The sequence below is a fragment of the Sitophilus oryzae genome, unplaced genomic scaffold, assembly GCF_002938485.1.
Source record: "Sitophilus oryzae breed Bouriz unplaced genomic scaffold, Soryzae_2.0 scaffold_1436_pilon_pilon, whole genome shotgun sequence".
NCBI lineage: Eukaryota > Metazoa > Arthropoda > Insecta > Coleoptera > Curculionidae > Sitophilus > Sitophilus oryzae.
In genome coordinates, this window is record NW_022146100.1 from 2,496,227 (window position 1) to 2,712,369 (window position 216,143).

The following is a 216,143-nucleotide window of genomic DNA, read 5'->3' on the forward strand; positions in this document are numbered from 1 at the left end:
GAGAAGAATTGTTTAATAATTAATAACGTTTTTATTAAAAATACAAAAAAAAAATGTTAAAATATCTCAGAATCTAAAAACATATCAAGAATTTAAAAAGATTATAATTATGAACAAAATATTATTTTAATATACCTGGGTGCGTCCAAAAAGTGGCTCACCCCTATAACTTTTTTATTTTTTTCAGATAAAAAAAACAGATTTGTATGTTAGTAGGTATATTGACATAAATTAGGATTATATTGACGTATTCAATTGTGTTTTGTCTCTTCCGTTTCACCGAAATGATTACACTCTTTGGATTTTTTAAAGGCACCACTCGGTATATTGCTACTTTTTCGATAAAAGACACTACTGAATAGAAATGAACAATATCAATTTCAACTTTTCGTACAAATTTTCGCTTAAAAAACAAATCGTATTTTAAATTTCAATCCAGGGTGCAATGGTGTTGTTAAAAACAAAGTTAAAAAAAAAAAAAAAAAAATCGTATTTTTTTAATCATACATATGTCAATTTTTGATTTTTAAAGGAACAAGGGTGACGTCATTAGCATTTTGGAAAAGCATTTTTATACGAATCATATTGATACCGACACACTTGGTTTTTCGAGTCATGTTGTCGTTATGAACCGCGTGTTACAAATTACTAATTAAACCATAATGCGAAAATGTCAAAAGTTGACATATGATAGTTTCACATTCTATTCAGAGTGTCCATTTTCTATCGGAATAAAGTAGAAATATAACAAAGGGTGCCGTTTAAAAATAAAAGTTATAGTCATTTCCGGAGAAACAGGAAAGTGACCAAAAACAATTGATATGCGGTCAATCAAAATCCTAATTTATGTCATGTACAACATACTAAATCTGTTTTTTTATTTGAAAAATTAAAAAAATTGGGGATGAGCCACTTTTGGATACGCACCCGGTATAATAAAGGACAGTACCGAGTTAAATAAATGTAAGTTTTCATTTATCCACTTCCTATCAACCATTCCTTGTTAAATGAACAGATTTATGTTTCTCTAATTATTACATAAAATAAGACATCACTTACCAGAAAAAAAAATACAACAATCATATATTTTTTCTCTCCTGTCGCCGATTCTATTATATCTGTGGAATAGATCGTGTTTTGATTAATATTAGGGTCTCCGCAACATATTTTAGATTATTTTTAAAAAAAATTAATAATTTATTATTAATTTTCAAAATTTATCGTAATTTCGATTATATAAAATTTCTTCTATATTACGTGTATTTTAATATTTTAATACTTTTGGATAATAAGATTTTTTTTCTAAACTTTTATTTAAAAAACCTGTCCTAAGTCTTAATAAAATATAAAAAAAGTTTAAATAAAAAAAAAAAAAAAATTTTTAATTTAATTATAGCTTCCATTTAAAATAAAAAAGTTAACCCGGCTGATGATACGGAGAGTTCAGCTGTACTTGAGAAACGAAAGACCGTGTTGTGGTGTTGTGTTTTTCGGCAGAGTCGTCAGGGAACGACCGTTACGACAGAGACAACCTGTCTATCGCTCGTGTCTCACTCGTTATAACCTAAAACAATAACACAACAATAACAAGACATTGTCTGACCGCATGTTCCAGCTATTTATGAATGAGATGCTCAGTCTATATTTTATTTTAAGTCTATGGGTTATACTGTTTTTTTTATATTAATGTTTGCATCGATCCACAAATTAGCGCCGAGCAATAGTGTTTATTCATGTACGAACGCGAAGGCATAAAGCGAATCTAATTGGCAACAGTTTCCACAACAGTTTTCTAATTGCATTCCTTCATAAATTCATTAACTTGATGGTAGAATCGAAATTTACCGGCATTGTTCCACGCATAATGCAGCAGTCATGCTAATGGCCGATGCAGGTTTTGTGAGTACGAGCGGCATTCGGCGATGGAACATTATTCGTCTGTCTGAATCAATGAAACGAATATTTTAACCGCGACGCAAAATTATATATGTAGATAAATGACGCCTATAAATTTCATCTCTAGTTTTCAATATTAACTTCTTCTCTAAATACGCTATACAAATACTAACAATATAAAAATGAAAAAAAAAAAAAAAAAAAAAAATATGTAAATTAAAAAAAAAACATTTTTTTTTTTTTTTTTTTTTTTTTAAGTTTTATTTTTTGTAACGTTTTTATTTCGTTACAGTCTTTATTATAGAGTATATGAGATCGTCTGGGCACAACCCTGTTATTGTTTAGCACAACCCTGTTATTGTTTGACACAACCCTGGTATCGCTCTGTGGGAGCGCGCGCTGTCAACATAGCTTCTGTCAATTCTCTGTGATCTATCTTCACTTTTGGTTGGACCGTTTGGTCTCTTAGACGCCATTAGTCCCAGTGTTGAGAAATGGTGGTCATTTAAATCTGGCTGTAATATCTGAATCAGCTGCCATTTCGAAACTACAGGTAAAGCTGAGTTTTTTTCCTTTTAGATTGACTATTATTAGATGAATTTATTTTTAGGGTAGAGTTACGGATGCCCCAACTTGTATTTGTATTTGGCTTGCACGTTGGCGTCCCTTTGCTTGTGTCCTCCAGAATGTCATTTGGAGGAAAGGACAGATTGTTTATTATTTATTGAGCCTCGGAAGTATTTCGAGGTAGGATTCATTTTTGTTATTAGAAACGGTGTTTGAATTTAAACAAGAGTTTCGTGTTCTTAGGGTCTTACGAACGGACATTGTCTTACGGACAAGTGTCCAAGGTATGGACTATTTTTCAATGTCCTAGTAGTGTTCTCTTGTGCCACTATCTGATGGACGGATGTCCCATTGACAAGTGTCCCCAGTAGGATTGTTTTGTCTTACACATAGAGTGCCACAGCGTGGATGTGCTTGAGTCCCATGCTGCCTCACTCCCATTTCTAAGCCTAGATCGCCGACAGACAGTATAGAGATGCTAGACCTCCTGGCGCTGCTACTGTTTGAAGCAGGATTACATAAAGAACAGCTAAGTGTAATTTCAAGTTCTAGTATTGCATTTAACTCCTAAAAATGGTTTTCAGTCTTAATATAGTAACGTACATCTTAAACAGTAACGTACATTTTGAACAATAGCGTACAGACTATATTAGTGGTTAGATTATTAAGGATATTTATGTCGATGTAGTAGTAAAAGTGTGATTTAGATTTTAAATTTCATAATATCAAGCATTGTAATAGTATTACTTCTTTATAGACAATTATTATTACGCCTATACTAAGAGAGTGCAATGAGAGCGAGAATGTATCTAGATCTAAGGTGCAAGAACATGTCTAAATTAACACCGATTATAATTTAACATTTTAAATAAAGTAATGCTACTTTTTCCTAATATTTTCTATAACGTTACAGGCATTGTATTTTCTTTATAGTTTTTTCATAGAACGTAATTTAATATTATTTACATATATAGTTTTTTTTTTTTTTTTTTTTTTTATTATTATATTAATTGTACAATGCTATTTACCATCAGAATTCATCTTGAATAAATATAGTCATAGTTTTAAGTAATATACACCTGTGTTTTCTTTCTCTGTACATGCTTGGCGCCCAATATTCTAATAATATCTTTTGTTTATTAACTATTGTTAAATTAATTTTCTCTCCTAGTGAAATACCTAATCCACGACTGCTCTCCGATGAAAAGCTGCCGTTAGCAGTGGTAATGTTTTAAATAAAACGCTACAATATTTTCCCCTAAAAATGTCCTCTTATCCTGACGTCTCCTATCTTCCCCATGATTTCACCGGGTTTCACATTCCCTAAAGCAAAATGAGAATTTACACAACGTTTCTTGCTCACGCCCGTACATTAGATGAGCTCCGTAGTACATATTAATAGTATAATACAATCCTCAACTGGACTGATGGCTTACCTCTCAAAATGTATCTCTGAACTTCTGAATGCACATAGAATCAAATCTTATACTTTAAATTAACGAGTCATCCAGAAAAAGTGGAAGTTTTCCAAAACTGTTTAAAACAGCAATAATTATTCCTCTGTAAAAAGGAGGTGATAAAGATAAAGCTTCGAACTATCGCCAAATTGCACTCCTGCCCCATTATCTAAGATTAAATTAAAGAATTGGTTAAAAAAAGGTTTCCTATCTTTTCTCCTTAAATGATAAAATACTTAACTACCCAATCAATTTGGATTTCTAAAGTAACAGTTGCACAAAAGATGCTATGTTCGACCTTTTTAATAATGTAACCTGAATAACCATCACTCTACAGCTACAATTTTTCTGTGATTTCTCTAAGGCTTTCGATTGTGTAAATTCATAAATAATCTTAATTAACAAATTGCAATACTATGGTTTCAGGGGAGTGGCGCTCGAATGGCTTAAGTCATATCTTGGCAACAGAAAGGCAGCTTGTGAGGATTGATACGTCTATGTCTTTCTTGTAAGCCTATAGAATGTGGTGTACCTCAGGGTTCAGTACTTGGCCTTATTTTGTTTCTGGTGTTTGTCAACGACATTGCCAAATCTAGACATTAGCGGTAAAATCTGCCCTCTTTGCGGACGATACTAGGTTCACTTGGAGCGGCCCAGATGTTGCGGCACTATATGATACTATGTCCAGTGACTTACGCACCATTAATCTTGGTGCGATTCCAATCTCCTATGCCTCAACCTATCAAAAACTAAAGTTTTTGTCAATAAAAGTTAACTTATTAACTTTAAAATTTAAAAAAAAAAAGGTTTTTTTTATAAAAAAACAAAAAAAGGCGAGAGCAGCTGACTGAGCAGAACAATGAAGTGAAAATTTAAGATTTAAAGGTTATGGTTCAATACAGTTGCAAAAAGGTAGTGGTTCGACGTCCTACCAACGTAAGAATAAGGAAATCTAAATAACGTTGGAATTAGTAAAACAGACGACGTTTGCATAACGTTGGAATAGGTCCTGAAAGTGACGTCGAAAAACTCTTTTATGCCCAACGTTGTAACTACGTTTTCCGAATCACCCAAAAGATCACTTAAACAAAAAAGGTTACAGACAACGTTTACATTTATTTTAATACCCAAGATACAGAGCTAACTATTTTTTATATGTCAACTATATTTTTAACTGCGGAAATATTAAAGTATAAATTCAAATTTAGTAAAAAAATGCTAATAAAAATACTATATTTATGTGATAGCATTGTATGATAGTAAAATGCGACATTGATTATTGAGAATATAAATTCAGATTTACCCCTAAGGCGGTTTTTATACGATTTCTATTGTACGCCAGAAAGCTTTTAAGTCCGTATAAGTAGCTTTTCACAACGAAAAAAATTATAATTCACCTCAAAAGCAATACATTAACGGCCATTTTGCTTAAACTGCGTCAGCTAGCCTGTTTGTTGCTGCTTCTCCTGTTCTTCCAAGTCTCTTTTTGTTCCGTCTGTTCGACGTCTCGTCCGCAAATTCAACGGGAGTGTTCCTAGTTTACTTTTTTGCTATTGTCTAATGTGTTTTCTAGGGCGTTTGGAACGGAGTTCGTGTACCGTTTTGCATTTAAGGCTGGAAATTGAACAATAAATTGTTCAGGGAATAGCTCGGGCTTTCAATATTTATTTTCGGGGTGTTTTCGTAGTTTTGAAATAAATTTATTCTGGAGGTATTAAATGCTAATTAAGAACTAAATACACCCGAAATAATGACCAACGACAACGTACAGATTGAGGCAGCCGATATAATTACATCCCTTCGAAAGCTAAAGAATAGGAAGAGCCCAGGGCAAGATGATATCCCAAACATCCCTGATTCAAAATATTCTTTACCAACACAGGATACCCGATGAGTGGCGAACCAGCACCACTATCTTTATTTTTAAAAGAGGAGATAAGAAGCTGCCCTCCAACTATAGAGGCATAAATCTCCTAAGCACCACACTAAAACTTACGACAAAAGTGATAACAACCAAAATTAACGACTTAACATGCTTAGCAAATGAACAGCAAAGTTTCAGATCGGGCAGATGCACAGACGCGGTTTTTTTCATAAGACAGATAACAGAAAAATCAATCGAAAATAACAAACCAGCCGTATGTGTTTATTGATTTAGAAAAAGCGTTCGACCGTGTGCAAGAGACGTTGTACACCTTCTTTACAATAGGCAAATCCCACACAACCTCGTTAAAACATATATGAAGCGAACCAAATTCAAACTAAAATTAACGGGGTCCTGACCGAACCAATAAATGTAGGCTGTGGTATACGACAAGGTGACTCCCTGAGCACTCTTCTTTTCAACACATCATTAATCGACGAATAATAATATACGTTTACTGAAGGGATACGGTATGGGCGACCAGGAAATTACTATTCCGACGACGCCGCGCCGTATTGGTAGCTGAAAATGAGAACGATCTACAGCGCTTATTACATCGATTTAATTGCACTGCCAAATCACTTAATATGATAATATCGACCCAGAAAACTAAATGCATGACGACATCAAAAGTACCACTAAGATGTTCTCTATGGGTATCTCGGAAACTACTGGAGATAGAGAGTCGGTTAAATGGGGAAAGAATTGCAATTTTTCGAAGAAAACATATTATAGCTTATATCGCTAAAAACTTAAAAAATGCCGCTTTTTATGAAGTCTTGGCCAACTATGGTTTCCATTTAAAAAAACATTTGTTATATAGCGAATACTATTGACTCAACTAAAATTTATTTTGATCTAAGAGAAGTCTATACATCATATACAGACATATTACGAGGTATATTATTTTCTGATAAATTTAGGTTTTCCTGGTCTGTAGTAAGTAAAGTGATATTATTTTCCTCGATAGTCAATTATTTCTGCTTCTGCACTCCTTGGTATTTTTTTGGGGTGGTTCATCATCTCATTATAAAAAATGATTACATCACGATTAATCAAAGTAAAGCAAAAATTATTATAAATTATAGCTTGGTCACATTTGAATTTTAATAACAGCGACTTGAAATTCTAAAATTTTTGTATTATTTGCATAAAAAAAATCGATACCTATATTCTTAATTTATCTAATCACACATGCATTATCTAGACAGGTGCATGCATTATCTAAACAGGTACATTATGTAAATATCTCTTACCTTCAAATATAGCAAATAAATGCTCTAATTTCCATTTTTTTTTATTTAATTTAATTAATCCATATATCCTAAAATTGTCGATAATAATATATGACAAATGCATGTTAATAACGATCACTAATTTGTTATACGATATGCGTTTAAAAGCAAATTATGCAAAAATTCCACGTGGAAAATTCCAAGCAACAAAACCCGAACGTACTATGATGTGCTACCTATGAAATGCGAGTACGACTGATCGGCCTGCCGACTGATTGTATATATCGTCTTCGTCATCGTCTTTGCGTGTCGTTAAATTATTTTTATCAAAAAAGAGTATTTAGCTATTGGAAAAATGGCCATGTTTTTGAATGAAGTACTTTCTCGCGTATTTTTCTTATTATCTTAAAACAAAGTAACTTGCATTTGTTGAATGAAAATAGATTCAAAGAGAAATTTTTCGAAATTTTCAAAAGAAACGCAGTTTTCTTGAGTTAGAGAGTTTTTCTTCAGGCAAAATTATTTTCTTTACGCTAAAATAAATTCTCCTGCCACTATTTTTTTTTCAAAAGAAACGATGACGACTTTATGTTCAAGTCTATCTTTTTTTTTTTTTTTTTTTTTTTTTTTTTTTTTTTTTTTGTTTTTGAATAAAATATAAAATTGGTCAGCTGCACCAAGAGAAATTTAAACAGTTTTTTAACATTATTTAAATTCAATTAACCCGAGAATACAATTTACAATTGAAAAAGGTATTAATACCATCAATTTTCTTGATGTTACAATTATTAAACAGTCTAACAGATTACAATTTGATATTTACAGTAAACCCAATACCACAGACGCTGTAATACATAGTCAATCACACCAATCCTGGCTAATCAAAATGTCACCCTTCCATAGTTTAATTCATAGATTAGTATTGTTTCCACTGAGCCCAGAGAATTTTTAAAAAGAGTTAAAATATTATATTAACAAATTCGCCATCAACAATGGATATAAGTGTTCCCTTATTGATAATATGCAAAGAAAAAAACAAAAGAAAATATAATGAAAATTTTATCCGCTAATTCTAAACAATACAATTATCGACTTTTAATCTACATTCCTAATATTAACTCAAAATATTCAAATAATCTCAAAATAAAAAGGATGTAAAATATTAAGACGAAATAAAAGAAATTAGGTCAAAGTTTATTAAAAATAATAAAAGACAAAACTAAATGTCCAAAAATAAAGTCGGGTGTAAATAAGGGTGGATTGCAATGATTATGATGCCGTGTACATAGGCCAAACAAGTAGAAAATTAGATATAGATTTAAAGAACATGTAACGTCTATTAATAATCTCCAGCATAGTTCTGGTCTTGCAACTCATTGTATAGTAAATAATCACAAAATTAAATTGAAAACATCAATTAAGTTACTACACAGAGAAACAAAGGTAGACGCTTAAATTACATTGAACAGTAAGAAATACTAAAATCTGTTAAAAACGAAAAATAATGTTAACACAACAAGGATTTCTAAACAACATTTTTTAAAATTACCCCTATTGTAAACTCTCTGAACCCACCCCCACAGTAAATATTATATATATATAGATATATATATATAATATATATATATATATAATATATATATATATATATATATAAATATATATAAGTTACAGTGTAGTTAGACGATTAGTTCTTAAAAAACTCTTGAAAAAGGCCTAACAAGCCGAAACATATACGTTGAGTTAAAGTTACTCTTATTAAAAGTATTTTGAAACATCTAAAAGCGTGCTTTATTAAAATACTAATAATAACTAATTTTTTTTTTCAAGAACGATGACGACTTTAGTTCAAGTCTATCTTTTTTATCAGTGTAGTGTGTACTTTATGGCAGCTAAATGTTCTTTTACTAATAAAATAAAAAATGTTACTTGCTAACTAAAACGCATTCTTCTTTTAGGCAACGTAATTGTTAAGATTAGAAAAAAACTGAAAATGTTATTGCATTAACTAAATCGTTAATAAAAGTCAGTTCCTAATCTAATTCCAAGATCTTCTGTCCAATTATGTCTTAAACTGTTCCCCAAGTTATTTATTGATAATGCAGCGTTCGAGACTGATCGATAAACTAGTGGGTGATTGGCAGATCGGACTGCGGAACTCCGAAAACATAAAGTTTAACCGAATGAGTTTGTCATGGACTAACGAACTTTCTTTAATGCAATTAGATCTAATACTCTATGTAAAGATAGTGCTGACTAAAGTACGGGCTAATCTATAGTCTGCCCAACGAGAAGATCCTTGACAGTGAGAGATGTGTCTGTCATTTTAATTTCAAAGTAGTTTATTTTATTTTACTAAGAAATAAGTTGGTACAACTGGAACGCATTTGCAGGATATATTTAAAATTTGATTGACAAGATGACAAGTGATTACTTTCAAAATATGTGAAAAACTGTATAAAACTGAAAAAATGTAATCGAGTTAATTTTTATTTAATAAAAACGGTTATTTGTTAATACAAAACAAAAAGAAACAAGACACTACATACCAAAAAATATAAAGAACTATTATTTACTTTCAAGCTTTTTGAAACTACCCGCATTTATGATTATATTTCAAATATAACTATTACAATATCAAATTTGCAAATATTCCAACTAGAATAAAAAAACAACATAGGTAAATAAAACAAACTATTTATTAATATAACACCTACCAAATTTATACCTTAAAGGTTTGATTAATTAACTTTAAATCTTAATTTTTTTAAACCAGTTTTTGACATATTTTCTGCAGTACTAAAATCATAGACTTAAAAAAATATAGACTGAGCATCTCATTCATAAATACTTGGAAATGCGGGTCAAGAAAACATCTTGTTATTTGTTGTGTTATTGTTTTAGGCTCTAACGAGTGCGACAGAGCGATAGATAGGTTGTCTCTTTCGTAACGGTCGTTCCCTAACGACTCTGCCGAGAAACTCAACACTGTCTTTCGTTCTCAAGTACACCTGAACACCTGAACTCTCCGTATCATAGTCGGGTAATTTTTTATTTTAATGAAGCTATAATTAAAATTACAAATATATCGTATTTAAACTTTTATATTTATTTAAATAAAAAAAAAAAAGGTTTTTTTAAATAAAAGTTTAGAAAAAACGTTTTGGCCAAAAAGGATAAAAATAATAAAATACACGTTATAAAAGAATTTTAATCGAAATTATGTAATTTTTGAAAATTAATAATAAAGTTTAATTAATTTTATTAAAAATATGTGTTTTCATAAAAATACTGAATTACTTCAAAACAGGATTTATCCACCAGATATAATAGAATCGGCACAGGGAGAGAAAAAAATAATGATTGTTGTAATTTTTTCTGGTTAAGTGAGTCTTATATAAATTGAGAAAACATAAATCTGTTCCATTGAAGCAAGGAAGGTGATAGGAAGTCGATAAAATGAAAACTACATTTATTAAACTCGGTACTGTCTTTATTATACCGGTGCGTCCCAAAAGTGGCTCATCCCCATAATTTTTTTATATTTTCAAAATAAAAAAACAAGAATTTAGCATGTTAGTATATGACATAAATTTTTTTTTTTTTTAGAAAAACGATAACATTCATTGTTTTTGGTCACTTTCTGTTTCACGGCGGAAATGGATATAACTTTAATTTTTAAAACGGCACCCTCGTAATTTCTTACCTTTATTCGATAGAAAATGACAACTCCTGAATTAGAAATGAATATAATATGTTCAACTTTTGACATTTTTCGCATATGGTTTAAATGTAATTGTAACACGCGGTTTTTAACGACGGACAATTTGACGTCGAAAATAACCAAAGTGTGTGGTATCAATATATCATAAAAAAAAATAAAAAAATGCCTTTTCCAAAATATGCTAATGAGTCACCATTGTTTCCATCTGAAATAAATTGACATTATGTATGATTAAAAATACGATTTGTACATCTTTTAACCGGACTAGACAAGACACGAAAAACCTAATTGACGATCAAAACTTATTTTCCAAGGCTCCTTGATTAAAACTAGTGTTTTAAAAACAATTAAAAAAAAAAAAAAAAAAAAAAAAAAAACATATGTTTTTTAAAAAGCGAATATGTCAAAAGTTGACATATATATGTCATTCTATTCAGAGTGTCATTTTTTTACGAAAAAGTAAGCAAATACGTCTTTTATATAGTCTTTAAATAAAGATGTAATCATTTCGGTGTAACAGGAAGAGACCAAAAACAATTGAATCGTCAACTAAATCCTAATTTCTGTCATATACCTACTATATACAATCTGTTTTTTTTTTATCTGAAAAAATAAAAAAGTTATAGGGTGAGCCACTTTTGAGACGACCCGGTATATTAAAAAATATTGTCTTTCATTGTAATATCATTTTAAAAATTCTTAGTATGTTATTTTTAGATTCTGAAGATAATTTTAGAAAAAACCGGAAAATATTTTAAAAAAACATATTAATTATTAACAGGTTATAATTATGAATTTTGTTACAAAATGTAAGTAAGTAAATAATGTAAGTAAAAGAGAAAAAATTCAGATTTTACATTTTTACTAAAATATTAATCAAATAAACGCCTTTCTACAACAACGCCACTCGACTCCCAATGGTAAATTGAGAGTTGCCTACCGGTCAAAAGCCATTTCAAGACTTAAATGGATTATTTAAGTCAAATTTCTTGCAAATTTGGCACTGGCGAACCATATTTTTATATTTTTTGAACAGAAAAGTCAGATAAAAATAAACACTTAAGACTACAAGCTAAGAAAATGCGTTAATACAGCCGGGGAGATAGCGGCAACAAAGCTTTAACGCACACGTGCGACACGTACTTCAAGGTAATAAATGAATGAAAAGGCTCCCTCGCCTCTAATCGGTTTTGTCATATTGTAAAGAAACTATCCTTATTAAACAGTATCCCACTTATAATTTAGTAGTATAAGGACTTTTTAATACATCTATGGAATATTAAAACAGTAACTTTAAATTAAACTGTAGTATAATATCCAATATATGTGTAGTTAAAAGAAAAAAAATATTGATAATATTAAAGACGTGACAACATAGGCTGGAAGAGGAAGCTCGGTTGACTGTAACCCAGAAGTAAACATGTGTTCAAAAAAGGTTGTTTGTCAGCGTTTGGAAGATGTAATAGTGTAGTCTATATTTTATTTCAAGTCTATGACTAATCGATTTTGAAACCTATCGTGGTGATGTCGAATATTTTAAGCTGCCCAGTTTTAGTAATGTGTTTAATTTGAATCCTTCACCATATACGAGATCACTTATCTACGAGAAAATGGTATACAAACTTATCGATGGCAACTTCATTGTGTGGATAAAACTTTCTGTCTGGGCAGCGAGGATTAACATAAACTTTGCAGTACAGTTAATTTTCACTCTCGATTTTTCCTCCACTGACTTCAAAAGACACAAAACACACACAGTAATAATAACGAATCAACATGCATCATCTTCCAAAACGCAGGGTATTTAACAAAAGTTGACACTAAATTCTAACCTATAATTTGGCAAGACTTTGACAAGCGTCAAAAATTACAAAAATCTAAAGGCGAGTTCATACGCATCGGCGTCCGTTTGTCGTTCATCGTTCCGTCAAATAAAACTGGTTAAAAACAACAAGACACGACGCATGACGGATTTATATTTAAACCCATCCATAGATAACTTAAAAATTATTAGAAACTTTTTTAGTAAAATAAATAGATTGGTATGGGACGTCATCTGCTTTTCTTCTGTCATCGTCTGTCGAAATCTTACCTGAGAAAAAAACAGAGTATACTTTTGGATAACGTAATATAATCTCTCTTACCTGTACCCAAATTTACTCAGTGTCCGTACTTTCTTGTAAAAAAATAAAATTAAAAATCGAATACAAACTAAGTTTGTATTTGATTTTTAATTTCAGCAAGTATCGACATAGAAGTGGTCTTGGATCCGTATAACACCCTAATACAGGGTGGCGCCTTTCATAAGACGCTCCAAGGAGAACGGGAGTTTATATCGAAATTAAATTTTGGGAGCATCGGTAGATTAATTGAAAGCAATTTATAAATATATTTTTAGAGTAATAAAGGTGTGTCCCGAAAAAAAGTTACACATCAAAGTTGTATTTTTTGTAATGGAACCTATATATTAATTGATTTTCGAATTCTAGGAAAAAAATAAAGATGAGTTTTACTAAAGAAGCATATATATAGAGTGTTTCAAAACAAATGCGAAAAACTTTAGGGGTGATTCCTTGTTCAAAATAAAGGGTAGTTTGCTTTATAAACGTTGGGTCAAAAGTCAACCATTAGGGAGATATCGCGGTACAAAGATGGCGGAAAAATAATGTTTTTATTTTTTATCTTGAAAACGAAAAGAGATAGACTAATGAAATTTTATGGAACCATTACTGTTATGAAAACACACTTTCTGGTAATTTTTTCACTTTTTTAAAATGAGTGGAAGGGGTTGAAATAAACTACCCCTATCATTCTTGTTAACGAAATTTAAAGAAAAATCTTATAAAAAATCTACTAAATAATAAAAATTAAAATATCTAGGAAAATATTTGTTTGAGGGATAACCTTTGAGGGGTAACCTTAATGGTATATTGAAAAGACATGAATTCCCCATTGAATACCGGAATAATATACTGGATGTTCCATTTAAAACAAAAGAAACTTGTTTTTAAAGGTGGCCAATGTTCAATATTAATTTTGTCTCACCCTGTATACCATTTTGAGTCAAGTTTTAATTTGATTGAAAGTACAATAGTTATTAAATTAACCTACAAATGCTCACAAAATTTCATTTCAATACAAACTGTATGTATGTTGGAGCCTCCGCGTCTATGGACAGCTTTGAAATATACTTACTTATCTGCTCAATTTCAAAAAAAAAAATCCATAATGAACGATTTTTTAACAAGAATCCTAAAATTTCAGTAAATGTACTAATTAATTGAATACCTACACTTTAGATGAATTAATATCAATTAGCCAAAAACGTCATTTCTCGCTAATTAGAGTACTGTTTACACGCCTACGCCCAAATTATTTAGAGAAAAACGGCTGAAATTTGAGAAAGTATAATAAAAAACGGCTCAATTTCCTTGGCAGGTAAAAAAACACGAAATATCAGCTTTTCTGAGTTTAATTTGCTAAATTGAATATAATTATCTTCTAATTGGCTGTGCGTATTAAACAAATTAAGGCAAATCGGGTCATTAACAATGTAAACAGGAAATTAATTAAAAAAAGGTTATCAATTTGTATTCGACTGGATATTTTTTCTTATAAAAAAGAGGAGAGTTAGAAAGATAGACAGCACTATTTAAAATTTAAATTTATTTATAATAAATCACTATACAGGGTGGTCCGAACTGTATTCCGGAAACTTCGGCAGCATATTCTGCAGATAAAAATAGGTAAAAAAGTTCGTATAAATGTATGTCCTAAAATGCTTAGTTTCGGAGATACAGGGTGTAGAAGTTTCATATTTATTTCGATTTTTTCCAAAGAATTTCTGAAGCAACGTCAATATTTAGATGAAAATTGGTATCTGGGAGTTTTTTGACATGAGAAATTTGATTTTGATGTCAATATGACTCCTATTTGTAGGGGGCGCCACATTCATGTGTTTTAATTATTTTGAAGAGTAAACTAACTGCTATAGGTTTTAGAGGTTTGTTACTTGGAAATGAAAATGTAAAGAAGTTAATTCTCTTCATTTTTTGTTCCATAAAATTTTCTGTGGGACCTACGCTGGAACTACGCCTACGGTTCAGCCAAAAAATCGAATAACTTTACAAAGAATATCTATAAAAAGCCGTTTTAGTTTCAAAATATCCAAGATATCTTCAAGAAGTAAACTCGCCACAATGGTATAGACATTGTTTATAAAAGTAGTGGTTCACTGATAAAAAAGATAGACTTGAACTAAAGTCGTCATCGTTCTTGAAAAAAAAATGAGTGGCAAGAGAATTTATTTTAGCGTAAAAGAAAAGAATTTGCCTGAAGAAAAACTCTCTTAACTCAAGAAAAATTCGAAAATTTCTCTTGAATCTATTTTCATTCAACCAAGTGCAAGTTACTTTGTTTTAAGATAATGTTGCGGACCCGTGTGAACTCGACCTAACCTAACTATATGTCCCGCCCTCAGATGACCTTAACATCGCATTAAAGAATAGACACGGTAATTATTCATTCGTTCGAGAAGAATCGAGTCCCACTGGAATGGACTAGTACATACGAGAACATTCGAAAACCTTCTCTACGCACCTAACGATCTATGGACTATTCTAGTGTTCTTTACCTGTCGGTATAAAAGCCGGCGGCTGTGGCCTACAGGGGGCAGTTATAAATAAACAGTACAGTTGACGCGCTAAAGTTCAAAATAAATTCTTAGTTATAAATCGTTTGTAAATAGTTCTATAAGTCTTTTATCGTTATTGTTTTTGTTAATAAGTGTTAAATAAATAGTGTTTAAATAAATTGTGACTTTCTATCCACACGGAACCGACGAAAAACGTAACGATAATAAGAAAAATACGCTTCAAAGTACTTCATTCAAGAAACATGGCCATTTTTCCAATAGCTAAATACTCTTTTGATGAAAAATAATAACGACACGCAAAGACGATGACGAAGGACTGTATATATTCAATCAGTCGGCAGTCCGATCAGTCGTACGTCGCATTTCATAGGTCGCACTGATATGCGATGTGCGGCTGGTTTTGTTGCTTGGAAATTTGCATAATTTGCTTTTTAAACGCATATCGTATAACAAATTAGTGATCGTTATTAACATGCATTTGTCATTTTTTATGGACAAATTTTAGGATATATGGATTCTTTAAAGGAGTTTCTGAAAAAATGAAAATTAGAGCATTTATGTGCTATATTTGAAGGTAAGAGACATTTACCTAATGCACCTGTTTAGATAATGCATGCGTGACTATAGATAGAATAAGAATATAGGTATCGATTTTTTATTGCAAATAATTACAAAAATTTTAGAATTTCAAGTCGTCGTATTAAAAAATTTAAAATGTGACCAAAGTTTATAATTGGAATAATTTATTTGCTTTACTTTGATTAATCGTGATGTAACATTTTTTTTGTAATTTGTAGAGGGATGAACCACCCCAAAAAATACCAAGGAGTGAAGAAGCAGAAATAACTACTATCGAGGAAAATAATATCACTTTACTTACTACAGACCAGGAAAACCTAAATTTATCAGAAAATAATATACTTCGTAATATGCCTGTATATGATGTATAGACTTCTCTTAGATCAAAATAAATTTTAGTTTGAGTCAATAGTATTCGCTATTGGTTTAAGAAAAGTGTCTCTTTAATCAAGAAATGTCCCTTTTCAATCAAGAATTTTTGCATGATTGAAAGAGACTATTGTTCTTGTAGCAAGAACTTCTTTGCATATTTATTTTGGGTCAAGAATGAAATACTTTGGACATATAGATTCTTCTCTTGTCTAAAGTAATTTTTTAAAGCTTATGAAAAGATAGTTAATGCTTTGGGTAAAGAAACGTCGTTCTTGGCCCTATTGAAAAGCGCCAATGTTTTGGGTCAAAGTCATATTCATTTCGACTGAGAGATCCTTTTTTTCAGTGTTCCAATGTAAATTACAGTTTCGCGAATGTTATCACTAACACAAATAATACCATTTCTATTTTTTGACCGGAAGACCAGCATATAATAATTAAATTATTTTAAATCTCTAACAAGTGTTCTGCGCCACGGAGAGTGTTTTCTCACTATCAAAGTGCAAAATCAGCCTACGAAAATATGAAGTTGAGGCACGAGTTTGTCATAGGAGAGCAAACTTTCTAATGCAATTTGCTTAAACGCCGAGCGCAAAGATAGTAGTGCCCTTGGGTTAGCTCATATAGCGTTCGGTTTATGAGATTTCCAACTTCTATAAGTAGGGATATATAACTTTCTTGACTAGGAAAAATGACGAAGTCGTTAATTTAGATATTGCAATCCCTGGTCCAAAATTGTCCAACTATTTCCGATGTAATTATGTGTGTAAAGAGAGAGAGAGAGAGAGAGAGAGAGAGAGAGAGAGAGAGAGAGAGAGAGATCCATAGGACGACGCATGGATTGATGACGTGCAACAAAAGTTGTTTTAATTTCCCTTTTACGTTAATCATTAACGTGAGACATAGACATTTTTGTCAAACACCCGGTATAATGTTTCTAAGAAAAATCTTCAAATTGTTTTTGACGGTCCCTAAGATATCGTTCCCCATCTCCTTTTCCTTCTACTCCTTTCTCCTGACAATAATTATTTCAATTGGGCGAGATTAAGTCCGGAACAGACACTCCTTATCACAAATCTCACTTCTGGGCTTCGGTAGAACTGGCAATTATCACCAAATCCCGCAATACCTTGGGGAGTGCAGTTATCGCTCAATTCTTATCTAAAGAATTTTATTCCACTCGCGACTGTTTGGAGCTTTTCGATTTAAGACCGAAAAACAAAATTTAACTTGTCGCTTTTTCATCCGATTTGTCTTGGATGGAGGAGAGAGATTTAAGAGAAGTTTAATTAAAAGTTAGATCTTTTTAGATCTTTAATTAAAAAATAGTTCAGTTAATTATCCATCGATATATACAGGGTTTTAACAGAGAAACACATTAACCTTTCCTGATCAGACAGAGCAAATCCGACAAGATGTCATTGGCTTGATTTCCGAGACACGTTTATATGGTCTCCTACTGTTTAGAATGTTTCTGCCTTGTCTTTGTTTTGTCTGCTTGGTCTGGACCCGGCATAATAATCACCCTGTAGCATATCAAAATATTTCCTTAAATAAAAGAAGTCGAAACATTCTTCGGCCAAAGTTATTACAAATATTTCATTTACATTAAAAAAGTTTGCGGGAAAGAGTCCGATGTTGTGGGTCGGCTGGAATTTTGAAGAATTTTTATAATGGATATAAAACTTTTTTCCGTCTATTTTCGAGTTGCGAGTCGAATACGAGAAGGGAGAAACCTTCGAAACTTACCATCCGCATCTCCCTTTTCACTTCTTTTCATACTGAGGAAAAAGAGAGTCTATTGAAACTCCAGAAGTTTTTAGTTTATGTGTTTGGATATTCGGTTACAATAAAATTTTATGTCGAAGTATATTGGTACGAGTATCTTTCTTTCATTTGAGGTTATGCGTAATGTTCTGTTTGATACCACTTTGTTTCTACTTTGGTCATTAAAGTCGTAGTTCTTCGTCTTATTTTGCCTTTTGAAGAACTAAATAATGTTTTTTAGATTCAACTTAAAATATGTTCATGATTACAGTTGAGGGTTGGAACTTTTCGTGTTACACAGCAAAATAAAAATACTAAATCACCACAATACACCAAAACACTTTTACTTTTACACTGGACGCGCGTTTCGCTAACCATGTTAGCATCATCAGCAGATGATTATAAACTAAAGTACAATCTACAAATTGAGCGTTTATATACTCGCCCAGTGGGCAACAAGTGGGTGTGACAAAATTTAGCCAACCGAGTCAGAGCCCACTGAGCGTAACAGTTAGATTTTCGCCACTAGAGTAGTAGGAACAAAGAACTTGAAGGAATTGGACCGTTTTCTCTGTTCATACTATCTTTACATTTATTAATTCTGATGCTTTCGTATGCATCTAATTGCCTGTAATTTGAAACTTGTTTAATTAATTTTAAATTATTAAGATCTATACAATGTTCTTTATCAACAATATGTTCGGCAACGCAAGATTTATCCGGTCTACCATATCTTATCTGAGCTAAATGTTCTTAAAAATACGATGTCCTCATTATTTACAGAATATTTTATTTTAGATTTTAATGTATCTCTTTTTCTCTTCCGGCAAAAAATTATAGCTTTAGATTTTTTTGGATTTAGTTGTAAATTATGTTTTTTAGCGTATTGATAAATGTTTTATAAATTTTTATTTATAATCAAACAAGAATTCGTTATACTATTGCATTCATTATACTCGAAATGATGATAAAGTTCAGTATCATCAGCAAAGAACTGAACAGTATTATCTGAAATACATGAGACCAAATCAAAGGTATAAATAAGAAAAAGTAAAGGTCCCAGTACAGAGCCTTGTGGCACACCCGAAGAGACTTGTAAGAGATCAGATGACTGGTCATTATACCTAACCATCTGCGAACGATTTGTTAAATATGTTCTCAAAAAATGCAAGGAGATCTCGTCAAACCCAATAAATCTACATTTAGATACAAGTAAATTGTGATTTATAGTATCAAAAGCTTTGGTAAAATCAATCAGAATAAGTGAGGTTGCCATATTGCTGTCCCATGCACGTATAATGTTGTCATATAAATTTAAAAGCGATGTTTCTGTACTGTAACACTTTCTAAAACCTGACTGGTGGTAGGGCAACAGCGTGTTTTCCTTCAAATATTCGTTGATCTGCCTATATGCGACCTTTTCTAGGACCTTTGATAAAATGGGAAGCAAACTTATTGGACGGAGATCTCCAAAATTTTTGGGATCAACTTTTTTTAGTGGTATTACAACTGCCTGCTTCCAATGTTCTGGAAAATACCCACATTCCAAACATAAATTTACAATATGGCAGATATATTTATCTATTTCCGGTAAACACAATTTAAGCATATGTAAAGATACACCATCTAAACCACAAGAATTTGGCTTCAACTCATTAAAAACATTTCGAACACCAGAAACTTCAATTAATTTGAAAGTAAAGCTTACATTATTTGTCATTCTATTATTATTATAGTAATGTATTCTTTTCAGCACACTTACTATCACTATTTTGAAATATAGACGTAAAGAATCTGTTTATATCATTTACATCACTTAGACGAGACGGCAAATCTATTCTGTTATTTGATTTTTGGATGCTTAAATCTTTAAATGCTTTCTGAAGTTCAGATGTGTTTTTATTCTCATATAAACATTTCAAATAAGCAGATTTTTCTCTCCGTATCGCAGATTTAGCAAAGTTTCTCAATTCTTTATAATATTCCCAATTTTGAGTAGTTTTATATTTTTTGTACTGTAAAAGAATTTAAATAAATTTAAATAATCAACAAATAATTAATAATAATAAATTTAATTTAATTAAACCCCCTTTTGCTCATTCTACATTTTACAAGATATAGACATTTTTTATTTATAACTTGCTTATTTTTGAAAGAAACGAATGTTTCTGTATGCAAATATATTAATTTGTATTTTCCATATGAGTTTTAAGGATTTCCGGAAAATAATTGAATTAATTTAAATAAATCTTATTTGCATACGTTTTGGATTTTTTTTCCCTACGAAAAAAAGGAATTCGAGAAATAAATCAGAGGGAATAAAATTTATCTAACCAGTCATTTATAGAAGCACGCAAAAGAAAGATTATCTAATTGCTACTGTTTGCTAAATGAACATTAAGCGAAAAAAAAAACGTTTTATTCAAACAAAATGATGATTACTAAGAAGAATCAACTAAAAAAATATGTAATTTATTTTATACTGTGTCGTAAAATACCCTTAAAATACCTTTATACTAAGGGCTGGCAAAGGTTAGCCTTGAGTAGAGATTTCCGTATGTAAGAAGAGTGCAATGCGTTTATAATGTACTGAACAAAGAGAGGACAGTAAACACGTTGCCAAACGTATGAAATAAACCGAGAAACTGTGCACATCGCTAAGATGACCGGTCATTTATGTCTACGGCACAAGAAGCCACAAATCATGCATTCCATTTCCTATTGGTCAAGATATTTTGAGGTTAGGGTTAGGGCATTGTTTATTGTTTTTGGTTATTTGGTGGGTTGTTTAGCGTGGTTATTTGGAGGGTGTTAATTCATTGGTTTTGTTTTTTACAGATAGACGTGAATTTAAGGTAATAGTCAGGTAATTTCAAATTCAAATACAAAATATAAAATAAACACCGAAATCGAAAATAAATAATAGGTTAGGTAGAAACATCAAAACAGAAGGCGCGCGGAACACGAATGATTTGTAGTTTCTTGTGCCGTAGAAATAAGTTTGACCGGTCGACCCAATCAATACCTCTGTCAGTACTTAAAGTTCTAGGAAAAGGTGTACGTCATGCGTTCAGCTTAACGATTTAATTACGTCTCGTGATACTTAATTTGTTTATTTATTAACGAGTCGTTGTAATCTTCCCTACAGCTTGAATTTCTTTAAGTGCAAGCTAGAAACACTTGCGTTTTTAGTAAAAATAAGTGGAATTGAGTGGGTTTTCGATAGTGGTGCGCTATTTGAACTCTGGATTCAAAAATCGATATCTCGAAATCTATTAGAAATAATAGAGTGTAGTTTTTTCAAGAATTTTGTTAACATTTCTACTGTATTTTCTTTGTAGACAGTATGTGAAAATCTTTGTCAATAAAGAAATTACACGATTGCTGAAAATTGCTATGCTCTAAAAGTAAATGGATGGATTGTTTGCAATTTTTGAATGGAAAAAACAACCTTATCGAATTTTTCTTATGTAAACATATTATAAAATATCTAATCTTGAAAATAAAAAAAAGGTTCAATATCTAAAGTGGTTCTTGAGTTATGGCCTGTTATGTGTTAAAAAGTTGAGTTTTTAAATTATCTCTCTATTTTATTACTGACGTTTTCTCGTTATAAAAAAAATGACACCTTAAAGATATCCTTATAATTCCATTTCAGATGCTCAGAAACATGTCTAATAATTTTATCTAGTTATCTCTTGAAAAAAAAGTCTTTTAAAAATAAGCGGTTTGCGATCGTGATTTTACTTTACTTGATAGGGAAAGGGGTACCGGCAACGCCGCAACAGCACACCGTTGCATTTCTCTCACTCCGACTTAATAAGATCTCTATGCGATTTACTTCCACACATGTAAATGCCGACCCAAAAGTAACAGTTGCCAGCGCGGTATACAGTTCGGCAATTTTTTTACCGAACTCGGACTCTAAAATTGATGATTTTTTGGTATCAAGTGCTCTGTACTTTTCGACTCCAGTTTATCAGACCTTTTAAAATCAGTAACTTCTTTTAGTAGTGAACTTTTTTTGGTTGGGGAAAAACCTGCAAATCAGAGACCGGTGGGGGGGGGGGTAAGCGGTACTGTCGGGATGGTTGATGTACCTTACCGACTAAAAAAATCTCCACAAACCGCTTTGTGTACCTCCCCGAGGAACTACCTTTCGGCATTACTTCTGGGGAAGGCGGTTTTAGTGTAATGTTTCAATTAATTGAGCACTTCAGTGAAAGTTGGACACTTGAGTAGTATGGTAACTATATTAAAATTATTTTACTTTCCAAACCTTTTGGCTTCCTGTTCTTTTGCAGATATTAGCCCTTAAGTAGTGGCAGCAGGCATGGACCATAAACCATGATTCTTGATTTTTATATACATTTTACAATATTTGCAGCTGCGCTAATTGCTGTGGTAGGTATACTCTTTTTACCGTAAAGCCAGGCATGCATTTATCTTTAACTTGCAGTTATTATTAAGTCCTGTGTGCACTAGTGCACTCCAACGGAAGACAAAAAGTCACGATACAATGAAGACTTAAAAGATAACATAAAAACCCCTTAATATTACCATTATTAATATGAGAGGTAAAATTTAGACTTTAATTATTGGATTTTAAATGCCAAAATACAATATGAGAAATATTGTTAATTTTGCCAACCCTGTAACTCTTGAAAGGTTAAAGCTATGAAAAAAATGCATTTAACCACATTTGTAGAGAATTTTATCAGCTTTATTTTTATATATACAGCGTTTTTCGGTAGATGTCATAGTTTCCGAGATATAAGCCAAAAAGTGAAAAAATTTACATTTAACTCCTCCACACTCCTCGAGTACACCGTCTATCTTTGGGGACTTTTGACACATGTCATATCAGCCCAAGTCTAGAGATATCATGTAAAACCATTTCCAAAACTGTGGGATTTTTTTCCACCGATTTTTTTCATACAATTTGTAATAATGAGTTTCATTTAAATTTCAACGAGTACAATCTGAATATTCTCTAACACACAACACTTGTTCGCTATTTCCGTATAAAATCAACCATATTTAACTATTTTGGAGATGTTGTGATAAAAATAAAAGCTACAACGTGATACCTAGTACCATTTTAGACGCAAAATGCAGCAATAGTTTCTACAATTGTGGGGTTGATTACAATTTATTTTTTCCGTGTTTTTAAGTAAAAATAATGAAATATTTTACATATAGGTCCTAAGACAGGGGGGCCGGCAAAGGCTGGGGCCCGTGTGGCAATTGCCACCCTGACTATATGGCCAGTCCGACCCTGATCGTTGGAACCAAGTTGGTGTAGGTTAGTTTCTCTGTATTTAGACTCTCCATTAATTTATTTTGTTCATATGTCCACCTTTTACACTCCAGGATTGTGTGCTCTGTTATCGTGTCGTTATTATATAGTAATAATCATCGTAGATGCATTTTGGACTATTGGTAGCGCGAAAGCAGTCGTTTTGGTGGTAAATAGCATTGGTGGATAGCGGTTTTTCATGGATGGACATTTAGTCCACATTTCTTGGACCAATTCGCTATTTTATTAAAGCTTATTTTATTAATTTGACCATACGTCCGGGAACAAAATTGTCTAGATTAATTTTTATGAATGTTCAACTTTATTTTTGTATATAAAATGTTTTTAGCGAATATCATAGTTTCTGAGATATAAGCTAAAAAGAGTGAAAAAATTGACAGTTAACTCCTCTCCCCCTCGAGGTCATTGTCTATCTTCTGGGACTTTCAACATATTATCAGCACAAGTCTAGAGGGATCGTTTCAAACCATTTTCAAAACTGTGTTTTTTTTCCACCGATGGGCCTTTTTTAACTAATTTGACTGTGGTATAAATACTTCAAATATCCTTGAACAATACGGGCATTGTGCAGGGCAACCACCTCAGCAATTTGATTACTTGAAAACGTGGGATTTTGATCCGCGGTAGCACAAACGAACACTTGCTTTAACTTCTGTTCTTCATTAATCACGACATCAGGCTTTTTGTGTTTTTGTGGGGACACGCACCCATGTGTTTCAAAATTATTAATAACTCTTGATATAGTAGATAAAGATGGAATTGGCCTGTTTACAAAAGTTTGTGGAAAAATTGTTTGTATATCCCGATAAGACCTATTTTGGAAATACCATTTTACAATTTGAATTTTCTCACGAACTTCGTAAACATCCATTATTTTACTTAAAAAATAAATTTTACACTAGAACTGTCGCGAGAACCTACGTATTCGTTTTGGCTATTAAAACACAAATAAATACAAATTCTGAAACATTCTTATCACATATCTACCTATTTTTATTTGATCGCATTTTTTCGCCTGCTTTTTATCCGGCGGACGGGTATACGCTAATTCGTCCGGTTCTGCCTATGTTATTACTACGGTGGTCCGGTCTGTATAGTAATTTTTGCGAAGAATTTTTTGCTTTATTTTTGTATACAACGTGTTTTTCAACAAATTTTCTAGTTTCTGAAATATAAACTAAAAATTGACATTTTCTTGAATACTGTGGATATTTTTCCAGCGATGGGCCTTTTTTTAATTAATTTGAATGAGGTATAAATACTTCAATATTACTTAATCAAATTGACTAGGTAACTATAAAGATGCTATGTACTGGGTGTATCAACATTAGAGAACTTCGGCTGTAACTCGGGAACCGCTAATGATGATAAATGCTATGAATAATTTCATTCGAATTGAATTTTTGCCTTCAGGGACAAAGCAGAAAACATAACCCAAGTAGCATTTTCACGACTTGCGACCACATGTTTACTAAACACAACGTTGGATTAGTTACAAAAAATAGTTAGCTCCCTACCTTGGGTATTAAAATAAATTTAAACGTTTTTATAACGTTGTGCCGACGTTGGACTAGTACTACAGCAAAGTAGAAGTTTCTGCGACGTCGAATAAACGTTGTCTTGTAACCTTTTTTGCTTAAGTGATCTTTAGGTGATTCGGACAACGTAGTTACAACATTGGACAATTTGGAGTTTTCCGACGTCAGTTTCAGGACCTATTCCAACGTTATACAAACGTCGTCTGTTTTACTAATTCCAACGTTGTTTAGATTTCCTTATTCTTACGTTGGTAGGACGTCGAGTCACTACCTTTTTGCAACTGTATTGAACCATAACCTTAAATTTTAAATTTTCACTTCATTGTTCTGTTCAGTCAGACAGTTCAGTGCTGTTTTTGTTTTTATAAAAAACTTAATTAAAATGGGACATAAGAAAGGTACATATAAAACTAAATTTAAATATACATCGACATATATTACCGATAGTTTATCCACTCCCTCGTTTATTTATATTATAGAGGGCGGCACAAAACTAGACTCTAGGATGACTAAATTAGGCAATCTTGCGACTAGTATACTACCTGTTAAGGCCGAACTGCGACTTTATTAGTCCAGTATGCGACTACTCGAACTACTCCATCTTAATCTCCAAAACAACAAAGTGAAAGCCGCCATGTTGTTAAATAAGAAAATGTTTCGTTCCTAAAATAGCAATTCCTGCTTTTTGAATACATTAACTTGAAATATTTGACCCTAAAAAACACGCGGAAACAATTTTTTCGACTGCGAATAAATTATTCTCATTTTACTAAAATAAAAAATTCAAGAAAATTTTTAAAACTTCTTTAATTTTAAGGCCCATTAGTATTGTTCAAAGTAGAAACAATACATTTATCAATAAAGTTGTTTGCGTTTAACTTTTTTGCCTTGGGTAACGAGTTACAGAGTCGGTTAAAGTGTTTCAATAATTATGATCTTCAAACATCCTCCACACTTAAATACTTTTGTTTTGTTTTCCTTCACTGCCATCTGACATATGTCTCTAACTAAATCATAAAAATAATATTTTTACTATAATTATCCCAATTTAGGATAAAACGCGACTTAGACGCCATATTAGTTTTGTATTTCTGTGAATTAGGATTTTAAACAACGTTGCAGTTTGTACTAAATTAAGCTTCTAGCCAACGTCGGTATCCAACGTCGTTTCGACCCAAAAATTATTCTCCAAACTAGTGCAGTCTAGGGTTGGCACGAGGTTGTGCCGACGTTGCGCCCCGACGTTTGGTCGCGTGACACAACGTTGTCCCGACGTCCAAATGCTGCTTGGGAAGGCTTAGGAAAGTAACAAAATATTGGATTTAAGTTCTAAATGAGACGAAAGAAAAAAAAATAAATTTGCAATTATGACAAGAAAGAAAAAAAGTGCCAGTTAAGTTTGCCAGTAAATAAGCACACTGACAAATTAAATTTAAACATTTTGTTTGGATCCGGGAACGAAGACCAACGGTTTTAATTCGGTTGATTACTCTATAAGTCTAACAAACTGACCAAAACTAACTGAATGTGTTTGTAGGCAAATAGTGGCTTTGAGTGCGGTTGTTTTCAAACTTTCACGCAAATTCTCTAAACTAAATTTGGCTTAACAACATTTCCCAACTCATTAAAAGTTTTTTCACGCTTTTCTTCAATGTACAAGCTTTATTGAAATTTCACACCAGATAGAATATTATGGCTAAATTTTTATTTTTTTCTATGATAGTTGTCGCTAAGTTTTGATTTGTGGTATCTATTCTACTATAGATTTTATAGATTTACATGAAAAATATAAATTTCCAGCTCTTAAACAGAAACAATAACTGTTAAACAGAACCAACATTTCTAATACCCCCTACACCTTTTTTATTTTTTCATATTATAAAAAAACGAAATTTGGTTATGTTAGTATACAGGCCCGGCAATGGATCTCTAGGCATAGGAATTACATGCATTGGAATGAAACGCCTATAAAAAGTCTATGCTTAAACAGAGATGGACAACAACTTCCCCGTTTCCACTTCCACTACGACTGTCTACTTAGACAAACTCCAATAAGATAACAAATTTTGGAAATTCCGCCACCTCCCATCCACTCATGATACCCATCTCCCTGCCCTTTATTTATCGCCATTATTTTATTTCCCTTCCCGCGCCTCCGCACCTCGCTATTCTGACTCCCGTCAGTTCATCACAGAGTTGCCAGGTCTACCGGTTTCGTCTGTAAGCTACCGATCTACCGATTTAAAGAAAAATCTAACGATATATTCAACTGCGTCTTTAGTTTTTACAATAGAAGCACTTATAAAAAGCTGACTTATTTGACTAAAAATTAAGCGACTGCCGTGTTGGAATCTGTATAATTTGACTTTATTATTGTTTCATTAAATTTTATTTAGTAATAACACACATACAGGTCATCGTTCTGTCTAGTTGCAGAGTTACAGAGATATTCCTAAAAATCCTTATTACTCCTTATTACTCCTTATTAGGCGCGGTATTGGCGACATGCCCGAAGAAGTTGATATCTTTTGAAAAGATTTTATTTCATTCATCTACTAAAGTTGAACCCATATTTTCCCCAAAAAATGTAAACAAAAAACAAAATTTAAGTTAAGAAACAACCTAAATTCGGACAAATATTTTAGTGATTTTCCCGTCAAAAAAATATATTAATATGAAAAAAGAGTGAGAGTTGCTACAGCTTTCCCATTGAAATGAAATTAATTTTAGATATCACTGATCAAAATTTGTACAAAGGTAAAAAGTGACTGCTACACTAATTTGTGACTGCTATCCCTACTTGTTATAGTTTTATATGTTTTTATTAATATATTAATATTATTTAATTCAATATTTTTTTTAATATTAAATAATATACCTAGCTATTTCTAATTCTTGTTATATTTATTATATTTGTATTTTATTTGAGTGATCTATTATTACGACACATAGGAATGCTAATTTTGGACTTAAATATTATATTTTATTTCGTTTCTGTACTTTTAATTTTTGTTGAAGATCTACCGAGAATTTTGTTCTCGTATGGAATTATAATCTAACAAACCCGGCAACCCTGTTCGTCTACTCCTTATAAAGTTTTTTTCGGCCTAATTCCTTTGTCACAGCCGCGGCTTTGTGAAGCGCCGCCGCCGACCGACTGTGTCGGGGCGACTGCTAGGAAGATCGTACAGTATTGCCATTTCATAGAATTGCACTTGCTATTTTAGAAATGATATCAAAGTTTTGCATGTTACTTTTCGTTTTAGAAAGAAGTTATGTGCCTAGAGAAAACATTCGTAAAATTGTTTCGTACTTTATTTAATATTTCATTAAGTAGGCAAGATAATGGGATTAGAAGATTTAGGATTTTGACAAGCCAACATAATTTCGATTTAATTGAATGGCAACACTGTCCGTCCTGTTTCTATTTTTTCGATTCTGTTCTATTAGTAGGCGGTAGCCCCCACACAAGCGTCTTAAAGACCCGCCCGGCGCCCCCTCTCGCAGGGGCTCTCTCGTCGTATCACTTCTATGATCACTTCCCCTATACGATGGTAGGGAAAAGACACTTTATCCGTCTCTGTTGCACTGCAGTGTATTTTGCAGCCTTACCATCTTTTTTTATCGCATTGAAAACCTCCTATTGCTAATATTCCTTTGCCAGTAGTGTATACTAATAACATAAATAATAATAATATTCAATTGACTTTGGTCACTACCTGTTTCACAAGAAATGACTACAACTTGTCATTTATAAATGATACTCATGATATCTTTTACTTCGTTTAATATAAAGTGACATTTCAATAGAATGAGATATCGTGTCAATTTTTGACATTTTCAATTAAAAATTAATAAATAAGAGCATTTTAAATTTCAATTTCGAGTTACATAGCCATAAATGTTACGACAATTTGACTCGAAATGCCAAGTGTGTAGTTCCAAATCATTCGCTAAAAATATTTTCGGAAAACTGTATTAACAAAATAAATGTTATTGTTACGAGATAAAAATAAATAAAATTTATGGAAGATGCTTTCAAATAAAGCTCATTCCAGATGAATGTAACAGTTAAATTTCCTCGGTACGACCTCTGTGTGCTAGCTTATAAATTATCGCAAATAACTATTATTTTTGCATCATGTTTACTATAATTTTATTGTTAAATATTATTTTATTTAAATTTTACAATTATGCAACCTGATATACACCGCGATATTATACAGCTACAGCTACATAATATTGTCACTGGACGATGTGTTTAGGTCACCAGCAGTAGGATTTTTGTCGACCTCTCATTATCTTTGATCATCACCTGTACGTCACTTGTCACTGTCAGATCAAATCAGATGTTTTTGGATTTATTTATCCTTTGTTTTGGTTATTGAAATTTTATAATTATCAGATAAAATTTCGTAGTTAAATTGTTTATTTTTGATGTGGATCGCAGTGTGCAATTCGTTCATTTAATTGTGGGAATTAAGAGTTAAGTTCGTTCATTGACCGGATACGGAATATGGCAGTGGAAAATATTCTAGAACATCGTTTTTTATTTATGCCTTTTTGTGAGGTGGACTACATTAGATATATAGTTATCTATCTATATCCTGTAGGGAGATTTCCGGTTAAAATCTGATCTTGTGAAGGAAATCGAATCCTTGCATCACATCTTGTGTATCCACCGTCCGAATGTCGTCGTGAAGAACTGGCTGCCTGTTTTGTGAAGCATTCCCTGTTGGTGATTAGCAGGTCTTCAAAGAGAAGGATTAAGTCTTCCGAAGCACATTTGGTCGAGACGTGGTTGGATTTTGTTGAGTTTATATGGACCACCGACCAAATTTCCGTCAAGGGATTAAATAGCCGAGTTTTCCGACTGATATTCTGATTTCACGTGTCCAAGAAGTCCCTAAGTAGAGTTCCAAGGCTATAATTCTTCTGTCTATTCCAAGTCAATGCTCAACTGATTTTTGTTTGTATTGTTAACTGGTTTTCGACTTTTCCACGCGGTGTAAAAGATTAGTTGAGTATTATCTTTCTTAAATCTTATTTGGTTGTTCGTAATTGTAGAGCAAGAAGACCGATACAAACCGTAGAGCACAGAGCAGTCCAAAATTCCATCCGTTCCTGTTGCCCGTGTATAGAGGTACCCGTTGGACATCATGAACCCTCGTTTAGGGTTTTTTTATGTTCATAATTTGAAACACCTGCCTTGTGGGCTCCAGTGACATTGTATCGACTTGCTGTACACCGTCGTAGCCACCCTGTAGCTATACACCGTAGCTCAGCCGGAGGAAGTTTTCAAGACTTAGAGTAAGACTGTACAATTTTAATTTAATATAGATTTCATTTATGTAAACCACCCTGATTGTAACTAGTATTAAGTTAGTTTAGGGGGTTTGACGTCATAGGTTTAGTTCTTATTGATTTAAACTCGGATTTAGTTTACTTTTTCAGTCATTTACAATCATTTTCATTTTCTATTCCTTCTTTATATATCACTTTAAATATTTTTGATATTTTAATAAATTGCTTAAATATTTTTACTAGTATTATTTACAGTCTAGTCTCATAGTTAAGTTACAGTCGCTTAAGTTCAAATAATTATAGTAATATTTGAAGTTCATGGTAGTTGCACTTAACAGTTCGAGGTTGGTGTTGAAGTCTACTTAATTGTAACATCTTTTATGCCGAGTTCATAGAGTATAATCTCGTGGCGCTGTTTTATTAAGATCTTTGAACCCCGACCACCCGGCTGTTAAAATTAAAAAGCTAGTGGCCTCTATGCAACTCATCCCAATTAAGTAAACTTGTGTTTTATTGAACTTCAAATCAGAAAAGGACGCGGCGATAGGTATATAAGTTTTATATTCTTAACGCATAAAAAAGTAAAAATAAATCTAATCTTGAGTTTTACATAATTTAAAAAAAAAAGCATTCAGTATTCAGTATAAAATTCGATTAGAAAAAGTACTATTTATGTATAGAAAAATTATTTAGAAAACTTTGCTGGGCAGCTTTTTGACCAATTAAATTTTAATCAAACTAATAAGTTTCAATATCAAAATTTAATTCTTATTTTGTAAAATATCTTTCAATATTTCTATCAAATTAAATTATCTATTTAGATAAAAATTCCTATCATTTTATTTTCATATTTCAATTACGCGGCCCACTCGGGGTAACTTTTAATAAAATTCTTTTAGGACTTCTTGTGGGAAATGTCTCTTTTAAACCAATGTACCTATCTACTTTATAAAGTAGATTTTTAAAATTAAAATTAAGACCTCCGCCCTTACTTTGCTTTTGTCGTCGAAAAACAAGTTTATTTTTGGCTTTGAACATCGGAACTTTTTTGCCGTTCTACATATAGAACTTTTGATACTTAAAAGAAGTAAAAAAAGTTTAGATAAAAATCCGCAGTGGAGTAAAAGTTTGTTTTGGAATTTGATACGTTTTCAAAATACCCGGCTATAACACCCATATATCATACAGTTTGTATCAGCCAAATAGAATATATTCAATAAAAAATAAATGTGTTTGAAACATCCATAGACTTAAAATAAAATATAGACTGAGCATCTCATTCATAAATAGCTGGAACATGCGGTCAGACACTGTCTTGTTATTGTTGTGTTATTGTTTTAGGTTATAACGAGTGCGACACGAGCGATAGATAGGTTGTCTCTGTCGTAACGGTCGTTCCCTGACGACTCTGCCGAGAAACACAACACTGTCTTTCGTTTCTCAAGTACACCTGAACTCTCCGTATCATAGCCGGGTAATTTTTTTTATTTTAATGAAGCTATAATTAAATTAAAAATATATCGTATTTAAACTTTTTTTATATTTTATTAAGATTTAGGACAGGTTTTTAAATAAAAGTTTAGAAAAACAATTTAGAGTCCAAAAGGATAAAAATAATAAAATACACGTTATAGAAGAAATTTTATAATCGAAATTAGGTAATTTTTGAAATTAATAATAAATTATTAATTTTAGTCAAACATTTACAACCCCTAATATTAATCAAAACAGGATTTATTCCACAGATATAATAGAATCGGCGACAGGAGAGAAAAAAAATATGATTGTTGTAATTTTTTTTTCTGGTTAAGTGATGTCTTATTATGTAAATTAGAGAAAACATAAATCTGTTCCATTAAAGCAAGGAAGGTGATAGGAAATGGATAAAATAAAAACTACATTTATTTAACTCGGTACTGTCTTTATTATACCGGGTGCGTCTCAAAAGTGGCTCATCCCCATAATTTTTTTATATTTTCAAATAAAAAAACAAGATTTAGTATGTTAGTATATGAAATAAATTAGGATTGATTTACGCATTCAATTTTATGTCATTTATATGTCAACTTTTGACATTTTCGCATATGGTTTAATTGTAATTGTAACACGCGGTTCATAACAACAATTTGACTCGAAATACCAAGTGTGTGGTATCAATATATTCATAAAAAAATGCTTTTTCCAAATATGCTAATGAGTCACCCTTGTTCCATTTGAAAAAATTGACATATGTATGATTAAAAATACGATTTGTACATCTTTTAACCGGCCTAGACAAGACACGAAACCTATTAGACGATCAAAACTATTTTTCCAAGGCTCCTTTATTAAAACTTAGTGGATTGAAAAAAACTGGATTGAAATTTAAAATAGGATATGTTTTTAAGCGACAATGTCAAAAGTTGACATATGATATGTCATTCTATTCCGAGTGTCATTTTTTATCGAATAAAGTAGCAATATACCGAGGATGCCTTTGAAAATCAAAAGATGTAATCATTTCGGTGAAACAGGAAGAGACCAAAAACAATTGAATACGTCAATAAATCCTAATTTATGTCATATACCTACTAACATACAAATCTGTTTTTTTATCTGAAAAAATAAAAAAAAGTTATAGGGTTGAGCCACTTTTGAGACGACTATAATACTACAGTAATATTAAAAAATATTGTTTCATAATGTAATATCATTTTAAAGTTCTTGTATGTTATTTTAGATTCTGAAGATAATTTTAGAATAAACCGGAATATATTTTTAATAAAAACATTATTAATTATTAACAGGGTTATAATTATGATTTTGTTACAATGTAAGTAAGTAAATAATGTAATGTAAAAGAAAAAATTCAGATTTTACATTTTACTAAAATATTATCTAAATAAGCGCCTTTCTACAACAACGCCACTGACTCCCAATGGGTAAATTGAGAGTTGCCTACCGGTCAAAAGTCGTTTCAAGACTTAAATGGATTATTTAAGTCAAATTTCTTGCAAATTTGGCACTGGCGAACCATATTTTATAGTTCTTGAACAGAAAAAGTCAATAAAATAAACACTTAAGCACTACAAGCTAAGAAAATGCGTTAATACAGCCGGGGAGATAGCGGCAACAAAGCTTTACCGCACACGTGCGACACGTACTACAAGGTAATAAATGAATGAATAGGCTCCCTCGCCTCTAATCGGTGTTGTCATATTGTAAAGAACTTATCCTTTTTAAACAGTATCCGACTTATAATTTAGTAGTATAAGGACTATTTAATACATCTCTGGAATATTAAAACCTACTTTATTAAACTGTAGTATTAATATCTCAATATATGTGTATAACAAGAAAAAAAATATTGATAATATTAAAGACGTGACAACATAGGCTGGATGAGGAAGGCTCGGTCGACTGTACCCAGAAGTAAACATGTGTACAAAAAAGGTTGTTTGTCCGCGTTGAGATGTAAATAGTGTAGTCTATATTTTATTTTAAGTCTATGGAAACATCTCTCGGAAGGTATATTTGAAATAAAAGAAATATAAATTTAGTAAATAATATTTTATTACACTTTAATTAAATAAATATTTCGTGTAAATTGAAATAATAACCTAATAATAAATTATTCTTATTATCACCAATATACAGGGTTGTTCATCACATACGACACGGAGTATTGTAGCTAAACGATGAGATTTTTACAAATTGTAAGTTTGGGGTTCGTTGAAGGACTATTAGAGCTACAATTTAAAAATATTTTTACAAGATACAGAGTGTCCCAAATAAATAAAAAATATCAAAGTTGTATTTTTTTAAATGGAACACCCTGTATATTATTACATTTTTAGTTTCTACGATTAAAATAAAGGCAAATTTGATTACGATTTATTATACATAAACCTTACCGTTTTTGAAGTATTTTCAATTTTGTGAAATTGCAGTAAAAATTTTAAGGCTTCATTTCTCCAAGGGTATCAAAGTTTTTAATACTAAATATTTCCTGTTGTTTATCTACTGATCAGTTATTGTGTTGCAATAATAAAAATAATACTACCTTATACAGAGTGTCTAAAAATTTATTTTAAATAATTATTAGCTTCAAACGGCAATAACTTCTTTAATTTAAATAGAATGCCCTGTATATTCTAGGAGAATCAGATGCACAATTAAATTGTCTATCAAATTGTATTATACCATTTTTTACCTATCTATTCTTATAATTTAGATCTCATTTATCAATATATCCATGGAATATTGACATTTTAGATTGTTTTTAAAGCAACAAATGTACAAAATGTACAGACTAGTAATATTACTAGCCCATTTGTATGCAAAAAGAAAACTATTTAAATCTTTATAAAAGAGTATACCATTAATTAAATATAACACCATTATTTCCGCCCATATACTAATTAATTACATACTTAATTGTGTTCGTTAATAAATTATTATAAATAAATGTGGATTTGAGTCAGAAATCAATATAATAATAAGTTATCAAATTAAAGTCTCTGTTGTTATAAATAAGCATTTATTAAAAAATGAAATATCATTTTTAAGGTGTTACTTTTTATCACATTGTCTAATGCCCATACAAAATTCAGTTTTTTAGTATTTGGAGCAATTATTATTAATCAACGCAAACAGTCAGTTAATGTAGTTTGAATACTGGAATCATATTAATTGGTCTTTTTAACAAATATTTAAACAGTTTTTTTTTTAATTTTTTAATGAAATAAACGAATTATATCGACAGTATTAGTATCTGTACTCTTTAAAAATTTGGTACATCTTTAAAAATAATCTAAAATGTCAATAGTCCATGGGTATATTGATAAATAATTTCTAAATTACAAGAAAATGCATTTTCTACGGAAACTTAAAGAGATAAGTCAAAAATGGTATAATATAATTTGATAGACAATTAAATTGTGCATCTGATTCTCGTAAAATATACAGGGTGTTCCATTTAAATTAAACAAGTTATTGCCGTTTGAAGCTAATAATTATTTAAAATAAATTTTTAGACACTCTGTATAAGGTAGTATTATTTTTATTATTGCAACACAATAACTGATCAGTAGATAAACAACAGGAAATATTTAGTATTAAAAACTTTGATACCCTTGGAGAAATGAAGCCTTAAAATTTTTACTGCAATTTCACAAAATTGAAAATACTTCAAAAACGGTAAGGTTTATGTATAATAAATCGTAATCAAATTTGCCTTTATTTTAATCGTAGAAACTAAAAATGTAATAATATACAGGGTGTTCCAAAAAAATACAACTTTGATATTTTTTACTTATTTGGGACACTCTGTATCTTGTAAAATTATTTTTAAATTGTACCTCTAATAGTCCTTCATCGAACCCAAAACTTACAATTTGTAAAAATCTCATCGTTTAGCTACAATACTCCGTGTCGTATGTGGTGAACAACCCTGTATATGTCTCTTCACAACAAAGTATTCGACTAGAAAACAACCTTGTTAACGGAAAGACACTATGTCTAAGAGTAATACAAACAGACAAGAACACTATTAATAATTATTATTGACATATAATTGGAATGCTGTCCCATCTCGGCATCGGATGTAGTTTGGGTCACTGAAACAATAAGAAAAATATAAGTCATTATAAAATATAAAAACAATTTTATTGACAATAATTATATTTTATTAAAAATAGTTATTCATGATATAAGTGCTAAAAGTGGTATTTTATTTTGTGAGAAGGAAAGCTTGGGATACGACGCCGAGGCGGAGTCTCCCATCCCTTCGAATTCACTTTTAGCACACATATCATACACTATTTTTTCTACAAACAAGTTTATGCTCATATATATCAAGGTATTATTACTTTTTACGCATAGACAAACAAATAAAAAGAGACTGGCAAATTAAATGGCAAAGAGAGGGACAACGTTCCCGTAGCGCAACTCAGAAAATTCAGAGTAAAACAAAAAATATTTTTCTGTAGTAAAAGACTGTGAAATACGCCCCGCCATCTGGTGCTTTACATCCATAAACGTCTTATGTTGAGCTACTTTAAAAATTCATATACAAGGATAGAACCCAGCATGACAAAACATATTAAAAATTCCATTTAATATTCTGTAATTTATGATGATATAAATGCATTTGTATATTGAAAAAAAAGTTCCACGAAAATAAACAAGTTCATTGCAGTTAAGATTTCCTATATTTCAAGATAGGGAAAGTTTGGAAGTTTCTATTTAAAGTTGAAACTTAAGAAGGAGGTAATAGGAAAAGCTTCAATTATTAAGTTTAGTTGGGCACAATGACCTTTTGAAACTTTCATTCATTATCCTTATTTACAGAAAGTATCAGCACAGCTTAATATTAATAGAAATTCTAGTTTTAGCGGTGGTCTAATTAGCAAAACTTCAACGGAACTCTAGTAAGTTTTTGTCGTTAATAATTCTCGAAAGAAATATTAATATCTTTCTTTGCAAAATATATATATTATACCGTATGATCGAGAAAAAACGGCGTCAAAGGCGGCTGGGGAATGACTATCGATGCTATTTTTGACGAGATCGAACTCTGCTCAAAGTTAATTAACTTTATTTTGATTTTTTTAGTTAATTAAAATTCTTCTTCTTTTCACTTTAAAGATCTTCAAAAAAATTAAATTTTAATTAAAATGAATACTAAATGTAGAAAATCTAGAAGACAATAGTAAGTTTCCGGATACAGAAATCTATATCCAAAAAATATTTTTTTTTTCTGATAATTTGAACTATACCAGTTTTAATTAATAAAAAATCTATATTAGGTAAATCCAGTAAATCGTAATTAATACTAAATGCGTCTTTAAAAGTAAAGAAGAGAAAAATCAAAAAGGCTCTAACCTAACAATCGCCCGTCCCAGTTCCAGGCATTTCGATAACTCGTTAACAAAAATCAGATTATTCTACTGTTAAAATGTATGGATTATCCTTTTGTAATTGTCTAATACACACTAGACCCTTCAGATTTAGTAAAACTGTAGCTGTAAACCAGTTATGTGTGTTCATTACTATACATGGAAGAAGTATCGTGTTTATCAACAAGGTTAATTGTAGGCCTTTAAATTTTGCTTAATATGGTCATATTTTGTAATATTCAACTCATAATTGTTGATACTTCTGATGGATGATGTTCAATTTTATACATGTATAAAATATAAACACACTAACTTGAAGTACTAGAAACGGTAAGGTAGGATATTTTTACGAATCTGTATTATTACTTTTTTACTTATAGAATATCTACAGTTGTGTATAACCTCTAAGAAACAAATTAAATGAACAAAACTATGTCCAAGAAATAGTCTATTGTATAGAGGATTTAAGGAAAACCTTAAAATGTTTGTACAATTTGTTTTTGAATTTCTTCTAGGTTACTGCATCTTCGGTCAGTGAAAGTAGAAATATCATCAGCAGTTTTTTCAGTCCATAAGATTCAACATTTAAAAATACAGGGATACTTAATCATTAATTAATCTTAATTATTCTTTTTTGAGATATAGGCACTATAGGCAGCAAAATATTAGCCTTATAATCCCGGAAGCTGTGGCCAATAAATTAAATGATAAATAATTGTAAATTGTTTATACATATATAAATCACTTGTTTTAAAATAAAAAATTGGCATTTTAAATTTTATATTGTATTTATTTATTAAATGATAAAATTAAAATATTTATATACTACATGATCTAACACTGTAAGTCTTAGTTTCTTTGGTTTGGTTTACTGTTTGCCGAGTACTATGGGTATAGTTCATTAAATTAATAGATTCTTTTCTTATGATTGACATATGCATATTAATTGTTTTCTTAAGTTATGTTACAATGAAACTCACTTTATAAACAGTATAATATAGGTATTTATTTTCTTTCGAATGGTATTACAAAATATGTTTTACTGTGAACCCTACTAATTAATATACTATGCCTGGTTCAAGAGTCTAAATCTGTACTTATTACATTATCATTTAATTTAATAACAAACCTAAAATATTTGTCTGCGACTTACTAAAAAAAACAATTATGATTTTCGAAAGTGATTAATACAGCTTTTTGTAAAATTATACATTACTTCTTGATGTATGTATTATATTAATTCATTTATTTACTTAAATTGTTCCAATGTGTATATTATTTCCTACAATCTACCAGTAGTTACGTTAAAAGTTAAGTATGTAAATAAATGACTTAGGAGCCTAAAATTATTGAGATTAAATAACGTAATATATAAGTAAATAAAATTGACAATACACCAATAAAATATTTTAGCAATAACCATTGATTCCTGCATGGAACTTTACTTGAACACAGCATCACCAATTTTGTTTTCATTAAATTCTCTATGCAATAGATTATTTCTTGGACACAGTTTTGTTCATTTAATTAATATGCTTCTTGGAAAACAGAAACTTAGGCATACACAGAAACAGATACTCTATAAGTAAAGAAGTAATAATAAAGGGATTCGTAAAAATAACTATCTCACCTTATTGCTTCTAGTACTTCAATTTGGTTTGTTTATATTTTATATATGTATAAATTGAACATCATCCACCAGAAGTATCAACAATTATGAGTTGAATATTGCAAAATATGACCATATTAGGCAAAATTTAAAAGCCTACAATTAATTTTGTCGATAAACACGATACTTCTTCATCAACTAACGGATTATTTACTGGTATTAAACACACATTTTTATTTACAGCTATAATCAATGCAATATTAGTAAATCTGAACGGTCTAGTGTGTATGAAACAATAATAAAAGGCTAATCCGTACATTTTAACAATACAATAATCAAAAATGTTGTCGAAACGTCTCGGTCGGAGGCTTGTCGGACGACGAGATTTAGTTAGGTTAGAGTCTTACTGGCCTTACTCTTCTTTATTTTGAAAAAGGCGTTTACTGCATTAAGGATGATTTAATATTAGACTCTGACTGGCCGTCGAAAGGCGCGTGGTCATCGTGAAACAAGAAGAAGAAGAAGAAGTGCAGATCGAAATATTTGAAAAAACAATTTTTTGGAAATAGATATGTGTATCTGGAAATTTTCTATTCTTTTCTGGTTTTTCTATATAAGGTATTAATTTTTGACAAATTTTATGTCAGTTCTCAGTAACTGACGTCTAGAGTTCTATCTCGTCAAAAATAGCATCGATAGTCATTCCCCAGCCGCCTTTGACGCCGTTTTTTCTCGATCATACGGTATATAAACTTGCGTGCATAAAAATCGGCCCACTGTAAACTTTCGACTTTAACTGTGTCTTTTAGAATCTATTTATCAGACCAAGAAAAAAAAATTGAGCTGTTTCAAAGACAATTTAACATGCTTTAATATGAGTATAAATTTATCCAAAGTACTTATCGTTTATATGCGTAGCAACGGGTAAACAATTGAAAGACATTTGTGTTGTGGTGACAATAAGAATAAAAAACTTATCAAATACTGCAATTACTACTTTACTGTTACTTTGTAATCGAAATTTGCCCATTGTTCTTTCATTGTTTGATTTGTTGTGTTTCATTGTTTGATTAGTGTTTCAATTTAATGCATACATCACGGAAGAAATTCAATTTAATGCTACCAAAGAAATCGCTTTAATTGAAAATGGACTTAAACAGAGAGCTGTAGCTCGGCAACTGCATATGACACGCGGAGCGGTTCGAAGAGTATGTGAACGATATGAGGAGACTCGATCCTTTCGTAGGCGACCTGGGACTGGTGGAAAGAGACATACAACGGATCGTGATAACCGCTTTATTGTGTCAACAATATTAAGAAATCGGCGTCCTAATGCTATTCAGGTGGAGCAACAGCTCCATGAAACACGAGGAGTGACTGTTAGTCAGAGAACAGTAAGACGAAGATTGAAGGAAAGTAACATGACCCCCAAAACACCCGCAATTGGTCCAAAACTTAACCCAGCTCATCTTCAAACACGCCTGCCTTTTGCACGGAACATCTGAATTGGCCACTAGAACAATGGGAATGTGTTTTATTCTCAGATGAGACCAGGATATACCTCTATGGTAGCGACCGAAGAAAAAAAGTGTTCCAGAGGCCAACATACGAGGCATGTTTTTTAAGTAAGTACCGTTTTGCGATTCCGCCGCCGCAGCGCTACGGTCGGCGTTCCGCGCATGTGCGCTGGTTACCTACATCTCTTGTCTATGCACAGACGCCAGTACAGTCTGATTCTTCATTGTATACGTTGTCTATTGAGTGTTTAAGATGCCTCCGACAATCGTGAGCCCCGCCGATTCTGAAGTACGGGCTGTCATACGATTTCTTAGTGCTAAAGGCGTAAAACCGATCGATATTCATCGTGAGATCTGTAAAGTTTACGGACAAAACATTATGAGTGATGTAAGGAAATGGGTGAGAGCATTTAAAGATGGCCGCACAAATGTGCATGATGAAGAACGGAGTGGGCGTCCTTCGGTCGTTAATGAAGATTTGGTGCAGAAAGTGGACGAAAACGTGAAAGAAAACAGACGCTTTACAATTTCATCATTGTGCGACTACTTTCCTCAATGTTCTCGTAGTGTTTTGTATCGCATTGTGACCGAGAACTTGAATTACCGGAAATTGTGTTCACGTTGGGTTCCGAAAATGTTGACGGATTTGCACAAAACCCAACGTTTAGGCAGTGCATTGACTTTCCTTGAGCAGTACCACAATGAAGGTGAAGATTTTTTAGACAAAATTGTTACTGGTGACGAAACATGGGCCTACGTCACACCAGAATCGAAACAACAGTCCATGGAATGGCGACATTCATCATCACCCAAAACAGTGAAGTTTAAGCAAACAATTTCTGCCCGGAAACTCATGTGCACAGTTTTTTGGGACAGAAAAGGAGTATTGCTAGTGGAGTTTCTGCCTCGTAATGAGACAATCAATGCAGCATCTTATTGTGAGACATTGAACAATCTGCGCCGTGCAATCCAAAACAAAAGACGTGGCAAGTTGAGTAAGGGTATTGTTTTGCTGCATGACAATGCCCGTCCACATGTGGCTAATTGGACCAAAGATCTCATCAAATCTTTTAAATGGAAAACTCTAGATCATCCTCCATACAGCCCTGATCTGGCGCCCAGTGACTACCAATTATTCTTGCACTTGAAGAAACACCTGGGCGGTCAGCGTCTTCAAGACGATAACGAAGTCAAAACAGTTGTGATACAGTGGTTAACCAGTCAGGCGGCAGAATTTTATGAAGAGGGTATTGAAAAACTGGTGCCACGTTATGACAAGTGCCTCAATATTCACGGAAATTATGTAGAAAAGTAGATTAAGGTACAGGCTTTCATGTAAAAATAAAATTATTGCGATATCTTTGCACGTTTTTTTTTTAATTCCAAAACGGTACTTACTTAAAAAACATGCCTCGTAATAACAGTTAAATCAAAGTCAGCCATATTAATTTTTACCTTTTTTTCTTAAGACAGCAGACATAAAAATGTGTGAATCTCTTTTACATAACCTAACAAAACATGATAGGCCGTTTGTTTTAGAAAAAAGGATAAGAATAAGAGATTTTAATTAAAACCTCGGCGATGTTGAAATAACGTGAAAGGTATTATATTCGCTTACGGGAGAGGAAAATTAGCGACAGAACCAACACCTGCCTCCCGATTTTTCCACCCTCCCGTTTCCACCTCCAACTTTTGTAATGGAGAAGAGTTATATCGCATTTCGGGAAACGGAAAGGGACGATGATATAAATGGAAGTATTAGAATTTTTTGCCGGTTATATAGCCGGGACTGGTTTTGTTCTAAGTGATTTCGGTTTTTCATTAACCGGGATTTTGAAATATAGAATTTGTTTTTAGTTCCTTTTCTGGGATTATTGATGAAAAAGCGTATAGCGATAGAGTGGAAATATGTTCAGAATATTAGAAAAAAATAAGAAATAATACAATTTTTATATTTTTTAATTCACAGTTGTTTTTACATTCGTATATGTATATATTTAAATTTACTGTTTTTTTTATTGTTGTTAACATGCCCAAATACGAAAACTATTCTATAACACCTCAAAGAAATATTGTAAATAGATATACCGTACAATGATGTAAGGTTTGTCTATTTACGTTAGTATTAATACAATAATATTATTATTCAATGTAAATACCGGGTGTTTCAAAAAACATGTGCCATCTCTGGTGGGGAGATTCCTCACGTAAAAATAAGATGTAAAACTTGGAAAATAAGTTGGTTATAATAATGGTTTAATAATTCGGAAACTCTCTATTTATTTATCTAGTAATGCTGAAACACTCTATTTGAAAGTCGATTAGAGAAAATAGTATGATTCATTGGCAAGTAATGTAAATATTTGCGATCCGGTAAAATTGTGATGTAAGAGGAGGCTTAGATTGCCGGAGGCGAATCAGTAGTTGATAGGCCGGCCGGTTGTTGTGTTGCGTTTTGTCATAGAGCTGATATTTGGGGGTTGAAAGTCTTTTGACTATAACCGTTGCAAGTACTGTAAGGCAACGGTCAAACAGTTTTTTTTTCCAAACCAAACCAGAAGAAAACCTCTTGTGACGTCTTGCCTTCGAGATTGGTCTTGAGAGTTTGAGTTCTCCCTTGTGTTCTCGATTGACACGATGCGGCGTTGGGGTAGTGAGGTACCCCTAGCCTATTCGATTGGGATGCGAATCTGTTTAGCGGCAGATTTGCGTCCGGGGTAGCCCCTATACTATTTCAAGTGACACTAGCTAGTTGTTGAAGATGATTAACCAATATATAACCGAATGATATTTGAATTAGATGGAAAATATGGAATGGGATATATTGAATAGAATATATCAGTGGCTAGGGGGCGGAGTACCCCTGGGTGAGTCTTACTATTTAACGATCAATTTTATTCAGATCAGTAAATGTTTGTTTTGGTATTTTCATGTACAATGAGAGAGTTCTTGCCAATGACCAACTAAATGTATATTTGAGGTGAATTTGCATTGTGAGACCCGGTTGAGTAAGCCCCAAAAATTGCGATTTTACAAAGATATATTTTTCACACAACATAGGTCCGATTCTGCTTTGTTGTGTAATTACAGGGTGTTAAAATCTTAATAATCTTCTTCCAAGTACTTTTAGTGATTTGAATGAAATTCTGGGGATAAAAGTTACTATAAATGCTACATATTTTTATGCTAAAAAATAATCGATTCAATCTGGGACGTGCATATGGGTTATCTCTGGAATATTTTTCAAAAAAAAACATGTGCGCCATTGACTTTTTTCTTTTATTATCAAAATTTTGTAGGCTGTTTAATGCCAGTTAAATGTTATCTCTTGATATTTTGTCAAATTCGGCCTCCTTGATGAGATAAACGCAATTTTATTAATCACAATTAATAAAATAAAAATAAAAATAAAATCGATAATTTACATGTTTTACCTAATTTACTATTAAATATTATTCCGATAGGAATTTAGCAAATAAAAAATAATGGTATAAGATAATTACAAACAAACTAATTTTAAAATGTTTTAACATCTTGTAACTCTAAAAATATGCAGTTCCATACCAATGTTTATAGGAACCTTTTTTTCATGTTTTTGATGAGGAATCAACTTATTTAAAATTTTATTTTGAAAATGTTAATAAATCGAGAAAATATTAGGACTTTAACACCCTGTAGTTCCGAAACAAAGCAGAATTGGACCTATGTTGATGTGAAAAATAAATCTTATTTCTATATGAGGAATCTCCCCGTGACAGATGGCACATGTTTTTCGAATTACTCTATATAAAAAAAAAACTTTAAAATGAGATAAAAAATTTAATATTGCATGTAATTACGAGCCTAAAGAATAATAATAAATTATTAATAATAATTAAAAAGATTACAGTTTTTCTTTGCTAAAATATACATATGGAGAGGACTTTTAACAGTATAATAGAACTTAGTTTAAATTTGAAACGTAAAGAAAAGTTGAACTGTTTTTAATGGCCAGAATAGAAAAAATAAAATTATATTTACTCTAAGAGAACGAATTTCAATTCCATGGAATAAATTCTCCTGAAACTATCGTTTGTCCTTAAACAATACAAAACGACCGCCTCGCACAACTTGTAATTTTCTCTAAACTTTCCTACCGAGTATTGGCTACATGCATTCGGTATTGGTAACAGCATTAAAGGGATTTGCTTTCTATTTTCTCTGTTTCTCTCTCTTTGAAAGTTGGAAACGGAGCAAAGGTCCCCATTTTCAATACCTGCAATTTGAATGGGTTTTCCCCTCCAAGCAACACGAAATTACAATTACCGAGAAGCGTATCCAATTGAAAAGTGGACGAAAGTACGGAGCGCCATTTTACAAAGAACTTGTGGAGTTGTTCTAGTTTTTTAAAAGACACCCGATTCTGTTATAGTGCATTTTCAAAATTGAATTTGAAATATTTACGAAATGAGATAATTTCAGTAAAAAACTTCTTAAAATTAATTAATTTTATCATTAATGATAATTTTCGTGTTTAGGTTATGCTGTTGGTATGCAGTAATTGATTTTGCAGTTGACCTACCCATTATTTTTTACATACTGCTCATTTTAAACATTGATTTATATTAATTATCGTAGTTTTCTATATCAAATAAGGCATTTTGTTCTGTTTGCGGAGGAAGTTAAGTATCTAGGATTAAACCTGGATAAAAAACTTAGCTGGATCTCCCATCTGGAAAAAATATCAAAAAAGGCTTGCTATGCTCTATGGGCTTGTCGCCGAATTTGTGGTAGAAACTGGGGATTAAACCCCAAATATATGTACTGGCTATACGTGACAGCCATCAGACCTATTATCACGTATGGCCTGGTGGCAGAAAACCAACCAAACAACCGCAAAGAATCAATTGTCAAAATTACAACGACAAGCATGCTTAGCAGTGACTGGTGCCTTACATTCTACGCCGTCAAAACCTATGGACCCCTACTCGACTTACCTCCTCTTCAAATTCCTCTAGAGAGAGAAGCGAGATGGGCTACATATAGGTTTCTAAATATGGCACGAGAGAGCCAAGGAACAATCATTTTCATACAAAACCGACTAAAAAAAGATCTCACACCACCAATCCAACTCTTGACTCGCACCTACAACGTCCTGTTGATGAAGATGACGAAACAACGATGAACATGACGAAACAATGAAGCACGTTATGTGTACCTGCCCGCTGGGGGCAGGACCAGGTTTGAGGTGTTTGGCAAAATCACGCTAGACCTATCAGATCTAGGAGACATATCACCCTCGGACATAACGGCCTATGTTAAAAGGCTGAGTCTTGAGGGTGAACTCTAATGCTCTTTTTCCATTAAAGAGCTTGAGAAACTGTCCTCTTGTATGGCGCGGAAACATGGTCAATCAAAGTAGAGTCCCTAAATCGCATCGAAGTGCTTGAGATTTGGACTCTCCGCAGGCTAGTTAAGATCTCGTATATCGATCACATTTTAAACGAAGTCCTGCGGAAAGCTGGTTGAAAATCAACTGCTAAATATATGTAGAAAAGGCCCGGAAGTTATCATATTTGGGGCACATTTTCAGAAGAACTAGTCCAAAATTAGTCCTGCAGGGTAAAATCGAGGATCGAAGAGGGCCAGAAAGAAAACAACACTCATGGCTCCGGAACAACAGGGATTGAGCGGGACACCGGACGCGATAACCATATTCCGGCGGGCAGAAGACAATATCATTGTATTGCATTGTATTTGACTAAGAGTGGGTCCCAGGTGGGACCCTCCAATGTGGCCGCGAGGGCCTATTGTGTCTCAGTTTCTCAAGCTCTTTAATGGAAAAAGAGGCCGACTAGGCCGACATGTCCCGGTATCCATATTAGCGACACTTTGTTCCTATCTCCTAATATATTGAGTAGTTTCTTACAATGAAGAATCGTCATAGACGTGCTTTTTGTTGCCTCAAGTGCTTTCAACGCGGCTTGACTATCCCAAAATATGCTTATTGTTTTCCCGGTGCATTGCTGTTCTACCAGCAGTTGCACACAGGTTTCAATAGCATATAGCTCAGCTGGGAAAATTGTGGTGTATTTTCCAATACTGTGGTAGTCTCCAATACTCTCAGTCTTTGAACTGCTGAACAGATTTCAGCACTGCTGAACAGATTTCTGCTCTGAACAGATTTCCGCTTGTAATAAGCCGTTTCTCGGCTTATCCCATTTGTCCCTATTCGGAAACAGGACGTTGTAGGTGCGTGTCAAGAGTTGGATTGGTGGTGTGAGATCCTAGAACATTCCTAGAATATCATCCGATTATAGTTCGTATACTAGTCGGTTTTGTATGAACATGATTGTTCCTTGGCTCTCTCGCGCCATATTTAGAAACCTATATGTAGCCCATCTCGCCTCTCTCTCCAAAATAATTTGAAGAGGAGGTAAGTCGAGTAAAACATCTATTGCTTTTGACGGCGTAGAATGTAAGGCACCAGTCACTGCTAAGCATGCTTGTCGTTGTAATTTTGACAATTTATTCTTTTCGGTGGTTTGGTTGGTTTTCTCCCACCAGGCAACTGCGCTATACGTGATAATAGGTTTGATGGCTGTCACGTATACCCAGTACATATTATGTGGGGTTTAATCCCCAGTTTCTACCACAAATTCGGCGACATGCCCATAGAGCATAGCAAGCCTTTTTTGTTATTTTTCCAGATGGGAGGTCCAGCTAAGTTTTTTTATCCAGGTTTAATCCTAGTTACTTAACTTCCTCCGCAAACAGAAGTGTCTCACCAGGAAGAGTGGGCGGTTTCAGTTTGTCTATTTTCCTTCTTCTGGTGAATGGTATGATTACGGTTTTTCACAATACCCTTAGAATCACTTGAAGAGAGTGTACAAATGATCCCCAACGTGCAAGATTGCATACGGGACTTTCAAACCAAACCACAAACCATTTATTACTTTAAATGTCAAATTTGACATATACTCGAGGGCAACAGAGTCATTGCCTGGAAACTTATATGGTGAAATTTTGATAAAATAATTTAGTACTCACTAAAAACACGGTATGTTGTTAGTGGTAGGAAAAATAATTTTTAGAGGTTAATAGTTTATTTGGTTGCCTGTGATATGCATATACAGGGTGTTTCCTAATTAATCTAAAAAACAAAAAATCATTAGAAAACGGCTTAAGGCGGGCTCTTAATAAGTATATTTATTTTTTTCTCGGCAACTGTAGATCAGAAAGGAAGTACTTTAGACCTAATGGTTATATAATTATTGTTTTAAGAACACATGAGGAATCACACCACAATTTTTTAGACTAATTAGAAAACACCCTGTATATTGTCAATTTGACAATGATTGTTGATAAATCAAAAAATACCTTTTCTGTGAAAAAAGCCCGATTTTCGCAGGAAAAATTTTGGTTTTTATTGAATTTGGGCCTGCGTCTGCAAATACCGGTATGTTTTTTAATATTCTATCTATCTAAATTTTAAATATTATTGTCAGAAATAGTTTTGTTATTTATTAACTGTAAAAATAGGATACTTATAAGTTTTATCAAATATTGTGATTTATTTTCTACCTTGTAGTCAAAATTTATATTTAATAAACTGTAAAATATATATATTCTTGTGTTTTATTAAAGTTACTCTGATATACTAATATATCAGTGTAACTTTAAAACTAAATCCTTTGAAATCAAATATAAACATAAAAAATATTTACAGCAGAAAAGGCGAAGGCGCTGGGTTAAACGTAGTCTCTACTAAGAACACGGAGGGGCGCTTTGACCCAAAATTTTACTATTAAGTTTCATATCTATCTTAATAGAAGATTATTTTCTTTTATCTATGAACAGAGTAAATTTTCTTATGTCACTTTTAATCTAAATCGAGGAAGAAATCATTCCCAACTCAAATTCCATCTAAGTCATTAAATAAAAAAGTTCAATATGATACAGACTCATCTATGACACTGTATGTCTTACAACCTTGTTGCAAAACTTTAATCTAGATTGCGAATTACCCCAAAAATATCTCCGAACAACATTCTTGTTAGTATTCAATTTGAATCTTCGATCTAACGGGGTCCATTACGGGAATATATACCGTAGCCACCGTCCAATTAGAGTCTGGGAAAATAACCTAATATATATATATAAACGGCTGCAACGTTAATCCCACCGCTTTCCAATGATTAAAGGTTATGCACGCTTCTGTCGACCGCCGTGCACGAATAACTGTTAAAAACCTCCTCAGACGAGCAAAATGTAATTTTCCGCAAACTTTGATATAGCCCATATCGGTTGCTCGGATTCGCGAGCTTTGGTAAAGTATTAAAACGGACTTGTTTTCTTTTCTGGTACTAATACCGAACACTGCCGTTCTTTTTTTACACGTATCAATAAAATCAAATTAAATCTATTGCATATGAAATTAGGTTTCTATCAAAATAATGTAGAGCTAAAAGAACTGTAACACTGCCATACTTCTCCATTGTTTAAAAGTTACCCGAACCGGCACTGGGGTGCAACTTTGTTCAAGTTAGCAAGCGATCGTTTAGAAGCGATGTCAAAACCAGATCGATACTATGTTCATTGCAAAACTATTGTCGCTCAAATGCTGCGAAATATGGTATCACTATCACACTCTTGCACACGTGTCTAGACTGTCGCCTCGCCACAAAGCGAGAAATCAGAATATCGCTACGAATCGATGTTGCTACTGAACATAGTGCATCAAGCTACAAATTACTTTGCTATCGCTTTGAAACATGAACAAAGTTGCACCCCTGGTGGGCCTCTAACCACTTATTAACTAGAGATGGCGCCCGAGATCTTATAAGCAACACTAAAAGAAACTTAAGCGCCAATAACCAAAGAGTAGATAAGACAAGAGACGACAGTTCGCGCGGTACCTTTCATGTTTGAGTGGTGGGGAGAGTGACCTCGTCTCGCTTGTCCCTTTAAATTTTCGTAATTTTTTCGCGGGAAATTTAAAATAGACTATTATTAAAACTTGCCTGTATAGCTTATAAATAGTTACTGTATGGGTAAAGAAATAAATAGAAACGAAAAAAAAATGAGTTTTCTAAATATTATATAAAATAAATTATAATTAGAAACATATTTGTCGGGGAATAAAGATAATAAAAGCAATATTTTGTATATCGTTTGTAAACAAGATAAAGTGACCAAGTCGATTTGTAAGAAATGTTTTATTTAGGTGTATTTTTTTTTACATGACTTGAACAAGTGTAAAATCACAATGTGGAGTTTATGTACAAAAAAATAGAGTTGCTCAATTTTTTTTTGTAAAAATATATTACAATCTTCTAACCATGTCTTCGATCTTAGTTTAATAACTTCTTTAAGTCTTCTTTCTTAGTTTAATAACTTTTCAGGATCCTTTGGAAAAGAGTGAAATATTATGTTTGTCGAAGAATAAAACCTATTTTTGCAGTCTTTGTAAGCACAGACATTGCCACCATCTCGTCTTTTCCTGCTACTCGTGTCCTGTTCAGTATTCATATTTAACAATATTTACAAATTAGTACGCAACAAAAACGATACTAAAATTAAACCTTAAAAACTCTCAAAACGATAAGATATCGAAAAACTCTGAAAACACACTTTAAAAAGGCAAAAATGCAAGAAAACAACTAATCAGATTTGTTTATGTTTAAGCTTGATTAGCACAGCTGATTAGCGTCCTAAAATCATAGGTTATATTTTAGATTAGATAAAATACGCCGTTGTCAGATTTTGAGATTTTATCTGTTTATCTTTGAAATCGATCAACTTAGTCATTCTGTTTCTTTGATATTATCAGTACATTGCGAAAAAGAACCTAAACCAACCTAAACTAAAATTTACATTTCCGTATTAACATACGTTACTTATATCCTTCTTATATTATTAATTTATTTTCAGAAAATCTTGTTTATTTTTCAAAGAAATATACTTGGCAACAGACAAAATGGGACTTGATGGGACCTTTAAATTTTAATATATCTCCGTCTCTCTCGCGAAATTCGACTTCTTTGTTCACTGTCGTCTCTTGTCTTATCTACTCTTTGCAATAAGGCTGCTCAGAAAGTAGCTACGTTGCAACATATCATTCACATATCAATCCACTTTCAAGCAAAACAAACTTCAACATTAACTTATGAACATTTTTCAGTTTATAAATAAATAAATAAATGCCTTTATTGTCAAAAAATTTCTCAATTTGTAGACAAAGGTAAACTAACAAAGTAAAAAAACAAGGTACACAAACAAACAAACAAAAGATAATACAAAACATTATACAAATAATATTGTCAGTCTTATTGTTAAAATAAACATTTATAAATGTTTATAAAAAAAAACAACGCTTTATTGTACACAAAGCCAAAACAGCTTCATCGACAAAGCAAAACAAAAAAAGCACAAAAACAAATATACAAATAATACAAAAAATGTCATACAATACAAATCAATTCAAAAAAAAAAAATTACGTCATAAAATTACAAATAAAACATATATGGACATTGCAGAACACAGGCGTATCTAGAAAATATTATAAAAGGAAAACTGTAAATGGATAAAATCATGTTATAATAACATAAAATTAAGAGTTATAAAAAATTAAATACTAGACCTTTAACCAGTGTGTGAGATGATCAAAATATTAAAATTAAAATTCTAAATTGTTCATGATTAAACATCAACAAAAAAGTCGTTTACCGCATATAGGGTTCTCTCCAGTAAGTATGATTTCAGAGCTTTGCGAAATGCGGAAAAGAATGAAAGTGACTTGATATTCGAAGGCAAATGATTGTACATTTTCTTGGCATTGTACAGTATTGAGCCCTTAACTAGTTCTGAGCTCGGGGTTGGCAGATACATATCGTGCTCCGCATTCCTAAGTGGATAGTTGTGAGAAGGCTTTTCCGGAATAGAGAATATGTGCTTGCGGATTAAGCAAACGGATTCAAAAATGAATAAGGAAGGAAGAGTCAGTATTTTGAAATTTTTAAAGAAATTCTGGCAGTGAGTTCTACTGTTTAGTCCCAATAAGTATCGAACTGCTCTCTTTTGAAGTTTGAAAATACGATCAAATTTTGTCGCGCAGCAAGTACCCCAGAATGGAAGGGCATAACGAAGATGCGACTCAAAAAGGGCATAATAGACCATTCTAGAAGTTGATGAGTTAAGTTCCTTAGACACTGATCTTAGCGCAAAACAGGCAGAGCTTAGTTTCTTTGATAAGGCTTCGATGTGCAAGTCCCATTTTAAAGAGTTGTCCACAACAAGTCCTAAGAATCTCACAGAGTCCACGACGTCAATAGTGGTATTATTAAGTACAAAAAGGTTGTATAGTACTTTTATATGACAAAACTTTAGTTTTTGATAGGTTGAGGCATAGGAGATTAGAATCGCACCAAGACTTAATGGTGCGTAAGTCACTGGATATAATATCATATAGTGCCGCAACATCTGGGCCGCTCCAAGTGAAACTAGTATCGTCAGCAAAGAGGCAGATTTTACCGCTAATGTCTAGATTTGCAATGTCGTTGATAAACACCAGAAACAAAATAGGGCCAAGTACTGAACCCTGAGGGACATCACATTCTATAGGCTTACAAGAAGACATAGACGTATCAATCCTCACAAGCTACCCGAACCGGCACTAGTGGGCCTCTAACCACTTATTAACTAGAGATGGCGCCCGAGATCTTATAAGCAACACTAAAAGCGCCAATAACGCTGCTCAGAAAGTAGCTACGTTGCAACATATCATTCACATATCAATCCACTTTCAAGCAAAACAAACCTCAACATTAACTTATGAACATTTTTCAGTTTCAATAAGTTCATTCTTTGCCGGGTTCTCATTACATTTTTTGGGTTAAAATATTTTTGACACACACTTTTGATATATTTTGCATGTTTCAAGATATAATACCATATGATCGAAAAAAACAGCGTCCATTTGACATCCCAGGCGCTGACATTCCCCATATAATTTTACATACAAAATTCATTTCATAACCATCGGTTATTATATATATGTTAATACGCCATTTGTGTATTACTTCTTACTCTTTCGTTCTTCTCATCTCTATAGTAAACCATAAAAATTATTTTTTCTTTCTCTAAAGAAGATTTATTCTTTCTAATAATATTGCTTTAAATACAGACATAAAATTTTTATGACAAAGTATCTTAAAACTCAATATCCTACATGAAGTAAATGCCATAAATATTCAAACTTTTCACATTCTGTAACCTTTTTTTAATATAAAAACTTCTTGAAGTAATATTTTTACGATTAAAAATTTTAATAAAACTCCGAGTAATAAGTTAAAAATTTTAGACTCTCGTTTAGGTTAGATTAATGTTATTTTTTCTTAAGTAAGTTTATTAAAAATATGTTACGTTTTGGAAGTTGTAAACTTTTAACTGGGGCTACCCATAAATCTCTTTATTTATTATAAATTTAATTGTGTAAATCTGTGGCATTTTTGTCTTAAAATAGAAGATGTTCGACATTGTACTCCCTATTGGCGGCTCCATAGGGATTCAGGCAAAGAATCATTGGTTTGGATGATCAAACCTCTCAGGATTGATTGGCGTAACACTTTTGCAGAGTGTAGTCGTATTACTCAAATCAGTTGCCATGACAGACAATAAAATCTACTCTCATCTGCATATTGTCTGTTCTGTTAACTGTTCAGATGAATTTGGAAAAAAACAACTTTTCTTTAGGCTGATGTGTAGAAATTAGGCGAATAATTCGTGATATAATAGAAATAATATCCAGAAATGTGTCCAGGAGCAATGAAAAAAATCAACAAGAGGATTGTGTGCTGCCAGGGAAGTCATGGTGGCCATTTAGCAGCTATTGTGTTCCACGTACACTCCCATAAATAATTAATTAGAATTAAAAATTATCATTTACTGATTTTTTCTTATAGGTTTTAAACCTATTATAATTATTTTGTATCATCAATATGACACATTACTTTTACATACTTCGCTAACCATGTTAGCATCATCAGAAAATGATTAAACTAAACTACAATCTACAATTTGAGCGTTTATATACTCGCTCAGTGGGCACCGAGTGGGCATGGCAAGATCTAGCCAAACGAGTCAGAGCCCAACGAGAGTAACAGTTAGATTTCCGTCACTAGAGTAGTAGGAATAAAGAACTTGAAGGAATTGGACCGTTGTCTCTTTTCATAATATCTTCACATTTATTAATTCCGATGCTTTCATATGCATCTAATTGCCTGTAATATGAGACTTGTATAATTATTTTTAAATTATTAAGATCTATACAATGTTCTTTATCAACAATATGTTCAGCAACGCAAGATTTATCCGGTCTACCATATCTTATCTGAGCTAAATGTTCTTTAAATCTAGTTAATATCGATCTTCTGTTTTGCCCAACATATTTCTGATTACAATATTTACAAGAAATTTCATAAATACCCGACCTTTCCAGCGGAGGTGTTTTATCCTTTGGATTACCTAATAATTGTTGTAATTTATTATTGCACTATACACAAGTTTATAATTGACATTCTTAAAAATTCCTTTTAGACCACGGGATAACTCTCTATCAAACGGTATTGAAAAATATTTTGACGTATCTTTCTCCACTTGAAAAGTCGAATTTTCAGAAAAAAGTATGAAACAAAATTGTTTTCAATTTAATAACAAATTTTTTGAACAGCGGGAAGGTACAGCAATGGGTACACATCAGGTTCATTTTGGACTGTATGTAATGACAAACAATCGACATTAACTCAAAATAGTTGTCCTCGAAATTACACCACGTGAGTGAATGCTCGTCCTCAGACGTATCTACATCTAAAGCCTCTATGTTCAGTTGTGTTGTGTTGAAAGAATCTAAAATGCCTTCTAAACTATTCATTCGAAGCTCAAGCTGAACTAAATCTGGCACATCTTATGTTTTAAACTTGTCTAAAAAGTTTCGAAACCTTGTCAATTGTGCTTTATATGTAGTACGAATAGTTTTTAATTGTTTTAATTCAGCATCTGCTTCGGGCATTTTGAATAAGCTTTGAAAATATATGAATTATTTATAGCAAGTTATATGTTTATAAATGCAAATAAAATGTGTGAAAATTACGAAACTATTCTAACTCAATTGTTTAAAAAAGGATAATAAAGGATATTATGATAAAGGACTGATCTTGCTTTGATTTAAAAGTATTGATTGATTGTATAGATTTCAACTTCGGATTGCCTCGAAATTGTTTTTCTTTCTGATCTTCTATCCGGCTCGAAGGACCAATGTTTAGGAATGTGTTGCCGAGTACAATAACTTTTATTTATTGTAAAATACAAAGTTTTAGTTTTTACAATTAGATTTACGATACAATATATCTAAGATGGTCGTCAACAGCTGACTCTTCTTTCGCCGCTGGTCACATAGGCCCTCGTTTCACTTCTTGTCGGTAGAGGCGCTGTTGTTCGCGCCTTATTTAAATGACAAAAAGACCGAACAGTAATATTTCTTTCGAGGTCTATATATCTGTGGAACTCTTTACAAGAGTAATAATCTTTACCACAAGTATTTCTGCCGTTGCAGCAAAATAAGGTCTTTTTAATGATAACAGACTGCTAATATCTATTGCAATCAATAGCAATATCGCTCACAAACGATTTAATTATTACAGTTCCAATCATAAGCAAAATTTACTACAAATTTGTACTACACTCATTTGGTACCTTTGTCTATTTTGTTTCGCATTGGCATTCGCATTTTCGCATTCCAATAATAATCTTCCAGTCATATACTTCAGGCTAGACAGTTTTAAAAATTGAATATTATGTTAGTTACCAAACCAATCCAAACATGGCAAGTATTTTAATGTTTTTATTTAAAAAATATCGTATTGTGGCTTGTTAAAGAACTTATTATTGAAATGGTTATTATAATTATTCTTACCTCTAGCGGGAATTGGATCCTTAACATTGGTGAAAGTAATGTCGGTATCTTCTTGATATAAATCACCAATTTGAGCGACACATTTCAAAGTTAATCGGCCGTTGTGAAAATGTGTTGGATAAAGAACCATCTCCAAGTGTGACTCGCTCGTGAATAGTTCTCTAGAAGGTTTCTTCCTCGTCACGCATCTCTCGCAAACCTGAAATTAAACATATTTTGAATTGATCATTTGTATTTATAAATGCATCTTTAAGATTTCCGATGTAGGAATGAGTTTTCTATAATAATAAAGCACTAAATAGGTAAATTTTTGAAATGACAACTTCATTTGACAGTTATCTTTTACCTTGACTGGTGCTCATAAGTAAATACAGGGCCATAAGAAAAGAGAAATATTTAAAAAGAAATCGGCGATAACTCGTAAACGAGCTAATCAAAAATATCTAAAGTTATTCTTTTGAATGTGGGTTTTAGTGCTCTTCAATAAACCTAAATAGAATTATTCTGTAAAATAATTAGGGAAGCCAATAATTGACCCTATTAAAATTTACATGCGATTTCCTATGTCCCGTCCGACGATGCAAACACCCGGTATATACTATAAAACTATAAAAGCAAATTATCCTATCTGACTTTTACCACAAGCAAAACGTCCTATCTTTTATAATCCTAAAATACAAATAATCCTATGTGCCATTTTATCAAAAGCAAAAAGTCCTATCTGATTTAATAAACAAGTTTACAGTTTAATTGCTTCCAAATAAATAGTATTTAATAGAAAACATACATTATAATGTATTTTCAATAGCCCAGCCTTCTAAGTCGTTCCGTTTTTGAAAATACCGTTTTAATTGCCTCCTGTAAAGTTATTGTTTCAGTAGATAGGAATATTTGCCAGATCACCCGCGATATTAGGCTATACCAGGTAAATTCCAATTTAGGTAGCTTTTATTCTAATTTGAAAAATTGTTCTTTATTTCTAGAAAATGTTAAATATGTCAAAAATCTTACATTTTATTCATATATCTCTTTTATAAAACTCACTTTTATTTTCCTCTCAGAATCCGAAAATCAATTAATATACAGGGTTGTTCACCACATACGACACGGAGTATTGTGGCTAAACGATTAGATTTTTACAAATTGTAAGTTTTGGGTTCGTTGAAGGACTATTAGATTACAGTTGAGGGTTGGAACCTTTGGTGTTAAACAGCAAAATAAAAACACTAAATCACCACAATACACCAAAACACTTTTACTTTTACACTGACACGGCAGTGTAAAAGTAAAAGTGTTTTGGTGTATTGTGGTGATTTAGTGTTTTTATTTTGCAGGACTATTAGAGCTACAATTTAAAAATATTTTTACAAGATATAGAGTGTCCTAAATAAGTAAAAAATATTATAGTTGTATTTTTTAAATGGAACACCCTGTATATTATTCTATTTTTGGACTTTACGATTGAGATAAAGGTAAGTTTGATTAAGGTTTATCACACTTACTTTACCGTTTTTGAAATATTTTCAATTTTATGAAATTACAGTAAAAATTTTAAAGCTTCATTTCTCCAAGGGTATCAAAGTTTTTAAAACTGAATATTTACTGAAGATTATTTATTGATCAGATATTGTGTTGCAATAATAAAAATTTTACTACCTTATACAGAGTGTCCAATAATTTATATTAAATAATTACTAGCTTTAAATGGCAATAACTTGTTTAATTTAAATGGAACACCCTGTATATTTTACGTGAATCATATGTATAATTTAATTATCTATCAAATTATATTATACCATTTTTTACCTATCTCTTCAAGTTTTCGTAGAAAATGCATTTTCTTATAATTTAGACCTGATTTATCACTATACCCATGGAATATTGACATTATAGATTTTTTTAAAGCAACATAGCAACATATATGTACAAAATGTACAGGTGGTAAATATTGAAATCCCATTGGTATACAAAAACAACTATTTAAATCTTTGTAAAAGAGTATACCAATTAAATATACCACCATTATTTCCGACCAAAAATTAGTTAATTACATACTTTTAAATTGTTTTAATTAATAAAGTATTCTAAATAAATGTGGATTTGGCTCAGAAATCAATATAATAAAATGATATGAAAATGAACGTCTCTGTTTTTATAAATAAGCATGCGTCAAGAAATGAAATAAAATTTATAAGGTGTTACTTTTTACCACACTGTCTAATACACACACAAAATTCAGTTTTTTAGTATTTGGAGCAATTATTATTAATCAACGTAAACAGTCAATTAATGTAGTTTGAATACTGAGATCATATTAATTGGTCCTCTTTAACAAAAAAAATAAACAAATAATTGACAAAACAATAAAAATAGTTTGATTTATTTTTCATTGAAATAAGGGAACTATATCGACAATATTAGTATCTGTACCTTTGAAAATTTGTTACATCTTTAAAAATAATCGAAAATGTCAATATTCCATATGTATAGTGATAAATGAGGTCTAAATGATAAGAAAATGCATTTTCTACGAAAACTTGAGGAGATGGGTAAAAAATGGTATAATACAATTTAATAGACAATTACCTTGTGCATCTGATTCACGTAAAATATATAGGGTGTTCCATTTAAATTAAAAAAGTTATTGCCGTTTAAAGCTAGTTTTTTTTTAATTTAATATAATTTTTGGCCACTCTGTAGAAGGTAGTAAAATTTTTATTATTGCAATACAATATCTGATCAATAAATAATCTTCAGTAAATATTTTGTTTTAAAAACTTTGATTCCCTTGGAGAAATAAAGCCTTAAAATTTTTACTGCAATTTCATAAAATTGAAAATATTTCAAAAACGGTAAGGTTTAAGTATGATAAACCTTAATCAAATTTACCTTTATTTTAATCGTAGAATCTAAAAATACAATAATATACAGCGAGTTCCATTTAAAAGAAATACAACTATAATATTTTTTACATATTTGGGACATTCTGTATCTTGTAAAAATATTTTTAAATTGTAGCTCTAATAGTCCTTCAACGAACCCAAAACTTACAATTTGTAAAAATCTAATCCTTTAGCCACAATACTTCGTGTCGTATGTGGTGAACAACCCTGCAAAGGGTGTTCCATTACAAAAAACACAACTTTGATTTATAACTTTTTTGGGGACACCCTGTAAACTCTCTATATTTTTAAAAAGTGCTCTGAATTAATCTACATAATATTATGCTCACAAAATTTAATTTCAATACAAATACTGTCGTTCTCCTTGGAGCCTGTACATTAAATTTAATTACTGTTACATAAATATTTTGAAATTATTTAGTAAGGTTAAATAAAGTTAAAGAAGTAACTAAATATATTATAACAGAGAGAGAGAGTTTGTTTTAAATTCTTTAACTCGTCACCATACTGAACATTCTAAATTAAATAAAGTTCTCTCTCGAGATCAGTTTCTAAACGAAGACCTGTTCGTCTCGGATTTCCCGCATACACGTAATTAATAATTGAAGCTCGGTAGACGTTACACTTCCGGTAAACGCCTTATAGAGACGTAAGATAAACCTTAAGAATGTTACAAGTGCTAGGGAATTTCAAAGATTAAACAACTTAAATATTTTAGATAAGTATTTGCGAGGTATCTGCGAAATCTTTCGAGTTTATTTTGTTTGTATTATTTGGTACTTATACTCTGTCGTTGTTGATACAGCATAATTTTAATTTTCGGTAAATATAAACATAAATCTAGGTCACTAAAACTCCAACATTGCTGTTGAAAGTTCACTATCGCTGAAGTTATAAGACAATAATTATTATATCTGATTAATAAATGTAAAGACAGTATGAACCGAGACAACGGTCCAATTCCTTCAAGTTCTTTGTTCCTACTACTCTAGTGGTGGACATCTAACTGTTACGCTCGGTGTGTTCTGACTCGGTGGGCTAGATCTTGCCACGCCCACTCTGGGCCCACTGAGCGAGTATATAAACGCTCCAATTGTAGATTGTATTTTAGTTTATAATCATCTGCTGATGATGCTAACATGGTTAGCGAAACGCGCGTCCAGTGTAAAAGTAAAAGTGTTTTGGTGTATTGTGTTGATTTAGTGTTTTATTTTGCTGTGTAACACCAAAGATTCCAACCCTCAACTGTAATGATAATGTCATGTCATTTATACAGTAAAATAAAACACTAAATCAACACAATACATCTGCTGATGATGTTAACATGGTTAGCAAAACGCGCGTTCAATGCAAAACATTTTTGGTGTCTTGTGGTATTTTTATTAAATCATTACCTATACATATAGAAAAAATATTTTCATGTAAAAAATAAATAAAGTCTAAGGAAAAAGTAAATTTTTATCGACATTATTATGATTAGATAAACAGCCATATTTTTCCCGATATTCATAAACCAAGAATCTTATTTTTTTCAAACCCACGACTATAACCAATGTAAATTATTCCAAAAGTATTTTCGGAGTTGTTTGAAACCTTTCTTCCATTTTTGGCGGTCGATAACTTCTGTTATATAAGAGAACACACAACGGAGGTTATGAATAAGAAAGTGTATGCTAATATCCTACGTAATAACCATTATTTAGGAGAGTATTTTGTAATATTTATTTCAGAATAATATTTCCTTCATGCATAAAATACCTTTCTTTAAAAGCAAAATTTAGGTTTGTATGTAATATTGAAAGTTATTTTACAATTCTGTCTTAAGACTTTTAACACATTTTCCACCTGTAAAAACTTTCTCATTTTACAGGCCGATACTATAGACAGAGCAAATATGGTGTTATGGACAGTGTAGTGTTCTTTTTATAACTACCACTGCGAACGGCGGCTTTTCATCGGAGAGCAGTCGTGGGTAAGGTATTTCACTAGAGAGAAAACTAATCAATAACAATAAACAAAAAAAATACAGATATTGGGCGCCAGGCATGTACAGAGAAAGAAAACACAGTTGTATATTACTTAAAACTAATGACTATATTTATTCATGATGTTCGTTGCTGATACATGACATTGTAGAGTTCTAGTGAATATGTAGTGGTTATATGTCAAAGAAAGTGGTGGTAAGAGTTGTACTAAATATCTATGAAAACAACTATGATAAAATACAAGACATGTAAAGTTTAAGAGAATATATGAAATGTAGCATTACTTTAATTAATTTGATATATTTTATATGATGTTAGTGCAATAATAATATCTATAAAAAAGTAATACTATTACAAGACATAATGCAATGAAACCTAAGATCTAAATTATATTTTAACTACTAAATCGACAGGAATGTTCTTAACAATCTAACCACTCAACATAGTCTATACGATATTATTTAAGATGTACGTTATTGTTTAAGGCTGTAAATGTTTTGAATGTTAAATGCAAAACTATAACTTACATCTACACTTAGCTGTTCTTTATGCAATCCTGCTTTAAACAGTAACAGCGTGAGGTGGTCTCGCATCTCTGTACTCAGCCATCCAACACAACCAAAAGGGCCAGAATGAGGACACCATGACTTGATACACCCGTAACTAACTAGCTTATAGCTGGGAACGAAGCAGCATGGGACTCAAGCTACATCTACGCTGTGGCACTTATATGTAAAAAAAAATCAATCTTACTGGGGACACTCGTCCACAGGACATCCGTACATAAGATAATGTCCGTACATAAGACACTACCCGTACCTTGGACACAGTCCGTACCTTGGACCCTAAAAATATGAAACTCTTGTTTAAAACCAAACAAGGTCTAATAAACAAAATAAACCCACCTCGAAATACTTCCGAGGGCTCAATAAATAATAAACAACATGTCCTTTCTTCCATGTGACATTCTGGAGGACAAAAGAAAAGGGACGCCAACGTGCCAGCAAAACACAAATACAAGTTGGGACATCCGTAACTCTACCCTAAAAATATTCAATAATAATATCGGATCTATAAAAGGTAATAACTCATCTTTACCTGTAGCCTCGAAATAGCAGCTGATTCAAATTATACAGCAAGATTTAAATAATCACCATTTCTAAAAGCTGGGATACAACAGAGCGTCAAAACAAAGTGAGGTTAAGCACGGAGAGAGTTGACAGAAGCGATGTTGACAGCGCCTCCTCAGACCGATAACAGGGTTGTGTCGAACGATAACAGGGTTGGCGACTAGGGAACGTAAAAATTACGCGTCAAATAAACTATCCGGCCTGAACGAGAGGGAATACGGTGATGATAGGCCAGACATATATTATATATAAAAAAGACATGTAACGAACTAAAAACGTTACAACAGTGGTATACCGATCTGGACATTAAAACTACGTGGTCTGGATTTTAACGTGTAAGAGAGTGATCTGTTAGTGTCTTGCATTGATACAAAATTCCTAAATTAATTTTTTATTATTTTATTATTATAGGAGCTACAGATGCCCGACGCACTATTGCCGGACCCTGTAATTGCAAATACCTAAGCAAATTTGGTAGAATTAAAAATATATTTTTAACTTTTTGTTTGCAGCTATCGCTAGTATCGCTCTTCCTCTCCTATGTGTAAAAATATTATATAGGAATATATAAAATATAAACGTTATTAAAAATAGAACTGAGAAAAATCGAATTTAAATAATAAATCAAACAAAAAAATCCTCCCTATGCCAAATTAAATGAAAATCAACTTCTAAGCATAATAAATGGCTAAAATTATTATTCCACTATTAAACTGCCTGCCGTAGCTAGTTTATTTATTATCTGGAGCCGGCAGAGGCTAAATCTCCTCATTAGTTTTAGTTTTTTATTTGGACTAAGCTGCCCCCGAGCTCAATCTCAAACGCCTTCCTGCAACATGCATTGTGAAATACTGCGCCGCAGTGGAGGATTATTATGTTGGTTTTTGGTCTATTGGGAGCGGTAAAAAAGTTTAAATAAAAAGTTTCTTTTGAAAATCGACATTAAATTTTATTTAATATGTAGGTAATTAAAATTTTTATCTTTCCAAAAAAATCCTTTATGGGTATTTCGCCACTAAAAAAAATACATTAATCAAAAACGACTATCCACCATATTTTATTGACAAAACGTTAAACGAAATACAAACCCCAAATCATAGACACAATGATAACAATACACAATATATACAACTTACAATTCCATACATACGAGGCGTTTCGGAAAAAATAAGAAGGATGTGAAAATAATATAACATACGAACATCTTTCAAAACACAAAATACACTTAGATCCATTTTATCACATATTAAACCAATGAATACAGAACAACAAACAAAAAATGAAATATACCAAATACCCTGTGAATGCGATAAATTTTACATTGGTGAAACATCTAGACCCTTAAATTATAGAATTAAAGAACATAAAAATTATTTAAGAAAGGGAGATTTTCACAAATCTAAGATTTGTCAGCATTCTTGGGACACAGGGCACAGAATAAATTTTAATAACGCCAAAATTATAATGAAAGGAGCGATAGCCTCTAAAAGAAAAATAAAAGAGGCTTTTTTAATTCAATCTAATAAAAATAAATGTATTGCTCATGCATCTGTAGATGTTAGTAATGTATGGCAATCGCTTGTTTGATTTTAAAGAACAATAGATACAACAAGATAAATAAACATAACATACGTATAATTTAAAAATAATCATACAGAAAGTTTGGGGCTTTTTGGTTTTACCTTATTAAGTAATCGTTATCAGGTAGTAATTGTTAATTTTGAAGTTTAAATATCAAGTTAAAAATGTCATTTTAAGAGAACGTCAACGGTTTCTTGTAGACGTATCTGTTTTAAAAAAGTAAAGTGTTCTCGAATAGTTGAATTTAAATATTTTAAATAGTTTTTGTCTTTATTCGTTGTATTTGTTTGCTTCCGACGACGGAAAGAGATAACTTTCCGAAACGTTAAGCATTTTTTTTGCTTTGTTAGGCAAATTTGTATTACTGTAAACATAACTTATGATAAGCAGCGTCCGTTTAGGTTTAACGCAGAAGTGTTTACAAAAAATAATTATTTTATTTTGGAGATTTTCTTGCAGTGCAGTGGCGAAATACCTATAAAGGATTTTTTTGGAAACATGAATCCGCCACATAGCTATAAACATTTTTTAAAATTTTTATGTTGCGCCATCAATTTTGTAATATACAGGGTGGCGCCTCTCATATGGTCACGCGTCGCGGTGAATCCCAGAACAACGGTAGTTTATATTGAATGAAAATTTTGGGACATATGGTTTTTCCAAAAAACTTACGCATCAAAGTTGTGGTTTTGGTAATGGAAAACCCTATATGTTAAGTGCTTTTCGGATTCTAGCAAAAAAGGTGAGTTTCATAAAATAAGCATACGTATAAAATGCAAAGTTCTTGACATATTACACATTTTATGAAATTGAAGAATAAATTTCAATAACAGCTACCTAAATTGTAATTTACCCTGTATATGTTGGTATTTAGTTCAAATAACTACAGTATGTTAAACTAAATTAAAACTTGACCCAAGACGTTATACAGTGTAAGACAAAATTAATATTGAACATTAGTTACTATTAAAAACAAGTTACTCTTTCATTTTAAATTAAACACCAAGTATATTATTCCGATTTTGGAATGGAGAATTCTTTCTTCAGAAATATTTATTCAAAATACTATAAGGTATTTCTTTATAGTACAGGAATACATATAAAATACTTTATATTCAGGAATACGTATAAAATACTACCACTTAGACAAGGATTTTCCTGGATATTTGCATTTTTATACAAAATCATAAAGTCAGTAGATTTTTATTATTTGGTGAAGTCTATGATAAAATATTCAACGACAATAAAAAGATACACCTTTGGAACATACTTTAATTATTACAGAATTAAAACTAGATATAAACAAGACAGGAAGCATTTTTTTTGTCACATAATTATACAAAAACTGGTTAGATGAAATCAAATTCAGTCATGCTCAAAACGCTTACTTTCTTATTCGCAGCATTAAATTATTCTCTTTTTAAAATATCATTGCATGTTCGGAGGCATATCTTGGAGTTATACTTCGAAAAGCAGCCACAATCATTTCTGTCATGTTTCCGACAATAGTTGGTCGAGTTTTGCAAACCCTGTCTTTAACATATCTCCATAAAAATGTCCAGACTAGATAGATCAGGAGCTAACTATCATAAATTTAAATATTATATTAATGTATGAATGTACTCTGCAGCCACCCATTAATAGAATCATATCACTTCTCTCTGGTGTACGATTAGTTTCCATTTTCGGCAAATTTCTCAATTTTTTTAACTTTTTATTTTAACACAAAATGATAACTAGTTGTTAAAATGTAAATAAAATTTTAGACACTCTGTATAAGGTAGTATAATTTTTATTATTGCAACACAATAACTGATCAATAAATAAACTTCAGTGACTATTTAGTATTAAAAAGTTTGATACCATTGGAGAAATAAAGCCTTAAAATTTTGACTGCAATTTCACAAAATTGAAAATATTTCAAAAACGGTAAGGTTTAAGTGTAATAAACCTTTATCAAATTTACCTTAATTTTAATCGTAGAAACTAAAAATGTAATAATATACAGGGTGTTCCATTTAAAAAAATAAAACTTTGATATTTTTTATTTATTTGGGACACTCTGTATCTTGTAAAAATATTTTTAAATTGTAGCTCTAACAGTCCTTCAACGAACCCAAAACTTACAATTTGTAAAAATCTAATCGTTTAGCTACAAAACTCCGTGTCGTATGTGGTGAACAACCCTGTATAATAGTAACTTGCTTTTAAAGATGACGAAGAAGTTTTAATTTGATTTAAAGTACAATAGTTATTTTAACTACACATAGGCTAAATTAAATAAATTACAATTTAGGTAGCATTATTGATTTTTTGCATTTTTAGAAATTGTCAAATATGTCAAAAGCCTTATGTTTTAAACATATGCTTCTCTAATGAAATTCGCTTTTATTTTTCCTAATAAGTGTGAATTTAGTAACACTGCACAAATTTTTTCTATGTTAAATCAATTCCTAATTTTCTTCTCTATCGAATTAATAGCAAAATAATTTTACGACTTTTTATTGATACTACCCTGCCACTTATCATATTCCAATAAGTTTTTCATTCCTATTATAATTTATCAAAATATGATTTATCGATCTTTATGAGTCTTATATTACTGTGATAGATTACAGCTTTCCAAATTGTATAATATGGAAATGACTTGTTTTCTCTTGAAAAATCCAAAAATGATGGATAGCGCTTTCTTAATATACGGTTTCTCAAACAGCAATCACAATAGTTTCCAAAAGATTACTTGAAGCCTTTCATATTTTATAGTCTGCTTTAGGAGGAACGAATATTGATATTCTGGTCTACTTTATAACGACATTTTGTTATAAACTGAAAAACTGTAGATTTCATTTACTATTTTGATATAGTTTGTATAGTAGTTGTTATATTCTGAATTTAAGTTTAAATAATTAGATTTTTTTAAACCTACTAAAATAGTCTCATGGAAACTATTAAAATAGTAACAATTTATTATTACTATAAATAATATTAAAAAAATATTCCATTAAACTGTTTAGTGCGATTTTTTTTGCCTCTTATAGCTATTTTATTAGTTTTATATTAATAGTTTTTCTTTATTAGTACATTTTATAATCACTTATACAGGGTTGTTCACCACATACGACATGGAGTATTGTAGCTAAACGATCAGATTTTTACAAATTATAAGTTTAGGGTTCGTTGAAAGACTATTAGAGCTACAATTCAAAAATAATTTTGCAAGATACAGAGTGTCCCAAATAAGTAAAAAATATTATAGTTGTATTTTTTTAAATGGAACACCCTGTATATTATTCTATTTTTAGATTCTACGACTGAAATAAAGGTAAATTTGATTAAGGTTTATTGCACTTAAACCTTACCGTTTTTGAAATATTTTCAATTTTGTGAAATTTAATTAACAACTCCTTTACGAACTAACAACTCCTTTACGACCTCATTTTTAGATTTCTCGCACTTTATTCCCTACAAGAAATTTATTAAGTTAAATATAAGTAAAATTCAACCAAATGGTGGTTAATTTTCCGTGGTTAATGGTTTTTTCTCCTTCTTATGCTACTTGGGATATGCCATACGATAAAAAGAGAGTTAAAGAGAGTTTGCTTAGAAATAAAGATCGATCCATTTTTACAGGATGTTTGATGAGGAAGCACCACAAAAATTTGGCCAAACATTTTTCGGGCAGAAATTATCTTCACAACATTTTTTTCGATAATAAGGTATTTCGACTGTTTATAAAAATTAAAGGTATGCATTTAAAATTTAAAAAACAATAACAAAGTTTCATATTTAATTGAAACCTTACGCGAAATAAACTTTTAAACAAGACATCTCGTCTCCAAATTTAAATTATTGTACCAGGAGTGGAGATAACCAAATTTTAATTCTGGGCAAAAATAAATTTTCACAATTTACCACTTTAATATAAAGTTTTGCGAGACACCGTTCGTTGTTTAATCATTTTAAAACGTGTAGATGGAAGGGGCTTGAATTTACTTCGTTTTTTTCTTTGTCTTTCCCCTTTTATAGAACGTCGTCTAGTTAAATTTAATTATGAGCGACACTAGAGAAGGTTTTCGCAATATTTTCCTTACTAATTATTTGCGTGTTAAATTATGCTTCGCTGGCCATGACTGCTTTTAGCATAGAGAAAAATGTTTACTAAAAAAATGTATTTTTTTCTTTTACGGAAATGTGTATGATTAGGAAATAAGTAATTAATTATTATGCTTATATACGTTACCGTTGATGGAGCTGAGGCTTGGTAGGGTTTATACAGGGTTGTTCACCACATACGACACGGAGTATTGTAGCTAAACGATGAGATTTTTACAAATTGTAAGTTTTGGGTTCGATGAAGGACTATTAGAGGTACAATTTAAAAATAATTTTACAAGATACAGAGTGTCCCAAATAAGTAAAAAATATCAAAGTTGTATTTTTGTAAATGGAACACCCTGTATATTATTACATTTTTAGTTTCTACGATTAAAATAAAGGTAAATTTGATCAAGGTTTATTATACTTAAACCTTACCGTTTTTGAAATATTTTCAATTTTGTGAAATTGCAGTAAAAATTTTAAGGCTTCATTTCTCCAAGGGTATCAAAGTTTTTAATACTAAATATTTACTGAAGTTTATTTACTGATCAGTTATTGTGTTGCAATAATAAAAATAATACTACCTTATACAGAGTGTCTAAAAATTTATTTTAAATAATTATTCAAATATCAAACGGCAATAACTTGTTTAATTTAAATGGAATACCCTATATATTTTACGAGAATCAGATGCACAATTTAATTGTCTATCAAATTATATTATACCATTTTTTACCTATCTCTTTAAGTTTCCGTAGAAAATGCATTTTCTTGTAATTTAGAACTTATTTATCAATATACCCATGGACTATTGACATTTTAGATTATTTTTAAAGATGTACCAAGTTTTTAGAGAGTACAGATACTAATATTGTCGATATAATTCGTTTATTTCATTAAAAAATAAAAAAACTGTTTAAATATTTGTTAAAGAGGACCAATTAATATGATTCCAGTATTCAAACTACATTAACTGACTGTTTGCGTTGATTAATAATAATTGCTCCAAATACTAAAAAACTGAATTTTGTATGGGCATTAGACAGTGTGATAAAAAGTAACACCTTAAAAATTATATTTCATTTTTTAATGAATGCTTATTTATAACAACAGAGACTTTAATTTGATAAGTTATTATTATATTGATTTCTGACTCAAATCCACATTTATTTATAATAATTTATTAACGAACACAATTAAGTATGTAATTAATTAGTATATGGGCGGAAATAATGGTGTTATATTTAATTAATGGTATACTCTTTTATAAAGATTAAAATAGTTTTTTTTTGCATACAAATGCGCTAGTAATATTATCGTTTTGCTAAAAACGATAATATTACTAGTCTGTACATTTTGTACATTTGTTGCTTTAAAAACAATCTAAAATGTCAATATTCCATGGATATATTGATAAATGAGGTCTAAATTATAAGAAAATGCATTTTCTACGAAAACTTGAAGGGATAGGTAAAAAATTGTATAATACAATTTGATAGACAACTTAATTGTGCATCTGATTCTCCTAAAATATACAGGGCATTCCATTTAAATTAAAGAAGTTATTGCCGTTTAAAGCTAATAGTTATTTAAAATAAATTTTTAGACACTCTGTATAAGGTAGTATTATTTTTATTATTGCAACACAATAACTGATCAATAAATAAACTTCAGTAAATATTTAGTATTAAAAACATTGATACCCTTGGAGAAATGAAGCTTTAAAATTTTTACTGCAATTTCACAAAATTGAAAATATTTCAAAAACAGTAAGGTTTAAGTATAATAAACCTTGATCAAATTTACCTTTATTTTAATCGTAGAAACTAAAAATGTAATAATATACAGGGTGTTCCATTTGAAAAAATACAACTTTGATATTTTTTATTTATTTGGGACACTCTGTATCTTGTAAAAATATTTTTAAATTGTAGCTCTAATAGTCCTTCAACGAACCCCAAACTTACAATTTGTAAAAATCTCATCGTTTAGCTACAATACTCCGTGTCGTATGTGGTGAACAATCCTGTATGAATAAACAAAATGAAAGAAGCAAAAAATTAAGGCCTTGAAAACCCTACATATATGCTTATTCTCTGCATTAAGTTCATCAAACCAAAGGAAACAGCCATTCGAGGACCGGTTTCGGAGATTTATCTCCATCGTCAGGCCGACTCTGCTGTAACCCTCGATCTGACAAACGAAAAGCAGAGAATAGCATTTGAGTACAAAACGTACTACGAGGCCTCACTCAAAAACTCATCGACATTATCTGTTCTAAGTATATTTGAGAATCTATCAAGCTGTGGTACATAACCATCCCTCATCACTTTGATTAATTAATCCATGATTTATTTTAGTCCCTGGGCAATAATTCAACTTAAATTTTAATACTAATTTAGTAGAAACAGTGAACTCGAGGCAATACCGAAAAATAAATCTCCCATACACGCTGTTTTCATTAAAATTTATTGGCTACCCTTGCATGGTCTGAATTTTCAATATGTATTAACCATTTGTCTTTAGAGCTTTCTCCATTATTTATTTTCAAATATTTTTGTTTCGTTTTCATACTTATTTATTGGCTACTGTAGTTTTTAAATGTAACATGTAGTTTCTGTCTGTCGATTTATTTTATTCAACTAGAGTTAGCGTCACAGCTTGAAACGTGCATCAAGTAATATTTTTAGAGTATGTGTGTGTATATTTGATTAAGACTATATCTATACCGTAATTTGGTAATAGACAATAAAGTTTAAACTTGGGTATTAGCATCTGATTTTTAAAAATAATCGATATAATATTTATTATAAAAAATTTGGGTAAAATATTTGGAAAAAACAACTGGAACGTAATTAAACTGTTTTATTTTAATATTTAAAACAATGCAATTAAACGTATAACTTTCGTCTCGATAATCGAAAGGCAATTAAGCGACAATTAAATTTAAATTAAACGTAGCTTTAAATTGTCAGATTCATGCGATAAAACGGAAACAACTTTAGATAACGATTTTAAAACTCGGATATATATATTTTAAAATAACAATTAAATTAATACAGTTATATTTCAATTTTAGAAAGGTTTAATGTTTTGTAAAAATATTTTGTATTTATAAACTTATTAATATCGTAAAATTATTTTTATTATGTTGTCTTTTCGCGAAATAAAAACAGTAATTTTTGAAAAAAAAAGAATCTACATACTGCCAGAGTTTCTTCCTTCTATTGTGAGCTGCTTCTTCCCACCCATTCTGCATGTTAATCCCCTTTAAGTTTCGGTAAACGAGTTCATTGGCACAATGAAAAGTATTAATTAACTCTATGAAATTTAAGTTCATTAAATCAATGAACAGTGTTCATTAATTTGAAGAACACATTTATTGGTACAATGAACAGATTTCATTAATATAATGTACCTAATCCTTATATTAATGAACCGTTATCATTAATACAATGAAATAATTTCATAACCTATTTAGTTATACACTTAAAAATCGACACCAGAGAATAGGTACATTAAAGAAATGCTAACTTCATGTTAAAAAATGGAAACAGACGCCACCTGGTGTCGCCTGACAGTACTAGCTAAATTAAGGGGAATTGGAGGGGCGGGGCTTAAAAAAGGGGAAATTTTAAAAAAAATATTTTTATAAGTATCACTGACTTACTGTTTAAAGTTAATAAACATATTTTTTATTACTTTAATATAATTTAATGTATTAAAAAATATGTCTATTAACTTTACACAGCAAATGATATTATTAAAGGCTTATTATTTTCAGAGAAAATTGATAGTAAATAAATTACACATTAGTAAACAATATCATTTATTTTTTAGAGCTGCGATTTATATTACAATAATATTGAAATATATATATTTTTTTAACAATGAAAAATAATATCCCGGAACCTGAAAAAGAAAGATGATCAATTAATGACTTAAATTAGTTCAAAATACATTTTGCAAATAACTAGTGAATTGGAAAGATAAACATACTATTAAAAAGACATTTTAGCCCTTAAATATTTTGAATCACTTTATTATTGTGTTGTTAATATAATAGAAGAAATAATTACAGCTGGGGGTTGGAACCTTTGGTGTTACACAGCAAAATAAAACACTAAATCAGTACAATACACCAAAACACTTTTAATTTTACGCTGGGCGCACGTTTCGCTAACCATGTCTGCCATCAGCAGATGATCAAGACTGAGTCTTGAGGTATATTTATTTATATATCTGTACTAACTATATTTTTTTCTATAATACATAATTTTAGATATAACTATTTCCAACAAAAAAAAATCTTGAAAATAGTTAACTTTGGAAGCGCAAACAAAACATAATTTTACTCATCAGTAGATCTGATATTGCCTATTACACCAGATATGGTATCGCTCCGCCAGCAGTTTTTAAAGGTTAGGTCATTGTCTACCCATATGTTACATCCAAATAGATAATACTTGGCTATATTTTCGAATTTCGCGTATATATATTTATATCTCTCTCTGCAATATAATGGGCCGCTCCATTAATATTTATCTGTTATTTTAACATTTACGCCAAAAAAATTCATTTGATTTTAATAACCCCCTAAGCGTTTCCCTGCAAAAGGAAAATTCGATTCTTCCTGCAATTTTTGCAAAAGCTTTCTAATTGTGGGGACGAGTTTGAATTCGAGATAAAATCTATTTATCAAATTCCTGACCACTTCGAAAAAGTCGTTGAGCTTTTCGACAGCAGTCTCACGTGGTCGTTTCTTTCCAGAGAGGATATCATTTTATCGGGGTTAGTTTTCAGCCTTTTTTTTATCTTCTGTGTGAATTTTTTTATAGCCGATACGCTAACTCCGGTATAAAGAAATATCCGCTCAAGTTTACGTTTAAGCGGCAACTCAAGCGAACTCTCTGTAGCTTCTTCATCGCAAACCCTATTATGAACACAAGGAAATACACCAAATGAGATTTCATCCACGTTATTATTAACTTACCTATATAAATTAGCTATTATTTCTCTTGTCTGACTATGTAGCGTCTTACCCTTAACAAATTTATTCGTTTTAAAACACAAATATACGATCAAACTTGATATTAATAATTAAAAACTACGAACGAAAAACATTATAACAAGATAACAAAACAATAAAACACAACTTAACTATCAAATATACTAAAAATATAGGAATAAAGTTTAGGATAACCGGTATAAAATAATGAAATAAAGTAATAATGATCAAAAAAATGACACCGCCACTGGATATTTCAATAGTATTCAATATTCCTACTCTTTTCAGAAGAGACCGTGAAGTTGGGGATAAAGCAAGCGAATAGGAAAGGCGTAAAAGCCATGACAACCGCGTGGTAACAAATCCTGTGACGTACTCTCGCCAATCATGTTCGATGAATAGGCGGCCATGCGCGGCGATGCCGGTTTGCCAATGATATCGTTGAAAAATCTTTCATAATAAGCAGATTATACAGAATGAAAGAAATAAGTTATTAAATAAAACATATCGAACAATATGAACTACGTTAAAATTCCTTAGTAATATACGTCAGAATATATGCTAAACACATTATATATAATAAAAATATATTAAATTTATAGTTCATGTCTGGCAAATTTGCTATTTTATAGATAAACGTGGCAATATCGATTTTTTTTTCTCGCATTCCTTCCGTAGCTTCAGATCCGCTGGTCAAACAGTAATTCTTCATATGTATTGGTGAGGCACTGCCTCATCTGCCTCATAGGACAAGCCGCCCCTGGAGTGCGTCGAAATAAGAACCGTTCTCAGATACTGGCTTGAGTTATAACTGGTTAAGACAATGTAGGAGACAACGGAAGGGGAACAAGAAAGGTGTACAAACATCTGACTCCCTTCCTGAACATTCTACAACTCGCTTTGGCTTGATGGCGTCAAACTCTTTAGGCCTTATATTTTTCTGGACGGCAACGAATTTACACATTATTTCCATTCTGCATATATTACTCTGTTTAATATGCTCCAAAGTCGATTAATTTATGTATAGTACACTCAAAATTAGTTAATCGATAATTTCGCAATAATTACAGGACAAATTACACTCAATGATTAAATATCCGCTATACCATAGATTTATATAACTTTATCGTATAACGTAGGGTTTCTAATTACATCCTCAAAACGCATTTAAACCCAACGAGTATTAGTTTATGGAATTAAATTAAAATTGCCATATGGAATTATGTTTGGCTGGGAAATATTTACCACAGCATGTTGTTTTAACATAATGGAGTTGTGTAACGATATTGAATATTGACTAAAAAGGTATTAGATTATACATTAGTTTCCCTAAGTAAGTATCTACGTTTATTTTAATAATTAAGGACGAAACAAACAAAACAAGATAAATAGTGGAGTGCTTTAAGCCCTTATGCGATACAAACCTCGGAATTCATTTACTGTGAACGAATTTTTATAAAACTTTTTGCATTGTATTGTTAATAAGATATATTACAAAGTTTACCTATTTAAATTCGTTGCTTTCACTTTAGTATTTAATTAAACACACACATATACAAATGCATACATACAGGATGGCCCCGTTTTCCGGAAAAGCTCTGTATCAGGATTCCTATTTGAGATTTTCACTCCAAACCTTTTACAAAATATATGTTTAATAGTAGTTCACATTTCAAAAATATTTTTATAGATATACAGGGTGAGTCAAATATATATCATTTATTTATTCGAGTTTAGTGAATTTGCTATAAAATTCTGGTTCCGAAAATACCTTAATACCATAGAGTATATTAAATGGTCTTTGAATTATGATCACGTCCATGAAGACGTTAATATAGACGTCCAGGAACCTTCGTATGAGAACTTCTAATCGAGACGATCGAGTTATTGTAAGCTTATCGCTAAGAAACCGCCGTTTGCCAGCTTTTCAAATTGATGACTAATTGCACTTAAGAACCGTACATATTAATTAACGGACTACAAGAAAAAAATTAAATGAAGCAAATCTTATGTCAAGAAGGCCTGCTTCAGGACCAGAACTTAGTAGATGTGTTGACTAGGCCCAAAAAGAAAGGCATGGTCTTAATGGAAAAATTACGAAAAATGTTAGTGCCTTCTTTAAAACCGAATATTTCCAACAAAAATAAAGCTAATGAGATGAACCAAAAAACAAACCATCGAGAAAGAATGTATCTAGATGATAAAATTTTTTTTTAATTTCTTTCTGTTTTAACATATTTCACAGGGTGTTTCAAACTTTCATCAAAAATATCAACATTTTGTTTTCCCTCGTATAATTAACAGAGGGGGAGTTTCATTTTTAATTTAGAAAAAGATACTTAGAAGTCAAATAATTTGGCAACACACTGCTTAAAAAATCATCAAAATCGACCCATTAAAATAAAATCTATTAACCTTTAAAATACATCAAAGTTTTAAGGTGCACATTTTTCGTGCCGATGAATGTATTTCAAAAACTATACATTTTAGTCATTACTTTTCTCATGAAACAAACCTTTATTTTTTTTCTAGAATAGATAGACCAAACCAAAAATCAATTAATATATAGGGTGTTCCGTTACAAAAAACATAACTTTGATGTGTAACTTTTTTTGGGGACACCCTGTAGAGCTGACATAACTCAACATAATTGACTTACATAAGCTCAGAAAATTTCACTTCAATACAAACTTTTGCTTGCAAAAACCGCGTCGCATATGACGCGCCACCCTGTATAATTCGATTTCAATCAAAATTTCAATGATTAGAATATAAGCAGAATAGGTGTAGCTTATGCATTAGATTTATTTATTTCAATAAATTTACTTAGAAAAAGAATTAAAAAAAACAAAATATTAAGAAGAAAATAATTAAGAATTTACTAAAATTACTAAAATAGAAAATTAAAAGTAAAAGAGTAAATTACAGTGCACCTGAAAGATATCAGGTTACAGAATTTCTAGACACTGTTTTCGCTCCTTTGTCATCATTAACATAGGAATTTTTACTAGTTACAAAATTATTGATTAATCTCTTTTTACCTCAGTTAAAAATAAGAACGTCCACGAGAAAAACATGAAAATTTATTAATTTTAAAGTTTTACAATAATATAGTAGATCTAATTAGTCCCTATAAAATGTATAAACTCTGCAGGGCAATTAGCTGTTAAATCCTGTGATATATGCATAGTAAAACTATATACCGTGCTGGCAACTGTTACTTTTGGGTCGGCATTTACATGTGTGGAAGTAAATCGCATAGGGATCTTATTAAGTCGGAATGAGAGAAACGCGACCGACCGACGCGACGCGCGACGGTGTGCTGTTGCGGCGTTGCCGATACGCATATCATGTATAGTAAAATCACGATTGTAAACCGCTTATTTTTAAAAGACTTTTTTTTTCAAGAGATAACTAGATAAAATCATTAGGTTTGTAATGTTTCTGAGCATCTCAAATGAAATTATAAGGATATCGTTAGGGTGTCATTTTTTTATAATGAGAAAACTTCAGTAATCGCGATAATTTGAAAACTCAACTTTTTAACATATAACAGGCCAAACTCAAGACCACTTTAGATATTGAAACTTTTTTCAGAATTCAGAGTTCTAATAGCGCGACCACTATCGAACACCCACTCAATTCCACTTATTTTTACCAAAAAAGCAAGTGTATTTGTATACTAAATACTGGCAAAGATTAGTCTTGGGTCGAGATTTCTGTATGTAGAAGAGTACAATGCGTTTATAATGTACTGAACAAAGAGAGGACAGTAAACACGTTGCCAAACGAATGAAATAAACCGAAAAACTGGGCACATCGCTAAGAGACGTGGAAGGGGATATAGCAGATTTGTCGCAGTTGACCGGTCGACCCAATCAATACCTCTGTCAGTACTTAAAGTTCTAGGGAAAGGTGTGCGTCATGCGTTCAGCTTTACGATTTAATTACGTTTTGTGATACTTGATTTGTTTATTTATTAACGAGTCGTTGTAATTTTCCCTATAGCTTGAATTTTTTAAGTGCATGCTAGAAACACTTGAATTTTTGGTAAAAATAAGTGGAATTGAGTGGGTGTTCGATAGTGGTCGCGTTATTAGAACTCTGAATTCAAAAATCGATATCTCGAAATCTATTAGAAATAATAGATTGTAGTTTTTTCAAGAACTTTAGTAATATTTCTGCTGTATTTTCTTTGTAGACAGTATGTGAAAATCTTTATCAATAAAAAAATTACACGATTGCTAAATATTGCTATGCTCTAAAAGTAAATGGATGGATTGTTTACAATTTTTGAATAGAAAAAACAACCTTGTCGAATTTTTCTTATGTAAACATATTGTAAAATATCCGATCTTGAAAATAAAAAAAGTTTCAATATCTAAAGTGGTTCTTGAGTTATGGCCTGTTATGTGTTAAAAAGTTGAGTTTTTAAATTATCGCGATTACTGACGTTTTCTCGTTATAAAAATAATTACACCTTAACGATATCCTTATAATTCCATTTCAGATGCTCAGAAACAAGTCTAATGATTTTATCTAGTTATCTCTTGAAAAAAAGTCTTTTAAAAATAAGCGGTTTGCGATCGTGATTTTACTTTACTTGATAGGGAAAGGCGTATCGGCAACGCCGCAACAGCACACCGTCGCGCTTCGCGTCAGTCGGTCGCATTTCTCTCACTCCGACTTAAAAAGATTCCTATGCGATTGACTTCCACACATGTAAATGCCGACCCAAAAGTAACAGTTGCCAGCACGGTATACTAGTTTTTTACGATATTCGCCGATGGTGGTAGTACCGGCGGAGAATGCACCAAGCCTATACTCGCTATTTAAACTCTTATTTAAACTATTTAGTGGGCTGTTTACGGTATTCTCCAATAGTGGCAACTAGCAATGGGAACTATCGAATGAATTAGACTATCGAATGGTTACTGAATGAATGATTTCAACTATCGAATGGTTTTATTCGAATAAAATCATTCATTCATTTGTATACTAAAGCGTATGTGACAACCTCGCCGTGCGTCTAAATGGTTATCGTTGGACCACGAGCCACGACTATCGAATGTTTTTGATAAATGAAATTTAGTATTCGTTTGATTTTTACGTGCGTCAGTGCATTATTAGTTCTTCCAAATGTTTATAACTTCGCCTTGTAAATACTATGCTATTTTTGCGTTTATTAAAATAATTAAAATACTAAAATAGTAGTTTTTTTTAATTGACGATTGTGTGCGAAGTGGTTAAAATTTTTCCGAAAATGTGTGTGATTTTCCGTAGCCAGATCTTTCAATTATTTAATTTTATATTGTATATTATGGTTAGATTAGATTGCATTTTTTAATGGGAAATTTTGAGAAGTAGCAATTTTTAAGAAAGATGAGATGAACTTACAATTAATTTTAAAAATACATATTTGTATTTTAGATGCTTTAATAATATGAATTAGTTGAACTTAATAATCACATTTAAGTAATGTGGTTAAGTAAATGGTTATCAAACTCAAATTTTGGGGTGAGAAAATTAAATTGAAAGTTTTACACGTGCCAATTTAAAAAAAAATGTTAACAATGTTTGTATTTTGTTTATGCTAATTCTCTTACATGTAGTTCTTTGCGAAGAAATATTTCATTTATTTTTAAAAGTAAATACCAGTAAAAGTAAATATTATTTTTAAATAGTAATATAAAGTAATAAAAAGTAATATAAATAATTTTGATTCCTAATTTTTTATTTATATTTTCCTTCCATTACACTGCATGCTTAGAACGTTAATAAATGTTTATATTTCATGATTTTAAAATTTGTTGTTAATATAACAAATTAGTTATGTAATTATTATTATTTAATAAACCAACATTGCCATTTAGAGACTATATTATTTTTAAATAGGATCTAATATAAATACTTTTGACTTCTATTTGTTTATATTTTGCTACTACTTAAAAAAATGTTTATATTATTAAATGATTTTAAATTTTGTATAACAAATTATTACTGTTATTATTATTTATTAAACCAGCCTCTCTTTGCGTAAAAACATTAAAAATAATTTTCCTACATCCAAAATAAAAAGTATTATTGCAGTGTAACAACAGAATATTAATAAAAAAATGCAAAACATATAGACATACTATCCCTAACTAACTAATGCTAAAGAATAATATTCTTTGCTAATACCAACTAATACGAATATATGGCAACAGCGCCCTTCATAATGTATTTTCTGTGTGAATACTAGCACCTCAATAAAAAAAATAATGTGTCCTTATCTTTATTAGACTCCGCAAAAAATCAAAAAGATGCCGGCTTCTTTCATAGCATTGCCACCGACCGCTGTCGGGTTTCTAGGAAAGAAACCTACGTCGCCGGACAACTAAAATCCAGTTTATATTTTATTAAAATCGATCCTGACGAATAAATGAATTTGATAAATGAATGAATTTTATAAATGAATGGTTTTTGCTGCCGAATTACTAGAATATATTTCAAGGCAGATGACGCATCTATTCGATAATTTTTATTCGAATAGTTTTCGACGAATGTTTTCTTACTAGCTATCGAATTATTCGAATGAATTGCAACTATCGAATATTTCGATAGAATTCATTCGATAGTTCCCACTACTAGTGGCAACACCGGCGCGGCGGAGAATGCACGGGAGGCGTTAAACGCTATTTATACGGGAGCTACTATTATTATAATAAAAATTAGGAAATCATTTGCCAACCAATAAAAATGAACGTGATATAAACCTTTATCGTGTTCATTTAAAAATGACGATGGAAAATGATGGTTTATTACGGACCGTTTATGAAAGGGTTTTCCTTCCGCTAACTTTTACAGTAAATATAAACGAAATTTACGAGGGCGTGTGTTTCTGAAGCCTATAAACTATGAAACGTATCGGCCGAAGCCGTACGGGGATTTCGAAGTTATTGCTTTTTTATTGCGTGTGTGGGAATTTTTAAAACGGTCCGGGTTTAGGTTGGAGTTCTACCAGCAGGCACAGTATTTTTGAACTAATAAACTTTACTTTGTTAGACACAGTTTAAAAAGTTTTTAGTAACCAAGGAAACCAAAAAAAAAAACGACTTTGTCAGTTACTTTGTAAATAGTAAATTAATGTTTTTTACTCAAAATTATTAATATCTGAAATCCCGATGCATATGAGAGCGACAAAATTAATAAATGTAAAGATAATATGAACAGAGATAATGGTCCAATTCCTTTCTGTTCTCAGTTCCCTATTGCTTCAGTCTATTGCTTAGCTCGGTAATTAATTGTTACGCTTGGTTGTATTTGACGCAGTCGGATAGTTTGGCCATAGTTTAAGGAAAAGAGAAGTTGCACTCTCGCAAATATTTTCTGCCAGTTTTTGCAAGCTGTCGAATATCGGCAGCTTGCAAAGCGTTTCAGTTGAATGCCGTCCGTCCAGCTGTGAGGTTCGAGCGTTGCGTCCCAGCACAGAGACGAATTGACAAAAAATGAGTGCCTTACTGTGTGCTGCTATTAATTGTAGTAATAATTCAAAAAATTGTTCTTTGAGATTTTTTAGATTTCCCTCAGATGTAAATCGGCAAGCTGACAGTAATTGTCAATAAACATTTAATTATATTTGTTTATTTTAGAAGCTGAGATATTATGTAATTAATTAATTGTTATTATTTTTTTTAGCATGTGGCCAAATCTTGGAAATAGTTTTTTAGATATACAGGTTGTCTTAAATATGCGCACGAAAATATTCTTTGGTCAGGGGATTTGCCATAAAATTTTCATTCCAATAATAATTTACGAGATAATTTATATAGATTGGTTTTTGAAACAATTTTAGAGTAAATATTTTGTACATCTAAAGTCTCCGCAAATTATTCATATTTTTTAAATGAAAGAATTTTATAATATCATAATCTATTATAAATTTAGTGGACTGTATTTTTTTACGTTTTTTTTTATTTTATTTAGTTTTTATTATAAGTGGTCGTAATAGAACAATATTCAAAATATTATAGACAAAATATTGAGTTTAAATTGGAGGGAAGAAAAGTGCCACACCTAGCTTTAAACCACCGTAAATATACAGGGTGGCCCATTATTGCGAGGAAGTCCAATATCGTCGTTCTTGTCGAAGATGTGAAAAAAGTTTTTTCATATGTTTCAAGGTTTATAAAGGGTCGTATCCTAAAATATTTTGTTATATACAGGGTGTCACAAAAAAGTTATGGCAAAGTTAATTTTATATATTTTTTTTTAATTATTTTACATCATTCTATATACATTATTCTACATAGGGTATTTTTTATGGCGATGGCGTCACCAAAATCGGAATATTTAAAATGGTATATCTCAATTTTTTTAAATGCAACATTCTGTATATTATTTTTCGGTCAGATGCAGAATTAAAAAGTGAACATTTTTTTATTTAAAGTGTTTCTCTAAATTTTTAACGGTTTCGCAGTATTATATTACATATAGCTCTTTCAACAGTAAATTTTTATCAAAGCCACCTAATATGATCTTTGTCTGATATTTTATCGCTGAAAATCCCATATGTACTGAAATACAGAAAATATTTGCAAAACACCTAAAAATTTAAGAATACTTTAAATACAAAAAATGTTCACTTTTTAATTCTACATCTGAAAGAAAAATTATATACTAGGTGTTGCATTTAAAAAAAATGAGATACAACATTTTAAATATTACGATTTTGGTGACGCCATAAAAAATACCCTGTATACGATAAAGTAAATTTTTCTACACGAATTTATTCTGGTGTCCTTGTCATGTTTAAGAAAACCTAACTAAGTATTAATAAAGTTATATTCACTCTAGTTTTTTGTCACTTTTCATATATAATGTTTTTAACCAAAGTTTTAGTAAATAAGAAATAATATGGCAACACCGCAGTGTGCTTTAAATAGAATCCAGTTATCTACAGAAAACTAAACTTGTTTTAAATCAAAAAAAAAATTGTAGAAAATCTCTGAAATAGATAATAATATAAAAATATGTCATTATATATATTTTCCGCATTTCTTCCCATCAGAATATTATCTGATACAGAAGAATTGTTACCTACACGAAATGTGAAAACATTCTGTTTTCAAGCAAGTTTTTACTCGATGATCAATTTATTTTATTTTATTTTATTGGGAACTCATATTTTTCTAAATACATATCTGTGAAACTACGGCGAGTGCCACGACTATACTTTGCCTAGTTAATAGACCACAACTATACAGCTACGTCAGTGGTCACGGGAGGCGAGAACAAGGTCATATAAAGTGGCAGAAAAAGAACAAAGGATTTGACAAGGAATAAATCTACTAGTTTCCTTATACTATGGTTTGGAGAGAGAGAGAGAGAGAGAGAGAGATTTTGCTTCAGACGACGGGAGTAGATATATCTCCTGAAACATTAATATTTTTTTTCGGTTAGGCAAGTTTGTTCTACTTGGTAAAAATTCCTGACAAATTGGTCGCTACCATCACATTGAATTGTATATCTCGAAATAAACTTAACATAACAATAATATATAACAATATTCAGATTCTAATTTAAATTAGATCCTAAACTACTTTTAACAGAGAGGTTCTGTGAAATACACTGCATGTTCTGTCGCTTAATAAAGCTACACCAAATTTGGTTTTAATCATGCATGATTCATCCAAATTTCAGATTATATTTCGAACTGAAACACCAATTAACTGAACTTTAATAACAAAATCACGAACTACTTAAATATGAATTTACAAACTATAACAGCTTAAATACAATTTCACGAATGCATAATTACGAAAGCAAAAACAACTGACCAACTATGACCTAAATGTAATTTCATATAATTAAATTAGTTTGAAAAATACTAATATCATCAGTAGATCGTGTTTTTATTTTATTTTTTTTAATTGTACGTTTTAACGTATTTTATCATTAATCTTTATTATTATTAACAATACATTGTAGTTGCATATACAGTAGGGTGGGCCAAAAAAGACAAAAAAACAATTGATATATGGGGATATGTCATTCTATTTAGAGTGTCATTTTCTATGTCAGCTTCGCAGTACAATTAATACCATCAAAAATAAATCCTCTTCTGGGACCGACGGGCTAACTTTAAAAATGTTTTCGAATCTGCCAGAAAGCACTCTGAATCACCTAACAACTTTAATAAACATGTCGTTCCAAAATGGTATTTTTCCAAAATGTCTTAAGACGGCAATAATCATTCCACTGCACAAAGGAGGAGACAAAGATGAAGCTTCTAACTATCGCCCAATTGCACTCCTTCCAACGCTATCTAAGATCATAGAAAGGTTGGTTAAAAGCAGGCTGGTATCTTTTCTGTTTAAGTACAAAATACTTACTGAATATCAATTTGGATATCTAATCAACAAGTCCACAAATGACGCTATGTTTTCCCTCCTTTATAAAGTTTACTCCAGCCTAAACAACCATCATTCTACAGCAACAATTTTCTGTGATTTTTCTAAGGCGTTCGATTGTGTAAATCATAAGATCCTAATTAATAAACTGCAGCACTATGGGTTCAGGGGATCATCTCTCGAATGGTTTAAGTCGTATCTGAGCAACAGAAGTCAACTTGTGAGGGTGGATACCACGTTGTCTTCTAGCAAGCCAATAGAATGTGGAGTACCACAAGGCTCAGTACTAGGCCCTATTTTGTTTCTTCTTTTTATTAACGACATTGCTAACATAAACATCAGTGGCAAAATATGTCTTTTTGCGGACGACACTAGCTTCACTTGGAGCAACAAGGACATCGCGGCACTTCATAGGATTATATCAAATGACTTAATCACCATTAAATCTTGGTGCGATTCGAACCTCCTGAGTCTCAACATTTCTAAAACTAAGGCTTTGTCGTATAAAAACTCGTTGCAGCCTTTTGTACTTGACAACACCACCATTGACGTCGTAAAATCCGTAAAATTCTTAGGGCTTGTTGTGGACAATTCTCTGAAATGGGACATACATATCGAAGCTTTGTCGAAAAAATTGAGCTCTGCCTGTTTTGCATTAAGGTCTGTTTCTAAGGAGCTTAACTTGTCAGTGGCTAGAACTGTTTATTATGCACTTTTTGAGTCGCACCTCAGGTATGCCCTTCCATTCTGGGGTACGTGTTGTGCGGCTCAATTTGACCGCATTTTCAAGCTCCAGAAGAGAGCTGTTCGATATTCACTGGGACTAAACAGCAGAACTCATTGCCGGGGCTTTTTTAGAGAATTAAAAATATTGACTCTTCCTTCCTTATTTATATTTGAATCCGTTTGCCTAATACGTAAACATGTATCAGCTTCTCAAGAAAGGCCATCTCACACTTATCCACTCAGGAACGCGGAGCAAGATCTTTATCTACCTACCCCACGCTCAGAGTTAGTTAAAAGTTCAATATTATACAACTCGAAAAAAATGCACAATCACCTGCCATTTGAAATCAAATCCATAACATCATTTTTTTCATTTCGCAAAGCATTGAACTCTTATTTACTAGACAAGGCTTTCTACGCCGTTAATGAATTATATTTGAATTGAAAATCGAATTTGATCTTGAAAACACTGGTCTAATGTTTGCTATTGCTATATTTACTAATGACATCGAAATTAATTTATTTAGAGGTCATTGATATTTTGCTATAAACTGGCTAAATATTTTTGAATATTATTTTAATTTTTTTTGTTCTTTGACATTGTAAACATTTATATATGTTTATTTTAACAATAAGACTGACAATATTATTTGTAAATGTTTTGTATTATCTTTTGTTTGTTTGTTTGTGTACCTTGTTTTTTTACTTTGTTTGTTAGTTTACCTTTGTCCACAAATTGAAAAATTTTTTGACAATAAAGGCATTTATTATTATTATTATTATTATTATTGAATAAAGTAAAAAAATACCGAGGGTGCCATTTAAAAATCAAAAGTTGTTATCATTTCCGGTGAAACAGGAAGAGACAGAAAACAATTGAATACGTCAATCAATCCTAATTTATGTCATATACTAACATACCAAATCACATTTTTTTATCTGAAAAAATAAAAAAGTTATAGGGGGTGAGCCACTGTTGAGACGCATCCGGTATTGTAGTTAAAAAACCGCCCCGAATAAATTAATTTTGTTATGTATTATTAAATTATATAGAGTTATAATTCTATAATTTTTAAAACCGTTTTTAGTTTAAGATTTTCTCGTATTTTGTTTTGTATATTTTAATATTTATTTACGGCTTATTTTATTTAAAATTCTCTAACAGCGCTACATTGTCAACATTAAAGTAACAATATTATTGCGAGCGTTTTCTCTAATAAAGTATAAAATATTTTATATATTTCTGATTACGCTTTAGTAAAATTGTCTTGCTCCGACGAACGGAATAGTTAATTGACTTATGAAAAAATATTTAAATTTTAATTTTATATTTTATTTATTACTCTTGCTCTGAAATTTTGTTTTGTATGTTGATAAAGGGAATAAGATAATAATTCAATTATTTTACGCCTTTCAATTCTATGGAAATGGCTCATACAGCACATCAAATCACATTTACGATGTGTTTACATTATTAGACGTAGACACAGGGTGACACAATTCCCCCGATGTAAATATGCTACGTTTACACATTGTAGTTCAATACGTATGCACAAAGGTTAAACGTCCGCCTCACAATGTAGCCACAGTATAGCATTTACGTATACACAAAGTAAGGGATATACAGTGTGCCGTAGGATACACAGTGCTTGTGTATTACGTTTAAACTCTGTTTACACATTGCAGTTGGGACTACCGCGTGTATAAGTATGTATTTTGCTTCGTATATACATCTTGTGCTTGATAAAACTACTTCTTATGAACGAATTTAGGAAATAATACAAGTTTTGATGCCTAACTTTTCGTTCTTTTTAAGAAATATTTATTCAATGACTCCAATTATATCTTTATAGGACGAAAATTAGGAAGTATTTGTTTTTTCCAAACGTATCTCGATCGTAAGTTCAAGAGAAGTAGCCTTAAAATTGTTCCAGTTTTGTTTTGTATTAAATGTACCACTTTTCTTCCATAAAATGGATTAAATGGTTAAAAAATAAAATTCTTATATTTCTTTATATCATGAAACGCAATATCGCAAATAACACAATAATAATAATTATTTTACACTGCAGAAACCAGAAGTAAGAAAAGTGTACTACACTGTAAAAGAACAGAATTTGTATAAAATGTATTAAAAATATAAGTACCTAGTATAACAACATACTAAAATAGTAAACACTGGTATATCGCCACGATTTGGTGGACCTCGTTTAGTCATTTTTTTCTGCTCTTTTCCCTCCAAGCAGTTGGTTTGTTAGCATACTCATTCAACCAGCACTCTGTTGGACTTTGTTATATTTTATTTCCAGATTAACAATCTCACCCTTAAATTTTATATGAAACTGATTATTGAATATTAAACATATCTGTATATTGATCCATCAATAACTTACCGAATATCAGTGTAAGAAGTTCTTTGAAGTGTTTAACTCTTTCTTTCTCTGGTCCATTTAGATTTTTATTATTTCCAAATTAAAAAAAAATATATTGCAGAGCTAACCTCTTTATCATTATATGAGAATATTTGGAGTTTTCATTCATTGGAGTCAAAAATTGGTAAATTGGGTATCGAGTAAGAGAAGAGGCGTTGCTATAATATTAATAATACTCTTAGGAAGGTATAACAAGGTAATTAAAAACTTGTGCTTACCTTAAAATCTCTTTTGAACTACACACAAACAGAACATTTATATAGAGCTTCCGAATGACAAAACAATAATGGCTGCTAACACATACCACTCCTAGAAAGGAGAAAGGAGAGAGGACACATAAGATACACTTGGTCGGTGTATCTACGCTGAGGCTATCCGCGCGTGCGCACACCTTCATTTCATGCTAGAATGTAGACACAACAGTACACTATTACAAAGTGTCTATATAGATATTTATATTATGTGTATACGTCACATTTTTACAAGGTGTGTACTATAGGCACAACTATGATACGAAGTATCACACATACATATGACTTATACATTGTCTGTCTCATATACCGACGCCAGATTTCATCATTTTAATAATTATTTGTTACGTTACAAAAAACTCTTTAGAATCTTGAGTGCATACGGTATACAACTAGTAAACACTGTATCACCCAATTCTATCAATATAAACCTGCGTGTATTTCATATGAAAATTATATATAGAACTAGATGAACACTTAGGTTCACTTTAACATATGTTGTTTCTCATGTGTCTCCCTTGTAGAAATGTAATTTCATTTGGACGTGCTATATGGGTAGTAACTTGCAAAATGTCACTATCTTCATTTGATACATTGAAGTTTAAACTTTTGGTCGTCCAGGTACAAATCCTTTTTATAAACGTTATTATAAATACCAAACATTTTATTTTCCTGTCACAAAGGATGAACCCAATAACAATGATCTTTGTTCATTTTTTTTTCTTCTGATATTAAATGTTTAGTTCATCCTTTGAGGCTGATGACATTTTCGACAATAATAAAATTACTGATGAGATGAAGCAGTGACACCAACGTCGCTTGCTACTGCTTCGCGGCTATTCAAGTGCCACACTGTGGAAAGACCCAATATAAAATGTTGGACATTGACTTAAAAATAAAATTTTAAATTAAATAATTTTGGTAGAAGATTTGAATTACTTAAAGTCCAGACCGTTATATTTTATCCAACTCAAAAAAATATTTTTAATTATATATCTGTTTGAAAAGTTTCAAATGAAGATATTACACTGACTTAATTATGGTATTCATTTCTTGTGAAACAACCTAGTTTTATAAAAACTGGCAAAGACATTAATAATTTTTTTTAACCATACATATTAGTGCAAACGATTGTTTTCACTTTAAAATAAAAGATATATATAGTCACAAAAGTTTGGGAGAACAATTGTATATAAGAGACACATAAACATTTTTTTGCTGCCAAATACTATATTTAGTAGCAAAAAAATGTGTATGTAGAAAAATAAAAAAATGGCCAAAGTTGGCCAAGACTTTATATATATCACAAGGTAGATTAAGCCTTTCTAATAACGAAACTAATTTAACATCTTGCCCCAGCTTGCCCCCCTCTAAAAATTTCCATTTAATATATTACTAATACATGTTATACTAAAATCAAAAACCTTTTCAATTCCAATAAATTAATTTAAAATTTTTAGAGTCAAATTATCTTTATTTTTTTATAAATTTATTAATATTTAATTATTAATTGGATAAATACAAAATGACGCTAAAATCAAAAACAGATACAGGGTGCTACAAATATATGGAAAACTTATAAACTATTGGAAAAAGAAAGAGGGTTAAAGTGCAGTGTTGAGGTTTCTTGTTTGTAATAAAAATATTCTAGTGCGTTGATTTACTGTTATATTCTTTGCTTATAATAAAGTTATTGTACAGAGTGTCCCACTAAGAATAGCTCTCGGCTATATCTCGGAAAGTCTTAGCCGTGAGGCTTGCGGAAAAAAATATTCATAACTAAAGAGACCATGAGAAAACGCTGGAAATTATTTTCAAATTTGTAGAGTAGTTTTTACACAACTTTGCCTAGACTTAATAAATAATAGCTTCATAATCTTCAGTAAATTCTGAATATTTTTTGTTAGAACCATTTTCCCCTATCTGCCAAAATAAAGTGGTGGGGAAGGTTAGATCTGTTTTTATTTAAGTATTAATAATTCCGGACTGGATAGACGGAATCCAACTAACGGGGGCTCGTTTAAAAGACCGTTTCTTACTCTATATTATACCATATAAACAATAATAGTAAGCTTTTGAACGTAGATGCTAGGGGGCGCTGTCTTACAAATTAACAAACATTGCGCGTTTTTTCAAAAAAAAATGCGATGGTATATGTCATTTTAGCTGATAGTAAAGAGTAATGAAAGCTTAAAAAGTCAGTGAAAACCGCATCTTGATATCTTCTTTCAAATCGAAGATATTAGCAAAGTTATATTAAATAGGAAAATATATGTAAGCCCTTAATTACCATATTTTTATAACACGGTATCAGTAGTCTTAGATTTCAGTGGTAAAATCTAAAGCTATTTCTTTTTAAAAGGATCAAAACTAAAACATTCCACGACAGTTTGGCAAAGTTTATAAGCATTTAAAACTTGTAAGATTTTTTCCAAAACATACTATATTTTTAGGTCACCCTGTAGATGGTTTGTAACGAGCCAACCACTTTCTTTCATTAAAGTTTAAAATTGTTCTGTTTATACATTATTACGGTATATAAAAATCATTTTTTCGTCTTTTGGATTAAAAGTGTTGAGAAGAAAACCTTATGTCCAACAGCTCCCATAAGCTCGTCCCACTGTGTGCCACACCAATTAATCGCCATTCCTACACCTCCATTAGCTTCATATGATCATATGTCCAGAAAATTTAGTATAAAAAGAGTCATAATTAGAAGTTTACATTATGGCTATGATTTTTGAGATACCTATGGTAAAAAAACTTACAGCATTGTAGTAGTTCTTTGTCCACGGGTATTGGAACACTCTGTATAGGTAGTTTTAATGTATTTAAAACACAATTATTTTTCAAACATTTCCTTGTTTGAAAAAAAAAATAGCAAAAAGAAGCATAATGTATCGACCACGACAAAAATTGAGTAATTTAATTTCCTTTTTCCCTTTGCCGCATGTACTGTATTTTCAGTTTGTTTAGCGTTAGGCGAAGTTTTATGAACGAGATAAAAACAACCTTTTCCACGCTGTAGTTAAACGGACTGGTAATTAAGCACGGCAAGGGCTCAAACGAAATTAAAATGTTTCGTTATTACAACGGCCAATTATATCGCAACTTGAACCTCCATCAATTTAGCGATGTATTTGGCTCACTCTGCATCTATGTTTTTTTTTTTGAAAAATTGATTATTTGTTAATAAAATTTCAATTAACTGGTCACAGAATAATTGTATTTCTTTATTTATTTTAGCTAATAATTATGCAAAAAGATGTGATGAGTTTCGTTTAATAAGTCTGATGAGTCAAGTCCTAAAGCTGTTTTTAAAGGTTCTGCATAATCGAATCCGAAGAAAATGCGAGCTAGACATAAGTGAACAGCAAATGGGATTTCGCGAGGGACTGGGGACGAGAGAAGCCCTGTTTGCGCTATCGGTGCTTTTGCAGAAGTGCAGAGATCAACGAAAGGAGGTACACCTATGCTTCATAGACTACACGAAGGCATTCGACTGCGTCAACCACAGGGAATTGCTGAGCATCCTTGAAAGAAGAGGCCTGGATACCCAAGACCTGAAAATTATCCAAAAGCTATACGAACAACAAGTAGCGACAGTAAAACTACAGGACACTGAAACAACAGCAATACCTATCAAGCGTGGAGTTAGGCAAGGATGCGTATTGAGCCCTATGCTCTTCAATATGTACTCCGAACTAATATTTCGAAATGCGCTTGAGGGATCAGAAGACGGCATAAAAGTGAATGGCAGGCTGATTAACAACATGAGATATGCTGATGATACCGTCGTTATTGCAGACACCACTGAGGGCCTGCAAAGACTTCTTGATAGACTGTCCTCGGTGGGCGACTCAATGGGTCTCAGGATAAATACAAACAAAACAAAAGTCATGGTGATAAATAGAGATGCAAGACAGGCAACGGAGGTAGTCGTAGGTGGGACACCAATAGCAAGAGTCTCAAAGTTTAGATATTTGGGCAGTTGGATTAGTGAAGACCTAAACCCAGACATTGAGATCAGAGCTCGAATTGAGATGGCTAGATCAAACTTCCTAAAATTGCGGAACCTACTGTGCGATAAACGTCTCAACATCCATATAAAAGACAACTTCGTCAAGTGCTACGTACTTTCCACACTTCTCTACGGGGTTGAGTCGTGGACACTCAAAGTAAGCGCAATGAATAAGTTGGAAGCATTTGAGATGTGGGTATATCGCAGAATGCTGAGAATACCATGGACTGACCGTGTCTCGAATGAACGAGTTCTAAACCAAATGAACAAGGACCGAGAACTCCTCGATGTAATAAAAAAGAGGAAAGCAGCCTATTTGGGCCATATCATGAGACATAGCAAGTATGAATTCCTTCAGCTCATCATCGAGGGTAAAATTGAGGGAAAGCGCGGACCCGGACGACGGCAATGCTCCTGGCTGAAGAACATTAGAGATTGGACAGACCTGGACTCACATACTTTGCTGAAAAGAGCGAAAAATGGAGAGGAATTTGCCATGATTGTTGCAGATCTTCACTAAATGGAGAAGGCACTTTAAGAAGAAGAAGAATAATTATGCAGGGTGAGTTTTCTACGATGTTCTCTATGGCTATCTCGGAAACTACTGGAGATAGAGAGTCGGTTAAATGGAGAAAGAATTGCAGTTTTGTGGGGTCATAAATATGAGCCTTTCAGATTTTTGAAAAAATTCATGGCTTACTAGATATTTCGAAAAAAACAAATTTGGCCATGACTTCATAAAAAGCGCCATTTTTTAAGCTTTCTAATCAGCGATATAAGCTATAATATGTTTTTTTTTCGAAAAATAACTGAGTTATAGCCAATTCTTATCTTTCTTGACTAATTTCACCTAGTTGGTATGGTATTCTTATTCTGTTATGATTTATAACTTATAAAAATACAGAATATTTTATTAAACGATTCTTTACAATTTACATTGCACAAACTAAAACTTGAAAGAAACTAATATCACTACATACACTTTAAGTTATTTTAGCGAATGTTCAAAATAAACGCCATTATTTTGAGTACATAAAATGCATCTTTATAAAACTGAATTACAAGCTTTTCCTACAGAATGATCTGTCTTTAATAAACTTCTCCCGTACCGCCTCTTCGAGTGCATCTCTTAATACATAACTTCTTTTGTCAACCTTGTTGTTAACCATACCGCAAAAAAAAATCTAAAATGGATAGGTCAGGTGATCGAGGAGGCCCATGCAAATGGTCCACCTCTTCCTATCCCTAAGTTAGCATAATTATGATAATAATAAATTTTAACATTTCTTTCATTATGAGGGGGAATGTCATAATGAAAATCATGTTGGAACCACTTTATTGATGCGCGACTATCTAACTTTAACTTTTCTAAAAAACGTAAGTAACCTTCACCGGTCAACGTATCCTCGTAAATGTATGGCCAAGAAAAGTTGAACCAATAATCCTACACACTATTCTTCGTTTGAAAAATTCATATTTACAATTTTTGTTTATTTTAATTTATTAAGTTTGTATGTGACAGTTTCACATTACTGAGAGCAACGACAATTGAACTTGTTTCCATGGCTAACTAAGTGAAATTGTTTAAAAATGATAAGAATTGGCTATACCTCAGTAATTTTTCGAAAAAAAAAACATATTATAGCTTATATCGCTGAAAAGCTTAAAAAATGGCCTTTTTTTGAAGTCATGGCCAACTTCCATTAAAAAAAACATATGTTTGTGTCATATGTCAAAAATGAGAGGCTTTAGAAAAAAACTGAGGACACAATCTCATTAAGGATGTGATTATTTTTGACAATTTCCCATAGTAAATATAGAATTTTTGGACAAAGGGACGCGACGAAAGTCCCATACTTACACTTCGCTACTTCACTTCCTTCCTTCGTCGCGTCCCTTCGTCCAAAAATCTTATATTTACTATGGGAAATGTCGATTTTATGCGACTGTGTGTTCCTTCGTCAAAACGCTCCTTCGTCCGTTTACTTCCTCGAAACGCTCCTTCCCCGTACTGTCAGTTTTTGAACGAAGTAGCAAAGGAATAATCACGAACACAAAAAAATATTAAAATATATAAAATATATAAATCGATCTTGGATTTCATTCGTAGTTGATTTCTTGATTTGGCAGTACGTCTGTACAGGGCGTCCCATTTTCGTGTGTTTTGCAGGGTTTCTGGTTTATGAGTCGAGATACAAAGATGCGGTTTGCACATTACGCTGTTACTTTTTTATGAAACTAAAGATGCTACATACAGATATGTCCTAGCTCTCTTACTTAAAATACAGGGCGAATCTGAGATTATTGTATTTTTCGATCCCCTTTGTATCATAACTTATCGAAAAGGCGAAAACGGTCTCCCGTTTTTCACGTAGAATGCAGTGACGTAACTATTTCTTGGTTGGAATCTGTCTTTTTTAAATTGACTAAAACTTATATGTTTTTTTAAATGCGATATTTTGTATATTATTTTATTTTCCTTGTTACGGGCTTTCTAAAATACTTATTTTCATAAAAGTGGTAAAAATGCATTATTTAACTTTATTACATAGTCGGCCGGTTTAAATTAGGTAGTCAAAACAATCAACTAAAATTATCTGGTAAAATTAAGTTAAATAAAATAAGAGCCGTTTAGCAGTTTAGCAGTACCTAAATAAATAAATATAGAGTATATTATAATTTTAGAAAGCTCATAACAGGGCAAATAAAATAAAAGATAATATATAGAGTGTCCTGTTTAAAAAAAGAAGTTTGAGTCATTTTTCGAAACTAGTACTAGTTTCGTCACTGCATTCTACCTGAAAAACGAGACACGGGCGGTGGGTAAATACTCAATGGGTAGAACAAAACAAAATCAGGGTATCCGGTATATACCTGTACATTTAGATGAACAGTCTAATTTTATAAAAGGTATTTTCAACGACCGCATAGTAAATACCCGGTATAATACCAGTAATATCAAGAATACGAGTATATCTACAATATTCCTTATATATATATATATATTGGTATATTTCTATTCCCGGTATTATACCGGGTATTTACTATGCGGTCGTCGGAAACTCCTTTTATTAAAATTAGGATCTTCATCTAAATCTACAGGTTTTATTTATTCCCAGATTTTATTTATCTACAAAGTTATAAGATAATCGAGATACAAAGGTTATCGAAAAATGCAAAAATTTCTACTAATTAAAAAATAAAAAGTAGAAGAAAGAAATAAGAAATAACTTTAAACTAAGAAGGCTAGGATAAATCTGTGTATAGCATATTTAGTTTCATAATAAGTAGAACAATGATGTGAAAACGGCATCTTTATATCTCTACTCATAAACCAGAAACCCCATAAAATACACAAAAATGGGACATCCTGTACATCTAACAATCGCCAGTCGATATAAAAATGATTCACACACAGTAGTCTGAAAAATGGAAGAAAAAAACAATATTGTCTTCATATTTATGAAAAAATACATGTCCAGATTTATGTAATCGTAGCGACAAAAATAAAAAAAATAGAAAGAGTATGCATGATGCCTTTACAAAAATATCTGAAGAAATGGGGATTGACATCAACATTTAATTACTATGTCATATTTCATAGTTTCGATATAAATTACATAATAAACTTTACTCTATTGTTGACTCGCCTTGTACATTCATACTGATATACCTTGTACATGATACTGAAATATTCGGATTTATTAAAAAATATATATTATTAAAATTCGATTTTTATTTTTGACATGACAAAGAATTGCCGTTTTATAAAATAAAAATTATGCGCCTTTCGGATTTTTTAAAAATTTTAGAGTTTACTAGATATTTCATAAATATGTAGCTGCTATATTAAAAATATTTGGTGGTGTGTTGTTGCATAATCCACTAATTTCCAAGCATCGAATGGACGAAGGAAGGAAGCGAAGGGACGAAGGAACGAAGTGAAGTGACGAAGGAACGCGAGGAAGTAACGCGAGGAAGGGACGAAGGAGCGAAGTGTGAGTATGGGACTTTAGGCTTGCCTCATTGCGGGTACTATTTTCGTACTATATTTTATTATCGCTGTTTGCCTTCTGCTTTTCACGGACAAATTGATTTTTTTCGCCAACGGCGGTAACGTGTCTGTAATTTTTTCGATGTCTCAAGTAATTATTATAACCCTATTTATATCTAAAATGATATATGAAAATTTAGATATATTATAAAAACACATTTTTAAGACGAGCTTAAATAACAAATTCGTAATGCGGTTATCCCTATCTCCACTCCCGATATAATTTATAGCAAGTTTGAAATCTGTTACCAGTACTTACCACGATATTATTTAATATAAAGGTAAGGGTGGCAGCTGGTCTGGATTGCGGCGAACTACAGTATGCTTTCAACACATCGCCGACCTCGTAGAAACTTTTATCCGCCGTTAGACTTGGAGGACTCTTTGGCAAAACTGTAACAAAGTGTATAATTTATTATATTGTACAGAAGTTGGCGCAACTTTTCTTTCACACACTCGATTTTTGGGAGAGCTCGGATTGTATCACTATAGAAAAATATCTAATATATGTCGCCATTTCTCGAGCATAACTATTTTAGGTTTTCCGAACAAACTTTGACAATATTTATTTCATTTGTGTTTTTTCTTTTCTAGTTTTATTTTTCATTTCAGCTTTGCTAAAGATATTGTATCGATGTCTAAACACTTTTTAGATAAATAAGGTCTACGCCTTTGTAGCGGGTTCATTTCTGAAAAAAAATTGTAGGTTTTTGCCAGTAGAAGACAATCTATATCATTACAAAACATGCACATTTCAAAAATATACACCATTTCTTTTTTATTAATAATTTATAATTACATTTATTATACTATTTTAAAATTGAAAAAGATTGTAACGATTGCAGAAATCCAACGGTGTATATTTTCTAAAAAAATTGTGTTTGGCAATTTGTAAATATAAGGTACAAAGGCGTTAAAGTTGTACAAAAGTATACAACTTTGACGCCTTTGAAACCTCAAATCAACCTTGTCACGAATTCGCCTATTAGGTTGTGTATCTTCCCAATTAATTCAACACTGATAAAAAAGATAGACTTGAACTAAAGTCGTCATCGTTCTTGAAAAAAAAATTTAGTGGCAAGAGAATTTAATTTAGCGTAAAAGAAAATATGTTCCCTGAAGAAAAACTCTCTTAACTCAGGAAAACCTGTTCTCTTGAAAAATTCGAAAATTTCTCTTGGATCTATTTTCATTCAACCAAGTGCCAGTTACTTTGTTTTAAGATAATAACAAAAATACGCTAGGAAGTACTTCATTCAAGAAACATGGCCATTTTTCCAATAGCTAAATACTCTTTTGATGAAAAATAATAACGACACGCAAAGACGATGACGAAGGATGGTATATACAATCAGTCGGCAGTCCGATCAGTCATATGTCGCATTTCATAGGTCGCACGGGTTTTGTTGCTTGGAATTTTCCACTTGGAATTCTGCATAATTTGCTTTTTAAACGCATATCATATAACAAATTAGTGATCGTTATTAACATGTATTTGTCATTTTTTATGGACAAATTTTCGGATATATGGATTCTTTAAAGGAGTTTCTGAAAAAATGGAAATTAGAGCATTTATTTGCTTTATTTGAAGGTAAGAGACATTTACCTAATACACCTGTTTAGATAATGCATAGAATAAGAATATAGGTATCGATTTTTTTATGCAAACAATTACAAAAATTTTAGAATTTCAAGTCGTCGTATTAAAAAATTCAAAATGTGACCAAAGCTTATAATTTTAATAATTTGTTTGCTTTACTTTGATTAATCGTGATGTAACATTTTTTTGTAATTTGTAGAGTGATGAACCACCCCAAAAAATTCCAAGGAGTGAAGAAGCAGAAATAACTACCTACTCTCGAGGAAAATAATATCACTTTACTTACTACAGACTAGGAAAACCTAAATTTATCAGAAAATAATATACCTCGTAATATGCCTGTATGCCTGTATATGATGTAGAGACTTCTCTTAGATCAAAATAAATTTTAGTTAAGTCAATGGTATTCGCTATTGGTTTAAGAAAAGTGTATCTTTAATCAAGAAATGTCCTTTTCAATCAAGAATTTTTGTTCTCTTGTAGCAAGAACTTCTTTGCATATTAATTTGGGGTCAAGAGTGAAATACTTTGGACAGATAGATTCTTCTATTCTCTAAAGTAATTTTTTAAAGCTTAAGAAAAGAGAGTTAATGCTTTGGGCAAAGAAACGTCGTTCTTGGCCCTATTGCAAAGCGCCAATATTTTGGGTCAAAGTCATATTCATTTCGAGAGGTAGATCCTTTTTTTCAGTGAATGAATGGTACTACTTAGTTTACTAAAACGCGAGATAACCCGAGATAACTCATTTGTATCCAAAATGGGACATTAATATGTACATCAAGTCACATAAGGACGTGACGACCGTATCATCGGGCCATTTAAAAAGTCATTTTACCTAGCGTAGAGTTTGAATAGAACGAGTATATTAGTATCAATAACCGATTTCAATTAAGCCCACTTGTATCGACAATGTGCTATTTTGCATCATTCTCGATATCTGAAATCGAACGCATAAGTTAATACCTGTTAAGTGTATATCGCACCATAAAAGTCGCAGAATAGCGGAATGGAATATTAAACAGGTAGCGATTGCAAAAAGTCTCATTAAGGGCAGGATTTGGCGAATATTAAACGTAGATAACGTATGCGAATATCGGCTGCGATGCAGAATTCGTCTGCATAGACGCAAGTGATTTTAATAATGGATACGGCACTTTTCTGCTGTAATTTTCCATTTTTAATTGAAATTTGAGTTACTTTTGTGTAAAATTACCATTATGGAATTTACTTTTTAATATCTTCAAATATTTAACGTACTTTTAATACAGTTTCAGAAATTTCATCACTTTAACCTTAGGATACACATGTTCGACGCTTGGAACTCTATGTTTATCTACCACCGGAGAAGACGTACATTATCTTAGCAGTTGAAAACCGGAGTGGTTTAAGTCAAAAAATGTATTTTTGAGATATGTGGCTTCAAAGTTTATATAATATATATAATATATATATATATATATATATATATATATATATATATATATATATATATATATATATATATATATATATATATATATATATATATATATATATATATATATATATATATATATAATGATACATAATTAACATAAAGATGATACATAATTACCATAATGATGATACATAATTACCATAATGATGATACATAATTAACATGACGATGATACATAATTAACATAATGATACATAATTATCATAATGATGATACATAATTAACATAACGATGATACATAATTAGCATAATGGTGATACATAATTAACATAATGATGATACATAATTACCATAATGATGATACATAATTAACATAACGATGATACATAATTAACATAATTATGATACATAATTACCATAATGATGACACATAATTAACATAACGATGATACATAATTAGCATAATGATGATACATAATTAACATAATGATGATACATAATTACTATAATGATGATACATAATTACCATAATGATGATACATAATAAATCATAAACTATCTGAATTGTCTCCAAGAATTTAAGTATTCTCTTCTATAATCATACCAATGGTATGCTGCTCCACTTAAATGAGAACGCGCAGTTTCCAACATAAATGCTGGAGGCCAGTTATGCAGTTGTGCGGCACTTTCTATACTCTCTAACCAAAATTTACTTTTCTTCAAATCAATACCGTCGAAAAATGGAATGGATTTCGAAAAATCAGGCATAATATTATAATTTGGAATATCCCGTTTTTGATTTTGACGGTCGTTCATCATTTGCAGTATAATGGCATTTTGTTGGATTATAGCCTGCATCGTATTCAATACAGCATTTAAATTCACAGGCTCACCCTGTCGTGTCTGTGTATTATTACTAATAGGCAGCTCTACTTGACTTCGGTAAAATTTTCAAAATTTGATTCCAGTACAGGATTTGGGCTAATTTCACTATCCTGTTCACTCATACTTCTCATAAAAGAACGTCGGACGATTATCCCACTTCTGAATTTGTTATCTCCTTTACAAAATTCCTTTTGAAATAAATTCAATTTAAATATTTAAACTTCTGACGACTTTATTACTAAAACGTTAATATAATATTATCACCTGTAAACAAACAATCTACGAATAGAGATCGATTGTTATATATCTCTAACACATAAGATATTAACATTGTAACTTTGATTTTGTAACAAAATGGGACCAACTTAAATTTTCTAATAAAAGTAGATGGTATTTTATGTCTATTTTGTATTTTTGAGTTTTTTGACTTGGACCATTCTGGCTTTCAATTGATTGATACTATTCGTGCATAATCTAAAATACGTCTTCCTCTAAATAAAAAAATATATTTAAAAAAAAATGTAATTACGTCTTAAAATGTTAATAAGAAAGTTAACAATACCGTGCTGGCAACTGTTATTTTTGGGTCTAAAGAGATAAAAAAACCTAGATAAAATCATTAGACATGTTTCTGAGCATCTGAAATGGAATTATAAGGATATCGTTAGGGTGTCATTTTTTTTATAACGAGAAAACGTCAGTAATCGCGATAATTTAAAAATTCAACTTTTTAAAAGATCGGATATTTTACAATATGTTTACATAAGAAAAATTCGATAAGGTTGTTTTTTCCATTCAAAAATTGTAAACAATCCATCCATTTACTTTTAGAGCATAGAAATTTTTAGCAATCGTGTAATTTTTTTATTGATGAAAATTTTCACATACTGTCTACAAAGAAAATACAGCAGAAATATTAACAAAGTTCTTGAAAAAACTACAATCTATTATTTCTAATAGATTTCCAGATATCGATTTTTGAATTCAGAGTTCTAATAGCGCGACCACTATCGAACACCAACACAATTCCACTTATTTTTACCAAAAATGCAAGTGTTTCTAGCTTGCACTTAAAAAAATTCAAGCTATAGGGAAAATTACAACGATTCGTTAATAAATAAACAAATTAAGTATCACGAGACGTAATTAAATCGTGAAGCTGAACGAATGATGTAAACCTTTCCCTAGAACTTTAAGTACTGACAGAGGTACTGATTGGGTCGGCCGCTCGACTACGACAAATCTGCTACATCCACTTCCACGTCTCTTAGCAATATGTGCACAGTTTCTCGGTTTATTTCATGTGTTTGGCAACGTGTTTACTGTTCCCTCTTTGTTCGGTACATTATAAAATGCATTGTACTCTCCTTACATACGGAAATCTCGACCCAAGACTAAGCTTTGCCAGCCCTTAGTATAAAGGTTTAATAAGTTAAGAAATATATCTGATATCAGAATTATCAAAAACACCCTGTTAAGCTTCTTCATACGGCAGATTATAATTCTTTGGGGAAATAATGTTTTAATAAGACTAATGCTAACTAGTTTTATTATTTTAGTTATAATAAAAAAGATAAACATAAAAAAACATAAAAGGTAAACATTTGAAATATGATATTTCTTTTCTGTTTTTAAGCAATAAATTCTTGACTTATTCTCTTACAGTACTTTACTAATTAAACTTCTAGTTATATTAATTTGAACCTAAACAAATTACAATTTAGTGCCTATTTATATTCATAAATAATTTGTATTTTACTGTGCTTTATATTCGTTATGCAAATTTACGTAACAAATTGCCCAAAATTTAGCACCAAAGTTGCCCTCCAATGTAATAAATAGTTTTTACCGTTTCGTACTAGAACACACATGTCCGCCACATTTATTACCTGACCAACACCTTGACTGGCATATTTGCATGTCATTCTGCACGAAGTTATTACATTTTATTAAATTAATGTAGGGTGTGTACATACCGGGGTTTTATATATCTTTTTATGCTGATTATACATCATACATGTTCTAGGATTACTTACCCTTAATTGGATTATTATTAAATAGGTCAAACCGAAGAAGTATCTTTTGACAGTATAAGTAGATATTTGCGTGTATCTACAATTAGACATTTTTTAACTTTTTACTGTGATACCCTAGCGTAAAATATTTTAAAAATATCATGATCGTCATTTTCAGCTTATTCAATCATTTCCAATTTATGGTGTAGCCTCCTTCACATATTACCCCAGTCAAAATAGACATTTCAATTAACAATAATTCGCATAGAGCTGAAAATTGGTACAGTCAAAAGTCAAACATATGTTTTTTTGCTTTTTTCTCCTAAACGGTAAGCGCTACCGCAAAAGGAAATAAATGTTGTAAACCATTAAATTTTCTACAATAATGGTTCTTATACTTTTTTCTTACGAACCACCATTCCAGAGATATGGCGATTTCAAAAATAGAAAAACTCGTATTTTTCATAATATGCACACTGCACATATTTCCGCACCACCTGTGAGGTAGTGAACATTCTACACAATAAGTTTCCAACGATAACTGGAAATGAATTTAGGCCGCCCGAGGCCAACTCAGGCCAACTCAGGCACGTCCACCTTTCCAATTGCCACGTGGTTATCTATAATTAGGATACACTAGCCGGGTCTGGATTGGCAAGCCGTCTGGAACTTGTTTACCAACTAATACAAGACAACCAACCATCCACATTACTCATGACTTTGTATATATAAATTCGGGTCAGAACGTCCTACGACGTTGTCCGATGCCTAACTTCCACCCTGTGCGATTTTCTCATTGATCTTCGGTCAGATTTTTCTCGCTCATCGACCTTCTTATTCCTTCCATCCATGTTTTCTTGGGACGTCCTCTCTTTCGTTTACCAGGTGGTATCCAATGAATGACTTGTTTTGGAATTCTTTCATTGTGCATTCTCTGAACGTGGACGTACCATATTAATTGTTTTTGTTCTATATCATTTACTATTGTTCCCTCTATTCCCATCTGTTGTCTAATGTCTTATCCCTCCGTGAAATTCTCATTGCTCTTCTAATCGCGTCCATTTCTGTTGTCTCTAATTTCCTTTTATTCCTTTCAGTGAGTCGCCATGTTTCACATCCATAGAGTAATATGCTTTTAACTAGTGTCTCGTATATATTATATTTCCTGTTTTTTGTAATTTCAGTGCTACATAGAATGCCATTTATGCATCTGATAACTCTTCGTGCCTGTATTACTCTGTTGTTTATTTCTCTATCGTCTGTTCCATCTCCTGTAAATATCGATCCCCGGTACCTGTAATCTTCACATGTCCTAATTTCCATATTATTGTCTAAAATAAGATTTTCTGTATTAGCTCCAATTGGAAGGTATTTTGTTTTTTGTGTATTTACTGTGAGACCCCATTTAGCATATTCTTCAATTATTTTCCGCACCATATATTCCATGTCATCTTTGTCGTTTGCAATTATGGCCTGGTCGTCTGCAAATTGCAAGGTGTATAGGCATATGTCATTTAGTTCTATACCCAATCCGTTAGATTTTCTTTTCCATAGATGTAAGGCCTTGGCAATATAAATTTTAAATAGTGTTGGGGATATACAGCAACCCTGTCGGAGCCCTTGATAGTGATAGAAATTTCCTCTGAGAGACCGTTGACCGTTTTTATTTGTGATTTTCCTCCATGGTAAAAATTTTGTACAGCTTTTATCAGAGCTGCGTTAATTCTTGATTCGTGCAATACTTCCCATAATTTTATTATTGGCACTGTATCATATGCTTTTTGTAGATCGATGAATGTTATATGAACTTCCTGGTTCATTGCAGATTTCTTCTCGATGATCTGTTTCAATGCAAAGATATTATCTGTACATGATCTTCCGCTTCTGAAACCATTCTGCTCTTCTTCGTAGCTGGAGTATTCCTCGTCAATTAAGTTCCTCAGTATCCTTCCATAGAGGCGACTCATAGTGCTGGTGACCGAAATTCCCCTGTAGTTATTGGGATCCTTCCTTGAGCCCTTTTTATATATAGAGGAGATATATGCTTTTTTCAACTGTTCAGGTACTGGATGACCATTTAAGCACTGGTTAACTCTGCTTGTTAACATTCTAAACAGTTTTTTGCTTCCAGATTTTATGAGTTCCGCATATACTCCCTCTGGGCCACATGCTCTTCCATTCTTTAAAGACATTATAGCGGTCTTTATTTTGTTGGTATCCACGTAGATTTCCTCTCCTTCAATGTTTATTTCTAGCTGTGGCGGTTCTTGATGCTCAGGTCTGTTCTCGGACAACAATTTGGAATAATGACTTTTGAATTTGACTTTTTTATTTGAATAATGACTTTTGAACTCATGACTTTGTCATTTGGCTTATTTTGGCATAAATAATAAGGATGCGTCAAGATAAGATATCATGAACATACACTTCCCCAATAAATTAACGCACCACAAAAAATAACCAAAAGTTTAAGTTAAGTTTTTGTCAAAACCACTTATCCGATTTGGACGATTTTTTTTTTGAATGATAGGTTATTCTTTCCACAATGTTGCTATACTAACTGTATTTTGATAGGAACCCTTTTTATACTAATACCGGGTGTAGCAATTATAAACGTGTTTTTTTTTCATAAAATTTGTGACACCCTGTAGAGTTGATCAGTTACAGTATCAAGTTAAAATTGAAATCACATTTTAACCTTATCTTTTTTTACAGTTTGTTTTTTTATTTACTCCATTATCTTCCTTATTACACGAGAAACAACATTTTATACGATGGCATGATTTAATATTGGTTTTAATTAACATTTTTCCATTTTACTCACTAAATTAAGTAGCAGGCTATGGAAAAACACTGCTTAAAATTTCCGTGTAAACAAACTGACTTAGTATGCCATTCAAAACATATTTAATTATCCTAAACAAATCTTGTAAAAGAAAAACAAAATGCAGAAATTTTAAAAGATAAATTCAGATTGCTGAAAATTTTAAACTAGGACTCGAAATAGTTCACTCGAAGAAACTTAATTTAGTGTAAGGAAATTAAAATACAAATACGCAAAGTAATAGAAAATAAGTAAGTAAAGGGCTTCTAGAATAATTCAAACTACGGGCGAATCTCTGAAGTAATTGATTTTCTTTGCCCGTCTTCGCCAAAATAAGCTTAGCTTTAAATTTGAAAAGGCTTAGATAGCACCGATTAGCTAGTAAGTGCTTAATTTCAACAAATCTAATTTCAAGGTTTGTTCAGGATTTACAGAGCTTGAATGTAGCTTAGAGATAGGTCATATTAAGAATTTAATAAAATTATATAAGGATTCTTGCCACTTAACTGCTTATATATAAATTTAATTCTACTCTGTGTTTGTCATAATGTGGACCAACCTGCTCTCACTACCGGTTTCGGAGCCCTACTCCATCATCAGGTGAGCTTGGGCAGATCCACAAAATGACAACCACAGCGCAGAGATAGTTAATTCCGACTTGTCGGAAAGCGTCGTTTAGATATTAAGTCCCGAACGGGAGATAGCGGCCTGCGTGTAATGGTAGTACTTTCGTACCATCGGGGCGCAACTATCGATAGTAAAAGGATGGTATATGGTTTATTTGAAATTGTAACATGCGGTTCATAACGACAATTTAATTCAAAATAGCAAGTGTGTGGTATCAAATTATTCGTAAAAAATGCTTTTTCTAAATATGCTAATGAGCCACCCTCGTTCCATTTGAAAAAATTGAGATATGATTAAAAATACGATTTGGGCATCTTTTAAATGGCCAGGATAAGACACTAAAACCATTAGACGATCAAATCTATTTTTCCAAGGCTCCTTGATTAAAAATTAGTGTTTTTAACACAGCCATGGCACTCTAGCATTTTCTAAAGTTTTTCAAAGTTTCTAAAAATGCTCTATGACTAGTTCCTATAAAATATATTTTATGTATATATAATATTTTCAAAAATCAATTTGGCAAAAATAGGCGTAGACGTGACTTAAACAGATATTTGGAGTTTCTTTAAAAGTGGTACAATATTTAAGTTGATACTTCATTGTGGGCAACCCGGACTTCCGATCAATTTATGTTCTGCTACTTGAACCACACGTGGTGCATTACTCGACTTTCTTGTTTTATTTCTTTGCTCGTGATTCTTTGATCGTTAAGTCGCACATTTGGAGAATGTTTTGTCTCTAAAATAAAAGGCTCTCCGCTGCATATTGAAAACTCCGTTCATATTGGAACTCTGCAGCTTGTTGCTGCAGCTATAATAATAATTGTTGATGAAGCAATCATAAAACCACACAATCCGTACATTAGTAGGGATAAAATTCGATGTGGAGGAAGTGAACAGATTTTGATGTTTTCAATAAGAGAGTACACAATATTCTAATAAGTTATTATGTTTATTAATTAAAATTAAAATGGCAATTCTGATCTAATAATAGCATTAGATCATTAAAAATTGCTTTAAAAAATAACCCAGTTAGTATGCTGCCGCTATTCAAAACATATTTAACTATCCCAAACAAATATTATAAACAAAAACAAAATGCAAAAGTTTTAGAAGATAAATTTAGTTTTCTGTAGAATCTAAACCAGTATTCGAAAGAGTTCACTAGAAGGAACTTAATTTAGCGTAAGAAAATTAAAATATAACTTCTCAAAGTAATAGAAAATAAGCAAGTAAAGAATAATTCAAACTACCGACGAAACCCTGAAGTAATTGATTTTCTTTGCGGGTCTTCTCCATAACGAGCTCAGCTTTAAATTCGAATAGGCTTATATTAATCTGTGCTAGTAAGTACTTAATTTTAACAGATCTAATTTTAACGTTTGCTCTAGATTTACCGAGCTTGAAAGTACTTAAGGAATAAGTCATAGTGAGGACTTATAACTTTTTTCTTGATAAAGGTTCTAATTATGATGTTTAATTATTCCATATTATATTATTGTATATATCAATAATATGAAACTTTTCCTCAATATTTTTTTAGAATTTTCACAACTATAATGTATCCAGTGCTAGCTCAATTTAATGAGTTTAATTGTAATTTGCATCTCAATTTTAATTTATTGTTATCTTTGGTCAGACAATTTTGTATATGTGCATTTTGTAATATCACATTTTTTTGTATTCAATTGCCTACTTTATCTGGCGTAGGTTGTTTACGTTATAGGATAAATAAATAAACAAATTCAAATCTTGTGTAAAATAAATATTTCTTAAAATGTACACAATAACTTTTAAAATCAGATTTTAATAAATCTATACATTATTAATGTGTTTTTTAAGGATACAAAAAAAAAGAAAATTAATTAACATATTTTATAATGTATCGAATATTAAATTGAAGCACTTTTGTTACATTTAAATAAAATAAGCTAAAATAATACTGATTAATATTAATTAGGTTCAATGTACTAATAAAAGTTATAAACGTGCTATATGAATTTTAACTGGTTTAATAACGTATATAAAAAATAACTTTTAAATTTCAACCACGAAAATATTTTAAAGCCACCGGGAAAAAATATTTTTGTTTGAATTTTAAATCATTATACCCACCCAATTTTTTTCCAATATATTGTTTTTCTTTAAAAATTTCGATAAAAATGAAAAGCGAGCTAAAATAATTGAAATATTCTGATTTTGAATATTTGGCTGGCAATAAATTTACAACATAAGAATATTTATCAGCTGTTATAACAAGCTCTATAGGAAACCAAAAAGTAGATAGTATGATTTAATTTTAAACAGATTTCCTATAATACGTGAGACCAATTAAAATGATTTAAGAAATAAATGAACATTTTCTTAATTAATATTTGAATAATGGCACATTAAAATAAACAAGACTAAATAAAAGTGACAAGACGCCGACATCGATAACGCGATGAGCAGTTTTAAATAATTATGTTATTCCGAGTTATTATTACATACGTGTTTTACAATTATTGTAATACAGTAGCATTCCTTCAAATAAATTTTAATTTAAGTAGTGTTAATATAGTCATATTAATGATTATAGCCCGTATGATTTCTAAAATAAAAAAAATTAAGCGTGTTTTTATCAGAATTATTAAATGATTAAAAATAAGTAGAAATACTTAATATTTATTAACTTCGTAAGTGTTATATTTTAATATAATTAGGGACTATCTTAAGTTTAAATTATGGTAAACTTGTATGAGTTTCAATCATTTATATTTAAAATGCTAGGAAAGACAATATAGATTTTAGGCAATAAAACTCAAGGGGAGCCCAAGTAGCAAATTTTATTTTATAAAGGCTGTATAAACAGCTATATGATAATTTTTATGGGATACCTCAATTCGTATAACGTGCTATATGACCGTAATATGATAGCTTTACAACCAAAAAAGGCCCATTTTTATACCACCGTTTAGTAGTATAGAAGTTCTATAAAAAGGGTATACAACTCTTATGCAACTATTTTACACAGCGTTATATGACTATTATAAAACTAGTTTTATTGTGTATTACGTGGTCACATCTAAGAAACAGAACAATAAAAACATTTGATCATTTAGCAAGGTACAAGAGTATTTTATTTTTTACCGAAGAATATTAGGAGCAAATTATATTTTAAGCGTGTAGTAAAATGAATCTAGAGGATGTGGATTGTTAAAAAGGAGACTTTACTCGACAATGAAAATGGCGGGTAGAACCAGAAGGTACAACAAATATGTAATATAAAAAATCATTAATAGGGTTTGAAAAGTAGGGACAATTTTTGTTGCGCCGAAAATTTTACTGGTAGATTATAGGTATGTACTTGGCAAAAAATTAAAGCGCTTTAATTTCGATTAAGGTTTACATATAAATTTAAACAATAAAATAAAATAAAATTTTCAAAAATTCTTGTTTTTAATTTAAGTAAACACTTTATTACTGTATGTGGGAATCTTATCACAAAATAGTTCTCAAAAATAACATTTTACAATTTATTTTGATGTTTTTAATTTTGCTTCGTATAATGGCGGCCATAGGCCATACAAAAATGCTGCCTTAAACATGGCGAATTATAATGCAACCATTTTATTATAAATGAATCCCTTAAATAAGTCTTTGTTGTAAAATAAAACGGTATAGGATAAATATCTATCATTACGCAGAATTTTCAGGCACTATAGAACTATTTTGGACATATTGAGATTTGTGACAAATAGATGTTGCCAAATTTCATTAGATTAGTATTTAAACTAACAAACATGATCAGATTTTCATGGATTCATGCACGCAATGCATTTCATGCGTGCCCGACGAGTGAGCGGCAACCTAAGGACTTGGAAAAACAACAATAAAACAATACAAACATTACTACAGTAAAACTTTTACATCAACGTGGCAACAATGCTTTGAAGAAGCCAGACAACACGAGAGATTTTGGCTTTTGAGAACTCAGGGATTATTTGCCGTAATTTCGAGGAGTTTTTTCTTACATGCTCTTTATAACTACCACTGCGTTTGTTAACTTTTTTCCAACTTTGTCCAGAATTCATAATAGCTGTGATTGATTATACTCGTACGTAGATATTACTTTTGCAACAACAACAATAACAAAATAAATAACTAGGTATACCATTTAATTTAAAATGAGGTTATATTATACATTACCAGTTTTATAATGTAGATATTACAGCGAATTTATTTTTTTATTCACAATTTATTATATAACAACAACACCAGTTATATAGCCTTATATGATAATATAAGTGTATAGTATACCTGTATATATTGTATATAGTAATATATAACTGGTGTTGTATACAGCACCGTAGTTTAACGCAATAAAACATTCTATCATACAAGGTAATACAACTTTAATAAGACCAGTTTAAGTAACTATTATATGATCTTGTGACTATTAGTTATATGAATATTATAGAACTCTTACATGGTGGGTATAAGAGTCTAATAAAATAATATGTTTGTTATCGTATAGCATTGTCTTATTAAGTGTTATATCATACTAAAAGAAATTATCGTTTAATGCGTTATAGGATACGTTGTAAAAACCACTAGAAAATAGTTTAATATGACAACTTTTATTAAAAAACAGAATGGTCGAAACCAACGCTTAATAAAATCAAGCAGTCCTTAAGACAACGCTATTCGACTGTTATAAAATAATTCAATCCTTTTAGAATTTCTTTTTGCTACTTGGGAAGGACTGTGTAACTAGTAATTACAACTTAACAATTTTTTTTTTACTTGATATAAAAAACTTGAAACTCAGTATAACGATAAAAAATTCGCTATATGACGTATTACGTTGTTCAGTAAATTCAGCAATATTATTAGACAAGCCAAGCAAGTTATAGCAAGCTCCGTATTATTCGACAAGCTCTTTACTGTTAATCCTTGACGGCGTACAATAAATGACAAACGTTACGACGAGAAATTACATGTCACGCCAATAATTGCGGTAAAGATCAAGGAACATAATTTATAGATAACATGTCTCTATAATTAAAGCCCCGGTTTGTAAGCCAATAAATCTGTCATCTATCGGGAGCGTATCGTTGACCAACAGATTATTATTTTAGTTTTCTATTTGTTGGATTAATAGAGTTATGAAGTTTGATAATTGGAAACTAAAATTTTAACTCATATTTTAATCTAGGCACCTTGTACTTAAAGTCTTTTGGAGGAAAGATTTGAAGTAGTTCTCATTTCTTCTACTTATTTATTATGTTTTTTAGGGCGCCGAATTCGAATCTGATGTTTGCTAACAAAATTTCGTGACGGAATATGTTAAAAAAGAGAGAAACGAAGAAAAATGCAAAAAAGTCGAAAAAAAACTGGATTTTTTGCGTTTTTATGTTTATAACTTTAAAAATATCAACTTTTCGTGAATGATCTTTCTATTCAAAATTAATGTAAATTTAGTTTCCTATAATTTTTGTTAATTAAATTTTTTTCTTTGAAGAACTTTTCGGACTCAATAGCCAGTTGAAAATTAGAGTTTTTTTTGTTGTCTCCGCTAAAACCTACTTTTTGTTCTTCAATACACTTGTAGAATGTAGAATGTTTAGGAGGGGAGTTAATAACCGCGATCTTACAGATCTATTGTGTGTTCCCCTTTCTTGAGTTATAAAGAGTTATAACTCATCATACATTCTCAGGACTTACAAAGCCAGTATCTGAGACAGCTCCACAGAGGCCAGCTCTCCATCATCGACATCAGCCGTACCAAAGTTCATGGCACGAATGGTCGTCGTCTCGGCGCACTCAGTGATAAGGTGTTCTGGTTTTCCCATTTTCCGCACAGAATCTGCATTCGCCGCTGTTTCTCAGCTTCAGCCTACTGAGGTGTTCGTTGAGGAGACAGTGTCCTGTTAGAAACACCGTGACAATCCCAACAAGATTGTTTTTACTTAAATCAAGGAAAACCTTTAATTTTTCTCGGTAGTAAGTTTTGAGGAACTTTTTCGAGTGTCTTTGACCGTTGGAGGACACCCATTCCAAGTTACGGAGGGAGTCTTCCAGATTCTTCAGCTCCGCTTCCAGTTGGTTCCCGTTAGGAAAGCAGAACGGTTCTGGTCCAGTTAGAGTAGTGTTCGCTCCTTTCCTAGCTAGATCATTTGCTTTTTCATTGCCTTCTATCCCTTGGTGAGCAGGCACCCAGAGTAGGAGGACTTTATTTTCTTTGCCTAACTTGTTGAGCTTCTCTAGGCATTCTTTGACCAACTTCGAATTGATGGTTACTGAGTTGATCGCGTTTAGTGCTGCTTGGTGGCAATTTTTTGTTTTCGATAGTTCCTATCTAAGATAAATTGTACGCCTCTTTCGATAGCGTAAATTTCTGCCTGAAGGATACTGCGGTAGGTGCCCATTGGTTCGGAGTATTCAGTTTTCGGCCCAAATACTCCTATCCCTGTCCCTGCTTTGGTTTTGGAAGCATCAGTATACCACGTTATGGAATTGTCTTTTATATGATGAGTAAGGCGTTTCTTCCTTCCAATCCTTTTTGATTGAGATCGGCCTATGTAGCCCCATATAAAGAATATCTTCTTTCTAAAAGTAGAAAAAGGTATCTAAAACAGACTAAAACCAGACAGGTATCTAAACACTATATACTTTTTCTTACAGCCGACACAGCTTATGTTCTGATACTGATATTAATCCTTAAATTAGATCCTTCACGCAATAAATAAGTGTGACACAACTTCGAAAATGTTTAATTAAGACAAATTAAATTGTTTGTAAAGTTTTACATAAAAGTAATGACTTGAAATCCGTCATTAATGTTTTTAAAGATTCCAAAGCAAACTAGAACGATATTGCTGAAGTTGGGGAAACTTTTTTCTAATAGATCTCTATAGTAAACAGCTACATAGAAATCAGGCTGCACTGAACGATTTTGAAGTACAGACAATACATAACATCTTCGTCTATAAAAATATTACATAATATTGCTTCACTGCGCAATAACATTTACTAAGAGTTTTCTTTCAAGTGCAGGAGGGTCTATCCAACCAAACCACATATAATGAGCAAAGATAAATCCAAACGAGTGGGAGTGTAAAAGCACATGAAAAGATGTTGTTCAAATGCTATCCACTTTAAAGTCGATACCAGGATCTATAATGTAGTATTCTTGTAAATGTAAGAAAGGCTGTCAACGTAATTGTTAACGTACGAGGGCAGGAGAACTGTAAACAACAACATTATAAATTTATTATGCTGTATGGATGTAATATTATAACAGTAGTCTTAAGTGAAAAAAATACTAGATCCGTCACGAAATTTTGTGAGAAAACATCAGATTCGGCTTCAGTGCCCCATAAAACGTAAAGAACAAAATATTTATTTAATTTACAGGGAATGTAATGTAAGTATTTATTATTTTATCAAGAAAAATGAAGCAGTAATTCAGCAGTATCTGCTGGCGGATATGTTAAGGTGCGTATTCATTATCCGCACGAACGAACGAACGAACGAACGAATGTTCGCTAGTGGTATGGACGGGGACCGCACGATAGGACCGGACGAGAAGACTGGAGGCATTTGTTGGCGAACGCCTTTGATGTACCGACTCGAAACGGATGGTCGAGCGAACGAACGAACGAACGGCCGCATGCGTTCGGTCCCCGTCTAAATATACCGCACTTTCATTCGTTCGTTCGTTCGTTCGTTCGGATAATGAATACGCACCTTTACTAGTGATTTTATTTTGTAAGAAGTATTTCATGTGGCCGCGCACAGTTAGCCTGGGCCAAGATGTCAAGAAAAAAAATATATAAACTTTGAGTACTTTATTTTTTAAATGCCGATACCACTGGCTTCAAAAAAATATAAAAATTAAAATCGCCGACGTACAATTGGGGTCTCTACACAAATTTAAAAAAAAAACTTTTTCAACCAAAGTAAAAAGCGCGTAAAAAGTTTTGTTAATAATAAATAACGACCATCATCAGCAAAAGTTATGCTTACTGTTGCCCCCCTCCCTGTTTCTAAATCCAGGAGGTTGGGTCTCTGTACAAATTTAAATAAAAATAGACTTTAATCTAATGGAAAAGGCAAAAACATTTTTTTTTTCTAATATTTTAGTGATAAAATTTTACTTTATGATCATAAGTATTAGTAAACAAGTAAAACTAAAAACTAGCAATTAAACACAAACTGAATCTAGACTAAAAAGGAAGAAAACAATTAGGTACTAGTTATAAGTAAATAAATAAATTTTAAACATGGTTACTGTAGTAGGAAGCAACACTCCTAAGGAGATTTTTTGATAGTTTTTTTTATCTCGGATTTAAATTAAAGTTTTTTGAGAACAACTTAAAAGAATGATGCACCTGCTCTGAGGGTTACTCAGAGTAAAATCCCAATGCTTTCTGTGAAATGCTAACAAAATTCACTATATGGAGAACAACAGCGTGAATTTTTGGAGTAAAACTGATTTCCGTATCTCTTATTTTGTCGGAAAATTTAAGTATACCTATAGGCTTCGTAATTGGTATCAATATATTTTGCAAAAGAGCTGGCTACCACATTGAAGGCACAAAATACCTCTATGTATTTGTTGTCTAAAAAAAATTAGCAAAGGGCTTAGTGTCCAAATAACAATAAGAAAATAAAGTTTTGTTACAAAGTAAGTTAATTACAGTCATACCAGGATCTAGTGCTTTAAGGACGTCAACTTTTTTAAACAAGTTTCTGGCATTATTTCCATTAAATCTACTGTAATGGTCTAATTGTATCCCAGAACTTCTTAGCCAGCTTTCAGCAATTTTTATAAATGTTTTTAATTTTTGCTCAGACCTAGGTCTACCAACAACAGATTTTGTTATTGGATACACTGGTGATCGCGTATTGTTTACTTTAGTTCTGGGATTAGGCCTAAACCTGGCAACTTCACATATTTTACAGCTACATAAATTCTCCTTTCGTTGTATTCTGACCTTAAATTTTTTGTAGTCCACAATTTTAGTCAGTTTTTGTTTATTTAATTTTGTATAGCAGCTGCCACACACAACATTACGCAAGCAATTGTCATCAATGCTGTAATTTGGCGATATATCCATTATTAAACCAAACAATTTACCTGTAATATTTTAACATGTAGCATTGTTAAAACATGTATAACATAGAGCAGATCGCCACTCTTTATAGGACCGTTTTTGACAAAATGTAACAGACGATGCAAAACTAAATAAAACTGAACTTTTGACAGAAAATTGTGTAGTCAACTGTTTCGTGCCAATTTGTTTACGTTTGGCCGCATAGCCTACTTTGGTTAATATCTTTAATTTTCACACTAAAAGTAAAATATTATATAAAAATTGAAGAATAGACCTAAAATAAGTATTAAAAATCTATTAAATTTATTCACCAGTGTGTTCCTTTCAAAATAATTACAAGAAATAACTTTTTTTGCTTTTGCCACTGGATAAAAAATTATATATTTTTTAAAGTTGTGTGAAGACCCAATCTCTTGTTTTCAAAAAAAGGGGGGCAACAGCGAAGGTTACGTTTAGGTGATAATGGTCCTAGAATATTCTTACCAAAACTTGTGCGCAGCTTTTAATATTGATTAAAAAAGTATATTTTTTGAAATTTGTGTAGAGACCCCAATTGTACGTCGGCGATTTTCATTTTAATATTTTTTTAAACCCAGAGGTATGAGCATTTGAAAAATATAACACTCAAACTTTATATATTTTTTTTCTTGGAATCTTGGCCCAGGCTAACTGTGGGCCTGAAGGGTTTATGCTCAAAGATATCCAAATAGGAATTTTCTTGACAAGCGTTCCTTTGAAAAACTACTTTTTCTATTTGGTAGAGCTGATAGTGAGGTATATGAAAAACCTATTAGGCAAAAACCTGTCATTGGAAGTGAAGAAAATGAATTTGCCTTAATTGGTTCTTTTATAGAAAATCTAATATATCTACAAATCATCGTAAAATAAATAAATAATAAATACTTATCAAACTATTATAGTTAAATTAAATAAAAGTAAACTGTTATAAATTTAAATAAAGTCCATAAATTAATGTCGATTTTGACAATAGCTACTAACTGTCACTAGCAAATTGTCATGGCGACACCAGTCATCTTGATTGCCAATTTATTGAAAAATCGCTTTTCATTCAAAATCTGAACCAGATAGGTATAGGAAACCCTAATATAGTTTGAAAGAGAATTTAAATCTACTTCGTCTTTTTTAAAAAAATACATAGTGTTGCATTCGAAATAACGAAGTTTTTATGTAAAATAAATATTTAAAATACACCAGCAATTTTTGACACCCCTGTATACATTTAAGAAAGTAATAAAGTTTTTATCTAGAAATAAAATATAGAAATATCTAGAAAAATGCATTTATAGACATTTTATTACTCTTAATGTTTTCATTTCCATATTTAGTTCGAGTTAAGTTGAAACCAGTGTACAAATAACACTTTCTGAAATTTGTCATAGTTCAATAGTATAATTAATTAAATAATCTATTAATATTGTATTTTTATATTTAAGTACATTTAATTAATCTAGTAATTTGTATTAAAAAGAAGGATTATCTTATATATTACAGCTGCAAATATATTGCGTTAAATAATACATTAATGTAATGAACATGCAAATTTAGCAATTAGTGTCCATCTGTGTAATAATAAAGTTAATTATAATGCAAATTGATAACAAACATATTTGAAAACTTAAATTATATACAGGGTATTTCAAAAACCTTCCTCACGTAAAAATAAGATTTATTTTTATTTTAACATCCGATTTCTTCTGTTTCGTAGCTACAGGGGAGTAGAGTCTTCGTGTCTGTTTCTATTTATTATAATTTTGTTCTAAGTGCTCTTAGTGAATCGAATGAAATTTTGAGGTTAAAAGTTACTTAAGTGCCACATTTTTTAATGATAAAAATGTGCGTCTATATTACTAACCTAACGTCCATAGTACGTACATTGTATATCCATAGTACGTACATTGTACGTACTTTTGATCATTTTACATCCAGTTTTGGTTCGGAACAAAACATAAAATATACGTACCTGGAATGTACGTACATGCGACGTACATAGTACGTACTTTACCACATCCCAGGGACGTACCGGGGACGTACAAAACGTTGGAAAATGTACGTATCTAGTACGTACATAGTACACACCTGTACATACTTGTACGTACCAGGGATTGACGTTCGTCCCAACATTACGTACCAGGTACGTACATAGTACGTACCGTGGCTGTATCGGTGGGATATCAATGGAATATTTTTCTAAAATAATATGCACGCCGCTGAGTTTTTTCTCTCATTAGAAAAATTATGTAGACCGTTTAATGGTCGATTAAAACTTCTTTTTTCGATTTTTGTCTTCTTGATGAGATAAAAGCAATTTTTTTAATATGACATAATTCAAGTCAAATAGCAACCTAATTTGTTTAATGTCACTGAATCCTTTTGTTATACAGGGTGCATTTACTAAATAAATTACTTACTAAAAAAATCTATCTTTGTAAAATCGCCTTCTTTAAGATTATTGTATTTGTAGGATTGCTGGGTTTTTTGGAAAAAACGAATTTTTTTGAAAATCAATTTTATTTTTTCCTGTCGTCACTTTTTAAAAAATCAAAAAGCTAATTGCATATTCTCATAGCCACTTTATTAGGGCTATCTGGCAGTATTTTTAGATTTTCAAATTAGCTGATAATTTGTGAGATACAGAGGCCGACTTAATTTTTTTAAATACGAACCTGCATTTTTTATTTCAGTTTTTCAAAGAACTCGGTCTCCTGAGTATAATGATATGCTACACTTTATGTGTATACAAAGGTATACACATATACTGTATACAGGGTTGTTCACCACATACGACACGGAGTATTGTAGCTAAATGATTAGATTTTTACAAATAGTAAGTTTTGGGTTCGTCGAAGGACTATTAGAGCTACAATTTAAAAATATTTTTACAAGATACAGAGTGTCCCAAATAAATATAAATATCAAAGTTGTATTTTTTTAAATTGAACACCCTGTATATTATTACATTTTTAGTTTCTACGATTAAAATAAAGCTAAGTTTGATTAAGGTTTATTACACTTAATCCTTACCGTTTTTAAAATATTTTCAATTTTGTGAAATTGCAGTAAAAACGTCAAGGCTTCATTTCTCCAAGGGTATCAAAGTATTTTAATACTAAATATTTACTGAAGTCTATTTATTGATCAGTTATTGTGCTGCAATAATAAAAATAATACTACCTCATACAGAGTGTCTAAAAATTTATTTTAAATTATTTCTAGCTTTAAACAGCAATAACTTGTTTAATTTAAATAGAACGCCTTGTATATTTTAGGAGAATCAGATGCACAATTTAATTGTCAATCAAATTGTATTATACCATTTTTTACCTATCCCTTCAAGTTTTCGTAGAAAATGCATTTTATTGTAATTTAGACCTCATTTATCAATCGTACCCATGGAATATTGATATTTTAGATGGTTTTTAAAGCAACAAATGTAAAAAATGTACAGGCTAGTAAGTACTATTATCGTTTTGAGCATAAAAAGATAAGATTACTAGCCCATTTGTATGCAAAAAGAAAGCTATCTAAATCTTTATAAAAGAGTATACCATTAATTAAATATACCAACATTATTTCCACCCAAATACTAATTAATTACATACTTAATTATGTTCGTTAATAAATTATTCAAAATAAATGTGGATTTAAATCGGAAATCAATATAATAATAAGTTATGAAAATGAATGTCTCTGTTGTTATAAATAAGCATTTGTCAAAAAATGAAATATCATTTTTAAGGTGTTATTTTTTACCACACCGTCTAATACACATACAAAATTCAGTTTTTTAGTATTTGGAGCAATTATTATTAATCAACGTAGTTAATCAATTAATGTAGTTTGAATACTGCAATCATATTAATTGGTCCTCTTTAACAAATATTTAAACAGTTTTTTTTATTTTTTAATGAAATAAACAAAGTATATCGACAATATTAGTATCTGTACTCTTTAAACATTTGGTTCATCTTTAAAAATAATCTAAAATGTCAGTATGCCATGGGTATATTGATAAATGAGTTTTTAATTACAAGAAAATGCATCTTCCACGGAAATTTGAAGAGATAGGTAAAAAATGGTATAATAAAATTTGATAGACAATTAAATTATGCATCTGATTCACATAAAATATACAGGGTGTTCCATTTAAATTAGACAAGTTATTGCCGTTTAAAACTAGTAATTATTTAAAATAAAATTTTAGACACTCTGTATAAGGTAGAAATTTTTTTTATTATTGCAACACAATACCTGATCAATAAATAAACTTCAGTAAATATTTAGTATTAAAAACTTTGATACCCTTGGAGAAATGAAGCCTGAACATTTTGACTGCAATTTCACAAAATTAAAAATATTTCAAAAACGGTAAGGATTAAGTGTAATAAACCTTTATCAAATTTACCTTTATTTTAATCGTAGAAACTAAAAATGTAATAATATACAGGCTGCTCCATTTAAAAAAATACAACTTTCATATTTTTTTATTTATTTGGGACACTCTGTATCCTGTAAAAATATTTTTAAATTGTGGCTCTAATAGTCCTTCAACGAACCCAAAACTTACAATTTGTAAAAATCTAATCGCTTAGCTACAATACTCCGTGTCGTATGTGGTGAACAACCCTGTATACCATCAAAGATATTTTGAAAAAAAAAATTGAAAATTTTACCACCCCGTATTTGAATAGTTAAGATGTTTAGGACATATATTCATATGAAGCTTTTTTCTTAGAATAGACCCAAAAAATCACCTTTTTAAATATTAGGGTGTCATTAAGAAACACCCTATATAATTTATTTAAATTCGCTAAAACGAACTTCCAGCGCTGACAGAACTTAAAGCCACATTGAAAATCTAAATCAAGCCGAAACGTTTTAACTTACCCACGACCAACATGTCTTTAACCACGGTGACTGTGGCGAACGACGGTTCGTCCGTGGTCACTTCGCAGCTGAAGTTGCCAGATAAGTTGAAACCGATGTTTCGCAAGACCACTTGGTGCTCGTTCGATTGGCTCTCCTGAAAATTGATAGGGGAGAGTTAGTTTAACTAGATTAAGTAACGAGGAAATGTGAGATGGTTGCTTATGAAGTTGCGACTAAATCGTACATATCCAGTAAATCAAAATTGATAATAAATATTTGTGTTTTAGATTTGCGAGAACGCAAAAGAGTATTTCTGTATCGGTATTGTGGCGAATTGTAAAAATATGAATAAATAATTATTCTTTGATTTGTTTTATGGCATTTTAATCTAGTTTTAAAATTGTCAAAGTGAATTCTTTATTTCTGACATTGTATACAGAGTCCGGCAATAGTGCGTCGGGCATCTGGAGCTCCTAGAATCAAAAACTTGAGAATTTTGTTTAAGTGCATACTTAATGTATGTACCATGATGTATTTCAGGAAAATATTTTAACTTCTATAGGGTGGCTCAAAAAAGTGTGAGTGGACCTGGATGATTTTTTTTAAATGGAACACCCTGTATATTATTGCATTTTTGGCTTCCTTTCAGATCACTTTACATAACCCTAAGATATGAATGAATATATTTCGATAGTTTCAGAGATATTAAATAATAAATCAAAAATATATATTTTTCAGCCCTTCTTAAAAAAATTATTAAAAATACAGAAACTGTTCCGAAATCAAAAGTATATTAGGTATTTACTTTAGCTGGTCTATTCTTACTTTGCTATAAATATGGTATTCGTAAATCATACAGAATGTTCAATATTCTACGCCAAACTTTCTAAAATATAAAATATTTTTTCATTGTTTTTTTAAATGAAACACCCTCTATATTATTTCTTTATTAGATCGAGAGTTAAAAAATGAACATTTTTTGTATTTAGAGTATTTCAAAATTTTTAACGGTTTCGCAGATACACGCAGTATTATTTCATATGGCGCTTTCAATGGTAAAAACGAGAGAAAAATCATTGGGTGGCTTTGATAAAAATTTACTGTGGAAAATGCCATATGAAATATAAAACCGCAAATATCTGCGAAACCGTTACAAATTTTGAAATACTCTAAATACAAAAAATGTTAATTTTTTAATTCTCCGTCTATTGAAAAAATAATATACAGGGTGTTCCATTTAAAAAACGAAGAAAAATTATTTTATATTTTAGAAAGTTTATGTAGAATTTTGAACATCCTGTATGATTTACGATTTTCATATTTATAGTAAAGTACAGACCATCTAAAGTAAATACCTAAAATAGTTTTGATTTCAGAACAGTTCTTGTATTTTTTAATAATTTTTAAGAAGGGCTAAAAATATATATTTTTTATTTATTTTTAATATCTCTGAAACTATCGAAATTTATTTATTCATATCTTAGGGTTATGTAAAGTGATCTGAAAGAAAGCCAAAAGTGCAATAATATACAGGGTGTTCCATTTAAAAAAATCATCCAGGTCCACTCACACTTTTGAGCCACCCTATAGAAGTTAAAATATTTTCCTGAAATACATCATGGTACATACATTAAGTATGCACTTAAACAAAATTCTCAAGTTTTTATTCTAGGAGCTACAGATGCCCGACGCACCATTGCCGGACCCTGTATAGTGGAGTGCTTTAAGCCCTTATGAGATACAAATTTCGGAATTCATTTACTGGGAACAAATTTTTATAAAACTTTTGCATTGTATTGTTAATAAGATATATTACAAAGTTTATAGTAAACGCCACGAATGTTTGGGAGTGATTCATCGGTCGCTACCATGTGAACTAATCTGTTCAAGGTCACATAAAACTTAATTCCAGTGCCGTGGTGTTTCAAGTCATATAATAATCAATATATAATCTGGAGGAAGAGATTGTATAATTGTAATTTGTTGTTTTAATTGTCAAAGCCTTGTCAAAAGATATATTTGGTTATAAATATAAACTTGAATGCCCCATTGGTGGCACTGCAAGCACACAATGGACTGACGCACAAAAACGAATCAATCAAAGAAACGCGATATAGTATCGTCTTTCTCAATCACGCTAACATTTTAGAGTAAGTAGGAGGAGCGCAGGGAGATGATTAGACCGGGCCTTTAAAACCTACGTCTGCGGTAAAATTTACGTTTTTAATGTAAAATGATAGCGCACGTGTCGATTTTAACTTCATCAAGTAATGAATCACTCCCAAACATTCGTGGCGTTTACTATACCTATTTAAATTCGTTGCTTTCACTTTAGTATAGTAGGGTGTGACATTGTATATAGTGGAGTGCTTTAAGCCCTTATGAGATACAAACCTCGGAATTCATTTACTGTGAACGAATTTTTATAAAACTTTTTGCATTGTATTGTTAATAAGATATATTACAAAGTTTACCTATTTAAATTCGTTGCTTTCACTTTAGTATTTAAATAAAACACACACATATACAAATGCATACATACAAGATGGCTCCCTTTTCCGGAAAAGCTCTGTAACAGGATTTCTATTTGAGATTTTCACTCCAAACCTTTTACAAAATATATGTTTAATGGTAGTTTACATTTCAAAAATATTTTTATAGATATACAGGGTGAGTCAAATATATATCATTTATTTATTCGAGTTTAGTGAATTTGCTATAAAATTCTGGTTCCAAAAATACCTTAATACCATAGAGTATATTAAATTGTCTTTGAATTATGACCACGTCCATGAGGACGTCAATATAGACGTCCAGGAACCTTCGTATGAGAACTTTTAATCGAGACGATCGACTTATTGTAAGTTTATCGCTAAGAAACCGCCGCCGTTTGCCAACTTTTCAAATTGATAATGAATTGCACTTAAGAACCGTACATATTAACTAACGGACTACAAGAAGCAGATTAAATGAAGCAAATCTTATGTCAAGAAGGCCTGTTTCAGGACCAGAACTTACTAGATGTGTTGACTAGGCCCAAAAGCAAAGGCATGGTCTTAATGTAAAAATTACGAAAAATGTTAGTGCCTTCTTTAAAACCGAATAGTTTCAACAAAAATAAAGCTAATGAGATGAACCAAAAACAAACCATCGAGAAAGGACGTATCTAGATGATAAAATAATTTTAAATTTCTTGTTGTTTTAACATATTTCACAGGGTGTTTCAAACTTTCATCAAAAATATCAACATTTTGTTTTCCCTCGTATAATTAACAGATAGGGAGTTTCATTTTTAATTTAGAAAAAGATACTAAGAAGTCAAATAATTTGGCAACACACTGCTTAAAAAATCATCAAAATTGGCCCATTAAAATAAAATATATTAAAAATACATCAAAGTTTTAAGGTGCCCATTTTTTCGTGCTGGTAAATGTATTTTAAAAACTATACATTTTAGTCATATAATTTTCTAATGAAACAAACCTTTATGTTTTTACTAGAATCCAAAAATCAATTTATATATAGGGTGTTCCATTACAAAAAACATAATTTTGATGTGTAACTTTTAGGGGACACCCTGTAGAGAACACTACATAATTTTAGAAAATACTTTAAATTGACTTACATAAGCTCAGAAAATTTCACTTTAATACAAACTTTTGTTCTCCTTGCAACCTGTATATACAGGGTGGTCCGAACTGTATTCCGGAAACTTTGGGAGCATATTGTGCAGATAAAAATAAGTAAAAAAGTTCGTATAAATGTATGTCCAAAAATGCTTAGTTTCGGAGATACAGGGTGTAGAAGTTTCATTACTATGTATACAGGGTTGTTCACCACATACGACACGGAGTATTGTAGCTAAACCATGAGATTTTTACAAATTGTAAGTTTGGGGTTCGTTGAAGGACTATTAGAGCTACAATTTAAAAATATTTTTACAAGATACAGAGTGTCCCAAATAAATAAAAAATATCAAAGTTGTATTTCTTTTAAATGGAACACCCTGTATATTATTACATTTTTAGTTTCTACGATTAAAATAAAGGTAAATTTGATTAAGGTTTATTATACTTAAACATTACGTTTTTGAAATATTTTCAATTTTGTGAAATTGAAGTAAAAATTTTAAAGCTTTATTTCACCAAGGGTATCAATGTTTTTAATACTAAATATTTAATGAAGTTTATTTATTGATCAGTTATTGTGTTGCAATAATAAAAATAATACTACCTTATAGAGAGTGTCTAAAAAATTATTTTAAATAATTATTAGCTTCAAACGGCAATAACTTCTTTAATTTAAATGGAATGCCCTGTATATTTTAGGAGAATCAGATGCAATTAAATTGTCTATCAAATTGTGTTATACCATTTTTTACCTATCCCTTCAAGTTTTCGTAGAAAATGCATTTTCTTATAATTTAGACCTCATTTATCAATATATCCATGGAATACTGACATTTTAGATTGTTTTTAAAGCAACAAATGTACAAAATGTACAGACTAGTAATATTATCATTTTTAGCAAACTGTTTTTGCTAACTGTTAATATTCCTTCAAAAAAAATCCAATGGGATTGACATAAAATATGTACCTTATGTTAGTATACCTTTTACCTTTTATATCATTGTTACTATTATCATATTTATAGATGATGATCGATATGCCTAGGAGAGCGAGCAGTATGCCTCAGAGGGCAAAATCATCTATCTATATATCTATCTATTTACCTAAGATGGTGATCAATATACCTATAGAGGGTTGTCAGTATGCCTGGAGACGGCGATCAATCTGCCTATAGAGGGCTGTTAGTATGCCTGGAGACGGCGATCAAAATTGTGCCTAAGATGGCGATCACTGTTTTGCCTGAGACGGCGATCAAAATTGTGCCAAAGATGGCGATCACTGTTTTGCCTGAGACGGCGACCAAAATTGTGCCTAAGATGACGATCACTGCTTTGCCTAAGACGGCGACCAAAATGGTGCCTAAGATGGCGATCACTGTTTTGCCTGAGACGGCGACCAAAATTATGCCTAAGATGGCGATCACTGTTTTGCCTGAGACGGCGATCAAAATTGTGCCTGAGATGGCGATCACTGTTTTGCCTGAGACGGCGATCTAAATTGTGCCTGAGATGGCGATCACTGTTTTGCCTGAGACGGCCATCAAAATTGTGCCTAAGATGGCGATCAAAATTGTGATATAGCAAACCAGTGGGTTATTTGAGGGTCTCGTTTCTATTAATTAATTATTTTTATTTTTAATTAATTTACCTTAACTTTTGGATCATTATATCCTCTAAACAGACAATTCCTTTTCAAGAAACTTTCACCCAAAACAGACCAACCATTCATATAGTCTACTGGAGCCTTCAGTATCGGTCCTCAAGTGTCGTTTTTCTATGGTAATGTCGTTTTTCAATTTCAAATGTACTGTGGACAACAGTACTGTGGACGTGTACTGTGTTTTATCCGGTGTTTTGGGCTATTGAGACTTCAATGTAGAGCTTTCTTCTAAAGATACCACTCACAACATGATTTTTTTTTGCGATTGGGATTTATAACTGAGCATCTGAACTTGGAACAGATAAAACTTCACAAAACACCAACACTAAATGTTCTCAACCACTTCTGATGTCGTCGGGCACGTGTTACGCGTCAGAGTTACGCGAGAGATGCGCTACGCGTCAGAGTTGACAATATAATGTCTACAAATAATAATCTTAAACCCCCACTCAGTAGCCGTATCGATCCTTCTCCTAAGTCAGCGGCGCGCTTCAGCCAGCAATAATATGTATTTTACAATTCTCTTTACGTAATATACCACTTACGCCATCCATTACAGAATATACCGTTATTCCGTTTAAAAAATCATATATAACCCCAACCTTATTTAATAACCGTACACACCATCCTTGGAGAGTTTATGGTAATTTTTTTTTTTTTCTTATCAGAGATGAGGGTGAGAGTCAATTGGATTGACAAGCAAGATCGTTCGATGTGAAAATTTCATTGGATGAACCGTAACATGTAATCTATTAGCTTTGCCGATTAAATTCAGAATTTCCATTAAACCAAGGGTGTTACTAAATTGGACTGGAAAATATTCTAATATCCCCTGAAACACCCCTTTCAATTTAGGGTCTGGTGACGACTGGAATTATTCCAGACAATCACCTTTAAATTTTATTAAATTAATTTTTAAGTAAATGAATATTAAATATATTTTGGCCATCAAAATATGTAATATACATTAGTAACAATTGTCTATATTTTTAATTTGTGAGAAGGTTATTTTTTTCTACTCTAGTTTTTTTTCTCGAAAGTTAGTGTTAGTTTTAGTGACGGTTTGTACCAAAACTTAGCCATATTCTGGCTCATTACAGAGTTGAAAATATGGAGTCAATGCATTTCTTAAATTCATTAAATTTTTTATTAAATCATAGTCAATTTAACATAGGTTAATGTTTCCGTTTGCACAGTTTAGTACAGTGTCTATGAGCTGTTGTGTGTTTGTTTTTTCTTTAGGCAGTCTGCTGGTCCAGCAGCTGTTCATATTCACTGAATCTTTATTTTAGTAAACTTTTTATTTAACTTTTTATTTAGTAAACGCCAACACAGTTTAGTTTAGTTAATAAAAGAAACATATTTTCTCTTTATCATTTTTCAGGTAAGGCCAAAATAACCGAGTTATTTAAGTTGGAAAATTAAAAAAAAATTATTTTTTTGAAAAAAATTTGAGAGCCACCGGATTTTTTCTGTATTTGCATCCCTCTTATTGCCGTAACCATAGAATAAAGGCGTAGCTATGGTAATATCTGAGATTAAGGAATTATACCGTGGGAAAATTTGCGGTAAACAGGCAGTTCTGAAAAGTTTTCGAAAAATATACAGGGAAATTTAAAAGAAAATGCACGATTTTAAACATCTTTTTTTACCGAAAAAAAAACTCATAGACGTGTTCCTGGAGTCGAAATATACAACCCCTGAAAATATTTGCACTTATTTAAGACTCACCCTGTATATAGCGATATTGTTCTATGCTTTGAATAAGAAGACTAAGGAAGGAGCATAATGCTATCCATGTATTCATGCATGGTGGGCGGAAAAAGCACTCTAGGGTGGGGATCCTTGACAGTTCTGTTTGACGATTCATTTGACACATTTGAATTTGATTTGAAATTTTGTGGATTTGTCATTCTTTACGGAGCTTATTTTATGTTATTTATTATTTATTCTACTACTGATAGTTGTATAAAGGTAGTAAATCTAGATGGAGATTGTGGCAGAACTTAAATTAACAGTGACACTATCGCGATTTATCGAAAAAGTCTCTAAAATAGTTGGTTGTGTAGCGTGCGGTAGATCTCGGAAAAATTGAGTGAAATAATGGAACAACTTTTCGCTAGTAAGTGACTATATAATATACATTCGTGTAGTAAACCGATCATTTATGAAATTCACTTAAATTAACTAAATTATATATTTTTCTTGCATTTTAGCTTTTATTTATTACTTGTCAAAGATTAGATGTCAAAGAATTTAGATACGTTAATTTGACTTACCTGCTTCAGTAGCGTATCGGATGTTTGTTTTAATAAATACTTATTATAACTAATCTATTTTTATTAGAATTATATATTTTTATAACAATTTTAATAACTACCAACATTTATTCACAACGTAAAATAAAACAACAAATTATTGAGTCTACCCCACGTATGCCCTACATCATAGTTTTACATTTTTTAAATAAAATTAGAACAACACTGATAAACCGGAATTTAAGTCGGCCAAATTTGAGGCCTATCGCGGTGTACCTAAGATTTTTGATATGCTCCTTCCTTAGTCTTCTTATTTAAAGGTTCTATATCTAATTTTTCGATTTAAGAAATATTTTTGTATAAAAGTTGGTTAGGTTACAACAAATAATTCTGAAGTTTAGACGCCATGAAGGAATTTTCAAACATTTATGTCAAAAATGAGATTTGTAGTGCAGAAGTTAATCAAACATTTTGTATCGATTGGTGCATTTTTTCATAAATTTATGTAATATTTTCGAAAGATTGTTATCAAAATACTATTATCTAAATAAATAAGTATTTTGTAAATGTTTTATTCATCTATTTAGTAGATATATTAAATACTGCTTGAGTTACGTTATATAAAAGAGGATAATATTAAATAAACCATCAAGCAAGAGGAAAGAAATGTTATAAAATTAATGAAGAGTAAATGCATTCATTATATATAAAGTTTCCCAAGGGCGTGACTTGTTTTACTTGTCGAAGTTTCAATGGCCTTAAGCTTTAAGCTTAACATTCATATTTGATTAAAGTATCAAAAACAAAACAAGCATACCTGTATTGTAATAAAATTTAACTATGAAAGCCTTTCTTTGCATTCAGATAGACATTGGTTGAAGTTTAATAGATATTATTTTTTGTTTGTACTAGTATTTCGTATTTTTAGCCAACCATACCAACAGGTATGGTAGGCTATTAGATCGGCAAAAAAAAAGTTTTTTTTATTTTCACCCAAAATGAGGTATATATATATATATATATATATATATATATATATATATATATATATATATATATATATATATATATATATATATATATATATATATATATATATATATATATTATATATTAGTCGGTTTAGAATGTTTTTCTACGTTGTGCGATATCCAATTTCCAGCCTGTTCTATTCGTACAATCCTCATTGACAGGTTTGTTTCACCCATCGCTTTGTGTACGCTTTTTTGCCATTCCAATTTCGGTCTTCCCTTACTGGGTTTCTTCTGCCCTTTTGTTGCCAATTGATTATTTTCTTGGGCTATCTAGTATCCTTCATTCGCTCTGCATGTCCGTACGAGATCAGCTGCTTTTTCTCTATATCCTGTGTTATCGTACCTTCTATACCCATTTGTTGTTTTATGGTATTATTTCTTATTCGTTGTTGTCTTGAAATTCCCATTGATCTTCAAATAACACCCATTTCTACGGCCTCTATCCTCTTCTTGTATATCTCAGTTATTCTCTATGTTTCTGCTCCATACAGGAGGTTGCTCTTTATCATGGTTTCATATATATTGAATTTTCTTCGCTTTGTTATTGATTTGCTCCATAAGATTCCATTTAGACATCCGATTATTTTTTTCGCGTTGATAATCCTTTTCTCTATTTCTCTGCCATCAGTTCCAGTATTATCAAATGTAATTTCCAGGTACTCATACTCTTGACACTGCTTAATTTCGTGACCGTTGTCCAAGTTCAAGTTTCCTCCTTGTGCGCCTATACATAGATATTTTGTTTTGGCTATGTTAACTGTCAAGCCCCATTCTCCGTATTCTTCAATAAGTTTTCTTAGCATATATTGCATATCGTCTTTGTCATTGGCAACTATTATTTGATCGTCTGCGAATTGAAGTGTGAACAAACATTCATTTTCAAACTCATTCCATGAGGTATTTGGCTCATAAATGACCTAAATACAAAATATTTTTATGGTGTCTCTCTGTCTGTCTGTCTGTCGATAACACGATAACTCGAAAACCGCTAAACCGATTTTGACCAAATTTGGCACAAAAATACTGTGGCACCCGAGGGGTCAACCACCATGTTAAAAAATGTACAATGATTTCTATATTTGGCAATCACTCATCAGTTATTCCCATGTATTCCCAAGTATTGCCACTGATTTCCACTAATTGCCAAGTATTTTTATATGATTCCCAAGTGATTCCCAGTTTTTTAACGATTCCCATGTGATTCCCGATTGATTACCTGATTTCCTCGCTGATTTCCTAAGCAATCACTTGATTCCCAGCCAATTTAATTACGAAAACAATGTTTAAGTGTTTATTTTCGTTTTATTGTGATCGAAAAACATGTACTAGCCGCATCTAGCAAAAAAATGAATATTTTAAAACATCAGAAATTTTAAAAATATTTCTTCATTACGCCATAAGCAATAATAAGCATGATTTCTTAGAGATTTCATTATATTTCATTATAAATTTCAAGTTATAATAATTAAAATACACATACCTACCTACATTTAATGCTAAAAAATGAAACAAAATATGATAAACTGAAACTAAGAAAATCATTATGAATGACATGCGAGATTGCGAGATACATGAACTAAGTAAAACTAAAACATACATAATAGAGGTATATTTGGCTTGTAAGTTAAACAGAATAAAAAAAACACATTGTACTAAACAGGGGCGGATACAGAAATTTATTTTAGGGGGGGCCCAAATAAAAAATAATGCCAAATATGCCTTTTCGGGCGCCATTTTTAACCCAAAAGCCTAATATTTAACCTAATTTACAGATTTTAGGGGGGGGCCGGGTCCCATGGCCCCCCCCTGTATCCGCCATTGGTACTAAACATATTAAGGCAGGTTGCAAAAATACATTGGCTAAAAAAAAACTAAAATATTATTACCTATTTAAAAAAAAGAACGAAACTGATAAATAGTAGTATCTAAATAGATAAATTATTAACATTTAAAATCTTTGTAATTTTTGTTAATGGCAACCAAATCGTTTCTCTTTATAGTAAACGGATCACAGCCACATAATGTGATAGGTCCATGAAAAATGAAACGTCGATGAACTTCTTTATATCGTCTTTTGGGCCATTTAATATATATATATATATATATATATATATATATATATATATATATATATATATATATATATATATATATATTAAATGGCCCAAAAAAGACGATATACAAGAAGTTCATCGACGTTTCCACATATACATATATATATATATATATATATATATATATATATATATATATATATATATATATATATATATATATATATATATATATATATATATATATATATATATATATATATATATATATATATATATATATATATATAATTAATAATAATATAATGAGTCTAAGCTAATGGACTCGATAATGGACAATTTAGTCTTAATCGAGGTCTTAATCAAAAACACCCTCTCCACCCCTTACTTCTTAAAACTGCATGTTTGTATCTGTTTTTATAAGAAAATTATGAACTTATCCCCTTTACACCCTTCACCCACCTACACTCATTTTCGTTGATTAAATTGCGATTTAAATTGTATTCTCGCCAGATCAAATCATCAATACCGCCTATTCATATTTGATTTGGTTCCAAAATTGTGAATTTCCCCCCTTCACACCCCTCACTCATCCTCTTTTTTTTTCATTAAATTGTATTTTTACCACATAAAATCATGAATCTGAAACTGCAAGGTCGTATCATTTTTTATTCCAAAGTTATGAGTTTTTACCCCTTTTACACCCCTTACCTACCCACTACTCCGTTTTTTTTATAAAAATTTCTTGTTATCAAATCAAAACATAAATCTGAACAACGCATTTTTGTATCCGTTTTCATTACAAAATTCTGAATTTACCCCCTTCACACCCCTCACCCACCTCTGTATTTCCGATTTTTTTTTCATAAGATTGAGTCCATAAAACATAAAATCCCCGATAAAATCATAAATCTGAAAACCGCATGTTTGTATCTGTTTTGGTGCCAAAGTTATGAATTTACACCCCTCAACCACCCCCTATCCCCATTTTTTTTTCATAATAATCTATTGTCATCGGACTTACATTACTGTGCCAAATTTTATTAAAATCGGTTTACAAGAAGTGTGTCAAAAATGAATCGCAAGATTTGACAGACAGCCCAATCAGTCAATACAAGTTAAATAAAATCGTTTAATCGAGCGTTTAATAATAAAAATATGTCGTGACAATCATAAAGATACTTTTTAACTCTTGGTGCTCTTGTATTATTTGAATTTTATGATGATAATATTACAGCCATTTTTATTTAATTACATATCTTTTTATCAATTAGCTACTTTTGAAAATACATTTTTGTTTAATCTGAACGCACCCAAAAATCAAAATTGACAAATTGACAAATAAAATTTAACCTTATTACCGAGCTTGTTACCATCTGGCTCAATGACTAAAGAATATAAGGACATGTAACGTCCATATATACGGGCTACAACAGAATTTGTGACCTTAGACGCCATTCTTTTGATGGCAAACAATGAGTCATCATCTGGTCACCAGCGACAATTTTAGCGATTTTTAATAGTTTGTGTGTAGTGAACTTTGTATAAACTTTATTACAATGGTGATTAGTTGTTCAGCTTTCAAGTGTAAAAGCAGCAGCGATAAGAAAAGAGCCAGGAGTTACGTTTCATAAGTAAATAAACAGTCAACTCCACCTTTTTTAGCGTTTTTTAGTTTTCTTATTGAATTCGATAATTATTTTTCTGATATTATATGTACTTGATGTGTGCTATACGTCGATACTAGTTTTGTACCTTTCGTTAATATTTTAATACGTTTTTTCGTAATTAATTAGTATGATACCACAGTATACACCATAGGCCTAGTCAAAACATTTATCAAAAAATATGAATATCTCTTCAAACAGCTAGGTTAAGTTAAATATGTGCCACGGCACTGTTTGGTGACATCGTCACAATTTGCTCTCGGGTGTTATTTGTCCTTGGATTCTTTAGTCATTAATCTGGCTTGAAAGCTAGAAATCTCAAATCAGCTGTTGATAATCGGCCATTTTTTATTTATTATTACACACCCGTCTAACGATACTTTAGACACCAAGTAAAGATTAAAATTAGTTGAATTTTTAAATAATAAATATTATACAAACAACGAAGTATATTAAATAATATTAAAAAAGTACAGAGTAGAGTACCTACTTATCTTACTGCTTTAGCAAAAGTTTTACGGGCTTGAACGCTTTCTAATCACAATAAATAGGTAAAGTACGTCTACTGGATTTGTGTCTATGAAAGGAATGCGGACAAAAAACATTTAAATAAACAGCAATATATCTTATACGTCGACTTGACGAGAACGTCACCGCAAATCGCTCCGCCCACTTATTTTATTGGCTACTTCCAAATTTGTCGAATTTTTATTGATGGGACGCGTCGTCTAATTTTTTACGAAAAACATCGAGAGAATATCGTTTCCCCTCTCACGGATACCCCGTAGCTACAGAACGGATAGACGTACTGTACACATGCGAACGGGGACGCCGCGTCGTGAAAAACTTTTGTATAATGACATGTGATTTCTAGGTTAGATGAGGTGATTCCTAACGATTACCACATCATTCCCAGCGATTGCCAGTTGATTCCTAGGTGATTCCCAGGGATTCCCATGTGATTCCCAGGTATTCCCAGGTGATTCTCAGGGATTTCCATGTATTCCCAGTTGATTGCCATGTTATTCCCAGGAAAATGTACAATGATTTCCACTAGTGGTTTACCCCTCGGTGGCACCCGAGAATCTGGCCATTAGTTTTTGGTGGGGGTGGGGATTGGTAAGGGGGTATGGATGGTGCCACAGTATTTTTGTGCCAAATGCGAAGTCATGATTAAAAAACAGGGGGTAAGTACATGAGGCAATGTGGTGTACAACCTAAGGGAATTGTCGGGCAGTGCAGGGCAATGTCAGGCATTGCGGGGCATTGGGCATTGTCGGGTATTGCGGGGCATTGCGGGGCATTGCGGAGCATTGCGTTTCAATATCTAAAGTGGTTAAACCTGTTATGCTTAAAAAGTTGAGTTTTTAAATTATCGCGATTACTGACGTTTCCTCGTTATAAAAAAATGACACCCTAACGATATCCTTATAATTCCATTTCAGATGCTCAGAAACATGTCTAATGATTTTATCTAGTTATCTCTTGAAAAAAAAGTCTTTTAAAAATAAGCGGTTTGCGATCGTGATTTTACTTTACTCGATAGGGAAAGGCGTATCGGCAACGCCGCAACAGCACACCGTCGCGCGTCGCGTCGGTCAGTCGCATTTCTCTCACTCCAACTTAATAAGATCCCTATGCGATTTACTTCCACACCAGTGTTGTTACAATAGGTACAATTGTACTATTTTGGGTACATTTGATAGTCAAGGAGTACATAGGTACAATTGCAAGAAAAAATGTACAATTCTTACTTCTCAAACACAAACTAACCCAAACTTAAACCCACGTACATATTTTTAGACGAACGGTGATACGCAATGCGTGGATTTGAAATGCAGGTTGCTAGGAGCAGAGGCACAGAATTATACATCACTTGAAATACTGTTCAAACCGCACGGATGTCAAACGTAAGTTTGATATCCGTGCGGTGACTAGGAGGGGGGCTAATCACTGCGACCTTAGAGATCTATTGTGTCCCGATTTCAAACGTGACGTCACGCAATTAGTTCCCATTTAACCAATGCTATTCAAAGCTCTTTGTAGCTTCTGTATTGCTGTCCTCCATTTGCGAGCCAGAGTTCCGATTTAAAGTTCCAGAGCTTTACGCCCTGGGCTGCTCAGAACGGTTCTGAAAGGACCTGTGCGAGATAGCCTGGTGCCGCCTGGTGCCTCCATATGGCGCGGAACCAGTTCTGAACTTTATGACTCAATTGAACGGAGGGAGAGTATCGCGTTCTTAAACAGTTCAGAGCTGCTCAACTGCGTGAAAGGAGGATAGCATATGGTGTATAATTCTGTGAGGGTGCATCCACATTATCCTAAAAAAAGCGGATCGGCGGCGGAGTATCTGCGTAACGACCTTGAATCGATTTCCAGCAATTCTATTGGCTGAAAAATTCATCTGTCAGAAATTTTATCTGTCAAATTCACCTGGCAAAAATTTTCAGCCAATAGAATTGCAGGAAATCGATCAAAAATCGTTAAGCCAATACGCCGTTCCGCTGTTTTTAGGATAGTGTGGATGCACCCTACGTACCAAAACTTGGTAAAAAGGTACAGTACATCTGCTGGATCTGTGTCTATGAAAGGAATGCGGACAAAAAACATTTAAATAAACAGCAATATATTTTATACGTCGATTTGACGAGTGCGTCACCGCAAACCGCTCCGCCCACTCGTTTTATTGGCTACTTGCAAATTTGTTGAATTTTTATTGATGGGACGCGTCGTCTATTTTTTTACGAAAAACATCGAGAGAATATCGTTTCCCCTCTCACGGATACCCCGTAGCTACAGAACGGACAGAAGTACTGTAAATAGAGAGATCACATGACCCCACATTTTTGCACCAAAAATGTACAATCCCACTTAAAAAAGTACAATTTCGACACCATTTATAGTACAAAAATTTTTGCCCTTGTAACAACGCTGTTCCACACATGTAAATGCCGACCCAAAAGTAACAGTTGCCAGCACGGTATAACCCACAGTACGCGTCGCCGCTTCAGCTCAGACAATTTATTAGTTTAGACATTTTTAGTAGCTTAGACAATTTGTATTCTCTTATTAGTTATTGTTCAGGCAGATGCCATTTTAAAAGTTGTAATTTTAACCAATAAATATTTTAAAACGAATTTGGCCTTTCTAGTTATTTAACTCATGAAAAAAACGCCTTGCGTAACAATCTTCTGATGCGTGTCAATTACTAGTCAGGGATTAATGGTAGTATGTTGTATGTATTAAGAAAATTAACTAACAAAAAAAATATATTTCTACCTAGAGGATTCCCTGTATTCTAAATTAGATTCTAAAATAAATTATTGCATACATATGACATATCTTAAGTAACATAAATAATGTATAACGTGCATTATTGAAAGCTATTTAATTATCTATACTGTACTTGCAGCAATTAAGTTGGCTTAACAAGAGCCATATATTTCGATAGTTAGGTATCAGACCTGAGTAAGCTCTTAGAATATAAATTATTCTATATATGAGCAGTTTGTTACAAACAAGCCATGGTAATTCTAGCTAAACGTGCCGGTACATAGATATGTGCATTAAAGAGGTATTTGTTTTTATACTGCTCGTTTAAAAAAATATATATATTCAATCATAAATTCCTCAAATTTGGTTTATATGTTAAGGAAAGTCGACATATTTGATCAGCCTAAATCAATTTTCAATCATTTGTTATAAAATCGTTCAAATTATTGGTATTTTATATTCAAGCCGATGTATATTATTTAAAAAACGAAAACCCAAATAAAATTGCTTTTCAACGATATATCATGTTCCTATACCTAAACCGAAACCTAAACCTTCTGCTTTCTTCAGTAAAGCCATTTAAAAGATAATACTTCTATTATGATTTTTTTTTGAAGAAAATCGTTACCATGACAAAAATATTCGAATTTTATAAGTATCAGAGTTTACATGCTAAATTTCTAAAATTTTTATGATAACGAAATTCTTTAAATGAAACTATAATAATACAATTATTAATTTATATACCGTGCTGGCAACTGTTACTTTTGGGTCGGCATTTACCTGTGTGGAAGTAAATCGCATAAGGATCTTATTAAGTCGGAGTGAGAGAAATGCGACCGACCGACGCGACGCGCGACGGTGTGCCGTTGCGGCGTTGCCGATACGCCTTTCCCTATCAAGTAAAGTAAAATCACGATCGCAAACCGCTTATTTTTAAAAGACTTTTTTTTTTCAAGAAATAACTAGATAAAATCATTAGACATGTTTCTGAGCATCTGAAATCGAATTATAAGGATATCGTTAAGGTGACATTTTTTTATAACGAGAAAACGTACGGTGTTTTTTGTGAACCGGGTATAAATGTAACGCAAGAAAAAAAGTTTAAACTTCTTCGTGTTTATCGGTTATACAGTGGAAGAATTTTTTTAGTTGATCCTATTATTTACCTACGAAGGTAGAGTGGAGGGAGATTCGCTCGGAGTTCGAGACGCTTCCGCTTCGAAAGCTAGACGACCGGTGACCCGTGTTTGGATGCTCTAACTGGTTTCACTGGACTAGTCTCGCAGCCTCGTTCGCAGCTCATACACATAAAAAATACTTTTAAATAGCTCTTATCGCCGCTTATTGCTTTTATCATAGCTTCAAAATAATCATGACCTTAGGTAGGTACCTATTAATCTTATTTCTCGTAATTTGTTTTTCACATTCCAGCTGCACCTTCTTTGTACTGAATTGAAAACAGGAAAATATTCGTTATATTAATTATTAATAGTATTAATTCCGATTTAGACCAAGATTTTCACATACTGTCTACAAAGAAAATACAGCAGAAATATTAACAAAGTTCTTGAAAAAACAACAATCTATTATTTGTAATAGATTTCGAGATATCGATTTTTGAATTCAGAGTTCTAATAGCGCGACCACTGTCGAACACCCACTCAATTCCACTTATTTTTACCAAAAATGCAAGTGTTTCTAGCTTGCACTTAAAAAAATTTAAGCTATAGGAAAAATTACAACGACTCGTTAATAAATAAGCAAATTAAGTATCACGAGACGTAATTAAATCGTGAAGCTGAACGCATAACGTACACCTTTCCCTAGAACTTTAAGTACTGACAGAGGTATTGATTGGGTCGACCGGTCAACTGCGATAAATCTGCTATATCCCCTTCCACGTCTCTTAGCGATATGCACAGTTTCTCGATTTATTTCATACGTTTGGCAACGTGTTTACTGTCCTCTCTTTGTTCAATACATTATAAACGCCATTGTACTCTTCTTACATGCAGAAATCTCGACCCAAAACTAGTATAGCTCTATTTAAGAATTTGCCAGCCCTTAGTATAGCTCTACTTAAGAAGAGGTTTAGATAGAGGTTTAGATATAGGAAAGATGAGTAGAGATTAGAAAGAGGTTTAGATATAGGAAAATCATATGTCGTTAAAAACAATTTTATTAGTCTTTTGATTTTTTAAATAATATACATAGGGTTAAATTTAAAATAACAAAGATTTAAGCAATTTTACAAACGGAAATAAATAATATTTTAGCTTTCCGTAATATCCAATCGGTTTATTTAGGCAGATCGAATATATCGACTTTCGTTAACTTATAACCCAAAATTTCAACTTTAAAAATGTTTAATTCATTATTTTACCAATGTTTATTCACGATCAGGTTTTTTGTTAATTTTACACATGTTTTACTATTTATCTCAAAAACTATTAGAGATAAGTATAGGTTAGTACAACAGAAAAAATAAGAGATATTAAAATAGTTTACAAAAATGTAAAAAACTAAACTCTAAACACATTACTAAAAATAACATAAGCTTGTTAAATGTATGCTTAGAAGATCAATAAATCCTAATGGTATTAGAGTATTTCGAAACTTCATACGCTATGTTTTGTAGTTCTCGTAAAACCTAAATATCCTTACTTGATGAATGGGTATTAAAAGAAATATACAAACAATAAACACAAAGAAATGAGTATCGGGCACTTAAAAATTATGATTTATTTAATAGTGGTTGATTTATAAAAACAAGTGTATATTACTTTGTGTGTTTAAGTACTTACTGTAGCAATTAAGTTACATTGATTATGTACAGAAATAATTATTAAATCTAGGATTGCTTTAACATAATAGTAAATGTAAAATAATAGTGATTCTATAATAGCAAAATTAATACACTCTATTTGATTAAAATATGATTATTAAAGAAACGGTTATATTATTTTTACAATCAATAATATACTTACATCGACGTGCATTCCTTCGAATGGAAATATTTTGGTATTTGGTAGTTCTTTCGGTGTAAACCTGTAGAATTCGTGTAAACCTCGGTACCATTTTACTGTATACAGTGGAGCATTTTCTAGGTTGTAACTGCACCGCAGAGTGCTTTCTTTACCGAATTCGACTACTCTTGGTTCTATGTCTAGGACTACGTCTTTCAAAGAAGATATTCCTGAAACAAATAGAAAAATAAACCTCTTAATATACAGGGTGGTCCGAACTGTATTCCGGAAACTTCGGCAGCGTATTCTGCAGATAAAAATAAGTAAAAAAGGTCGTATAAATGTATGTCCTAAAATGCTTAGTTTCGGAGATACAGGGTGTAGAAGTTTCATTTGTATTTCGATTTTTTCGAAATAATTTTTGAAGTAACGTCAATATTTGTATGAAAATTGGCGACTAGGAGTTTTTTGACATGAAAAATTTGATTTCGATATCAATATGACTCCTATTTGTAGGGGGCGCCACCTACATGTGTATTAACTGTTTTGGAGAATAATAACTTTTCATCCGTACCTGTATAAAACTACTGAGTGAAAAAATATACATTTCCGTGATTTTCTACGTAAAAAATGTCTCTTGGTAAAAATCGCTCCGAGTAACCGTTTTCGAGATATTTAGAATGGAAATAGTCAATACATGTCATTATTGACAAAAAAGAAACGTGTTGGGTAAATAATTTTATTTAACTGAATTGATAAATTTGGGAACTTTTTGTTTTTTTTTTAATTAATAATAAATTTTTCTTCGAAAAAATGACGATAAAACAGTTTCTGTTGAACTTTTGGCACAAAAACATTTCAAATTTATGATTTCATTCTAATAACTATTTAGTTAACATGTTTAATTTATGTCAATGATGACAGGTATTGATAATTTCGATTCAAAATATCTCGAGAACCGTTACTCGTAGCGATTTTTACCAAGAGACTTTTTTTCACGTAAAAAACGTCGTAAATGTAAATTTTTTTACTGAGTACGTTTATACAGGTATGGGCGAAAAGTTATTACTCTTCAAACCAGTTAAAAAATATGTAGGTGGCTCCTTCTGTAAGTAGGAATCATATTGACATCAAAATTAATTTTTTCATGTCAAACAACACCTAGACACCAATTTTCATCCAAATATTGAGGTTACTTCAAAAATTATTTGAAAAAAATCGAAATAAAAATGAAATTTCTACACCCTGTATCTCCGAAACTTAGCATTTTCGGACATACATTTATACGAACTTTTTTACTTATTTTTATGTGCAGAATATGCTACTGAAGTTTCCGAAATACAGTTCGGACCACCCTGTATATTACTTTGATATAAGTAATTATTTTTTTTTGTAATCTAACTTCTTTCTGCATTATAATTTAAGAATTCCCTTTTATACAGGGTGAGTTTCCTACGATGTTCCCTATGGGTATCTCGGAAACTACCGGAGATAGAGAGTCGGTTAAATGGGGGAAAGAATTGCAGTTTTGTGGGGTCATAAATATGCGCCTTTCAGATTTTTGAAAAAGTTCATGGTTTACTAGATATTTCAAAAAAAAAAACATTTCGGCTATTTTAAAAATTGTCCCTAATTCCATTATAATGTATTTTAGACAAAAAGTTTTCAGATAAAAGTTGTAGATAATCACATCCTTAATGAGAATGTGCTCTCCGTTTTTTTCTAAAGCCTGCCATTTCTGACATATGACACAAACATAGGTTGTTTTAAATAGAAACCATAGTTGGCCATGACTTCATAAAAAGCGCCATTTTTTAAGCTTTTTAGTGATATAAGCTATTATGTCTTTTCTTCGAAAAATTACTGACTTATAGCCAATTGTTATAATTTTAGACAGTTTCACTTAGGTAGCCATGGAAACAAGTTCAATCGCCATTGCTCTTGGAAATGTGAAGCTGTCACATCCAAACTTTGCAAATTAAAATAAACGAAAATTGTAAATATGAATTTTTAAAATGAAGAAAAACGTGTAGATACTGGCGCCTCAATATATAGGTTTGGTTTGACCAAACGCAGGGATAGAGAGAGGTGCACTAATTGCATGGGCCTCCTCAATCACCTGACCTATCCATTTTAGAATTTTTTATGCGGTATAGTTAACAGTAAGGTTTACAAAGGAACTTATGAATTAAGAGAGGCACTCGAAGTGGCGGTACGAGAGAAGTTTGATTAAGTCAACCGGTCCTTCTGTGAGAATGGGTAATAATTCAGTTTTAAAAACATGCAACTCAAAACAATGGTGCATTTTTTGAACACTTTTTAAAATAACTTAAAGTGTATGTAGTGATATTATGTTTTTAAGTTTTAGTTTGTGTAATGTAAATTGTAAAGAACCGTTTAGTAATATATTCTGAGTTCTAAATCATAACAGAATAAGAATACTATGCAATCTAAGTGAAATTAGCCAAAAAAGATAAGAATTGGCTATAACTAAATATAACTTTTCTAACATGTCTTGAAAGCCGTTCTCTAAAAAACGTAACATTCACCGGTCAACGTATCCTCGAAAATGTATGGTCAAGAAAAGTTGAGCCAATAATCCTACACGCTTTTCTTCATTTGAAAAATTCATATTTACAATTTGTATGTATTTTAATTTGCAAAGTTTGGATGTGACAGCTTCACATTTATGAGAGCAAAGACGATTAAACTTGTTTCCATGGCTAACTAAGTGAAATTGTTTAAAAATGAGAAGAACTGGCTATAGCTCAGTAATTTTTCGAAGAAAACATATTATAGCTTATATCGCTGAAAAGCTTAAAAATTGGCGCTTTTTATGAAGCCATGGCCAACTATGGTTTCCATTTAAAAAAGCCTATGTTTGTGTCATATGTCAAAAATGACAGGCTTTAGAAAAAAGCGGAGGATACAGTCTCATTAGGAATGTGATTATCTACAACTTTTATCTGAAAACTTTTTGTCTAAAATAGCTTATAATGGAATTAGGGACAATTTTAAAAATAGCCGAAATCTGTTTTTTTCAAAATATCTAGTAAACCATGAACTTTTTCAAAAATCTGAAAGGCGCATATTTACGACCCCACAAAACTGCAATTCTTTCCCCATTTAACCGACTCTCTATCTCCACTAGTTTCCGAGATACCCATAGAGAACATCGTAGGAAACTCACCCTGTATGTCTCTGTTCACGTATATGCAATTCCACAACTCTGAAGCAAAATATTTCTCAAACAAAGCATCGCACTATGTTGGGTACAACTAGACACAGAATATAGCAAACCTCTGTCTAAAACTGGCAAACTTCAAAGGTAAGTTGTGATGCATTTCCGCCTGGAGTCTAGGTCAGCGATTTCTTGTGTCTCGCCTCGAAATTGAAATAATTTGTCACCGTCTGTCTGTTTCTATGTTCGCTTCAGAAGAGGAAATGTACAATCTTTATACTTTGTTTTTAGATAGTTGATTTAATAATAGCGAATTCCTGTTTATTTGAAAGGAGCCAAGTAGCATCTATCCGACTTCGAACTAAATCTGACCTGAAGCGACGTCAGACTTTGTGCACTTCGGTGACGACTTCGGTCGTGTGTCCGACTGTCAGCCATTTTAAAATCGTTTTCTGTTTTTAAGATTTATATTCACATTCCCATTTTTAGTAGAATAATATTGATAAGGTTGAGTTTGGGGGGAACCACAGTAAAGTTTTATGATTAAACTAGCTAGAAAATAAAAAAAATATATTGTGCGAGTTACTTTTTTATAGATATTTTTATTTCATAAATCTACCTAATTTTGAAGGCGCTCGTTGTTTTCCGGAGTATTTTAATCAGATATATAAAAAAAGTGACTTCCGTTGACAAAACTGATGTCTGGATTAATGATTCAGAATTATTATAATATGAAATTAGGTAGGCACTTATAGTTATATTCGAGGAGTGATTATGAATCCATATTGTACTCTTGGTAGCGAATTTGAAACCAAACGTAACGTAAGTGCTTAGCGACGAATTTTAAGTAACTGAAATCCAACGTAATATGACGTTGGTAATTGGTGGAATTACATTCCCTATTAGGTCGCATACCGACGTCGAGGCGACCCGAATCTGTATTCCCCATTTAGGTGCAAATAAGGGTCGTCAGGCGGTCGAACCGACGTTGGTACCCTTTTATATTCGTCTTCTTGTCGCAGTCATTGGCCGTCTATGTGTGACGACTTTTCTGTCGTTACCCAAATAGAATGAAAAAAGAATCCGTTGCTCAGGGTTAGAGGAAAGCTGGGTTCGTAGGTAAGGCTTCTGACTCACAGTGACTTTCTAATGTTGTTAAAAAATAAAAAAATGATAATATGTAGGCTGCAGAGATTTTAATATTGATGTTAAGAATTCAAATAGGTATGGTCAAAGACAGTGAAAAGGGCGCCACTTACTTTGTTTATGAGAGTGGTAAAGTAAGAAACCAAAAAGAAAAATACGATATCACAACATAACTAAAATAAAGTCATCAACAGCATTAAGGGTCTATTATGTTTATCAGGAATAAAAGTCAGAAATAACTATCCTACATTAAACATTTATTGAAAACGAACACAAGTATCATCAATTAGTCACAGTGATCCCAATAAAACCGCAAGTTATTTTAAATAGATTTGAATTTAGTAACTGTATTCTTTGAACTAAGTAAGCTACTTAATAAAAACAGGTGAAATTTATGTATGTCTCAATACGATGATGTTTCGAAACATGTCGTGTACAAAAACCTTTAAAATGAATACGTGTTAATAATTTTCATATAAAATATCATAGTAAGAGTGTACTGTACGAATCAAATTATAACTTATAACTTTAAATAAAAAAATAATTTTGACTACAATATGTGGGATAAATAGTGATAATTTACCAGGTTATTAAATCTGTTGTCTCAAAAATTATAAAATAAAAGCGTACCTTGTGTATCAAACTTAAGACTTATCTGTATATAGTTTCTTATGATGTAAACAGGTAGTTAGGTATTCTCCAGACTAACAGAAGTAGATGCAGATGACTATGGCAGGAGAAGTCTTCGATATCAGCCAAAAGAACGATTGTAATGTCAGTAACACTGTCTTAAGGTCTGCATAGGTATATACAAAATGAAAGTGGGTGAAACATACAATAATTACTGCATACCATGTGGTAATTACTGAGTACCATGTGGTAGTTACTGAGTACCATGTGGTAGTTACTGAGTACCATGTGGTAGTTACTCTATAAACAAAAAATAGTTCTCAGGACAGATACTCAATAAAAAAAACAACTTACGGTCTGAAAATCAGCTTTACATAAATATATTCAAACCATATGCCGATCCAAACCAGTAATTAAATACTCAAATAAACGAAATAACAAACGGAAATAACTGAAATAGAATTTAGTTAGATAGGGCTATATAAAATGGCGGATAAACTTACGGTGATCATTCCAAGAAGAAACCAAACAAATACGATCTATACTCTGGATTGCATACTTTACAAGGTTTTCAAATTTCCAAATCGGATACCCATGCAATGGAAATCGAAAAGTGGATTCAGAGTGCTTTTCACTGGAAAATTTGTCGGACGCCGAAACACGCGTCTTCTTCAGATCCAAATTCCCAGAAAGAAAGAAAAAGAGCTAGAAAAAAGTGATATCATATGATCGAAATCACTAGAACAGAAAATCGCAATCCACAGCGAAGTGAGATTGGGACAAGTGAAATGCAATTAAGGAAGTTTGGCATATAGCGAATAGATGGCGCTAATAAACAAGACAAGTGAACTGTAATAAATGATGTTTGACATCTAGCGAATAGATGCGCTAATAAAAATTAAATATCGAGACAAGTGAGCTGTAACAAATGGAGTTTGGTATCTTTGGCATCTAGCAAATAGATGGCGCCAATACTAAGAAATTTAAATAAAAATAGATTTTTAAATTCAATTTTATTAAAGGAAATAAAAAATGCTACAGCGTCGTACCTATAACATATGCCATCTCTCATTGGGATATTCCTCACGTAAAAATAAGACATAGGTCCGATTCTGCTTGGTTTCTTAGCTACAGGATGTTAAAATCTTTCAATTTATTATAATTTTCTTTCAACTAATTTTAGTGATTCAAATTAATTTTTAAATCGAAACAAGGTACTCATTAATTAAGGGTAAAAGTTACCATAAATGCTACATATTTCAATGCTAGAAAAGTGTCGATAAATTCACCAGGGACGTGCATATGGGTTATCACAGGAATATTTATAAAAAAACTGACTTTTCTCTTTTAATATTAAAATTATACAGGGTGAATTTCCTACGATGTTCTCTATGGGTATCTCGGGAACTACTGGAGATAGAGAGTCGGTTAAATGGGGAAAGAATTGCAGTTTTGTGGGGTCATAAATATGCGCCTGTCAGATTTTTGAAAAAGTTCATGGCTTACTAGATATTTCGAAAAAAACATCTAGAAATAATTTGAAATTATTTTTTTTATCCGTAGTAAATTTAATAAAATTTAATAATAAATGATAAACGATAAATGAGAAATTTTAAAAAATAATTTATTAATAATAATAATTAAATATACATTTTAGATTAACTGAATGAACTTAAAACTTCACACAATAAAATTTGTGTTTTAATTATATTACAAATAGTTCCCTTAATAAACTGACATGATATTCAACTGCGACAATTCATATTCTATATACGTTCAGTGATGAATAGGAGATTTATACCGGTATTTAATTAGAGTTACATACAGATGGAGATGAAATGAAGTGCAATATATTCGGCTGCGCGGAATACGGATTACCCACGGTTCCCCAGACATTTTTGCTGTGTTTATCTTTGCCCTCGGTTCCACGTTCGCGCTTAATTTCGCGCCCTACCATTTATTTTGCAAATAGGGATGTTTTATTTAAAAACAGAATCGATATTTTGAGTAATACTCTTTAAAAAGATATTGTTATATATTATTTTAATTAAATTTCAATATCATCTATTACTAGAATCAGTCCAACAAGAGTTGACATTCAAAATATGACAGGAAATACAATTTACCTGTGGACTGAAATCAGGCGTACTATTAACAACAACAACTATGAAACTATGATCCCTTCCCCGACACAAACAGTAATTTGTGAGACAGGAAATTGTAGAGAGAAACGAGAAACGAGCCCTATAACATAGGGTACATACTCTGTTTTTTTCTCAGGTAAGATTTCGACAGACGATGACAGAAGAAAAGCAGATGACGTCCCATACCAATCTATTTATTTTACTAAAAAAAGTTTCTAATAATTTTTAAGTTAACTATGGATGGGTTTAAATATAAATCCGCCATGCGTCGTCTCTTGTTGTTTTTAACCAGTTTTATTTAAAAAATGACAGATCGTATTTCAATTTTATTGGTTTGACGAAACGACGAATGACAAACGGACGCCGATGCGTATGAACTCGCCTTTAGATTTTTGACGCTTGTCAAAGTCTTGCTAAATTAGAGGTTATAATTTTGTGTCAACTTTTATCAGTTTTGTCAAATACCCTGCGTTTTGGAAGATGATGCATTTTGATTCGTGTTATTACGTGTGTTTTGTGTCTTTTGAAGTCAAGTGGAGGAAAAATCGAGTGAAAATTAACTGTAGACCCAGAGCACAGTTTATGGTTAATACTCGCTGCCCAGGCAAAAAGTCTTATACACCAATAAAGTTAAATTTTGGGTTTCGTTCAACCGATTTATTCTCAAACCTGAAACATCTACATATAAAAAGAAGCACAGGTCACTAATTATAATAAACTCTTCGCCCTTGGAATTACTTCCACTAATTGTAATAAACTTCACCCTTGGAATTACTTCTATCACAATTACAATACATTCATTTGCATTGGCATTTTCTACTTTTCGATGGGAAACTTCAACTTCCCAACATTTTTTAAATGATGTAACAATTCCTCTTGTGGTTACTTTTCCATAGATAATCCTCATCTCTGTCCTCATGTGAATTCAGAGGCAATGAACATGAAAATTATTTACCATAAACATCGCAAACTAAAAACCTAATAAACAATTTTATACCGAATATAGAAATAAATTTAGTATTCTTACCTATTATCGTCCAAATCCATGTTAATATATAATTATTATCTTTAAATATATTTTTGGAACTGCTGGTTTTAGTAATTTTTAAATTAAACGAACTAAAAAGTCTTAAAAATAAACAATTCTTAACCATAACCCCAAAAAATGCAGATCTCCTGTCAACTTTCTTTATTTTTTATTTATTCATTATTTTCCTAGCGACGTCACAGGTGGTATGTGCGAACTGAATGAAATTGGAGCCGCTATCGATCATACCTTGTATTCTTTGTACCATGGTATAATGCTGTTTTCCCCTGATCTTCTAAACTATTCAACTGCCTATTTCGGAAATCTTCCATTTCCTTGACACATTCAGATAATGTATACACACTATTTGATTTCTGTTTGAACATGGGTCGGATTCTAACGTCTCGTTACGTTTCTAAAGCCCTTTTACTCCCGCTTCCTATTTATTCGTGATGTAGTGTTGTGCCGCTCGCTAAAAATACCTCTGGCAGGCTGATATATTATTTCGGGCACTATCACAAAGGTTGATAAAGTTGTCGTGTCGGATTGGAACGTTAGAATTCGAAAACCGGCACAACTTAATACTATACAAAATGTGAATGTTTTGTTCTGTTGTAGTCTATCAATCTTAAATAAAAATATTAAGTATTTTTAAGTAACATAATTAAAATTCAGATGACAAAAGGAATATTTAGAAGACTGTTGAGTTTGCGAGTTTGCTAAGAATAATTTATAATTTAAAAAAATATATAGAACTAGCGTGTACCAGCGATTTCGTTCGCGTCGAATTAATAATTTGTAATGGTGATGATGAAGCAAAGCAAGAATTTCTATTAACATACCAACTGGAAAAATTTTCTCACATTTATGTCAGCATGAGAAAAAACAATATGGCGATATTATTATATAACTTGGTAATATTTGAGGGGTAGTTTCATCTCGTTGGAATTTGATTTTCGAAAAATCCGTTTGCCAAAAATAAGCTTTTTACGTCAAGCCGTTTAAGCAGAATCGTCGTTAAGAAATTACCCAACTTTTTGGAACACCCTGTATGATTTTTTAAAAAATTTCAAAATATGTAAAAAAAACCAAATAAATTATGCTTGTCCAAGCGTTTTCCCGAAAGACTAACCGTTTTTTAAATAACAAATATTGTAATATTTGAGGGGCGTTTTCACCCTCTTGGAATTTGAGATTCGAGAAACTCCTCCTTATTGAACCTCTACACCCCACAGTCAATCCGTTTGCCAAAATTCAGATTTAAACGTCAAGCAGTTTAAGCAGAACGTGATTACTCAATGGTCATATTTTATGAAACACCCTGTATAAATTTATAAAAAATCTTAAAATATGTAAAACAACAAAATAAAATATACGTGTTTAAGAGTTTTTTCGAAAAACTCACCGGTTTTTAAATAAAAAATATTTTAATATTTGAGGGATAGTTTCACCCCCTTAGAATTCGAGTTTCGAAAAATCCCTTCTTATCGAACCTCTACACCCTAAGGTCAATCTGTTTTCCAAAAATCAGCTTTTTAAGTCAAGCGCTTTAAGCAGGATCGTCATTAATCATTGACCAGATTTTTCAAAACACCCTGTATACATTTTTTAAAATTTTAAAATATGTAAAAAAAAACTAAATAAAATATTCGTGTTAAGCGTTTTTTCAGAAACTTGGCCGTTTTTTAAATAAAAAATATTGTAATATTTGAGGGGTGGTTTCACCCCCTTGGAACTGGAACTTCGAAAAATCCCTTCTTATCGAACCTCTACACCCTAGAATCAACCTGTATGCCAAAATTGAACTTCTTACGTTGAGTGATTTGAGCAGAATCGTCATTAATCAGTATGTCAGTCACTTAAGGGTTTTATATGTTAGTATAGAAGGGGCAGAAAAAACAAACAAAACAAGACATTACGTAAATTGTATACAGGGTGAGTTTCATACGATGTTCTCTATGGCTATCTTGGAAACTACTGGAGATAGAGAGTCGGTTAAATGGGGAAAGAATTGAAGTTTTGTGGGGTCATAAATATACGCCTTTATAATATCTAGTAAGCCATGAACTTTTTCAAAAATCTGAAACGAGCATATTTATAACCCCACAAAACTGCAATTCTTTCCCCATTTAACCGACTCTCTATCTTCAGTAGTTTCCAAGATACAGAACAAGATAGAACATCGTAGGAAACTCACACTGTAGATATAACTACTCAGACATCACATTAGTTTTTAGCAGATAAATGCAGCCGAATGCAGCGTTCTTAAACATTTTTGCTTGTTATAAAATGGTTAATCCCGTTTATTTCCCACTTTTTCAAATTTCTATACCGTTTTAGAGAAAATTAAGAAAAACATATTTTTTACATATTTTTTTAAAAACCGTTTTAGAGAAAATTGAGAAAAACATTAATATATGCACTATGGTTTCTAGAAGCTACTTTTTTGGCCAAAATTAAACAACTTACATTTAATGAAAAATATTGACTGTAAATTTGTGTTAAAAATAATATTAAAATGAAGTTATTTTTAATCTTCTCATTCAACGTGTCATTAACTTTTACCTATGAAGCATCTTCTGTATCTAGTTCCAAAAAAGAAAGTTGATCAATCATCGAATTACTGCTGTTCAAAAACAATCTTCTTGCTCTTCTTCTTTTTGCATTTCTTCTTCTTCTTGCTCTTCGTCCTCGTATTCCTCTTCTTTTCCATGCTTCTCTTCAAATTGTTCTTCATTTAACTTCTTTTCGATAAAGTCAGGTACACAAGTAAGTACATCGACAGGATAACTAAATTTACAAAGCAGCCTGCACAAGTAAAGTATTTTGCAGCCTGCACAAGTAAAGCCCAATCATGCCTATGTTCCTCGGAGATTTTTGAGGCCGTTCTTCTCTGGGTTCTGGAAGATTGCTCCGAAAAAGGTAATCGTGGGCGGCCGGCAGATGATGTGGATGGAAGGGGTTCATTTAACTCAAGGATAAAATCCTCCTTTAACCAGTCTTCATTTTGTTTTAAAAATAAATCTTTAAGCCGCGAAGCCGCCTGCTGTCTTCTTTCAAATTTTTTACAAAGGCGATTTATCTTTTTTCCATTGTGCCTGATAGTTCTTGTTCATTATTCTGAAATTTCTGTCTTACAAAATGTGAAAATAAAAAAGTTTTTCCTCTTGTAAATAAAACCCGGGGACATACAGTATATGTTGCTAATATCGACAAATGGTGGTCAGTAGAACATAATCTTTAAAAAGATCAAAGAAGTTAAAAACATCAATAGCTATATAAAAAATGGTGGCGCGCGTTCTCATTTAATAATAAGTTAATCATCTAATAATTTGTAAATGTTGTTATTTATTAAAGTACTACAAATTTAAATCAAAATCAACACAAGCATATTTCTTATTGTATACTGTATAAACTGGAACTCATAACAGGTTTGTTCGACTTCTCTTAATGCATCATATTTTTAATTAGCGTTCATGTTAAAACCGCACAGCTCATATCGCTTGTAATTTGTTTTAAGAGCTAACAGCAGCCTCAGCAAACCCGAATATTGCATTAGTAACGGTAAATATTAGGATGCTATATGGATTTAATGTAAACAACATCGGTAAATATTAATCCGAACAATTTCAAATTGTGTGTACTCAAAACCTAATATATTATTAATACTGTCTGTAGTAAGTAGAATTGACATAGCAAAATCTTCGGAAATTGTTTCGAATTTTGTCGATCAAATAAAAACAATAATACAAAACAGAGATTTAAGAAAACAACAAAATTTTTAATACTGGTAGTTATATGTTATTTTTGATTTTTTATTCGCTCACTATTCGACTGATTCTATTTGACTCACTCACTATTTTTTTCTTGTTCATATTGGTACCACGGCTAAGGGTATTGGGGCGGGTTGTTTTTGGCTACCTCCGCGGCTGTTCTGACGAAGCCCACAATCCTGGGCGACTCTGGTTCTGGGCTGAAAATTGGGGCTTTAGGCTCCCGTTTTCCATCATTAATTTTCATTTCTTCATCATCATTTTTTCCATCTCCTAGGTTGCACACGGTGCCTCGTGCATCGTTGGTTTCCTGGTTTTTTGTGTTTCGGGATCGGTTTCATTGCTTCCTGATTCCTTACCGTACTGATGAAGCCTGAAGGCAGTTAGTGTAGGTGTGTTTGTGTGTCTACATTGGTGTACACTGGTGTATACGGTTGCGAGTTGTTGAGGGCTAAGCCGTTTAATCTTTTCCTTCTTTTTTATACATTTCCGTCACTATTTCTTTCTTGTTCCACTAATATAGATAAATCAGTTGTCGATGCAGCGTACGCAAAATATGTATATATAGAATATTTAATGGAAAATAAATTTCTTGGAGTTTTTAGGTATATAATAAAATTATATAAGAGTTTCTTGCCTTGAACTGCTAATATAGAAATTAATTCCACGCTGTGTTCGTCATAATGTGAATCAACGTGCTCTCACTACCGGTTTCGGGGCCCTACCCCATCATCAGGTGAGCTTGGGTATTTCCACAAAACGACGAGCACAGAGCAGAGTATGTAAATACGACTTGTCGTAAAGTAGCGGTAAGATATTAAGTCCCGCATCGCGAGATAGCGGCCTTCGTGCAATGGTAGTACTTTCGTACCACCGAGGCACAACTATCGATAGTAAATAAAGGCTTTTTTCGGGTAGCCCAAAATATATAATGGAAAATATGTCACGAAGGCCGCTATCTCGCGAAATTCCCAAGAAACTCTTATATAAATTTATTATAGAATATTTCTTACCAATGAAAATATATAACTTTCTAGATGCATATAAATGTTAAAAATTAAAGTATTTTAAATGTTAATATAACAAATTACATGTTTAGTCTTGTGTTTCCATTTTGTGACTCATTATATGGACCTGTGGTATTAATTTCTACGTGACAGGGTAAGTTTTTATTCTTAAATATAATTTTGTACTTGTGTGTGAATTGTATTAAATTTTTGTATTAATTGTATTAAATTTTCGTCTTATTTGTATAATGTTTTGAATTCTCTTCTCTCTTTTGTTTGTTTGTTTGTTTATTTTGTTTGTAAAATTGTTTGACAATAAAGGCATTTATTTATTTATTTGTAGGCAAGATTGGTGAAAAAGGCCAAAATTGGCCGAAACGTCAACCCTGAGAAAAACCTATAATATGCAAGACAGTTATTAAATAATTAATTTACTTGATATTCCAAAACCAAGAAAAATACACAAAAACTTAAAAATTTAATTGTGGTTTAATTAAGGTTAAACTAGTTTCTCTATCAAGTATTAAAGCCCGTTTTTAAAGGATTACAGAATTGGGACACCCTATATAGATATTAAGTGAACTCATTATTCCGGAATAAGCAAATTAAATGAGACATACTTCAAGCTCTACTCGCGTTCGGTGCAAAACGTAGCAATGAATTTCGCGTTAAACAAAACAGTTTTGTACTTTACGAACTGGCGAACATAAAGTTTTGTTTATATAAGTCGCTCTCAAGTAGCGCACTATATCCTTGTCACCGTAAGCCTTTTAAGAATAAATGTGCACTATAGATGTCTGTTAAGATCGTTAGAACCTCTTATACAGGCCCGGCAATGGATCTCTAGGCATAGGAATTACATGCATTGGAATGAAACGCCTATAAAAAGTCTATGCTTAAACAGAGATGGACAACAACTTCCCCGTTTCCACTTCCACTACGACTGTCTACTTAGACAAACTCCAATAAGATAACAAATTTTGGAAATTCCGCCACCTCCCATCCACTCATGATACCCATCTCCCTGCCCTTTATTTATCGCCATTATTTTATTTCCTTCCGCGCCACCGCACCTCGCTATTCCGATTACCGTCAGTTCATCACAGAGTTGCCAGGTCTACCGGTTTCGTCTGTAAGCTACCGATCTACCGATTTAAAGAAAAATCTAACGATATATTCAACTGCGTCTTTAGTTTTTACTATAGAAGCACTTTTAAAAAGCTGACTTATTTGACTAAAAATTAAGCGACTGCCGCGTTGGAATCTGTATAATCTGACTTTATTATTGTTTCATTAAATTTTATTTAGTAATAATACACATACAGGTCATCGTTCTGTCTAGTTGCAGAGTTACAGAGATATTCCTAAAAATCCTTATTACTCCTTATTAGGCGCGGTATTGGCGACATGCCTGAAGAAGTTGATATCTTTTGAAAAGATTATATTTCATTCATCTACTAAAGTTGAACCCATATTTTCTCCCAAAAAATGTAAACAAAAAACAAAATTTAACTTAAGAAACAACCTAAATTCGGACAAATATTTTAGTGATTTTCCCGTCAAAAAAATATATTAATATGAAAAAAGAGTTGAGAGTTGCTACAGCTTTCCCATTGAAATGAAATTAATTTTAGATATCACTGATCAAAATTTGTACAAAGGTAAAAAGTGACTGCTACACTAATTTGTGACTGCTATCCCTACTTGTTATAGTTTTATATGTTTTTATTAATATATTAATATTATTTAATTCAATATTTTTTTTAATATCAAATAATATACCTAGCTATTTCTAATTCTTGTTATATTTATTATATTTGTATTTTATTTGAGTGATCTATTATTACGACACATAGGAATGCTAATTTTGGACTTAAATATTATATTTTATTTCGTTTCTGTACTTTTAATTTTTGTTGAAGATCTACCGAGAATTTTGTTCTCGTATGGAATTATAATCTAACCAACCCGGCAACCCTGTTCGGCTACTCCTTATAAAGTTTTTTTCGGCCTAATTCCTTTGTCACAGCCGCGGCTTTGTCAAGCGCCGCCGCCGACCGACTGTGTCGGGGCGACTGCTAGGAAGATCGTACAGTATTGCCATTTCATAGAATTGCACTTGCTATTTTAGAAATGATTTCAAAGTTTTGCATGTTACTTTTCGTTTTAGAAAGAAGTTATGTGCCTAGAGAAAACATTCTTAAAATTGTTTCGTACTTTATTTAATATTTCATTAAGTACGCAAGATAATGGGATTAGAAGATTTAAGATTTTGACAAGCCAACATAATTTCGATTTAATTGAATGGCAACACTGTCCGTCCTGTTTCTATTTTTTCGATTCTGTTCTATTAATAGGCGGTAGCCCCCACACAAGCGTCTTAAAGACCCGCCCGGCGCCCCCTCTCGCAGGGGCTCTCTCGTCGTATCATTTCTATGATCACTTCCCCTATACGATGGTAGGGAAAAGACACTTTATCCGTCTCTGTTGCACTGCAGTGTATTTTGCAGCCTCACCATCTTTTTTATCGCATTGAAAACCTCCTATTGCTAATATTCCTTTGCCAGCAGTGTATACAATTATATCAGCGTTCGTAGCCTGCAACGTTGGAACGAACGTATTTGAAAACTTATGAATATGTTATTTGGGCGGTACTTTGAAAGCATGTCCTTGTTTAAGAGATGGAAGAGCGTTGAAATAGTGTATACATGTAACAGTATTAGCATTAGTATATAGCATTATATATTAGACAATATTATATATTAGGTAGTATTACATATTAGGTAGGACGGAAGATTTCTTCTAATGTTGCTGTAAACAGTTTTGGAGATAACACTTCTCCCTCTCGTACTCCTCTACCAGTTGGGAACTCTGGGGTTGTTTGATATATCAACATAGACCTTCACTGCTATACGTAAATATCAACTAACACCTATCGTACGATCCACACCTAAACCTCGATGTAACTTCAATAAATTTCGCATCTTTCACATAATTGAATTGTTAAGAAACCCATTCCTAGGGAATACAGAAAGACCTAGTGGAGTCAAGAATGGACAGAGGTATACAACGAATTCAAACGCAGTCAAGATCCAGAGGTGACTGATGACTTATTACAATGTCTAGACTCAGCTAGACGTGTGAAATGGGTCAAGTTGATGGAAGACTCCTTTCATCAGAAAACTTTTTAACCAAACCAAAGCCTGGTCCCTGCTGTGAACGTTGGGTGGTTGGGTTATAACCTTACAAAAATTCCGAACACTGGTTCTAAAACCATCGCCAATCAAATCGTGAGCCTCACGAGAAATTCACCAAACACAAACAAAGACAAAATGAGAGGGGTAAGGAAAAAGTTGACAAGCACGCTTTCCACCTATTTCACGTCTCATTATCATTTTAGCAATTCATGTTTTAGTAATTCTTACAATAAATCATAGCCATCTCGGTCTTTATGCTCTTACTATCCCCGTTATGTTCGGTGCAAGTGTTCTTCTGGTCCGCCATGTTGTCTATCTTCTTTCCTCCAAAAACCTTCTTTAGTATTTTCCTTTCCCAAATCTCTAGTGTCGAATTTTCCGTTGCACTAAACGTCCACGTTTCATATGCCTAAATCAGTATTGGACATATCATTGTTTGGTATATTCTCACTTTTAAACTTCTAAAGATGTTCTTGCTCTCAATAATTTTCTGTAGTGCGTTAAAATTAAATTAATCGTTTCTTAAATTAGCTATTGTACGATCCACACCTAAACCTCGATGTAACTTTAGAAAAGACAAATGGGATGAATTCTTCGTCGAGTTAGATTAGACATTCAATAAATTTCGCATCTTTCACATAATTACAACCGTTTCGCAAACCTGCTACTAACCATTGTTTTAACAGAACAGAAAGGGGGACCCACCACCGCAAGCCCACCGCCGTCTCTTAAGGAGACGAGCGGCGCCCCATTATACAATTTTTTTCCTTTCTGTTCTGTTTTTTCTTTTTATTTCTTTATTACAACAGAAATTTACAATTCCAAGGGAGCCGCTCATCTGAGACGGCGGAGGGTCAGTGGCCCTCCTCACATATGGTCGTAAGACCGGAGGTACCTACAACCCTCCCACTAACCATTGTTGAGAAACCCATTCCTAGGGGATACAGAAAGACCTACATCCCAAGCTGGAGTCAAGAATGGACAGAGTTATACAACGAATTCAAACGCAGTCAAGATCCAGAGGTGACTGATGACTTATTACAATGTCTAGACTCAGCTAGACGTGTGAAATGGGCCAAGTTGATGGAAGATTCCTTTCATCAGAAAACTTTTTAACATTCCTGAAAAGCCTGGTCTCGGCTGTGAACGTTGGGTGGTTGGGTAATAACCTTACAAAAATTCCGAACACTGGTTCTAAAACCATCGATAATCAAATCGTGAGCCTCACGAGAAATTCACCAAACACAAACAAAGACAAAATGAGAGGGGTAAGGAAAAAGTTGACAAGCACGCTTTCCACCTATTTCACGTCTCATTATTATTTTAGGAATTCATGTTTTAGTAATTCTTACAATAAATCCTAGCCATCTCGGTCTTGGTGCTCTTACTATCCCCGTTATGCTCGGTGCAAGTGTTCTTCTGGTCCACCATGTTGTCTATCTTCTTTCCTCCAAAAACCTTCTTTAGTATTTTCCTTTCCCAAATCTCTAGTGTCGAATTTTCCGTTGCACTCAACGTCCACGTTTCATATGCCTAAATCAATATTGGTCATATCATTGTTTGGTATATTCTCACTTTTAAACTTCTTGTTAAAGATGTTCTTGGTCTTAATAATTTTCTGTAGTGCGTTAAAATTAAATTAATCGTTTCTTTAATTAAGTACCTATTTATATATTATATATAATAATTCAATTAAAATGATCAACTAAATATTTGCGAATCAATATATTTAGGCTACATTTACAATATTCTTTGCATTAGATCGTTCAGTAGGTCCTTTAAAATTCTCCTAGCCCAGAGTGGAAGGAAATAACAGTACCCTCAAAAACGCACTAACAATCACATTACGTCATACTAAACCAAAAATTTCTGCGCAAATAGATAGCAAATAATTGCAATTAAGTTTAATTTTAAGGTAGGAATTATTCGCAACATAAAAAATTAATTTTTGAATTATTCGCAATAAATTCAATGCGTGTAGATCTTTATACGTATAATAAAACTATTGGATCGCAAGATCAAAACAATTAAAAAAAGTTAGAGATTTTCCGGAAAATGTCATGAAAAATATAAAATTTTCAAACATTTTTTTTTCGCAAAAAAAAACTTATGGGCGTGTTTCTGGGGTCGAACTACACTACCAGTTAAAATACTTGTAGTTATTTCCGGAACGCCCTGTATATAATCGCACTTTCTTGAAACATAACCAATGTTATATTTTAAAAAAGTGCGAATCATAATTTTCAATATTATGAATTTTAGTATAGCAACTTCAGTAGCATTTTAAATTGAAATATTAATTTTCTTGTAATCATCTTACATTTTTTTACTGCTAAGATTAGGAATTTATAAGATAACATGTAATAATTATTAAGATACTTTATTGAAAGAGTATTTTATATCTAGTAAGATGTAAGGATTGTAAACTATCCATTATGATGCTTTAAACCTGAAAGACCCCGAACTTCTTTGACACATGGGAGATAAATTTTGTCTAAAACGGTGTTTTAATGGTTGATTTGTAAAAAATAATATATTTGAGAAGTCAAAATTTCAACAGTTTTTATGAAATGTTTTTAAAGTTTATGAGAAAAAAAATAATTATTTAACAACAAAAAGTTTTTTAAATATATTTTTATCTTATTTCTCTTGTCTCGGTTAACTCGGTCACTGTAAAATATATTTAATGCATCGAAAAATAAATCTTGGCTTTCGTATAAGTAAATTACTGTTTCTGTGCTGCCTGGCAAATTTTTATTCTAAAAATATTCTTGAAATATATATCGTTTTAAAAGAGAAACGTAGTTCGGTTGCATTACGTGACTTAGACTGTGACAGGAACGTGAAGGATTATCTATGCTCTTTTCCAAGACTGGTAGGACATTTTTTGATCTTGAGAGTCTCAGAACTGGGCTGCGTTAAGTGCACTTTTACATTTTTTATTTCGAATTTGGTTTAAATAATCTGTTGATTCCATTGAAAAGGGGACTGTACCGGGGGCATAGGTGAGCCTGTCCAATGAAATACCTAGATTAAATACAAAATAAGAAGCTTCAATCTGATAGAATAGCTCACTTCTTTTCATCAATTATTTTTATTAGTTCCTTAGAATAGATACTTTAATGAATTATATTATATTATTCTCCGTAATTATATTATTCTACGTGTCGTAATTATATTATTCTCCGTCCATAAATTATATTATTCTCCGTGTCGTATGTCGTGAACAACCCTGTATAGAACAAGCCATCTAAACATTTAAACATTCTTAGAACTACAAATTTTAATTCAAAACGTTTCCTCAACGCAATTATAATATTATCAATGACAGAAAAGTTGATATACAGTAAATCATTTTGCAGATAATATTGTATAGTGCTATTCCGTTATCGTCCAACTTTTCCTTAATGTCGTAATTCCGGGGGCAACTTTCAGAGTAAAAGTTATTTAACAAAAACCCTTTTTTGCTCATGGCCTTTCAGACAACGGACCGTTTCAATAAATAAAACGAAATTCGTCCCTCGGTGCTTTGTTTTAACCGTAAATTATATGGCAATTTATTTGTTGATCTAAATCGTGTTTAATCTCTATATATACCCTTTTTGTCTAGAGAAAAACATCTGAATAAACTTTTCTCTGCTGTTTTTAAACGTCTTGTCTATTTCTTGGTTTTTTATGAAGCAAGCTACAATGAATTAAAAGGTCAATATTGACAAATTTTTTTGTCAGATTTTACCTTCAATTTATTATAAAGTACACAGATTTTTATTTTGATCTCATTGGTTTTACCAAACCAAACCAAACTCTACATATATGTTTCGGCTTGTACTACACTGTAACTATATATATATATATATATATATATATATATATATATATATATATATATATATATATATATATATATATATATATATATATATATATATATATATATATATATATATTTGCTATGGGTGTGGGTTCAGAGAGTTTACAACAGGGGTAATAAAAAATGTGTTTAGAAATACTTGTTGGTCTTTAACATTATTTTCGTTTTTAACAGATTTTAGTATTTCTAACTGTTCAAGGTAATTTAAGCGTCTATTATACCTTTTGTTTCTTTGTGTAGTAACTTAATTGAGTTTTCATTAATTTTGTGATTATTTACTATACAATGAGTTGCAAGACCAGAACTATGCTGGAGATTATTAATAGACTTTACATGTTATTTAATCCTTATATCTAAATTTCTACCTGTTTGGCCTATGTACACGGCATCACAATCATTGCAATCCGCCCTATATACACCCGACTTATTTTTGACATTAGTTTTGTCTTTATTATTTAATAAAATTTGACCTAAATTTCTTTTATTTACGTTAATAGTTTTACATCCTTTTTTATTGAGATTATTTGATATTTTGTTAGTAAAATTAGGAATGTAGTTTAAAAGTCGATAATTGCTATTGTCTTTAGAATTACCGGAATAAACATTTTTCATTAATATTTTCTTTTGTTTTTTTTTTGCATATTATCAATAAGGGAACACTTATATCCATCGCCATCAACAATGGATATAAGCGTGTTTTATTAAAATATTAATATTTTTTTATTTTATTTGTATATGAATATTCAGTCCCAAATTTGATATTTTAATAAAATGTGATTTTAAGTTAATTATAATATGGTCTACATACGCACTGAAGTAACATGATGTTTACTTCTAATAAGAATTTCCAATTTTCTTTTTTGACATTTTTATTAACATTAAAAAAACATTAATTAAACTGAGAAAACAGTAAACAAGTAATATGTTCAATAACCTTGTGTTGTTTAAATTAATATCCTTCTGCTTCATACCATTCATACTATACATGTATACAATGTATAAAAATATTTAGACGTATCTTTCTCCACTTGAAAAGTCGAATTTTCAGAAATCATTAACCTATACCTACGTTTTCTAATTAATTTATCAACTTACAACGTTAGGTATAGGTTAATGATTTCTGAAAATTCGACTTTTCAAGTGGAGAAAGATACGTCTAAATATTTTTCGATACCGTTTGATAGAGAGTTATCCCGTGGTCTAAAAGGAATTTTTAAGAATGTCAATTATAAACTTGTGTATAGTGCTAATAATAAATTACAGCAATTATTAGGTAATCCAAAAGATAAAACACCTCCATTGGAAAGGTCGGGTATTTACGAAATTTCTTGTAAAGATTGTAATCAGAAATATGTTGGGCAAACTATAAGTTCAATATTAACTAGATTTAAAGAACATTTAGCTCCGATAAGATATGGTAGACCGGATAAATCTTGCGTTGCCGAACATATTGTTGATAATGAACATTGTATAGATCTTAATAATTTAAAATTAATTAAACACGTCTCAAATTACAGGCAATTAGATGCATATGAAAGCATCAGAATTAATATATGTAAAGATAGTATGAACAGAGTCAACGGTCCAATTCCTTCAAGTTCTTTGTTCCTATTACTCTAGTGGCGGAAATCTAACTGTTACGCTCAGTTGGCTCTGACTCGGTTGGCTAGATTTTGCCACGCCCACTCGGTGCCCACTGAGCGAGTATATAAACGCTCAACTTGTAGATTGTACTTTAATTTATAATCATCTGCTGATGATGCTAACATGGTTAGCGAAACGCGCGTCCAGTGTAAAAGTAAAAGTGTTTTGGTGTATTGTGGTGATTTAGTGTTTTTATTTTGCTGTGTAACACCAAAGGTTCCAACCCTCAACTGTAAGCTAAATGGCAAATAAAGTAGGGCAATCAGCCAAAAACTGATTTAAACCACGCAATGGCTGTATACAGTCATACAACAATACAGCGATCGAATTTCGTCTAAAATAATAAAGTTTGCCTGCCATTTCTCTTGTTTGATATTACATGAATAGGATCCGGCATGGCAGTTGGTGTATTTGATATTTCTGATTTGTCATTGTCTTCGGTTTTATGTAACCGGAAGACGAAATAAATTCGTCTTTTATCGTTAGGGCAAAGAAGAATACAATAACGATATTGAGTAAATAAAATAATTATGCCGGGTAACAACGAAATTATAGCACAGACCGCCATTAAATTAACTTGTATCGTGTAAAATTGGTTAAACATCATTAAAATATCAAAACCTATATTTTTCATTAAAAAACTTGAATTCCACTTCTGATTGCAAGAAATGCGCATAAGCAAAGACTTTTAATAATCATAAGAAGTATCTTTTTGTTCATATGTCAGTGAATATTTTGATGTGACTTTAGTGAATACTTTCAAAATTCTTCCATATTGAATTAATAATAAAACCGCTTTTTGACGCCATTTTGGAAAGCAATACCAATTAGTGATCAATATCGTTAAATGAGAATTTAAACTCTATAGAAATATTTAAATAAAGTTACAGGGTGTTAATTCAAAAATCGCTTCATTTTGTAAATATCATTTCTGGTTTAATCGATATTTATTTTTTTTTGGATGAAAATGTGAATGCTGATAAACAAATTGTTGTACTCAAATTAATATGGCCCTATTCTCTCTATAGGCTTAAGTAAAATGTAGAATATTTAGGAGAGGAGTTCATCACAGCAACCTTACAGATCTATTGTGTGTTCCTCTTTCTTGAGTTATAACGAGTTATAACTCATCATACCGTCTCAAAGTTTTAACAAGAGCCAGTATCTGTGGCGGCTCCACAGAAACCAACTCGCCATCTTCGACATCAGCCGTACCAAAGAAAGTTCCCCAAGTAGCATTTTCACGACTTGCGACCACATGTTTACTAAACACAACGTTGGATTAGTTACAAAATATAGTTAGCTCCGTACCTTGGGTATTAAAATAAATGTAAACGTTGTTGTAAAGTTGTGCCGACGTTGAACTAGTACTACAACAAAGTAAAAGCTTCTGCGACGTCGAATAAACGTTGTCTTGTAACCTTTTTTGCTTAAGTGATCTTTAGGTGATTCGGACAACGTAGTTACAATGTTGGGCAATAAAGAGGGCCTATTCCAACGTTATGCAAACGTCGTCTGTTTTACTAATTCCAACGTTGTTTAGATTTCCTTATTCTTACGTTCGTAGGACGTCGAGCCACTACCTTTTTGAAACTGTATTGAACCGTAACCTTCAATACCGATACTTTATCCACTCCCTCGTTTATTTAAAATATAGAAGGCGGCACAAGCTAGACTCTAGGATGACTAAATTAGTCAATCTTGCGATTAGTATACTACCTGTTAAGGCTGAACTGCGACTTTATTAGTTCAGTATGCGACTACTTGAACTACTTCATCTTAATCTCCAAAATATCAAAGTGAAAGCCGCCATGTTGTTGAATAAGAAAATGTTTCGTTCCTAAAATAGCAATTCCTGCATTTTGAATACATTAACTTGAAATATTTGACCCTAAACAACACGCCGAAAAAATGTTTTCGACTGCGAACAAATTATTCCCATTTTACTAAAAAAAATTCAAGAAATTTTTTAAAACTTCTTTAATTTTAAGGCCCATTAGTATTTTTCAAAGTAGAAACAATACATTTATCAATAAAGTTGTTTGCGTTTAACTTTTTTGCCTTGGGTAACGAGTTACAGAGTCGGTTAAAGTGTTTCAATAATTATGATCTTCAAACATCCTCCACACTTAAATACTTTTGTTTTGTTTTTCTTTACTGCCATCTGGCAAATATGTCTAACTAAACTATAAAAATAATAATTTTACTATAATTATCCCAATTTAGGATAAAACGCGACTTAGACGCCATATTATTATAGTTTTATATTTCTGTGAATTAGGATTTTAAACAACGTTGCAATTTGTACTAAATTAGGCTGCTAGCCAACGTCGGTATCCAACGTCGTTTCGACCAAAAAATTATTCTCCAAACTAGTGCAGACTAGGGTTGGCACGAGGTTGTGCCAAGGTCGTGACACAACGTTGTCCCGTCGTCCAAATGCTGCTTGGGTCATGGCACGAACGATGGCCGTCTCGGCGCACTCAGTGATAAGGTGTTCTGGTGTTTCCCCATTTTCCCCACAGAATCTGCATTCGCCCATATTTAAATAAGATATTGAAAGTTTTATTGCCACTGCATTTGATATTAAGGGGGATTGAAAGGATTAAAAAAGTGTTGCGATAGGACCCGATAGCTGTCTCGCCAAAGTAGTCTCTCATTACCAAAAATACTGGGACAAATTCTTTCGCTTTTTCCGTCTGGCTTACATATCGGCCCAGGAATCTACAGTTAGTATTGATATAGGACAGGAAATCGGCCTATTATATTATACGTAAACAGTGACAAGATTTGATTTGAGAGCATTATATTCTCTAAAAACTGATAAGACTGAGACTATAGTACTATAGACAATAAACTAATAGGACAGAGACTGTACGGCTCGTGCTGCTTGATGAAAACAACATAAAAAACATATTTGTAAATTAAATAACCATAACCCTTGATAGAATCACCCTAAATCAGACCAAAATATTTCATTCGATAAGAAATCCCATTTAAAATTTAAATCGAATGTACACACTGTCTGATAGTGAGGATCGTCTTGGTCAATTTGAATTTCGTAACACCCGAGACCATTACCTTCATTTAGACGGACCGGACAACTCTTGCCTCGCCACTTTGCATTATCATATGCAAACCAAGAGCCCTAAAGAGAAGGTTTAGGGTTTCATCTAAGGCCCTCTGTTAATCCAAGGCTGATTAACAGAAAAGAGTTAGGGTTTTGGCTATCATCCATAAATTAAACGGGGTTAGATTATTTTGTGGTTATCGTGCATTTTACGTTTTTAAACATATAACATTGTGAGTCACTTTGCGCTTTCACGCCTTAGATTGAGACGCAATTGAATTTTTAATTTTTAATTGAACATCTCTTAATTATTCCAATGTTCTAAATAAATATCAGGCGCCTTAACCGCCCTAAACAGTCCTCTTCCCCCCTTTTTTGTGGTTGACTGGTCAGCGATGCTTCACGGTGGAGTTATCAACACGAGCCATATTTTTTAATGTAGTTTTTTATGAAGGCCTTTTCTGTACCACATTAATGTCCTGAGGAAGGAATAAATAAATTCCGAAAGCTTGACAATTAACAAAGTGTATTAATTCTTTGTCAAACCCTTCCGACTGCAACCCCACTAGATCCTAGATTTTCTTTCTCACTAGTCAGTCGAGACTACTTTCTGCTTAAATAAAAAAATATATCTCTCAAAATAAATTTAACTAATGCTTAAGTAAATTTCTTTGAATTGTGCATTGAGGTATGATTTGATTATTGCCTTGTTTTTTCTTTCAATTTATCTAATTATAGTTGATTATACGGTTCCCCTCACCTTATGATTTTAGTCTAGTTGTTTTTAATTGTTCAAATTTAGCATACCATATTGTTATCTGTGATTGAACATTTTTTGTGATAGATATAATTTTTTGACTTTGTAAAAAATTTTTAAAGCATTAAAATCTAAATTAAACAACTTAAAGATTGATTCAAAGGTTTTGCTTTGATAATCTTTCAACTGTTTTAAACATGACTTAAAAAAATTTAGACACTAAACCCTGAATGGATTATTTTTTTTATCACTTTAGATCATTAATAACTCAAACTTCTGAGCAATTATACGGATGAAAAGGAATTATTAATTCGAGGCCACAAATACGAATAACTCTTCTCTCCAGCTATACATTTTCTGCATGAAAACTTGTTATTTATTATATTGTTCGGATCGGATTGCAGAATTAATAGACTTTCATAAAGCCGTCGCTTATGGCAATCTGAACTGTTTCGCTATGATTACCGCAACTTTACGACCGATAAATATACCATTTATACTTTGTAGTCGTATTTCAGTGGCAAACAGTTTTACGATATTGGATTTCCAGAGGCCGTTTTCAAAAAGCTTATTGACAAAGAGGTGGCACTTTTATATTTCGCGTAGATGAAATTGTCAATGGTTCGCTTTTGAAACCGATACTCAACATTATGCTACTACCAAACATTATGATTTTAGTATACAGTTTGTTGCATCGCCGTCCTGGACATAGGAAATCCCATATAAATTTAAAAAATGATGAATAAGTTATCCCTATTTTATTTTATAGAAAAATATACTTAAAGCTTTTTAAAGAACTCCTTAAAATGAAGCAAATTGCTCATACGACTTCGTTCTTCAGTTATGAGAGATAGAAAAATACTAAATTAGTCAAAAAAATAAAACGGTCTTGATTAGCATACCAAACATCTCTATCTATCTATTCAGCCTCTTCGGTCTATCGTTGGACATAGGCCTCCCCCAATCTCTTCCACTCTTCCCTCTCTGTCGCCGTGCTCATCCATCTTGTGCCTGCATGTTTCCTCACATCGTCCGCCCATCTCATCTGGGGTCTTCCTCTACTTCTTCTGTTCTCCCAGGGCCTCCAGTTTACGATGCATTTGTTCCATCGATCATCCTTCTGTCTGATATCGTGACCGGCAAACTTCCATTTCAATTTTGCTACTTCATTTCTAACATCCCTTACTTTAGATTTTCCTCTGATCCACTCATTCCTTTTTCTATCTGCCAGCCTTATATGTAACATTTGTCTTTCCATAGATCTTTGAGATTTTGTTACCTTATCCATATTTGATTTTGTCAGTGTCCAGGTCTGGGATCCGTAAGTAAGTACAGGGAGTATTACAGTTGAGGGTTGGAACCTTTGGTGTTACACAGCAAAATAAAAACACTAAATCACCACAATACACCAAAACACTTTTACTTTTACACTGGACGCGCGTTTCGCTAACCATGTTAGCATCATCAGCAGATGATTATAAACTAAAGTACAATCTACAAGTTGAGCGTTTATATACTCGCCCAGTGGGCACCGAGTGGGCGTGGCAAAATCTAACCAACCGAGTCAGAGCCCACTGAGCGTAACAGTTAGATTTCCGCCACTAGAGTAGTAGGAACAAAGAACTTGAAGGAATTGGACCGTTGACTCTGTTCATACTATCTTTACATTTATTAATTCTGATGCTTTCATATGCATCTAATTGCCTGTAATTTGAGACGTGTTTAATTAATTTTAAATTATTAAGATCTATACAATGTTCATTATCAACAATATGTTCGGCAACGCAAGATTTATCCGGTATCACCACAATACACCAAAACACGTTTACTCAACTTTTCAAGTGGAGAAAGATACGTCTAAATATTTTTCGATACCGTTTGATAAAGAGTTATCCCGTGGTCTAAAAGGAATTTTTAAGAATGTCAATTATAAACTTGTGTATAGTGCTAATAATAAATTACAACAATTATTAGGTAATCCAAAGGATGAAACACCTCCACTGGAAGGGTCGGGTATTTATGAAATTTCTTGTAAAGATTGTAATCAGAAATATGTTGGGCAAACTAGAAGATCAATATTAACTAGATTTAAAAACATTTAGCTCAGATAAGATATGGTAGACCAGATAAATCTTGCGTTGCCGAACATATTGTTGATAAAGAACATTGTATAGATCTTAATAATTTAAAATTAATTAAACAAGTCTCAAATTACAGGCAATTAGATGCATATGAAAGCATCAGAATTAATAAATGTAAAGATAGTATGAACAGAGACAACGGTCCAATTCCTTCAAGTTCTTTGTTCCTACTACTCTAGTGGCGGAAATCTAACTGTTACGCTCAGTGGGCTCTGACTCGGTTGGTTAGATTTTGCCACGCCCACTCGGTGCCCACTGGGCGAGTATATAAACGCTCAACTTGTAGATTGTACTTTAGTTTATAATCAGCTGCTGATGATGCTAACATGGTTAGCGAAACGCGCGTCCAGTGTAAAAGTAAAAGTGTTTTGGTGTATTGTGGTGATTTAGTGTTTTTATTTTACAGGAAATACACATTGATTATATACTTTGGTTTTGAGGTACTGTGGATATCTTTTGTTTTTTAATATGTAACTTAATTTTCCAAATGCTGCCCAGGCCAGTCTTACTCGTCTCATTATTTCAGCTGTTTGGTTATTGTATATACTCTTCAACTTGTTCTATTTTTTCTTGGTTTATTCTGCTTGTTATGTTTTCATCTGTGTTTGTTATGATTTTAGTTTTAGTGTAGTTCATATGTAGGCCTATTCTTCTAGCTGCTGTATCCAGTTCTTCCAGCATTTCTACCAGTTCTTCTTTCTTTTCTGTTATTAAGGCGATATCATCCGCATATCTTAGGTGATTCAAGTATTGTCCACATATTTTGATACCTTTTTCTTCCCAGTCTAAACTTTTGAAAACGTCTTCTAATGCCTGGTTAAAGAGTTTAGGGGATATTGGGTCACCCTGTCTGACACCTCTTCCGATGCGAATTGGCTTTGTTCCTTCGTGTGCTTAATTGTTGTTGTTGCTTCGCTATATATGTTGGCTATTAAGTCTGCGTATCTGTAGTCTATCCTGCTATTTTTTAAGGAAGTTTTTACTGCCCTGTCCTCAATACTATCAAAAGCCTTTTTAAAATCTACAAATGCAATATATAGGGATGTTGTATTCATTGGCTCGTTCTATTAGTATTTTCATACCCAAGCAGCATTTGGACGTCTGGACAACGTTGTGTCACGCGACCAAACGTCGGGGCGCAACGTCGGCACAACCTCGTGTCAGCCCTAGTCTGCACTAGTTTAGAGAATAATTTTTGGGTCGAAACGACGTTGGATACCTACGTTGGCTAGCAGCCTAATTTAGTACAAACTGCAACGTTGTTTAAAAACCTAATTCACAGAAATACAAAACTATAATAATAAGTCGCGTTTTATCCTAAATTGGGATAATTATAGTAAAAATATTATTTTTATGATTTAGTTAGAGACATATGCCAGATGGCAGTAAAAAAAAACAAAACAAAAGTATTTAAGTGTGGAGGATGTTTGAAGATCATAATTATTGAAACACTTTTACCAACTCTGTAACTCGTTACCCAAGGCAAAAAAGTTAAACGCAAACAACTTTATTGATAAATTTATTGTTTCTACTTTGAAAAATACTAATGGGCCTTAAAATTAAAGAAGTTTTAAAAAATTTCTTGAATTTTTTTTTAGTAAAATGAGAATAATTTATTTTTATATTGCTATTTTAGGAACCAAACATTTTCCTATTCAACAACATGGCGGCTTTCACTTTGTTTTTTTGGAGATTAAGATGGAGTAGTTCGAGTAGTCGCATACTGGACTAATAAAGTCGCAGTTCAGCCTTAACAGGTAGTATACTAGTCGCAAGATTGCCTAATTTAGTCATCCTAGTGTCTAGCTTGTGCCGCCCCCTATATTCTAAATAAACGAGGGAGTGGATAAAGTATCGGTAATATGTCGATGTATATTTAAATTTAGTTTTATGTGTGCCTTTCTTACGTCCCATTTTAATTATTTATTTTATAAAAACAAAAACAGCACTGAACTGTCTGACTGAACAGAACAATGAACTGAAAATTTAAGATTTAAGGTTATGGTTCAATACAGTTGCAAAAAGGAAGTGGCTCGACGTCCTACCAACGTAAGAATAAGGCAATCTAAACAACGTCGGAATTAGTAAAACAGACGACGTTTGCATAACGTTGGAATAGGTCCTGAAAGTGACGTTGGAAAACTCTTTATTGCCCAACATTGTAACTACGTTGTCCGAATCACCTAAAGATCACTTAATCAAAAAAGGTTACAAGATAACGTTTATTCGACGTCGCAGAAGTTTTTACTTTATTGTAGTACTAGTTCAACGTCGGCACAACGTTACAACAACCTTTACATTTTTTGTAACTAACTATTTTTTGTAAACAACTAATCCAACTTTGTGTTTAGTAAACATGTGGTCGCAAGTCGTGAAAATGCTACTTGGGTATTTTAAATTTTCGCTTAATTTAGTATTTATGTATCTCTCATAACTCAAGAACGAATTCGCATAAATCATTCAATTTTAACACTTTGCTTCATTTTAAGGAGTTTTAAAAATTTTCAAATAATTTTTGTTGTGAAATAGAATGGGAAAAACTTCATCCAGGTCGGCGATGAAACACACTGTAGAACTAATTCGTACGACTTGGTTTTGTACTTTTCGTTTCGTTTTTTTATTTTAGTTACACCATAAACTAGTAGTAGTAGTAGTAGTCGTAGGCTCTCATACCTCATACAACGCGGAAAATCCAAGTTAACATACCAAATTTCGTTTTATTATCTGAAATAATAAAAAAAGGTATAGGGATAAGCCACTTTTAGAAACACAGGATATATTAAGTAGGACCTAAAAATTAATTAACAGTAATAGGTATGAAAAACACTGTATGTGTATCGAGTTCTAACTAAAATATTTTTATTTCAAAACATCCCCATAATAATTTAATATCGTGAATTATTATATGTAATTTTACCACACTCTAAACGTTTGTAAATTTAACTTTGCTTCCTATATTATCAAAAGATGCGAGTAGTGGCTTTTGCTGAGATTCCAACTTGACCACGTGTGGTTAACAACTACCAAGTTCCATCTGGAACTGACAGTAAATGTATTTAAGCGAAAACCGAGCTTTTACACTACAATAAACTTTATATATGTTTCCCTAAATATTTAAATATAAAATAAAATTTTGTTTTGTATCATACCTAGAAAATTTAGTTAAAAATTGCACAAATATAATATGTAATCTATACTAATATATAAAATCCTTAAGTGACCAAGTGCGTAGATAAGGGGGGGTACTGGGGGACAGTACCCCCCCCCCTGACGCTTGACGAGATACGAGAATTGAAATAGTCATTGACTATGAAAGGATTTTTTTTAATTAATATCCGACATATAAGAACACTTTGTATGCCTTTAATTATGTTGATTTATACTTTATAATATGTTCGACGTAATTAAAAGCACACAAAGTGTTCTTATTGGCCAGGACAGATTAGTGGGGTTAACTCTAGTCAATATCCATAAAGATATTGAAAAAAATGTTGATGCTGTTATTGATAGGTTTTCCAAACAGCGTACTAGAAAACTTGATTTTGTTTTGTAGTTTTATTTATAGTTTATAGTTTTTATAGTTTTTTTTGATAGTTTAGAGTTTTTTATTTATAGTTTATAGAAAGTTAACTAATAAACGTCGTTGTTTCATTTTTGTTTATGTTATTTACAAATCTATATTTTAATTTTTGTGTTATGTTTTTATATCTTTTTGAAGACAAAAAAATCGCCGTCGTTTCTGACGGCGATTTTTTTTGCGACTTAATCATAGTACGGCTGCTTATATACGGTTGAAGAATTTTTCGTCTCTTAAGAAATATATACCATCAAAGACTAAGTATCAATTATGTGACACACTTATTTTATCTTTATTTGATTATGCGATGTTGTTTATGGTACATCCATAAACGCTAGATTCTCTAGAAAAATCCAAATACTTCAAAACTCGTGTCTACGGTTTTCTTTTAACATTCCTTTTAGAGATCATATAACGCCACATCTTAAAAATTTATCTATTTTATCCATGCCTAACAGACGACAATTTCATTTAATGACATTCATTTATCGAATTTTAACTACAGAGCAGCCTCCCTATTTGTTCTCATTGTTTCACTACGTTGACCATGATCATTCGACTAGACAAGTGCATTATTTTAAAATTCCTCAACACCGAACAGCTAATTTCCAAAAATCTTTCAGTTTCATGGCGCCACATTTGTGGAATAATATTTCTAATAACTTTAAATTTCAATCCTTTACAGAATATAAAAAACAAATTAAAAATCATTTACTAAATTCGTAAATATTATAATTTCTTCGACTGATTTGGGAGATCTTGTTCTTCTGATATGCCCGTCATTGGTTGCTGTCCCGATTTTTACACTGTTTCATTATGCCTCTCTGCTTATCTCCGCTCATCCCTGATAAAATTATATTTTTACTTTTTTTATATAATTTTAATTTTTTTAATTTTGTTTATTTCTATAATTTAATTTATTTCTATTTTGTATTTGGGGTCGCACCACTCTGGCACTTTGTGCCATTCTATCGGGTTTTTAATCGCGGTGCGATCCCTTTAGACACACATTTATTAATACTAATATTATTCTGTAAAACTTAATAGAGTCTAATAAAGAAATTTGAATTTGAGTACCACCCCCATAGCATACACCTATCTACGCCCCTGTAAGTGACTGACATACTGATTAATCACGATCCTGCTCAAACCACTCAACGTAAGAAGCTCAATTTTGGCATACAGGTTGATTCTAGGGTGTAGAGGTTCGATAAGAAGGGATTTTTCGAAACTCAAATTCTAAGGGGGTGAAACTATCCCTCAAATATTAAAATATTTTTTATTTAAAAACCGGTGAGTTTTTCGGAAAAACTCTTAAACACGTATATTTTATTTTGTTGTTTTACATATTTTAAGATTTTTTTATAAATTTATAGAGGGTGTTTCATAAAATATGACCATTGAGTAATCACGATTCTGCTTAAACTGCTTGACGTTTAAAGCTGATTTTTGGCAAACGGATTGACTGTGGGGTGTAGAGGTTCGATAAGGAGGGGTTTCTCGAATCTCAAATTCCAAGAGGGTGAAAACGCCCCTCAAATATTACAATATTTGTTATTTAAAAAACGGTTAGTCTTTCGGGAAAACGCTTGGACAAGCATAATTTATTTGGTTTTATTTACATATTTTGATTTTTTTTAAAAAATCATAGAGGGTTTTCCAAAAAGTTAGGTAATTTCTTAACCACGATTCTGCTTAAACTGCTTGACATAAAAAGCTCATTTTTGGTAAACGGATTTTTCGAAAGTCAAATTCCAACAAGATGAAATTACCCCTCAAATATTACCGTAAGTTATATAATAATATCGCCATATTGTTTTTTCTCATGCCGACATAAATGTGAGAAAATTTTATCCAGTTTATATGTTAATGGAAATTCTTACTTTGCTTTATCGCTGGTACATGCTAGTATGTAATAAAATTAATATTTTGCGATTTTTTTCTCTAATCTTAATGACCAAAAAGTTAGCAAAACCTTTTAAAGATGTCTTTTAAAAGGAAAAATTTTTACAATCAAAATTTACAGTTACCAAAAGAATATTACTTTTATTCTCATATACTATTTAAAATAAGTTCTAATTTCTGAATTTTTCTGAATTCTCTTGTTTTTTTTTTCTTGTCTATTAAAAATTAAAGTATATTACCTATTTTCCAACAATACAATTAAATGTAGAAATTAGCCTACTTTCAATTAAAACAAAACATTCTCTTGTAAATAAAATAATAATATTTTTTTGGAAAATGTAAAAACCTTTAACTCTCGAGACTATAGATTTTGTAATATTAAAAAAGTAGTTGAATCTAATGGTGCGTCCAGGTCTGGACGCACCACAACACCAAAAGAATAGCTCTCAAGTTATTTTTAATTTTTTTTTATTGCAGACAATATTACCTCGAGTACTGGTTTAGGTCGGTGAACACTTCAAGTCAAAATTGAATAAAATAATGGCTCTGAAACTTTAAAGTTTTCTCTTTGTTTTTCTTTAATTTTATCCCCACTTTCTTCTTTTATGTTCGCTTGTTTGTTCTTAGCGCTGCTTTTATGTCAACCAGCTTATTAATAACAAAGTTTACTTTAAAAAGAATTTTAATTAAACGTCGAACTAATTAAGTTAGTGGATAAAATCTATTTACGTGTAGTAACAAATTTTATATAGCTTTTACATCTTTATAGTTAGGATGCATAATTAAAATTCTTAAAAATAACGAAAAGAATATTTATTTTTATTTAAAAAATGGAATGTGGAACCCGGGCCTCTTCAAACTCGGAGCCCTTAGTATATATGTTAGTATATATTAAGGGCTCCTTTAGTATGCTCGTTTTCCACGGAACACCAGTGAATACGCCGCTGGATAACAAATGTCCTTTATTTCGATTCCAAATATCTCTTGAACCATTACTTGTAGCGATTCCAAACGTTCCAAGAGACTTTTTTTACGTAAAAAATGGCGAAATGTAGGTATATTTTTTTACACAGTAGTTTTATACAGGTACGGACGAAAAGTTATTACAGTCAAAGCAATTAAAAAACTATGTATTATGTGTCCTCTATAAGTAGGAGTCATATTGACATCAAATTCAGATTTATCATGTCCAAAAACTTCCAGACGCCAATTTTCTAATGTATTCAATCTTATAATAATAATTCATTCAAATGTCCATGTTAATTATTTAGAAACAATCGAAATAAATATGATATTTCTTTAGCCTGTCTCTCCAAAACTAATATGAATTTTAAGATATAAATTTATACAAACTTTTTTACTTATTTTTCACTGCAGATAAGCATAAGCAATAATATAAGAAATAAGCTGCCGACGTTTCCCGAATACAATAATTGGGACCACCCTATACAGGGTGAGTCTTAAAAGAGCCCAATTTTTTTCAGGATTGATAGATCTCGATAAAAGAAACATATTTTCTCTTTACCGTTTTTCAAATAAGTCCAATATAACCGAGTAATTTTACTTATAGAAAATTAAAAAAAAATATATTTTTGGTTTAAATTTTGAAAACAACTGGATCATTTACGTTTTCTTTCTTGTAAATTTAATATACTACCTATGTTCACATATTAAGATGTTATATTTTTGCCTACACCTTCGAGTAGAAGGCCTTCGATCGTATATGTATATATACTAGTGATGGGAATAATCGAATTATTTTCACCATCGAATAATTAGTAATAATTCATATTTCACAATCGAATTAATAATTCGAATTATTTAGTAGTATTATAAATTTAACCTAAAAATAAATTCGTCCTATATTCTATCACTGAATAAAAAATAAAAAAAAATTCTTTATTCAATGTATTCTATTAACTGTGCCGAAGCCGTTTAATAAATTAAACCATAATTTAAAGTTTTAAATTTAAAAGTGCCGAGTTTATGATTGTTTCAATTCCTATTAAAAAAAGCTCATATCTAAAATAAAAGCTTCTTCCAAAACGATATAAGTATGTCCTTGTTTACGTGCGGTTCGTATTTCTTTTTATTTTATCAGTTGCAATCAATAATTATTTAGATAAAAGAAGAAAATTAATTTTAGGGTTCGGCAGGTGTTCGGTGAAATTTGGGTGAGATGGAAATGAACCAAATAATAGTAGTATTCTTTCGTTCTGAACGAAATGAAAATTTTCACTTAAACTGATTTATTACTACGTGGTATAGGAAATCACAATGATTTCTGGATTCTTCTATATCGGATTGTTCCTTTCTTTGTCGATTCCCTTTATAAATCAGTTTAAGTGAAAATTTTCAGTTCGTTCAGAACGAAAGAATACTACTAATAGTACTATACTAATTACTAATATTCGTATTCGTCCATAAGAGGTTATGTTTTATGTTCATTTGTAATTCGGTTACCACAGATAAATATAAAATACTACTAATTTTTATCTCGATTATATCGAAAAAGATAATTCGAATTAGTTAGTTTTAATTTACTATCGAATTAGTCGTATTATTTAATTCGAATTTTCCCAACACTAATATATACCGTGCTGGCAACTGTTACTTTTGGGTCGGCATTTACATGTGTGGAAGTAAATCGCATAGGGATCTTATTAAGTCGGAGTGAGAGAAATGCGACCGACCGACGCGACGCGTGACGTTGTGCTGTTGCGGCGTTGCCGATACGCCTATCCCTATCAAGTAAAGTAAAATCACGATCGCAAACCGCTTATTTTTAAAAGACTTTTTTTTCAAAAGATAACTAGATAAAATCATTAGATATGTTTCTGAGCATCTGAAATGGAATTATAAGGATATCGTTAGGGTGTCATTTTTTTTATAACGAGAAAACGTCAGTAATCGCGATAATTTAAAAACTCGACTTTTTAACACATAACAGGCCATAACTCAAGAACCACTTGAGATATTGAAACTTTTTATTATTTTCAAGATCGGATATTTTACAATATGTTTACATAAGAAAAATTCGATAAGGTTGTTTTTTCTATTCAAAAATTGTAAACAATCCATCCATTTACTTTTAGAGCATAGCAATTTTCAGCAATCGTGTAATTTTTTTATTGATAAAGATTTTCACATACTGTCTACAAAGAAAATACAACAGAAATATTAACAAAGTTCTTGAAAAAACTACAATATGTTATTTCTAATAGATTTCGAGTTATCGATTTTTGAATTCGGAGTTCTAATAGCGCGACCACTATCGAACACACACTCAATTCCACTTATTTTTACCAAAAATGCAAGTGTTTCTAGCTTGCACTTAAAATATTCAAGCTATAGGGAAAATTACAACGATTCGTTAATAAATGAACAAATTAACTATCACGAGACGTAATTAAATCGTGAAGTTGAACGCATGACGTACACCTTTCCCTAGAACTTTAACTATTGAGAGAGGTATTAATTGGGTCGACCAGTCAACTGCGACAAATCTGTTATATCCCCTTCCACGTCTCAGCGATGTGCACAGTTTCTCGGTTTATTTCATACGTTTGGCAACGTGTTTACTGTCTTCTCTATGTTCAGTACATTATAAACGCATTGTACTCTTCTTACATACGGAAATCTCGACCCAAGACTAACCTTTGCTAGCCCTTAGTACATTATATATTTTTTTTAACTGAATATTAAAATTTTTTCAAAAAATTCCAAATTTACAAATTTCGTGAAAAAAACCTCATAGACGTAAATATTTGGTTATTAAGCCTTACCTTGTATATGTATTATTACTTTATATTTTTGATTCTATTCCGGTCTTAATTCAACCATATTATGTTTAAAAGAACTTCAGCTATCGTCGTTCCTATTTACATTGGACTCGAGTTTTCGATCAAAGCCACGATTTTATTTACTTAAAAGTCCTGCTTTGCAAGAAGAAAAACTTTTCGAATCGCAGCGATGTATGTATACGCGGGTTTCTATAACTACTACAATACTTACTCGTTGTGGATATCAGATAGATTCCGGATAAATAATCAAATAAATCACATCGGGTAAATATTTAAAATCGTTATTCGAAAGGAAGTAAAGATATAAACTGAAAAATTGTTTGAATTCCTCAAGTAGGACAGTAAATAAGTAAATCTAGAACTTGGTTATTTATGAATAGATTTCCTTACAGTTGAGGGTTAGAACTTTTGGTGTTACACAGCAAAATAAAACACTAAATCACCACAATACACCAAAACACTTTTACTTTTACACTAAACGCGCGTTTCGCTAACGATGTTAGCATCATCAGCAGATGATTATAAACTAAAATACAATCTACAATTTGAGCGTTTATAGACTCACTCAGTGGGCACAGAGTGGGCGTGGCAAGATCTAGCCAACCGAGTCAGAACCCACCGAGCGTAACAGTTAGATTTCCGCCACTAGAGTAGTAGGAACAAAGAACTTGAAGGAATTGGACCGTTGTCTCTGTTCATAATATCTTTACATTTATTAATTCTGATGCTTTCATATGCATCTAATTGCCTGTAATTTGAGACTTGTTTAATTAATTTCAAGTTATTAAGATCTATACAATGTTCTTTATCAACAATATATTCGGCAACGCAAGATTTATCCGGTCTTCAATATCTTATCTGAGTCAAATGTTCTTTAAATCTAGTTAATATTGATCTTCTAGTTTGCCCAACATATTTCTGATTACAATCTTCACAAGCAATTTCATAAATACCCGATACTATAATCCCAATATAAATAAATTAAATTATCTTTATGTGAATTCAATAAAAATCTCTATCTTTTTTTGTAGTCTCCAAACCACATCTCGTATAATACTCAAACTTATTTTCTTTTCCACAGTTCATCTTTTTTCGCAAAAAGAGGATAATATTTTATCGCATGGCAATATAAAATATTCTTTCTGTCTGTAGTCGACTTCCATTCGTAAATCTATATGAAAAGCAATTTTTTTGAAGAATTTATCACATAACCGTTTGAAGTGACTACAGGGAGTAACAACTACAGTCGTTTATTTTTGGTAATTTCTTTGTTCAGAAATTATCAAGATTTTTACGTTTTAAGTTTTAATCATCATACTTTGATATAGTCACATCATACTCAAAATAAGGTTAGCCAAAGGTTCGCCCAAAGAATAATATATTTCATAAGTGTTTTAGTTTATAAAAGCCTCTGCACTATCCCCGAAATAGAGGTGTGTAGTTCGTGAACGAACTAGTTCCAATGAACTATTCCGACCACGGAATGAAAGGAACTAGTTCCTGGTTTCTCAAAGAACTAGTTCTTCAGGACCTATTCCGGGATCGAGACTGTGACCGATATATAATAATATGCAACGGCGACGGATCGACAAGCGCACGTAGACCGATGGTAGGCAGGAGTGGGGAGTGCCAGCCGTACGTTATCGGATCCGGACCTAGAGGAACTAAATAAAAAAATAAAATAAAAGACTAGTTTACGTACGTACGGATCGGGCCAGCGCGATCGATGCTAGGCAGGAGTGGGGAGTGCCAGTCGTATGTTATCGGCAAATCGGATCAGAATCTAAAGGAACTAGAGGAACTAAATAAAAAAGTAGTTTACGTATGGATCAGCCAGCGCGATTGATGCTAGGCAGGCGTGGGGAGTGCCAGCCGTATGTTATCGTTAACCATATTAGCATCATCAGCAGATGATTATAAGCTGAAACTTAGTTTATAATCTGCTGATGATGCTAACATGGTTAGCGAAACGCGCGTCCAGTGTAAAAGTAAAAGTGTTTTGGTGTATTGTGGCGATTTAGTGTTTTTATTCTGCTGTGTAACGCCAAAGGTTCCAACCCTCAACTGTAATGTAAAAAAGATACTTAAAATTATAGGCGTTGCACTACTATCTACAATAATTAAAAAATCTACAATGAATAAAATTAATTAAGTACTGCTTTTGCTGAAATGTAAATATGTTAACTTATAACTTACAGAATTGTGGATATCGTAGGAGGTGGCAATACTGCCAGGTTTAGATAGTGGTACTAAAAATTTTTTAGAATTTCCCGGAAAATGTCAAGAAAAATTTTAAATTTTCAACAATTTTTTTTTCGCAAAAAAACTCATAAGCGTGTTTCTGGGATCGAAATATACTACCAGTTAATATATCTGCACTTATTTCTGAGACACCCTGTATAATCCGGTTAATTTTGACAGTAAAAGAGGAAAAAATAAAAAAGAGCGAATAAATAACCACTGTCTGAAATAGCATTGCCTGAAGATGAGGTTAATGTCACTGATCTTGGGAATCTAAATTCGGTTGATTTAGTGGCAGCTAGATCTTTAATAAACCCTCTAATAAAAAAATGTTTACTAAAAGCAAGCACTGGTATTACTTCAAATACAAAGATAAAACCTCCAAACACAAATCACAAGCGGAATATTTACCGAAATGATAAAATATTAACAGCTTCTCCTTTTACGAAAGAAGACGAGAGAGTACACAAAATAGAAAACCGTATTTTTTCAGAAGAGGCTTGGAATCTTTGCAAAATGGACATCGAGTTTTACCCAATGTTCATTTTGCTTTCAGTTGACTTGTTTACATTCGGGCTAGTTAAAACAAATTTATTTCTTTTTATTTGCCTTTTTCTTCTGCTCTGTTTCTTTTTTATATTTGCCTTCTGTGTTCTTGAAAAGATAAGATTTTTTTTCATGCAAATAAGCTTATTTATTTGTAAAATGGGTGGTTCCATAACAAGGAAATTTACCTTTGGAGATAATTGCATAGATCAAAGATAATAAACACGCTCTACACTATTCGGAAAACTCTACGAAGCAGGTCAAGTTTTTGTGTCAATCCAAAAAAAAATAAAAAATGCCTTATGTTGGATTAACAGATGTACAGAGGGGAAGAATTATTGCTTTCACCGAACAAGAAAAGTTCCAGAGAGACGTAGTATAGATAGTAGGCGTTACCCAGGGTGTTGTATCGAAAACATATGGAAGGTACTTGGAATTAGGAACACACAAGGATAGGCCCAGACAAAGTCGTCAAAGAGTCACAACTGAACAACAAGACCGCCTTGTGTGTTAAATTGCTAGAATAAATCCCAATGTCCAAATCCAGAGCTACAAAGACAACTTCTGGCAGCTACAAGTGTGAACGTTTCAGTTGAAACCATAAGAAAAAGGCTTCGTGCACGAGGGTTTTACAGTAGGAGAGAGTTACGGATCCCACAGTTATCTCGGCAAAATAAAAATGACCGCCTAATTTACGCCTTCAACATCAAAACTGGACAACTGGGAATTGGCAAAATGTTCTTTTTTCGGAGAGACCAGAATTGGCCCCAGATCAGATAACCATCGAATTCGGGTTCTCAGAGCTCCAGGACGACGAGCGAGACTTCAGGTTGCCAAATCTGTACCAAGATATAAAGGAGGAATTGTAATGTTCGGAGGAGGAAAAACTCCATACTGGGAGCAAAAACTCCATTGTTACCACTTCAACAAATTTTAACGGTGAATTTAGCGCTTATAGATTTGGTGCTAGAACCAATCGTTAGTCTTTGGAGAGCTGCAATTGGGGATAACTTCATGCAGGATAGTGCACCTCCCCATAGCAGCAGAGTGACTAGAGAATGTCTTGATTGCCTATTTACCAGATCTAAACCCTATAAAACACTTGTGGGATTAGCTCAAAAAAGGGTGTTACGGTGATATATTTTAAAGGGGAGTTAATTTTCTTATATTTATTTTAATCATATATCTTGACAAAATGGTGAATGTGGTGATTTATTATTTTTATTTATAACCTTGAAGATGACACGTTAATAAAATATAACAATACATTTCTTAATACATATTAATTATTTATTTATTTTCTATTTACAAGTAAAGTAAATGTGCGTTAACTTTAAATCACAATTTAACTTCATATTGTTGTATTTTTAGCCAAATGTAATATTTTGTAAATAATATCTGTGACTCGATCTTGAGGTATTATTCTTCAGGTTATGGAAGGGTAAATGCATCGTGTAAAGACTTCTTATTTATCTAAAATAACGTTAATTAAAGTAATATTAATAATAACCACTTCATATACTTACTTTTGGTTTGGTTTGTTTACTTCTGTTCAGGTGGAAATATTACTTGCATTTTGTTAGCTGTTTGGTTGCTACAAAGACAAATCATATTATATTAATTATATTATAAGAAACGATGTACATACCTTTTAATAACAATAATACCTTCAATAATTATTAAACAAACAAACAACGCTTTATTGTGCAAAAAGCCAAAACAGCTTCATCGACAAAGCACTCACAAATAGCAAAATCACAAAAAAATACAAACAACAAAAAATACACAATACAAATAATACAATTCAAAAAAATGTTAAGTCTTTAAAATTACAAAAAGAATATACATGGACAATTTTAGAACAGTACGCAGTAAATAGATATAATTTTAAAGTTATAGAATATTAAATACTTGACATTTGACCAGTGTGTGAGATGATCAAAATTTTAAAATTCAAAATTGTTCATAATCAAACATCAACAAAAAAGTCGTTTACCGCGTATAGGGCTCTCTCCAGTAGGTATGATTTTAGAGCCTTGCGAAATGCGGGAAAGAATGAAAGCGATTTGATATGCAAAGGCAGATGATTGTACATTTTTTTGGCATTGTACAGTATTGAACCCTTAACTAGTTCTGAGCTCGGGGTTGGCAGATAAAGATCGTGCTCTGCATTCCTAAGTGGATAGTTATGAGATGGCCTTTCGGGAATAGCAGATATGTGCTTGCGGATTAAGCAAACGGATTCAAAAATGAATAAAGAAGGAAGAGTCAGTATTTTCAAATTTTTAAAGAAATTCTGGCAGTGAGTTCTACTGTTCAGTCCCAATAAATATCGAACTGCTCTCTTTTGAAGTCTGAAAACACGATCAAATTTTGTTGCGCAGCAAGTACCCCAGAATGGAAGGGCATAACGAAGATGTGACTCAAAAAGGGCATAATAGGCAAACTAGAGGTTGAGAAGTTAAGTTCCTTAGAAACTGATCTTAGCGCAAAACAGGCAGCGCTTAGTTTCTTTGATAGAGCTTCAATGTGAGAGTCCCATTTTAACGAGTTGTCTACAAGAAGTCCTAAGAATTTCACAGAGTCCACGACGTCAATCGTAGTGTTATTAAGTACAAAAGGTTGTATAGTACTTTTATATGACAAAACTTTAGTTTTTGATAGGTTGAGGCATAGGAGATTAATAAATAATCTGATTGTGATTTTTGAGAGACAATGAAACTGCTACAAGTTCTAATAATAATACTAATGTGTGTTTTTGTACCTAATATAGGTTCAGCATCTTCAAGTACCGCAACGAAATCTAAACATAATAATTTTTATTTTTATATTATAAGTTCTGGTTTCATTTTATTGCTTCATTTTTAAATCGATTTTTTTTTGTTTTAATATGTTCAAATAAATGTTTTTGGAAACATAGACATTTTGAAACTCCTACCTTAAGATTTTTTAATTGTAACTGTACAAACTTCCGGTGTCAAATTACACAAAGCTCCTGTCATCTTGATAACAAAAAAGCATACAGAACTTGCCATTTTTGACATAATTATTTTTGTTTTAAGCACGATATCGGATGTCGCCCAAGGAAACTAATCCTGTAGGGTGTTTGTGTCGAAAACATCAGTTGTTTTCGTTGCAAACGACTTTGTTTTTCGTCGAGATTCGCGAGGAAGTGCCAGGCGTGATATTTGCCATGCGATAAAATAATAACCCGCGTTTGTCAAAGAAGACGCAAACTGAGCAAAGGAAAATGAGACGGGGGACCGTATTCTTTCAGATGTGGCTTCAAGCTTTTGCAAGAAAGATATAGAGTTTCGCTCACATTTTCAATCGAGTTGTTTACATCTATGTTAATTAAAACAAACTGATTCCTTTAGATTTGCCTCTTTCGTTATATCTCTGGAGCGACAATATCTCTTGAAATAAAAAGGCTTTTTGATTGGAAAAGAAAGGACAATTACTGTAATAACAGGGCATAATCTTTTAATAGTTATAATACTTAAAGAATAGACTTTTTCCACTTTTTTGTTATACATTTTTTTAATCCACTTCTGTGGTCCCTAATAGGGGATTTAATCCTGGGATTTCGGGATCCCGGTGTGACAAAACTTTCCAGATTTGTCCGTTAATATGGTAGTGTGACCTTTATATAATTATAATTAAAATAATTTATTGAGCGGTAGGCAGAACTTGGATTAATGAGAGCACCGTCTTTTCAGAGCGTAAATATAGTTTATCGTTTACATATAAAAACAAAATATAACCAGTTAAAAATAGAAATTAAGGCATCGCACTTTTATGGTAAGGGCTCTTTCTAAATTCAGTTATTATAAACTCTATTGCCACTTACCTTATTACGTCAACATCCGTCAGCATTTCATCAACAACAAAAACCTGTCGAATATTTCATTGATCCCCTTGTAGATTTACCTCTTCGGTCTTGGACTCATACTTTGGATTGAACCACTCGACCGGTTATCACAGTGTTCTTTTAAATAACTTAATATTTTAGTGATTAGGCGAAATAAAGAAATAAAATGCCGATTTTTCACAACACCTAACTATATTTAATATAAAGAAATAAATAAATAAAAAAATAAAGAAAAAGATTTAACAACAAAACATTTACAATTAATGAAAAAGAAAGAAATTGAATCAAAAATAATTAATGACAATTAGAGAATTGAAATTAAAACTCAGAGATAATAAAGTTAAAAAAAAAAATACAAAATATTCTTCTTATTAGTCCAATTTAAATTATCAACAATTAGCATACACTTTCAAATCTCTCTTAGAATTATCATTGGCAGAAAATTAATATATTAAAAAAGTATTCACTGAACAATTAAATTTAAATTAGAATTTAATAAAAAGTACAATTGCAAAATAATCACTTATGCAATGACATCTAAAATTTACTAAAGCCTTTAGAACAAACAGAAAGTCTTAAATCATTAATAAAGAAAAATATTAGAGTAAATCCAAAAACAACAATTAAAATACTGTAAGCATGAATAGCTTAGAATTTCCTAACTTGAGAATTTATTTGAGAAAATCTTTAGATAGAGAACTTACTAAAACAATTAAAAAGACCACTGGATAATATAAGATCTACACGGAGTAAATTCGACCGTCTAATTTAAAAGTCAGTACCGAACTAATTTTGAAGACGAAAATACTGATGCTGGTACTATCTCGGAAAGGCGTTACTACATCTTCGGCACGCCCCTGTTTGAGGAACCTTCGAATACCCATCCAAATGCATATTTCGCACCTTTTTAATTGGCCGAAGAGTTCCTTCCCCGAAAGATCCCTAGATTTCTTTCACCCTTGTTTCTGGTTCTTGTTCCGAGAGGGCATCAGCATGTCCTATTTATTATTTATTGTAATTTCCAAACCCTTCCGCGTGTAAATCTTACTCTTTTACCCATTTGCTGAATAACATTCATAATCTACCTTAACTAATACAAATGATACCGAATCATAGGATTACCTTAAAAAAACCCGCCTAGAAATGAAATCTTTATTTCTTCATTCATTTGACTATTTCTATTTAACTCTAGGAACGGAAAAAAAGATAATCCTATTTCTATCATTTTCTGACATTCATCTCGTGAACATTTAGATTCTGATTTTAAACCATATATTTAATACTTTTAATTTTCAATTTAAAACCTCTAGCGAGGGGATGATTTAATTTTACTTATTTCGTTAAGCATGCCTACATGCTTTTTCTGCGTTGTTTATTTTGAGATATCCCTAGGGTACACAACTGGTACCACTCTGTCAAATAGAGTTTTGATAATAAGGGATGAATGTTTGTTCTACTTTACCCTCGTTTATGTGACTTTAAATTATTTAGAAGATTGTATTATTTGCTTAGTTAGTTTCTCAGGATATATGCGTACTTTTAGAGAGTTTATGTGTCTTGAATATCATTAGATTATTTGCTTAGGCCTTTTAAAATTCGTTTGCCTATGTCAACTGATAACTTCGTAAACTGAAATGGTCCCATCTTGGAATAACAAACCAAAAGATAAAATTTTACCAAGCTTGATATTATTCTATTACACCGGGATTCCGGGATCCCGAAAATAATAACAGATCCCGGGATTTTATATAATATACTAAAACGCTATTTTTAAGGTTGTATATGCAAAAACTCTTTTAGTTGAATTTCTTATAGCGCCGCCGCCGCGCGCCGCCGACAAGCGGTACGTCGGTGATTCCCGGAATAATAAAAAACTTTTGAAACAAGAAGTAGCAAACCTCTTAAAACGACTAGATATAACAAGTAAAATCATATTAGATTTTTCAGATAGTTCGGAATTGGATTAAGATTTGCCAATTGCTACTATTCAGAAGAGGTACCAGGCCTTAAATGATAACGTATTATTTTCGGAGAGGCTAGATCAGTGGCGGATACAGAGGGGGAGCCCATGGGGCCCGGCCCCCCCCCCTAAAATCTCTAAATTGTGTCAAATATTAAGCTTTTGTATTAAAAATTGCGCCCTAAAAATCATATTCTACATTACCTTTTATTTGGGCCCCCCTAAAATAAATTCCTGTATCCGCCTCTGGGCTAGATGAAGCGTTAACCAAAAAAATGTCAAATCGAATGACAGTGCCACCAGTAACAAAAACTGAAAACTTGGAAGCCCAAATAAAAAATGAAATGGATACGTTCCAGAAGAGTGGACAACGTGGAACAAACTTACAACTAGCTTCTGATTTTTTAAGTACAATACCGCCTACAAGTGTAGAACCGGAAAGGTGTTTTTCGTTAGGAGGCTTGATAGTTACAAAATTTCGTTCTGCTATGGGAGATGATACAATAGACAATATTATATTTTTGCGCTATTTTTTTAAAAATGTGGAATAATATTATCAGTCCAGTTTCTTTTTTGTTTTGTTTGAGATTTTTAGTTTTTGTTTAATGTTGTTTAAGAAAAATATTTACTTACTTTTGTGTTCCAAAGACTTTGTTTTTGTTTTAACTAATTAACGCTAATTTTAATAAAACGTTCTTTGAAAGTAACACTGGTAACATTATTACTGAAATCCCGGGACATAAAATTGTCCGGGATTGAATCCCCTACTCACAATGTACCGTTTGTGTCCAGGAAGGGTTCATAGTTTCATAGATGTCGATTTTCGAAAGAAATCGGTACATTTATTTTATTTCGTATATTTTTCATTTTATTGATTTTATGGAAAGCACTGTTCATTAAAATGTTGTATCCTATGTTACAGGGCTTGTTTCTCTCTACAATTTCCTGTCTCACAATGTACCGTTTGTGTCCGGGAAGGGTTTCATTTTTGTGTTCCAAAGACTTTGTTTTTGTTTTAACTAATTAACGATAATTTTAATAAAATGTTCTTTGAAAGTAACATTAGTAACATTATTACTGAAATCCCGGCATTGAATCCCGGGATCCCGACAATAAAATTGTCCGGGATTGAATCCCATAGTCCCTAATTAGCAGATAACCCATATGCACGTCCCTGATGAATTTATCGATTGACTTTTTTAGCATTAAAATACGTAACCCTTATAGTAACTTTTACCCTCAAAATTTCATTTGAATCATTAAAAGTACTTGGAAAAAAATTATAATAAATCGAAAGATTATTAAAATTTTAACACTCTGTAGCTACGAAACAAAGCAGAATCGGACCCATGTTCATAGGAAAAAGAAATCTTATTTTTACGTGAGGAATCTCCCCACGAGAGATGGCACATGTTTTTTGACACACCCTGTATATTTTTTATTTATTTATTAATATCTCTGAAACTATTGTGCAATGTATTCTATTTATATTGTATTATATCTTTGGATAATGTAAAGTGATCTTAAAAGAAAAAGAAAATGCAATAATATACAGGGTCATTTTAAAAAATAATCCATTTTTTATTCTAGGAGCAACAGATGCCCGACGCACTATTGCCGGACCCGGTAGTGTAATAAGTTATTATCGAGTTTACTCTCTATAAGTTATATTACATAACATTTTTATGAAAGTAAAATATGCACATAATTTTCAAACATTTTTTCGCTAAATTTGCATTTTTTTAATTGTACTAATATTAAAAAAATACAATGTAATAAATACTAACACAATTAATATGATTTTCTTCTCTATATAAGTTATTGAGGAATAGGTTCCAAGATAGCGATCAAAATCATTTAATCTAAATATAGTAGCTTACTTCAATATAGAGATATAATACAATTCCGCAGCGAGCGCCCTCTAGTAAATCTACTAAACTAACACAAAGCGATCTTGATAGCAATTCCTAACCTATAACGAGTTATAGCTGTAAGCTTAAACTCTGTATAATTCATTCTGTCTATTAACTCTAGTTTATTACCAAGATATTCTAAAATTATTTGTACATTTGCTAAAAACAAAAGCGTATTTTGTATTAAGTGTAATGTAAATTTGTAAAATAAAAAAAATCATAATAAAAAGAAAATATACTGTCCTGATATATTTTGATATCCGCCGGCGATTTAAATATAAATAAATAAATAAATGCTTTTATTGTCAAAGATTTTTTCAATTTGTAGACAAAGGTAAACTAACAAACAAAGTAAAAAAAACAAGGTACACAAACAAACAAACAAAAGATAATACAAAACATTATACAAATAATATTGTCAGTCTTATTGTTAAAATAAACATTTATAAATGTTTATAATGTCAAAGGACAAAAAATAAAAATAATATTCAAAAATATTTAGCTAGTTTATAGTAAAATATCAATGACCTCTAAATAAATTCATTTCGATGTCATTAGTAAATATAGCAATAGCAAACATTAGACCAGTGTTTACAAGATCAAATTTGATTTACAAAATATAATTCATTTACGGCGTAGAAAGCCTTGTCTAGTAAATAAGAGTTCAATGCTTCGCGAAATGAAAAAAATGATGTTATGGATTTGATTTCAAATGGCAGGTGATTGTGCATTTTTTTCGAGCTGTATAATATTGAACTTTTAACTAACTCTGAGCGTGGGGTAGGTAGATAAAGATCTTGCTCCGCGTTCCTGAGTGGATAAGTGTGAGATGGCCTTTCTTGAGAAGCTGATACATGTTTACGTATTAGGCAAACGGATTCAAATATAAATAAGGAAGGAAGAGTCAATATTTTTAATTCTTTAAAAAAGTCCCGGCAATGAGTTCTGCTGTTTAGTCCCAGTGAATATCGAACTATCAGGCTCCAGAAGAGAGCTCTCTTCTGGAGCCTGAAAATTCGGTCAAATTGAGTCGCACAACACGTACCCCAGAATGGAAGGGCATACCTGAAGTGCGACTCAAAAAGTGCATAATAAACAGTTCTAGCCACTGACAAGTTAAGCTCCTTAGAAACAGACCTTAATGCAAAACATGCAGAGCTCAATTTTTTCGACAAAGCTTCGACAAAGCAAATAAAGAGAAATAAATTAAAACAGACAATAAACCACTCTAGAAGTATTTGAAATGGAATCGTGGTCGATTCCACTTTTGTGGACTTTATTTCAACTCTGGGTAGCATACAAAACAACCCTTTTTTGAGACCCTTTGAAGTTGATATTTAATATACTATAGGCTATATAACTTTACTCTGCTGAAGGAATCCTGGTTACAAGATTAACAAAAAAGAAAAGGGCGCAGAACAAACGAGTAATGTATAAGGGTAATTTTGTAAATATTTAGTAATAATATAGAAGAAATAAAACCTTTTGTAGACTTATTATTACGAAGAATACTGAATTTATTAATAACTCTTGTTGGAAATTTTTCGATATAACAATAGATAAATACTAAATAATTTCAATAATTAGATTTAAAGAAGATGACTCAATTATGATAAAGTATGTATGTATCCATTGTATGGATATTTATAATTTAAAATCTCTCTCTCAAACCAACAAGTCTCAAACTACAGGCAATTAAATGCATATAAGAGCGTAAAAAAATGTAAAGACAATATGAACAGAAATAATGGTCCAATTACTTCCGGTTCTCTAATTCCACTTTCCTAGTTTAGGTTATTTATTGTCAAGCTGCATTAAACGAGACAAAACCAATTGGTGTTTCTCTTGGTTGATTTTAGCAAGTATTGCTCATGCATCTGTAGATGTTAGTAATGTATGGCAATCGCTTCTTTGATTTTAAAGAACATTATACATAAATAAACATAACATAACGTAAAATTTAAAAATAATCATAGAGAAAGTTTGGGGCTTTTTGGTTTTACCTTATTAAGTAATTGTTATCAGGTAGTAATTGTTAATTTTGAAGTTTAAATATCAAGTTAAAAATGTCATTTTAACAGAAAAAAAAATTAAATTTGACTCGAAATACCAAATGTGTGGTACCAAATTATTCGTAAAGAAAATTCTTTTTCTAAATATGCTAACGAACCACCCTTTTTTCATTTGTAAAAGAGAATTCGCCAAGCCTGTAATAATTAATACCATATAACAAGCACATAGTGTTCAAAGTAATATGTTGTGGTGTATTGTTGCGAACTATTGAGTTATTTTGATTTAGTTAAACTGCTTGATATCAACTTTTATTTTCAATTAATCCCAAACCACCACTTATTTGCTTTCTAAAGTGCAATTGCACCAATTCCAACCGCAAAATTTAGTTTCCGTAACAGCAGGGTATTAATAATTTTCTTCGTTTCAGCATCGTTCGTGGTTAAATTACTTCTTTTCTGACTATTGTCTTTCGGTCTCAAGATCTCAACTTTAATTTAAACGCAGTTTATTAAAGTAAATTAAATTGCGTAGAATGTAATAATGGAAAAACGTGGAATAATACAATGGCCTGTTTAAGCTGGATGTCTTGAAAGAAAGATGACATTTATCTTAACATAGCGACATTGTATTTTTCAAAAGGAAGAAACGATTTCTTTCGTAAACTACTCAAGTTTAATTAAAGAAGCTAAAAAATGTGCCTTTTTATGATTGTTTTTTTTTTATAAAATTTCATGTGAATTATTTTAAATATAAGTAGAGGGAAATGGCCGATTCTGCAACCTCCTCCAGGCGCAGGAAGTGACGTCATCAGTGATGTCGTCAGCTAGGAATAGTTAAAATTGGCTAATAAACAAGAATAAACAGGTTTGAACCGCTTTGAACCGCTTTTGAACTGCTTTGAACCGCTTTTAGCTTAAAACAACAGACCTGTTATAAAGCGGTTCAAACCTGTTTATTCTTGTTTATTAGCCTATTTTAACTGTTCCTAGCTGATGACATCACTGATGACGTCACTTCCTGCGCCGGGAGGAGGATGCAGAATCGGCCATCTCCATCTACTAATATACTATTTTTAAAATGAGTGCATATTATGTTATAAAAAATAATTTAAATATTTCAAATAGAAAATTTTCAATGGAATTTTCTATATAGTGGGTATTTTGCAATATACTCTGTTTTTTTTTTCAGGTAAGATTTCGCCAGGCGATGACAGAAGAAATGCAGATGACGTCCCATACCAATCTATTTATTTTACTAAAAAAAGTTTCTAATATTTTTAAAGTTAACTATGGATGGGATTAAATATATGTGCGTTTTCGAAGATGATGAGTTTTGATTCGTGTTATTACGTGTATTTTGTGTCTTTTGAAGTCAAGTGGAGGAAAAATCGAGGGAAAATTAACTGCAGACCCAGAGCACGATATATAGTTAATACTCGCTGCCAAGGCAGAAAGTCTTATATACCAATAAAGTTACCATCAATAAAGTTTGTATACCATCTCGTCGTAGATAAGCGCATCTCGTATATGGCACAAGGATCGTGCTAAACATATACTACTGGAGTAACTATAAAATATCGACATCACACGATAGGTAAATAATTGATTTTAGTGCTGCAGAAAATAATGTCAAAAGGCACTGGTAAAAAAATTAAGAGTAAAGTTAATTAACCAACCTTTAAGATATACAATTTTGTAAGTATTATTATTAATAATGCGGGTGCCCGGTGCCCGGTGGCGTAGAGGTACAGGCTCTCGTCTACCAATCTCAAGGTAGTAGGTTCGAACCCCACACCCGGCATTGCATCAGCCGACTATTTTTATTAAAATAAAAATAGTTTGGGTACCTAGGTCGACTCAGCCTTGAATGGCTATGGCAAATTGTACCTTGCTACTCCCAAGGCGTTAAACGCTGAGAAGACCAGGCTACTAGTAACATAGCAAGTTGTCGGACGAATTTACGTTTACCCGTTTTGCGTTCGTACTCGAGATTCACTGCCGGCTAGTCGGCTGATCGCTGTACGCAGTTGCAGTTGTGCCTGGACGGGTCGGTCGTGACAGACTAGGAATACGACGCGAGGAGTGCCGAGTATTTATTATTTTCATTTTAAGTGTTTACCTTCCCTTAAGGTAACATTTAAAATTAAAATACTTAAATATTTATTATTTGAGTGTGTTTACAAGCCAAAACTAAAAATAAATAAATTCTCTAAACCCAAAAAAACTAAAATATTACTCTAAATAAAAAAAAGTTATAACAAGTGTTCAAAAAGACCATCTTCTTGTGCTAGACAGAAGCCTAGGCGGTCGTAAAATCCCCGTCTGACATTGGCTAACATATTAGGGCTAATAGTTTGGAAAGCCTCTCGTATTTTTACTTGAAGCTCATCCAGATTAGTAGCTCTATTATGACCATACACTTTGGATTTTACATAACCCCACAAAAATAAATCATTGGGAGAAAGATCTGGTGATCTAGCGGGCCACAAAATAGTTCCATATCCACTAATTAAACGGTTGGGAAAAGTATTGTTCAAATATTCTTGAACAATACGGGCATTAATGAGCAGGACAACCACCTCAGCCATTTGATTACTTGAAAACGTGGGATTTTGATCCGCGGTAGCACAAATGAACACTTGCTTTAACTCCTGTTCTTCATTAATCAACACATCAGGCTTTTTGTGTTTTTGTGAGAACACGCACCCGCATGTGTTTCAAAATTATTAATAACTCTTGATACAGTAGGTAAAGATGGAATTGGCCTGTTTACAAAAGTTTGTGGAAAAATTGTTTGTATATCCCGATAAGACCTATTTTGGAAATACCATTTTACAATTTGAATTTTCTCACGAACTTCGTAAACATCCATTATTTTACTTAAAAAATGAATTTTACACGAGAACTGTCGCGAGAATCTATGTATTCGTTTTGGCTATTAAAACACGAATAAATACAAATTCTGAAACATTCTTATGACATATCTACCTATTTTTATTTTATCGCATTTTTTCGCCTGCTTTTTATCTGGCGGACGGGTATACGCTAATTCGTCCGGTTCTGCCTATGTTACTACTACGGTGGTCCGGTCTGTATACGGGAGCTATTGATTCTTATGTTTTTTAGTCATTGTTTACTGCAGTAAATGGATATAATCTAAAAAAGAACATTGGAAACTTTATAAACAAATAATTTTAAACTAATCAAACCTTACACTGTTTTAACTCCATCTTCAGTTAATTCATGAACCATTAATAGCCTAAATAACAACCGATAATATTCGATTCGACTTAATATTCGTCCTTAAAACTTTAATACACTATATCCTCCAAAGTACTGTCACATTTTCAAACTTCTCTCGATACGGTTGTTCGGCGATATATGAGAAGTGAGGAGAGGAGTAGGAAAATGAGGAGATCGATACTCTCTTGTGGCAGCTTTGAATCACAAGTAGCTCAGTCTTGAGTCTATTGTATATTAGCCCCATGAATTTTGCTCCCGCATAATTTCCCGGCTCTAGAATTAGGCGGGTGGGAATTATGGTTAGAGAATAGGCAAATATTTTCAAAATCGATCTGAGAAGGAGTAACGTTGACATAGTTTTAATGTAACGAAAAAAAGATAAAAATTTTATTCTTTGACTGTTTCTGCAATTGTTACTTGTGTAATATTGAACAATATATTATATTAATGTTGTCTTATAGAAAAACAATATACATATAACAATCAGAAGTCTGTAGCTGATTTTGTTTTCTAGAGAACAAAATATATTTAACATAGATTTTATATTACTTGCATTGGTTATAGAATATAATCGAAAAAAATGTCGTCAGTGATGGCTATGAAATGAATATAGCTGTCATTTTATTTGTAAAATTATATATCAGTGTTTATAAAAAATAAGTATTTTATTTTATAGATTTTCTTACAGTACAAGTGGCGAAATACTCATACGACTTTTTTGAATAATTAACGGTTATTAAGGAACTTAACTCATCAACCTCTGGAATGGTTTATTATGCCCTTTTTGAGTCGCATCTTCGTTATGCCCTTCCGTTCTGGGATACTTGCTGCGCGACGAAATTTGATCGTATTTTCAAACTTCAAAAGAGAGCAGTTCGATACTTATTGGGACTAAACAGTAGAACTCACTGCCAGAATTTCTTTAAAAATTTCAAAATACTGACTCTTCCTTCCTTATTCATTTTTCCGTTTGCTTAATCCGCAAGCACATATTCTCTATTCCGGAAGGCCTTCTCATAACTATCCACTTAGGAATGCGGAACAGGATATTTATCTGCCAACCCCGAGCTCAGAACTAGTTAAGGGCTCAATACTGTACAATCCCAAGAAAATGTACAATCATTTGCCTTCGAATATCAAGTCACTTTCATTCTTTCTCGTATTTCGCAAAGCTCTGAAATCATACTTACTGGAGAGAGCCCTATATGCGGTAAACGACTTTTTTGTTGATGTTTAATCATGAACAATTTTGAATTTTAAAATTTTGACCATCTCACACACTGGTTAAAGGTCTAGTATTTAATATTTAATATTTTATAACTCTTGATTTTATGATATATAACATGATTTTATCCATTTACAGTTTTCCTTTTGTAAAATTTTCTAGATACGCCTGTGTTCTGCAATGTCCATATATGTTTTATTTGTAATTTTATGACGTAATTTTTTTTGAATTGATTTGTATTGTATGACATTTTTTTTTCCTATTATTTGTATATTTGTTTTTGTGCTTTGTTGTTTTGTGAATGCTTTGTGGATGAAGCTGTTTTGGCTTTTTGTACAGCTGGTTCCAATAAAATTGAATACGATTTAAAACATATTTTTATTATTTCGGACAGTTTATTCTATGATACCAGTCCACCATTTCTCTACTCATGTCATGCTGACTTTCAGAAAAATTCATTTGCCACAATAGCAAAGGTTGTGGAGCAAAGTTGCAACATTTTAAAATTCGCTCTGTATTTCAAAAACCAGGGAGATTAGGTAAAATCTGTATGTAGCATCAAAATAGTAATACAGTGATGTAAAAACCACATCTTTGTATCTCTATTCATAAAGGAGAAACTTCATACAACAAAAGAAAATGGGACACCCTGTACAGTAAACTTTGTAAATTTCTATTCTTGACCTGAGCTTCGTATATTGACTTTGCCATTTGCCATTACCAGAGGTTCTAATCTTATAACTCGTAAAATAAGTGTTCTTAAAGTACATTTTGATTAGATTCAAGAAAACTTTCTTGAAAATTATTTCGAGAATTTTAAAGGTAACTTAAAAAGGAAGTATCCCTGGGAAATATCATAAAGGTGACTATAATTTTTATTCTTACGGAGTTGAGAACTTAAAGTTTTGGCAGAGTTAGAAAACGGAACTTTATGAAAACGTTACTTCACAGACGTAGCTTTTTACTTTTATTTTCGTCGGAGACTGTTTAAGTTTGACACTATCACATAGAATTTTATAGTTTTCTTCACCTCCTTACTATAGTCAATAATATATTTTGGAACATATACAGTTCTCCAAAAGAAATCCTACATAGGTATTTCGCCACTACAAGAAAATCTACAAAATAAAATTCACAAAATCTTTCACAAAAAATTATATACCCAATTCAAGGATAAAATCTGAAATAGAAGACTATTTTCAGTATATTTATCCAAAAAAAAAATAGTTCGCATTGAATAACTTTTTTATAGGCCCCCAAAATTGCTTTAATTTGAAATAATTTTAAAGCGCCAATTGATGACGTATGAAAAATACGCCCAATCACATTGCAGAACCGTGCTCGTGCGCCAGCCAACAACTGGCAACATTGCGATTTGATTTGACCAGCACCACCTCAACTCAAGGCCAATCAACATGGTATGGGCAAGGCAAATATGACGACGAAGGCAGCGCATTATTAAATTGTTTACCTTTAACCTGAAAAGCCGGTAGTGGTTTCTCGTTCCGATTGCATACCAGAAATAATTAATTATCTCTAGTTTGTTGTGCTTCTGCAACACGTTTGTTTAGTTCTTAGTGTTCGGTGCATGGTGTGATCAGAAAATTGTGATAAAATAACAGTGTAATAAAAATCCAAACCAGACATTCCACATAGGGAAATTCAAACTTTTGTGCTTGTCGTACTCCTCTATTATTAATTATTTTAAGGTAAGAACTAGAAGTATTTATCAAGATATTACACCTAAATGAGTAAAAAGCCTTCATCGCCAGTCTGCATAGTACTTTATAATGGTTACTCTTACAATAATCAAAAGATAGGTATTAAAGGGTAGGTATTAACATTTTATTGTAGCATGCCTTTTACATGCTCTGTTCCAAATTGTAACGGAAATTATAGAGGGGGTCCCAAGGTTTCTGCTTTTATATTCCTCAAAAATGACGAGCTTCGTAAAAAATGGTTGACAGCTATTGAAAGAGATAATTTCACTCCTACTAGTAGTTCTAAGTAAGAAGTGCATTAAATATGCCTCAAAAAGGCCAAAGGCCCCAAATCTGTTACCCTAGTGAGGATGTAGTTATGGCTACTGCTTACACTTACCTTACTATAAGTAATATATTGGGAGAATAGTCAAGTTTTTTACATCAAAAGATCACAGAAAGATATTGACAACATTTACATTTGAAAATATAAATGGCCTGGATGTAAGTCTTTTTTTAGGTTGCACAATTGCCCCTCACATACGTCAGAATTTATTATTAAATCCATCTTGTTCAGAATATCCAATATTTTATTGAAGAACTATGCAAAAAAAAAGAAATGACGTTATAAAAAGGTATTTAGTTTTTTTTCTATATAAAATCTTGAAACACATATTATATTTTTTAGTTATCCTCACCTATTATAGTTTAAATATATTCCCATTTGTGTAATGCTGCAAAACATAGAAAAAATATTCCATATTTTTTGACCCAAGCCATTGTAGTTTATAATTCCAAGAGCATTTACCAAACGTGCAGTAAATTCTAAACTATGGTAGGTAAGTGTTTGCAATTGAATATTTAGTTTATATTGCTATTTTCTGCTATATATTTCTGGTTATTTCTTTTTCCGATGATTTTGAACACCTTATATATGCTACCTCAAGTTTGAATATTTACACACTAGTACACTACCTACCTATTTTCTGAGAAAGCAGACCTTTTTATAAAAAGTAACTAACTGATGTTTTCATAAAAGTAATAATACAAAAAATTCCATACTTATGTGGAGAGCTTTAGACTCCCTGTATATTATAAAAATTAGTGAAATATTACGTAATCTAACCCGACATTTGTGTGAAAAATGTCTATTTAGAAATAAAACAGGTTTTAAAATACGCGCCAGATAAAGCACTTCTAACTCTGCCATATTGGAAAAGATTGAATGGCCTTGTGTGGAGGTGGTGGTGGGTCAGCATGGTGGCCCGGCCGTGTTGCCGCTTTTCAACATGCCAGGTGTGACTAAAAATAAAGTACGGATTTTTATTCTGGGCTTTTTTGTTTTTATTTATTTTCTTAAGAACGACTTCAAATTTTTCGAAAGTGAGATAGCAGAAAATTCTAGAATTAATTGCTTTATTTAATTATGCTAATTCTAAAATATAGTAAAAGACCCCATTGTCAGCAGTGGCTTACAAATGAACCAATTTGCCTAACGGACAAAAAAATGCTTAACGTTTCGGAAAGTTTATCTCTTTCCGTGATCGGAAGCAAAAAAAAGTTAGTAAGTAAACATCTAGAAATAATAAGAAAAAACAGCAAATTGGTCGAAGGAATTTATCCTTATCATTTACTCTGATAAATGTTTAAATAAACCTTTCAAATTTCAATCTTTCATATTTTCTCAATGACTCGACCGATTTTCAAAAACGAAGCGGGAAAGTATAGAGAATAAAAAGCCCTTGTCATTGCGGTACCACTTGACCCCCTTCCTATTTGAAAAAAGTTGGGGGATGACACCCCCGCTTAGAGGGGGTGTCAAAATTGACGTGTTTTTGGATTTTCTGAAAAAAAAATACCCTGGCCGTTATGCCTTGCGGAACGATTTCGATGGGCCACCCTGTATCATGCTAAAAAAAGAATCCTAGTTGTAACCTTCTCCGTAAGCATTGTGTAATAGTGTTTGTTAAATAAAATATAAACGGTTAAATAATAAAATATGATGAAACTATTTAATATTAGAGTCGAAGATATGTATCATATCAATAAAAGTCTCCTTTTGTTCGTCAATATTCATTAAGGTGCGTATTCATTATCCGAACGAACGAACGAACGAACGAACGAACGAATGAAAGTGCGGTATATTTAGACGGGGACCGAACGCTTGCGGCCGTTCGTTCGGTCGTGCGCTCGACCATCCGCTTCGAGTCGGTACATCAAAGGCGTTCGCCTGCGTGCGCTTTCAGATTTAAGGTGCGTATTCATTATCCGAACGAACGAACGAACGAACGAACGAACGAATGAAAGTGCGGTATATTTAGACGGGGACCGAACGCATGCGGCCGTTCGTTCGTTCGTGCGCTCGACCATCCGCTTCGAGTCGGTACATCAAAGGCGTTTAGACGTCATGGTATAAAGAATACAAGGTATGATCGATAGCGGCTCCAATTTCGTTCAGTTCGCGCATACCACCTGTGACGTCACTAGGAAAATAATGAATAAATAAAAAATAAAGAAAGTTGACAGGAGATCTGCAATTTTTGGGGTTATGGTTAAGAATTGTTTATTTTAAGACTTTTTAGTTCGTTTAATTTAATAATTACTAAAACCAGCAGTTCCAAAAATATATTTAAAAATAATAATTATCTATTAACATGGATTTGGACGATAGGTAAGAATACTGAATTTATTTCTATATTCGGTATAAAATTGTTTATTAGGTTTTTAGTTTGCGATGTTTATGGTAAATAATTTTCATTTTCATTGCCTCTGAATTCACATGAGGACAGAGTTGAGGATATCTATGGAAAAGTAACCACAAGAGGAATTGTTACATCATTTAAAAAATATTGGGAAGTTTATTGTTTCCCATCGAAAAGTAGAAAATGCCAATGCAGATGAACGTATTGTAATTGTGATAGAAGTAATTCTAAGGGTGAAGTTTATTATAATTAGTGGAAGTAATACCAAGGGTGAAGTTTATTATAATTAGTGACCTCTGCTTCTTTTTATATGTAGAAGTTTCTGGTTTTGAGAATAAATCGGTTGAACGACACCCAAAATTTAAAGGAAGTATTTGCATACCCAGAATATGCCCATCAAGGATTATATAGCTCAAATTTCCTTTAATGGTAGGCAATTATTCAATGCAAATTAACTTTTTAAGTGACTAAAATATTAAATAGTTTACAATATGGTATATCACTAAAAATATATTACTTTTAGGTATAATTAGGGCCCGATACATTTCAAAAAGTAGAATATTATTTTATATTAAATGAGGTATTGTACTAACAATCAATTTATATTAATAACGGAGATTAAAAAATAACAGAATAAATAGTTCTTTTTCTTATACTACAAAAATAAACTATAGAATACAACAGTATTTAAAAAAAAATAAAAAGTGATGTTCCGGCCGAGATTCGAACTCCGGTCTCTCGCTTCCTAGCCCGACTCCTTATGCACTGCTCCATAGTAACTTGTTTAGCGATAATTCAATGACGGTATATAAACAAAAAAAAACAGGTTTATAACAATATCTTGACGATTTGAATTGGCGCGCGAATGAAGAAATGCGTGCTGTCTTCTCGTGCGGTTCTATCGTGCGGTCCCCGTCCATACCACTAGCGAACATTCGTTCGTTCGTTCGTTCGTTCGTGCGGATAATGAATACGCACCTTTAACTGCTACAATAATTATTGCTAGTGAACAGTTTCTATCATTAGAGTATAAAAAATAAAAATGATCAATAATCCACCGCTCAAATTACGCTTTGTTTGCTTGCGGTATTAACTACAAATGACTCTTTTGCATAACATAATAACCAAATACTGTTCAGGCTCAGAATTATAAAAATGTTTGTTTTAGCACCACAAAAGCTCTAAATAAAATGGAAACCCCTTTGCGATTGTATTGAACACATACATATGCGCTATATGCATTTGAAACGCGTTATTTATTGTACGACCAATTTATATTGACGTTGATAAATAGCTTTGAAAATATCGCGCTTTTTTCGTGTTTTTTTTTATCGAAAGGGTGCCGATCAGTGGTCAAAAAGTGCCATCGACATTGTCAACGAGTAAATATGTTACATATACAAATGTCAGGGGAGCAATATCTAAACGGTGGTAAATTGACACACATTTAAAATTCAGTTTTTGTCGAGCTGCCATTTTTTAAATGGTAGAAATTCAATAGTTTTTATATTTTATTACACAATAGGTAGCGTTATGATGCACCTTTACTTTTTTGTATCAAATAAAATTAAAATAAGAACATTTATTTAAAATCATTTATACCAACATAACAGTGTGATATACAAAAACATAGCAGTAAATTCCGTCAAACGTAGTATACCCCGCTGGCAAGCGAACCTTTAGGTAGTATGTATAGGAGTGAGTCGTTGTGGCAAATCTAGTCAGTCGGAGTGAGCAAAAATACGAAGTATTTATTACATACCCAAGTAGAATCTGGACGTTATCTAACGTCGGGTATACGCCGCGTTTAATAAACCAGACGTCGGGTACCAACGTCGGTTCGACAGCCTGACGACCCTTATTTGCACCTAAATAGGGAATACAGATTCGGGTCGCCTCGACATCGGTATCTGACCTAATAGGGAATGTAATTCTACCAATTGCCAACACGTCATATTACGTTGGATTTTAGTTACTTAAAATTCGTCGCTAAGCACTTACGTTACGTTTGGTTTCATATTCGCTACCAAAAATACATAAAAACCTAACCAAACTACCTAATTACAAATGGATTCATAATCACTCCTCGAATATCTAATTTCATATTATAATAATTCTGAATCATTAATCCAGATATCAGTTTTGTCAACGGAAGTCACTTTCTTGATATATCTGGTTAAAATACTCCGGAAAACAACGAGCGCCTTCAAAATTAGGTAGATTTATGAAATAAAAATATCTATAAAAAAGTAACTCGCAAAATATATTTTTTTTTATTTTCTAGCTGGTTTAATCATAAAACTGTACTGTGGTTCCCCCCAAACTCAACCTTATCAATATTATTCTACTAGAAATCGAAATGTGAATATAAATTTTAAAAATAAAAAACGATTCTAAAATGGCTGACAATCGGATACGTGTTAAGAATGGCGGATTTCTGTGTCCGACTTAATATGAACTACCAATTCCGACCGGGTCTCCAACATTAGTCGTCTCACACGGCCGAAGTCATCAAACCGGACGACCGGCAATCGTATTATGACGTATATAATTCCAACGTACGCCACGTAACCTCACTTTGGGTATCAGTGATTTGTGGATTTGTGCAACTATATTTTAGTTTCTGTTTTCTCCTTAAAAAAAATGGGCAGCCACTTTTTTAAGCCCAACCTCACATGTCGGAGGAGGATGGGGTCTGCTGGTTTCCTAAGCTAAAAAATGAAATTAAGATGCACCAGTGTAATGCAGCATCTCTTCCGGATAAAAAGCATTTACGGGTGGAGGCAAGACATCACTACTACTATTATTATTTTGCAAAAGCCTCGACCTCTTTCTGTAAAATGTAGATGAATGTCTAAATGCATTTTTAGTGTTTTTTAGGCATAATAAAGAAATTAAGTTTGTTTACAAAAACTTTTTATGAGGTTATGTTCATGATGTTCATTAGGTCGCAAATGCTACTTAATGGGTTGTATTTACCGACGTAAATAGAGATACGTAAATTAGGTTATAAATATGAACATAAAATTCAACAAAATATAATTGGACGTTACTTTAGGGATTATCAGTGAGTCGTATCCTATTCGGACAACGGGTAGACGTCGGGCTAGTTCAAGTATATGTACGTCGTGCAAGTCAACGTGAGAACGACGTTGGGAAATTAATAAAAATGGTACGTTGTTATTTTGTACGTCGACGAGATCGTTGGATTTACCGAACGAGATCGTTGGAACGTTTACCGAACGAGATCATTTACGTACGAGATCGTTGGATTTACCGACTCGGATCCAACGACGTCGCTTTTAATAGGAAAGCGACGTCACAGGTCGCATCACAATTTTGCACAAATTGTGATCGCAAATTTGCACAAAGTCTGACGTCGCTTCAGGTCAGATTTAGTTCGAAGTCAGATAGATGCTACTTGGGTAACTACTTAATCTGACGTTAGATTTCATGAGCTTGGGAAAATAGTCGCCTTCTGTCTTTATTCAGTACATCTTATTTTACTAAGCGTGTTTACCGTACTCTTCGTACACATGAAAACCGGCACCCAAGACCAAAAATGCCGACCCTTAGTATTTCTATCAGAATATAATAACCGTAAAAGTCAAGGAGATTTAAAATTTAACAAAAGCTAAAGATATTGATAGTAACTACCTAAATCAACTAATATTTACCGACAACATTGCTTTGTTAACAGTTCTAAAGAGCTATATTTAAATTAGTTAAATACGGTAAGCAATGATGACAAACCTAAAAAGATAAAAGATGAACCTAAATACCTAAATGAAACAAAGCTCATATACAATGAATCGGTAGCCATTATAATAAATTTTATCATCCTAGAAGTAGTGGACGAATACATAATAAAATTGAAGCAGTTAATATACGAGTAGAACTCTGTTTCGCTGCTTTCAAAAGGATACATTTAGCACTGAAAACACTTGTACAAAATTACATGATCAAAAAAGAACATGAGCACGTACAGCTGGTTCCAATAAAATTGAATACGATTTAAAGCATATTTTTATTATTTCGGGCAGTATATTCTATAATACCAGTCCCCCGTTTCTCTCCTCATGTCATGCTGACGTTCTGAAAAATTTATTTGTCACTTTGTCAAAAGCAAAGTTGTTTTATACAATCAAAATACTTGACACATAAATATACACTGCTCAAATATTCGAAAAAAATGTGTAAAGAGTCGTCATATACATGATGGTGAAAACCGCACATCGATAATATGTGACTTTTTCGGAGTTACGGGGTATTTTTCAAAAATATGCATTTTTAACAAATTGCTGTAACTGTCTTGCTATGGAAGATTTTGTATTTTTATGAAAACATTTCCAAGACACTGTTTTAAATAGAATTTAATGGTTTAAGTATAATTTTTTAAAAATTAATTATTTAAGAGTTTTCAATAGAAAATTTGATTTTTTTATTTAGAACGCCCTGTATATTTTCGAAATACAGAATTTTTAAAAGTTTGCCACATTTAACTAGTAGGATTTGGACCTTAGGCTTTGTCTGATGATTTGCACCTAATGGAACTCTAAAATATATTTTTCCAGCAAGACGAGGTGCCGCCTCAGAACGCTGAAGGTATCAGCATTTTTTTGCAGCCAATTTCGAGAATAATTAAATAGCTAACTAAGATATCAGCCGTTGGCCATCAAGGCCACCGGATTTAGCCACCTATGGATTTTAATTTTTGCGGAAGACTAAAGCTTCTTATGTTTAAATTGCCTATATAATCTAGACAAGAAGTACTTGTAATTCTTGTCTAGATTAGCGGTTATGCGGGGGTATTTTTCACTGTCACTGAGTAAATGAATTCCTCGAGAAATGTTCAGAAACGGCCCCGTCTATGCATAACAGGAGATAAAGTTGAAGAGGTACCCAAGTAGCATAGGAAGGAGAAAAAACCATTGTTCACGGAAAATTAACCACTATTTGGTTGTGATAATGATAATTATTACGATAACGTAACCTCAATAAATACAGTAACTTTGCTGGACAGTACCTACATTAATATTAATAAAATTTCATTAAATTTTTTACTTTATAAGACGGCTAAAAACGTCTACTTCAAGTCTGAAGTTTCTACTTTCTATGTCACAAGTCACCATTGATTCCAACACCTTGTCGTGAGGCTACAATATTTAAATCCAATCAGGGATAGCTGATTTATATATTCTCAAATCCCTCCTAAACGGCGCGGTGGGGCAAATTTTGCAAATCTTAACGTATGCAAACGCAAAGTTCTTATCTTCATTCTTATTTTACAGCTGAAATCCGGTCTCAAATTGCCTATGGCATAAATCCAACAAAAATTAAGGATTAGGTTAAATCGCACGAAAATCATTCGTTTCTTTTGTGAAATTTCTCTGGTAAAATAAAAGGAGAAAAATGCATTCATTTAAGAGGCATTTTTTTCGTAAAATGGAACTGACAGGTTGAATTAGTAGTTTGTAGTGGTTAGAAAAATAAATCTGATGTACTGAATTTTTAACGCAGATTCTGGTGCAACAATAGACTGATTTTCAGAAGTTTTACTTCAATTTATTTAGTTATACGCACATAATGCGCACACAATCTTTTTTAAATTTAAGTAAAATAAAACTTCTTTCATAAAAACGATAAAAAAAAACTCTCCTACTGATTTGAAAATAAAATTATATTATATTTCAATATATTATATAATTTGGCATAAAAGGATTGTCCTGTAAATAACCTGTATATAAATTAGTATGAATGCATATTAAAGTTTTGACAGTACTATATTAATATAACATAATAATGACTAATATAAAGCACCGGAAATAATCCTTGAATATTTTTAGGGTTATCAATTATTAATTTGTTTAGTCGATTATATTTATAATTTAATTATTTGAAAATAATGTATACCTAAGTAATGGCTATTAACTATATCTATTTTAAATTAAATATTTCTTTGAATTAGTAATGTTTGCTATGTACAAATATATTTAGCAGACAGTAGTATCGACTGCCTAGTGAGAGAAAAAATCCAGAAAATCCACAACCTAAGCCTTTTTAGCTCCATCGACGGTAACGTGGATGAAGCAAGCATGTTTGTCCAGTAGGCCGCTGGTTTTAATTTTAGCGGTACGATCTGTGATTGTCACAGCTGCCGCTAGATGGCGTAGAGCGTCTAGCACTCTCGCCATAGTAGTACGTTTTGTACTCAAATGCTATTCTCTGCTTTTCGTTGGTCAGATCGAGGGTTACAGCAAAGTCGGCCTGACGATGGAGATAAATCTCCGAAACCGGTCGTCGAATGGCTGTTCCCTTCGGTCTGATGAACTAAATGCAGAGAATAAGCGTATATAGGGTTTTTGGTCCCTTTTTCCGCTTCTCGTGTTTTGTTTATTTATATATGCCCTACCTAAGCCTTCTTAGCTCCATCTACGGTAACGTGCATGAACCATGCATGTTTGTCCAGTAGGCCACTTGTTTTAATTTTGGCTGTACGATCTGTGATTGTCACAGCTGCCCCTAGATGGTGTAGAGCGTCTAGCACTCTCGCCATAGTAGTACGTTTTGTACTCAAATGATATTCTCTGCTTTTCGTTGGTCAGATCGAGGGTTACAGCAAAGTCGGCCTGACGATGGAGATAAATCTCCGAAACCGGTCGTCGAATGGCTGTTCCCTTCGGTCTGATGAACTAAATGCAGAGAATAAGCATATATGTAGGGTTTTTTGGTCCCTTTTTCCGCTTCTCGTGTTTTTGTTTATTTATATATGCCCTACCTAAGCCTTCTTAGCTCCATCTACGGTAACGTGCATGAACCATGCATGTTTGTCCAGTAGGCCACTTGTTTTAATTTTGGCTGTACGATCTGTGATTGTCACAGCTGCCGCTAGATGGCGTAGAGCGTCTAGCACTCTCGCCATAGTAGTACGTTTTGTACTCAAATGCTATTCTCTGCTTTTCGTTGGTCAGATCGAGGGTTACAGCAAAGTCGGCCTGACGATGGAGATAAATCTCCGAAACCGGTCGTCGAATGGCTGTTCCCTTCGGTCTGATGAACTTAATGCAGAGAATAAGCATATATGTAGGGTTTTTTGGTCTCTTTTTTCTCTTCTCGTATTTTTGTTTATTTACATATACCCTACCCTAAGCCTTCTTAGCTCCATCTACGGTAACGTGCATGAAGCATGCATGTTTGTCCAGTAGGCCACTTGTTTTAATTTTGGCTGTACGATCTGTGATTGTCACAGCTGCCCCTAGATGGTGTAGAGCGTCTAGCACTCTCGCCATAGTAGTACGTTTTGTACTCAAATGCTATTCTCTGCTTTTCGTTGGTCAGATCGAGGGTTACAGCAAAGTCGGCCTGACGATGGAGATAAATCTCCGAAACCGGTCGTCGAATGGCTGTTCCCTTCGGTCTGATGAACTTAATGCAGAGAATAAGCATATATGTAGGGTTTTTTGGTCCCTTTTTCCGCTTCTCGTGTTTTTGTTTATTTATATATGCCCTACCTAAGCCTTCTTAGCTCCATCTACGGTAACGTGCATGAACCATGCATGTTTGTCCAGTAGGCCACTTGTTTTAATTTTGGCTGTACGATCTGTGATTGTCACAGCTGCCCCTAGATGGTGTAGAGCGTCTAGCACTCTCGCCATAGTAGTACGTTTTGTACTCAAATGATATTCTCTGGTTTTCGTTGGTCAGATCGAGGGTTACAGCAAAGTCGGCCTGACGATGGAGATAAATCTCCGAAACCGGTATTCGAATGGCTGTTCCCTTCGGTCTGATGAACTTAATGCAGAGAATAAGCATATATGTAGGGTTTTTTGGTCTCTTTTTCCTCTTCTCGTATTTTTGTTTATTTACATATACCCTACCCTAAGCCTTCTTAGCTCCATCTACGGTAACGTGCATGAAGCATGCATGTTTGTCCAGTAGGCCACTTGTTTTAATTTTGGCTGTACGATCTGTGATTGTCACAGCTGCCCCTAGATGGTGTAGAGCGTCTAGCACTCTCGCCATAGTAGTACGTTTTGTACTCAAATGATATTCTCTGCTTTTCGTTGGTCAGATCGAGGGTTACAGCAAAGTCGGCCTGACGATGGAGATAAATCTCCGAAACCGGTCATCGAATGGCTGTTCCCTTCGGTCTGATGAACTTAATGCAGAGAATAAGCATATATGTAGGGTTTTTAGGTCCCTTTGCTTATCGTATTTTTGTTTATTAATAAGAAGTTAATGAAAATGTAACGTTTAACTCAAGTTTTTACGAGTTTTGAGTTAGTGATTGTTAGTTTCATTTCCACAACCTATAGTAATTGTTGTCGTTATATAAAAATATTACTACAAGTCAGGCATAATGAGAATTATACTTAAAGACTAACGACCATATATGTTTGATCAGACTTATCTAAATCATCAATACTTTGACAGAGGCTAGAAAAAGGCTTTTATCTAGGAAACTACCGTAGAAGCATTGAAGTAGTAACAGACTGATAAAGTTTTCTGAAGTAAACCAATCCAGGTATTAGATAAGTTGGGTAGCTTAGGCTGTTAAGTTTTATTTTCTACGTGATAATGTAAAAAACAGATGTCTATATTTTTTTTTATTTTGCAAATGCAAATTCCACAACAGTTTTCTTTCAAATGTAATGTTGTTTGTCACCGTGAAATAAACGTAATATTTTTTCTCCGTGTCGCTCTTTACACATTTCTCTATTTATCAATGAATATCCTATAGAGAATAGACTAATGATTGTCTCCATTTTACAGACTTCCGCAATAAACGACACAAAGGATTACCGTTATTGTTTTCCAGAAATAAGCCTCTACTCTTTATTTACAGCGAAAACGCTCCTTGAAACGGATTCTATCGCAATATATCAAACTTTATTGCAATTCTGACGGTAATATTCTATCTATCTTACGTACACCGGCTTATCTCCGTAATATTATTATGGGAATCTAACATTAAAGTAGATCTATTTCAATATTTAGCTAATAGATATAGCGTCAACTCCGGAAAATTACTATAATAATCCTAATTTAAATACGTTTTATTTGATTCTTATTAGTATTGTCACAAATTACCTATAGCAGATGCGAAAGAAAGCGACTGCATCGGAAACCGTTCGGCAAATCCGACACGCCTATTGAGTGGTGTAAATACACCAGTCGTTTAGTACGGAAACCCATATTGTGTCGTCTTCGCTTACTGGAGTGCCATAGTGCGTGGTTATATGTTTCTTTTTAAAAACGCGTGTAGGATTTTTGTTGAACTTTTGAACTGTTATTTCTAAGTTTTAGTAATTTGTATATCTTATTTAAAATTGGATATAAATGTGTTTATTTATAAGGAAAAAAAAGATATTTATAGTATAAAAAATTAATTTATTTAACAAAATTTAATTAAAAATGTGACAAAATAGTTACCTTTCTATTGGTTCTATCCGTTCTATCGGACTTTTTTCGACTATATAAATCTTTATTTGTAAACTTTAATACATCAAATATTTTCAATCTAATAAATCATTTAATGATGTAAATAAGAGGAAATTTCTCACATGGATGGTCAAATTCTATAGTTTTCATTATATCAAACAGCCTCTGAGAAATGTTTTCAACTCAAAATGCCTTTAATTATGTTTGACTACATCATTAAAAAGGGTCTTCAAATACATCAATGTGATATTTGTCTAAAATTTGCAAAAGAATCCGAATCTCTGGATAACTCGAAATTATTTGCCCATTTAAAAGCGTTTGATCATGAAAGTGGAAAAATTTGTTCATTTTATTTACAGGCTGGGAAAATTATTTATATTAAATTTTGACGAGTTTCGCACTGAAGAAAACATTCAGAGGCTGTTTGATATAATGAAAACTATAGAATTTTACCACCCGTGTGAGAAATTTCCTCTTATTTACATCATTAAATTATTTATTAGATTGAAAATACCTATTTTATGCATTGAAGTTTACAAATAAAGATTTATATAGTCAAAAAAGTCGGATAGAACCAATAGAAAAGTAACTATTTTGTCACATCTTTAATTAAATTTTGTTAAAAAAATTAATTTTTTATACTATAACTATCTTTTTTTTCCCTATCTCCTACGAACTGATATAATATGACGAGCAATCAATATTAAATTACTGTGAGATTACATGCCTCGATAACATATTGGTGCAGATTATTTTCACCCAAATAAATAATAACCCAAACTATACATTGATGCGGATTGTCTATGAACTCTTTCTGAAGGTCACAGAAACCTGAACGCGTAATTCGGTATTCTTTCGCATCTGTTATAGGTAATTTGTGGTATTGTAGTGTTTTATTAACGTGATTGTTAACTTTTTATCATATTCTTTTATGAGGAATCAATGACTACTTATTTAAAACTCTCGCAAGTTAATGTTATTAACATTTTTTAAAGGTTGTTATTAGTGTTGGATCCAGGCAAATTAATAAAATTGCGTTTATCTCATCAAGGAGACAAATAATATCAACAGACAATTTTTAATCGGCATTAAACTGCTTACACTATTTCGCTAACAAGAGAAAAACAAGGCAGTGGCGTAAATGCTTTTTTAGAACTTTTTTTAGATGTTTTTTTTGCAACGGCTGTTAAGAGCTGCTTGTTGTACAAAACTAAAGTATCAAAACGAATCAAAATGTTAGAAAATAAATAAATAAATGTGTCAACTTGACATTTTTTACAGCAGAGCTACCACCTGAATCGCCAGCGGGAAGTTGGTTAGACCGGCGCCGGATATGAACATGGTTAGCAACATGAATTTTAATCGCGTCTTCGATGACGTAATTAAAAGTTTATCTGGTATCGCTTATACTAAGGACTGACAAAGGTTACTCTTGGGTCGAGATTTCCGTATGTAAGAAGCGTACAATGCGTTTATAATGTATTGAACAAAGAGAGGACAGTACACACGTTGCCAAACCTATGAAATAAACCGAGAAACTGTGCACATCGGTAAGAGACGTGGAAGGGGATATAGCAGATTTGTCGCAGTTGACCGGTCGACCCAATCAATACCTCTGTCAGTACTTAAAGTTCTAGGAAAAGTGTACGTCATGTACGTCAACTCGTGATAGTTGATTTGTTTATTTATTAACGAGTCGTTGTAATTTTCCCTCTAGCTTCAATTTTTTCAAGTGCAAGCTAGAAAAACTTGAATTTTTGGTAATAATAATTGGTACGGAATAGAGTGGGTGTTCGATAGTGGTCGCGCTATTAGAACTCGAAATCGATATCGTCGATATCTCGAAATCTATTAGAAATAATAGATTGTACTTTTTTCAAGAACTTTGTTAATATTTCTGCTGTATTTTCTTTGTAGACAGTATGTGAAAATCTTTACCAATAAAAAAATTACACGATTGCTGAAAATTGCTATGCTCTAAAAGTAAATGGATGGATTGTTTACAATTTTTGAATGGAAAAAACAACCTTATCGAATTTTTCTTATGTAAACATATTGTAAAATATCCGATCTTGAAAATAAAAAAAAAGTTTCAATCTCTAAAGTGGTTCTTGAGTTATGACCTGTTATGTGTTAAAAAGTTGAGTTTATAAATTATCGCCATTACTGACGTTTTCTCGTTATAAAAAAATGACACCATAACGATATCCTTATAATTCCATTTCAGATGCTCAGAAACATTATAAACCTAATGATTTTATCTAGTTATCTCCTGAAAAAAATGTTTTTTAAAAATAAGCGGTTTGAGATCGTGATTTTACTTTACTTGATAGGGAAAGTAGTAGTAATAGAGCAATCTCAAGAGTTCAGATCGCCATTATACATGGTGTTCGTGGATTTTCAAAGAGCATTCGATACTATAAAACACATAGCCATCTGGAAAGCTTTGAGAGAAAAAGGAATACCCGAAAAAATAATCCGCATGATTCAAATGCTTTATCATGATGCTACAAGCGGTGTATTACATAAAGGTTAAGTGGGGGAGAAAATTTCTATTGCAGTAGGTGTAAAACAGGGCTGTATACTTTCGGCGCTACTCTTTAACATCGTTCTGGATGTAGTACTAAATAGAGCATTTAAAGAACCACTATGGATACAATAGGGACTCTTAAGCAGGATAGAAGACCTGGATTACGCAGACTATCTATGCATCTGTTCCCATTCACATTCGGATATGTCTCAAAAACTTCTTAGACTCCAAGAGGAAGCTAATAATGTCGGTCTTCAAATCAACGTGGCGAAAACCAAAGAAATGAGGTCAAATACTCCCAACAACCAAGATCTATACCTCTCCAACCGAGTCATCGAAAGAGTTGATGAATTTCAGTACCTGGGAAGTATGGTTCACAGCGATGGGGGCACAGAGAAAAATATAGAGGAAAGGATTTTGAAGGCACAAAGAGCTTTTGGCATGCTTACACCTGTGTCGAACTCCTCTATATATAGCAAAAAAACTAAAGTCCAGCTCTTCAATAGCAATGTCAAATCTATTTTGCTTTATGGATGCGAAACATGGAAGGTTACGCGTGGTCTCATGGATCGCCTACAGGTTTTTGTTAACAAGTGTCTTCGAAGAATATTGAGAATTTTCTGGCCCGATCAAATTAACAACGAAGAACTGTGGAGAAGAACATCACAAAATCGAATAGATATCGAAATTAAGAAAAGAAAGTGGGGCTGGATTGGGCATATTTTGCGCAGACCCCACAGAGATATCGCTAGACAGGCACTTGAATGGAATCCACAGGGAAGGCGTGCCAGGGGAAGACCAAGGAATACCTGGAGAAGAACAGTAACCTCTGAAGCCCAAGAGGTCGGGAAAACATGGGGAGAGATCAAACAGACGGCTCAGAATAGAATCAGATGGAAACATCTCTTAGAAGCCCTATGTCCCACGAAGGGATGACGGGAACATATATATGATAGGGAAAGGCGTATCGGCAACGCCGCAAAAGCACACCGTCGCACGTCGCGTCGGTCGGTCGCATTTCTCTCACTCCGACTTAATAAGATCCCTATGCGATTTACTTCCACACATGCAAATGCCGACCCAAAAGTAACAGTTGCCAGCACGGTATATGAAACGCATTCTTTAATGTATAATTTTTAAATCACTATCATTCATCATTGTCATGATAAAAAAAATAATTTTATTGAGATTGTGGTTTTAAAATCTAAAAATATAGTTATGAGGGAGAACTTGCTGATACTGCCATGGCCGGTGTATTCATATAATAAATATATATTAAAATTTTAACTTTTCTTAATTGTTTCGACGTTTACAAAAACAGATTAGACATAAGCATCAACTCTAAATATATTATAAATTATAAGTTGACATAAAACAGACATTTTTCATATCTATCTTAACAAAGTCAATTCCGCCGCATTTTACGCAATAATATTTAAATTTAAAATTGGTTCCAACACTGAAATGCTCTTTTTATTTTTCAATATGACCTATATTTTATACGAATTTTACCAATAGAAAACTGCTGAATTAGCTTGATCAAATTTTGTCTGTAGACAAAATAAACGCCTACTTCTCATCTTTTATTCCTCTGATAATTTGAGCTTACATTTTAGGCAGCAGAATGGAAACAGATATGGTGATATCGAAAATCGTCCTTAGGAAATTCTGATTATATTTGAATATTCACCTCTCAGAAACGCCGACGTGCCGAAAAAACAAACGCGATTTAAATTTCAATTTCTGCTCGAGTAAATAGATTGGTTTTCAGATTGTGTTTCAGACGATATGAAAGCCTATTTATAATTTCTTCAGATCAGAATGAAATTGAAATTTGTTATAATAATAATTTATATTAATAATTTTTAGAAATAGCACTAATATTATACATTTTCGAGCGGTATTTTTTTAACGTCGTGTCCCGCTCCACAACGAATCAGGAACCTGTTACTGAAGAACGACGATCATAATGACGACAAAATTATAAATTATTAATCATTTGTAATCAAAATTTCATTCCCTTTATTGTTTACAAATTTGTCTATGAACTTGTTTACGAATTTACAAGGGTACAGAGATACTACTATCGGTTCCGTGTGGATAGAAAGTCAAAATTTATTTAAACACAATTTATTTAATACTAATTAACAAAAACAATAACGATTAAAAGACTTAAAGAACTATTTATAAATTATTTACAATTTATCTAACTATTTATCTAACAGGAATTTATTTTGAATTTAGCGCGCGACAACTGTACACGTCGAACGTCTGTTTGTTCTCTGTCCTCCTCAGGCCGCAGGCGTCTGCTTATATACTAACGGTTGGCAAAGGTTAGTCTTGGGTCGAGATTTCCGTATGTAAGAAGCGTACAATGCGTTTATAATGTACTGAACAAAGAGAGGACAGTAAACACGTTACCAAACGTATGAAATAAACCGAGAAACTGTGCACATCGCTAAGAGACGTGGAAGGGGATATAACAGATTTGTCGCAGTTGACCGGTCGACCCAATCAATACTTCTGTCAGTACTTAAAGTTCTAGGGAAAGGTGTACGTCATGCGTTCAGCTTCACGATTTAATTACGTCTCGTGATACTTAATTTTTTATTTAATAACGAGTCGTTATAATTTTCCCTATAGCTTGAATTTTTTTAAGTGCAAGCTAGAAACACTTGACATACATGCCATTGTTGTCTTTTGCCGGTGGCTTGCTACAGCATGAAGTAGCAAAAAATTAAGGTATTTATATAGTCGAAATGAGTCGAACTAACACAACTTTGGGAACACGTGACTTTTTAAAAGTGAAGTTTGACAAACGCCCGTCAGTTTTAAATTCGCTACCAACACAAACCCAAGTAGCAAATTTTATTTTATAAAGGCTGTATAAACAGCTATGTGATAATATTTATAGGATACCTCAATTCATATAACGTTCTATATGACCGTAATATGATAGCTTTACAACCAAAAAAGGCCCTATAAGTTCTATAAAAAGGGTATACAACTCTTATGCAACTATTTTACACAGCGTTATATGACTATTATAAAACTAGTTTTATTGTGTATTACGTGGTCACATCCAAGAAACAGAACAATAAAAACATTTGATCATTTAGCGAGGTACAAGAGTATTTTATTTTTTACCGAAGAATATTAGGAGCAAATTATATTTTAAGCGTGTCGTAAAATGAATCTAGAGGATGTGGGTTGTTAAAAAGGAGACTTTACTCGACAATGAAAATGGCGGGTAGAGCCAGAAGGTACAACAAATATGTAATATGAAAAATCATTAATAGGGTTTGAAAAGTAGAGACAATTTTTGTTGCGCCGAAAATTTTACTGGTATATTATAGGTATGTATTTGGTAAAAAATTAAAGCGCTTTAATTTCGATTAAGGTTTACATATAAATTTAAACAATAAAATAAAATAAAATTTTCAAAAATTCTTGTTTTTAATTTAAGTAAACACTTTATTACTGTATGTGGGAATCTTATCACAAAATAGTTCTCAAAAATAACATTTTACAATTTATTTCGATGTTTTTAATTTTGCTTCATATAATGGCGGCCATAGGCCATACAAAAATGCTGCCTTAAACATGGCGAATTATAATGCAACCATTTTATTATAAATGAATCCCTTAAATAAGTCTTTGTTGTAAAATAAAACGGTATAGGATAAATATCTATCATTACGCAGAATTTCCATCACTATAGAACTATTTTGGACATATTGAGATTTGTGACAAATAGATGTTGCCAAATCACATTTGATTAGTATTTAAGCTAACAAACATGATCAGATTTTCATGGATTCATGCACGCAATGCATTTCATGCGTGCCCACAGATGCGTGCCCGATGAGTGAGCGGCAACCTAAGGACTTGGAAAAACAACAATAAAACAATACAAACATTACTACAGTAAAACTTTTACATCAACGTGGCAACAATGCTTTGAAGAAGCCAGACAACACGAGAGATTTTGGCTTTTGAGAAGTCAGGAAATTATCGGGATTATTTGCCGTAATTTCGAGGAGTTTTTCTTACATGCTCTTTATAACTACCACTGCGTTTGTTAACTTTTTTCCAACTTTGTCCAGTATTCATAATAGCTGTGATTGATTATACTCGTACGTAGATATTATTTTTGCAACAACAACAATAACAAAATAAATAACTAGGTATACCATTTAATTTAAAATGAGGTTATATTATACATTACCAGTTTTATAATGTAGATATTACAGCGAATTTATTTTGTTAATCACAATTTATTATATAACAACAACACCGTAGTTTAACGCAATTAAACATTCTATCATACAACGTAATACAACTTTAATAAGACAAGTTTAAGTAACTGTTATATGATCTTGTGACTATTATATGAATATTATAGAACTCTTACATGGTGGTAAATAAAATAATGTTTGTTATCATATAGCATTGTCTTACTAAGTGTTACATCATACTAAAAGAAATGATCGTTTAATGCGTTATAGGATACGTTGTAAAAACCACTAGAAAATAGTTTAATATGACAACTTTTATTAAAAAACAGAATGGTCGAAACCAACGCTTAATAAAATCAAGCAGTCCTTAAGACAACGCTATTCGACTGTTATAAAATAATTCAATCCTTTTAGAATTTCTTTTTGCTACTTGGGAATAATGGCGCCAAATTCAAATTTTCGTGCATTAAGCAAACAGCATATGATTAGCGTAGCGACACATATGTAAGCAAAAGCCTTGTCCTGTAGCAACTTGTTACCAAAGTTGTGTTGATTCAAATATATAGGCGAAATTAAACCTCGATCGATCATCACTTCCAAGCCAATGGACGCCGTTTTTTTTCGATCATACGGTATTTCTATTGAGCTCTTCCAAATGACGTCACAAGTTAATATAAAATGTAAAAAAACAGGTGATTGCCGACCAACGCCGACTTTTGTGTCTGGTATTTTCAATACGGCTATGATGGTTGCGCATGTTGCAAAATCTGTGAATTTTTTATTACTTTATATCTTTCTATTCTAGATTGAAACTTTTATATTTTATCGATAATTTTTAGACTATTATTTAGTGCTTCTGTTAATTATACAATTTTACTTATTCCTCTAAATCGTTTACCAGAAAATCGGAAAATATACACACATATAGAAGTGAACTCTACCGATTCGATTTAAATATTGTTGACTGTTAGGGAGTTGCTTCAAATTTGATTGCCGGCAAATCCTCGGGGTTATCTGGGAGTGAAGTCTGACGAAAGAGTTTGAAAAGAAAAAAATACTTCCTCTGAAATACTCCGATCCAGTTTGTTGAATAATGATTGTCAAACACATGTATCATTTTAATGATATGATTGAAATAAATTGAAAAGATCAGTTAAAATTATTAAAATATATTTTTAAAATTAGATGATAAATATTATATAGAAAATAAAATTGTAAATATTCGGTTTGTTAAGGGATTATTTTGTTCTAGCTTCATTAAATGAACTTCACTTGGTTCTAAAAGCAGATATCGGTCTCGATGACAGTATGAACGAATCACAGGAACGGACGTATACAAGCACTACAGGCCAGTGCCGCTTTATCCATTAGGCAAGATAGGCAGCTGCCTAGGGCGGCAGGCTGATAGGGGGCGGCATTTTTAAATAACAAATTTTATTTGAATTTTTATTAGTTGAAGAGAGCGGCAAAGTAAATGGTGTGTAGGGTACTAAATCACCTTAAGGCGGCCCTGCTACAGGCAGTTATAGCAACCAAGGAAGGCAACACAAAGTATATAAAGTATTCGTAGATAAACACCAAACAAATGTTAGTTTTTGCCAGTAAATGCATACATATTAACAAAATGTAAACATTGGGTCACTAGAGCGTATTATTTTGAGGATTAAGCTTTATTATTGGACTACAATATTCAATAATTTCTAAAGACACAAACAAGATTTAAATTGGACTAATTTTATAGTCGAACAATCTTTAGACGAGTAGGGGACCCAATTAAATTATAACGCATCCTTGATTTCGACGCTGTGAAGCAAAAACGTATGGAAATGTATTAGGTATAAAGTATACTAAAATTATATCTAGAAAAAATAGCTTAATTTACTTTATAGTGTATTAAAATATAAATTTGGTGTTCCAAAAATTGGAGACAAAAATATAGAATCAGTTTTAACAGTTTTTTTAAACGAGTTAATTCTGGAGATATGTGCACAATCGTGCACAATTCTACAACATTAAACTAGCTATTCTACAATAATGTAACAACTTTATATTAAACTGTAGCTCCTCTAATCAAGTTATCGTCACTAGCAGATAATTAAAACTGTATCATTACTAGCTTAAATTATTTATTTGTCCTATACATTCCCAAGAACTAAAATTAAGGCCGACTTGGGTTAATATCAACTTGAAATGCAAATATTTTTAGGGGTAGAATATTTCGACCCCAGAAACACAATAATGATGTTTTTTGCAAAAAAAACTGAAAATTAGAAAACTTTAAAAAAAAAAGATAAAAAAAAAGTTTAGTTTTTAGTTAAAAAACATAATTTCTATATAATATGGCAACATTTATAGTAGATTAAATTTACAAGAAAGAAAATACAGAAATGATCCACTGGTTCCCAGAGAGAGACTTATACACAAAGTGAGGTTACGCCTACGAAGTAGAATAATATTGATAAGGTTGAGTTTGGGGGGAACCACAGTACAGATTTATGATTAAACCAGCTAGAAAATAAAAAAAATATTTTGCGAGTTACTTTTTTATAGATATTTTTATTTCATAAATCTACCTAATTTTGAAGGCGCTCGTTGTTTTCCGGAGTATTTTAATCAGATATATAAAAAGTGACCTCCATTGACAAAACTGATGTCTGGATTAATGATTCAGAATCATGGTACAAAGAATACAAGGTATGATCGATAGCGGCTCCAATTTCGTTCAGTTCGCGCATACCACCTGTGACGTCAGTAGGAAAATAATGAATAAATCAAAAATAAAGAAAGTTGACAGGAGATCTGTATTTTTTGGGGTTATGGTTAAGAATTGTTTGTTTTTAAGACTTTTTAGTTCGTTTAATTTAATAATTACTAAAACCAACAGTTCCAAAAATATATTTAAAAATAATAATTATCTATTAACATGGATTTGGACGATAATAGGTAAGAATACTAAATTTATTTCTATATTCGGTATAAAATTGTTTATTAGGTTTTTAGTTTGCGATGTTTATGGTAAATAATTTTCATGTTCATTGCCTCTGAATTCACATGAGGACAGAGATGAGGATATCTATGGAAAAGTAACCACAAGAGGAATTGTTACATCATTTAAAAAATGTTGGAAAGTTTATTGTTTCCCATTGAACAGTAGAAAATGCCAATGCAGATGAATGTATTGTAATTGTGATAGAAGTAATTCCAAGGGTGAAGTTTATTATAATTAGTGGAAGTAATTCCAAGGGTGAGGTTTATTATAATTAGTGACCTGTGCTTCTTTTTATATGTAGATGTTTCAGGTTTTGAGAATAAATCGGTTGAACGAAACCCAAAATTTAGAGGAAGATGCCCATCAAGGATTATATAGCTCAAATTTACTTTAATGGTAGGCAATTATTCAATGCAAATTAACTTTTTAAGTGACTGAAATATTAAATAGTTTACAATATGGTATATCAGTAAAAATATATTTTACTTTTAGGTACAATTAGGGCCCGATACATTTAAAAAGTAGAATATTATTTTATATTAAATGAGGTATTGTACCAACAATCAATTTATATTAATACCGGAGATTAAAAAATCACAGAATAAATAGTTCTTTTTTTATACTACAAAAATAAACTATAGAATACAACAGTATTTAAAAAAATAAAAAAAAAGTTATGTCCCGGCCGAGATTCGAACTCCGGTCTCTCGCTTCCTAGCCCGACTCCTTATGCACTGCTCCACAGTAACTTGCTTAGCGACAATTTAATGACGGTATATAAACAAAAAACAGGTTTATAACAATATCTTGACGATTTGAACTGGCGCGCGAGGCGTGCTGGCCAATAGCGCCTGTTATCACCTGTGACGTAGCAACCAACCTGCGCAATGTCATACCTTGTATTCTTTGTACCATGATTCAGAATTATTATAGTATGAAATTAGGTAGGCACTTATATAAACTTAGGTTATATTCGAGGAGTGATTATGAATCCATTTGTAATTAGGTAGTTTGGTTAGGTTTTTATGTATTCTTGGTAGCGAATTTGAAACCAAACGTAACGTAAGTGCTTTGCAACGAATTTTAAGTAACTAAAATCCAACGTAATATGACGTTGGTAATTGGTAGAATTACATTCATTATTAGGTCAGATACCGACGTCGAGGCGACCCGAATCTGTGTTCCCTATTTAGGTGCAAATAAGGGTCGTCAGGCGGTCGAACCGACGCGACGTTGGTATTGTGTGACCAACGGATCTGTAGCTACGGGGTATCGGCAGGGGAACGCAGTTGTAAACAAAACACGCCCAATTTCATTCATAAAATAGGCATGGGCGTACGGTGTTTTATGAAAATAATGTGTATCATAAATATACTATTCAGATTAATATTTTTTTTCAAAAAACTTTATGCTGTTTGAATCGTTACTGTTGAGTTAGCAGATAAACACTAACAGCTTTTATTAAAGCTCCCTTAAATATTTTAAATCATTTTATTATTATGTATTGTTAATAGATATAATAGAAGAAATAATTTCAGCTGGGGGTTGGAACCTTTGGTCTTACACAGCAAAATAAAACACTAAATCAGCACAATAGACCAAAACACTTTTACTTTTACACTGGACGCACCTTTCGCTAACCATGTTAACATCATCAGCAGATAATCAAGACTGTGTCTTGAGGTATATTTATTTGTATATCTGTACTAACTATATTTTTTTCTATAATACATATACATAATTTTAGATATAACTATTTCCAGCCAAAAAAATCTTGAAAATAGTTAACTTTGGAAGCGCAAACAAAACATAATTTTACTCACCAGTAAATCCAAAATATTGCCTATTACACCAGATATGGTATCGCTCCGCCAGCACTTTTTAAAGGTTAGGTCATTGTCTACCCATGTTTCATCCAAATAGATAATACTTGGCTATATTTTCGAATTTCGCGTATATATTTATATGTCTCTCTGCAATATAATAGATCGCTCCATTAATATTTATCTGTTATTTTGACATTTACGCCAAAAAAATCCATTTGATTTTAATAACCCCCTAAGCGTTTCCCTGCCAAAGGAAAATTCGATTCTTCCTGCAATTTTTGCCAAAGTTTTCTAATTGTGGAGACGACTTTGAATTCGAAATAAAATCTATTTATCAAATACCTGACCACTTGGAAATCAAAGTCGTCGAGCTTTTCAACAGCAGTCTCACTTGGTTCATTCGTTTCTTTCCAGGGCTGGATATCATTTTATCGGGGTTAGTTTCCAGCCTTATTTTTATCTTCTGTGTGAATTTTTTTATAGCCGATGCGCTAACTCCGGTATAAAGAGATATCCGCTCAAGTTTACGTTTAAGCGGCAACTTAAGCGAACTCTCTGTAGCTTCTTCGTCGCCAACCCTATTATGAACACAAGGAAATAAACCAAATGAGATTTTATCCACGTTTATTTATATTTATTTTAGTTTAGCTAAAATATTTAGGTAAAATGCGTGCTTTTCATTTTAGCTAATATTTAATTTTAATATTCTAATAATTACATGTATTATTATTATTCTAGCTAATTAGCTATTATTTCTCTTGTCTGGCTATGTAGCGTCTTACCCTTAACAAATTTATTCATTTTAAAACACAAATATACGATCAAACTTAATATTAACAATTAAAAACTACGAACGAAAAACATTATAACAAGATAACTAAACAATAAAACACAACTTAACTATTAAATATACGAAAAATATAGGAATAAAATTTAGGATAACTGGTATAAAATAATGAAGAAGTAATAATGATCAAAAGAATGACACCGCCACTGGATATTTCAATAGTATTCAATATTTCTACTCTTTTCAGAAGAGACCGTGAAGTTGGGGATAAAG

The 216,143-nt window shown here is 32.0% G+C and overlaps 1 protein-coding gene across 1 annotated transcript; it reads right to left on the minus strand.

The window, feature by feature from the left end:
- Positions 1–35,683: 35,683 nt before the first annotated feature.
- Positions 35,684–144,169, minus strand: LOC115876549. Its single transcript, XM_030892360.1, has 6 exons — positions 144,151–144,169; positions 135,795–136,003; positions 117,249–117,384; positions 94,135–94,268; positions 55,293–55,491; positions 35,684–35,934 (listed from the first exon to the last, which is right to left on the minus strand). The coding sequence occupies exons 1-6, from the start codon at positions 144,167–144,169 to the stop codon at positions 35,837–35,839; spliced, it is 795 nt and encodes a 264-aa protein (XP_030748220.1). The 3' UTR covers positions 35,684–35,836.
- Between the last annotated feature and the right edge of the window lie 71,974 nt (positions 144,170–216,143).

What these genes read in the sequence shown, in the direction of transcription:
- LOC115876549 (XM_030892360.1), bottom strand. An exon ending in TAAAGACATGTTGGTCGTGG is followed by an intron (nt 94,269 to 117,248) that starts GTAAGTTAAAAC and finishes ACTTTGTTACAG; the next exon opens with TTTTGCCAAAGAGTCCTCCA. An exon ending in GGATCCAATTCCCGCTAGAG is followed by an intron (nt 35,935 to 55,292) that starts GTAAGAATAATT and finishes TTATTGTTTCAG; the next exon opens with TGACCCAAACTACATCCGAT.